Source organism: Phoenix dactylifera, chromosome 1 (genome assembly GCF_009389715.1).
Source record: "Phoenix dactylifera cultivar Barhee BC4 chromosome 1, palm_55x_up_171113_PBpolish2nd_filt_p, whole genome shotgun sequence".
NCBI classification, from domain to species: Eukaryota; Viridiplantae; Streptophyta; class Magnoliopsida; order Arecales; family Arecaceae; genus Phoenix; species Phoenix dactylifera.
The window spans coordinates 2,793,996-3,007,614 of record NC_052392.1 but is presented as its reverse complement, the minus strand read 5'-3'; the positions used below and the strand labels follow the sequence as shown (position 1 = coordinate 3,007,614).

Here is a 213,619-nt window from a genome sequence, read left to right as displayed (position 1 = left end):
AAAAATGAAGGATCCATGCGGACTCGATTAGACTTCTTGTCACATAAATACAGGACGACAACTGCGGAACAAGAATGATTTAGGACGATGCAATCCAACCATTATCAACAGAATCTAGGCCGGCAATAATAACTGTATGAAGGGATGGATTGTAAGAGAGTAGGTAAAATGGAGGTGTGATACTTGGACTCTAATGAGGTCTTAGTGTTTGCTGTAGGTGGCTTTGGTGCATCAAGGGGACGGGGAAAAGAATTATTAGCAGATTTTTTAGCCTTTGCAAAGTTGGCTGGAGTTAGTTTCCTCCAACTCAAATAAAGAAAGCCTAAGCCATCAAGGTGGTAGTACAGTTGGAACGGAGCTAAAATTTCACCAGAGTGATCCAAGTTCGAAACATGCGGGCGTCGATTAAACGTGGAGACCGGATGCTCTCTGCCCGATTTGTCAGGTGGAATTGACATTTGGTCCGCAGGTACTGAGGTGGTATTGGGATGACGTACTCACACGTGGATAATGAACCCTGTGGGAGGAACTTACGGGTCGAAAAGGATATGCGAAAACTTATGGCATGCATCGATCATTTTTTGGTGGAAGGAGGCCCAGTGAGAGCTGCTACGCGGGTGAGGTTTCCTCTCCCCCCTCCTATTTTTTTACCTAAGGTTTCGGAGTTGGGCCATTCGTGTTATATCTCTCCATTCTCTTTCCCCCTAAAAAAAAAAAAAAAAAAAAAGTCATTCTCGAAATATACTTACCCGAGTCTTTAAAAAATGGAGCATACTTGGCTTCTTTTTTCTCTCAACGAAACTTAGTAGAAAAAAAAAAGTTCGGTGCTTCAAGATTTGGTCTTTCTGTCAACAATCTAAATTGGATACTCTTTATTTTTTTTCAAAAAAATACTAGGTTCGAGGATTGCAGTATCTTAATTAGCTGCTTTAATATTTAATTCATTATTAGTTGAATATTTAAATCACCTCTCCATATATTCTTTCCCCAACACTCATGACACCCTGCTTGGGTATGCGCCAGCTCTGTGGAGCTGCTCGCGATCCTCGCCGCAAGGGAGGGCAGGGCCGCGCGACATCGCCGGAGCTCTACCCCTCTTCTTTTCTTTCCGGCGAGTTCTGATTTTGAAAGAATAGCGCGAGGACATTGCGGAATCCGCGGTGTCCTCCCTCTATTTCTTCCCCTCCACGTCTGCTTGGGCTCACCGAGCCCTTCTCCCTCCTCCATCTCTCTCTCTCCCTTCTTCTCTCCTTCCTTTCTTTTCTCCCTTCCCTTCTTTCTTCCTCTGCTTGGGCTCACCGTGCCCTCGATTGTGCCGCCGGATTCGTGGCTGCAGCACCTCCTCAGAGCCAAGATAAGTCTCCATCTCCTCCCCTGTCTCCCCCTCCTCCCGATCGACCCGGCGATGGCCAGAATCTGGCAAAGGGTCGTCGGGATAAGAAAGAAGAAGAAGAAGAAGGGGGAAGACCACTTACCTGGTGGTTCCTCGACCGCAGCCACCGTCGGTCCTCAGCTAGAGACGCCATCGGGCCGGAGGCCCTTCCTCCCCTCCCCTTGGTGGGGTGGGCTCTCGTCCTTCCCCTCCTGGAAGATGAGGGGAGAGCGATGAAGAAGAAAGAAAAAAAAAAAAAAAGAGGAAGAAGAAAAGAAAATAGAAAAAAGAGAAGGAAAAAGGAGAAAGAGAGAGAAGAAGAAGAAGAAGAAGAAGAAGAAATGGAAGACCACTTACCCACCATGCACCGCAGTCCTTGGCTGCAGCCGTAGCCGATCCTCGGCCACTGCCACGTTGGGTCGGAGGCAGGGGCGGCTCAATACATTCTGAGGCCTAAAACGAATCCAATGAATGAGGCTTTTTTTTTAATAATAATTTTTTTTAATAATAATTTTTTAATAAATAAAAAATACTTAAAAAAAATATGAAAATAGATAGCTATCAAGTACACTATTTCAACCATAAATCTAACAAACATAGACAAGAAGCCTTTTCAATTTAATATAATTCTTGAATGGAAGCACATAAAAATAATTATTCTAAATGAAGGGCCATGAAACTGATTAAATAACTGAGATAATACTTGGCAATACTGTTTACCATGTCAAGCAAAAGCCGGATAGGAAAAGGTCATCTCATGGCACTTTATGGTCAAGGTAAAGAAAAGAATTTGTCCGTAAAGAAACCTCTCAATAAGAGAAAATAGGATTATTATGGAAAATTCACTCCATCAAATTAATAAAAGTCCCATCCCACCATCTCCCCCTTCAAGTGAGTACCCAAGCAGCAACTGCAACATCACGGCACAGCAGCCATTCAACCCCTCCCTCCTTTTCTCTCTCTACCACCCAAGAGGGGAGAAGAAACCGAGAGGAGAAAACTAAAAGAATCTCCACCCTCCAAGACGTCCATCTCCAATCCCCCTATCTTTCTTCCGGATGGCCCAGCTGGATCAGGAGTAATGTGAGGGAAGGAAAACCAAGACCAAAACCAAAAAAGAGAAGGGATGAAAGGTAAGAGTGGCTTCAGGCGTCTATCAAGCCAACCAAATCCCTCCTCTCTCTCTCTCTCTCTCTCTCTCTCTCTCCCCCCCCCCCCCACCCACCCAAAACAAAACTATTGTCCCCAACTTCCAAATTGCCCCTCTGCAAGCTCTCCACCGATGGAGGGGGGAAGATTCGTAGCAAGCTCCTGATCCCGTTTATATGGGGCCTTTGCTTCCTTTTGGTTAGCCTCCCGGGGCCTTAGGCGACCGCCTCAGTCGCCTAAGGCTCGGGCCGGCCCTGGTCGGAGGCCCCTTTCCTCCCCTCCACTGTTTCTCGGTGGGGCGGGTTCCATTTCAGTTTGCTTAAAGATTTTTAATTTATATTTAAATTTTAAATAATGAATAACAAGTAATTTGTTCTTTTTAAATGGTTTTGATAGGTGCAGCGGACTTGCCCCACTGAATTTAGTGATCTTTAGAGGAATAGTGCTAAATGACCCTGGCACAAATTTTATTAATTTTAAATTAGTGATTAATTTTAGGTTTAAAATTATGAATTATATTTGACATGATCGATCCTTATTTTTTAAAAAAAATTGCGGATGAAGCATATGATTTTTAATGTTCCATATTTTTGGGCAAATATCATTCTTACTGAATACTTTATTATAAATGATTTACAATTATGAAAAATTGCATAAAAAATAATATATGTGGCATGATTATGCCTTTTAAACTTTTGCAATGCAATTTAGTATTTCCAACTTATTTATAAAGATATGATTTATAAAAATATAAAATATTTTATGAACTCTAAGATAGCTATGACTGTTTTTTGGAAATGCCTGGAGCTAGCATCGAACGAAAATGACCCTCTGCCAATGGGTTAAAGTTAGAACGAATATGAACTATGATATCTTGTCGATTACGAAAACGACCCTATCACGGATTACAGTGACTGTAGCACAAAAATCTGTGAGCATTATTTTGATTAAAAGTATAGATAAATGGCAAATATTTGATGACTATGGATATTTTAACTTGTACCTTCAGCTTTACGAACTTGCATGATTTGTGCATACTTAATTGGTTTGCTATGATAATTTGTTAATATGTTTATAAAATATTTTATTTTATAGTATAATTTTACTTTCCAAATGATGCATTGAATCATGTAAAAATTTATACTTGATCCGATAAGGTGGTGCATGGTCACTTACTGAACCTCAAAGCTCGTTTGTTTCTTTATATATTTTCTTAAGATAATTAAGGTTGCTAGGAGTGGAAAAGAATAAATGAATGAAGGATGAAAGAATAAAGCTTGAAGCATAGTTGCAAGCTAGTAATAAGTGTAGTCTTAACTATAAAGTTTAGGTTATATGGTCGAGAAAATTTAAATGTTGGATTTAGATGCTCTATATCTGCTTCTTTTTGTTTAGCAAATGATATTGGATATTTTTTTTGTCATGCTATATGAAGTGTTATTGTGGGCAATACCCCACGGTAGCACGACCATATCATGCTCCAGTTTTGGGGCATGACACTTAGTGATATCAGAGCCTAGGTTTGATCATGGGTAGAAGTTAGAGCTTAGTAATGGGTAAATAGATTCTATCTAGTTAGATCTTTTTTATTGTTAAATAAGAATATACAAATTTTTCTTAACTCTATTATTCCTCTTGACTAATTTTGGTAATTAGGATAGGGAAAATGAGCTTCAGAAAGGAGGATATCCTAGCAAACATTGCTTCTAGGAAAAGAGGATCAAGAGTGGCGGCAATGGGAGATGCTAACCGGCTGGTTGAGCAAGCTTAGTGCTCCAACCACTCAGGCGGATATTGGTGGAGTATGCTAAGTAGTGGCTCAACTGCTCCAACAGCAATAGTAGTCTCTGGCGGCTCCTCGACCTGCTTATCCTCCTGAATCATACTATGAGAGGTTTTGGAGGCTCAACCTGCCACAGTTCGATGATGGAGCTAGCCCTTTAGCTGCCGAGGCATGGATTTAGACGGAGGCGTTGTTTGATGTGTTGCAGTTCTTCGAAGATGTAAAGGTGAGAGTGGCCATTCCAATGCTCAAAGGAATGCAGAATTCTAGTGGGTTGAGACCAAGACTGCTTATGAAGATGCAAGAAACCAACTTTTTGGACAGAATTTAAAGAAATATTTTATGATCAATATTTTCAGGGTCTGTAAGGTTGGAAAAGGAGAATGAATTCCTAGCAATGCGACAGACAGAAAAAATGTCAGTGCTGGAGTATGTTAATAAGTTTAATGAGCTAGGATGATTTTGCCCATATGTTATTAAGTCTGATAAGGGCAAAGGCAACAGGTTTGAGCAAGGCCTAAGATGTCCAATTCGGTCTCGGTTATTGTCGCATCTTTTCAATAGTTATAAAGATTGTTGGCCCAACTAGGCAACCCAAGAGGGGGGGTGAATTGGGTTTATAAAATTTTGCGAAAATAAAATCAAATCCCCTCAAATGAAATAAACTAGATGCAACAAGTATAGCAAGTAATAATCACAAATGTACAACTAAGTATGAAAAAGTAAAGAGTGAAGAAAAGAAAAGTATTACGCAACGATTTATAGTGGTTCGGTCTCCTTGTGAGCCTACATCCACTCTCCGGGACTCCTTCCCGAGATTTAATCCACTATACTTATCCAAGCCTTACAAATCGCTTGACTTCTAGGTGCAAGCAACCTTTACACTTGGTGATATCCGAGCTAACCCTTGGTTGATCTACTCTCTCAAACATTCTCTTGTTTATCTAGAGTACGATCCTCCCAAGCAATCCTCTCTATCACTAAAGCTAACAAGAGCCAATGACTTTCTTACAATACTTAATCAAAATAACAAGAATAAAAGCACTACACTCAATTTCTCAACAAGAAAGACTTTTTACTTGTAAGCACAATACTCTCTTGATTTCTATTCAATCCTATGGAATTCTCTTCCTTGCTGCAATATGAGGTATGAAACACCTTTTATAGGCTTGAGAAGCCATTTTTCCATTTGAAACAATTTAAATCTTTGGAAATCCTTATTCAACACATTTAATGTATGCAGATTCGGATCAGCTTTGGTTCCCTGCCTTGCAGTACCTTTTTGATAAATTAAAAGACTGAATTTGACTTCGTGGCTCTGGACAAAGTTGTATCCTTTTAAGTTATCTCAACAACCTAACAAGAATTATCTCAAAAGAATATTTGGTTGAAAAGTTATAGCTAAAAGAGTAAATATCTGTCAGCCTGAATTATAACTATAGATAGATAGATTGTAGACCATATTACTCATAGCTAACGTTCAAATTTGAAAATATATTTAATATAAAAATTGTGGCCATTCAAGTTGTCTTTAAAACTTGATAAGAATTATTTCAAAAGAACATTTTTTTGAAAAGGTACAGATAAAAGAGTAAACATATGTCAGCCTGAATTACAACTATAGATAGATAGATTGCAGACCCTATTACTCATAGCTAACATTCAAATTTGAAAATATATTTAATATAAAAGTTGTATCCCTTTAAGTTGTCTTTCCAACCTAATAAGAATCATTTCAAAAAGACATTTGGTTGAAAAGGTATAGATAAAAGAGTAAACGTGTGTTAGCCTGAATTATAGCTACGGATAGATAGATTACAGACCCTATTACTCATAGCTAATGCACAAATTTGAAAATATATTGAATACAAAAATTTTAGATAAATAAGTTTTCTTTCCAGAGCATCAAGAATTGTATTAATATTATATTTTAATAAAAAGTTATGCTAAAAATACTAACACACGTTCAGAATTCCAGCATTTGCCTTCAAAAGAAATCTCAATTCCTAATTTTCATTTATTTGCTATAATCATAATAATGAACTAAATTCATTTGTTTCTTATCATCAAAATCAAATAGTAAACCGTTGAAACCATGGGGTTAACAATCTCTCCTTTTTTAATGGTGACAAACAATAGATACAAACTTATATATTATTATTATTATTATTATTATTTTTAAATAGCATCTCTTGGTATTAATCATATATCTTCTCCCCCATTTGGCATCAAAAAAAAGAAATATCAAATCTAAAAAAATATAGATGTGAGATCAAAGTAAATCAAATAACTGTTCATGAATCAATCTTATATGATAACATTTATTCTCACCCTAAATAATCGCATTTTAGCACATGAGAAGAGAACAACATGAATTCTAATTCACCAAAATATAGAGAGATTGATAAGATTCAAAGTTATGCACAATATCTCCCCCTATCTATATGCATAGCATAGAAAAAAAAAATTATCATTTTTTAAAAGGATTGGACATACCAAGTTCTCTTCTAATATAACAAAACCTTTCTTCCCTAAGAGGTTTTGTAAAAATATCCGCCAATTGATAATCGGTACTAATAAAATTCAAGTTCAATATCTCCTTTTTAAACATGATCTCTTATAAAATGATGTCTAATTTCAATATGCTTGGTTCTAGAATGTTGAATAGGATTTTTAGTTAAATTAATTATACTAGTATTATCACATTTAATAGGAATATGAGAGAAATAAAATTCAAAATCTTCTAATTGTTGTTTCATCCATAAAATTTGAGCACAACAACTATCGACGGCAATATATTTGGATTTGGTCGTAGATAAAGCTATCGAATTTTGCTTTTTACTAAATCAAGATACTAGAGAATGTCCAAAAAATTGACGAGAACCACTAGTACTTTTTTGATCAATTTTACAACCCGCAAAATCCGTATCGGAGAAACCAATAAGATCAAAAGAAACATTTTTAGGATACTATAATCCTAAATTTTGAGTGTCCAATAAATATCAAAAAATACGTTTCACGGCAATCATGTGAGATTCTTTTAGACATGATTGAAATCTAGCACACATACAAATACTAAATATAATATCCAGTCTACTAGCGGTTAAATAGAGTAAAGAGCCAATCATACCTCGATATTTTCTGTCATCTATCGGCTTACCATTTTCATCTTTGTCTAGCTTAGTTGATGGACTCATTGGGGTTCCAATTGATTTTGCATTTTTCATTCCAAACCTTTTAAGCAAATCCTTTATGTACTTGGATTGGTTAATGAAAATGCCTTTCTTTAGTTGCTAGATTTGGAGTCCAAGAAAGTAGTTTAGCTCTCCTATCATACTCATCTCAAATTTACTAGCCACAGGAGGCTGCTGCCGCCGAGTAGTCCTTTCGGAAAGAAGGAAGGAAGAGAGAGAGAAGGAGAGCCTTTCGGCTCTCTCCACTTTTCTATGTCCTTCTCTCTCCTCTCTCTTTCTCTCTCCGTCTCTCTCCTCTCTCTTGATTTCTCTTTAGTTTCTCTCTCTGTTTCTCTCTACTAGACTTTCTCTCTCTACTGGATTTTCTCTCTCTATAGAACTTTCTCTCTTTACTTGAATTATTTTTCTCTCTAAATTCTCTCTCTAGTTGGGGTTTTCTCTCTCTAGTTTGATCCAGAAAGATCATTGTTTGTAAGGACTGCTGGATAGTCCTAAGTCAATAGAGGGTTCTAGGTTGTCAGATACTTTGGGTAATTTTTAATATTGATTTCGTTTTGTAGGAGAACAATCCGTGGGACAAAGAGACATTGAGCAGGATACTGTGCGCCTCAGTTCGTAGATCACAGTGGTTAGTCTATGTGGTTATCAGTAAAGAGGTAAGAATCCTTGAACACCGACTTGCATGATCTAAATACTTTTGTACCTATATATATATGCTATAACCTAGATAAGTAAGAAGCAAGAATAGTTTTATATTAACTTATATTTTGATCGTATGTGCTTGTGATTGGCATTATGATGGATGTATGTATGCACATAACCTACATTGGCGACGTGCATGTCTGGCTTAATATCCGAATGGCAATTCGTTGCAGCTCAAGACAATTTATCCCATGCTGTTGCCACCATGCAATGAAAGGAAGAACAAGAACAACAAAGAAGCAATGGTTCAACACCCCATTCTACCATCAACAATAAGACAACAGCGGCATCTAACAAAGCATGCACAAGGCTATACAGTTTATAAGCCATATAGTTTCAGGTGCTGATCGTAGGGATTATTACCTGGATCCTGCTCCATTCTTGAACTCAAAGCCAGTTCAGTTCCAAAATTAGCTTTAGCAAAAACAAAATCAGAAATCTAGGATGAACAACATGAGATCACAGAAAATATTAATAAAAGAATCTGTTAGAAAATTTACAGGTTATCATGATATTAATCATTAAAAAATGATTTAAGTCGGACAGAGAGTAACTACGAAGCAGCAGAAACTCTTCTTCCATTATCTGGTTCCAATCGAGTAATGCATTCATTTAGACCTCGGATCACCTCTGTTAGCTACGTATGGTAGCACGGCCATATCATGCTCTAAATCTGGGGCATGACACTTAGAAATTAATTGTATGATACGAAATTTGTCACATCCCAGATCCAGAACATGATGTGTCGCACCCAGATCCAAAGCATGACATGGCCGTACTGCCGAAGGGTACAACCCATGCTAACACGAAGCTAACATTACATTTAACTTTCCGATCCATCTCAAAAATAATAGAATCAATAGGAATCTAATTTCATCATCCATTAAATAAAACCAATATTAGTTTAGAGTGTATACATTCAAACATAAAAACCAAATCCATAATCCTCAATATTCACAAAATCATTGATTACAAATTCATAGTCAATATAAAATACTAAAATCCTTTTATAAAATTGCCAAGCTTGCTAGCGCGAACTCCAAGTCTGGACCAACCTTCGTCCTTACTGATCCTATTCACCTAGAGAGAGAAAAATAAACATAGAGGTATATGAGTGACACAGCTCAGTAAATAAACCTTTCACTGCCTTACCGGATCAAGCATAAGTTTTTTTATGTCAATACATCATTTTAAAAAAATAATGGATATTTCAAAATAAGCATTTCATAATACAGTATATTAAAAATAGGTCATAAAGCAAATCATGCATGAACAAATTATCCATTTGCCATAAACATGGTGCCAAGTTTATATTGCAATTAAATTTGCAAATCGTTCTTTGTGTCATGTAATCCTATCATGAATCAAAACATTGCTCACAGATATTCGTGCTATGGTCACTATAATCCGTGATACGACCATCTTTGTAATCGACAAGATATCATAGTTTATATTTATTACCAACTTTAACCTGTTGGCAGAGGGCCGTTTTCATTGGATGCTAGCTTTAGGGTGTCGATTGACCCCTATTTCTAGAGGCAGTCATAGCAATCTGAGAGCCTTTAGAAATTTATATCTTTTTCTTCAAACATACATGTATATAAATAAAAAAATATTAAATGGCATGATCAGATTCATATTTTATGATAAAGTTATTTTCGCCAAATAATCCATAAAGCTATTTGTCATAATAAAGCATGATTTTTATAACACCTATGCTGATCCATAATTTTAGAAAAAGCATGATATTTTCACAAACAAATTCTATACACGGAAGACATGATCATTTAAAAGATAATAAGGAGTGCAAGATCTATTTATAAATTTAAAAACCAGTAAGAAGTATAAGATTTACTTACCTCTTTCGTCTTACATCGTCAAACTTCACTAGGCAATTCAGTTAACCCTATAAAAATATTAAAGACAAAATTAATTTCTGTTTGACGATTTTAATTGAATTAAAATAATAAGAAATAGGAACAAGCGTTCCACGATTTCTGGTAGGTCGGGCTCGAGCGATATGATCAATAAATCATAGGACATGGACACGATCAGGGCCAAGGTCGTTTAACATAGCTCATCATCAGTAGGTTCTATGGACACTTGACAAGGCCGGGTGATCAGTCTAGTAGACGACCAGGGCACTAGGGGAGTTTAGAAATTCATTCCAGGGGTCAACTCGGTTCGTGATCATGTCGCATGACCTGACTCTAGGTTCCTTGGACATTCTAGAGAGAGAAAGTGGAGAGAGAAGAGAGAAAATGGACAGAGGGGAGAGAAAGTAGAGAGAGAAAGTGGAGAGAGAAATTAGACAAAGATGGTAGAGAGAAGAGAGAAAAAATAAGAGAGAGAAGGGTCTCTCCTTCCTTCTCAAAATAGGGGAGAGCCCGTCTCTCCCCTTTTCTTCTTTGAATTAGAGGGGGTAGCAGCCATGGTGGCTAGCCCCGACGACAACGGTCATAGGCGGCCGTTCAGCTACGACACCACCGACGACGATGGTTGGCCGAAAAAGAGAAGGAGAAAAAGAAATCATCACAATTAACCTCTTAATCAGCTTTTACCATGATTGTTTTCCTCACCCACAACTGCAAGATCACAGGGGTCCCTGGGGCGACAAGGCTTGGCCTTTTTCCAGTAGCCGATAGTGGCGATCAAGGGAGGAAGAAGCCAAAACAAGGTACCCCTATTTTGAATCAAATTCCGGCGATTCGCCGACCCAACTTGGGGTGAATCAAGGCTAAAATACCAGGAAGGAAGAAGAAGAAGAAGAAGAGAAACACTTACTTCAATCCGACTAAGCTTCCGATGAGCTTTCCGGCGAGGATTCAAGGAAGAGACTCAGAGAAGCAAACTTGGAATCGACAGCGATTTCCGGCGATTCGGGTGGGAGAAATTAGAGAAGGAGGAGAGTTAAATAGGCAAGATCCTTGAGTTCGAATCGAACTCGAATTGCCTACATAACCTTGATTTTTGCCAAAAATCGAGGAAGGAGAGGAAGACTCCAACTGGAGTCTCTTCTATGCATCATGCCACAGGCACGGTGACCTTGGGTTGGCCTCTTTGGGACGGCCCACAAGCCCAAGAAAACTGGGCTAGGCTGCACATTCACCCTCCCTAAAATAATTTCGTCCTCAAAATTAATTTACTTGAGACTCAACTTTGAAAGTACTCAACCATTATGTCATCCTTGAGCTCTCAAATAGTCTCCCTCTCGGAGTACCTGCTCAAAAGATTTGACATATAGAATTATGACATACAAAATCATGATATCTCAAACTTGATCCTTTCTATTTACAATACATTACAGGTTTTTTTGATCTCCTTCAAAAGAAGACAACATCCCAACCTTAGATTAAAATGCCATAATTCTTTTCCCAAGAAATTAATTACTCCTTATTAATTCCACACGGAGATTATAATCGGCTTTACAAAAATAGGAGAAAGCTTTAACAACAAATGCTCTTTATAATCTGCAACTTTTTTCTTCTATTAATTTCACCCATGATTTAATAATTAGACTTTTATTCTATGGAATCCTCAAACCTCCTGACAATGTCAGAACTAGGAGTATGAGATCTATGTTAATACATTTTAGATCCAAGCTTAACCACGGAGCCACCAATCCGTTAACGCTAAATTTGAGATGCCCAAAATACTTTTTGGCTAGATATTTTGGGTGAAGTCCTGAGTTGTTACAAAATAGTATCAGAGTAGATCCAACACATAACCTATGTGGACTAGGGGATACTGCAGCACGGATCCATTAGAGCTAATTGCAGGCCGATCGTGGTGCTTGTGATTAGATTTGAATGAATTTGAAACCTTAGCCTGACCAGGACGTCAGGGCTTAAACGGAGGGAGTATGTGAGGATCCGTACGGGCGTGTGTTTAGTCCCACATCGATTATTTGCTGGATAGATCTTGGGTATTTATACAAGATCAAAGAACCCAGATAATACCTTCCGACTAGCCTTTTGGGTGAGGTCTTGCATTGTAACAAATGATATTGGAACAAACTCGACCGATAGCCTATGTGGACTAAGAGACATTGCAGCACGGATTCATGAAGGCTGACCACGGGCCTATCGTAGTACTTGTGATTAGATTTAAATGGATTTGAACCCTTAGCTTGACGAGGATATCAGGGCTTGAACAGAGAGAGTATGTAAGGACCCGTGCAGGCGTGTGTTTAGTCCTATATCGATTATTTGCCGAGGAGATCTTGGGTACTTATACAGACTAGGAAACCAAAAAAAATATCTTCCATCTAGCCTTTTTGGGTAAGATCCTGGGTTGTGACAGCACTCCCCCATTACAGCCGACCTTTTTATATTTCCTCTCACAACCACGAGGCATCAATATGAGCAGCCTCATGTTGGCCAATAAAGGGATTTATGTTTCCTCCCAAGGGTTATCAAATGGTTTTGTTTTCAATTTTCTACATTGAAGTGGTTGCAGCGGACCAAGAATAACAAGATCTGTTGGGATAGAGCAATCACGGATAACGGATCTTCTAAATTTTACCTTTTCCTAATTATCCTCTACTTTTACATTTGTTTCAGGGAGACAAACATTTAGCTGGCTAAGTTATTGCTTATATTTCCCTTCCAGGTGGGATATTGTTAGTTCAAAATTACAAATTCAATATAAAATCTTCCAGTTTTATGGAACTTTATGATTTGGGCTTATGGTTTTGCATACTGACTTTTTTTCTTGAACTCCTATAACTGATAGCTGCCACAATTAGTGTTGTCGTACATTTGATGCAAAAAGATATAGTTGTACATATGATCAACAAAACAATATTTTGTGCAATTGGATATGGTAGGTTTTAAACTTCTGATTTTTGCCAATTCGTTATTCCATCTCTAGCCTTCATTTGTCCATCATTTAGAGTCTAAACAAGAAAGAGTTTGGCTGTGTAATTCATAATAACGACTAATACAAATAAAAAGAACCATCATACCAATCCTTCGTAATCTTTGCTGAACAATTATATGTAACAGGTACAGACTACAGTGGCAATTACATATATTACTTACATTACATGAAAGTAGTTTATTGGACTTAATTTTGTAAGTTTCATAACTTTCAGCAAATTACACATGCTATTTTTATCCTAATTGAGTGGTGGTTTTTGGAGGGGGGGAAGGGAGAGACATAGAGACAGATGGTTATCCTTTTTATCATGAAATTTTGGACAACCATATGATGACATTTTTAAAGAATCTTTTTTATTATACCATAGAGTAAAGTATATGGTTTTTGCTTTTTATTATTCGTTTTCCATTGGGTTTGGTGTCATGGAAGCAATCTCCTTCCTAGATTGATAAGAGTACATAAAACCAGTAGACCTAAAACTACTTGTACTTTGAAAAAGGAGCTATGAATAATTTTATCTTTCACATTTTTCATATAATAAGTTTGTGCATGTAGAAACATTAGCAGCATTTCCATTTACAACTATGACCTTTTTGTATGCAAAACTAGAGATTGAAACCGACTAATACTAGAAGTAAGCATTTATAGCTAATATTATATACTGTATTTTCTGTGCAGAGACCTTAGAATGATTCTATGGTGTGACAAAAGCTATAACACAGAAATATACTTCACCTCCACCTTTATCGCACATAATGTAATCTGAGCAATTTAATTGCAAGAAGCACAATATACTTGAAAGAGGACATCCAAAAATTCATATATTAAACTCATGGTTGATCTTTCTTCCAACAACCAACACCCCCCCCCCCCCCCCCCCCCCCCCAAAAAAAAAAAAAAAAAAACTCATGGTTGAGCAGAGCATTAAGTGATGACTGAACCTGCTGCTCTTTGACGATCATCACATTCTGGTGATCTCTATGGAACGCTGCCTGTAAAAAACAACTATTTCAGTCGAGGACAACAATCTTTGGTCGCTTATTTGGCTTATTATTATGCAATGACTCATCATTGTCTGAATTGAATTTCTTAGGCTTGTCCAAGTCGCATGTAGTTGGGTCCTCAATGCCACTATCATTGTCATCATCAGGATCATCTTCTGTGTCAGAGGAGCTGCTACTAACAGAGTTCATGGTTGGTCGAAAGCCACCTAATGTAGCCTCAGCTGCTGCCACAGCATCAGCACTATGGAGGTCAGCAACACCCAAAAGCAAATCCTGCAAATACATTACATCCATCATCAGTCAACAAACCCAAGAAAGATTGAACAATTTCTAAATTATGTTTTAGCTGACAAACTAATTCATTTACCATCTCAATGTACTCTTTTTCATTCCCACTAAGAACTTCTATATCATAGTCTGCACGAGAATTCTTCTGCAATGGTGCAGATCAGGCATCAATTGCAAAAAGGAATAGAACAGAAAAATAATCAAATCTTTCTAATAATGAAAAGCTTACTTGTGCATCGAGCTCCAATTTTTCATTAGCTTTGGTCATAATTCCTAAAAAATCTCTCACTTTTCCAAGAACTGAAGCACAAATCGATTAAGAAAATGAGATCAAAGAGTTAAATCATATGTGAAGCCCTTACTACTCTACATATTTCAAGACATAACATGTAAACGAGAATGTAAAATCACCATGACTACCATAAAATCATAATTATGATATTAGAAACGCAAATCAAAACTATCATTTTATTTTCTGATAAGCCTTAATATTTTAACATGAAAAATAGGTTCTAATTTATGGAGTATATAAAAGCTACGCTGATTATAACGAATCATATACAAAATGGATCATATCAACAGAAGCTATTTTTATGTTCTACATCCAGCAAAATCCTGATTGTAGTTTGTTTTGATCGCCAATGGAAACTTATAAATGATGATGAAGTTATCAAAAATATACCTATTCTTTTATCCAAAAAGGGCAACAGCATAGAATTAGGGAAAGATCCATGTCAAGTATCAAGAAGCCTCATTGTGACAGAAAAGAAGTTGAAGGCAAATACTAACAGTATAAGAACAAACTAAAAGACAGTTTAAAGAAAAGGAAGTGCCTTGACCTAGTTGAGTATACTATCTATAACGAAATAGAAAGCTTAGAGAGAAAAATAAATAAGCTCAAGATAGTCTACTTGTTACATATAGACCACTCCCTACCCCGCATGTTGATTCAAGATTTTTTGACCTGGTAACACCTTGATACAACACCATATATGATGAAAGCTACATTATCCTGAAGTGGTTTATCTTCCGTATTATCAACCATCAAGTTTTGGTGTCTGGACCTCTTCAGTTTTCTATGGTCAGGTCTTCAAAACTTGGTGCTGCAATCTGAAAAACTTTCAAGGTGCATTATCCATGAGCTCTGATAAAAAATGCTTGTGAGAAGACTTGCCAATAAGGTTGAAAACAAACAACCATTAGCAAGGACAACCCTTGAAGCATGAGCATCCACTTTATTAAATTCTTTCATTCTGAAAGAACTGTAGAATCAACAATACAGGTTATTCCAAGGACATCTCTTCTCCCCACAAGATACTAGCACATTCTTCCACTTGAGTTTTGAGCATGGTTTTGTTGGAATAACTGCATAAATTGACAACTAAAGTTTCTCAAATATAAGTTTTCCACAAGCATTACTCCAATCAACAATGAAGAGTTTCTTTTTTTTTTTTTTTGAAGAACTGATTTAGCCTTTCGTCAATTACTTCTTTCATGTCAAGCCTTCCAAGAAATGCTGAAAAAGTCTATACCTCCCCCCTCATCATCCAACTTTACCATAATATTTGATAATAACCACCAAGAAGGTGATCAAACACCCACTTAATCTGCATCAAGTCAGGAGAGGGCTTCAAATCATCCAACAAACTGGCAATGAAACAGGAGGTATCTTATTATGTTCCTTCTTAAACATGCAGTAAATTATGGTATGAAGATCCATCTTAAGATTGCAATCTTAGTAAGTTACCACGTAAGGTGATGAGAGTACAAAAGTACGATTTACATACTACTTAAATTAGTATTATTGCCAACAGATAACGATATTATCACTGATTTAATATTATATTTTTGTTGGGTGCAGGTGATCGTAAATTAAAGTTACAATGCACATTTAGTATAAATTGAGCCTAGACAAATGCATAACTCAGACCACATATGCCCAACCTCGTCATGGTCTGATCGAATTCACCATTCATCGAGTATATTTGCACCCGAGCGACATGTGGCAGCCATATGTTTTTAGCCTTCCAATCTACATTCCGTGCACCCGGTTCTTCTGTGTAGAGGACCAGCGAGGAGATCCCGATCAGCAATCCCCCAGCATCCCGTTCTTCAGCCACACCTCTTCCGCATTCACAGCTTCTCCCAGCGCGTCAACCGTGATCCCAGCGTCCGTCCGAGTCCGCTTCTCCCGCGAGCCCGAGCATACAAATCCCAGCCTTCCAGCGTCCCAGCTTCCTCTCCACGTGCGATCAGATCTTCCAAGCTCCAGCGTCACAGCAGGAGTCGCGTCCGAACCTCCCGGATCCCGTGTCCGGGTATCTCGCAGCCAGCCGGAATCCGCCTCCCTGATGACCGCCTTCTCCCAGATTTTAGGAGCCTTCCCGCATTTCCTCCACCGCCTACCTCTTCCGCGATGCATCACAACATCGCCAGTATCCCACGATCGACGTCTTTCCATCTTCAGCCATCCGTGATCACATCCCAGATTCCGGCACCCCGCGATTTCCGCATCCGCGATCAGCTCTTATCCAGGCGTCTTACAGATCCGCGTCTCAGCCCCCAGCAAAGGTCACACGCATCCATCCGAGTCCTATCTTCCCTTCCGCATCCCATGCTCAGGATCCACGATCAGATCCCCCAGGCGCTCAAGATCTCCCGGATTCTCAGGTCCCAGCCATCCGCGCCTATTCCCCTGCGAGCTTTAGGCGATCGCGAGCTATAAAGGGCATCTCCTTCGGCTGGGAAAGGGGGCTAGGCTATTCAAACAAAAAAAAGAAAAGAAAACAGAGAGGAGGGAAGAGAAAGAGAAACAGGGTATGCCCTGTTTCCGAAATTTAAAAAAAAAAGGGAAGAGGAATAGGGGAGATTTTTCATGTTGATGGCCGGCTAATCTCTTTGGTCAAGGGTGATGGGAGAACCCTTGACTTGTTACTTTCTTGAAGTAAACTCTAAACTATTGTTCTATTCAATTTAAATCTTTTGATATGTTTTAGTTTCTTGCTTGCTTATGTTGTAGATAGTTCTTTAATGGTTTATATCTATTGATGCATGGATTACTTTATTATTTGATTTGTCGTAGACATAACCGGCACGACGAATGCTTAGAAATTGAGTTCGTGTGTTCAAACAATATATTCAATGATTAGATCTATCCTACATTTGAACTTTTAAATCAGAAACCGTAGAGTTAATATCTTGACTGTACTATTATCAAGGGGGATTCCGGATCCCTAACCATTTCTTTATTATCGAACTTAATCTATTAATTAGTTTCTCTAAACTTCTATAAACCAACTGAAATTAAACTGATAATTCATAGACCGCTCCCTGAGGAATCGACCTCGGACTTCCGAGTTTTACTGCTTGTGCGATTCTCCTGCACTTGGGAGATTAGTTTCGCGAAAGAATTTTTGCGAACACATCATAAGGATATTACTTATGCATTATGAAGGTTAGCCACCAATTATATTACCTGAGGAAGCACATCAGTTACCTTTGACTAACAACAGTGTAGAAAAAAAATCCATGAGAATCTCATTGTTTAGCAAGTGGTTCTCTTAAGCTGTATGGTAAGCACCATCTCATAATAATATCATCACAAGTTTCCACCTATTACTGATGAAATCTCTTCTGAAAGTGATGTTTTAAACCATAAATAACGACATGCATGTCCTCCACAAGGATTTCTTCAAGTCTTCTAGAGCTCCATCTTCCCCACCATTAGTCAACACACTACACCATTGTGAACACATCCGAACCTAGTGACTTCCTTGCAAAAATTCATCCTCTTTTTAAACCACAGAAAAGAACACCTCCTTAACCTGTGAATTCCACAGTATTGCTAGTATTTTGTCATGACATCTTCACAACAACCATATCCATTGCTGCAAGCTACGCGGACTCTCCCTGTGTCCACGGGCATTAGTACAGGTTGGCTCGGTCATTTGAGTCCGTTCATGCCAAACTATAGATCGATCTACTAAAGCCGACCCACAAAGCAGAAACCTTTTCCCCAACCACTAGTTTATATCTGCGTGTGGAATTTCGAGAGGTTTGCAGACAGGCTAAGAATGGACAGGTGGTTTTGGCGAAGGCCCTTTCCTTCGCGCTTGGTAAGCGCTTCGCTGTAGCCAAGCTTACTGCTAGCCTACTCACTAAATCTAGTACCAGCATACTTCTCTGGCCAAATCAAGTTTTCGAAGTGAAAGAAAAAAAAAAGACAATTATCAATCCACTTCTTCTCGTGTAATCTCATTGAAGAATCCAATTATACCTCTACTGTACTTCCAGATGGATGAAATTAATCTTTAATGTCCGAAAAACAGCATTTTTAATGGAAAAGGGCATAAATTTCTAATCTTCACCTTGGCTCTTAGGTACTGCGGTTGTGAGAGGCCTTCCTTCCTCGTTCCCATCGACTTGCGCATTGTTCCGTGGGATTTTGGGCGCAGAGTCCGTGTTCCCCAAGAGAAGGGTCTCTGCAAAGAAAGTAGCGCTTTGAAGCACGGAAACGATACCGGAAAGAATTGCGCATGCACCAACTAAATCAAACAAAAGAGAAATCAATTGCCAGAGACTCTAAGAGTACCAAGGATCGACGGTCTCGAAGGTTGATCCAGTAGTTCTCTTCTGGACTCCGCCATGGCTGCCGTTCTCGATCGCAAAACCCTAGAAAACGCAGGAAAAGGGCATGACAGCTCGGAGTCTGATCGGATCGGGTTTACAGAATCTGGATTCTGGTCCGGTTAGATATAGGGCTTGACCGGATCCGGTCTCATAAATGTTCGACCCACGGCAACGGGCTCAGCTGGTGAGGGTTAGGTTATTGGCCCGAGAGATCTGTGCCCTGGCCCTGAGTTAGAGTTCGCACTTTTTTAATTATATAATTTTGTCAATATATTTTATTATATATTTATTTTAAAAAATTATACATATAACCATCTTATTTTTGTATCGATCTCCCTTCCATTAGATTTTTTGACCAGTAGCATTAACAAATAAATATTTTAAATACTAATTAAGTTTATTATCTTTTCATAAATATCCTTGATAAAATTATATAAAATATAGCTCTCTCCGATACAAATCAAATAATAGTGTCCAATGAAACTCAAAAGTCTAGCGGGAAGGATATTAATAGTAGGATAAATTGCGAGATATATAGAGATAGTGCTTTTTGAAAGACAAATATTTAATAAATTATATTTTCTATATATAGAGAGAGAGATGTGAAAAAACTATTTATTTCATAAGTTAGATTGTAAATATGGTAAAAACATCTAAAAGCTTCTAAACATTGGGATAGCCCTTAAGCTTCCTCTATTTTCAAATCACCAAATACTATTTACATATTTGATTGTCATAATTTCACCTCTATGTCATTTTATCCATATCTTTTTTAACCCTCTAGTAAATCTGTTTTCAATCCCCCCTACCTATGACCTTGCACGTGTTATAAGATGCTCCTATCTTTTTGGAAACTCCTTGATCTTAAGTTATCATTTATTCTATTACCATCTTTCATTATAAATCATCTCTAGCCAATAGCTTATACAAATGGTCGAACAAAGTATTCCATGTAAACCTAACCTAAGCTTCATAATTCCTTCTCTTCTCTCTCCTAGCCTTCTTTCTTTTCAATTAATGGGATTCTTCAACCTCCCGTCGTGAGAATCCTATCTAAAACTCCAAAATATTGGACCTTTATGGTATCTATCATCTCTACCACATCTATTTTGTTAAAGCTTGAACAAAGGCCTTTTTTTGCTCTAGGAGTTTTAAACTTTTTTCCAAGCCTAACCGTGAAGCTTCAATTGTCAATATGATTAGTTTGCCAATTCATTTTTATTATTTACTTTTTTTTTAAATATTTGCTCAAGTTTTAATTTTTTTTATCTACCGCTTCCACTAGTGCTTGGTCGCTAAAATAATTGTCCAACTAGCTCAAGGCAACGATGTCTCAACATTTTTTCATTTTCAAATTAAATTATTTTTCATATTCAAATGTCTGTCAAATTACTTCATATAAACCTATATTGCTTTCAACAAGCAAAAAGACCCATATGATGTATAAGAAATTGATATTATAAATCACCAAGTAAAATTGGTACATAAATGAGTTAAAATTGAGTGAATTGCTTACGATTTTGGGAAGCCCCACTAACAAAATAATACGTTTAGATGCGCTAAAATGATTAAACTGGTACCAGCTTAGTCGATCTATCAATGAATGTTACACTATAGACTAACTACATTTTTAATTAATCTAATAAAACTTAAAATATAAGTATATCCATATATGGTATATATACGTTGATAAACAGGTTAATAACATGTTCAAATCCAAGCTGACTTGTTTACTGTATGGGTTAGTCATGTTGACCCATTTGACCGAAACCTGTTTATGACTATTTCAAACAAACTCCCTAATTTTATAATGGGCTCCAATGAAGGTCAAGTTGGTAGGTTAGATTGAGAATTTCTACCCTTGTGTAAATTATAAATATAAAATTGGTATATGATAGGCCCTTCTCTAATTAAAATCATTTTCATGAAAACTAATGTCCCATAATACTATTTCCTCAATGAATTAATGGTCCAAATTTGTTCGCGATCAAGCAATATCTAACTTAAGAGAACTCTAATGTTTAATTCTGTTTTCATTTGCCCTCCCCAACATAACCAATCTATCCTACATTACGCAATGCAAAGAATTTGACCATTTTTAGGGAAGAATTTGAATGATATTACTTTTAAAATTCAAATGCAACTGGGAGGGATTGATTCACATCCAATACACTCACATGCTTAACGTAAGTGGAATAATGTAATCTAGATAAATTAATTGAAAGAGAACCAAATAATTTTAGTATTTGCAAAAGCACAAGAAATGCAGCCTCATTAAAAAGATAGCATAAATTGCTTTTACTAAGCAATTCATTCTCCATCCTTTCTCCTCTTAACATCCATCAGCTCTAGCTCATATCCTTCGGTTTCAATGCCCATTATAACCCAACTTGAACAAAATCGATATACTTTTGTTATTTTAAACCAATAATGAATTAAGTGTTTGGCCCACTAATAACCAACTTGAATGCTGCATGACTTGACCCTCATATCCAAATCTATGAAGTCCCTTTCTTGTCGAGTCCAAGACCCCTGCACACAAATGGAATATAACAATTGAAAAAGCAAATAATCAGAAGAAGTCAAGTATTAAATGCAAAAAAAAAAGAAAAAAAATGTGTATGTTATTGAATTCTTATCAAGACCGAGTTGTAGGCAAGTAGGGTATCGTTGTTCTGCTGCCCCGATTATCAAGTTATCTCCCTAATTACTAATCTTAAGGCTCAGCTTAGTTGACAAAACATCTAACTCTAATGTCCCCCAAGCTGAAGATGAGCTCAACTACTATAATCTGAAGATGCATACAATCTGGGCTTAAATGGCTATTTGAGCTAGACTACATTTGGTTAGGTGGAGAGCTTAATAGGTTGTGCTGGAAACCTTATTATATCATATAAATTTGGGTCATGTTAGGGTTGTATATATTTGACTAACTCAACCCCCTAAAAGTTTGACATTTATCTGGTTCAAGGGAGCCACTGACAAGCCTCCAGCATAGATACCTAAAGTTAATTATTATTAAATACAGGAATCTATGGTCCATTTACTTATGAAAGTGTTGTAACTAGTCTCGTCAAGTCGTTTGCCGAGAACTAGTTCAGCTGCAAGTCAAGGAAAATTAGTAAAAAAAGTCCATATATGTATCAAATTGAGAATTAAGTCTCTTATCAATTGGTTGATAAACATAGGGATCCTTAGTTAATTTACGCCGATTTGAACTAATGCCGGCACGCCGCATGAGTAAAACTGCTAGAAAACTCCTTTAACTTTGTCGACTTTATCCATAAGTCCTTGTCATATCTTATCAATTGGGTCGAGTTCATCCGACCTCGTCCTCGCCTTCGGCTTCGGTGGCCGCCAGCGGCGGTGACGATGACGGCGATAAGGAATGGTGGGTGTAGGCTGCTGACGGAGTTTGGTCTATTGCAATTCGCTCTTTTCATTCAAAGGTTAGTGCTAGGGTTTAGGATTCGAGCTCAGCTTCCTTCTCATTTTATTACTGTCACTGTTAGTTTTATTTGAATGGGGAATGAAAAGCTAAGATTATGGTTTTGGTTTCTGGATTTGTTAACGATACATCTTCTCTTAGTTCTAAGGTAGTGATTTTTATGGATAAGGACATTGGTAGCGTTAAATTTTAGGTAGCATGCCTGATAATCTAGTCCATGCAACAAGAATAGTTGTGGATCTCTCGGAGACTCTGAAAATTAGTCCTTCAATGCGAGTTTGTTTGTCTGGAAACATCGTGTAATTAAAATTTCAAGAAATAGTGGCTGGTTTATGGTCATTTAATATATTATAATAAAAAAAGATATGTACCAGCATGGTTTATTAGCAGGAATTTGGTATTTCTTTCTTACTTTTTTTTAAACCTCGCCATATTTATTGGTGCTAAGTCTTTAAAGGTTAGAGTGCCTTCAATAAAATAAGGACATGTTTGGTTGAGTGGAGTTGGGCTTTGGAATGGAAATGGAAATAAGTAACTCCCACTCCAGCAGTTTGGTTTTGGGGGCAGTTCCATTCCCATTCCCATTTCAGAGGGGAATGAAAATGTTCCAGTCCCTTAAAAAGGAAAATCCAATCCTCTCAACATCAATCCTAGCTCTCCTCCCAGTATTCAAATCCCATTTCATTTACTTAAAAAAATAATTTTTCAAAAAATATCCCTTTATTTAATCAATTATCCAAAAATTTGATTTCGATTCCAATTCATATTCCAATCCCTTCTGATTTTGATTTTGGTCGCGAACCAAACATACCCTCAGAGTAATCTGCTTGAACCTAAGTGTGGTATTGGAAGCGTCTCATGCCATAAAGACATTCAGAAAGTTGAATCTGATGACTAATGCTAGTTTGAAAAGAAAGGGGAGTGTCATGAGACAACCTCATTGTGAAGATTGTGATTCTGAAGACTGTGGATCACTTCACGCAAGACTTGAAGTTCTGGTTAGATCTCTCTCTCTTTACACCTTGAAGAACCAATGCTAAGCAACTCCATCAGTCCAATTGTTTCCCAGATTCAATATGTGGGTAAATTATTGTAGCTTTATTTTGTCACAGGACTTACATAGAACCATGGCAGTAGCAATGGAGAATTTGGATGCAATTGCTGGGTAATGAAGCAAGTACACACTTTATTTTCTTAGCAGAGTGGAGATCTGATGGTAGGTAGGACAAGATTATATGTAGTTGTAAGCAAGGTTTTGAATCTTGTGGGATGGGGCTATCTTGGTTTTTCCATAAAATGGGATGTGCCACCGTCCCGCCCTATTCTGATACTTGGAATAGGAGATGTCCCAAGATGCGCCGATTGGGATGTTGGGATAATGACGGGATAGCCTTGTCCTAACATTTAGGATGGTATCTTACAAGGTTCACCATCTTGGTACCGAACTCTGTATCGGTGCTAAAATAGCACTATGTCGGTACGGTATGGTACACAATCTTTTCGGTGTATGTTAGGTACTGGTACCGAACTGGTATGGTACGATATGCTCCGTACCGCTTAATTCGGACCAGTATGACGAACATAGTACTATCTTATCCTGGTGTCCTGCATGATGTTCCACCGGGACTTGAGTTCTTGCAAAATAGAATAGAAAAGGTGACAAATTTGGATATGTATGCTACGACAAATTATTTGTTTTTTGCTATAGCTTGAAACAAATGTCAATTAAAGATAAGATTCATAAAGCTGACTCTAATTACATGGTAAGTCTTGTTGCTTGTGGCTATGCACATATCCTATTCTCTATGGATGCATCCTTTCATGCCTATTGAAGAGCTTATAATGAGTCACTAGCTTCACTGTATACCTCAGCAAAGTTGCATATAGATATATTGGTTTTGAAAGATTACATCCATTTAAAATGAATCCCTAGAGAGTTATACTCTAATAAGTAACTTGTCGTGATGGTAATTTTTTTGTCTGACCCATTCGACCAACCCTCTCCGATCCATCAGACCTTTTAAGCTCTGTATATAGATATTCCCTAACTTTTAACTTCTTTGGCTTGAATGTGCTCCAAATTAAAAGTTCATGCCTTTCTTCCTATCTTTTTCGACCATCTGGATGTATAATTCATTTGTCTGATGTTGTTTAGATGATCACATGCGTGAATTTGTCATGCATTACTGTCTTTGGCTTTTTTAATGATTATTTTATAAAAGAACAAAAATGATTATTTCTTGTGCAAAATCATGGCGACGCTTGGCATTGCGTTCATAGACTAGTACTCCAAGTGCGGAAACATAAGAAAAGCCATGAAGGTGTTTCAGAGTATGAGGGAGATTTAAAATTTTTTCCCTTTCTGAATAAAAATAACTTACGCCGTCATTTGAAATCTGGTGCGCCTCCCACCTTCCTTCACTTTTCTACCTGAAAAATTTGCTTGTTGGAAAGTGGAAGACAAGAGTCATTGGAAGTAACATTTTGAGATCATATGCTGTGTAACTGCATAGGAAGAATACCTTTCGCATCTCTGCTGAACTATGATATTGAAGAATAGTCATATTAATATGGAACAATGGAACTATCCCTATCTCACCCCAAACCATTATTTAATTTTCTAAAAGGAATTGCTGGTCGCATCAAAGCAGGAAATGCTGCAACATAATAATCGATATATGCTTTTTATTGTTAAGGAGCTTAGAAATCGAATCATATGGCAATCTAATTGTGAAATGGTAAAAGATTGATAAGGTGAACTGTTTATGGGACAGGTTTATAAGAAACTATGCATTGGATTCAAAATTTTTGTAAAAGCACTGTAGCTTGGGAAAATGACAGATTTGTGATCACACCAACAGATAATCATCGTGCTTAGACTGGGTATGTTGTATAGGTACATAAATTTTAACTCTTAAATCTAGAGTTGCCTTGGCATGATGGATTGCATCAGCATCTGAGGTATAGAGGGAACATTGGCACATTAGCTAGAGTGTTAGAAGAACTAAGACCACTTAATAATAGGGAAGGTGCTTAATAGACCCACTTATGGTGCTATGTGATGCATTAAACGTTCTTTCATAGTAGTAAAAGTTTTAAACCTTTGATTCATTTTTAGTGATGTAAAAGATGCACTTTAAATTTATAAACAGAGATGTGTTTTTAAGCCAATGGGAGATCAGGCAGCAGTAATGAAATCTCTATGTGGACTATGCAGGTTTGAAACTAGTGCAACTTGGGACTTAGACTGCAAATTGCTGCCACCATCCTATATTCAACAGAATAGAAAGGAGAATCTTATCTACTTGTCTGAGATGCCAATCCTTCTTTTTAGTAATTACACTCCAATCATTGTTGTAAGAGCCATAAATTTGATGTTTACTGGAATTAGTAACACATAGATAATTCAACATGCTTTCCTGGTGAGAATAACAATTGGTGGTCAAGAATGGAAATAAAATTCTAGTTTTATACCACATCCAACTTCCAAAAATACCCCCTGCATTATATGTTTCTCTTGACATAAAACATGAACTAAATTTCCAAATAAACAAATAAAATAACTCCCTTATCCGAGGAAATATCTAGTTAATAATTGATATCCAAAATCATTATTTTGCCTGCCTGAAATGCTGGCCTTGCTTGCTGGTCGCCATTACAATCTACTAGAGTTTTGGATGTACAATGCATATCTTTAGAGATAGATTAACAATTGCACCGTGTGAATTTAGGTTTTCCATGAAGTGAAAAGTAAGCTTTCACCTTGGACTTACCTGCTGTACATGGTAGACTTTGAGATTTGAATGCAATTTTCTAGTACTTGTGTATTGATTATCACATGATATATTTCTGAATCTTAGAGTCCACCATGCCTTTTGTTTTTTCAAAGTAATATGAAAATATCCAAGATTCGAATGCTGTATCTCCTGGAGAGTAAGCCCTCAGGGGTGAGGTGCTAATTGACCATGGTCTGCCGTACCGATCGGTAATGGATCGGTACGGGCCGGTATGTACCGGTACCGGATGAACCGGTATGGTCAGCTATATTTTTCGGTTTCAACTATTCGCAATCTGTACCGGTCGGTACCGACCCGTTCCGAGCTAGTAACTGGCCCGTACCGTCCTGATACCGAGCCGGTACTGGCCCGTACCATCCAACCTCAAATTTTTTTTGGCTTTTGGCCCGAACCAGCTAAATCGGTACAGTACCAGTTCGGTTCGGTATGGTACTGGTATCGGTGCCCACTGATACGTCGGTATGGTCGGTACAGTGGACCTTGCAATGGACTATGTTAAAAAGTTGTCGACAGTCTGCCATTCATGTTAGATAAATCCGAAATAGCAAGTTAATTTCCTCTTCATCAAGGACCTAGGCTGCACTAATTGCACTCTATATCGTTCAGACATTGTCATTACAAATTCTAATATACGGTCGCTTTATGCCATGATTACAATTTCTCTTTGGAACAAAAAGGAGGGAAAACTTCCCCTGAATTTATTAAAGAATTAGTAGAAAATTAGTACAAAAGTGGTGAGTAGCATTGCAAGAAACGAACAACAGTAGTATAAACTAGAGATGTAGTGTGTGGCTAAGAAAAGGCTTGTGAAAAATGGCAGTAACGGAGTTTGTACAGTTAGGTTGTCAAAGCATCTTTTTCTACAATTTTACTTTACATCAACATCTCCAAGCAATTTTGTGGTAATATGAACATGACGTTGAACCATAGTATAAACTACCCCTTCCCTCTAGAGGCTGATACACATTTAATAAGAGAAACATTTGTCCCCCTTACCTCCTCTGAAAATTCATTTTGCCTACGAAATAAGCAAAAAGGGAGGCAAAGATGAAGGGGAAAGCAATTAGAACAACACCGACCAGTCCTAAAAGATTGTGATGAAAACCAAAATAGTCCTCTAAGAAGGAAGCAAATGATTTAGTTTCTCCAAACACCATTATCTTTTTCTCTATATCTCCATACTGTGAAGTAAAGAGGCCATTCAATGTCCAAGATATGGGGGAGACATAATATAACCAAATCCACCACTTTGGAATTTGCTGCAAGGAAGCGAAAAATTAAGGCGAGTTTTACATATTGCAAATGACTTATCATACATGAATCTGTCATGAATTTGTTGTAGGAACCTTAGCATATAATCATGCATTTTATCGGTAAAAAAATAATAGAGTTTAAAGATTTAAGTCAATCTCTAAAACATGAGAATTTATACAAGTATGCCTTGTATATATTTCTATTTCTAGTTCTTCTTTGAACATGATTTCATGCAATCAAAATAACCAATCTATGAATAAATAATTCCATTAGCATATGATGCATACCCTTTATGAATGAAGGTTGTTTGTTCTTTTTGGTTCTACATTAATTTACTTAATTTAATATTTGATAGATTGGGAGAAAACATTGGACAAAAATGTACTTTTCATTTGTTTAAGAGATGTAGTGCTATGAAATCCTTAGTTCTTATACATAGAAGTAATCTGATTTTAAACTGAATATCCATAGATTGATGAGGAGAAAGTTAATAGACTTACTGGACGAGGCACCACAAAGCCTGAGAAGAGATTTAGTAAGGTGTAGCAAACAGATGCCAATATGGAAGCCACTTGGATATTTGGGGTCAACGAAACGAGCAACATTCCAAGGTAAACATAGTAGAGCAAGGTGCAAAACATGGTATAGAAGAACCATATGAACTTATAAGCTGTCCAGTAGTAGCCAATTGCTGGATATGCTATGAACATAAACAGTACTACCTGAAGAAATATATAGGGGATCTCGATGACCACCTGGAAAACAAGTAGAGAAATGCATATCATTGCCAAATATAGGGAAAAATTATCCTACCCTGTACATAAAATAATAGGAAACACTGATTTGAATGGTAGTAGGATAGCTGCTAAACCTGTGCAAATGAATAAGCCCATGCAGAATACATTCCTGCAAATTTTTCCCGATACAGAACAGTGCGTTCGGTTGCAACAAATGGTAAAACTGATGAGCAGTTGTTTATCCCAGTGATGATAGTGGCCATGTGCATTGATGCCAGGATGTTGAACAAACCTTGTTGATTGTTTCTTCAGAGAAAGTAATGAATAGCTGGGTTAATTTCACATGCTCTTCTAGATTGAAAAAAAAAGAAAAATCTATCTTAAAGCTTACATTAAGTACAATGCATGCGGACATTTGCATACTCACTGAGGACTTATATTATATGAGGGTTTCGAACTTTCAGTGTTTGTTTACTGAGTTAATATCATGATTGATTTCCAAATATGCGATACGGCTCATATATACTTTTATACATACAATAGACATAATTCATCTATTCCCTCAAAAACTTTATATGATTTTGTTTTCTCCAAATTGTGTTTTGAAGCAGAGGAATCATAGAGTATCTACTCACCTATCACGATTCTCCACCCAGTTTATTGTTAAATTGGATCTTATATATATGAACTATGTTATAGCTTTTGAATTTTGCATTGGAATATCTTGAAATCAATTTGTTGGTCATGATTATGCCATATTCTAGATATTGACTTACATGCTTTTCAAAATACTTGGCATGTAATACGTCAATAAATCGAGAACTTACATTGTTTTCCCTGCTTCCAGAACAATACTGCAAATACCACAGATGCAAAGATCGTGAATACTATCCGCACCAAGTTGTATGAAGGACTTCTCCAATAAGACCGGTATTGTTTCCACAGACATGCTTTGAATTGTCCCCAACCATTTTGTGGAAAACGAGTTAGGAAATTCAGATCTTTTGAATCTGGTGGTGGTGTACTCAATTGTTTAACTAGCTCTGCATTGTCCCTATAAAACAACAGTGATAAAACAATCAACAAACTGAAACCTGAATTTGGATTTATGAAACTAAAATCTGCCAGAAAGTTAATATGAAGCAGGGAATCACCAACATCCTTGTATCCTGTGTCATCATAATTTCCTCATTATGAAGTGCATCTTTGATACAAGCACATATGTATGGATGCTGTTGTTTGAGACGTACATGAAAGTGTTTATGAATACTCAAAACTCACTTGAATAGAGGTGATTCTCTGTATATGTGTGCAAAATCTATTCCAAGTTGCACCTCAACTGATGTAGAGGTAACTTCCAACATCCATGTTGCTGGATTGTAGTTTTCTTTTATTCGTGGTACTCCGTTAATACCCTGCCAAATGAAAGCAGAAGCATTCAATTTTGATAATGATATGTCTATTGAAAGTAAAAAATGTGTTTAAAGAAAACAATGGACATCCAGGGATCAGACAATTTTGGATGTTCACAAAGAGCTAGGTTTGCATTTGAGTGTGACTTACTATCTGTGACATTGTTAGTGATTAGAAAAAAGAAAAACGTTTCCTGTCTCAGCCACCTTAAACCAACGTAGTCCCAAATTTTAACTTTTGGCAGCTGATTTATTTGTTCAGGCTTGATTTAAAATTAGTTTTGAACCTAAAGCCTATAGTCTGGCTTGGTTCATTTACTTTTGACTCGAGCTTAATTAAACTTAGAACTGAGTTGAATAAGAACCATTCTTACACAGTTTAAATCAAATGCTAGAACACCTAAAACACCTCATCTTTTATCTGCAGCTCACTAGCAGACTTCAAAACCTACACAATTTGATGCAAACATTTTACTGAACCATGGTCTTTTGCCGAGATTGTGACAAAGTAGGTCCAAGGTTTTGTCTCAACACTAATTGGTGCATGTGCCAAGTGGAGCATATGCACCTAGAATATGCTAGTAGTTTGTGCACCAACTCTTAGTGTAGGAACTCAGTGTCTGCTAATGTGAAAAGAGTGGAAAATGGCTAGTTAGAGTGAGAAAGTCTGGTTCTTGAGAGAGAAACCTAGCGGCTGTTCTCCGACGGTGCTCGAAGGGGAAGCCGCCTGAGGTGGTGCTTCGGTTGTCTGGAGCAGTGCTCATGGCAGAGCAAAGGACCCATTAAAGGACCATAGTGAGGCTGCTCGGCCACTTTGGTGCCCAACGGTCGGTGGGTTTTGGGGTGTTTGCTAGTGGTGGCGGCGGAGGCTTAGGCGGGCCACAGGGGCTCACCCGGCTTGGCAAAGGGAGGAACCGACGACCGAACTGACCCGAGGAGGGGGCCACTCGCGCCCAGATCCGTGCATGAGTACGATGGAGCAAAGGACAGATAAGTCTTCTTCTTTCTCATTTAAGGCGGTGGCGGAGGCCGCCAAAGGAGATGGCCCTTCGCATCCGGGGCATGGGGAAAGTTCTAGGGCTCGGGTGAGACCGGGCCCCTGGGTGACCAGCCTACCGTCAGATATGGAGGTTGAGAGACTCCGCCGTCAATTCTCGACGGTGTTGGAGCTTCCGGAAGAATATATCAAGGTCTTGCATCGGGAATGGGAAGGACTGGCAGTGGTGGTCCGAAGTCTTGGATGCCGAGTGCCGGCCAACTGGGTAGCCAAAGTCGTGGCAGCCCGGGAGTAACTGGAAGGGGAGGTGGTGGTAGTGTCGCTCGCCAACGACCACCTCGTCCTGAGATTCCGGTCAACATCGGACCAGGATCGGGCTCTCTCAGAGGGCCCGTGGGTGGTGGGGGGTCAGCTTCTAGCTATGGAGCCGTGGAAGCCGGACTTCGTGCCTGGAACAGCGGTCGTGTGGCTTCGGTTACCCCGATTGCTGCTAGAGTGAAGGTGGGGCAGCCGCTGGTGATTGATGGAGTAACGGAGCTCAGGCGAGCCATGGGATTCACCCGGGTGAAGGTGGCGATTGACGCCATCGAGCCCCTCCTCCCTGGAGTTTTAATCCGGAGGCAAACGAAAGTACTGTGGCAACCCTTCGTCTATGAGGTGGTGCCGGATTACTGCTCCTGATGTGGGAGAAGAGGCCACTAGGCTGTGGCGTGCGGGTTTCCGGTGCCGGAGTAGGAAGTGGAGCTGGGCGGCCCCTCGCACAACCCAGTGACCGGAGGGGAAGGGGATGACCTAGGAGTCCTGGGGCTGATCTTCGGTCCTTGGTTGGTGGCGAGGTGGAGCCGGCTACAGCGGGTGGAGAAGAGTCAGCTGAGGCAGAGGAAGACGATCGAGGCACTGCCCAAGTCGCCTTGGCCGCCTTCTCCGGTGAGGCGGCCGAGCTCGCCCGAGTCCCCACTGGACCTGGACGGTTGGCAGAGGCCGGCCAAGGTGGCTCGCTGGTGCTCGCCACCCAAAGCTCCACCCCCAACGGTGGGCGGTGAGTCGGGGTCCGGAGTGCTCGGGCCAACTGATCCAACTTCAGGCGTGATCCGATTTTCATCCCAGCAGGCTCAGAATTGGCCTGCTGGGTGCTCCGAGGAGGGTGTGCTGCACACGCCCTTTGGGTACGGTGTGGGACTTCTCGGGCCGGGCCCAGTGAAAGGGCCCGAAGTAGGGGGATCGGTGTTTGTGGACTCTAGTTTGTTCGGGGCCCGGTTGTTCAGGGCAGGCCTGTGGCGGGTGACCAGAATGAAGGGCCAAGATTTGAGCAAGGAACTCTATTCCGGTTCAGTGCAGGCAACCCAAGGTCGGGCCCACAAAAGGTTGTTCTGGTCTCGGGGGGCCTGCAAGCCAGTGACGGGTGCCCCGTTGCTAGTAGGCCTGATACAGGATTGGGTATGCAGCCGGAACTTGGCGCAAGTACGACCGGGCCGATCGGGGAGGTTGTGGTGGAGGAAGCTAAGGAAAAGCTCGAGCTCCTCGGGGTGCACCTACCTGGGGGGTGGCGGAGACAACAACTAGAGTTTAGGCAGGGGGACCAGTGGTAGGGGGGGATCACCCGACAGTGGTACAACAAGTTAAGGTGGCAGTGATGCGGGTAGTCTCGGGTATGGGGGAGGAGGGCGAGTAGCGGACTGAGCTGACTCATGAGATGGAGGTGATCCCAAGGATCAAGGGCAGGCTGACTTTGGGATCGCACCGTCAGGAGTTTGTCCATGAAGATCCTAGCATGAAATTGCGGGGGGGGCAGCCAAGCCTTCCTTTATGTCATCCTTTAGGAGATTGTTGTACGTCAATAGTCCCGAGATTTGCGTCCTGTGTGAAATGCGACTGTCTGGAGTCGGTATTCGCCGTGTACAGCGACACTTGGAAGATGACTGAGACTCCTTTGCGGTGGAGTCCCAGGGGTTGTTTGGGGGTATTTTGGTCTTGTGGAAGCAGGGGATGGCAACGGTGGACGTTTTCTGGAATTGCACCCAGCAAGTAATTATGGTCATCTCTGAACCTAGCGCAGACCCATGGGTGCTATGTGGTGTTTATGTGAGCACGGACTACAAGACTCGGAGAGTGCTATGGGAGGAGATTATCAGTTTGGTCTCCCAGGGCATCCCTATAGTCGTAGTGGGCGTATTCAATTGCTTCCTGGGCCCGAGTGAAGAGAGGGAGGGTAGGGCTTTCACTGTTTCAGTGAATAGGAGGAAATTTCAGGACTTCGTATCACGAAATGGTCTGGTGGACCTAGGCTTTACCGGGCCGCACTTCACATGGTGCAATAATTAGACTAGCAGAGGTAGGGTGTGGGAGCGGATCAATAGGGCCATGGCGACCCCGAATTGGGTCCTCCGCTTCTCTACCTAACAGGTGAGACACCTATCTCGGATCGCTTCGGACCATTGTCTGCTGCTAATCTCTACAGCCTCGGGCTCCAGCCACCATTCTCCTTTCCATTTTGAGAAGATCCGGTTATCCTACCCCCAATTGTGGGACATTGTCAGGGCAGCTTAGAGCCTGCTGGTACGTGGCGATGCTATGCAGAGGGCCTCGCGCAAACTGGAGCTTACTAAAAGGTGGCTTCGCAGATGGAACCGGAAGGTTGTGGGCAACATCTTCCGTAGGTTGGAGGTGGAAGCCTCGATAGTTGATCTACAAGAAAGAGGAGACGGGAGGGGGGGGTGAGCTCCCGGTGCCTAATATGGTTAGCCTACGGGAGCTTCTCGCCATGTATCACTCGCTCTTGCGACAACATGAGGTCTTCTGGAGACAAAAATTCAATATTCAGTGGGTCAGTGAGGAGGATCGGAACATCCGATTTTTTCATCGGTCGACAGTCATCAGGAGGCAGAGGAGCATGATTCGATTGTTGCGAGACAAGACGGGTCAGCAGGTGGAGGGAGAGTCAACAGTTAGTAGGTGCTACTCGACTTCTTCAGATCCAGATGGATGGAGGAGGTAGACTCTGCAGACAGTGGCCAACTCCCGAGACCGGAAGTTAGGATAGGTGTTGCGGATAATGAGATTTTGGTTCGGCCTATATCGGTGAGGGAGGTACAGGATACGGTTTGGGCCCTAGCAGAAGACAAGGCCCTGGGACCAGACAGATTTTCACCTTTTTCTTTCGGAGATATTAGAGTATTATTTAGGGAACAGTGGCCAATGCAGTTCCGTGCTTTTTCAGTCGGGCAGTGATGGCGGAGGACTGGAAGGCCACCCATGTCATCCTAATTCTGAAATGCCAGGACAAGGCGGAGCCTAGCCACTTTAGGCCCATCAGCCTGTGCACAACTCTGTACAAGATAGTGGCGAGAATCTTAGTGGGCAGGGTGAAACCCTTGTTGCCGACCATCATCTGCCAAGAACAAGAGGCTTTTATGGGGGGCAGGAACATCTCAGATAATATCATGTTAGTCTAGAAAATAATATGGCATCTTTAGGGGGCCTCGAAGTGACGGAGCCTGATGACAATGAAACTGGACATGGAGTGAGCATACGACAGGATCCGGTGGAGCTTCCTTAGACGTGCGCTGGAGAGTTACGGCATCCACAACACCTAGATCGATTGGGTGCTGCGCTGTGTTTGGGGGCCGAGATTCTCAATTTTAGTCAACGGCACGCCAACGCCCTTCTTCCACACCACTATGGGGTTGCGACAGGGATGTCCCCTATCCCTATTTTTGTTTATTATGTGCTCTGATGTGCTGCCGTGTGCTTTGCGGGCTGCGTGCGCTACCCGGGCCATAGAAGCTTATGTTCTTGCCCTGAGGGCCCGACTCATTTCTCATTTACTCTTCCCTGACGATTGTCTACTTGTGGCCGGGGCGCGAGCGAGGAATGCACAGGTTCTCAAAAGAGTACTGGTGGAGTACTGTGCAGTTTCAGAGCAGAGAATGAATTTTTAGAAGTCATCCATCTTATTCAGCTCGAGCACGGAGCGCAGAGCCAGGCGGAAGATCAGAGGGATTCTGGAGATGCCGGAGCAGGAGGGGGCCTAGAGCTATCTAGGGGTACATGTCACTAGTAGGAGGTTGCGGATCTCGAAGTGCTCTGGCTTGATGTAGCAGATTCAAAACAGGTTGGAGGGTTGGCGGCTTCATCTGTCTCCATGATGGGTAGATTGACGTTGGTCAGGTTAGTGCTGAGTTCGATGCCCGTATACCTTATGGCCAACACGGTGGTACTGCAAACAATGTTGAGCGAGATCGAGCGGCTTCTTCGGAGCTTCCTTTGGGGTTTGTATGGAGGGGGCTGTGAGGTGCACCTGGTGGCCTGGAAGAGCATCTGCCGGCCTCTCGAGGTGACACGACGCAGACGGTCAATCTTCTTTATGTGGCGTGAGATAGGGAGGTATCTGCTAAAGGCTTTGGCAAATATCAGATGGCAGATCGGTGATGGAAGGAGTATTGATGTGGTGGGGGACACGTGGGTGGACGCCCTACCCTTGAGGCTATGGCCAACTGTGGTTAGCATACAGGCGGACGATGGACTGCGAGTGTGTGACCTCATCCAAGGAGGGGGGGAGTGGCATGGTGATAGGTTGCGGCAGTTGTTTGGAGAGCCTATTGCTGAGTGTGGGCTTGGAGGACCTGGCGACTTTCAGGGCTCCCACAAGATGCCTGGAGTTAGAGGGACCAGTTTGTGCAGGTTATTCGACGTTGGTCAAGCTGCCCCCAGCAGCACCTGGTGGCGATCGGAGCCACTTGCATTGCTCACCAGATCTGGTTGGCCAGGAATGCTTGGACCTTTGGTAAGCACGGCGTGTCTCCGAGGTTTGCAGTGGAGCGTGCTTGGGTACAGGCAGCAAAGCTCAGTCATGGTACCTCTACAGATGGGCCTTGGATAGTTCGAGACATCTGAAACTCTTTTTCTGCTCAGGTAGCACTTCACCTAGGAGCCTCCATCTCCGAGCTTCCTCAAGGTCAATTTCGACGGGTCGGTACTAGATGGAGGGAGTAGAGGGGGCGCGGATTTTGTTATCAGGGACCCAAGTTTGAGGGTGGTGGCGGTTGCTGGCTATCAGCTATCTGACATCTCAGTTTTCGATGCTGAGTTGCGAGCTACTTAGGCGGGTCTTCGTCATGCGCGGCGTGCCCTGAGGCCAGCTCGATCATACTGGAGGGTGACTCGGCTACAGTGATCAGATGGATCCAGGGTGGCCCGAGCGGTACGGGAGGGACCACCTCTTGATTTGACACATCTGGGTGATGGGCATGGATGGGGAGACCTTTCAGGCCAAGCATATATTTAGGGAGGCCAACGAGACTGTGGATTGGATGGCTGCTTACGTGGCCTGCCATTCGGGTGGCACTATGTGGATCCGAGAGGGGGAGCTGTCTAGGGCACTCCGTGACATTTTGTTTGTTGACTTTATTGGATGTGTCCGTACTCGTGTAGTATGACTCGCCCGCTCTAGCAAAAAAAAAAAAAAAAAGGCACCTATGGTAATGGTTCAAGCCTAGATCTAAGTGAAATCCAGGAATCTAGCAACAACCAGGTTGAATCTTCTCGGAAACTGAAAATTCAAGAGAGCAAAGCTCTCAAATATAGAGCTGGTTGCACACGTAAGCTAAAGCAAGAATTCTTGATCCATCCAAACAAGAGTCATAGGAGATAGGACCATTAGGTGCTGTTATTTTCAATAGACAGAGAAAGGCTGAAAGAAGATGAGAGAGAGGGCTACAAGAGCTCTAGAGTCCACTTTGTAAAGGACTTCTATGGCTTCCTAGTTGATAAATCTTCCTCTATAAGACATGGTCAAATCATGAGAGTCAAGCGCTTTGGTTTTTCGTGGGTATGTCAGTAATTGCATGCTGAGTTTTTTGTTTCTTTCTGATGTTTGTTGTTACTCCCTTGTTCTGCTCCTATCTTGATCTTGGTATGTTGTTGCCTTGATCATGTTGTGGCATTCTTACATGAGAATCTTTTGTCATATAGATGTATGTGTTTAAGTTCCACAGGGACACTACAACCATGTAGAGGGACAGCACAAAGTAGTATATTTCTAGAGATATGTGGGTTTCTTTCTCAAAAAGGTACCATTACCTAGGCTTTGGACCATTGATATACGAAGCTGTGAGATATATCTCGTGTTTCAATTGTTATGGATGGGAGAATTAAGACATTATTTCAGTTTTGTTGGTCTGTCCTTTGAGATACAAACATCTCATGTTTCCATTGTTTACTTCAAAACCTTAATCTTTCTGTTTTTTATGTTATCCTTGAATCTTAGAATGTAAATAAATTGCCTGACAGTATGGACACACTTACTGGACTAAGTGAGATGTTGAAACATAAACATAAACTTTTAGACCATTGTGGCCATGTAATTATCACTCTCCTATGATTTGCGCAGAAAGCGAGCTTTGTCAAGCAAATAAATAATTGGTGAGTTGCCAACATGCAAAAACTTTTTTCCTTCTGCAGGTACTGTATGTCTTTGTGTTATCATTAAAGATCGTGAATCAGATTTTAGATGACTTTTATCTGAATCTTTCTTTATTATTTGACTTAGAATCAGCTTCATGATCTGATTCATCATTCAAAAGGATATCTGGTTGTTTGCTATATTTTATCTATTTAGGAATAGGGAGACAAGAAAAAAAAGAAGTAAAGATTAGTCATTTTATCAATAAAAAACAGAGACTGGCCACCCTAGTTTTCGTGTCAGTCAGGAAAGTTACGAGTGTTATATTCCTTTGTGATTCTTATATGCCAATTTACCTAGACTACATACATGGATTGTCTCTTTTTGTTGTAATAATTAAATCTACACAAGTTTCTCAAAAAATTCCAAAGAACATATGATTATTTTTTTTAAAGAAGTTATTTTAAGTTCATCATAGTGTTCTTTATTTTTATGGTTCTATGATGACTATAAACTAGCTTATTTTTCTGCGAGGACATTATCAGACATCTACTTGTGTAGTGGTGCATTTGATCATGAGGTCCATTTGCCATTTTTCAAGCCAAAACAATGCACCATGATATAGGGTAATCTAATATAAACACTGTCAACAGGTCCATCCAAAGTCCAAACCTTTCCAGAAGTCCAAGAATGTAAAAACAGAGCATAAAAGTGCGAATAGACAGATCATCAAAAAGAAGTTGTGGATGATAAAGGAATTAAAAGTTAGAATCTTCTGAATAATTCCAAACTGGACAATTGACTGACAATTAGACAACCACATTTGGAATACTTGCCTCAAAATATTCAATAACTTTACTTGAGTGCTGTCCTAGTGGTCCCGTATAGATTAACTCCCCTCCCCTTTTCATTAAAATTAGCTGCAAGAAAAGGATTGAGTGCAGTTCAGTAGAAAAAGGGTCAAATGTTTTTGTAAGAACAAACAGAATATGATCAACATGTATATGGCTTAATATAAATAAAAAGCACAAGCATAACAGGTTGAAAACTGCATATTTTATAGACATATAGGACTCATTAATATAAGGTAATAGTTGTAAGATTTTCATAAGTTACTCCAACTTATTGAAATTCTGCTATTGGATTATCCTAAATTTTTTCTATAAGTTAGATGATGCCTTTTGCTCCATATGTATAGTAAAACCTAAATTTAACTTTTCTAAATCTCAGCTTAGGATTTTTTTTTTGTTATTTTCTCTTCTTGCAGTTTTTCAACTTCAATAAAATAAATCTAAGCCATCTAACCTTATTCCATGGATGGCTAAAAAAAAAATGAAGCAAGCCCCATTACTTAATTATCCAAAGATATGAAAAGAAAATAAATTACCTCATCAAATGCCTCAAATATCTCAATGCTAGGTTGGTGTATAGTGCAGACAACTGTCCTTCCAGTTTCGGCAACATTTTTTACTGCACGCATGACAATTGCGGCTGCTCGAGCATCTAGACCTGATGTTGGTTCATCCATAAATATAATGGATGGATTTGAAACAAGCTCCACTGCAATTGTTAGTCGTTTTCGTTGCTCAGTGGATAGACCATTGACTCCAGGTATGCCAACTAAAGCATCTTTGATTTCATCAAGCTCAATTGTTTCAAGGACTTCATTCACAAATTCCTGGAGATCATACATTGTTTATACTCTATAGACTTTCAAATAAATTTATCAGAAACAAAAAGATTGAATTGAATATTGGATAGCTAGCTCTACTTGCAAAAGATATGTGTTTCAATATCTAGAAATGATGATATAATTATGTAAATAATAACTTACGTGTCTTGTTTTTGGTTCAATTTGAGAGGGTAGACGCAGCCAAGCTGAATATATTACAGATTCTTCTACGGTAATTTGTGGAGAATGTGTGTCAGTCTGTTCACAATAACCTGATATTCTGGCAAAAGTTTCTTGTACCTTAGGATACCCTCCAATTCTTATGTCTCCTTCAACAAGACCTCCAGTTTTTCTTCCAGCAAGAACATCCAAAAGAGTGGTTTTCCCTGCTCCACTCACACCCATTAGTCCTGAAAGGATACCAGGCCTGAATGCGCCAGTGATATTGTGGAGCAGTTTGAGTCTTCTTTCTGCATAATCCTGTTCTCTCATTTCCTAAGACAGAAATAAACTGCTTATCAGAATTTGTCTACTGACTTCCAATTCTCAGAAGCTTTTAATAAACTGATGTCGTAATTACTCTAACATGATTACCAGTGGAGTATCAACATAGTAATTCACATCTTGGAATGTCACTGTGAGGGGAATAAAAGGTAAAACCATCCTTCCTGCAAGATAAATGATGGAGACTCTTGTATTTCAGCTTGTTTTTGTCTTTTGGAACTTTTCTATCATGTATTATCTTTTGATCTTGCAAGTAGAATCGGACAAAATAGCCTTACCATTTCTTTTGGGTTCAGCAGTACTTGTCTGGGGCACCTTTCTGGACTGATTTGTTAGGACTGTTGAGTTATCAATATCTCCTCCTTTTTGCATCTGAGAAAGCTTTGCACGAGAGATAATAGCACGAGAGACCCCAATAGCTGCACCCACGTATTTCAATATCATTGCAAAGTTAAAAGAGGGAGGCAGTGCATGCCATGCATAGTTAATATGTTGGCTAGGAGAGATGAAAACTTACATCTTTTAAAAGTTAAGGCCAACATAAATGCAACATTGAAAAGTAGAATGTACCCAAGCAATGCCCCGACTGATATCCAATAAAAGTAGCTATTGTAGTTCAGTCCACGGCTTGTCAGGACTTGCTGCCCTATAGTGGTATTTGCTGATGACATCTACCGAACAGAAATATGATAGCAAAGGGAACAGTTGGAGCATTAGTCTGTTGTTGTTCACTCAGTGGATGGTTTATATAATGTCCAATTGAAGTCTTCCTCACCTTTTGCCATCTTGGTGCACGAAATTCATTTACAGTTAAGCCTATCTCAGTATATGTTAATGGAGAAATCCAGAATCCCCACTTCAACCAACCAGGTATAGAGGCTGCAATAGCAAAGCCATTTAAATACATTTATCTTATTGGTTAAACATCTGAAAAAATCTGGTAACGGCCTTACGCTGTGGGAGAATAAAGCCTCCAAACAAAAAGATAACTAGCATAGACATGGTGCCACTAATTGTAGAAGCCACCAATGTTTGGAAATATGAGGCAAGAAAACGGAAAAGGGATAATGACATTTGATGGACGAGGAAAAGTATAAGGAACTGGCGGAAGAACCTGAAATAACATAAGAAGAAACCGTAAGGATTTATGAATTGTGAGGATAGAGGAATAGACTGAACATGGTTATGTACTAAACTACGCTTACCTTACTGCCTCAGGACTATATCCAATGACATAGTAAGTAAGAGATGTCCAAAGTAAAGACTCTATTAATGAGATTGGAATTTTTAGGATGCAAGCTGGAATTGCATATGCCCATGCAGGATAGAAGTAAAAGTCTCTTTGCCTGTAAAAAACTGGTAGTCTAGAAACTGTCATAGCCAATTCTGGGAATCCATTAACCAGGAGTAAGAGGAGTGCATAAAAGAGTGAACCCATATAGTAATTAGCATGGATCAAATCAACCCGCATATGTGTACGCAGGAATACAGTCATTGTTATGATTGCAATAATTGCAAGCTGCAATATAATAGGGAGAGAGTCGCTTCAGTTGCTGAACCAGAGTGTTATCAAGAAGCCTGTCTGAGAGTAGATATTACCTGTGTTGTTTTGAATATATAAACAAATGAATTCCTCTTCATGAGAAGCAATTCCCTTGCCATGCAAGTTTTAAACAGTTCCCATTTTGATAGTGAATAAGTATAGAATGATAAAGCATTTTGATGGCATTGGGACTTGCCATAAGGCTTTGATAGCTCCTTCTGTAAACTCTGTCCAATGTGATATGCTTTGAATTTTTGAGCGAGTCGATCTACAGAGACATAATTATAGCTTTTGTCTAAATGGAACCAATACTGTTGTTGATCCTTTCGGGACAACACCTGAATAAAGTTAGCAAAGTTAGGTGGAGCTGATTTTAAGGGTATGTAAGAAAATGGGAGGTAGGTTAGTACGTAAGCATTGGTTTTTTTTTTGATGGAATGTGAGCATTGGTAATTACCTCCTGGAGAAAGTCAGCTACTCCTTTTCTTTCTGGGCATCTGAAACCACATTCTTCAAAAAAGTTGAGAATATGACTGCGAGGGCCATGGTATACTATCTTCCCTTCAGCCATTAAAATAATGTCATCAAAGAGGTCATAGGTCTCAGGTGCTGGTTGAAGAAGTGAAACCACCACAGTCGATTCTGAAATATGTGCCAATTGTTGGAGGCAAGTAACAATCTGGAAGGTAGTTGAGCTGTCTAGGCCAGTTGATATCTCATCCATAAGAAGAACTTTTGTTGGTCCAACAATCATCTCTCCTAGTAAGTGTAATCAAAAGACAAGGTTCACTCACAGAAAAAACTAATCATCATATTTAATACATGGACAATTGGAGCTATTCATAGTTAACTCATCATTAAATCCATGACATTATATTCCAGGAACTAACTGGAAGTGTTTAATATTGATTTTATCAGCTTTCTTATAGTACCTGTGGTCAGTCTTTTCTTCTGTCCACCTGAGATGCCTCTTCTCATGGCATCCCCTACAATTGTGTCTGCACAGATGTCCAGTCCCATGATCTGATATGTCAAGGAAATTTTGGCACATTACTTGCAGCGACAGAAGTGAGGGTGGCAACTATAGTGATATGTGTATATTCAATAGTCTGATTTTGGATATCCTGAAGCAAAATTACCTTTAAGATATAGTCCGTTTGGAGACTTCTTTCTAATCCTTCCACTGATATTGCCTATAGTAACAAATCCAATCGTCAGATATGAGCATGTCATGACAAGATTAAAAGTCTATATTCCATGAATTCTGTACATTTTTCGATGCGGTGTTAGCTTTAAATTATCATTTTACCAAAAACAAAGAGACCCATGAGTGCAGTACAAATTGTTAATTCATTTGGATTACATATTCTTTTTGCGCCTATCTACCAGATGCCCCTTGGTTTAACAAGGAAAACAGAGAATGACAACTTATTATTTGTTTACCTTCATATACGTGTCTATGTCTGGTTCAGGGATGATTCCTGCTTGCTTCTCCCTTTTGATCACTTCCTTCATAATTTCTTCACAAAGTAAATCCATGTAGCATTTTAGCTTGTTTGGATTTATTCTGGTGATAGTGGCTAGAAGCAATTAAAAGACACATGAGAATGTTACCTGCTCTGCTCCCTACACCTTGAAAGCGTGCTGAAAAGTCCAAAATCTCCCTCACTGTCATCTCAGGAATATGCAAATCATATTGGCTTATGTAAACTGATGTTTTCTCAGGAACAAACTCCTCCAACCTGAAGCCATTGTAAGAAACTTCTCCTGTTACCTGTAAAAGAAATGTTTAACACGTTTGTCAAGGATTGAAGCCCACAAGCTGAAAGCATTTATAGAGACCAGTTATGACCAAAACTCATTTATCCCAGGTGTTTATTATGTCTTTAAGGTATGTTTGCAGCTTTTCATGTAAGGGAGTTATTTTTAGAATTGGTGATAAATTGGTAAGGAGAAGGAAAAGAAAAATTTACACATGGTTAAGATAACATACTATTTTTAAGCATGTTGTTTATTATGGGATGGTTTGCACATCAATAGTTTATATTTAAGACCAGTAAATAGCAGATGACAATGACTTAGTTGAGTTCTTGTAGTTTGATAGGCAACTTTCTAGTTTCAATGGATCTACAATAGTCACTTATCTCAATAAGATTTTTAATTGATAAATTTGCTTTAGAGGAGGGTTATGGTGTATGCTATTTGAAAATAATGCGTGGTTATTTGATAACATGGGACAGTGGTTAATTATAAACCAGAAACATGCAGAAAAAGGCTAAAATTAGATGCAATTTAAGTAGGAGTGCAAATCTAGCAGAAATATTGATGATCTTGGAGAAACATCCTTCTGCAATCATATGCTTAAATAATCCATTCTTCAAATTAAAGTCCTGGGTCTTTTATGAGAAAGCTTCTGTGGTGGGGTTATCATTCTGTGTTGAAGTTGTGAATATGTCGAGAACATCGTTCGCAGTGGATTGAGTAAGCTTATCAGAATGCAACTGTTATGATATTTGCAAATTTTCAAGGGGAAGGACCACTTCCATATGGCTGACTTATGATTGATGGTAAGCCAGAAGACATAAACCTTGAGGAATTTGTCCAGTTTCCCGGCGAGTGCTAGCAATAGAGGCCCTGTTTGGGAGAGCTGTTGGCAGTAGAGCTGTTGGAAGTAGAGCTGTTGGAAGTAGAGCTGTCTGAAGTAGAGCTGTTATAAAAAGCTGTTTGCTGTTTGGTAACTACATTCGTAAAGTGCTGTGGTACTTTGTTTTGTGTTTGGTAAACAAACTGAGAAGTACTTTTGTATGACAAAATTACCATAAAGGGTATTGCATAGTATTATACAACAGAACATAATAAAACATAACATAAATTAATACATAAATATACGATATAGTATAATATTATTGTAATATAAAATAATATTATGTTAATATCGCATAATAGTAATATAATTATTAGAGTAAAATAATATTTGGTAATATAACATAATATTAAATTATTTAACATAAAATATTAATGTATTATGATATAATGTAATATATATTATATTTATAGTATAATACAATAATAAAAGTATAAAATATTATAATTATTAGTATAAATTAATTTCTCATAATATAACATAATATTAAATTATTTAAAATAACATATTAATGTATTATAATGTAATATAATATAATACAATATTTATAGTATAATACAATAATAAAGGTATAAAATATTATATTTATTATTATAAATAGTTTTTCATAATATAACATAATATTAAATTATTTAAAATAACATATTAATGTATTATAATGTAATGTAATATAATATAATATTTATAGTATAATACAATAATAAAGGTATAAAATATTATAATTATTAGTATAAATTAATTTTCCATAATATAACATAATATTAAATTATTTAACATAACATATTAATGTATTATGATATAATATAATATGATATTATATTTATAGTATAATACAAAAATAAAGGTATAAAATATTATAATTATTAGTATAAATTAATTTTCCATAATATAACATAATATTAAATGATTTAACATAACATATTAATGTATTATGATATAATATAATATGATATTATATTTATAGTATAATACAAAAATAAAGGTATAAAATATTATAATTATTAGTATAAAATAATTTTTCATAATAATTTCCCATGAAATAATTTTCCGCGGTCCAGGGGCTCTTCTTTGTGGTCCACGCTCGAGGAGGATCTCAACGTGGGCCACGAGGTTGATGATAAAAAAAAACAATAAATTGATTTTGGAAGGTATGGAAAAGGATTAAATTTTTTTCTTCTAAAATGTGGTTCAAGATATGCATACAAAAATTGAAAAGAAAAATACCTTTTCTTACGGAAGGGAGTCTGACGGCTAGGGTTCTTGGCTCCAGCAGATTTTTAGGTTTATAAAGGGACAAACTATGTAATTATGTTATTTTAATATGGGCATTTTTGTCAAAAATACAGCTTTCCGAAAAAGCTGAAACAGCTTCCTCCCAAAAGCTCCAAATTGGAGCTTCCTCCCGAAAGCTGTTTTCAGCTTCCCGCAAAAGCTGAAACAGCTTTTCGAAAAATTTACCAAACACAGTTTTTCATCTAAAAGTACTTTTGGAGGGCCAGAAAGTGCTTTCCGGCCCTCCAAAAGCTCCCCCAAACAGGGCCAGAGTAGTTTTTCCACATCCTGGTGGTCCAAGTAAGAGAGTCATCCTGCAAATGAAAAAGCAAAGACAAGTAAAATGGTTACTTCTGACAAAGATCCATGATCCATATCCCTCTCTTTGCATTTGAAATAAAGATGGCTTGAACAATAATTCAATCTATTTTCTTCATATAAATCCTCATGGAAGGGCAAGGTAAGTTTTCAAGTACTAAAAGATAAGCAAAATCGCTCGGACTCTTTTTAAACTAGCCATAAACAAAAGTGAGTATATAGTTTCATTCTTTAACTTGATTTATCCTAAATACTTTCCTGGAGGGCTTGATGATCCCGCTGATGTCTTTTAAAATGCAAATTTTAGCCTCTTGAGTCCTGAAGCCTGTCAATCTGGCAAGATCCTGTTCCATAGGAAGCAGCATTACTTTATAATGCAAATTCGTGTGTATTAAGATGATTGGCTAACTGCCCATGTTTCATCAAAGTTTCATTCAGTTATTAACTTCTGGAATCAATAAATATTTTAGTTTTGTAAATACCTTTACTTGTATTGGGATGGCATGGTAATGTTGTAAAGCTCTACATCAAGCTCTCTCTCTCTCTCTCTCTCTCTCTCTCTCTCTCTCTCTCTCTTTCTCTCTCTCTCTCACTGTGGAGAAGAGTCATGGTAATCAGATATCATAAACTTTCTGTACATAATGCAGCACTGGTCTACTTGCCACTTAATTTGGATTATGTAGTCTAAATTTTAAACAGCTCCAGTTTAGAAAATTGTTCTTTTAAATGCATCAGTTAGTGATCAAACCACATCAATGGGCTTGATGTAAACAATAAAGTTTTACTCAGGACATCTTCATCAATCAATGAGGGATGATGCAGTCTACTTACATAAAGCATGCTCTTTGCAGTGTTCCATAAAGTGGGCAGGGGCTTCCCTTCAACTACTTCACACTGCGCTTCCACGCACAGGTTCTTGTATTGTACCTCAATAGTGGGAAGTTTCACATTTACTCTGTTCAAACGATTAATGAATAACTAGTGTTTACCCATCAATCTCAATGTACATAATCATCTTATTGGCATATATTGGCAAACTAGATATGTAAGTGTCCCACAGGTGATATTGCGTGCATATACAAACAGAGTGAAACTATAAGATGAAGCTTACCGGTCTATTCTCTGTCTTTGCTTCTGCAGCAGCTGAAGATTATCATTCTCAATGTGTTTGATGAGATTCTCAATTAACAAGCGCCTTTCTAGTGCTCCAAGCTTGGCAACATCAATCACCCTCCTCTCCTTGCGCAATCCGTCGCCATCTCCGTTGCTGTAGTGATCGAGTATTGACGTTCTTATTCGCTCGAAGGTGGGCAGCCTCTCAACTGCAGCCCATTTTAACTCATACTCATCATCCTCCTCCCTTGCAGAACAGATGCTGGAGCTTCTCCGTGAACTCGCAGCAGCAATCCGAAAGGACGACCTTATGCTCCTCCCTATCTCTTCAAGATCAATACTGAAGGATTCAGCTTCTTTGCTGTCTCCCAACTTTGCCATCCTTCTACAAGGGATTTTGGTCCTTCGAGTTCTAGCTGGAAGATGGGGAAAGGCGAAAAATGTAGGAGAGATATTTGAAGCCTTTTTGCTAAGTCTTACAGGAAATAATGGCGTAAGATGCTGCGTCACTGCAAACTCAAGGTGATTCTCGTTCAAAAATGGCACATGCTGGTTAGAAAATATCAAGTTAGAAGAGCAACGACGGGAATAACGGTAGAGGATTTTAAAGCATCTACCCTTTCCTGTCTGATATATGTCCATGTTTTATCAAGTTGACTTCAATTGTGTAATGGTTCAGGGTTGGTTCAGGGTCTTACTATATTTTGTTGTGGTGGGAGACTTTGATTTTCACAGTATCCTGTTTACGCAATTTAAAGAACATGGATGCTAGGGTGGCATGTTTTCAACTACGTATAGCACCATGTGTTTGTTGATTAGAGTTTCAATGATCGTAAAGGAGAAGTGGCCCTTTATTTTTTGTTGCCTTTCCTGGTCGACTCATTTGTTTATGTTACACAAGGAATTAAGCATTGAAGCTGAATTTTTTTGAGAACTTCATGGATTTCAGTGGCTAAAATCTGCATGCTCTAAAATTATATCAAGCTCTTAGGCCATTCACTCTTTTTATTCTTTTCTTTCATTTCACAGTTATCCTATGTTTTCTATCTTCACATGTAGTTTTCTTGAAATGTGCCTTCACATGTATTTGGACACAAATGTTGGATTTCCTAATTACTTCAATAGGTTTTTAAAACGCCAAGACTTTTCGTCCATCTTAAATCTTCTGTTGTGTGACGTCCTCCTGATTTTTCCAGATTATTGGTTCTTTTTCTTCAAATATCCAAATTTTCTATGCCGAACTTAATGGAAGGAGCACTGAAATATAGATCAAACTCCAAAGCAGCTGCCTGAAGCTATTCTAGCTATGGTGAAGGCGCCTCCGTGTTTAAATATCTGTGGGCACCAAATCTCCAGCCTGTGTTGTCCCAGATCAAGAAGTATATTTAGAGAAAATGGAAAAGATGTGGGCTATTCCTGTCTCTGCTTTTAAGGTAAATGCATTACAATGTTACATAGATTGAAAACAATCAGACAGCACCGAATCCAATCTTCTTTTTTATTTTTTTCACATCTCTGGTTGCATGATTTCTCAAAAAGAAAAAAAAAAAAAACAAACTCACTCTTCTCTAGCTACCTCATTTCTGTTGGCTGTTGCTGATCTCTAGTCAAATTCTTGATATCTATTAACTATGCCAACTTCAACATCAGCAGCCTCAAATATGTAATCGGGGTATCCTCTAAGGTGGCAGCGGGCAATGTATTGACCCGGATTCCTAGGTCACTCGACTAAATCTACACGAAACCATCCATGAGCATCTCTTTTTATTCTCCTTCCCCCCCTTCAAGATTTTTGAGCTTAAGACCAATACGTGTAAACGGCTCGTAGCATAACCACGGACATGTCTCGGGACTAATAAATATATTGTGTCCAACTGCACCGCTAGAGCTGTGCTTGGAAAACAAAAATCCTAAATAAAACTTCTCTTGGAAAATCGTACAAAAATCCTTTCTTATGCAAGAAAAATATTAACGAGTGTCCGAGTTTTATATATAGATGAGTAGTTGCGAATGTTTAATGTGCAAACTCTATGTATATTGTTTAAGAGGAGCCTCAGTACGACTTTTCCTTGATTAATTAATTATACTGTACCGGTGCACAGTCATGGTCGCAAACTAAAGCAACATGAAACCATATGGGATGCTTAAAATGTGACAGGCACTGCAAACATATTTTAAAATTTTCTAGAACTATCTTCAAATTAAGTTTCTTTAAAATCAACTTCAAAAGAATTGAATACATGCTTACAAGAGAAACATGTGCCAAACCAATAGTTTTGGCTAAGAACCCAAAAATGCATTTCTTGTCTTGGTTATGAGAAACGCCATGGAGCTTCTATCATGTGCATACAAACAAAAAAAACCATGCTATATAAAGAGATTGAAAGGTATAACTTGCGAGAATTATTTCGATATATGAAGTATTGGTTGATTATTCAACTACTAAATTGGATTTTTTATGTCCAACGAACTCATTTTGTGTGCATATCATTGGCGCCCTGAAATATTTTTCTCTAGAGATTGCTTTGTATTCTATGGGTTACACTCTAAACTTAATTAAGCAAGAAAGTGGAGACTTAAAGATGAGGCACATGAGTCGCAGGAGTCCAAGCTTCTACGAACTAATTCAAATTGTGGGCATATTTATCTGGTAAAGAAATGTCTACAGGCTTTTAATGTAGTTATATATGTTGTCTACATGGAGTATTTTTAGTATTTATGATCTCGATAAACAGCCTATAGGCATATTAATATTAGTTTTTATCTCCTTATGAAGTGCTTTGAAATATGCAGCGATTAAGGGCTTTGGAATTGGACTGGGTAGCCGTTACGAATTGATAGATTCAATTGGCAATCTGAAACACCTGCGCTATTTGTACATTGATTATGGGTCAGGGTTCCCTGGATCATTACGTTTCCTTTACAACCTGCAGACACTGGATCTCACATCTTCAAGTCTTGCAGAGTTGCCAAAGGCCTAGAAAATGTCGTATAATTGTTCATTCTTTCATAATATGTTTGATTAGAGGCTTTAAATCTGTGTTCCATTTTATTTGCTGACATTCTGACCATATCAAACATCAACGAGATCAGAAACCATGGCGTCGACAATTTTACCAACCTTGAACATCTTTGTGTAAAGGACAGTGTTGTGCTGGATTCTCAAACAAACGAGTCGCTACCATTGTAAACCCCGGACCAGATGGACCGGCTTGGACCAAAGTCGGCGGTCCATCTGGTGGTTTCGGGAGTAAAGCGGTGGAGAACCTCAGCTGTTGAGGCAGTTAAAACTGCCTAACAGCCGCGGTCCCCCACCCCTCCGAGCTGGATGAAGAGCTACAAAAGCCCTGGAGTCCGCTGTATGGGACTCCATCGCCACCCTCTCACCTCCCTTACTCTCTTTTCCTCTGTGCAAGGAGTCGGACCGAGAGCTGTGGTGCCGGAGGGGGAAGGATTCCCAGCTCGCCACCTTGTTGTGCCGCCGGAGCAGACAGAGGAGCTCGCCGGAATCCTCCACGGCTCATCGGAGCTAGGTAATCCCTTAATTCCCTTTCTTTTCATTAACGGTTTACCAACTATTAGCTTAGATATATTCTAGTTAGGGGATGATTAACAGAGGAAGAAGGGAAGGGAGAAGATGAAGAGAAGGAAGGAGAAGGATCTAACCAATGATCGGCTGTTATCCGACATTAGCCGGAGATCCTCCTCCTTCACCCGACGGTGGCTCTTCCTTCCCATTAAAACCCTAGATTGAACAATCTAAAGATGCTAACCTACCTCTGATGTACGGAAGGGGCCTCGGCTCGGATAGATCGGGTTTCCAGGGGGAACCGGCTTGATCTAGGCCGGAGGTGGTCGGAGCAGATGAGCTGAAGGGGGATCTTCCCTGTTGGCCATGGTGGTCGCCGGCTTGAAGCATGATGGACGTCATCGGGCTGACCGTGGACGTCGGCCGTGCATTTTGCGGGCACCACCGGCTTCGGCGGGGCTCCTCTACATCTCGGTGGTACCCGCAACCCACCTCCTCCACCGGAGGTGGAGAAGGAGAGGGGCCAGCTGGGCCGCGGCCGCTGCAGGCACCGCCAGTTGGCTGCAGCGCCGCCGTCTTCGGGCCGGCCTCATCCCGAGCCCCTTCCGAGCTCGCCCCTAGCTTCGTGGGGGGAAAGAGGAGAAGAGGAGGAGGGGATCGGGATGGAAAATGGAAGAAGGAAAGAAGAGAAGGTTCGGGAAGGGAGGAGAAGAAAGAAAAGAAAAGGAAGAAAGAAAAGAAAAGAAAAGGAAGAAAGAAAAGTAAAGGAAAATAAAAATAAAATAAAATAAAAATACTGTAGGCCGAATTGGGCTGATTCCGGCGGTGGGCTTCATATGAATCGGGCTTTAAAGGCCCGAGGCCGGGCTGGGCTCTGATAGTGTTCTTAAAACCAGAACTAACTGGGCCTGAAGAGTTCAAGTTTTAATATAGGGACTAAATGGAATATAGTTTAAGGCTAGGCCCCCTTTAAATTAATTAGAACTGATAAGACTTATTTAACTAATTGTGTTTCTGGGCCTGAGTACAAATGGGCCCAGTAATTGAATCAAGCCAAGGGCCTGATCCAGAATCTAATTAAAAGTCGGGCCTGAATGCAAATGGGCCCAGACCTGAACCAGAAGCTGGATCAGACCTGAATCAGAGGTTGAATCAGATCTGAACCAGAAGCTGAATCAGACTTGAACCAGAAATTGAATTGGGCCATGGGCCTGAACCAGAAATTGAATTAAGTTATTAAGAAAGACAGTAATTAAATGAAGTCGAATATGTAATTAACAAGTAATTTAATTATGTTGCTAGGTAATTGAAGAATTGGCACTCAAACCTAAGTTTGGTGGGCGAATTAAGGTAAGTAACCTGTCTTAATCTTATTATGGATCATGTATCACGTTATATAAGATGAAAAAGTATTATTTATGCAATTGGAATTATGTATAAGAATTGTGGAAAAAGTACCTGATATAATCTTATGTTTTATCAAATACTGGTGATTACTCGATTATAAAATTGTATATGATTATTTATGTTTTCACAAAAATTAGGATCAAGCATGTGTTAGCAAATGATTACATGATTTTGGATACATAGCATCCATCATTATTATTATTATTATGTTATGTACACTTGATTATGATGATGTAGAAAGATGCATGGAAAAATAAAGCTTTAAGCATGATCATGAGTTTTATTAGCATGATGCCATTATTCACTTTCCAATGGATTTATGAGAAAAGATTTATGAAAAGCATGATATGTTTTAAGAACTCTCAGATCGCTATGTATGACCCCCGCTAGTGGGTAACAGTAACTAGGCATATGACCCCCGCCAATGGGTAAAAGTAACTTGGCTTTACGACCCCCGCCAGTGGGTAATAGTAACTGAAAGATGACCCTGCAGTGGTAAAGGCCTTGCCGTGGGAATAAGAGCGGCCATAGCTACACTACCATCTGAGAGTATGAATTTCAAAGTATGGAATAATGGCAAAAGTTTTTATGATGCATATATAGCAAAAGTTTTATGATGCATAATCATATTTATGAAGTTGCATAAATGGACTTGCATTGTTTATGACTGGTTGGATTATATGAAATGTTTACTTTATTACTAGCACAGATTTCAAAGCATGAATAATGACAGCACAGATTTCAAAGCATGAATAATGATGAGTACGGATTTCAAAGCATGGAATAAAGACAAGTTTTAAGTCTGGTTTGATTATATGTTGTATAAAGTGTTTACTTTATTACAACCTTTAGTTTCTTAAAATAATGCACTAGTATGATGAATATTATGCTTGATCCGATAAGATTATACTTGTGTACTTACTGGGCTTTGTAGCTCACACCATTTTATTTATGTTTTTACAGATGAATAGGAGATGATAGGAACAAGGAGCGTAACATGCTCCAGGGTTATGGGAAAGACGAATGTTAAATGTAGATAATGTTTTTAGAAGCTTTGTATGCATTTTAATACATGAACATTTAATGACTTTCATGAATATAGTTGTTTACAATTTGAAGTTTTAAAGTGGCTGCGTGTTATTGTATGCTTAACTTGGCGATAATACGGCCGTGTCATGAACCGAATTCGGGGCGTGACAACCATCATCACTTCAATCCTTGATACTTATTTTCTGTAAATTTCTAGATTTCCTTCGTCTGCACCAGAACCTCTCTATGCTTAAGAGGTTGACAATAAAGGACTGCATGGGGCTGAAATTGGTGCTCGGCCTGCACCACCTCACATCTCTCCAAAACTTGTTCATATATGACTGTTGGGAACTCCAGCTCTTGCCAAATTGCAGCTTTCATCCTCGCTTGAGTCATTGATAGTTAATGGCTGCGAGAAGCTAAGATCCCTTCCATTGCTGCATCAGAACCTATCTGCATTTAAGGAGCTTCAGAAAATGGATTGCCCCAAGCTCAGAACCGTGGCAGGGCCGAACAACCTTTCCTCTGCAGACCTTAAGAATAAGTCATTGCCCTGAATTCCAGTTCTCACCAGATGAATATAGTTGCCATCCATTCCCCAACTAGTGGAAATTGCTCATTGCCCAAGGCTGAAGGAGTGGTGCCAAAGATATCACATCCAGAGTATCGAGGTAGATCTCCCAGTCTCAGCTTCACTACAATTACAGATGGTCGACTGTTGTTCTAAACATATAACCTAGCTATCTGCCAAAGAATAAGAATTGCACCAATTGCTCCCTTTCTCGTGTTTCTTTTCGGTATCTCAATAGCAATACTAGTGAAACAGATACTAAAGAATTTACTGACGATGCAACCTGGCGCGGCAAGTGATATTGTTCAGTCCTTTGATCTAATGATGACCGACAACCCAAAGCCACAGATTGAGCTTGTGGAATCTAGCAACTCAGACCAATTAGTTTGATGTGTTTCATCCATTACAGCCCCAGGTCCATCAATGCCAAGTTCTGAATTTAGCTATCCGTGTTCCAAATTCTTACCATTCCAATTCCACTGGAGGCAATCAAATTCCACAATGGCTTATTTGGAGAAAGAAGCACCCCTCTAAATCCGACTTCCAATGCTTCAAGCTGTCAAAACATGCTCATGTACAATCACATTCTCAAGGTACTTCTTTTGGGAATTTTAAGATAATTTCTTGGTCTGAGTCTATTCTAGCAACTGGAATACAAGAACCAGCACCAACGTTGCATGAAAACAAACAAATGGGTGATATCCATGAATAAAAATCTTAGATTTTTCTTATGAAAAAGTAATAGTCAAAGAAAAGATTGTTTAGATAAGTAATAGACCTAAAGTTTGACGCAACAAGATAAATTGGATATGTTTAGGGGCAAGAAAGTTGCAAAAGTCGGGCCATATAGAGAATTTCCAATGTACTTCCCCAACAGAAGTCGTCGTCTCTTCTTGGAGTACTAAACTTGCAAGTTGTCTTTAATGGGCCTGAAAGCTTGGCCAGGGATTGAAGAGCTCAAAATATTGGGACCAGTTTCATATCCTGGCCCTAAATGCCAGGTCCAAGACTTCAAGATAAAAAAAAGAAAGAAGACCAACTCGGATTGGTGCTGGGAGAAGAGTGTTAGCCTAGATGCACAAATATAATTGATAAATTAAATATTTTTAATATTCAAAAACAATAATTAAGAAGAATAAACTAGCAAATAATTAACTTGGCAATATAATAATAAAATGAAGAAAGAGAGAGAAGATGGCCTGTGGATCGAAGCACGCTGATGCGCTGTCCTAGGAAAGTTTATGCCCCCCACGCACGGGTCTGCTAGCACAGATCTCCTAGAGATACGACGACCCAATACAGAACCATGTCTTCCCCGTCAGTGCGCCTCCAGGGAAGAAAGTAGAGCACGTTCACACTTGCAGATACCTCAAAAGAAACTTAAAAAAATTATGAGGAGAAGAAAAATTTTCTTTATTTCTTTTCTCCCCAATGATCCCTAGAGCCCTTTTTATCTAGACTCTTGGAATAGGGAGAAGAGAAAATTTTGATTGTACTTTGAAATGATCCCTAGAGCCCTTTATATAGGCTCATGCGCGTCAAAAGAAGAAGATTCCTCTCCCGCGGATTGATGACGTGTCTTCTTGTGCTCCTTTGATCCTTCGGCTTATTGCATCTTGGCCATCCACGTTTTCTTCCTTCTTCGAGGGGCCTTTCCATGCTTGCTCTTGCGCTGGATGCATGACACTTGTCATGGTTTGCTTTTTTTGGAAATTTTTCCATATTTGCTCTTGCGCTGGATGCTTGCCACTTGGCCGTTGACTAATTTAGTTTTTAAAATTTTAAAATATTTAATTTAATTCAACAATCCCCCACATAAATTAAATATTTAAAAAAATTTAAAATCAAAATAAAATAAATAAATAATAAAAAAATAAAAATAAAATGCTGAGTATCTTATATTATGTAATAGATGTAGGTACCTTTCGGTTTGAACATTTACTTAGTGACAATTGATTACCTTTGTGGAGCTAAGGTGGACTATGCCTTGAACCTTGGTCCATGGCTCAGATTTCATCAACAGCACACATAATATAGCGTGAACATGCTTGAAGCGGGTTTGCGCTTTACGGCCATGCGCAGGTATCTCTTCATGTGTATTATTAGGAAACAGCCCACTTCCCACAGTCGCGGCCTCACGACTACACGCATATAGGTGAATCATAAAAAAGGTACGAGCAAGTAGGTACCTGCCTCATGGGTCTCGGATTCATTAAGAGTAAAAACTCAACCTAACTCTTGCTTTTTATGAGCACTGTTGCCCTAGGGATGGGAAAAATAAATAGTGCTACTCATTAGTCACCTATCTAGCTTGTTCTACCCATTGAACCTTTTCAGGTTGGGTTACCACCGTGGTGACTTTACTTATGGGCTTAGCCCCATCCCCCTCGACAACTCTAGAACCACTGTTCTAGACAATCCTTTGGTAAGCTGATCAGCTAGATTCCTTTCGGATCTTACAAAATTTAGTGCAATCAAGTTATTCTTTAATTTATATCTCAATGATTTATGGCGCACTTTCAAGTGCCTATTTATTTTCACATTTGCATTTTTTTGATTGCATTTATCTATAGCAGATCTACAGTCACAATGAATAGATATAGAAGGTAATGGTGAAGTCTCAAGAGGTAAATCTATCAGTAGATCTCTAAGCCACTCGGCCCCAATGCTAGTGGTATCTAGGGCAATCATTTCAGATTCCATGGTGCTCCTAGCCACTACAGTTTGTTTGGTAGACTTCCATGATACAGCTGCACCTCCTAAAAGAAAGACAAAACCAGTGGTGGATTTGGTGTCAACTGTATCACTGATCTAGTTGGCATCACTATAGCCTTCCAGAACAGCAGGATAACCACAATAGTGTAATCCTAGAGATATGGTACCCTTAAGATACCTGAGAATTCTTTCTAGAGCAATCCAATGATCATTATTAGGATTGTGAGTATATCTACTCAGTCGGTTCATAGAGTATGCAATATCAGGTCTGGTATAATTTGCAAGGAATCCTAAAGAACCAATGATCTGGGCATACAAGCTTTGATTGACTGGATCACCTAAGTTCTTCTTTAGATGAAGAGATGGATTATAGGGAGTAGATACAGGATGACAATCAGAGTAGTGAAACTTTTTAAGAATTTTCTCCACATAGTGGCTTTAGGACAAAGTTATTCCATTTTCATTCCTCATGATTTTAGTATTAAGGATTAGGTCTGCTTCTCCTAAATCTTTCATGTCAAATTTTAGAGATAAAAATTGTTTTACTTCATTAATAATTTCTAAGTCTGTTCCAAAAATTAGGATATCATCTACATATAAACATAAGATTATAATTTTGTTATTCTTCTTTTTATAATATACACATTCATCTGTGTTATAAATCCATTAGTTAGGATTATTTCATCAAATTTAAGGTGCCATCGTTTAGGGGCTTGTTTTAGACCATAAAGAGATCTAATCAACCTACATACCTTTTTCTCTTGACCTGGGACAATGAAATCTTCGGGTTGGTTCATGTAGATCTCTTCATCTAGGTCCCCATTCAAGAAAGCAGTTTTAACATCCATTTGATGTATAACCAGCTAATGAATGGAAGCCAATGCAATAAGAATCCTAATGGTAGTGATTCTAGCTACGGGAGCATAAATATCAAAGAAGTCAATTCCAGATTTTTGAGTAAAACCTTTGGCTACTAACCTAGCCTTATATTTGTCTACAATTCCATCTGGCCTAAGTTTCTTCTTAAAGATCCATTTACACCCTATAGGTTTACTTCCTGGGGTTAGGTCCGCCAATTCCCAAGTGTGGTTTTGGATTATGGATTGCATTTCATTATCTATTGCTTCTTTCCAGAAGGGGGCATCTAGAGATTTCAAGGCATCCTCTAAAGAAGTAGGAGAGTCTTTTATTAGGAATATGTAGTAGTCTTCTCCAAAGTTCTTTTCAACTCTAGTTCTTTTACTTCTTCTAGGTTCAGTTTCTTCTTCTTCTTCTCTAAATCTGGTTCTGCTAGAACTAGTCCCTAAATTATTATTGGTATTTATTTGATCATTTATCCTTGTTTTAAAAGAAAATATACTTTCAAAGTAGATTGCATCTCTTGCTTCCATTATGGTGTTGTTATTAATTTCATTTATTTGAGAGTTAAACACTAAAAATCTATTAGCATTACTCTCAATTGCATATCCTATAAATATTGCATCTACTGTTTTGGGTCCAATTTTCTTTCTTTTATTTTCTGGAATTTTTACTTTAGCTAAGCACCCCCACACTTTTAAGTATTTTAAGTTAGGTTTTCCATGTTTCCAGATTTCATATGGAGCTTTATCATTATGTTTGAATGGAATTCTATTCAAGATATAAGATGCAGTTACTAGTGCTTCCCTCCAAAGATTTTCTGGTGCTCCTGAACTAATTAACATAGAGTTAACCATATCCATTAAGGTTCTATTCTTTCTCTCAGCTACTCCATTAGATTGGGGTGAATAAGGAGCTGTCACTTCATGAATTATCCCATATTCTTCACAGAACTGGGTCAGCTCAAATGAGGTATATTCACCTCCTCTATCAGACCTTAAGATTTTAATCTTTTAATCTAGTTGGTTTTCAGTCTCTGCTTTATAGACTTTGAATTTATTTAAGACCTTATTTTTAGCTTTGATAAGATAGAGGTGACAGCATCTAGAAAGGTCATAAAAATATTTGTTTCCACCCCTTGAGGTTCTCCCTGAGTCACATACATCACTATGTATGAGTTCAAGGAGATCAGAATCTCTACTTACAGCGTGAAAGGATCTTTTAGGTAATTTAGCCTCTACACATATCTCACATTTATCATTATTCTTAAGTTCTGATTTTGGGATTAAATTCAAGTGCATTAATCTTTTAATTGAACTATAGTTTACATGTCCCAGCCTACTATGCCAGACAATAGGAGAGTCAATATGAAGAACAATAGAATTTTCATTCATAGATGGAATAATTACATTGAGTTTAAACAATCCATCACAAAGAAAACCTTTTCCGATGAAAGAGACACCATGGGTTACTACAAATTTATTTGATTCAAAAATAATTCGGTATCCTTGCTGGACAAGCAAGGATCCACTAACTAGATTTCTACGGATGTCTGGAACGTGGTGCACGCCTTGCAGAGTAAGAATCTTCCCAGAGGTAAGTGTCAGATCCACTCGTCCCACTCCAAGCACGTGCGCCAAAGCATTATTACCCATGGTCACAGTTTCTCTACATGAGATCTGATAAGATGAAAATCAGGAGTGATCAGAACAAACATGTATACTAGCTCCGGTATCAATCCACCAGTCAAGTGCTAATTGTGTCATGTTAACTTCAGGTATGAAGGAAACAGACCTAATAGCAGTCTCAAAGGAGTCAGCCCCACAGGTCACCATGTTGGCCTGGGCGCCAGAAGTGGCAGAACCCTTACTTCTAGGTTGACGAGGAGTAGTGATCTTGTAGAAGCATTGGCGGGCCATATGGTTGGTCCGACCACAGACAAAACAGCAACGAACAGATTCTCCTTCTTTCTCTTTCTTCTGGTTCTGAGAGAAGTTGGATTTTCTGTTGTTGGGCTGAAAGGAGTTCCTATGGTTGAATGATTTCTTCTTGAAGGATTTGTTGTGGTTGGGTCGGAAAGAACGATTCTAATTTTTGGATTTGGGCTTGGATTCAACATTGTTGACTTTGGGTAAAGGATTGGAGGAGTGGGATTTTTCTCTAAGGCGATGTTGTTCTTCCCTGATAGAATTTAGGACTTGGATTAGAGACAGATCACCTTGGGTGTGGCTCAAAGTCTTGGCAAAGTCTGACCAGGTAGAGGGAAGTTTGTCTATAATACAGGCAACTTGGAAAGATTCATCTAAGTGGGTTCCATTTGCCTGGAGTTGAAGAATCAATGTTTCATATTCATGGATTTGATCATTCATAGGTTTGGAATCAATAAATTTAAACTTGCTAAAGTCAGAAGCTTTGAATCTCTTTACCCCGGCATCATCAAGTCCATATTTATTTTCTAGGATATCCCAGAGATCCTTGGCACTCTTAGCTATATAATAAATATCATAAAGCCTATCAGAAAGGGCTCCTAGGATTCTATGAAGACAGTGGTAGTTGGTTTCTTCTGGAGTCCTAGTGGAGGAGGCAACATCAGAAGGAGCAGGGTTTGGGTTGTTGCGAGTGGAAGGTCGTGAAGCAGATGGGCTAGACCCACCAATGGCGGAGATTAAGCCTAAGGTGGTGAGCCAGAACCGCATTTGATTCTGCCACCTTCTAAAGTTTTGACCATCAAACTTTTCAGGTTTAGCACTAAGATTTTCAGATGTGTGGGAAGCCATTAATTTGTAGCTTAACACAGTTTTGATACCTGTGGAAATGAGAAGGTTTATGTCAAATTATTGCACTGATATCTAATTTGAACTTTAGATGTCTAATTGAAAAATCCAAAGAATAACAGCCAGATCAGCTCCAGATCGGTGGTGGAGCACTTGACTCACTTAAGTACTAGTCTTTTTTAGGCACGTATGCCTTTTTGACAAGCTTTTCTTAGACACCGTTATTCAATAGATAATTTCACTAGATATCGTTCAATTTTATCCTAAGTGCAATATTAAACTAGTTCCTATGAATTAACCAATTTCCGAATTTCCGTTTGAATGGAATCTGGAAATTACTCCGTAAGGAGTCCAAATGGAGGTATTAATAAACCTCTTGGAGGTTAAACAATCTAATATTTTGCTTGAAAAATTAAGTACTAAAGTAAAGTTAGCATAAATGTGTAACAGTTAAAATATAAAAATTTATAATTATGCAGCAAAATATATAATAAATGTTGTAATCTAAAATCTAATGCTAACAGTATATAAACTTTTCTGGATTGTTAGCCTAGATGCACAAATATAATTGATAAATTAAATATTTCTAATATTCAAAATAATAATTAAGAAGAATAAACTAGCAAATAATTAACTTGACAATATAGTAATAAAATGAAGAAAGAGAGAGAAGATGGCCTGTGGATCGAAGCACGCTGATGCGCTATCCCAGAAAAGTTTATGCCCCCCACGCACGAGTCTGCTGGCACAGATCTCCTAGAGATACGACGACCCAATACAGAACCACGTCTTCCCTGTCAGTGCGCCTCCAGGGAAGAAAGTAGAGCACGTTAACACTTGTAGATACCTCAAAAGAAACTTAGAAAAATTATGAGGAGAAGAAAAATTTTCTTTATTTCTTTTCTCCCCAATGATCCCTAGAGCCCTTTTTATCTTGACTCTTGGAATAGGGAGAAGAGAAAATTTTGATTGTACTTTGAAATGATCCCTAGAGCCCTTTATATAGGCTCATGCGCGTCAAAAGAAGAAGATTCCTCTCCCGCGGATTGATGACGTGTCTTCTTGTGCTCCTTTGATCCTTCGGCTTATTGCATCTTGGCCATCCACGTTTTCTTCCTTCTTCGAGGGGCCTTTCCATGCTTGCTCTTGCGCTGGATGCATGACACTTGTCATGGTTTGCTTTCTTTGGAAATTTTTTCATATTTGCTCTTGCGCTGGATGCTTGCCACTTGGCCGTTGGCTAATTTAGTTTTTAAAATTTTAAAATATTTAATTTAATTCAACAAAGAGGTGGTCCTCACCTCGACCTCGACTTCTCTCCTTCCAATTCCAATTCCAATTCTAGGGCTCTTCTCATTCATCATCGATCTCTCTCTCATTAGTATGCTTCACTCTCCCACCCTTTGTCTATTCAAAGCAAGTCGTTGCTGCCAATCTCAACCTGAGGAAGATCTAATCACCATCCAAGCTATCTCCTATAATTTCTCCTTCCTCTATTGTTTATTCTTCTGTTTAGGAAAAGAATAAGAATCATACGCGCGATGTGCGAGGAGATGCTGAAAACTGAAATATAATTTTATGTAACAGAAGAATAATAAGAACTTAAAAATAGAATAAAAAAGTATATTATAAGTAATATACGTTTTATAATTGTTGTAATTCAAATTTGGCCCGAAGGTGACCACGCCAGAGGAGTCGGGGGAGCTGCCGGTCGAGATGGAGAAAGGACGCCACCTTCCGTGCACCAGCGTACTTGCACAAAGCCTCACCGGTGATTCCAGTGAGGGCCCTCCGATGCTTAAGTTAGCATGGAGTTTTTATTGGCCAAAAGGTCCTTAGGCGTTACCTGATGGGACTATTTATAGTCTCCGCAAAGGTGCCAGGTAACAGAGGTATGGCCCGTCCTCATCATGAGAAGAGATGACGTTTGGCCAGGTGGCAGCGGCCAGAGCTTGCTTAAGGCACACGGTGTAGTAAGGTATGGCCCCTAGTTGACATATCGTGGAGTGGCCAGTAAGTAAAGCATGACGCGGTGAGGTTGTAATGTACAACCACGTATGCAAGCGTAGGGGCGCGCGTAGGTGCGCACATGGATGCGGCCGTGGGCAAGGTCGGGCTCGCTTGGAGGCTGCAACATTTACTTATTGAAGTCAGCTTGGTAAGCATTGAGGTCGGGCCGACTTGGAGGCCGCGACATATATTCGGTGAGGTCGGCTCGGTGGACTCTTAGGTTGGCCTAGCCTCCTTGACTTTGAGGTCTGCTCAGCAGGGCGCCCCGAGCTCGGACCGAGGTGCATCGTCGCATAGGGCGCCCCGAACTTGACCAGGGCACGTCGTCGTATAGGGCGCCTCGAGCTCGGGCCAGGGCACATCGTCGTATGGGGCGCCCCGAGCTCGGGCCAAGGCGTATCGTTGTATCGGGCGCCTCAAGCTCGAGCCGGGGTGCGTCATCGTATGGGTTGCCCCGAGCTCGGGCTGGGACATGTCATCGCTTATCCCTGCAATCAAGGAGGCTCTTCAGCTTACAGTTGATGTAGCCGGGCTCTCCGAGGTCGAGCCCAGGTGTGGAGTGATTGATTAAAACCCCATTTGATTTTGATGAGCTCAAAGCATTTGAGTATATCTTGTGATTACTAATGAATTCAATTGAGTGTTTCAGTGAAAATCCTGTCCAAGTGTCTCTAGATTTGGTTCATAGTATTTTGGATAAGTTAAGAAGTCTGCTGAACCAAAGTCTGAGACTCGAGTCGACTCTCGAGTATCACGAGTCGACTCCAAGCGTATCAAGTTCACTGGCACGAGCTCGAGTCGACTCCAGACTAGTACGAGTCGACTCCGACTGAGAACAGAAAGAAGAACAGAAAGCCTCATCTCAGAACCTGTCAACGAGTCGACTCCTGAAGTGCGCGAGTCGACTCCAATGTTCAACGAGTCGACTCCAGGGTAGTAAGAGTCGACTCCAAGAGGTACACAAAGAAAAGGTCAGAGAGCATTTTATGGACTCTGAGATTCGAGTCGACTCCCGCAATACGCGAGTCGACTCCGAGACTGTGCGACCATCGACAGACAGAAAACCATGTTACTGCCTCTGAGATTCGAGTCGACTCCCAGACAGCTCGAGTCGACTCCAAGACAAGCTTCACGTCAAAAGGCAGAAGACCAACTTTCGGAAACTGAGAGCCGAGTCGACTCTAAGGAAGTTCGAGTCGACTCCAAGACTGGATGAGCCAAAAGACAGAGAATCGGGAGTTCGGGCTCTGAGATTCGAGTCGACTCCAAGGACAGTCGAGTCGACTCGAGTGGACAAAATTTAAAATTGGATCCACGGACTTCTGTGGATGAGCCGACTCCAAAATTGCCAGGTCAGCTCCAGAAGTTGGCGAGTCGACTCCGGGTCAAGACGAGTCGACTCCCAGTCGTGACGGCAACTTTAATTCAAATTTGGAACAGTTGCCGAGTCGACTCCGGAAAAGCTTGAGTCGACTCCCGCTACAGCCGAGTCGACTCCTGATCGCGCGAGTCGACTCCAACCCACCAACGGTCATATTGTCAGGCTGCGTAGAGTGTGCAGAACGGACAGAAAAAGCAGTGTAACGGCTAGTTTCCGTGGGGGTTGGCTTAAATAGCCACAGAAGACTGTAGCAAGGGAGAGAACAACCATTCCACTCCAAGCATTCAAGCTTTCAACTCTGCAACTTGTTCTTCAACGAAAAGGAGGGAAGATCTGCAATAACTGCATCCAACTACATCTTCTCAACATTAAAAGCTTCCTCCTCCTGCATTCAAGTCGACCACTCTTTCAAGAGGAGACCAGAAGTTCAAGAAGCCATTCCTCATCTCCGATCTAAAAGCGTTTGAGGCTTCTTAACTTCATTTATTGTTCATATTGTTTTTATCTGCTTTTTGAGAAGCTGTTTTCTGTTTTCTTTTACACACTGTATTTACTTGGTTCAATCGGGGGATTGAATCAAGGGGATTAAGGTTGGTTGGTGAGCCAAGTTAAAACCAACGTGTGTAAGGGTTTGATTGTGAGCCCGGAAAAACAATCGGGGTTGGTTCTAGTCGGTGAGCCTGGAAAAACCGACCGAGTTCGTTGTGAGCTCGTAAAACAACAAGTTTGGTTGTGAGCTTGCAAAACAACCGGCTGTAATCCAAGGGGGTTATAGTGAATTCTCAAGAGAGACTTGGGGAGTGGACGTAGGAGCAAGGGGTAGCTCCGAACCACTATAAAATTCTGTGTTTGCATTGGATTGTCTCTTCTCTTCTTCCTCTCACATCACTCACAGCACTTAGCATTAATTAAATAATTTGCAATAGTTTTTAATTAATCATCCATAACGTTTTAATTATCCAAATTAATTTAAAACCCAATTCACCTCCCCCTCTTGGGTTGTCTATCTGGGCAACAAGTGGTATCAGAGCCAAAAACTCTTCCACTCAAGAGTTAAAAGATCAAAATGACAACCCCATTTGGATCTTCTCACATTGAGGGTCAGTCCACCCAAAGACCCCCTTTCTTCAATGGATCCGACTACTCATACTGGAAGGCTAGGATGAGAATATTCATCGAAGCCCAAGACTATGAGATGTGGACCATTGTAGTGAATGGCCCATACATCCCATCCACATATGTAGAGGGTGTTAAGGTACCCAAATTAGAAAAGGATTGGGATGAACATGACATGAGGAAGGTATAATTAAACTCTAAAGCTATGAATGTGTTTTATTGTGCCTTAGACCGTAATGAATTCAATAGGGTTTCAACTTGTAATTCTACAAAAAAAATTTGGGACGGACTTGAAGTGACCCATGAGGGCACGAATCAAGTCAAGGAATCCAAAATAAACATCTTGGTTCATAAATATGAACTATTTAAAATGGATTCAAATGAAACAATCACATGCATGTTCACTAGGTTTACTGATATTGTCAATGGCCTAAAAAGCTTTGGCAAGAACTATACTAACAGTGAGCTTGTCAGGAAAATCCTTCGGTGTCTACCAAGGTCGTGGAAAGCTAAAGTGACGGCAATCCAAGAAGCCAAGGACTTGAACAAGCTACCACTTGAGGAGCTTCTTGGATCCCTTATGACGCACGAGCTCACCATGAAACAACACAACGAGGAAGAGTCCTCCCATAAGAAAAAGGTAATAGCTTTAAAATCTACTTCATCTAACAAAGACTTATCTTGCAGTAGCAGTAGTGAAGAAGAAGAAGATGAGGAAGATGGTGATGAGGCACTTCTTGTGCGCAAGTTCAAGAAATTCATCAACCACAAGAAGTCCTATCATCAAAGGAGAGGCCCCTCAAATTCCTACCGCAAGGACAAAGGTAAGGAAAGAGAAAATGAGGGGATTGGGTGCTATGAGTGCAAAAAGCCGGGACACATCAGAGCTGAGTGTCCCTTACTAAAGAAGGGCAGCAAGTACAAGAAGAAGAAGAAAGCCCTTGTCACCACCCTATCGGACTCCGACGCATCATCTTCATCATCGGATGAAGAACAAGAAGAGAAGGCCAATTTCTGCTTCATGGCCAACGAAAATGAGGTAACTTCCGATACGCATTTTGATTTTACATTTGATGAACTTAATGATGCGTTTAATGAATTAATGATTGAATATAAGAATATAAATGTTAAAAACAGAGAACTAAAAGTAACTAACCAAACTTACATTCATAAGCATGATTCATTAATTAAGGATAAAGATAATCTTACCAAAGAAAATCTAGAACTTAAGACAAGCAACCAACTCTTAATTAAGAAGACTAACAACTTAACGAAAGATAATGAAAAACTAACTAAGGAACTTTCAGAACTTAAAAACCATAAACAAATCTTAAACAAGGATCTCACAAAAGAACTAAATGATTTAAAAGCAGAAAATCAAACATTAACTAAAGAACTTGGAAAATACAAACCTTTAGTTGAAAGGTTTACGTATAGTTCTGAAAAGTTGAATATGATACTTAATAATCAACGAGCCGTATTTAATAAAGCGGGTTTAGGATATAAACCAAGAAATAAACAAAAACTTCTCAGTAACTTCTTTGTTAAAGCTGGGGAAACTAAAATTAAGAAAATAACTTGCTTTTGTTGTGGTACAGTAGGTCATAAAGCAAATGTGTGTAATTTTAGAAAAAGTAAAACTAAAAGAAAAATTAAAAAGGTATGGGTACCAAAAGGAACCAACTTGACTAACCATGAAGGACCCAAGAAAACTTGGGTACCTAAGATGACATGATTTGCTTGTGTAGGAGTGTCTTGCAGCCAAAGTCAACAAAAACTGCTGGTATTTGGATAGTGGCTGCTCAAGGCACATGACGGGTGATAAAGATCAATTTTTCACCCTTGAAGCTAAGAAGGGAGGTGCTGTGACGTTTGGAGACAACAACCAAGGTCACATCATTGGTATTGGTAAAGTTCAAATCACCCCTTCTACTTTTATAGATAATGTTAGATATGTTGATGGTCTTAAGCATAACTTGTTAAGCATTAGTCAATTATGTGATAAAGGATATGATGTTATGTTTAAACCATCACTATGCATTATAACAAATCCTAATGATAATAGTTTAGTTTTTAAAGGAATTAGACGTGGAAATGTATATGTTGTAGACCTAGAAGATCTTGCAAAACATAACCAATGTCTAGTTGTAAATGAAACTAAAGATAATGATGCTAGTTGGTTATGGCACCGTAAGTTAGGTCATGCAAGCATGGACACAATAACTAAACTAGTTAAAAGAGACTCTGTGATAGGTTTGCCAAAATTAAAATTTGAAAAGAACAAAATATGTGAAGCATGTCAATTTGGCAAACAATCTAGGAACTCTTTTAAATCCATAAAATGTGTCTCTACTTCTAGGCCTCTAGAATTACTACACATGGACCTATTTGGTCCAACTAGAACAACAAGCCTAGGTGGAAATAAATATGGTCTAGTTATAGTAGATGATTACTCTAGGTACACATGGGTCATGTTTCTAGCGCATAAGGATCAAGCATTTTCTATGTTTAAGAAGTTCCATAAGGAAGTAACAAATGCTAGAGAGTCTTCAGTCATAGCCATTAGAAGTGACCATGGTACCGAATTCGAAAATCAATTATTTGACGAATTTTGTAGTAAAAAGGGGATAACCCATAATTTTTCTGCACCTAGGACACCACAACAAAATGGAGTTGTGGAAAGGAAGAATAGAACACTAGAGGAAATGGCTAGGACTATGTTATGTGAAAGTAACCTCCCTAAGTACTTTTGGGGAGAAGCCATTAATACCTCTTGTCACATATTAAATAGAGTTTTATTAAGACCCATTATAAAGAAAACACCTTATGAACTTTGGAAAAACAGAAAACCAAAAGTTAATTACTTTCATGCCTTTGGATGTAGGTGTTTTGTACATAATAATGGGAAAGATAATCTAGGGAAATTTGATCCTAAATCTGATGAAGGAATATTCTTAGGTTATTCTACAACTAGTAAAGCCTATAGAGTCTTTAATAAAAGAACCTAGTTATAGAAGAATCTATACATGTTGTTTTTGATGACTCTAGTGACATCTCATCTAGTAAGAAGGTTAATTTTGATGATGATGTTGAAATACTTGAAGAAAAGATAGATGAGATGGGATTACAAGATGATAATCAAAAATTGATTGAAGAAGCATCATCAAGCCAAGAGCCTATTGTGGATCATGGGCTAACAAAAGCTTGGAGGTATGCTTACGGGCATCCTAAGGAACTCATTCTAGATGATCCATCTCAACCGGTTAGGACTAGAGCTTCACTTAGAAATTTGAATAACCATCTAGCTTTTGTTTCACACTTTGAGCCCAAACATATAGAAGAAGCCGAAAATGATGTAAATTGGATAAATGCAATGCAAGAAGAACTAAACCAATTTACTAGAAACAAAGTGTGGGATCTAGTAGAGAGGCCTTCTGAATATCCAATTATAGGTACAAAATGGATATATAAAAATAAGCTAGATGAAAATGGAATTGTTATAAGGAATAAGGCTAGACTAGTGGCAAAGGGTTATAATCAAGAAGAAGGCATAGATTTTGATGAAACCTTTGCTCCCGTAGCTAGACTTGAGGCTATTAGACTATTATTAGCATATGCATGCTCTAAGGATTTCAAACTATTTCAAATGGATGTAAAAAGTGCATTTTTAAATGGGTATATTAATGAGAAAGTGTATGTAGAACAACCTCCTGGTTTTGAAAATCATCAATACCCTAATCATGTGTATAACTGAACAAAGCACTTTATGGATTAAAACAAGCACCTAGAGCATGGTATGAGAGACTTAGTAAATTTCTATTAGAACATGAATTCTCTAGGAGAAATGTAGACACAACATTATTTCTGAAAAAGCAAAACAAAGATATGTTATTAGTACAGATTTATGTTGATGATATCATTTTCGGTGCTACTAACAATCGCCTCTGCGAAGAGTTTGTTGATTTGATGCAGAGTGAGTTTGAGATGAGCATGATGGGAGAGCTGAACTACTTCCTAGGGCTTCAAATCAAACAATCTGAAGGAGGAATCTTCATCAATCAAGCAAAATATATCAAGGAGATGCTCAAGAAGTTTGATATGGAGGGAAACAAGTCAATCAGCACCCCCATGAGCTCATCATGCAAATTAGATCAAGATGAATCAGGTAAATCTGTAGATCAAAAACTTTATAGAGGTATGATAGGATCTTTACTGTATCTTACTGCAAGTAGACCTGATATTATGTTTAGTGTGTGCATGTGTGCTAGATATCAGGCTAATCCTAAAGAATCACACCTAGCTGCAGTTAAGAGAATTTTTAAATACTTAATAGGAACTAAGAACATAGGGCTATGGTACTCTAAAGAATCTAGCCTAAACTTAATAGGATACACAGATTCAGACTTCGCTGGATGTAAGCTTGATAGAAAAAGTACCAGCGGGTCTTGTCAATTTCTAGGAGAAAACCTTATCTCATGGTTTAGCAAGAAACAAAACTCGGTTGCATTATCCACTGCTGAAGCTGAATATGTGGCAGCCGGGAGTTGTTGTGCTCAAATCTTGTGGATTAAACAACAATTAGAAGATTATGGCATTAAACAAGATAAAATTTCCATTAATTGTGATAATACAAGTGCCATAAATCTAACTAAAAATCCAATTCAACATTCAAGAACTAAACACATTGAGATAAGACATCACTTCATAAGAGATCATGTATTGAATGGTGATGTGACACTCCAATTTGTTTGTACTGATAATCAATTAGCAGATATTTTTACAAAACCCCTAAGTGAAGAGAGGTTTAGTATGCTTAGGAGGGGATTAGGAGTGATTGATCCATCCTAGTGGTGGTTTTCACTAGAATAATTGATTTTGATGATTACAATGTGGTTAAAATAGAGTTTCTTTTCAATGATCATCAAATCAGATCATAATTAGGTGATTTTCCCTCATTTGGCACGATTATAGCATGAGTTTTAGGTGCGTGCCAAAGTTAGAGACGACTCGAGTAAGTTTCAGAGCCGGCTCCTAAGGGGGAGTCGACTCGCGCATTTGCGGGAGTCGACTCGCAAAGATGGCAGCTGAGGGGGAGTCGACTCGCACATTGTCGGGAGTCGACTCGAAGTCTACAGGCGCATAAGGAGAGTCGACTCGCGCATATTCTGGAGTCGACTCGAGGTCGAGTCGACTCGCGACTCAGGAGAGTCGGCTCGCAGTCGGGATCCGACTTTTTAACCCTAGGTTTGTCGTTTCGCAAACACTTTTCTTTCAAGCCGCCACTGTTCAAAAAGCCCTAGAGCCGACTCCTAGGTCGTCCCCGATCGTCTCCAACCTCTGTTCGGTCGATTTTTCACCGGTTCTTAGGGTTTTCGTCCGTTCCTAGGTCGTCTCCTGTCCGTCCCGAGTCTCCTCCGTCGACCTTTCTCCGTCCTTTAGGTGTTTCTTCCCGTTTAGGTCAAGATGCCTCGTAAGACCGTGGTTAGGAAGAGGTCCCGTTCCGAGGCCGGTCCCGAGCGGCGCTCCAAGGCGCGGCACGATCCCGCGAGGGAACCACCTCCGGCTCGTTCCCCGCCTAGGGCGGTTCCCGCAAGGCCGTTGGCCGGGAAGGCCGTCACCACCGGGAGGTATGTCAACTTTGACTATCTCTCCCGGGAAGGGTTCACCATAGGTGATAGGTTTAGAGCCCAGGGCCTAGAGTACTTCCTCACTTTGGACCTTCCCACTTACCCTGACCTTGTTCAAGAGTTTTATAGTACCGTCCATCGGGGAGATGGAGGTATCGAGGGCACAGTAGTAGGTGTCCCTGTGCGTGTCACGGAGGATCTCATTGCCCACATCCTCCACCTTCCATTAGTAGGGGTGGCTCCCGCACACCCTGAGGATAGAGTTGAGGCCCTTACGGTCGTCTTAGGGCATCCACCTCAGTCCCCCCTAGACGAGGTATCTGCTAGCTCACTTTCTATTGAAGTGAGAATCCTTTTGAGTATTCTGTCCAGGTCCATCTTCCCTAAGACAGGAAGATTTGATTTTGTAAATGAGAGGGACCTAGCTATTATGTCTTACATTCTTCAGGACACCCCGGTCAACTTCCCTAAACTCATCTATAGGTATATGTGTGAGCCCCTAGATAGACCTAGGCTCACCCTCCCATACGGCATGATTTTTACTCTTCTCTTTAGGGAGTACGAGATTCCCATTCCTGAGAGGGAACCCTCTCGTGCATTGCGATGGACAGATCGCTTGTGTACGGGGACCATGCACAGGATGGGGTTTCGGAAGAGAGAGGGGGTATGGGTTAGGAAGTCTACCCTCACCGCTCAGACCACCAGACCTTCACCCAGTCCTGAGCCCGATTCAGACTACCCAGACCTTCCAGACCATCCAGACCTTCCATCCACTCCTCCTGCTCCTACCACCTCCACCGGACCTTCCTCCTCGGCACCACCCTCTATGGCGGTCCGGATTGATCCTGAGCAGCTCCGAGAGCTGCGACAGGAGATAGCCAGAGAGGTGAGGGATGAGCTGCTTCGGGAGCTCCGAGGTGCGGTGCCTGCTCCCACTCCTGCACCCGTATCTTCTCAGTTGGTCCCTTCCTTGACAGCCGTGACTGACATGACGGCTCATGTACGGGAAGAGATCTACAATGTCCGGAGTTTGGTCCAGGCCCAGTTCCACAGCATGAGTGAGGTCACGAGCTCCACTCGACAGATGCGAGAGGAGATAGGTCGTGACATGCACACCACCACCGAGGGGGCCGAGCGCTTGTCGAATGTACTCATCGACAAGCTGGACGCACTTCAGACATCGGTGACTGGGCTTCAGGCGTCGGTGACAGAGCTCTCCACTACACATAGCAGAGCCACCACGTCTATCATCACACAGCTTGGCCATGTCACAGATGCAGTCACCCTCCTCATGGAGCAGAACCGATTGAGAGGAGGAGCACCATCCTCGAGAGGAGGAGCCACATCCTCGAGAGGAGGAGCCACATCCTCCAGAGGAGGAGATGCATCCTCGAGAGGGGGAGCTTCATCCTCGAGGAGGACATAGATGTGTTTGAGTTCTGTTTTGTATTGTTTTGCTTTACTTAATGTATGCTCAAATGTATTCACATTCATATCAATACAATGAGTAGACATCTTATCTTCATTTCTGTGCCATTTGATGATTGGTTGTGCCATTTGTGCCATTGATTGTGTGTGATTACCTCCTTTTTGATATGATGACAAAAAGGGGGAGAAATATGTATAAAATGTGTAAAAGGGGAGAAATATAAAAAAATATGTAAAAAAAATCAATGAAAATAAATAAAAAGATAAACTCTTAAAAACACACACAAATTTGTTCTAAGTGGATTCGGTACCTCGAGGCTCATTATCTCTCTTTTGGGGCTCCTAATGGAGTAATCTCCAGAATCTATTCAAGGGATATTCGGAGATTAGCTGAATCCTACTCAAGAACAAATTGACAGATTTTTCCTCTAAAAACAAAAAATTCAGTTCAAAAACTTCAAAGCATTAAAAGGAAATTCAGAGAATCAAAACATAGTTGAATGCATATGTTGAGGGGGAGAATCTGAATTTTAATCAAGCTAAATCATTAATGACATATAAGCCAAACAATTGATTGCATAATATGAAGGCTTATATAATTCCAAATGAAAGGGAGAGCTTTAACTCCGAAATTTGTTGTTTCACTCCTTTCAAACTTGGATAAATTAAATTATCAGACATTTGAATTCATTTATGGATTTTATTTCATTATTTATTGAGCAAGTCATTTTACATATACTCAAAGTTTTGTCATCATCAAAAAGGGGGAGATTGTGGAGTGATTGATTAAAACCCCATTTGATTTTGATGAGCTCAAAGCATTTGAGTATATCTTGTGATTACTAATGAATTCAATTGAGTGTTTCAGTGAAAATCCTGTCCAAGTGTCTCTAGATTTGGTTCATAGTATTTTGGATAAGTTAAGAAGTCTGCTGAACCAAAGTCTGAGACTTGAGTCGACTCCCGAGTATCACGAGTCAACTCCAAGCGTATCAAGTTCACTGGCACGAGCTCGAGTCGACTCCAGACTAGTACGAGTCGACTCCGACTGAGAACAGAAAGAAGAACAGAAAGCCTCATCTCAGAACCTGTCAACGAGTCGACTCCTGAAGTGCGCGAGTCGACTCCAATGTTCAACGAGTCGACTCCAGGGTAGTAAGAGTCGACTCCAAGAGGTACACAAAGAAAAGGTCAGAGAGCATTTTATGGACTCTGAGATTCGAGTCGACTCCCGCAATACGCGAGTCGACTCCGAGACTGTGCGACCATCGACAGACAGAAAACCATGTTACTGCCTCTGAGATTCGAGTCGACTCCCAGACAGCTCGAGTCAACTCCAAGACAAGCTTCACGTCAAAAGGCAGAAGACCAACTTTCGGAAGCTGAGAGCCGAGTCGACTCCAAGGAAGTTCGAGTCGACTCCAAGACTGGATGAGCCAAAAGACAGAGAATCGGAAGTTCGGGCTCTGAGATTCGAGTCGACTCCAAGGACAGTCGAGTCGACTCGAGTGGACAAAATTCAAAATTGGATCCACGGACTTCTGTGGATGAGCCGACTCCAAAATTGCCAGGTCAGCTCCAGAAGTTGGCGAGTCGACTCCAGGTCAAGACGAGTCGACTCCCAGTCGTGACGGCAACTTTAATTCAAATTTGGAACAGTTGCCGAGTCGACTCCGAAAAAGCTTGAGTCGACTCCCGCTACAGCCGAGTCGACTCCTGATCGCGCGAGTCGACTCCAATCCACCAACGGTCATATTGTCAGGCTGCGCAGAGTGTGCAGAACGGACAGAAAAAGCAGTGTAACGGCTAGTTTCCGTGGGGGTTGGCTTAAATAGCCACAGAAGACTGTAGCAAGGGAGAGAACAACCATTCCACTCCAAGCATTCAAGCTTTCAACTCTGCAACTTGTTCTTCAACGAAAAAGAGGGAAGATCTGCAATAACTGCATCCAACTACATCTTCTCAACATTAAAAGCTTCCTCCTCCTGCATTCAAGTCGACCACTCTTTCAAGAGGAGACCAGAAGTTCAAGAAGCCATTCCTCATCTTCGATCTAAAAGCGTTTGAGGCTTCTTAACTTCATTTATTGTTCATATTGTTTTTATCTGCTTTTTGAGAAGCTGTTTTCTGTTTTCTTTTACACACTGTATTTACTTGGTTCAATCGGGGGATTGAATCAAGGGGATTAAGGTTGGTTGGTGAGCCAAGTTAAAACCAACGTGTGTAAGGGTTTGATTGTGAGCCCGGGAAAACAATCGGGGTTGGTTCTAGTCGGTGAGCCTGGGAAAACCGACCGAGTTCGTTGTGAGCTCGTAAAACAACAAGTTTGGTTGTGAGTTTGCAAAACAACCGGCTGTAATCCAAGGGGGTTATAGTGAATTCCCAAGAGAGACTTGGGGAGTGGACGTAGGAGCAAGGGGTAGCTCCGAACCACTATAAAACTCTGTGTTTGCATTGGATTGTCTCTTCTCTTCTTCCTCTCACATCACTCACAGCACTTAGCATTAATTAAATAACTTGCAATAGTTTTTAATTAATCATCCATAACGTTTTAATTATCCAAATTAATTTAAAACCCAATTCACCCCCCCCCCTCTTGGGTTGTCCATCTGGGCAACACCAGGACGTCATTATAAGCACCAGAAGAGGTTGCTGCAGGTCGTAGCAGCGGAGAGGTCCAGCCGAGGCCGGTCGGATCTGTGGCGAAATCCAAAATTAGATTAGCTCTTAGCGGGACTGAGGTTTGACCTGGTCGGCACTGAGGTCTGCTTGGCTAGAATGGGGTGGTCCCCTATCTTGAGCAGGATGATTCATTTTGCCCCCTATCAATAATTATTAATCATTTTATTTTCAGCATCTCACTAATAGAAAGATCAGCTAATAGAAAAGATATATTGTTTAATATAATAGTTGAATGTTTGTAATATGATAAATAAATGTTTGCTTATGTGAAGACATCCGATTCTTTTTGATTTGATGAAGAAGATTTTAATTTTTTTTTTTTTGAATTTGAGTGGTTGTTTTCATTCTTGTTGGAACATTTATGTTGTGATTGTTTCAACATATGAAAAAATAGAGAAGAAAAATTAGCAATAGTTATATGCTTCAAATGAATAAGTAGAGAAATGGTAAAGTTATAACTTTTTATTAGGTTGATCATATTGAGCAATAAGTTGTAAAAGAAAATGACTAATTTCTTCAATTGAATCTATTTGATTATGCCACATATAACCCAGTTAGGCCTTGCGGATAAGAAGGCTTTGTTTATTATGAATGTTAAAACAAAGATATAGAATTTCTATAATATTTTTTTAATAAATTTTTCTAGCTTTATTGGTTCCCGCCCTATAATATATATATACAATATTAATATATTTATTATCGGAAAACTCTGCTTGATTAAAATATATCATGGTTATACTATCTCCAAATATAGGTCATATATAGTTCGTTAACAGTTTTGCCCATGAGGATTTTGGTACTCCTATCAAAAATAATTGAATCAAGTTCTCCTATATGATCACATATTTAATACATATGAGATCCCTAGAATTGAAAAATAAAGTTTTCTTATGAGGATTTCAGTATTTCTTATAAGATATTTTAATATATATGAGATACCTAGAATTGAAAAATAAAATTATTGGTATATATTTTAATATTTAGTACATTATAAATTTCTTACCTTAATGATGTTGGTGGATTTTCGTTAATGGTATTTTCAGCCCAAAAAAGCTCTTATTTGGGGTAATTTTCTTTTTTATGCATTATGAATTATTTTTTTGTGCCCTATCGAATGAAATTTGTTATTTTTTCTTTTTAAAGACTCCAATGAAAAATCTAAATCGCAATTTTTTAAATAAAAAGCAAAATTGTTCTTTTTTTTTCTTTGAGTTCCAAAAAGAAATAAGAAACAAATTTTTTAGCCTACTTTGTGCATGATTTTTTTTGTTTGCTAATTTACTTTTTCAAAATTTTCCTTTTTGAAAAGTCCTTTTTGAATGGAATTCTTTTTTGTTGGTATAGAAAATATTACAAATGGATTTGCTTTTTGAAGAGAAATATTATGAACAGATTTTCTTTTTGAAGAGTCTGGCTTTGAATGAATTTTTTTATTTTTTTTGTTTTGGAGAGTACTCCTCCTTTTTCACCTTTTTTTTTGTGGGTTGATGAAGAAAATCCAAATTATGGGTTTTTGATTTTTTTTTCCTTTTTTGTACAAGGAGAAACAAAATCGTGGTTTTTTCCCCCTCTTTTGTGCATTGAGAACCTAAATCTAACTCATGGTTTTTTTTTTTTGCATGCTAATTTAATCTTCTTTTTGCCCTTTTGTGCGTAGAGAAATGAATTTTATCGAGAAGAGTAGATTTTTCTATGAATTTCTTTCTATTTTTTTGAATTTTGAAGAGGGGTCAAATTTTCTCTCTCCTTTGATAAAGAATATAGGTATAAAGATTGTGCAAAGCCAAAACTAGATTTACTGGAAAAAGCTTATTGCTATATTTGAAATTTTCTTTCTTCTCATTTCATGAAGGGTCACGGTTGTATCCACTTCAATATTCGTCCATCAATACATATCTCAAAGCGAAATAAAGATGATCCAATGGTCGCGGGCATGGATCTCAACTTTTTTCTTTTCTTTCTTTTGACTTTTCGTTTGTTTTTGTTTCTTTTGATTTTTGGTTTTTTTTTAAATTAGTGGGGGGGAATATATTTTTTTTTGTTTTATTGTGTGTGCGTGCTTTGTTGGTAAGATTTTTTCGCTTGCCTTTAGGAAGCTGAAATGTTTGGACGGAAGTATGCCAAGTGAACGAGGTCTCTGCTTTGCTTGCCATTGACTTTACCCGGCTCATCGTTTCCGCGAACGAGATAGGAAGGAAGCGAGAAGGAAAGCCAAAGCCCTCTTCCTTGTTTGCCTTGTCTTATCCGAGCAGAGCAAGGAGGAAACCGAGGTTGTGCGATGGCGAGCGCTTTCCTCTCTTCCATCCTATCAAAAACCAGCCAAGTACTGGGCTTTGCTCAGAGATCGGCAGTCTCGCTGTCTTCATCATCGGATCCATGCAGCAGTGTCCTGAAAGATCTGGAGAAAATGGAGAGAACATTGAAGAGGATCCAGGCAGTGCTCCATGACGCGGAGGAGAGGGAGATACGAGACGAATCCGTCAAGCTCTGGCTGAAGGAGCTTAAAGAAGTGGCTTATGATGCAGATGACGTGCTGGACGAGTACGAGTACGAGTTACTGCGAGCCCAAGTGGAAGGCCGAGCTTCCCGCGAGAGGAAGCGAGTGGAAGGGGACGACGAGGTAAGTGGTTCTCTTTCCAGCAGAGTGGCTTCAATTACGGGCGGCATGTGGGATAGAAGCATCTGAAAAAATAAGTATTCTAAAGTATTTAAATCATCTAAAATTCAGAGGGTAAGGCTGGTTTATTTTTTTAAAAAAATTAAATCTTTTTATAAATTTAAAACTCCAACAGGTTTCAACTCCGGACGGCATGGGGGATAGAATCAGGGACATCAAGGAGAGGTTCGATGAGATCTCGCAGGATCGGGAACGCCTCCGTTTAAGAGAGGAAGATGGAGAGAGACGGGTCCTCAAAGCTCCGTACCCAGCATCAACCAGCCACATGGTGGAGGAGTCGGGTATTTATGGAAGGGAACGCGACAAGCAGGAGGTAATTGATTTGCTGTTCTCCGAGGGTGTGGGAAATGGTATCTCCGTCATTTCGATTGTCGGCAAGGGGGGACTGGGAAAAACCACCATCGCCCAGCTGGTCTACAGCAACTCCAAGGTAAAAGAATATTTCGATCTAACCGGATGGGTTTGCGTATCCGATGATTTCGATGTTCCAAGGCTAACAAAGGCCATCCTTGAGTCTATTACTCAAAGTTCATGTGATCTTACACAACTAAGCACACTTCAAGATTCTCTCAAGAAAAGCCTGAAGGGTAAGAGAGTGTTACTCGTGCTCGACGATGTCTGGAATGATCAGCAAAGCCATTGGGAGTCGTTAAGAAACCCCTTCGTTGGCGCAGAAACCGTAAAAATTATTGTGACTTGTAGGAATTATTCTGTCGCTGAGATCATGCAGACAATGCGTCCTTATCATCCTGGCTGCTTGTCTCCAGAGCAGTCTTGGTCATTATTCAGACATTATGCATTCGGTAGTCAAGACCCTGAAAAACAACCACACTTGGCGGATATCGGTAAGCAGATTGTCAAGAAGTGTTCTGGTTTACCATTGGCTGTGAAATCAATAGGAAGCCTTCTAAGACACATGGCAGTTAAAGATGACTGGATGGATGTCATGCAAAATGATGTATGGGAAATCGAAGAGAATAATGAGATTTTTCCAGCTCTTAGATTAAGCTATAGCCGCATGCCAGCACGTCTAAAACCTTGTTTCGTTTATTGTTCCATGTTTCCCAAGGATTATGCGTTTGAGAAAGATGAATTAGTCCGATTGTGGATGGCGCAAGGTTACATCGAGACATCTGGAGGTAAAAGAAGAATGGACGACACTGGCAATGAATACTTCAATGACTTGCAAAGAAGATCATTCTTTGATTCCTATCGGTCTAAGTTTAAGATGCATGATATGATACATGATTTAGCGAAATCTATTGCAGGAAATGAGTGCTGGGCAATTGTGGATAAGAAGCTACCTAGTCTCCCCAATGAGGTTCGCCATTTATATATTGGGAAATCACTGCGCTGCTATAATTTTAGCGCCTTACGGACGTTGTTATTACAACATCGGTATGGAGATCGAAGAGTAATCCCTGAAATAATCAAGAATCTGCCGCTACTAAGATGTTTACGGACTCTACAGTTTTTTTGGGAAAGGAAAGATGAGATACCAGATTTATTTGGGAATCTGAAGCACTTGCGCTACTTATGTATCACATCCTACGAAATTGAGAAGCTCCCTGAATCAATATGCCTCCTTTATCACCTACAGATATTGGTACTTGATTGCGAGAATCTTGCAAAGTTACCAGATGGCCTAGGCAACCTTACTAACCTCCACCACTTACAAATTGCGAACAAGGTAATTCTTAGCCTGCCAGCTGGGATCGGAAAACTAACAAATCTTCAGAGCTTGCTTGGATGTTATATAGTGCAGGGTGGGATAGGAGGAGCGCTGAAGGGCTTGGCGAACCTCCGAACTCTCATTATCTCAGGGCTCAGGAACATGGTCAACATAGAGAATGCTAGAAATGCCGGTCTTAAACATAAGCATAAATTTGAGCAGTTGGTTCTACATTGGAATGCGGTCAACGAAAAATGTGCTTTGCATGGTATTGGACACTACAGAATACTACATCTAGAAGCGGAAAATAAGGATGTCCTGGCCGATGAAAAAAGAGAGGAAGCGATGCTTGAGTATCTTCAACCTCACTCCAACCTCAAAATTTTGTCTATACAAGGGTATGGTGGTTGCAAGTTTCCTGAATGGGTTGGAGATCCTTTCTCCTTTGCATCACTTCAAAGAATCCGTATATTTAATTGTGAAAAAATAAATTCTCTTCCTCTATACATTCATGACTCTCTTGGAAATTTGGACGAACCCATATCAACATCCATGCTTGAGAGGGTGTATATTTCTGGTTGCCGGCAACTCACATCCATAGCAGGGCTGCATCATCTCCACTTGCTTAAATATCTGAAGATATATAATTGTCCTCAACTCCGGCTCTTATCAGAACAAGGACTGCCATCCAATGTTCGATATTTGCATATTGCGAAGTGCCAGCAATTGACATCACTGTCAGGCATGCAAAACCTTACTTATCTCAAAGAATTAATTATACAAAATTGTCCTAAACTTCAGATTATGGTAGAAGATCAGCTCTCATCTATGCCTCATAGAGTGGAAATTATTGATTGCCCTGGATTGAGTAACTGGTGCCAAATACAAAGAATCAATTGCATTCAGGTACCCTCCATCCTAAATTTGAAGGCTCCAATTGATCACTTGAAGACTTACACAATCGTACATTCTCAGATTGTCGGTTTTAATTCTTCTGTACGAAACACATGCACCAATAGAGTTCTCTGATTCTCTTTTGCTAATGTACCAGGTCGCTTCAGGTAACAAGCTGACTATATCGAACACATGGGAGAAGATAATGCATGGGTTTGATGATTTGATATCCGTTGAGCATCTTTATTTCAGTAACTATTGGAAATTCCTTAGGCCGACACAGAAGAATATAATGCAAAGGTTTGATAAGTCACAATCCATTGAGGATCTTTATTTCGGTGATTCTTGGGAACCCTTTCGGCGAAGAGCCTCCATATCCAAACTTGAAGAGCTGACCATATGGGGTTGCACGAAATTTTCACCACTACGGTGCCTGCCCCAGCTCAGATCTATTCGAAGCTTGGTTATAAAGGACTGTCCTGGAGTTCGAGTCCTGCCATCATATCTACTACTATCCACGCTCAAGTCCTTGGTGGTTGATAGTTGTGAGGACCTAATATTTTTGCGATTGGCGCAGCCGAGCCGATATACATTTGAGGAGTTGCAGCTTGTTAGTTGCCCTAAACTCGAACGGGTAGAAGGGCTGAATTGTCGTTTTCTCGCAAACATATTAAGAATAGAACGATGCCCTCAACTTCGGCTTCCACAAGATGATCTGCCCCATCTCATATCTATTCGAAGCTTGGTGATAAAGGACTGTCCTGGAGTCCGAGTCTTGCAAGATAGACTGCTCCCATCCACGCTCAAGTCCTTGGTGGTTGATAGTTGTGAGGACCTAACATTGTTGCGGTTGAAGCATCAGAATCGATATGTATTTGAGGAGCTGCAACTTGTGAATTGCCCTAAGCTCGAATGGGTAGAAGGGTTGAATTGTCGTTTCCTCGCAAAAATCTTAAGAATAGAACGATGCCCTCGACTCCGGCTTCCACAAGATGTTCGGCAGCCATCTATTCCTCCACGTGTTAAATGTCAGTTCTCATCTATGCCATACAGAGTGAAAATTGTTGATTGCCCTGGATTGAGTCACTGGTGCCAAATACAAAGAATCAACTGCATTCAGGTACCCTCCATCCTAAATTTGAAGTGCTCCAATTGATCACTTGAAGACTTGCACAATCGTACATTCTTAGATTGTTTGTTTGAACTCTTCTGTATGAAACTCATGCACCAACAGAGTTCTCTGATTCTCTTTTGCTAATGTACTAGGTCGCTTCAGGCACCAAGCTGACTATATCGAACACATGGGAGAAAATAATGCATGGGTTTGATGATTTGACATCCATTGAGTATCTTTGTTTCAGTAATTCTTGGAAACTCTTTCTACGAAGAGACTCCATACCCGTTCTTGAAGAGCTGACCATATGGGGTTGCACGAAAATCCCACCACTACGGTGCCTGCCCAAGCTCACATCTCTTCGAAGCTTGGTAATAAAGGATTGTCCTGGAATCCGAGTCCTACCATCTTGTCTGCTACTATCCACGCTCAAGTCCTTGGTGGTTGATAGTTGTGAGGACCTAATATTTTTGTGGTTGGCGCAGTTGAGCCGATATGCATTTGAGGAGCTGCAGCTTGTTAATTGCCCTAAGCTCGAACGGGTAGAAGGGCTGAATTATCGTTTCCTCACAAACATATTAAGAATAGAACGTTGCCCTCGACTCCAGCTTCCACAAGATGATCTGCACGAGCTCATATCTCTTCGAAGCTTGGTTATAAAGGACTGTCCTGGAGTTCGAGTCTTGCAAGATAGACTGCTCCCATCCACACTCAAGTCTTTGGTGGTTGATAGTTGTGAGAACCTAACATTTTTGCGGCTGGCGCAGCCGAGCCGATATGCATTTGAGAAGTTGCAACTTGTAAATTGCCCTAAGCTTGAACGGGTAGAAGGGCTGAATTGTTGTTTCCTCGCAAAAATCTTAAGAATAGAACGATGCCCTCGACTCCAGCTTCCACAAGATGATCACCATCCATCTATTCCTCCACGTGTCGAAGATCAGCTATGCCTGACGAAGTGGAAATTGTTGATTGCCCTGGATTGAGTAACTGGTGCCAAATACAAAGAATCAACTGCATTCAGATACCCTCCATCCCAATTTTCAAGTGCTCCAATTGATCACTTGAAGACTTATACAATTGTACATTCTCAGATTGTTTGTTTTAAATCTTCTGTATGAAACACAAGCACCAACAAAGTTCTCTAATTGTCTTTTGCTAATGTACCAGGTCGTTTCAGGCAACAAGCTGAGTACATCGAACACATGGGAGAAAATAATGCAGTGGTTTGATGATTTGACATCTGTGGAGCATCTTTGCTTCAGTAATTCTTGGAAACTCTTTCGGCTAAGAGACTCCATACGTGTACCTGAAGAGTTGACCATATGGGGTTGCACAAAACTCCCACCACTATGGTGTCTGCCCAAGCTCACATCTCTTCGAAGCTTGGTAATAAAGGACTGTCCTAGAGTCCGAGTCTTGGAAGATAAACTGTTCCCATCCACGCTCAAGTCCTTGGTGGTTGATAGTTGTGAGGGCCTAACGTTTTTGCTGTTGGCGCAGCAGAACCGATATGAATTTGAGGAGCTGCAGCTTGTGAATTGCCCTAAGCTCAAACGGGTACGAGGGCTGAATTGCATTGTTTCTCCAAAAATTTTAAGAATAGAACGATGCCCTCAACTCCGGCTTGCACAAGATGATCTGTTCGAGCTCATATCTCTTCGAAGCTTGGTGATAAAGGACTGTCTTGGAGTCCGAGTCTTGCAAGATAGACTGCTCCCATCCACGCTCAAGTCTTTGGTGATTGATAGTTGTGAGGAGCTAACATTTTTACGATTGGCGCAGCCTAGCCGATATACATTTGAGGAGCTGCAGCTTGTAAATTGCCCTAAGCTCGAATGGGTAGATGGGTTGAATTGTCGTTTTCTCGCAAAAATCTTAAAAATAGAACGATGCCCTCAACTTCGGCTTCCACAAGATGATCGGCAGCCATCTATTCCTCCACATGTCGAAGATCAGCTCTCATCTATGCCTGACGAAGTGGAAATTGTTGATTGCCCTAGATTGAGTAATTGGTGCCAAATACATAGAATCAACTGCATCCAGGTACCCTCCATCCTAAATTTGAAGTGCTCTAATTTATCACTTGAAGACTTACATAATCGTACATTCTCAGATTGTTTGTTTTAATTCTTTTGTATGAAACACATACACCAACAGAGTTCTCTGATTCTCTTTTGCTAATATACTAGGTCGCTTCAGGCAATAAGCTGACTACATCGAACACATGGGAGAAGATAATGCATGGGTTTGATAATTTGACATCTGTTGAGCATCTTTGTTTCAGTAATTCTTGGGAACTCTTTCTGCGAAGAGACTCCATACCCGTACTTGAAGAGCTGACAATATGGGGTTGCACGAAAATCCCACCACTACGGTGCCCGCCCAAGCTCACATCTCTTCGAAGCTTGGTTATAAAGGACTGCCCTGGAATTCGAGTCTTGGAAGATAAACTGTTCCCATCCACGCTTAAGTCCTTGGTGGTTGATAGTTGTGAGGGCTTAACGTTTTTGCTGTTGGCGCAGCAAAACCAATATGAATTTGAGGAGCTGCAGCTTGTGAATTGCCCTAAGCTCAAACGGGTGCGTGGGCTAAATTTCATTGTTTACCCAAAAATCTTAAGAATAGAACGATGCCCTCAACTCCGACTTCCACAAGATGATCTGTCCGAGCTCATATCTCTTCGAAGCTTGGTGATAAAGGACTGTCCTGGAGTTCGAGTCTTGCAAGATAAACTGCTCCCATCCACGCTCAAGTCCTTGGTGGTTGATAGTTGTGTGGAGCTAAGATTTTTGCGGTTGAAGCATTGGAACCGAGATGCATTTGAGGAGCTGCAGCTTGTGAATTGCCCTAAGCTCGAACTGGTGGAAGGGTTGAATTGCCTTCTCCACACAAAAATTTTAAGAATAGAACGATGCCCTCGACTCCGGCTTCCACAAGCTGATCTGCCCGAGCTTATATCTCTTTGAAGCTTGGTTATAAAGGACTGTCCTGGAGTTCGAGTCATGCAAGATAGACTGCTTCCATCCATGCTCAAGTCCTTGGTGGTTGATAGTTATGAAGAGCTGACATTTTTGCGGTTGATGCAGAAGAACCGATATGCATTTGAGGAGCTGTAGCTTGTCAATTGCCCTAAGCTCAAACGGGTGGAAGGGCTGAATTACCTTTTCCTCACAAAAATCTTAAGAATAGAACGATGCTCTCGACTCCGGCTTCCACAAGATGATCAACTCTCATCTATGCCTTACACAGTGAAAATTGTTGATTGCCCTGGATTGAGTAACTAGTGCCAAATACAAAGAATCAACTGCATTCAGGTACCCTCCATCCTAAATTCTTGATCACTTTAAGACTTACACAATCGTACATTCTCAGATTGTTTTGTTTAATTCTTCTGTATGGAACACATGTACAACAAAGTTTTCTGATTCTCTTTTGCTAATATACCAGGTCACTTCAGGCAACAAGCTGACTATATCAAACACATAAGAGAACATAATGCATCTGTTTGCTGATTTGACATCCATCGAGCATCTTTGCTATAGTAATTCTTGGGAACTCTTTCTGCAAAGAGACTCCATACTCGTTCTTGAAGAGCTGACCATATGGGGTTGCACGAAAATTCCACCACTGCGGTGCCTGCCCAAGCTCACATCTCTTTGAAGATTGGTTATAAAGGACTGCCCTGGAGTCCGAATCTTAAAAGATAGACTGTTCCCATCCATGCTCAAGTCCTTGGTGGTTGATAGTTGTGAGGGCCTAATATTTTTGCTGTTGGCACAGCAGAACCGATATGAATTTGAAGAGCTGCAGCTTGTGAATTGCCCCAAGCTCATATGGGTGGAAGGGCTGAATTGCCTTTTCTTCCCAAAAATCTTAAGAATAGAATGATGCCCTCAACTCCCGCTTCCAGAAGATGATCGGCAACCATCTATTCCTCCACGTGACGAAATTGCAGGTAGCTACACTTGCACTTTGGCTAATTGCCAAATTAATAATTGTACTGGCACCAACTGCTCTTTATCTTTATCTATCTTTGCAGAGAAAACGGAGAACAAAGAAACAATTGATGATGGAACCCAAGAGAAACAAGTGTTGGATTGTGTGATGATTGAGCATGCTAACAGTGCAAAACCATTGGTATGGATCAGCACAACCCTACTAAATCCATTCCTAATTTTTTATCTAAAGAAAATTTTAAGTTTCTTTATTTCTTTTTTGCTTCGATACAAAATTAAACATGTGCCAGCATGGCACATAGACATACTGTGCCTAGAGGTGTTTGGCATGAGTATGGTCACCGATATTTTAATCCTTGGTCAACATTAACCAAGTTTGATTGCTGTCATCTTCCTTAAAGTCAGTTTCTTGTCCAGCTTGATTGTTTATTTGTTGGCATTATCCTGGCATCACTTCTTTTTTATTTTTTGGCAAATGATCTTGGCATCAACTCCTAAATGATCTTAACTGGTAGCACCATGCAAAGAGAGTGGATTCAAGCTAGAAGCAACTTTAGGTGCGCCTTTTCCACTGTTGTGGTTGTGTTTGCTGAGAACTAAGGTTTATAAAAAAGGACTTATAGCTTTCATTGCTACCTGCTGTGTCTTATAGCTTGCAAATTGATGATAACACAAGCAATCTGTTTTTTTGGGTTCATGACACACAAATACAAGGCATGAGTACACCTTGATTTTTACATGCCTATATAAAGCTCAGAAATTTTAAGCATTCATGAGTACACCTTGATTTGGTAGGGTATGGAGAAACTTGGAATAACTTTGGAGATAGTCCTAAATTAGAATACTTGATGAATAAGGATCCATAAAGCCGACTCTAAGTAGTTGGGGAAAAGGCTTGATGATTTTAATGATTATGACATCTGGATGTCTGCAATAATCAATGCTACAAAAATTTAGAACCTATAAAAATTTGTTAGCAGACCTCTACAAGTTTACATTTGACAAGCGTGGATCTTAGGATTGGTCTTAGAATAATAGAAATTCTAGGTGTCAATATGTCATGTGTGTGCATTGATCTTTTCTTTTCTTTTCTTTTTCCCCAGCATTTTGCAAACCTGAACAATAGTCAGGAGAGGTGGGACTTGTCTTATATTATTTTATTGAAGGCACTCTAACCTTTAAAGACTTAGCACCAATAGATAAATATGGCGAGGTTTAAAAAAAAGTAAGAAAGAAATACCAAATTCCTGCTAATAAACCATACTGGTACATATCCTTTTTTATTATAATATATTAAATGACCATAAACCAGCCACTATTTCTTGAAATTCCAATTACACGATGTTTCCAGACAACAAACTCGCATTGAAGGACTAATTTTCAGAGTCTCCGAGAGATCCACAACTATTCTTGTTGCATGGACTAGATTATCAGGCATGCTACCTAAAATTTAATGCTACCAATGTCCTTATCCATAAAAATCACTACCTTAGAACTAAGAAAAGATGTATCGTTAACAAATCTAGAAACCAAAACCATAATCTTAGCTTTTCATTCCCCATTCAAATAAAACTAACAGTGACAGTAATAAAATGAGAAGGAAGCTGAGCTCGAATCCTAAACCCTAGCACTAACCTTTGAATGAAAAGAGCGAATTGCAATAGACCAAACTCCGTCAGCAGCCTACACCCACCATTCCTTATCGCTGTCATCGTCACCGCCGCTGTCGCCGCCGAAGCCGAAGGCGAGGACGAGGTCGGATGAACTCGACCCAACACATATGTTAAGGCGATATGACAAGGACTTATGGATAAAGTCGAGAAAGTTAAGGGAGTTTTCTAGTGGGAATAAGTAACTCCCACTCCAGCAGTTTGGTTTTGGGGGCAGTCCCATTCCCATTCCCATTTCAGAGGGGAATGAAAATGTTCCAGTCCCTTAAAAAGGAAAATCCAATCCTCCCAAAATCAATCCTAGCTCTCCTCCCAGTATTCAAATCCCATTTCATTTACTTAAAAAAAATTATTTTTCAAAAATATCCCTTTATTTAATCAATTATCCAAAAATTTGATTTCGATTCCAATTCATATTCCAATCCCTTCTGATTTTGATTTTGGTCGCGAACCAAACATACCCTTAGAGTAATCTGCTTGAACCTAAGTGTGGTATTGAAGCGTCTCATGCCATAAAGACATTCAGAAAGTTGAATCTGATGACTAATGCTAGTTTGCAAAGAAAGGGGAGTGTCATGAGACAACCTCATTGTGAAGATTGTGATTCTGAAGACTGTGGATCACTTCACGCAAGACTTGAAGTTCTGGTTTAGATCTCTCTCTCTTTACACCTTGAAGAACCAATGCTAAGCAACTCCATCAGTCCAATTGTTTCCCAGATTCAATATGTGGGTAAATTATTGTAGCTTTATTTTGTCACAGGACTTACATAGAACCATGGCAGTAGCAATGGAGAATTTGGATGCAATTGCTGGGTAATGAAGCAAGTACACACTTTATTTTCTTAGCAGAGTGGAGATCTGATGGTAGGTAGGACAAGATTATATGTAGTTGTAAGCAAGGTTTTGAATCTTGTGGGATGGGGCTATCTTGGTTTTTCCATAGAATGGGATGTGCCACCATCCCGCCCTATTCTGACACTTGGAATAGAAGATGTACCAAGATGTGCCGATTGGGATGTTGGGATAATGACGGGATAGCATTGTCTTTACATTTAGGATGGTATCTTGCAAGGTTCGCCGTCTTGGTACTGGACTCTGTATCAGTGCTAAAATAGCACTATATCGGTATGGTACGGTATACAATCTTTTCGGTGTATGTTAGGTACTGGTACCGAACTGGTATGGTACGGTATGCTCCGTACCACTTAATTCGGGCCAGTATGACGAACATAGTACTATCTTATCCTGGTGTCCTGCATGATGTCCCACCGGGACTTGAGTTCTATCAGAGCCGAGGACGGCTCTTGTCCGATGGTGGGAAGGGTGTGAGGCCCAATAGTCCCACATCGGAAAGACTCGTTCCAGAGCCTGGGCATATGAGGCGGGTGTCTCCTAATCCTGCAGATGCATTTTGGATGGAAAACAAAATCGGAGAGGGCTGAAGGACGCTTGCGTGAAGCCCCAGAACTGGACAATATCTGGCAGGGGAGCCCCGTGTTCCCCCTCATGTGGCCCCTACGTGGGCACTAGGTATGTAAATTTCGAGGACGGAATTTTTTTATTTGGAGGGAAGAATGTGATAACCGTTCCCGTTTCTAGTAGAAACGGGGGAGGCCAGCACACCAAAGGGCAGGCGTTTGGGTTACCTGATGGCGGGCGGTTACAACCATCCGCCTTCCCCTGCAATCAGAGGCTACAAGAAGCCCCGATCGGTGGAGACTTTCATCACCCTCTTCCTTTTTCTCCACTGTCTCTCTCTCACAACCCTTCACGGTTGGCAGGACCTGGTGTTGGACCCACGCCGCTGGAGCAGAAGGCCGCATCGTCGGAGTAGGAGGCGGACGACCACCTTCAGATCAGGTAAGCTTCAATTCCTTTCCTCTACAAATTATGCTTTGTAGAGTAGATTTAGAACAAAATAAAAATTAAAACGGGAAGGGAAGAAGAGGGAAGAAAGAGAGATGAAGAGGGGGAGGCAGACCGCGGCTACCGAGGCTGCCATAGGCGCAGCTGGTGCCGCCGGCCTCAAGCCGGCCCTCTCCCGAGCCGATCCCCCTTCACGGGAGAAGGAAGGGGGAGGAGATAAAAAAAAAAGACTTACCAGTGGGTGATTCGCAGCTGCAATCGTGGGTGCCGGCCTCGGCCGCAGATCGCAGGCCGTGGGTTGCCGGCCGCGGGACGCCAACGCGGCCGCAGGCCGCCGATGCGCCCCCGAGCACGACTACGGGCACGGCCGCGGGTGTGGCCGTGGGCGCCGCAGGCCGGCCGCCGGGCGCCATCGGCCGCTGCTCGTTCCTCCCAAGCCTCCCGAGCTCGCCCTCCTCCCTCCACGGGAGAAGAAATGAGAAGAAAGGGGGAAGGAGAAATCGGGAGAAGAGAAGAGGAGGAGAAGAAAAAGAAAGAAGAAAGAATGGGAGAAGAAGGTTCGGGAAGGAAGAAGGAAGAAAAGAAAAAGAAGAAAAGAAGAAAAAGGAAAGAAAAAGGAAAGAAAAGGAAAGGAAAAAAAAAAAAGAGACCCTTAACGGGTCCGACCTAACGGGTCTGATCCGAGTACGGGTCCGAACCTATTAGGCCCAAATAAAAGAAAAGAAAAATGGGTTTAGCCAAATTTGACTAAAATCGAGCCCAGTCAGATTGGGCTAAGTCCGGACGAACCCAAACTATAAATTGGGTTAAATCCGAACCAAATTAAGCCCAATTGAGTTGGGTCTGAACCTAATTAAGCTGAGTTAGTCTCAGCAGACCCAAATTGAATATGAATCAAGCCCAATTCAAAACCAATTTAACTAAATTGAGACCGAATTGACTTTGGGCTGACCCTGACTCAAGCCTAGATGAGCCACATTGACCCTGGACTAAAATTAAACCTAATTGGACTTGAAATTGAGCCCAATAACAAAATCAGAAGACCAAATTGACCCGATAGGGCTAGACCCAATCAGGAACCGAGCCCAATTCTTTAATTAAAGACCCAATTGACCTACGTGAACCCAATCTAGTTCTAAATCGAGGCCAAGGGCTCTAAATTAAGTAAATTGGACTTGAGATCCAAGCAAGTAAATTCATGTTATGATAAATTAGAAAATTATGAAATAAATAGAAAATAATATGACCCTTATGTGATTTATTTAGGTGATCAAGGATTTGTCATCCGGACGTAAGAAATTGGAAAGCATATTACAGTAAGTAACCTTGGCACTGATCTTAAAGTTTTTAAATTACTGTTTATTTACAATTATGAAAATGTATTGGTTATAATATATTTTTCTTCAAAATTAGGATCAAGTATATGATTGCATGTGATTCATGAATTTGATTAAAGAGCATCCTTCATGAATATTTGATGGTGTATGAGTTATGAAATTATGATTATGTTAGACTGCATGAAAAATGATATTTGAGACATGTTTATGCATTTTAAATTATATGATGCCATTAATCATTTTCCAACCTATTTATGATAATTATGATTTATAAAAAAAAAAGAATATGATTTATGAACTCTCAGATAGCTATGACCACCTCTAGAAATGGAGGCCAGTCGACACTCTGGAGTTAGCATCCAAAGAATAACAGGCCCTCTGCCAACGGATTAAAGTTGGTAACGAATAACAGAATTAGTCGACTAAGATTAACAGGCCCTGTTACGGGATTATAGTGACCATAGCAGCACATCCGTCTGAGAGTATGTTTTATAAAGTATGGATAAATGGCAGTATTTCAATATGACTTGCATTATCATGATTATGAACTTTCATAGATGGAACATGCATTGCTTTATGATCTGATTTGCGTATATCATCTATAAAATGTTTTATTTTGCTACAACTGATGGCTTTTTAATCACTGCATTGGCATAATTGTACTTGATCCAATAAGATAGTACTTGGTTACTTACTGAGCTGTATAGCTCATATCTTTTTATCTATTTTTTTTTTTACAGTTGAATAAAACTACTAGGAGCAGGGAGCTTGGTGTTATTCAGGGTTGGGGTAACTGAAAATATTATGTAATAATTAAATATTAGAAGCTCTGTACTGTTCCAACTTCATGAACAATGTTATGACATTAGTAAATGAAACTATTTATTTTCATTATGAAATTTTAAGTGGCTTCGTGTTATTGTGTGCATAAGATTGCAATAGCACGGCCGTGTCATGATCCGGATTTAGGGCGTGACAAGTTCTTGCAAAATAGAATAGAAAAGGTGACAAATTTGGATATGTATGCTACGACAAATTATTTGTTTTTTGCTATAGCTTGAAACAAATGGCAATTAAAGATAAGATTCATAAAGCTGACTCTAATTACATGGTAAGTCTTGTTGCTTGTGGCTATGCACATATCCTATTCTCTATGGATGCATCCTTTTCCATGCCTATTGAAGAGCTTATAATGAGTCACTAGCTTCACTGTATACCTCAGCAAAGTTGCATATAGATATATTGGTTTTGAAAGATTACATCCATTTAAAATGAATCCCTAGAGAGTTATACTCTAATAAGTAACTTGTCGTGATGGTAATTTTTTTGTCTGACCCATTCGACCAACCCTCTCCGATCCATCAGACCTTTTAAGCTCTGTATATAGATATTCCCTAACTTTTAACTTCTTTGGCTTGAATGTGCTCCAAAATTAAAAGTTCATGCCTTTCTTCCTATCTTTTTCGACCATCTGGATGTATAATTCATTTGTCTGATGTTGTTTAGATGATCGCATGCGTGAATTTGTCATGCATTACTGTCTTTGGCTTTTTTAATGATTATTTTATTGAAGAACAAAAATGATTATTTCTTGTGCAAAATCATGCCGATGCTTGGCATTGCATTCATAGACTAGAACTCCAAGTGCAGAAACATAAGAAAAGCCATGAAGGTGTTTCAGAGTATGAGGGAGGTTTAAAATTTTTTTCCCTTTCTGAATATAAATAACTTACGCCGTCATTTGAAATCTGGTGCGCCTTCCACCTTCCTTCACTTTTCTACCTGAAAAATTTGCATGTTGGAAAGAGGAAGACAAGAGTCATTGGAAGTAACATTTTTAGATCATATGCTGTGTAACTTCATAGGAAGAATACCTTTCGGATCTCTGCTGAACTATGATATTGAAGAATAGTCATATTGATATGGAACAATGGAACTATCCCTATCTCACCCCAAACCATTATTTAACTTTCTAAAAGGAATTGCTGGTCACATCAAAGCAGAAATGCTGCAACATAAAGATCGATATATGCTTTTTATTGTTAAGAGCTTAGAAATCGAATCATATGGCAATTTAATTGTGAAATGGTAAAAGATTGATAAGGTGAACTGTTTATGGGAATGGTTTATAAGTAACTATACATTGGATTCAAAATTTTTTTAAAAGCACTGTAGCTTGGGAACATGACAGATTGTGATCACACCGATAGATAATCATCGTGCTTAGACTGGGTATGTTGTATAGTACATAAATATTAACTCTTAAATCCAGGGTTGCCTTGGCATGATGGATTACATCAGCATCTGAGGTATAGAGAAAACATTGACACATTAGCAAGAGTGTTAGAAGAACTAAGACCAACTTAATAATAGGGAAGTGCTTAATAGACCCACTAATGGTGCTATGTGATGCATTAAACCTTCTTTCATAGTAATAAAAGTTTTAAACCTTTGATTCATTTTTAGTGATGTAAAAGATGCACTTTAAATTTATAAACAGAGATGTGTTTTTAAGCCAATGGGAGATCAGGCAGCAGCAATGAAATCTCTATGTGGACTATATTCAGGTTTGAAACTAGTGCAACTTGGGACTTAGACTGCAAATTGCTGCCACCATCCTATATTCAACAGAATAGAACGGAGAATCTTATCTACTTTTCTGAGATGCCAATCCTTCTTTTTAGTAATTACATCCCAATCATTGTTGTAAGAGCCATAAATTTGATGTTTACTGGGAAATTAGTAACACATAGATAATTCAACATGCTTTCCTGGTGAGAATAACAACTGGTGGTCAAGAATGGAAATAAAATTCTAGTTTTATACCACACTTCCAAAAATACCCACTGCATTATATGTTTCTCTTGACATAAAACATGAACATAATTTCCAAATAAACAAATAAAATAACTCCCTTATCCAAGGAAATATCTAGTTAATAATTGATATCCAGAATCATTATTTTGCCTACCTGAAATGCTGGCTTGCTTGCCGGTCACCATTACAATCTACTAGAGTTTTGGATGTACAATGCATATCTTTGGAGATAGATTTAACAATTGCACTGTGTGAATTTAGGTTTTCCATGAAGTGAAAAGTAAGCTTTCACCTTGGAATTGCCTGCTGTACATGGTAGACTTTGAGATTTGAATGCAATTTCTTAATGTAGTTACTTGTGTATTGATTATCACATGATATATTTCTGAATCTTAGAGTCCACCATGTCTTTTGTTTTTTTAAAGTAATATGAAAATATCCAAGATTCGAATGCTGTAACTCCTGGAGAGTAAGCCCTCAGGAGTGAGGTGCCAATGGACTATGTTAAAAGTTGTTGACAGTCTGCCATGCATATTAGATACATCCGAAATAGAAAGTTAGTTTCCTCTTCATCAAGGACCTAGGCTGCACTAATTGCACTTTATATTGTTCGGACATTGCCGTTACAAATTCTAATATAGGTCGCTTTATGCCATGATTACAATTTCTCTTTGGAATGAAAAGGAGGGAAAACCTTCCCCTGAATTTATTAAAGAATTAGTAGAAAATCAGTACAAAAGTGGTGAGTAGCATTGCAAGAAACGAACAACAGTAGTATGAACTAGAGATATAGTGTGTGGCTAAGAAAAAGCTTGTGAAAAATGGCAGTAACGGAGTTTGCACAGTTAGGTTGTTAAAGCATCTTTTTCTACAATTTTACTTTACATCAACATCTCCAAGCAATTTTGTGGTAATCTGAACATGACTTGAACCATAGTATAACTACCCCTTCCCTCTAGAGGCTGATACACATTTAATAAGAGAAACATTTGTCCCCCTTATCTCCTCTGAAAATTCATTTTGCCTACGAAATAAGCAAAAAGGGAGGCAAAGATGAAGGGGAAAGCAATTAGAACAACACCGACCAGTCCTAAAAGATTGTGATAAAAACCAAAATAGTCCTCTAAGAAGGAAGCAATTGATTTAGTTTCTCCAAACACCATTATCTTCTTCTCTATATCTCCATACTGTGAAGTAAAGAGGCCATTCAATGTCCAAGACAAGGGGGAGACATAATATAACCAAATCCACCACTTTGGAATTTGCTGCAAGGAAGCCAAAAATTAAGGTGAGTTTTACATATTGCAAATGACTTATCATACATGAATCTGTTGTAGGAACCTTAGCATATAATCATGCATTTTAACAGTAAAAAAATAATGTAGTTTAAAGATTTAAGTCAATCTCTAAAACATGAGTATTTATACAAGTATGCCTTGTATATATTTCTAGTTCTTCTTGGAACATGATTTCATGCAATCAAAATAACCAATCTATGAATAAATAATTCCATTAACATATCATGCGTACCCTTTATGAATGAAGGTTTACCTTGTCGTGCATGGCAGATGAGCTGTTTGTTCTTTTTGGTTCTACATTAATTTACTTAATTTTAATATTTGATAGATTGGGAGAAAAAATTGGACAAAAGTGTACTTTTCATTTGTTAAGAGATGTAGTGCTATGAAATCCTTAGTTCTTATACATAGAAGTAACCTGATTTTTAACTGAATATCCATAGATTGATGAGGAGAAAGTTAATAGACTTACTGGACGAGGCACCACAAAGCCTGAGAAGAGAATTAGTAAGGTGTAGCAAACAGATGCCAATATGGAAGCCACTTGGATATTCGGGGTCAATGAAACGAGCAACATTCCAAGGTAAACATAGTAGAGCAATGTGCAAAACATGGTATAGAAGAACCATATGAACTTATAAGCTGTCCAGTAGTAGCCAATTGCTGGATATGCTATGAACATAAACAGTACTACCTGAAGAAATATATAGGGGATCTCGATGACCACCTGGAAAACAAGTAGAGAAATGCATATCATTGCCAAATATAGGGAAAAATTATCCTACCCTGTACATAAAATAATAGGAAACACTGATTTGAATGGTAGTAGGATAGCTGCTAAACCTGTGCAAATGAATAAGCCCATGGAGAATACATTCCTGCAGATTTTTCCCGATAGAGAACAGTGCGTTCGGTTGCAACAAATGGTAAAACTGATGAGCAGTTGTTTATCCCAGTGATGATAGTGGTGATGTACATCGATGCCAGGATGTTGAACAAACCTTGTTGATTGTTTCTTCAGAGAAAGTAATGAATATCTGGGTTAATTTCACATGCTCTTCTAGATTGAAAAAAGAAAAAATCTATCTTAAAGCTTACATTAAGTACAATGCATGTGGTCATTTGCATACTCACTGAGGACTTATATTATATGAGGGTTTCGATCATTCAGTGTTTGTTTACTGAGTAAATATCATGATTGATTTCCAAATTATGCGATACGGCTCATACATACTTTTATGCATACAATAGACATAATTCATCCCCTCAAAAACTTTACATGATTTTGTTTTCTCCAAATTGTGTTTTGAATCAGCGGAATCATAGAGTATCTAGTCACCTATCATGATTCTCCACCTAGTTTATTGTTTAATTGGATCTTATATATATGCCCTATGTTACAGCGTTTGAATTTTGCATTGGAATTTCTTGAAATCAATTTGTTTTTCATGATTATGCCATTTTCTAGATATTGACTTACATGCTTATCAAAATACTGGGCACCTAATGCGTCAATAAATCGAGAACTTACATTGTTTTTCCCTGCTTCCTGAACAATACTGCAAATAGCACAGATGCAAACATCATGAATACTATCCGCACCAAGTTGTATGAAGGACTTCTCCAATAAGACCAGTATTGTTTCCACAGACATGCCTTGAATTGTCCCCAACCATTTTGTGCAAAACGAGTTGGGAAATTCAGATCTTTTGAATCTGGTGGCGGTGTACTCAATTGTTTGACTAGATCTTCATTGTCCCTATAAAACAACAGTGATAAAACAATCAATAAGCTGAAACCTGAATTTGGATTTATAAAACTAACATCTCCCAGAAAGTTAATATGATGCAGGGAATCACCAACATCCTTGTATCTTGTGTCACCATAATTTCTTCATTATCAAGTGTATCTTTGATACAAGCACATATGTATGGATGCTGTTGTTTGAGACATACATGAAAGTTACTATGAATACTCAAAACTCACTTGAATAGAGGTGATTCTCTGTATATGTGTGCAAAATCTATTTGAAGTTGCACTTCAACTGATGTAGAGGTAACTTCCAACATCCATGTTGCTGGATTGTAGTTTTCTTTTATTCGTGGTACTCCGTTAATACCCTGGCAAATGAAAGCAGAAGCATTCAATTTTGATAGTGATATGTGTATTGAAAGTAAAAAATGTGTTTAAAGGAAACAATGGACATCCAGGGATCAGACAATTTTGGATGTTCACAAAGAGCTAGGTTTGCATTTCAGTGTGACTTACGATCTGTGACATTGTTAGTGATTAAAAAAAAGAAAATAGTTTCCTGTCTCAGCCACCTTAAACCAACGTAGTCCCAAATTTTAACTTTTGGCAGCTGATTTTATTTGTTCAGGCTTGATTTAAAATTAATTTTGAACCTAAAACCTATAGTCTGGCTTGGTTCATTTACTTTTGACTCGAGCTTCATCAAACTTAGAACGGAGTTGAATAAGAACCGTTCTTACACAGCTTAAATCAAATGCTAGACACCTAGAACACCTCATCTTTTACTGCTGGACTTCAAAACCTACATAATTTGATGCAACCATTTTACTGAACCATGGTCTTTTGCCGAGATTGTGACAAAGCAGGTCCAAGGTTTTGTCTCAACACTAATTGCTGCATGTGCCAAGTGGAGCATATGCACCCAGAATATGCTAGTAGTTTGTGCACCGGCTCTTAGCATGGGAACTCAGTGTCTGCTAATGTGATAAAATCCATGTCTAAAGGCACCTGTGGTAATCGTTCAAACCTAGATCTAAGTGAAATCCAGGAATCCAGTAACAACCAGACGGAATCTCCTCAGAAACTGAAAATCCAAGAGAGCAAAGCTCTCAAATATAGAGCTGGTTGCACATGTAAGCTAAAGCAAGAATTGTCAATCCATCCAAACAAGAGTCATAGGAGATAGGACCATTAGGTGCTGTTATTTTCGATAGACATAGAGAGGCTGGAAGAAGATGAGAGAGAGGGCTACAAAAGCTCTAGAGTCCACTTTTTAAAGGACTTCTATGGCTGCCTAGTTGATAAATCTTCCTCTATAAGACATGGTCAAATCATGAGAGTCAAGCTCTTTGGTTTTTCGTGGGTATGTCAGTAATTGCATGTTGAGTTTTTTGTTTCTTTCCGATGTTTGTTGTTACTCCCTTGTTCTGCTCCTATCTTGATCTTGGTATGTTGTTGCCTTGATCATGTTGTGGCATTCTTAGATGAGAATCTTTTGTCATACAGATGTATGTGTTTAAGTTCCACAGGGACACTACAACCATGTAGACGGACAACACAAAGTAGTATATTTCTGGAGATATGTGGGTTTCTTTCTCAAAAAGGTACCATTCCTTAAGCTTTGGACCATTGATATACGAAGCTTTGAGATATATCGCATGTTTCAATTGTTATGGCCGAGAAGAATTAAGACATTATTTCAGTTTTGCTGGTCTGTCCTTTAAGATACAAATATCTCATGTTTGCATTGTTTACTTCAAACCTTAATCTTTCTGGTTTTTATGTTATCCTTGAATCTTAGTATGTAAATAAATTGCCTGACAGTACGGACACGCACTTACTGGACTAAGTGAGATGTTGAAACCAAGAATCGCCCAACCGATATCGATAGGCGTACCAATCGGCCACTGGACCGGTTCGGACCGAACCGAACCAGTACCATTGGTTCGGCCTGGTTCACACATCCAAAAGTCCCAAAAAATTTGGAACCGTTGCGAACCAATTGGTTCGCACCGGTTCCTATGGTACCATTTTTTAACGCCGAACCGGTTCGGTACGAGCTGAACTAGCTGGTACAGGCCGGTTCAACATTTTTTGGTTGAAACATAAACGCAAACTTTTAAACTGCTGTGACCATGTAATTATCACTCTCCTATGGTTTGTGCAGAAAGCGAGCTTTGTCAAGCAAAGAAATAATTGGTGAGTTGCCAACATGCAAAAACTTTTTTCCTTCTGCAGGTACTGTATATCTTTGTGTTATCATTAAAGATCATTAATCAGATTTTAGATGACTTTGATCTGTATCTTTCTTTATTATTTGAAGAAAATCAACCATACATCGTAGAATCAGCTTCATGATCTGATTCATCATTCAAAAGGAAATCTGGTTGTTTGCTATATTTTATCTATTTAGGAATAGAGAGACAAGGAAAAAACAAGTAAAGATTAGTAATTTTATCAATAGAAAACAGAGACTGGCCACCCTATTTTTCGTATCAGTCAGGAAAGTTATGAGGATATATGTCATAAACTGCAATAAGGTTAGCTCCCTTGGATATCTGGTTACTGTTATATTCCTTTGTGATTCTTATATGCCAATTTACCTAGACGACATACATGGATTGTCTCTTTTTGTTGTAATAATTCAATCTACACAAGTTTCTCAAAAAATTCCAAAGAACATATGATTATTTTTTTTAAAGAAGTTATTTTAAATTCGTCATAGTATTGTTCTTTATTTTATGGTTCTATGATGACGATAAACTAGCTTATTTTTCTGCGAGGACGTTATCAGACATCTACTTGTGTAGCGGTGCATTTGATCATGAGGTCCATTTGCCATTTTTTCAAGCCAAAACAATGCACCATGATGTATGGTAATCTAATATAAACACTGTCAACAGGTCCTTCCAAAGTCCAAGTCTTTCTAGAAGTCCAAGAATGTAAAAGGCAGAGCATAAAAGTGCGAATAGACAGATCATCAAAAAGAAGTTGTGGATGATAAACAAATTAAAACTTAGAATCTTTTGAATAATTCCGAACTGGACAGTTGACAGACAATTAGACAGCCACTTATTTGGAATACTTGCCTCAAAATATTCAATAACTTTACTTGAGTGCCGTCCTAGTGGTCCTGTATAGATTAACTCCCCTCCCCTTTTAATTAAAATTAGCTGCAAGAAAAGGATTGAGTGCAGTTCGGTAGAAAAATGGTCAAATATTTTGTAAGAACAAACAGAATATGATCAACATGTATATGGCTTAATATAAATAAGCATAACAGGTTGAAAACTGCACATTTTATAGTGATATAGGACTCATTAATATAAAGTAATAGTTGTAAGATTTTCATAGGTTACTCCAAATTATTGAACCAGAGAAAATAGCTTAGTGCCATCTCTTTCACACAGCTACCTTACCTTTCATTCTGCTGTTGGATTATCCTAAAATTTTTCTATAAGTTAGATGATACCTTTCACTCTATATGCATAGTAAAACCTAAATTTAACTTTTCTCAATCTCAGCTTAGGATTTTTTTTTTGTTATTTTCTCTTCTTGCAGTTTTTCAACTTCAATAAAATAAATCTAAGCCATCTAACATTATTCCATGGATGGCTAAAAAAAAAAAAATGAAGCAAGCCCCATTACTTAATTATCCAAAGATATGAAAAGAAAATAAATTACCTCATCAAATGCCTCAAATATCTCAATGCTAGGTTGGTGTATAGTGCAGACAACTGTCCTTCCAGTTTCGGCAACATTTTTTACTGCACGCATGACAATTGCGGCTGCTCGAGCATCTAGACCTGATGTTGGTTCATCCATAAATATAATGGATGGATTTGAAACAAGCTCCACTGCAATTGTTAGTCGTTTTCGTTGCTCAGTGGATAGACCATTGACTCCAGGTATGCCAACTAAAGCATCTTTGATTTCATCAAGCTCAATTGTTTCAAGGACTTCATTCACAAATTCCTGGAGATCATACATTGTTTATACTCTATAGACTTTCAAATAAATTTATTGGAAACAAAAAGATTGAATTGAATATTGGATAGCTAGTTCTACTTGCAAAAGATATGTGTTTCGATATCTAGAAATGATGATATAATTATGTAAATAATAACTTACGTGTCTTGTTTTTGGATCAATTTGAGAGGGTAGACGCAGCCAAGCTGAATAGATTACAGATTCTTCTACGGTAATTTGTGGAGAATGTGTGTCAGTCTGTTCACAATAACCTGATATTCTGGCAAAAGTTTCTTGTACCTTGGGATACCCTCCAATTCTTATGTCTCCTTCAATAAGACCTCCAGTTTTTCTTCCAGCAAGAACATCCAAAAGAGTGGTTTTTCCTGCTCCACTCACACCCATTAGTCCTGAAAGGATACCAGGCCTGAATGCACCAGTGATATTGTGGAGCAGTTGGAGTCTTCTTTCTGCATAACCCTGTTCTCTCATTTCCTAAGACAGAAATAAACTGCCTATCAGAATTTGTCTACTGACTGCCAATTCTCAGAAGCTTTTAATAAACTGATGTCGTAATTACTCTAACATGATTACCAGTGGAGTATCAACATAGTAATTCACATCTTGGAATGTCACTGTGAGGGGAATAAAAGGTAAAACCATCCTTCCTGCAAGATAAATTATGGAGACTCTCGTGTTTCAGCTTGTTTTTATCTTTTGAAACTTTTCTATGATGCATTATCTTTTGACCTTGCAAGTAGAATCAGACAAAATAGCCTTACCATTTCTTTTGGGTTCAGCAGTACTTGTCTGGGGCACCTTTCTGGACTGATTTGTTAGGATTGTTGAGTTATCAATATCTCCTCCTCTTTGCATCTGAGAAAGCTTTGCACGAGAGATAATAGCACGAGAGACCCCAATAGCTGAATCCACGTATTTCAATATCATTGCAAAGTAAAAAGAGGGTGGCAGTGCATGTATAGTTAATATGTTGGCTAGGAGAGATGAAAACTTACATCTTTTAAAAGTTAAGGCCAACGTAAATGCAACATTGAAAAGTAGAATGTACCCAAGCAATGCCCCAACTGATATCCAATAAAAGTAGCTATTGTAGTTCAGTCCACGGCTTGTCAGGACTTGCTGCCCTATAGTGGTATTTGCTGATGACATCTACCGAACAGAAATATGATAGCAAAGGGAACAGTTGGAGCGTTAGTCTGTTTTTGTTCACTCGGGGGATGGTTTATATGATGTCCAATTGAGGTCTTCCTCACCTTTTGCCATCTTGGTGCACGAAATTCATTTACAGTTAAGCCTATCTCGGTATATGTTAATGGAGAAATCCAGAATCCCCACTTCAACCAACCAGGTATAGAGGCTGCAATAGCAAAGCCATTAAATACATTTATCTTATTGGTTAAACATCTGAAAAAATGTGGTAACGGCCTTACGCTGTGGGAGAAGAAAGCCTCCAAACAAAAAGATAACTAGCGTGGACATGGTGCCACTAATTGTAGAAGCCACCAATGTCTGGAAATATGAGGCAAGAAAACGAAAAAGGGATAATGACATTTGATGGACAAGGAAAAGTATAAGGAAGTGGCGAAAGAACCTGAAATAACATAAGAAGAAACATTAAGGATTTATGAATTGTCAGGATAGAGGAATAGACCGAACATGGTTCTGTACTGGCTTGAAGAACTAAACTACGCCTACCTTACTGCCTCAGGACTATATCCAATGACATAGTAAGTAAGAGATGTCCAAAGTAAAGACTCTATTAATGAGATTGGAATTTTTAGGATGCAAGCTGGAATTGTATATGCCCATGCAGGATAAAAGTAAAAGTCCCTTTGCCTATAAAAAACTGGTAGTCTTGAAACTGTCATAGCCAATTCTGGGAATCCATTAACTGTAAATAAGAGGAGTGCATAAAAGAGTGAACCCATATAGTAATTAGCATGGATCAAATCAACCCCCATATGTGTACGCAGGAATACAGTCATTGTTATGATTGCAATAATTGCAAGCTGCAATATAGTAGTGGAGAGAGTCGCTTCAGTTGCTGAACCAGAGTGTTATCAAGAAACATGTCTGAGAGTAGATATTACCTGTGTTGTTTTGAATATATAAACAAATGAATTCCTCTTCATGAGAAGCAATTCCCTTGCCATGCAAGTTTTAAATAGTTCCCATTTTGATAATGAATAAGTACTGAATGATAAAGCATTTTTATGGCATTGGGACTTTCCATAAGGCTTTGATAGCTCCTCGTGTAAACTCTGTCCAATGTGATATACTTTGAATTTTTGAGCGAATTGATCTACAGAGACATAATTATAGCTTTTGTCTAGATGGAACCAATACTGCTGTTGATCCTTTCGGGACAACACCTGAATAAAGTTAGAAAAGTTAGGTGGAGCTGATTTTAAGGGCATGTAAGAAAATGGGAGGTAGGTTAGTACGTAAGCATTGGTATTTTTTTTGATGGAATGTGAGCATTGGTAATTACCTCCTGGAGAAAGTCAGCTACTCCTTTTCTTTCTGGGCATCTGAAACCACATTCTTCAAAAAAGTTGAGAATATGACTGCGAGGGCCATGGTATACTATCTTCCCTTCAGCCATTAAAATAATGTCATCAAAGAGGTCATAGGTCTCCGGTGCTGGTTGAAGAAGTGAAACCACCACAGTAGATTCTGAAATATGTGCCAATTGTTGGAGGCAAGTAACAATCTGGAAGGTAGTTGAGCTGTCTAGGCCAGTTGATATCTCATCCATAAGAAGAACTTTTGTTGGTCCAACAATCATCTCTCCTAGTAAGTGTAACCAAAAGCCAAGGATCGCTCACAGGAAAAAACTAATCATCATATTTAATACATTGACAATTGGAGCTATTCATAGTTAACTCATCATTAAATCCATGACATTATATTCCGGAAACTAACTGGAAGCGTTTAATATCGATTTTATCAGCTTTCTTATGGTACCTGTGGTCAGTCTTTTCTTCTGTCCACCTGAGATGCCTCTTCTCATGGCATCCCCTACAATTGTGTCTGCACAGATGTCCAGTCCCATGATCTGATATGGCAAGGAAATTTTAGTGCATTACTCACAGCGACAGAAGTGAGGGTGGCAACTATAGTGATTTGTGTATATTCAATAGTCTGATTTTGGATTTCCTGAAGCAAAATTACCTTCAAGATATAGTCCGTTTGGAGACTTCTTTCTAATCCTTCCACTGATATTGCCTATAGTAACAAATCCAATCGTCAGATATGAGCATGTCATGACAAGATTAAAAGTCTATATTCTATGAATTCTGTACTTTTTTCGATGCGGTGTTAGCTTTAATTTATTATCTTACCAAAAACAAAGAGACCCATGAGTGCAGTACAAATTGTTAATTCATTTGGATTACATGTTCTTTTTGTGCTTCAAAGATCCTCCCTATCATTTGTAAGTTGAAAGTCCATGTACTTGCATGGTACCCTATCTACCAGATGCCCCTTGGTTTAATAAGGAAAAAAGACAATGACAACTTATTATTTGTTTACCTTCATATACGTGTCTATGTCTGGTTCAGGGATGATTCCTGCTTGCTTCTCCCTTTTGATCACTTCCTTCATAATTTCTTCACAAAGTAAATCCATTTAGCATTTTAACTTGTTTGGATTTATTCTGGTGATAGTGGCTAGAAGCAATTAAAAGACACATGAGAATGTTACCTGCTCTGCTCCCTACACCTTGAAAGCATGCTGAAAAGTCCAAAATCTCCCTCACTGTCATCTCAGGAATATGCAAATCATATTGGCTTATGTAAACTGATGTTTTCTCAGGAACAAACTCCTCCAACCTGAAGCCATTGTAAGAAACTTCTCCTGTTACCTGTAAAAGAAATGTTTAACATGTTTGTCAAGGATTGAAGCCCACAAGCTGAAAGCATTTATAGACACCAGTTATGACCAAAACTCATTTATCCCAGGTGTTTATTATGTCTTTAAGGTATGTTTGCAGCTTTTCATGTAAGGGAGTTATTTTGTAGAATTGGTGATAAATTGGTAAGGAGAAGGAAAAGAAAAATTTACACATGGTTAAGATAACATACTATTTTTAAGCATGTTGTTTATTATGGGATGGTTTGCACATCAATAGTTTATATTTAAGACCAGTAAATAGCAGATGGCAATGACATAGTTGAGTTCTTGTAGTTTGATAGGCAACTTTCTAGTTGCAATGGATCTACAATAGTCACTTATCTCAGTAAGATTTTTAATTGATAATCCATTCTTTCAGGTTAAAGTCCTGGGTCTTTTATGAGAAAGCTTCTGTGTTGGGGTTATAATTCTGTGTTGAAGGTGAATATGTCGAGAACATTGTTCACAGTGGATTGAGTAAGCTTATCAGAATGCAACTGTTATTATATTTGCAAATTTTGAAGGGGAAGGACCACTTGCATATGACTGACTTATGATTGATGGTAAGCCAGAAGACATAAACCTTGAGGAATTTGTCCACTTTCCCGGCAAGTGCTAGCAATAGAGTAGTTTTTCCACATCCTGGTGGTCCAAGTAACAGAGTCATCCTGCAAATGAAAAAGCAAAGACAAGTAAAATGGTTACTTCTGGCAAAGATCCATGATCCATATCCATCTTTTTGCATTTGAAATAAAGATGGCTTGAACAATAATTCAATCTATTTTCTTCTTGTAAATCCTCATGGAAGGGCAAGGTAAGTTTTCAAGTACTAAAAGATAAGCAAAAATTGTTCGGACTCTTTTTAAACTGGCCATAAACAAAAAGATGAGTATGTAGTTTCATTCTTCAACTTGATTTATCCTAAATACTTTCCTGGAGGGCTTGATGATCCCGCCGATGTCTTTTAAAATGCTAATTTTAGCCTCTTGAGTCCTGAAGCCTGTCAACCTGGCAAGATCCTGTTCCATAGGAAGCAGCATTACTTTATAATGCAAATTCGTGTATATTAAGATGATTGGCTAACTGTCCATGCATCATCAAAGTTTCATTCAGTTATCTACTTCTGGAATCAATAAATTTTTTAGCTTTGTAAATACCTTCACTTAAATTGTGATGGCATGATAATGTTGTAAAGCTCTACATCAAGCTAGCTCTCTCTCTCTCTCTCTCTCTCTCTCTCTCTCTCACTCACTCACTGTGGAGAAGAGTCATGGTAATCAGATATCATAAACTTTCCGTACATAATGTGACACTGGTCTACTTGCCACTTAATTTGGATTATATAGTCTAAATTTTAAACAGCTCCAGTTTAGAAAATTGTTCTTTTAAATGCATCAGTTAGTGATCAAAGCACATCAATGGGCTTGATGTAAACAATTAAGTTTTACTCAGGACATCTTCATCGATCAATGAGGGATGATACAGTCTACTTACATAAAGCATGCTCTTTGCAGTGTTCCATAAAGTGGGTAGGGGCTTCCCTTCAACGACTTCGCACTGCGCTTCCACGCACAGGTTCTTGTATCGCACCTCAATAGTGGGAAGTTTCACATTTACTCTGTTCAAACGATTAATGAATAATTAGTGTTTACCCATCAATCTCAATGGACATAATCATCTTATATATTGGCATATATTGGCAAACCAGATATGTAAGTGTCCCACAGGTGATATTGCATGCATATACAAACACAAAGTGAAACCGGAAGATGAAGCTTACCGGTCAATTCTCTGTCTTTGCTTCTGCAGCAGCTGAAGATTATCATTCTCAATGTGTTTGATGAGATTCTCAATTAGCAAGCGCCTTTCTAGTGCTCCAAGCTTGGCAACATCAATCACCCTCGTCTCCTTGCGCAATCCGTCGCCATCTCCGTTGCTGTAGTGATCGAGTACTGACGTTCTTATTCGCTCGAAGGTGGGCAGCCTCTCAACTGCAGCCCATTTTAACTCATACTCATCATCCTCCTCCCTTGCAGAACAGATGCTGGAGCTTCTCCGTGAACTCGCAGCAGCAATCCGAAAGGATGACCTTATGCTCCTCCCTATCTCTTCAAGATCAATACTGAAGGATTCAGCTTCTTTGCTGTCTCCCAACTTTGCCATCCTTCTACAAGGGGTTTTGGTCCTTCAAGTTCTAGCTGGAAGACGGGGAAAGGCGAAAAATATAGGCGAGATATTTGAAGCCTTTTTGCTAAGTCTTACAGGAAATAATGGCGTAAGATGCTGCGTCACTGCAGACGCAAGGTGATTCTCGTTCAAAAATGGCCCATGCTGGTTAGAAAATATTAAGTTAGAAGAGCAATGACGCGGAATAACAGTAGAGGATTTTAAAGCATCTACCCTTTCCTGTCTGATATATGTCCATGTTTTATCAAGTTGACTTCAATTGTTTAATGGTTCAGGGTCTTACTCGCAGCAGAACAGATCCTGGAGCTTCTCCGTGAACTCGCAGCAGCAATCCGAAAGGACGACCTTATGCTCCTCCCTATCTCTTCAAGATCAATACTGAAGGATTCAGCTTCTTTGCTGTCTACCAACTTTGCCATCCTTCTGCAAGGGGTTTTGGTTGTGGAAAGGCGAAAAATGTAGGAGAGATATTTGAAGCCTTTTTGCTAAGTCTTACAGGAAATAATGGCGTAAGATGCTGCATCACTGCAAACGCAAGGTGATTCTCGTTCAAAAATGGCACATGCTGGTTAGAAAATATCAAGTCAGAAGAGCAATGACGGAATAACGGTAGAGGAGTTCAAAGACAGCTCGCTCCTGCTCAAAAATCACACAATAAGCCAAGGCAGTTCTAATCCAATCTAGAGAGTGGATCAACTACTTCCGTTCTGCGCTCGGGTATAGGAATATTTAAAATCGATTTTTTTTTTTGAATTTTCAATCAAGTTGACTTCAATTGTTTAATGGTTCAGGGTCTTACTATATTTTGTTGTGGTGGGAGACTTTGATTTTCACAGTATCCTGTTTACGCAATTAAAAGAACATGGATGCTAGGGTGGCATGTTTTCAACTACGTATAGCACCATGTGTTTGTTGATTAGAGTTTCAATGATCGTAAAGGAGAAGTGGCCCTTTATTTTTTGTTGCCTTTCCTGGTCGACTCATTTGTTTATGTTACACAAGGAATTAAGCATTGAAGCTGAATTTTTTTGAGAACTTCATGGATTTCAGTGGCTAAAATCTGCATGCTCTAAAATTATATCAAGCTCTTAGGCCATTCACTCTTTTTATTCTTTTCTTTCATTTCACAGTTATCCTATGTTTTCTATCTTCACATGTAGTTTTCTTGAAAGGTGCCTTCACATGTATTTGGACACAAATGTTGTATTTCCTAATTACTTCAATAGGTTTTTAAAATGCCAAGACTTTCTGTCCATCTTAAATCTTCTGTTGTGTGATGTCCTCCTGTTTTTTCCAGATTTTTGGTTCCTTCTTCTTCAAATATCCAAATGTTCTGTGCCGAAATTAATGGAAAAGGTACTGAAATATAGATCAAACTCCAAAGCAGCTGCCTGAAGCTATCCTAGCTATGGTGAAGGTGCCTCCGTGTTTAAATATCTGTGGGCACCAAATCTCCAGCCTGTGATGTCCCCGATCAAGAAGTATATTTAGAGAAAATGGAAAAAAGAAGTGGATCATAGTCTCAGATCTCAATGCCAGCAAAAAAAAGAAAATGATTAGGATATTGTAGTGAAGTAGTCTGTCAGCTGGTGTTCTTCTCTACATGCGTGCTTTTTCGGGTTACATCCCTATATATGTGATTAATCTTTTCTGTTTTTGATTAATTTTATGTCAGATGTTTGATGTAGCTGGAGTTCATAGTTTCCCTTCTTGTGGGCTATTCCTGTCTCTGCCTTTAAGATAAATGCATTAAAATGTTGCATAGATTGAAAACAATCAGACAGCACCGAATCCAATCTTCCTTTTTATTTTTTTCACATCTCTGATTGCATGATTTCTCAAAAAAAAAAAAAAAAAAAAACAAACTCACTCCTCTAGCTACCTCATTTCTGTTGCTGATCTCTAGTCAAATTCTTGATATCTATTAACTATGCCAACTTCAACGTCAGCAGCCTCAAATATGTAATCAGGGTATCCTCTAAGGTGGCAGCGGGTAAATATATTGTGTCCAACTGCACCAATAAAACTTCTCCTGGAAAACCATACAAAAATCCTTTCTTATTCAAGAATAATAACGAGGGTCCGAGTTATCATCACGAAAGTGTACTGATAAATCTCAACGGCCAGTTGCATGTTTGCCAAAAGTGAGTTTTATATTTAGATGAGTAGTTGCGAATGTTTAATCTGCAAACTCTATGTATATTGTTTAAGAGAAGCCTCTGTACGACTTTTCCTTGATTGATTAATTATATTGTACCGGTGCACAGTCATGGTCTCAAACTAAAGCTACCTGAAACCATATGGGATGCTTAAAATGTGACAAGCACTGCAAACATATTTTAAGATTTTCTAGAACCATCTTGGAAGAAATTAAGATTCTTTAAAATCACCTTCAAAAGAATTGAAGGTCCCAAAATTCCATTTCTTGTCTTCGTTATGAGTAATGCTATGGAGCTTCTATCATGTGCATACGAACAGTCCTCTTGCGATGCTATATAGAGAGATAGAAAGATATGAGTTGCGAGAATTATTTCGATATACAAAATATTGGTTGATTATTGAACTATTAAATTGGATTTTTTTATCTCCAACGAACTCTTTGTGTGCATATAATGGGCGCCCTGAAATATTTTGCTTTAGAGATTGCTCTATATTCTATGGGTTACACTCTAAACTTAATTAAGCAAGAAAGTGGAGACTTAAAGATGAGGCACATGAGTCGCAGGAGTCCAATGTTAGAGCAAAAGGTTTGCTATATTCAGTTGATCCAAGCTTCTACGAACTAATTCAAATTGTGGGCATATTTATAAAGAAATGTCTACAGGCTTTTAATGTAGTTATGTATGTTGTCTACATGGAGTACTTTTAGTATTTATGAACTATATAAACAATCTATAGGCATATTAATATTAGTTTTTATCTCCTTATGAAATGCTATATGTTGTCTACACCAAGTATTTATAGTATTTATGATCTATATAAATTGTGTACATAAATCCTAATAGTAAATTTAAACCAGTCACGGGGTTTGAAATCCTAATAGTAAATTTAAGCTTCTTTTACGAATTTTTACACATAACCTCCCAGATTATATGATTGATAGATATTGCACCTTACAAATTTTTTTATAATATCCACAATATAGGAGGGGCTATCTCTAAAAATCCTTAGGTCTAGTAACTTCGCCGGACTTTTTGGTTGCACTTCCCACGAGAACTATTACATGGAAACCCTTGTCAACTTAACAATGCTACTAGACCTTTGCTCTCTCTCTCTCTCTCTCTCTCTCTCTCTCGCTCCCCCCCACTCTGTAGGTGTTCTTCTCGATCGCCGGAGGTCGATGATTCAAGGACCGCCGAATTGTTTCATAAACCCTAAAGAACGAAGCAGGCGATGTCTCGGTAACCTTTCAAACCCCAGAACAAAAGTAATCGCCTAGCCAAATCTAGTTTTTTATTCCATCCAATTTCTCCTTTGGATTCATACAAAGTGTCGTTTATAGCCTACTAGAGTTAAAAGATCGAATCTTGACATCACATTTGATCCTCGTTTGAGCACGGAAGAAGATTTTTCTTTTTTTTTTTTTTTTTTTGGAGAACGCTGAATCTGGATATGTTTCTTGTAGCGATGTAAGTGAAATCATCAGGAGAGATTTGGAGAAGTTTGCATGGTAGAGTATGTGGTTCTGTAGAATTTTGCTCTCTAATTATATTGGTTAAGGCTTGTCGATTGTGGTTATGCACGTATCCCGTTCTCGACTGGTACATCTACTTCCATGGAAAATGAAGAGCTTATAACGTTTTGCTGGATAGACATTAAGTGTATGCTTCAACAATTGCATACTTCTTGTCTCTTTCAACCTCTAATTTGTATAATTCACTTCTTCCATGTTTTGGAACCTGAATGTGTATATATATGTCATGCTTTGGCACATACTTGAAGCTTTTGTTATTTCCACTCAGGAATTTATGTAAGTTAATGGATAAGGATGACAAGGTCTCTTTCTAATTGCATTGTATAAGGATGAAAAAGTATGTCACCTGAAAAAAGTATTTCTTTTACTTTGTGCATGTGTGTGCGTGCGCATGCAGATGTGGATTATAATTTGATTGTTTTCGCCTAGTTTGGCAGTTAATTTATTAATTAGAAATTCTTTGCATTATGTTATATCCACCATACAGTACAAAGTCTTGGGTAAATGCATTCCCCATTCTAAAGTACACACCTTTCTCTATTACTCAATGTTGTTCTAAAGCAGATATCTTCTAACAAGTGTACTTGAACATGTATCTCTCTTACCTCCTTTGAAAATTCATTTTGCCCATACAATAAGCGAAAAGTGTAGCAAAGATGAGAGGAAAGGCAATAAGAACAACAGCTACCAGCCCTAAACGGTCATGGTGAAACCCAAAATAATCTTCTAAGAAAGAAGCAATTGATTTGGTTTCTCCGAACACTACTATCTCCTTGTCTATGTCTCCATATTGTGAAGTAAAGAGGCCATTCAGTGTCCAGGACAGGGGGCTGATATAATAGACCCAAATCCACCACTTTGGAATTTGCTGCAAGGAAGCCAAAAACAGTGAGTTTATATATCACAGAAGGTATCATACATAGAATTAATGCAATGTCTTCATTTTGTATCAAGCAAACATAATGAAAGTTTATCGTCAATTTCTAAAGCATACATTTAATTTTATATCTTCTAATGTATGATATCAATATATTTTCGGGACTTGAAAAGTTAATACATGATTGTATACAATAACAAAAGCCAGCCTAAGAGGAAACTAAAACATCTACATTCATGTTCACCTCTCATGTGCAGATACTAGCTTGTTGTGATGGAATCCTTTTGTTCTTCTTTTGAGTTCTACATCTTTTATCTAGTAGTCGTATTCAATAGATAAATAGCAAAAATGCGATGTAAATCTACTTTTTATATGTATGCATCCAGAAAATATGACCTGGAATGCTGAGTATTATATGAAGCTAATGTGGTATATATCTAGATCTCATGGATCAGTAAGGAAAAGTAAAGGGGAACTTACTGGGGCAGGTACAATGAAGCCTGAGAAGAGATTTAGCAAGGTGTAGAGGAAGGATGCCAATATAAAAGCAAATTGAACATTTGGGGTCAACGAGACAAGAAACATTCCAAGGTAAACAAAGTAGAGCAATGTGCAGAACATGGTGTAAAGGAACCACAAAAACTTATAGGCTGTCCAATAGTAGCCAATTGCTGGATACGTAATTATTGTAAAGAGTACCACCTGGAGAAATATATAGGGGATCTCAATGACCACCTGCAAAATAGAAAAAAGTATATCCTTATCAAAATTCAGAAAAGAAACATCCTTCAGTAGTGATATTTTCGATAAGAAATATTTCCAGGATAGCTTTTAAACCTGTGCAAATGAGTAGGCCCATGGAGAGTACATTCCTGCAAAATTCTCCCGGTATACAACTGTCCTTTCAGTTTCTACAAATGGTTTAACTGATGAGCAATTGTTGATACCAATGAAGTTTGTGGCCACATACATTGATGCAAGGATGTTGAACAAATCTTGCTGGTTGTTTCTTCAAACACAAAAAAAGAAAGAAATAAGATACAAGAGCAGAGCAGACTAGATGCTAAGTTATGAGCTGCTAGTACAAATTCTTCTGTTCCACATAATCAATCTTTTCCTTCATTGTTTTTGTTGTTGTTAAATTTTGGGTATAAGACTAGCTATGGTTATTTGGATTTCTGATCTTTGAATATAGCATTTATAGAAAGTTTGTGGCCCCCCTCTCTCACCTTGTTCAACATGGGTATCTGAGCTGACCATATCATAATTTTGGAAAAATAGTCCATAAGACTAGACAATGAGCCTTCTTTCAACTACTTGAGGTAGGCTTGAGCTTTATGAGTTCTTCCTACTTTCAACTCTCATCAAGGTCTACATAATATAATTATCCTGTAGACTTCGAGATCTGGATAATTCATAGATGTTCTTGAGAACAAGGAACTACTCCGTTTTACATAGAAGTACCAGTCTGCCTACCATATTGTGAAGCTGTTTCTGCTATCCAATTTCTTCAGAGTATGCATTGCCATCTCTTAGAATCAGGCTTTTTCATCTTGATTATGCCATGTTATACATACTCTTCCGATCAAGTAATTTAGTGATCAATATCTAGTGCATATGTAAGTTGAACAAAGGGACTTACACTGTCTTTCCATGCTTCCAGAACAATACTCCAAGTGTTATAGATGTGACAAGCATATATATAATCCGCACCAAATTGTATGAAGGACTTCTCCAATAAGACAAGTATTGTTTCCACAGGCAAGCTTTGAACTGCCCCCAGCTGTTTTGTGCGAAACGAGTTGGGAAATTCAGGTCTTTGGAATCTGGTGGTGGTGAGCTCAACTGTTGAGCTAACTCTTTGGTGTCCCTACAATAAAAAACAACAAAAATGATAAAGTGGCAAGTAAGAAGTCATATTTTGGAAAAATAGAACTTTTTTACTTGCCAGTTATTATATCTCATGAAATCATCAATGCCATTATATCTCAAGGATTTAGGTGTGGATTGTGCTGGTCTGTGCCGCCTGGCACATATCATGCCAGTGCCGAGCTAGCATGAGACATGGCCATGTGCCAAGCAACCTGGGGTGCCAATGCATGTCAACAATTGGCACAGCATCGCAGCTCACAGCACATGCTGTGGCACTAGCATGCATACTCAGAAGCATTTTATATCTTGGCCAGTGAGAAAATTTCAGCATGTCACGTAATTAGTTTCACATGTACATATGTAAATTCATGATATATATGGATGATCAATGTCACTTAAAATGGGTATATGAATAGTTAATACTTACTTGTATAGAGTTGACTCTTTATAAATGCATGCAAAATCTATACCCAGTTGCACCTCTGATGATGTAGAGGTAACCTCCAACATCCATGTTGCTGGGTTGTAGTTATTTTTGATTTTTGGCACTCTAGGAATACTCTGGAAATAAGAAACAGAAGAAACTAATTTAAATAATGAGCATAAGGACAACGTGCGTGGATGTCCAGCAATTGAACAAATATGGATGTAAATAAAGTAATTGGATTGTGTTTGAGTCCAGCAATCTAGTATATAACTATGACACAGATATGAACATAATTAGCTATAGCAAATACTGCATGCTCCCTTGTTTAGACTCTTAAGTACAGGAAATATTGGAGACAGGTTGCATGATATAAATTGTGTAACAGAGTTTCAGGTTTTCCTTTCCTACCAATTGATTTTCTATGTTTAAGGGTGGACCAGTGTACCCTCTCTTGCCAAAGATCCCTTGTTTAAGATTTCCATACACAACTCAGAACGAGATGATGTTAGGTCAGGAGCTGTAAATAAGACATTCTAAAAGCTTAGCAGATCATACTTGATCCATTGAATGCTTAGTCAAAATAGATGTGATAAGGCTTGCCAGTTAGGGATACAAAGTAGTCATATAACATGTCTAAAAAGAGTCCCTGACTACTTCATCTTGATCCGGTATCCAATTTGGAATAATATATTGCAGACAATAGGAAAAGTTAAGATTTAATTGGGCAGAAGAAGTTATGATGTTTTAAAGTTGATAGATTGCACCATTCTAACGTAAAACAGAAATCAAAATAGATATATATATAATTACTGAACAGGGATGTTTCATGCAAATTCCAATCACCAAAGCTCGCTTTGTCCTCTCACTTTGCTCATGCTCTCCTTGCTCACAAAGCAGCATACCGGGAAGAGGTATAATTGGGAGTTGGAACCTTCTTATGTGATCAATGACATTCATATGACAGATATGTAGGTTGGTCATTGGGATTATCATGTGATAAATGGTGCAAATAACAGCATGCAGCAGTGAACAATTCTGCAAAATTAAACTCTTATTCATCATTTCTTTCTACATATGTGGAGCAAACAGTATACAAGTGATTCATCATGTCAGATGCATAAGAACCATGTCCACAATGTCAGGCATGACACAGTTAATAAATAAGTAGCACATGGGGGATGGATGACAAACTTGAAATTCCCAAACCTCTGCAATCAAAGTGTAAGATGGACCAATAAAGCAATATACTATAATATTTACATAGCAATGTGGCATGCAAAATGGACAGAGTTGCCAAAACATCACTATAGTCCAGACATATTACGAACCATCAAAAGGACAGTCTTGATGGTTCTGAGTTCAAATATAGCATCGACACAGGTTTTAATCCTTCAATGATCAAAATGTTTGATGTATTATGGAACACTGGAATGGCATGTCTGGATGATTGCATGATCTAAAGGATGTAATGATATGTTTTCTGTTATCTTTCAAAATAATTTCCAAGTCTTGATGAACTTTGTAAGTCATGTCAGTCAACTCTGGGATGCCATATTTTGTACAGTTGTGTTATACTAGACATTTAAGATTCAGTGAGCTGGTCCTGACCCGTTCACGGGTGACGACATAAGGTTTGACGAGCATGATTGTGATAAATGGATTCGATTCGCCTTATAGTGAGGAGCTCGGCGAGCGGAGGGAGCACAGTTAGGGGATCCTGCTTATTCCCACCCACAAGCGAGCTCCGGGGGGAAGACTGACTCCCAAAAAGGAAAGGGATCACCTGGCACTGCTGTCAGCTTAGTCCTCTCTGTCATTTGGGAAAGTACGTTGTGTATTTTATAGCACACGAGATAGGCTTGGCTTAGAGCCTACACCAATACCAATCTATCTGTTCTATCTGTAAGAGTTCGATCTGTCTTCCTGAGATGAGAATTTGTTTTGAAAGAGTAGGTTCTTTGGCACTAAGCCTTGTCAAATTTTTATAGTGTATTTTCAGAAGATTTCATGCTAATAGTTAGTTTCCATCTTTGTTTTATGTACCATAGTGGGATCTCATTTTGTAGGGGTACTGTTGTTATTTTGGCAGCTAGCACATGTGTCAGTCACACATCTCTGCATCAGCCTGCATCCCTCCTCCAACTTCTACGGGACCAAATTTGAATGTCGAACCTACTCACTTAGTACTACTCCGATCTTCTAACTCTTTCCTAAGCTATCATTCTCCATCACTTATCTAACTTATAAATTATCCCACTTGCATGAGGCTGCCTGCAACCTTTCATGACAAGTGATTACCCTCTTCTCTTTTCTAGGTTCATCCCTTTAAGACACTTCATGACAACTCCACCTCTCTACATGAAGCTCTGTTAATCTCTATGTGTGCAAGCTAGCAAGTGCATGTCAAGTGAAGAAGATGCCCCTTGGTTTGGATAAAGCACCTTTACACTTTCCTTATGAGGCTTGTATCCAGATTTTGTATATCAGAGAATCTTTTAATGAAATACTACGCTTCCTTCTTTGCCCCCAAAATTTTTGATTGTTCTTCCTCATTCATTTGAAAATCTTGGGTTAGTGGTGACCTAGTATACCAAAAGTGGAAAAAGGGATCATCAAGCTGGTAGGATCCGCCCTCTTCACAGGGCTTGGTCTCCTTGGTTTCCTTTATCTTGATTCATTGTTTTGTTGCGTTGATTAATTGATTTTGTTGTAGCATAGATTATCTCATGTTATTGTTTCTAGCTGTTAAAGTTCCATAGCTTCATTGTTCTTCTGTCAAATTTGGTTTCTGGTTTTCCAGGTTTCTTACCATGGTATTAGAATCACACAAACTACAATTTGAGAAATATACTACTAGAAAAATTACTAGGCTTCTTCCTTATAAAACTGTTGCTACTTATGCTTAATCTACCTATGCCTGTATGGCTGGGAAGAATCAAATCTTGCTTGAGGCTACCTGGCCTTCCTTTCAGGTGCAAATATCTAGCAATCACATTTATTTGCTTCTATTCAAATATAATCTTTCTGGTATGGACGTTAGTCTTGAACCTGTACTAACAAATATATTGTTAGGCTTCATATGCATGAATGCACATTGTGCACTATGCTTTTAAATTGATGAAAGATAAGTTTCTGAGAACTGTAAATGCACTATTCTAATAGTGTTCATCCATTTAGTTTTTAGCAAACCAAGAATAAGGATGTTTTGGATGAAGATAGGTAGGATCAGGGACTCAAGTCCTAGTGGGATGTCCCATAGGACACTAGGACGGGATACTATCCTAAGTGTCGGGACAGGACAGTCTTATCATTGTCCCAACATCCCGATCGGCACGTCTTGGGACATCTCTGTCCCAAGTATCAGGATGGGGCGGGATGGCGGTGCATCCTATTCCATGAAAAAATTAGGACAGCTCCGTCCCACAGGATTTAAAACCTTGGGTAGGATGTTACTTGCATTTCCACCATTCAAAAAGCTGCAGGTACAAGATCTCTTTGCAGTATCCACTATTCAGTGAACTGAGGAGCATAGGTCACACATAAGATGCCTTTGTTCTAAAACTGAATTTAATTTTTATTAAAGAAAATTAGGTGCATATAATTTTTGCTCCAAGGTTTGTTAAACTGGAAATACTAGCTGTTCTGTATAGTTATGATTCTTACAGTCCATCCTATTGAGACGTACATCAGTTGACACTGTGTTATAACAATTCCGATGTACATATGATTTTTATTTACCACAGTTGACATGCTCATATGACGTCTATAGTTTAGCTTATTCCTCTGCATTGACAGTATTACAGCATCTATGTAACATATGGTATGTTTGATCATGAGGTTATCTGCTATTTTCTCAAACCAGAATAATATGCTGTGATATAATAGAACACTTCTACAGCAACACAGAAATCTCATGCAGAAAGTTTACTTAGCTGATGCAAAAACTTATCCATTGCTGGACTGACATCTTGTAGGATGCCAGCAGCACATACTATATATATATATATATATATATATATATATATATATATATATATATATATATATATATATATATATATATATATATATATATATATATATATATATTCTGCAACAAGCCCCAGCAACAGATCCATCTCCAGATTTGTTAAAGGGCGTAGATTGAAGAGAGAACAGCCAAATTGTTACAAGCATTTGTACTTTTGTAGGCAACAGAAAAATCAACTTTTACACTCCTTTGACATAATCCAGATAGTTTTGATGAAGATAGATGATCATGTATGTGAAAAACTTGCCTCAAAGTATTCAATAACTTTACTGGAGTGCGGTCCCAGTGGGCCAGTATAGATTAATTCTCCTCCTCTCTTCATTAAAATCAGCTGCAAGAAAATTAAAAATGTGTCTTAACGAAAACCAAAACAATCAGATAATACTAAGAACTTACCAAAAATATATTACATGGATATAGTTGGTACAGATTAGAGTAATACCTTGAAAAGATAAAACCTTCCAGCGATACTAGTCCCAAGAAAAAAGCTAAGGGGAAAATAGAAGAACTAGTTACCTCATCAAATGCCTCAAATATCTCAATGCTAGGTTGGTGGATAGTGCATACAACTGTTCTTCCTGTTTCAGCAATATTTTTCACTGCACGCATGACAATTGCAGCTGCTCTAGCATCCAGACCGGATGTTGGTTCATCCATAAATATAATAGATGGATTGGAAACAAGCTCCACTGCTATTGTTAGTCGTTTCCGTTGCTCAGTAGATAGACCATTGACCCCTGGTGTCCCAACTAAGGCATCTTTGATTCCTTCAAGCTCAATGACTTCAAGGACTTCACTTACGAATTCCTGAAAAGAACAGATAGTTATTTAAGTTCAATAGATAAGGAATTGAAGAATGAACAGTAGGATCTATTTCCACAGGGTATAAATGCTTCATTTATGAGAGTTGTCAAGCTTCTTAAAAAAAAAGTAAATGGCACATTTTATGTATAGAATGACTTACAGATCTTGTTTTTGGATCAACTTGAGGTGGCAGACGCAACCAAGCTGAATATATTACAGATTCTTCTATGGTAATTTGTGGAGAATGTATATCAGTCTGCTCACAGTAACCTGATATCCTAGCAAATGTTTCCTGTACCTTAGGATACCCTCCTATTTTTATATCTCCTTCAATTATACCTCCAGTTTTCCTTCCAGCGAGAACATCTAAGAGAGTTGTTTTCCCTGCTCCACTGACACCCATCAATGCAGAAAGAACACCAGGCCGGAATGCACCTGTGATATTATGGAGCAATTGGAGCCTTTTTTCTGTGCAGCCTTCTTCTCTCATTTCCTAGGACACAAGCAAACTGTTCGTCAACATTCTCATGGTTATTGCCAATTTTATAAAGTTCACCACAACCTAAAATGTCTGATCTATTTGACATGATTACCTGAGGAGTATCAACATAGTATTGCACATCCAGAAATGCTATTGTGAGGGGAATAAAAGGTAAAACCATCCTCCCTGCAACATCAAATATGATATTTTCTGGTCCACTTTCTTGAAACATTTCTGCACATTCTATCCTTTGGTCTTGCACTAAAAATGGAACAAATAGTCTTACCAGTTTTGGGTTCGGAAGTAGTTGGACTGGATGCAACAGTGGACTTATTTGTCAGGTTTTTTGGGCTAGCAAGATCTCCTTGTATTAGAGAAAGCTTCTCACGAGATATAATAGCACGAGATGTCCCGATAGCTGAACACAGTGAGCTTTTTTGTTATTGCAAGGAAAAATTAGGGTAGAGATGTATCTTCAGCTTAATGGTTAGAATGGGAGAGATGTACTTACATCTTTTAAATGTTAGTGCCAGAGTAAACGCAGTATTGAACAAAAGAATGTATCCAAGCAGCGCTCCTGCTGAAATCCAATAAAAGTAGCCATTGTAGTTTAGTCCACGGCTTGTCAAGACTTGATGTCCTATGGTGGTGATGTTTGCTGATGTAATCTGCAAAAATAGAATGATGATAGCAGAAGGGACAGTTAGAACATTTGGGTCATGTCTGTTCATTCAATAAGAACTAAGAGGACTTATATGATCCATTAATTTCACCTTTTGCCATCTTGGTGCAAGAAATTCATTTACAGCTAAGCCTATCTCCGCATATGTCAGTGGAGAGATCCAAAATCCCCACTTTAACCAGCCAGGTATTGAGGCTGCAATAGCAAAGCCACTAAGTATGTTTATCTTAGAATGCTAGCTTAATCAATTAAAAAATGGGATTGGGCATACGTCGTGGTAGAATGAAGCCTCCAAACATAAGTATCACTACTAAAGCTAAGGTACCAATGATAGTTGAAGTCACTATTGTCTGGAAATATGAGGCAATAAAATGGTATAGGGATAGTGACATTTGATGGACGAGAAAATATAAGAGTAATTGGCGGAAGAATCTGCAAGAACATAAGAAGAAAAGGCTGGTTAGAAATAAGAATTCTTATGACACTTTTTATCACATACTTTGAAAGAGTTGGAGTTCTCGGATGACATTAACCTTACTGCCTCAGGACTATACCCGATAACATAGTAAGTAAGAGATGTCCATACTAAAGACTCTATTAAAGATATGGGAATCTTTAGGATAGAAGCTGGAATAGCATATGCCCATGCAGGATAGAAGTAAAAGTCCCTTTGTCTGTAGAAAATTGGAAGTCTTGATGCTTGCAGGGACAACTGTGGGATTCCATTAACCATAAATAAGAGAAGTCCGAAATAAAGTGAACCTAGATAGTAACTAGAGGAAACCATATCGATTCCCATTCGAGTACGCAGAAATACAGTCATTGCGATGACTGCACCCATTGCAAGCTGCAATTTAGAATAAATAAAACATGTCAGTTGTTGAGCATCAGTGAGTTAAAGAATGATTGAGAGTAGCAGCAACCTGGATTGTTTTGAATATATAAATAAATGAGTTTCTTTTCATGAGAAGCAATTCCCTTGCTGTGCAAGCTTTTAATAGTTCCCATTTTGATAGTGAATAGGTATTGAAGGATAGAGCATTCTTATGGCATTGGGACTTGTCATAAGGCTTTGATAGCTCCTCATCAAGACTCTGTCCAATGTGATGTGTTTTGAATTTTTCCATGAATTGATCTACAGAAACATATCTATAACACTTGTCTTGACGAGACCAGTACTGCTCTTGATCCTTTCTAGACAAAACCTGAATATGAAAAATTGAACAAGTTAGGTGAAATAATACAGAAGCATATAAGAAAAATAGATCAGACTGCCTAAAAATTTGTAATTACCTCCTGTAGAAAATCGGCTGCTCCTTTTCTTTCTGGGCATCTGAAACCACATTCTTCAAAAAAGTTGAGGACATGACTACGAGGGCCATGGTACACAACTTTTCCTTCTGCCATTAAGATGATGTCGTCAAAAAGATCATAGGTCTCAGGAGCCGGCTGAAGAAGTGAAATCACCACAGTAGATTCTGTTATGTGAGCAAACTGTTGGAGGCAAGTGACAATTTGGAAGGTTGTGGAACTGTCTAAGCCGGTGGATATTTCGTCCATAAATAGAGCCTTCATCGGTCCAACAATCATCTCTCCTATTCGGTGCAATCAGAAGATAGCGTCAATAATCAGAAATTAATTGCAAAAAGATTTCAATAAGTTTCATGCATTGGAAAGTGCAGGTGATCATGCTGAATATTTTTATTAGAAAACCCATGGATAGCATATAATCCTGATGCAATTAGCTTTTTCATGGCACCTGTAGTCAGTCTTTTCTTTTCACCACCTGAGATGCCTCTTCTCATGGCATCCCCTACTACTGTGTCTGCACAGATGTCCAGTCCCATGATCTGATAAGACAGAATAATTTTAAAATATTATTCTCAGGAGTGACAGGATTGAGGATAATAACTATAACCATTTATCTATGGATCTAGAAGCATGATTATGGTTCTCAAAAACAGAATTACCTTCAAGATGTAGTCTGTTTGGAGACTTCTTTCTAATCCCTCCACTGATATTGCCTATAGTAAACAAACTGAACCTTCAGATATAGGCTTGACATAACTGAAGTGAAAAAGCTATAACACATGGATATTGCACTTAACATCATATAATGTTAGCTATGACTTCTTGTATCATTACCCTTATTTTATGAAGAAGGACGGATCCCTATGAGTGTGCTACAAATGTTCACTTGAATTAATAAATTTGTCTTGCTTCAACCATCTTTTCTATTAAGCCGAAGGGTTCATGAGAATTAATGTTGTGGAGGAACAATAGAGACAGTCTTTTTGTCAGTAGATTCGATGCTTAAACACCATCAGAGTAAACATTTTTTTTTCCATATATACAACAATATTTTGATTATGTTAGAGTAGACAACTTTACGACTTGTTTGATATTTAATCAAAATCTCAGCAGTTCATGTCTATAGCAGAAGCCCATTGATGTAATCAAGGAGGAATAGAAAGAAAAGAAATGGTATGTCTACCTTCATGTATGTGTCTATGTCAGGTTCAGGGATAATTCCTGCCTGCTTCTCCCGTCTGCTAACCTCCTTCATAATTTCTTCATAGCATATACTAGTCTTAGCATATACTATATTTGCTTGGATGAATTCTAGTTATTGTCTCTAGAAAACATTCTAGAGGACATTTGAGCAACTTACCTGCTCTGCTTCCAACACCTTGAAAGCGTGCTGAAAAATCCAATATCTCTCTCACCGTCATTTCAGGAATATGTAGGTCATATTGGCTTATGTAAGCTGATGTTTTCTCAGGAACAAACTCCTCCAATCCAAAGCCATTGTACAACACTTCTCCTCCCACCTGTAAAAAGAGGTTGCTAACATCAAGCATTGGACTGTGGCAATGAAAATCAATCTGTTTGATTAGGTTTGTCCTTCACTTCACATACTACTGATTTTCTTGTAGACAAACTAATTGAAAAGATTCATAAGGGGAACAAAAAAAACTATGCATGATTAGATAACAGCATTTGTTTACTAAAAGGAAAGCATATCGGACAGTTAGACTACTTAGACAAGCAGAGATGGTGTCCACATGTCTGAGAAGTTGTAGTTTGATTAGTTATTTCCCGGTTGCAATGGGCCTGCAAAAACAATCACTTCTAAGCTATATTTCTTTAAGCTTTTCGTTGTTGAAGTAGCCACTTGTGGAGGCCAATGGCATGAAAATAATGTAGTTTTAACTGATATGGAGTTGAATTTAAGTGGTATAGTATGGATGATTGAGGTACATCCTTCTGTTTTGATACTTGTTCTCTAATATATTATAGCATTCACAAAGAAGTTGCTTAGGTCATGTAATACATAATAAATCAGGTTGATGAAGTGGAGATGTGTAATGAAATGTTGTGCGAGCATACCAGGAAGCTCAAAATTAAGGGAAGGATTTATTAGATAACAATGAGGCAGGATATAACAACCTAGGACCTTACCAAAAAGGCTAGTTAGAAGATATTACTGAGGTTTCTTGGTCCTGTATAAGTACCTAGGATCTACCCATCACATAACTAATGTGGGACTAAACACACGACCACACGGATCCTCCCCCGTTTAAACCCTGGCATCCTGGCCAAGCTAAAAGTCCAAATCTATTCAAATCCAATCACAAGTATTATAAATCCAATCTAGACTCATGTTGTAGTATCTTTTAGTCCACATAGGCTATAGGCCAAGTCTGCTTTGATACTATTTGTAATAACGCAGGATTTCACACAAAAGGCTAGCTAGAAGGTATTACTTAGATTTCTTAATCCCATATAAATAGTCAAGATCTACCCATTGCATAGCCGATGTCGGAACAAACACGCCCGCATGGGTCCTCACACAGGACATGTTGTATGACTTGTAATTTTGGACAAGAAGCTGAGTAGCATGGGACATGAGAATCCTAAAGCCAAGGAAGTTAAAAATAAGGAAAGATGGAACTAAAAGAGAGTAAATTAGAGAAAGTTTAGGAGTATATGATTGCTTTAATGTGAAAATAGGGCCATTTGCATATGATATTTGTTGGGTTATATGATTACGATGCATTCATTCCCTGTTTTTTGGATCTTCCATACTAAGACTTATTCAGTTCTTTAACAAATCTAGCTTGCATATCTGTACATGATGATATTGTTGATTTAAACACTCCAGCTTTGCCTTAAATCTTGGTTTGCTATGATATATGGGCCCCAGTAGAGATCTATACTTCTTTCTCTTCTGATCAGGAAGACTGAACCAGGAGGTACCTTGGAAATAAGTCCAAATGCTTTAACCATGTTACAGACAGCATGTAAAATAAAATTAATAGGAATAACTTCTGTAGATGTGAAATGGTTAAGTTAAAATGGTTTTAGAAGATTTATCTTAGCAATATTCCTAGTGTAGCTGCATTGGCAACTGAATATTTGCCATGACCAAAATATTTAGTTGAAGCAGTAAATTATCAATTAAGTGGCACTGTAGGTAGATGTTTCTATTTAGAGCAGTTATAACCAGTTGAATAGGTTGGAACATTCTGGCAGGTTATGGTAATGTGGCCTCCCAAGGAAACAGTTAAGCTATCATGTCAGTTCTGTGGTTTTCTAGTTTAAAGTTGGAAGTGGAGGAAGATTGTTTGAATTCTAATTGTCATTATTTTGTGAACCTTCTAGAGAAAGAAAATTGCTGCTATCTGATTTATGATTTTTCAGAAGAAAAATAAATGAAACCTTGAGAGATTTGTCTAGTTTCCCAGCCAGTGCAAGCAGCAAAGTAGTTTTCCCACATCCTGGAGGCCCAAGCAAGAGTGTCATCCTGCAAGTTGAACAAGTCTAGGTTAGTAAAAGTTTAAACAAAAAAGAGTATGAAAATTCCTGCCAATATTCTGCTTTTCAAATAAATACAACTGAACAAAAGCATTATTTCTTCTTTCCACAGAAACAGTTATCAAAGGGCTTTAATCCGCGAGAAGGTATGTTTTCAAGTACTTTAAAAAAATAAAGGAATTATAAATTGTCACCTTTGATTTCTGATAAAACCATAGAAAATTTCTCAAAAAGGAAAAAGACAAACAAAAAATTGAACATATCATTTCAAATATTGAGTTGACACATCTCTAACACTTTCCTCGAGGGCTTTACGATCCCACTGATGTCTCTCAAAATGCTAATTTTAGCTTCTTCAGACTTCATGCCCGGCAGCTTTGCAAGACCCTGTTCCACAGAAAGCTCTGCATTACTCGCATTGCAAAATTGCATCACTATTTAAAATGATTGCATAAATCTCCATTGATCTGTTCCTTATTAGTCTCCTCTACAATCTGTTTACAATCGGGGATGAGGATAATAGGAACTTTGGCTTTGTAGACACAATCAGATAGCTTATGTGGACTTCATAAATCCTCACTCTGCTTTTCTTTCCTCGTGGAGGACTACTGTCCCCATTGATGGTTCTTTTTTTTTTTAAGCTCCTTTTGTTGTTTAGCATGTCTATGATAATCAGCGATCTTGCATTTTTCCTTTTCGTAAGATAACAATCATTGAGGTGCAGTAGTCTTAAGTATGGAATATCTATGTATAAAAACATCTGATCTGGGGAATTAACATTTTTAGATCCTTCAAATATTGAAAGATATATCCATCAGTTGAATATGAACGGTGAAGCGGCACTGCCCTCTCTACCATTCATAAGCATAAGTAAACAGAAAGCTACAGTTCACTTACTGAAATCTTGCTCTTGACAGCATTCCATAAAGTTGGGAGGGGCTTCCCTTGAACTACTAAGCACTCTGCTTCCACACACAGATTCTTGTATCGCACTTCTATAGTTGGCAGTTTCACATTTACTCTGTAGAAATTATGGTTATAGATCCATCCAACTTAATATACATAGTTATCTTAATTCACTAGATTATATATACATATAAAACTGCATGCTTATTTACACACATGCACATTTGATTGATGCAGTATTTTGTGTCTGTAATTGGAAAGATCAATTTACATGCCAATAATAACATAAAATTTGATTCAAAAAGAAAATGAAGCCTACCTGTCTATTCTCTCTCTTTGCTTCCGAAGCAGCCGAAGGTTATCATTCTCGATGTGCTTGATGAGATTCTCAATGAACAAGCGCCTCTCTAGAGCTCCAAGCTTGGTAACATCAATTACGTTCTTCTCCTTCTGTTTTCCATCACCATTTTGATCAATGTACTGATCAAAGAGTGATTTTCTTATCCGTTCAAATGTAGGCAACCTCTCAATGGCAGCCCACTTCAGCTCATCTTCATCATCACCCCTTGTGGAACTGCTGAAACTTCCCCGAAAACTTGATGCAGCAAACTGAAAGGATGACCTTATGCTCCTCCCTATCTCTTCTATCTCCTTACCAACAGACTTGTCTTCGTTTTTGCCAAGCAACTGAGCCATCTTCTCGGGAGGTTTTGAGCCCTTTGCTTTGGAGGCTTCCAAGTAATGACCTGAAATATATAAAGCAGTCGTGTGAGTCCTTTCAATGTATGATGGCGTAGGACACTGCATCACTAGAACTTGCTCACTAGGAAATCTTCGTGGGAAAGAAATAAAAGAAGCGACAGAAGTTATCGATGGTATTTTAAAATATTTTATATTTTAAGTTCCTATCTCTTCTATCTTTTAAATATATAAATCTTGTATCAGTGAGCTGACTACAACTCTTCAATGGCTCTCTGCTTTTTATATATCTTGTGGTGATCACTCCAAATTCTGGTAATCATGTAACCAGCTTACGCAACCAACAGCTTGTGTCATGGCCTGAGCATTAGCTCAGTGCTGACACCCCCACTTCCGAGAGTGGGTCCAAGGTGGGGTAGGAGTAGTTTGCTTCCCTCCTATTTCCTGCATGGAATTGTCCGGGCTGGGTTCACAAGTGAAAATCTCAGAAATGCCCGAGTACCTACTCTTCTCTTACAGGGATTTGCCCCCCTATTGAGAGAGAGAGAGAGAGAGAGAGAGAGAGAGAGAGAGAGTCATGAGGTGGCATGCTCGCAGCTCTATGCTTGTATTTGATAATGATAGTTCTAATGTCCTTCAAAAAGAAGAGATATCTTGCATGGTTACTGTGATAGAAATGCTTCCAGATTATTATTCTTTATGTTATGCAGTAAGATAGCATTGGTGGCTTAATAGTTTCTTCTGTTTCATGAATTCAAATGGACTGTCACTATATTCTGTGAGATAGTTCTAAAAATATTCAGGTAATTCATTTTTTTAATTCTGAATGATTGAATTGTTTGCCGACTATTGAATGGTTTACAGATTCAATGAACTCGTTATAAAATATACAAAAAATTCATTCATCAAACATGCGCAAATAGCAGATATATGCATTTTTTAATTTTACTACTTTTTCTATTCTCTGCTGACTCTCCAGTGCTTGCTATTTCCATTTGCAGTTTCACTTGACCCACCCAACATTAATTATCTAAACCTTTTTTCTGTAAGTTAAACATCTTTTTCTTGATTTCTGTGATACATCTCAACCATTTGGAACTTGCGAATGATCTTTTTTCCTTTTTCATCAGAATTTTAGTTTGAATTGCCAAAGTTTCAATTTGTCTTTTTTTTCTCGTTTTTTCTACGAGGAACATCACGTTTCATCATCGATCATCGGTGGAATCTGATGCTAGCTGAGTTGTATACAAGACAAACAACAAAACAGAGTTAACTCGAAGCTAATTTGAGAAATAGTTAGCTTCAGTAAGAGTAATGATGGATAGAAATCTGCTTTCTTGAAATCCAGAGCAAATCATTAACAAATGAAGATGGTTCAATCTGTGAGACGTCTTGTACTCAAATACCAGAAAAAAAAATATCCCATGGAATTCTTGGAGAGTAAGTGTAACAACCCAAGACCTCACCCAAAATGGCTAGCCGGAAGTTATTATTTGGGTTTCTTGATCCTGTATAAGTACCCAAGATCTACCCAGCAAATAACCGATGTGGGACTAAACACACGCCCGCACGGGTCCTCACATACTCCCCCCGTTCAAGCCCTGACGTCCTCGTCAGGCTAAGGGTTCATATCTATTCAAATCAAATCACAAACATCACGATTGGCCCGTGGTCAGCCCCAATGGATCTGTGCTGCAGTGTCCCCTAGTCCACATAGGTTATGGGCCAGGTCCGCTCTGATACCATTTGTAACAACCCAGGACCTCACCCAAAATGGCTAGCCGGAAGGTATTGTTTGGGTTCCTTGATTCTGTATAAGTACCCAAGATCTACCCAGCAAATAACCGATGTGGGACTAAACACACGCCCGCACGGGTCCTCACAGTAAGCTACTTGGAAAGATTACCATATTAAACCTTGGGATAAAGCATCTTGCCTGTATCAAAATGAGGAGTAACTCTCTTGCCTTCTTCAGATGAATGAGATAAACAATTCAAAGTAGGCCAAACTACCGATGACTGAGACCAAAATATTTTTATAACATCCATTCTAAATGCTGCTGCATCTTATTGACCATGACCAGGCTATTTTTTAAAATTTATCGCTAGGTCTATGGAAGAAGTGTTCTTTATTAATGCTCTCAAGGACAGAAGGAACTGAAAGAATCAGCAGCAGCATCCCATGGAATTCTTGGAAAGGAAGTAACTTCTAAGCATGTGGATTGTTTGAAAGCTTTTGAAGACTGTCTTAATCAATGAAGGTTAAAGTTACCTGTCTGCAAAACAAGTGAAGAAATAAAATTATCATAAAATTCTGAAGTATCTCAAATGTCAGACCTAACATACCTTGTAAACCAAGCAAGGTTAGTGGCCAGTTTGCCGTCAACATCAAGTGAAGCCTGAATTTGATAAGATTAAACTAGTATGTCACTATGAGAATGCAAAGGTGGTCATTTCGAATTCCAAATCCACCACTTATTGTAAAACAAGCTAACTTAAGAGGCCACATGATACTACGTGAGAGAGGAGGAAAAAACACCGAATCATTCATTGTAAACTTGCAGAGGAAGCACATCAAACTCCAAATCCACCATACATTGTAGAACAAGCTGGTGAGCTGCCTGGTTGTAGAAAACTATGAGCAAAGGCTGACTTCAGTAATTAATCACGTACCATGTGGGAACCAAGTCATCCTAAAACAGAAAAGCATCACAATCCAAACTGGTAAGACCTTGCAAAACAATCAGTGATTCTGACTCAGTCATAGTTAACCAGGAGGAAAGGTTGAGTATGGTCCATAGACAACTGAAATATGAGAAGTGATAAACTATCAGGTCCTCATGAGATTGCAAAGAGAGTACCCAAATTGCAGTGTCACCATATCTTGTAAAATGAGCTGGGTCATTGGCCAGGCTACAGTCAGTCATGAACAAAGGCTAACTTCAGTTCTATGGTCACAAAAATAGTTCCTGGATGCTGTTCATAAAAGAAAATTCTTAAGAGATTTGAAGAATGCTACGGTGGGGGGGAATCAGTGTTACGACTTACAAATTCTAGCCATTTACTGTAATTATCTGTATGACTAAAACAGAAGGTTTTAAATACAGGTAGCGGCACTAGTGCTAGTTTTTGGCTAGTACGGTAATAAACTGTCCCATATTGACACACGGTACAAAATTTTGTACCAATCCTAAATCAGGACCGCTCTTGAACCGCTAGTAGCCGGGGTGGTGCCGGATGTGACGTACTCATACGTGGGACTCGAGCCAGAGCTCAGAGGAGTAGCTGAGCCGGGCCCACGGGTGGGGAGGGTATGAGTAAAACCGGTCGGGGTGCCCAACACACGGCCATTTCTGCCCGCATCGAATATTCTCCTGGCGGGGCGGGGGCCCGGTTAGGGGCTGCTACGCGGGGGTGGGCTTGTCCCTTCCTCCCCCCTACCCCTTTTCATTAGCAACAAAAAAAAAAAAAAACCTAAATCAGGACAACGAAAAAAAACCTTTTTTTTTCTTTTTTCAGGATTTTTTGTTTCTATGCATAAAAAGGGGATTGGGCTGCTTTTGTTTTGTATGTTTAGTGTTTCAATTATATTTTCAATAGACACATAATGCTGGAGTGTCGATATCAATGAACTAGCAATATTTATAAGTAAAATAACAAACATAGTATATTATTATGATATTAATAATTTATAAAAATAAAATAATCAATGAAAAAATAAAAACACCATATTACAGGGTGTTATCCATCCTCCAATATATCTGGAATTCAAGTAAATTGGAAAAAACTCAGCATAGATGTCCCTAATTTTCTTGGTTTTTGTCAATTTCGGCCTTGAAAAAAAAGGGAAGTGGGGAAGAAGAGCCTCTTTGGATGCGAAAGCTTTCCTCCAAACTGTGGACGTCCTCTCCCCACCGAGGCCCTCCTCCGCTCTCTTTGTTTAACACTGAATCACATAAAATTATTCTATCTGAAATAGCCATACTTAAACTTGAAAGTATCATAATCTTCATTCGTCCTTCAAGATCATAAATGTTAATTGTAATGCAGCAGAGGACACTGGTTTCGGTCCGTTAAGATGTGGACTATTCTCACTTTGATCATGATCTGGTGAGCATAATAGTGAATTAGCGAACGAAAAAACAGATAGCACGCAGCAAAGAGCAGTCAGAATGGAATGATGCCACAAAAACTAATCAACATAAACAAAATTTTGACCAACAAATATCCATAATTCTTTACATGCATACATTGTACAAAAATCAAGGGGCAGTGACAGGAAGGGCTTAATCTCTGAAGTGGAATACCGAATTATGTCCTCCTCTTGATCTTTCATTTGGCCCTGCAGCTGCTAGCATTGATAAAGGAGGTTAAACCCGATAAGAGCAAGTCCATGGAGTAAAAGCTGGGGATCAAGATGGCATTCTACATTCTTCGTTATACCAGTCCTGCAGTTCCAGTAGAAGCATCGTATCTTTGTATCATTCCGGAAAGGTTTAAGGTTTGGTTCAATCCTTGACCTCAAGGTTGCAGCACCAAGCACCTTCATTTAGCTAAAAGATCAACCCCAAACATCTTTGGATTCTCCTGTTCCAAATCATAAATCTTGTCAGTCATTCCTTCCTTCCTATATGCATCCACCAAGATAGAATATGTTGTGGAATCTGGAGTATAGTGCCTATCCTTCATACGCTTGAACACCCTCTCCATCTCCATCAGATCTCCTGCCTTTGCACATGCAGATATCACAGCATTATAGAATGAGGTGTTAGTTGGTATCTCCAGCCTTTCAGCTAACTGAATGCTGCTCACTACCTTATGAAAGAGACCAGCATTACTGAACCCTTTAATCAGACAACAGAAGGTCTTGGTATCAGCTTTCATCCCCTCAGCACGCATCTGATTGAACGCATGGTCCATATTTTTTGCATCACCTACATCTGCAAAGGCCTCGATCACATTATTATAAGTAGAGGTAGTCCATGGAAATGCGAGCCTCCGCATGTATTCCATCACTGATGTCATTTTGTCATACATTCGTCTCTTTCCATAGGCACCAATCAGAATGTTAAAAGTGCGTGTTTCTGGTTCAATTCCAAACCCGCGGAATCTCTCATACCATTTTTCCATTAGATCAACCTCACCTCTGTTGCCAAATAAGCTTAAAATGATATTCATAGTCCAGATATCTGGTTTGCAAGCAGTACTCTCAAGCATCCCAGAAAGAACTTTCTCCATCTCATTGAATTTTCCAGCCTTTCCGTAACCACTAAGAACTATGTTCTGTGTGACTGTGTTTGGGGTTATTGAGCGGTCGCACATGTCCTGATACAAGGAATCAACCAGTTCAAATCGGGAAGCTTCCACACATGCTTTTATCAGTGTACTGTATGTATAGGCATCTGGTTGACAAAGGGGCAAGGTCTTCATTTTGTTGAGGACTGAAAATGCTTCATCAAGGAGGTTGCTCCTACAGTAAGCTGCTAGCAAGGCTGTGTAAAGTTCAGAAGTGGGTTGCAATCCCTCTTCCACCATATTGTCAAAGAGTTCCTGTGCTTGGTAGGCTTGACCTGATTTTCCAAGTAGGATCAGGAGTTTCATATATGTGCCTTCTTTTGGATAATAAAAGGGTTGTTCTTTGAGCATCTCAAACACCTATACCAAGGTATTGGAAATATATCACATAAACCAGGCAACTACATAAAAACTTTCGAAAATTCTAGCCACCAACTCACCATATTACTAAATAGCTGTTTTCAAGGATGATGGGATGGAAAATGTAAGTGTTATGCTAGAAGAAGATTAAGATTAAGCACTTAAATGATCTAAACAAGATGGAAATTCACAAGCATTGCAGAAGGCATGAAAATGAACTCTTGCTCAGAAATGAGACCTCTGGCAAAAAGATATAATCTTATGGAATCTCAGCTTAAGTTATACTAGTCAACAACCGAACAGAGATGGCAAGTGTTACGCCACACATCAATGTATTTAATAGTTGAACTTACCCGGTAAGAAGGTACTTATGTATGATGAAGCATTTATGCTGGCTACTACCAAAACTTGATAAAGCTCATATCATCGATTTGGGTTGTTCATTACAACATGTTTCACAACTCACATCTATAACTTGTTCTTAGGGTCACATCTTTTATTCGGTTGGGTTGGGCATCAATCTATTAATATCTTCTTCACTGCACCTGTTTTACAATGCATGCACACAAGCATGCACCAGGAGGAGGAAAGAGAGTTTAAAAGGAAGAACCAAAATACAAGTTTGAAAGAGGCAAATGGACAAAGAGAAGGATTAGAAGCAGCATGGGCATTCCGTTGCTCAAGAGTTGAAAGGCATCTCTCTCAAGAGCATCTACTTCTTCTCCTACTAACCACCAGTACTGATATCTCTTACTCCCAAAACCCCATTTCCCTTCTCATCTTGCAACCATCTTTCTTCTTGCTTCCTTTCTTTACCATATGACATGCTTATAACCATCAAGCCTTGTCCGAGCAATTCGGGTTCGGATTTATCTCTCTTTTTCAGTTGCCGTTCCTACATAAGCTAGCCTCTTATGACATTACAAGATTTTTCACTTCCAAGATAATGTCAATATAGGATTACTTCAAGAATTTTAGGGATAAATCTTAATTTAGATACGAATTCCAAAAAACTTAAGCTATTCTTTTTTCATGAGGGTGTGGAACTTCTGTCCTGAGCCACTGATCACCCAATTATTTCCAAGCATACGTAAGATAAATCATTATACAAGCCTGGACCAATGAACAACTTTCTCAAGTAATTACATTTAAAGGGATACCCCATAAGTAAAGCTAAATTAACACAAAAACGTGACTTTTTTAATGAATTCAACCTCACAAACTCATTTTTCAACCAAATTCACAAATTTTTAATCATTCGATATACTGAAAAAGAAGCAAAAGCAAATCTTTGAAATCTACAGCAAGAAATAGAAAAGGGAAGGAAAAAAAAAAGAAGAAAAAGAAAGATGGCGAACCTCGAGGGCCTCCTGCCACTGCTTCTTCTGGATCTTCTCGGCGAGGGCCTCCGTGACGGTGCTCACCCAGGCCTTGGCGGCCGCACGGTCATCGACTTTCTTCTTAACGTTCTTGATGGGAGTCCTGGGAGGCTTGGAGACCGCGGCCTCCGAGACCCCCGGGAACTCCCCCTCCTTCCAGTGCCGCTTCTTCGGGGGCGGCACCGCCTTGACAGCGGCCCTGCCGGCGGCGACGGAGGAGGTGGTGATGGAGGGAGAGCTGCTCGAAGCGCCGGCCTTCCTCACACGGTCATTGACCTTCTTCTTGACGTTCTTGATGGGAGTCCTGGGAGGCTTGGAGACCGCGGCCTCTGAGACCCCCGGGAACTCCCCCTCCTTCCAGTGCCGCTTCTTCGGGGGAGGCGCCGCCTTGACAGCGGCCCTGCCGGCGGTGGCGGAGGAGATGATGAGGAAGGGAGAACTGCTCCAAGCGCCGGCCTTCCTCGTCCGGGAGCCGAGGGCGCAGCGCAGCACCCGAGAGAAGCCGTCGGATTCTCTTGTTCTTGGCTCGCCGCGCGAAGGGAGGAGGAGAGGAGGCGAGGCGAAGGAGTAGAGCGACCATGAAGAGGCCATGGCTTGGAGTGAGCTCGGAGTTGGGAGCGAGAGGGATGGTGGGTGTATGTTGTAATGCTTCCAAGAAGATACTTATACAGCGTCACTTTTTTTTCGTTGCGTACCTCTTTTGGCTTAACAAAAAAAAAAGAGAGCCTGCGGAGGACCTCAATAAAACCATAAAATATGTACCATAAAAGAAAACTATAAAATAAAACTAAGTTCAACTATAGAATGGTCAGTCTCATGTATTCGTATTAAAAATATATGAATCATCATTTCAGCAATATATATATATAGTAAAATATAGTCAATTATTATGATGAAATATTTTGAAAAAAAAATCATCAAATAACCTATAAAATATGAATAACTTAAATCATCATTTAAACATGTGGAAAATAATTTCTGTATTATACACATATATAAATATCACTAGCCATACAATTTTCAAGCACTTCCAATGACTTTTTTTCTTTTTGTATTACTTCCATTTAAAAAAAAAAAAAAAAGAAACTGAGAAGTAGGATGAGAAGAAATTTGGTGAAATAGGCGAGGGACCATAAAAGCAAACCCTAGTTCACTGTTAATACTCAACCAACTCAACCAGTTGCCATGCATACCGGCATGGCGACCAATATAGTATCCCTTTTTCTAATGGTTGGGTTTGAACGAAGTGCACTTGAGGCAAGCACTCATGGCTGAGTTAGTTCCACGCATGCCTCCTAGAGTGGAGGCCTGTCCAGTTCTTGTTGGGGTGGTTAGTGAAAATTTTTAAACACTAGTGCAATTCAAGCAGCACATCACAATATTTTGCATTACAAACAGGGTCGATCTGGTAGGTCTGAAAAGCCCAGGGAAGCATAAATGAGAGCAGATTCAGCAGTCAGGCAGTCAGTTTTCAGCAAATGATTCTCTACTCTTATTGCCACTAAAATAAGTTTAAAACCGAACTAATGAAATCCAAAGCGCAAAGATTCTTGTGTGCTTCAGAGTTTCCTCAACCTTACTGAGGCACTGGATGAACCAAGGAAAAAAATCTTAATTGTGAGACGGTTTAAACTCACAAACTTCTTTAGGAGTCCCCTGGACCTTGAAGGGTTACAGCAAAAGAAAAAGGGATCTGCATTCAATAGATTCACGATCAAATAAGAGGGCCAAATCAAAGTACCATATCAAATAAAATTATAATAAAATGCACGTTGGTTGTATCGAACCTCGACGGATTTGTGATAGATCAATACAGGTCACCGAACCCAATATTCAAGTTTCATGTTTCTGGTTTGTCTATAGTTCTGGTCAAATCTTCTCCGCCAGAAAGCGTCCATGCGATGTGAGAATCACATCCTACCATGAGATCAAGTTTAGGAGCTCTTGCTTGCTCCGGGTAAGAAATTTGATAGACACCAAACCATGGCACTAACCAAAAACGCCTTCATCAGGTTCTGCTCATGATCAACCATCACCACAAGTGACTGCTCCAATGTGTTCGCATTCAAAAGAATCAAGGTTCTGCTCATGATCAACCATCACCACAAGTGACAGCTCCAATGTGCTCGCATTCAAAAGAATCAAGACCCAAAAGTACAATCTCTCTCACACTGTTCTTAAACAATTGGTGTTTAGTAAGTTAAAAGTCTCCTGAAAAAAATAGGATGACACTTTTTTTGATTTTGATAGAACAATATATTACAATGTTGCTGACGGTGTAAGAAGTCTCCCCACACAAACACTCACCAACTTACATCCTAATAATGGCAATGATGACCAAACTGTTATTTGCAACCCTCACATTGTGCCATAGCCCAACAATTCCCACCTAAATTGCGGGAATACATAGAAAACCTCCGGTGGCCCTTTCAGTAGCAGACCAACACACACACAAACTGCTGCAATGCCCACCATAGAGAGCATTGCCGGTCTGTACAACAATGTCCTAGCTGCAGAACTCCGGTACACCAGCTGCTGACTGCAGCGATTGCAATAGATCTGTTGTGCTGGTCCCACCTTGTTCATGCTCATCTCAAAACCAGATAGCTTCCCAAAGTTCGGTCCATCTGATAGCTTATGGGAATCAGGTGCCGGTGGTTTCCCGGGAATGTCAACGACCGCATGACCTTTGCCTGGTTGCTTATCAATTTTCTCCTGCACCATTTCTACGTAGGATTTATGCCCTCGAGCATGGGCATAGTCTTCAGGAGTGAAACCGGTGCTGTCATGTGCATTCTTCCATGCTTTGATTCCAATCTGGTATCATAAACACCATAATATGTTAGAAACAGCAATAAAAAAGCAAAACAATAGTTATTTTCTGATGAGTAATGTATACAAATATGATGAGTCAGCGTTTTAAGAAAAATGATTGCTGGCAGATATCACAAGCAACACATAAGTCCAGGTTTCAGCATAAAGCAAATTCAGGTCTAGTGGCGCATAAGATGAAGCGTGGAGGTGAATGTGATAACACGAAAGAAAAAATAGTAGGGGATGAGCACATTTTACAAAGCATAAAAAATAGCACAAGTATAGGACAAAATGATTTCAAAACGGCCTTGGCCATGTACATGCTGGCCAAGGATGTTTCCAGCTAGGAAGGTGTCTTGGATTCAGGTGCAGCATTAGAAAAGAGAAGCTGAGGCCAAAGCAGAACTTGATGGTAAATAGAGGAAAGGCAATTGAAGACAGTCCTCCCAAGATTAGGGACAAGCCACAGATGGAAATCAATAAAGAATGATCCATAAAGCCAGTACCTGATGTACCAAAGAGACTAATACGTTCAACATGTTTATGTCTATCTATGCCAGCACTTCAAAAAATGTTCGTGACTCTTATGGCAAAGGCTTTAGATTATGTGGGCACATCATGCATGAACATTTCATGCAATAATGTAGCCTAAATAGCAAATTTCTCAAAATGAAACTTCTCCGGTCCATTTCCCTCACTATCATAAAGAAAAATATAAAAACATGATGCAAGTATAGCGACGGAAATACCAGTTGAGGATCATCAGTCAGTGCATCCAATATATCATCAGCACCACTACTGGCTGCTGCAATATGAAGTGGAGTAATGTTGGAGGGGCCAACAATGTCAGGTCTAAATAAAAATCTATCATAACTTGTCTCCTTTGACATTTTATCTGGTATATATCTCAAGAGAAGTTCCACCATAGCCTTACAGTTCTTGCGAACAGCTGTGTGAAGCAGATTTTCTGACAAGGCAAGCTCCACAGGAGACCGCCCACCCACATCAACTGTTCCATTAAATAAGATGTCGAGGAGTTTTTTCACAACCGCACACCATTCACGATCCATGGCAAATGCCATAAGCTGCCTGAACCGTTTCAGGTGAAAGACATTTGGACAATATTTAATTTGTTCAGATCTAGACCTCAGGTGGTTCCTTCTGAGAAGCCAACCAAATTCATTTAAAAAATCTAGAGCTTCGATTCTGGCATTCTTTGCATCTGTTCTTCCTTGATCATGGTCCTTACATGCGGTCACATCGATTGCATTCTCCAGCATACGTATCTCAGAGCATACATCTTCTTCTGCAACTATGAAGGGTAAGAAGCAATTGCTAAGGCCATGGTCTTCAACCTGAAATCAAAACCGACAATTCAAGAAACCAACAACAGCGAGATTATATATAAACAGAATGGAGGGAGGGAGAGGAAGGGAAAAAATGACTATAACATTGCAGCACCTCAATGAATCCTCTCCCTGCTGCATTAGGGAGGGAACAAGAGAAGCTCAGGTGCTGGGATCCCTCATGACGAGCACCTGTGCCAGTACCCTCCACTAGAGCTTGTGTTGTTTCTTGGACCAAATACTTTCCCTCAAATGAACAGAGTAACCTAAAACCATTATTAGCAAATACAATGCAGAAGCAAGTAAAAGCAGTCAGACTTATTTCTGAGCAAAAGAAGTCATTGCCTGAAGTCCTTCGGGTGAATTATGGTCAAATCACATAATCAAGCATGCAAGAACACAAAAGGAATAGGGGGAAAAAACCTACCTACACGTCGACTGAATTAGGTTAAAACCTTTCACAGTGAAGTTAACCCTTGCAGAACTAGAAACAGCAATAGGTGTAACACATAAAATCTTGCAATTATTGGGACATCTGAGAAGCAAAGGTGTGTCCAGCACAACCTGACCTGCAGCAGCAATGTGACAAAATAAGGAGACTTTTCTTCTTTGCCACTCATTGAGCCAAGACACAGAAAAATGCAAACATCAATAAAGTTATACTAATTGAAAAGCCCCACATACCATTATAAATAAATGCTACATGGTGTTGTACCCTAGCATATATCCATCCTGTTCTCCAGAAATTATCACTGGAGTTGTGGAAGAGCCTATTCAGATTGGAGCTTAAGTCATGACAAAGCTGTGACATGGAAAGGACCAGATAGATTGAGGACCAATCATCAATAGCTAGAACCAGAAGAATCAGCCATAATGAAAGTAAAGTGTAGAAATATAGAAGCATACTTCCTCCCATGCAGACTCAGCTAGACGAAGATATATTGTTAGAATGATACAACCAGGCCTAATGTAGCTCTCAATGTCAGTAGGACTGTGGGATAGCCAGTCAAGGATCTGTAATTCAGCATTAAACAATTAAGAGGCAAATTCTTCAGCATATCATAACAGATAAAATTTGAATAAGTGTTCCTTACCTGAGCACGCAACACAAGAGGAAGATCATTAGGATCTTTACCAAAAAGCTTCAAGATGATTCTATCTGTTCGACACTGGAAACAAAGGATAATAAAGTCAGATAACTACAGTCTCCAAGAGACAGCATCTGAAAATAATACCCACACATTTATCTGCCTCCCGTGTGCAAACAAGAAAGCCATTTCCTATAAACGAATATCTCATGTGCCAATACAAAAACAAAGAATTAGAAGAAAATTTCAACCAAAAATTAGCTGTAAGATTGCAGATACTGAACTAGGCAAGAACAAGCAGGGGTGGCAGTGAGGGTGATAGCCCGACAGCCCAACTCGAAACCAACCTGGAACTTAGGGTTTTATGTTTGAAAAATAGGCCTAATAAGCTATTGAGTTGGGTTTGGTTCACAAATTAGATCAAAGTGTTACTCTGCGACGTCAGGTTTGGCCATAGGCTGAACCACATCTCAGCCTGACCCAATCATATAATGTATATGTCATTACATATCTCAGTAATATTTCTCATCCCTTGCTTGTGTCAATTGAAAAAATTCCTCTCTCTTTCCCTCTTGAGAGTGTGTTAAAGTTCTCCAATAGTTCTCCAATAGAAAAAGGCAGTGACCATCCATGCCACTGAGTGTTTGTCTAATAAATGAGACAATGACAACATGTCATAGCTCACTTTTCCCCCTCTTCTCTTTGTTAGACCACTTTCGCCTTGGTCTTCCACGCCACCATGGCTAATGTAGAGCTAGCACAACATATTCTGAATAACAACCCAAAACACAACTGCTTCCTGATTGTTTTGAATCCCTACCGTTTGGTATAACTTGAGCAAAAGCAACCTGGCCTAGCCACCTGAATTTTGGACAGGCTTGAGAAAGAACTTCTGGCTCGCCTACCTAATTTCAGATCTTCTATTGTAATCAATTTTCAAGCTTGGCCTACTATCTCAACTCAAATTTATATTGGCCCAACCGATATTGGCCCAACTAAATAATGAAATTTTGTGGTGGCAGTTGTAGCCGACTCATCGAATACCTAACCCGAATGAGGCGGGTTTTACTCGACCCTATTAAACCCCGAGGCGGGTATGGGTTATAGATAAAATACCCGAAGCGGGTTCCAGTCGGGTGTGGGTAAAGGTATGCCCTGCCCCGAACCTGACCCAATATAACCTTAATCTAAATCCCCCTTTTGAAAGTTACAATTATTTTAAAATGTTTGCATGACAAGTTTCTTACCTGACCCGACCCGACCCAAGGTGGGTGTGGGTTGGGTATGGGTATGGGTTTTCTAATTGCGGGGTGGGGAAGGGTATTGGCCAATCCGACCCGTTGTCATCCCTAATGAAATTTGTACATTACATAGCCACATGGCCACTCCTTCCATGCCCTAATCACAAGGCAAAAGGTATGCCAACCCTCTCCTATGGTATCCCTCCCTCCTCTTTTTTTTTGGTACAATGAGAACACACACTATTCGGGTGTGGGTGCAGCCCATAAAATCAGAACAAAGTACAGAATTCAAGGGAGAGGGGACAAACACGTGGTTCTCCCAAATAAAACCTCCGAAATGATGGGCCGCATAAGATGCCTCCTCACTGATCTACTCTTCCAGCAAGATCATCAACACTGGACAAAGACATCAATGGCCAAAGGAGATCCCTCTTTCATTCTCTCCTATTGCGGCATAATCCATGGGATCAGACGCCATCCCTCCCTCTCCGATCTAGACACAGTGTGAGATACCAATGCTGAAAAAGGCAACCATCCCCAGTACTGCCATGATCACCAACACTCTCATGAGTCACGACTCCACACTCAGTCCCTCTTTCTCTCTTATTTCGGATTAAGATTTGACAATTTTGGATTACGTCGGGCCTGATGTTTTTTTTATCTCAGGGAAGACTTGAGCTTGGACAACTCAGGCTTGAAGTTCAGACAGGCCAAGTGCAGCCCAACATTAATGTCTTTTAACTTGACCCAGAGCCAATCTGGCCCGACAAATTCTCAGGTCCAGGTGTATGGTATAAATTAGGTTTGATTTTGGGATTAGATGTAACACAGGTTTGGGTATGGGTAAATTCATATGTTGACACCCATAGGAAACAAGCATCCACTTGTACTTGTTTTTGTTTTGTGAAGTTATAGTAAACCTCGTGATATAAAGCAGCAATGATATTGAGGGCCTTCAGAGATTTGAACCCTACTTGGGTGGATATAAAGAAAACCCAATCCCAACCACCTAGTGCTAAAGGTCAAGTCTCAGGTGTTGGTTGATTTAACAGGCCATCTGGTCACCCCATAATGCAATACATTCACACCCCAATAATTGATCTAGGTGTAGACAACCAGCCCATAGAGGAATTAAATAAGGCACTTGATGATACAATCATGTGTCCGGACAGCACTTGATTCCCATGTCATCAGTGGCATGGAAATGAGTAAAGCAAAGGACCATGATGCCTCGAGGTGCAAACATGTCAAAAATCTTAGCTACATTTGTGATGAATCAGGCCCCGTTTGGGGGAGCTTTTGGAGGGCCAAAAAACACTTTCTGGCCTTCCAAAAGCACTTTTGGATGAAAAAAAATGTTTAGTAAAAATTTTGGGAAGTTGTTTTAGCTTTTTCAAAAAGCTAAAAACAGCTTTTGGAAGAAGCTCCATTTTAGAGTTTTCCGAAAAAACTGTTTTGAGTTTTGTCAGAAAGTTGTTTTTTTGACCAAAATACCTATAATAAAATATAACAATTACATACTTTGTCTCTTTATAAACCTAAAAATTTGCTGAAGCCCTAACAAAGAACTCTAGTCGTGGATCAGACTCTCTTCCATGCAAAAACAGGTATTCTTGTTTCCTATTATTATTTTATATCTTTATTACTGTATTATACTATAAATATAATATTATATTATATAATATCATAATACATTAATATGTTATGTTAAATAATTTAATATTATGTTATATTATGAAAAATTAATTTACGCTAATAATTATAATATTTTATAACATTATTATTGTATTATACTATAAATATAATATTATATTACATTATATCATAATGCATTAATATGTTATATTAAATAATTTAATATTATGTTATATTATGAGAAATTAATGGACGCTAATAATTATAATATTTTGTATGTTTATTATTGTATTATACTATAAATATAATATTATATTACATTATATCATAATACATTAGTGTGTTAAGTTAAATAATTTAATATTATATTAGATTATTATGCTATAGTATACAATGTTATATTACTATATTATAATAATATTATATTACATTATAGTAATATTATACTATATCATATATTTATATATTAATATATGTTATATTTTATTATGCTCTATTGTATAATACTATGCAATGTCCTCTATGGTAATTTTATTATACAAAAGTACTTTTTCAGTTTGTTTACCAAACACATGTTAAAGTGTCATAGCACTTTAGAAATATAGTTACCAAACAGCAAACAGCTTTTTTATAAAAGCTCTACTTCAGAAAGCTCTACTTCCAAAAGCTCTAATGCCAACAGCTCTCCTAAACAAGGTCTCATTCATTTTAGTCTTATTGCAAATACTTAACTATATGCAATAATCAGAGAAGATGATAATCACTTCAACACCACGTCTTGAAGAGGAAATAATTGCAATTAATTCAATATGAGAGGCAATATATGCACTAAAAATAAAGTCAAAGCCCCTCATATGCTACATACATAAATAGCACCAAATTACTGCATCCGTGCATTGACAAGAATTTTACAAGCTCATATAAATTTACGCATTGTATCCCAACATCTATTAATATATGCAAAGGAAAAAAATTGTGATGAGTGTCACAGTGGAAACATTTGCATTTGACATAAACTGATAACTATGTCAAAATATAAATCTGTCCAAAAATTTCAATTAGAATATTTTCAAACAAAATTAAAAATTACAAAATCTCATAAAATAACTGCTTGTCTTTTCTATGTTGCAATCTGGCTGCCACTATCTAGCGAGGATGAAATTATAGTTGTGCATAAAAACTAGAAGAAATGAGATACCTGAGCATCTCCATTGGAACTAGATAGTGAATGAGCTGATGTTGAATCTGAATTACCACTAGTTTGTGGTGGACTTGACCGTTGTGAATCCTGCAGCAACCATGATGGACAATTAGGAGAACCAGTCCCCATATGTACAGGGATCGCTGACTTCTCACATCCATCTCTGCACTCTTCATTATATGTGCTGTTCAAATCAAAGTCCTTCAACCTGACTCTCTTGGCCATAGACTCTGCAGGAGGCATACGACATAATCAGAATAAAGCTTTTAAATTGGATTAAAGCACGTTGTATATTGTCGCTTAGGTTGCAGATCCTAAAGCAACTGCTTGCAGAGTCCCACCTGGAGAAGCCATCATTTTTGAATGCATCTCCATCGTAGTTGCAGCAACTGGCCCCATGTGATTAGTTGGCTTCAAAGGAGAACCCTGAGTACCATTGGTATAAGTTATTTTGGAAGCTGAAGTTAAGGGCCTAGCCGATTCTAGTGCAGGAGCACCATTTGGAACCAAATTATTAGCTGCGTCTGACGATGTTCCAGCAGTGGTTCCAAGTTTTTGTGGATCTTGGGATGTATGCGGGAGTCCAGAAAGGTTTCTTGCATCAAATGAACCAGCAAGATTGGAAAGGTTCCTCAAAAGATGAGACAAGAGGTCCTGATCTTTCGACTGCCCAGAGCCATCAGCTGCATGTGCAGTAGGAACTCATCATCAGGCCAAATCATTACAAGCAAGTCATGTCAAGTAATAATTTAACATCCAAATGAGACCAGCATTAAAAAATCAATCCAAAAGAGAAATGAAGAGACTGCAAATTTGTACTAAAGCTGCAATTAATCTACTCTAAACTCTAATATGGTTAAAACTACTTTATAACATTCATTCCTCAAAGCTTCTTCCTCCTGCAGTTCTAATTGCGCACTCAGCTCTTCAATTCAATGGTTTAAATACCAATAACGAGCGCCATATCAGTTTTTGGTACTGGTATGGTCGAGACGGATGGCAACGATCGGCATAAACGAGAACAAAAAGCAACTTGAATGTAACCGTTACAGTCAGTACGCACTGTTGGTACATAACCAGTACAAACTAATATGGCTGGTTCATAAGGTACAGGACGGTTCAAGTGAGATACATCGTGGCGCACCCATTTTCTATCGGAATTCAGAATGATACAGTACCAGAGGCAGTATTAAATCCTTGACAATATTATTAGCCAACACTATACTAGCTTGCAAAGTACATGGAAAATAGAACTTCTCCCATGATCAATAGCTAATGAATACAAAACAAGCCAACAAAAGTTTAAGACCGCAGCTATACTAAAAAAGGCCTAATATTGTTAACAAATAGACAACAAATTTGGCATTGTCCCTGTTTGCATGCTTTGTCACCTTCAATACACATTTAAAGTCTAATTTACTCACAAAAAGTTAAACTCTTTCTTGATTCTCTATAATATGTTTTTTTCCAATATAAATAAGAACCATGTTCTTTCTCCTTGCTTTCTATTAAATAATTAAGCTACCGCAAACTGCTTGAGCATGCCACAACTAAAGATAGTTTAGTTTTCAAAAATCTCTGTCAGCATTTAGAGTATTTCATATATTACAGAAATTGTTATAAGGATCTTATGCAGTACTGATGAAATCATAACAGACAGATCAACATATTCAGGTTCAACCACAAATTATGAATGTTATGTTTTTAAAAGAGCTCACATCATGGACCCTATGGTACCATGGTTTGTATAAAACAAAATTTATTGAATCATAATTGACTTATAATTCCTTCTCATTAATTCAAAGTCCTTTTAGGTCTAACCCTTCTCTTTCATGATCCTAAGCCTGGACATAAAACACTCTCTTCAACAGGGCAGTTTATGGCCAGATCTCCATTTATTCAATTAGTGCTAGAAATATAAAACTGACTGATTAAACAACAAGAAATTCTGATTTTCATAAGCATAACAAAAGGCTTCATACACATATGCCAGCATCAAGAATCAAGTATTTGATATTCAGATATATCAATTAATTATCTAACATTTAATATGGAAAATGTTACAGGGACTACAAGAGAAGGGAAAAACTCTTACAATAAGGAAAGCAAAGAAGATGATGACTTCTGTATACCTTTAACACCTTGATTGCAAACTAATAAACAACAGACACTTCACGGGTTCTATAAATGCCACCTGTCTTATTGTTCGTCTGGGCAAGAAATCAGTTGCACAGAATAGTTTCCTGTCTCGTTTTCCCAGTTTCATTTTCCGCATAAGAAATAATACTTTTAAATAGACAGATAAGTATCTTAGGAGTCTGTTTCCCAAACAAAATGAATATCCATGAGTATGGATCATCTGTTGCCAGGGTACAGTTACCATCCTTTCCGACCACCCACCCAATCCCCCAGGTGGGGTGTGTGCCAGGCCCTGCACACTGCATCAGTGGGGCTGTAGGCCCATGCTGGCCAATGCACAGTCCTGGCATACTCGCCGAGGATTTGGCTGGGGGCAGAGTAGATGCCCACCCACCCACCCCCCTGCTGCGGCCCCAACCAAAAAAAAAAGAAGGGAAAAAAGGCAAGCATGGGGGTAACAGAGGAGACCAGATCCACAAATCCCTAAACTGGGAAGATTCTACTCATGTAGATGCTAAATATTATTTATTCCCGCGTAAACAAAACATGACAGGCATTTTCACAAGGACTCTAAAATAATATCATCAACAACTATGGAGAAAGCAGAGAACAATGAACCCAGAACTAGGAAAAAGAACACAGAAACTGCACTGAAACAAAATATGACAATAAAGACTAAACAAAAAAAGAAATGATGAATATGTAGTACAGAAATGGGTTTGGCTATTACAGTGCAAATTGGAGAGAATTCTTAGCAGACTTATCAATATATAACTGCTAGCTCGATCATCAATCATGGATGTCCCATTGGCAGTAACATCAGGATGGGTTTTCCTCCTCCGTCTATTATGGCCTGCCAAACGTCGGCGACAGCTTCTCTTCCCTTCATCAAATTCTTGAAGAAGGTGAAATCTGGACATTGATGATAAGAAGCTCATAAAAAGAAGTCGCTAAAAAAATTGCATATAGTATTCTGATGTAGGACAGATTCTGATGTCAGCAAACAATAACTAAACAAAAACTTGAAATGGCACATACATTAAAATGGAACCAGTTATCATCAGCTTAGGACTTACAAAGATATTGTATCACAACTTCACCATTCTTTTTGGTTAACGAGTGAAGTTATCCTTATGTTCATGCCTAAAAGGATTAAACAGAAGCATTCCTTTGACTAATAGGGTCTCCCTAACTCAATTCAAGCTGTATTAGATGTAGCCTAGATAATGTTTTTGAATAGATTAACGTTTCAATAAATACTGGAGTTTGCCACCCTTCGACTCTCTCAACTACTCTTTTTTGGTTGAATAATTTCTCAGTGTTTGAGTCATATCTTATGTGAATTGAATTTCTAATTTTTAGACTGGGTTAGGTTGTATTAAATGTTATAGGCAAATTGTATTAGAAGTAATTTCATATTTCAGTAAATTAATTCCGCACTCTCACAAATACCTAATCCCACACCCTTCACCTCCACCTCCCTAACTGTCTCCTCCCACTTCACCTATTTTTTGTTTAGGGAGCCACCAATTTGCAAAGGAAAAGCAAGAGACAAGGCTGGCTAGAGGGAGAAACCAGCTTAGCTAGATTCATATTTTCAGCCAATTTTATCATTGCAGTATGGTACTATGTCATTTAAATTGAAATGTCATAAATTTCTAGGCAATGAAAAATGCCTGATAGCCGCACAAGAAAAAAGTGTTTCTAACCTATAATTGAGTTGTCAAACTATGCACAACTCTTAACTACAAATACAATGGTTTTTTTTTTGTTCTAAAGTATCAAAACCTGTTGTATTTTAGGTCCATGTGCATTTTAAGATGCTCGTACAGTGACTAATGCATTCAAATTTTACAATCCACCATGCATTTTGACACACGAGCACCATCACTGTTATCCAGTGTATTAGAGCATAAGTAAGAACCACCATAATCTTTTGAGTTCTAGATCATGATTTACAATTTAAATCCTTGTTACCAACAAGGTTTTATGACGTGCTGTGCCAATGCTTGACACACATGCACTAGCAAGCATAAGTATTGCATGCCCATAAAGCACAAGCAAGAAAAATGACTATTGCATGCCCATAAGGCGCAAGCAAGAAACGTGTTATCTAAATACTTGAATTTTTATAAGCCATCATTTATTTTCTATTGACATGATTAGGATTCAAATCCTACCAATAGAACTCTAAATCAAAGAATTTTCTCATGTTCTAATTAGGTTCAGTTTATGGTGTTATATTTTATAGTTTGCTTGAAATTATTCTTTCACTGGGAATGGCATCCAATACTAATAGTCGCATTCAAGGTATAGTTTAATTAAGAAATTGTTAATAAAATTAAAATTGAGTTCCAGATATGTATAACTGTCAATACACGATTCAATAGGAAACCAGAGTTTGTAAAATTCCTTCTATTTATTTATTTATTTCAATTATGTTTCTTCTAGAGTCACTATCAGAAAAGGTTAGTCAGCCTTGTTTAGAGCTATGCAGGAGTCTCCGTCACCTTGAATGAACACGGCCTTTTCCTTTTTGTAACCTGCCCTCTTGTGAATCAATTTTTAGTTCATTAAATAACATTAAGAGGTTTTCACTAATTCCATGGTGCGACTCCATAAACTATAGGCTTTCCTTCCTAGGTGAAAGACATAGGAACTTGGCACAGCAAGGAAACTAACTATCATTCCCTTTTATATTTCTTGAGGACATTTTTTCCCTATATTGTTCTTATTCACTTTCTCTACAAAGTTCAAACAGTTCTTATTTTCATCCTCTCAAATCACCATCTAGTCTACCAAACAACCAATATGTCCAATCATGTTGAATCCTAAAGGCCCCTGACACCACCTCATATAATTAAATTATACTAATTGCAACCTTCATAGTTTAAATATAGCCAAAGCAGGGAATTACTATCAACTTCCCAAAATCAACCACTGAAACCCATGAAAGCCAGATCAAAATTTACATTTGATACCCTGCTCCACACCTACTTCACATAAAAATTCCGACCATCTTACCATTAAAAGCTACATCATAGCTATTGAAGTTTTGCTTCTTTCTACCATAAGACAAATCAAAACTTCAGATATCCTAATTTCCATAACTTACAGCATCGATTTGGTTATCAAAATCCATCTCTTCTCATTGTTTTGCATTATTTTGGAGCAACCTGAGTTCCAGCTATGTATTGTAGCATCTGACGAGTAATTGAGTATCTAAAGACAAAGTTTTTTATGTCCAGATACCAGTAAGTATCATCAATATTTTATGAATTTCTATAACCCAAGAAAAGACAATATGTAGAGGTATTCAAAGTGACAAATTGTAAAAGTGCAATGAGTTTGTGGATTTCTTTATATGTTTCCCTTCTAAAAGCATGTGATACTAGTTCATGATTGCTTCATGTAGATGGGGTGATGTTCAAACCTAAGTTCAAAACAGCAACTTATTCATGATGGAGATCAGGTTTGATAACTTGAACCTTCTGATTAACAATGTTTATACAGATAGAGAAACATTGCATCTAGACTATCTAAAGGATTTTCTAAGACCTCATTTGATCACATTAAAATTGAACAAAACGGTAGGTCTGAATCTGATCTAGAGGTTTTCAATTTTTAGATATCTTAGGTATGGAATTCAAGAATTTAAGTAAAGCTAATGAAGAAACAAGTGAAATCAAGTAAATATAGACTAAGAAGTAAGAACAATAAGAAAGGGGATGCCCTTAAACAATTGTTAATCAAAACATATAGTTGGAAGAGACAAAACAGTGATTAGACAATACTACAAAGACTTAGGATGATTTGCATAGAAAACCAAGTGAATAAGCTGATGAACTCCAACCTACTACATTGCTGACAGAAACGCTGGATAGCATTTCCGACCACTGCTGTGCTGGCCTTTGCATGCACCTCACAGACTTTGTGCCGCCTATGGTAGTCCTTTGAATTGCTGAGGTCAGCTCCACAGCCCTCCACCTGGCAAGTTGGACGGCTAGAATTGCCACCCTGCAACTTGCTCTTCTTTCCATTCTTCCCTTCCCAATTTGCATGGTCAGCCTCCATGATAGGATAAGCATGCCCCCCGAGCTTCAAAGCAAGAGATCCAGATCCATCATACAACCCATCTTCTTCCACTGCTGCAATCTTCCTCCTCTTCTCTGCTTCGCCTTTCCCTTTACTGGCAACCCCAAAATCAGTCTCATCAGAGCAAGATGATGAGCTGTTTGACAGCATTCCATTTGCGGAATCAGGGAACAGCTGCTTGTTCCTGCAGTCCGATGGAACAGAATTCAAAGGGCTGGCTATAAACAGCTCGCCATCCCACTTCCAGTCATTCAAGTCCCATTCAAAATTCTTCTTTCCCATCCCATTCAAGTTCGATGCTCCAACACCATAAAATGGATGGCTTTCGCTCCCAATTCTAGCCTCCATCAATAGAGTAACTCCCTAACAATACTTAAAGTCCAGATTCCGAGCTCCTGAGGACCTGGAACACATAAGAACTTTAGCCCAACGTTTTCCTAGTCCGCCTCGCTGCGCCCCCAGAAATCCAAAAACAACACGCCCACACATCCATGGATCCAAACAAGTGCAACCCACATGCCCAATTACAGAACCCTTAAGATTCAATCAAACTTTCACAAATTCCCCGTAGAAACCCTAGTACGGACAGCTAATTCCAGAGTACGAATTTCCCCAATTTCGATGCCAAAAACAAACAAACCCGCTAAATAATACTAGAATTGAAGAACTCTAACCACTCCAGTAGCCAATTCCAGTTCCAGTCTTGCATTTCAGATATACCAAAACCCACCAAATTAAATATAATTCTCGAACTGAACAACAAGGGCAGCAGCAGAAACCTTAGAAAATCCACTCAAATCCACCAAAGCCCTAGAGTTCCAGAGCCAAATTCCACTTCCAAGCTGCCCAATTCCAGAAAAAACTGAAAAAATCACAGAAATTACGCTAAAATCAGAAAAAAAAACGAAGCAAATACCTCACATCGGAGCAATCAAAGACCGATCTAAGGAATACCTTCCTTCCGTATCAAGATCCCCTAAATCGGAGGCGGGCGGCGGCGGAGCATAGATCCAAACGGAGAACACACCGATAAAAATAGATGGCCAGCGGAGAAGAAGTTAGAAGAAAATGTGGAAAAGCGCTCCGGGAAACGATATAAAGCCGGTTTCCCCCGCCACATTTTCACGCTTTTCTATCTAGAGGAACACCAACTGCACAAACATTTCATGCACCCATGTCGACACCCTATGACTATCGTGTGGGACCAGATGTGGTGGGGCCCGTTCACAACTTGTGTGGGAAGAAGAATGGGTGAGTGTTGTAACGCGATTTTTTTGCTAATCTTGAGGCAGACAACATTGTACTTTTATAAATTAATGATGAGAAAATAATTTATAAAGCGAGTGCAAATTTCGTTGACCCAAAACTTGACGCATTGTCCTTGGTTCACATAGTATTTGTAGGGCCCACCAAAATCTAATGGGACATTGCGTTGATTTATTGGGCGTCAAAAAGGATGGGAGGACTAATTAGGTGGGAATTGCAACCGGAGAAGATGGAATTGGCATCCCACACCATCTCCCTCTTCGATAAGGTGCCTTGTTGGTCCAAAACCAAATTAACCAATGCCCATCTTGTACCAGCATTTGTATATAAATTATTTGGATAGAATGCAAAATTAACGATTAAATCTTACTTATGAAAACATAATTTGACTATTCATAATAAGTTAATTTTATAATAAGATGATAAGTTAATAAGTGATAGATACATAAAGTCGTGCAAGAATGTATAAAGAATATCAGTGACTGTTCTACCAAACGAAGCTCATTGATCATGAGAAACATATGAGCATGACTTCTTTTGATCCTAAAATATAGCCTCCTCATATGAGGACTTGAAAAAGGGAAGGGTTGCATCTTTCGCACGAAGGGATTCTTTTTTTTTTGGACAAATTTATTATTAGATCGCACAATGACCGCTTCGAGATCTATGTAGATAAATGAATGAAAAAGTTTAGAATATTTTGAGACTTGTGTGAGGCAGGTCGCCGATGTCACGAAATAAGATGAATCATTTTCTGGTGTGAAAGATACAACCCAAACCTACTTGAATGAGCCAATAAACTTTGTCAATTTTTTCTAGCAAAGAGTGTTTGTGTATTATAAGCTTTCATTGAATCCACCTTTGTCTTCAATCATCCTTGTCACAACATATAGTGATAAAATTGATAACTTACTAGAACATCCTGCTTGTCAAACCAAAAACTCCAAATTCTTGTAAATAGAGTCAGTGTGGTCCCCAGGGCAATGGTGGGGTTAGGTGGTTGCTGCGACTAATTTGTCCTTGATAAGCCTATGTCTGTGAAAGCCTAATGTTTCAATGAAAAAATGAGGAGCACCAATACCTAACAATCCTAATAGTATGAAATTCTTACATGATGTATGTGGCATCGATCCTATAAATCATACTTGCATTCACTACACTTGGTAGAGAAAAGAGAAAGAACTTACATTCTAGTACACTAGGTAGAAAAAAGAGAAAGAAATTATGACTTTTGTTATAGAAATTTCCTATATTTTTTGGTTGCAAAGGATCAACTTCCAGGGAGGTAAGGGGTACATATGAACGTAAAATTAAATATGGTATTTCAACAAAAAGTAATCCTTACAAAAGAAGGACCAAAAGTCCACAAATATTAAATATTTGACATTATCTATTATGCAAAAATAGTCAATTCTCCAAATAAAAACATACAAGCACTAAAGCTAGTAAATTTTTTACATGGCTGTATCTAGTGACATGTGATTTATTAGAGTAGATTCATAGTAAGATACAGCAATGAAACCTGTACTTACTATTTATCATAAAGAAAAAAAAGCTAATACATGATGGATATCAATTATAAGCCATACATAGTCCATTATAATGATACAAGACCTCACCCAAAGAGGCTAATCAAAAAGTATTGTATGCATTCTTTGGTGCTATATAAATACCCAAGATCTATTTGGTACATAAACAATGTGATACTAAACATATGCTTGTATGTATTCTCACAGATTCCTCCCATTTAAGTCCTGATATTATCACCATACTAAGAATCTAAATCTAATCAAATTCAATAATAAATTTCATGATTCACATTCTTGATTAGTCCAAAAGAAAATTGTGTTGTAATGTTTCTTAATCATGCATAAGTTATACACTAGATAGATCTTGGATATTTATACAGAGTCAAGGAATCTAAATAATATCTTTGAGCTAATTTTATTGACGGAGGTCTTGAACCATTATATTCTAAGCAACTCACGATGGAAGCAAATTATGAAAAGGCTAATGACTCTCTTATAGATATTATGGACTTCAATTTTGAAGTCTGTAATATTAATATTTGGCATATGATGGCCATGAAATCAAGGATTGATTTTTTATTAAAAGTTTTGATAAATGCAGTTCTAGATTAATAATAAAGATCTTTCTCGCCTTTTGTTTTGTAATTTTTATGGAAAGATTATTAGCCTTTAGATATAAACCTAGGAGGGAATATTTACCCAAAAAGAAAACCTAAGCAGAAATGACATGCAAGTTTTCTCATGCAGGAGATGCTTTTATGGAGAGAAAATAATATGAGTCGAAAATACATAGGTGAAGATGCATTAATGCGGATTCAGGGTGGCACTGGCGGCGTGGGAGGGTGCCACCCCTTGCTTCGAGAAATCCGGGCCATGATTAGTAGCAGCATAGCGTTTCAGGCTAAGCACGTGTTCAGAGAGGCTAATAGGGTCGCGAATTGGGTGGCCTCATATGTGACTAATCACTCCGAGGGTGCCCTAAAGGTTAGAGAGAGGGAGTTGCTTGAAGCGCTCTGTGATTTATTGTTTTCTGACCTTTTTGGATGTATTCATACTAGAACTGTATGAATTATTAAGTTTAGCAAAAAAAAAAGCATGAATTCCATTTCGAGAGTTCGAGATATACATTAAGATTTATCATTGATCTTTTTTAGGAGCATACGTTCTTATTAGTATATTCACTCTACCTGTGATGTAGAGGACTACAGTTTTCAATTTTGGTACCATGATTTTGTCACATATTTGAAAAATGGACCCATGGAATGAATGATATTGTTCCATGTCCATCGGAATCATGAAGCCAGATTCTAGTGACCATGTAAATGAAAAATATTATGTTGGGGTGTGCAAAATCGAAGGATGATCAATAATTAATTGGTGGCATTTGGCACCAAGTACCAATATGCCACATGACCTGCAACATAGTGCAGCACAATAAAAAAGTAACCATTTCGTCTTGAGCCTTGTACAAGGGAGTGCATTTAGTGTCTATCTTGATAATTCTTGCACATGGTGTACCTCATACCTTTCTTTCCTATTAGAAAGGAATACGATCCCCACTAAGCTCAAGAGAAAGGTGCAATGGTTGCATGGATCTAAGCATGAAAGTTACTCATGATGCTTGCCTTTAGTGCTATTATTGAGTAGCAAAGCCAAGGCATAGGTGGCTTCTCAACTTGTGAGTACTATCAAGGTCCATACACTTATCTCAGGACATCAACTGAGGTAGGTGTCTTCTCATCTTGTGCGTATAAAAAATTATTTAGCACTGGTCCACACACACTAACTTTAGCATATCAACCAAGGTGCAGGGAACATAACCTTTTTCTAAGCTATCAAGGTGGTTGCAGCATTGCCCATTTAAGTTAGCCCACTCTTATTTTATACTTTAACCCTCTTATTCCATTCCATCTACCTGAATGGTGTTTTTCAGATACAAAACCACAATATTGTTAGGCAGATATATTTGGGTTGTCCTTCGCCAAACTATTATATTACACCATGGCAAAAATTTCGGAGAACTACATCAAGGTATACTGGAACTGTCTCGTATGTATGTTATATGTAAGGATGCAGATGGGTTGGGTTGACCCATGACCTGATCTGACCCGATCTATTTTGAAGGACCTGTGGGACCGGGTCGGGTCCTAAAATTGGACATATTCCATTTTTCGAATCGAGTCTAGGTTTACTGAATGCAGACCCGACCCGGCCTGATCCGACCCATTTGAAATTTGGATAATTTTAGGTTTTCAATCCTACGACCCGATCCGATCTGAATCTGTAAAATTATTTGGGCTCGCGGGCTGTAGCCCGTGGGGGTGCAAACACAAGTTCTGAAGTTATGGATGGGTTGATACGAACCGGACCTGACTCGGATTCGAATCGCATCCGATTTTTTTAGGTTGGGTTCGGATTATACATAGACCTGACCCGACCTGATCCGAATGATTCGTTGGGTCAAAAATTGTAACGGTTGATCCGATCTGACTCGATTCGATCTTCTATCGGGTTGGATTTAGGTCTAAAATTAAGACTTGAATATGAAACTGGATTGGGTCGGGATCACTCATGAACCGACCTAATTCGGCCTATTTGCACCTCTCGTTGAATGCACTGAGTCTCATTCTTAAATTTTGTTGCAGATACCGGACTATTATATATGGGGTGGTGCAGCTTTTTGTGTTACCGGTGTTGAAGTGGTCAGTCCATGTCAATGCACTCGCGCGTATGTTTCCAAACGAGATGTTACCGTGAGCGAGCATGCGTTTGGAAGAATACTTAAAAGTCTTGACTTTCAACACGGCAGGAGACATATTAGCACGTAGTATTTTGACCATGCATACATAGCAAGTTGTCTTGCAATAAATTCATGGGGAACTTAACAATATTGTCCAGAATTTAGACCTCTTATATATGATACATGATTCTCCTTGGACCATAGAGTCCGGTGCAACATTTGATGGCTACAATAGTAAATTGGACGATTATATTGATAAATATATTAATATTTTGTATAATATATTTTATATGATTAATAAATATATGATATGATCTACTAAAAGTTGAATATGTGACAAAATTATGGAGCTACCATAGAAATTAGCATATTAACTTATATTTTTGATTTATGAGAATTAAAAACACATAAAAAATCCATCTAAGATATATCGGAGGTATTTATAGTATCATGTGGTCGGTGATCTTAAATCTCCATACCATACCAAACAAGTTACTCATGGATATCTGGGAATTTTTAATCACTGGACTATGGTCTATCAAACACATTGATCTTTGATCATTGGGAATCAAATCACTCCAGCATTCAGATTATCGAAAATTTTAGATCACCGTGGTGATCCTGTTGGGGTTACTAAACGCCCTCGATGTATCTTATGTCATGCATCTATATTTGATGGATGTTTATTTTCTAATGGCAGTTATTGGGCTACTAGCAGTTTGCTTAGAATTTAAAGTCAGGAGACCTTTGCAAAAATGCCAATTACGTGGCAGTTGCTAACTAGTTCTGAGAACTTGTCGGGTGTGCTGGACGAGACACCCCAACATTCCAAGGCTACATCATCATTCCGTGTGCCGCGGTGGCGGATTTTGATTTCGGATACCACACATTCCGAGCATCGACCGACCCACCGGCTTCTACCATGAAAATAATGCGCGTTTTAGCACGCCACAGAAGGGACAAATTGGAAGCGCGTGGGCCATTTCGATTTGACATTCCCAGTTGAATATTTCTACGATCAATTAGAAATCTTACCCGTGGAAACGATGAGGGCGTCAATTGCACGGCTGGAAACTAGGAATCAAGACAATCGCCGACGCAAATGTTATCTTTGATTTAATTAGCAAAGTTTTTAAGATAATTTAATTAGTGAATGCCACGTGGCCCATATCGCATACGGGACAAAATATAAAATAACAATACGAAGAAGCTTTTTGAGACTAACATGGCCATAGTGATTGACTGCATACCGAAGAAGAGGTGGGGGAGAAATAAAATCCTCCACATTCGTTAGATGCTGAAAGATTACAGTGGAAGGTAAACAAATTCGTAGACTGAATTGTTTTATATACTGCGCAATACTTCGAAGAGATTCGCTAACCCCACCAAAAAGCTCTCCCTTACAATTGAGAATTGGGCTACCGTTGTACTAAAAAAAAAAAACCCATCAAATATCTATTTGGAAAAACACAATGCATCCCTGTGGGTCCCTACTCGTGTCAGGTAACATGGATATTTGTCAGAAAATTTTTGAAGTTTGGTGTGAAGTTTTTCGCGGAAGACAGTCCGCCATATTTGGTCAGGTAACCGTTCGCAGCCTGAAACTATGAGAACCAGAACGGTCAGCGATTTAGACCGCGGAGTCAATTGGGGGTAAACGTATTGGGGAGGTGACGGTAACAATAGATTCTCGCTGTACGAAAAGTTCCAAGTCTTCTCTTTCTCCACCGTCTCCCACTGCCTGCGAAGTCGCGATTCCTCCGCCATCTTATCCCTGTGCCTTGCCCGCTATCTTGCGCGCCGCCGCCGGCGTCCACCCGGATCCTCGCCGGCGCTGCCTGCTTCGCCGCCCCTTCCCGAGAAGCGGTAGATTGGTGGAGAAGAAGAAGGTTAGATTGCTGTTCCAAGAATCCCGATGGAAACGTAGGGTTCTTAATTCTTTTGGACTGATTTCCAAGAATTAGACCCATGGACTTTAAGTGGTTCTTCTTGATCTCATTCTTTCTGTGAACTCGCTTATGTTTGGATTTTTTCATCAATGACAAATTTGATGGGAATAGAGAGTGATGAGAGTGAGAAAGAAGGCAAGAATCGACGTTTGATCACGACTCGGAATTGAAGAGTTGTCTTGTAGGTAGCAGTAGATATAGAAATTAATGATCATGGTGATACCTTCGATGATTCCCTCTGTTTTATCTTGAAAAGATCGCTTATTGACTACTTACTGGACCCATTTGATTGGAGCACTTGATCCAATAGGTTCTGAAGTTTTGTTTTTTCCTTTTTTTTGAAGCGATATCTACCCAATTTTGTGTTTTTTCCTGGTGTAGCCCGCAACTTTTTCCATGACTAACGCCATTTTGACCATGGCCCACTTATTCTTATTGGTCATGGATTTCATCTTCCGTCTTGTTTTTACCGTGGTACTGGAATAAGAAAGCATACGAACTTGCTCTCTAACATTGCTCCCTACAAAATAGATTGTTTTTACAAAGATGAGGGTTAAGACATAGTATGTTCATTTCAATATTAATTTATGGGATATGAATTTCGAACTGGAAGAAGAGTTAAGATGTCATGGAGAATTAGATAAATAGAGCTGTTGTTTTCCATGAAAGCACAATGGAGGCCAAGTAGCGATAGTTTGTTGTATTCAGCAACATCGTGTTTCATGAAGAATCATGAACAATTTTGCAGAGATGGTTGTGTCAATGGTTATAAGACAAAAGAAATGACAGTTCATGACATTAAGGTATCAATCATTGCAGGTTTTGCACTACTATGACTATCGTTTCATGAAAATGGCAGGTATTTCCCCTCAAAAAAGAAAAGGAAGTAGGCATCTCTGGAAGTTTCGCGAGATGATGGGATTGGACCTGATAGCCAATTCATTGAAAAGCATGATTTTTATTCTTATGATTTTTGCACAGATACATTGTTTTCTTTCAACATTAAATTTATCTAATACCATGGGGAATCTATATTCAGAACAAACTGCAATAAGCTTTCCTAACCTTTAGGAGGTATCATCTGTATCAGGGTCCAGGGATTTGTTATTTCTTCTCTATGGATCATTATCTCTATAATTACATTCTCAATCATCATCCAATTTTTTGAAAATAGAAGCCTGTTATGGCTGGTTAATTCTTTACATGCATGCTTTCTCTTGTTAGAGCTGACATAGTTGATGGCTTATGAAGGTAGTTGCTTCAAGGAGACGAATCATGGCATGCTTTTCATGGTGTGGACGAAATGCTAGTCATCTAGCTACTGACGATGGGGGACCATTTACTGCAAGCAATTTATCAGGTACATTCATTTTCTGTGATTGCCACAGATTTGTGGTAGTAAGATTGAACCAATGCTGATATATTTAACCTCACAATTTTTAATTGAAAGTGCTCAAATAAAGTAGTACTGCTTATTGATGTCAAAATACTTATGGAATATGGACCTGGAAAGGTCGAGCATTTCTTTTAACCATTTAACCTAAAATTGCTATATGCTTGAGGAGCAAATAGAATGTTTTAAACCTAGCTTTTGTATTCAGTCCTGGAAATTGTTTCATTGTAGATATGAAAGTCTGACCTAAACCAAAACCTTGGAAAACTTGAAAGTTTATTGATCAACTGTTAGAAATATTCTTGGTACTGGAGTAGTGTTTTGGTGACTGCAGTACAGATGGAACCTACAAGGTTGAGTAGCATTTAGCTTTGCCTTTTCACCCTTTTGGGCACGGTATGAGAAAGAATGCCTAATGCTTTATATTTTATGGACCTTGTGCATCTCTGATTTCATTAAATTGAAAGGTCTTGCTGGATGATATTAAAGTATGTATGGTGATGGAGAAAATAATGTACAATCCTTGTTTTTCTTTGATAAATGATTTCAACTAAGCTGGAGTGACTGATTATGAGGAGTATACGTCTGTCTGTTCTTGACATAATTTGCTTTTGACAATCTTCCAAAAACATCTCAAAATTGCTAATTACTTTTATGCAATTTTTCCTGAATTCCCATTCACTGTTAAACTTTTCACGGAATTGATGAAAATTATGGTTGTGCATCAATGTCTATAACTTCCAGTTATATTTTCCTCTTTTATGTGGTCTGTTCGTGAAGAATGCTTATGCTGGAGTTTCTGTTTAATCTGTTAACTAATCAACTGATCCTAAAAGCTTAAGCTAATAGGGAAAGGGTCAACAATATATATCAAGCTTTGCTATTCTTGTCAAACTAATTTTTTTTATGAAATTCCAAATATAAAGCAATATTTCTAATGGATGTGTTTCTTGGTTTAGCTTTTTCCATACATAAGCTTTATAGTTTACACATACATGTTTGGAAACATCATGCAGGTAATGTTGGAGTTAATGGTGGCGCAGATCCTGCTCCTAGGGGTGCTCAAAGTGTGAAAGTGCAGCCTATTGCAGTCCCTGCCATTCTTGTGGATGAAATAAAGGAAATTACCAAAAATTTCAGCAGCGAAACTTTAATTGGAGAGGGTTCTTATGCTAGGGTGTACTATGGTGTACTGAAAAGTGGGGAAAAATCAGCCATAAAAAAATTAGATGCCAGTAAGCAGCCTGATCAAGATTATTTGGCACAGGTTTGATAACTTTTCCTAAAACTTGCATACTTTAAATTGGATTTGCGCATCCACTCATAGAGGTCTATATAGGTATCCATGGTGTCAAGGTTGAAGCATGAAAACATTGTACAGCTACTTGGCTATTGTGTTGATGGAAATCTTCGTGTTCTTGCATATGAGTTTGCCACTATGGGATCCCTTCATGATATTCTACATGGTAAGTAATGATCATTTGCAGTCACTATATTCAGAATCTTTTCTATGACATTTTGTATTGGCAGTCATATTTTCAGTTGTTTGGATATGGTAATAAAAGATAACCTTTTCATCTTTATATTAAATTGTGATAAGTTGTAAGGACTGTAAACCTCATGCAATCAAATGCGAGGAGGAAAAGAAAGGAAGCATCTTCGCATTCCTTTGTTTTTATCAAAAATGTGCTCCATATTTAGACTAATGTGTCTTCATTAAACTAGCTCCTACAAATCTGAGTGGCCCAATTATCTATGCTTATTAACCAATGGTTGTCCAACAGATCTCTTTAAAAACTCGAGAGAGTTTTTGAATAGAAAATTGATTTCACCCTGCATATTCACAATTTTATGGGAGACATTTTGAAGAATGTTGCTGAAAGCACTTGATTATTTAGTGTTCATGCATATGTCAATGACTTGCATCTTATCAACTTACATAACTTGGAGATATGAAATTATGTTGCTAATTTTTTAGTGCAAGTGATATTCTCACCATACTTTCAGGACCCTTGAGTCTTAAGATTAAACACCTTCATCATGTTCACTGGATCGACTCAGTGGCATGATTGTTGTCATGCAAGGTGAAAACCAATATTTGTTATCTTCCCATCAGCTATGCTTCTATCTTTTAGGTTTTTATTGGGAATCTCGAGGACTTGGCTTATGTTTAAAGGAATTTCCTGTAGAAGTGTTGATGGTGCTAAGAAATACTGTTGCTGATTTCAAATCCATGCGCACATTATTTATGGTGTCAGTGGCTTGAGGGCTTTTACAGTAAGCATCATCACTGTAGAGATTGGAGGTTTTGATAGTTTGAAATTTGAATGTCAAATAATGATCAAAATAACATGCTTGGTTACCTATTGTGAGTAGAAAGCTACACGATTAGGCATTGTTTTTGGAGGGTTAGAAAGTGCTTCTTGGAGGATCTGGAGCTCTTTTGGATGATTTTGAGGTATTTGGTAAAAACTTTGAACCATGCCCAATACATGCTACCCAAATTAGCCTTAAAAGTATCCACACCCGACAACATGGATATTGGTATGACATTTGGACATGGCTCTATAAGAAGAGATTCTCAAATATTGAAAGGATCAAACATTTAGACAGCTACCCATGCCCAACATGTGTACCTGAGTCCATGTAATGTAGCTCCTGCAAACAATTTGCTACTTTCCCTCATACTTTTTAAAATTTCCTTCAATCAATATGCTTTTCCTCGTAATATATCTTGTATTGATGGAATAACCAAGTAGTATCAAGGTTTACCTCAATTGGATGGTGATCAGTTTGCTTGTTTAATATTGCTTTGTCTTAGACATTTGAATATGCAGTACAACATCAAATGTTTTTGAGGGGCGAGGATAAATTGACAACATTGACTCATCGCTATTCCTTGTCATCTTGATATGGCCTTGCTTACTATAAGCTTTAGGCTGGGATTCATCAACATATCCACAATCTTTGGAGTCATGCATTTTGTTCTCAATAGAAGATCGAGAACATAGTTCCTCTGGTTTTAATTTATTCTCTTTTTGGACCTAGCTATTAAAAAAGGGTATCCCACTGCACGAGGCTCTTGCCATTGTAGGGTTTTGGTAGCCTTACCCCCGCATATGGAGAGGCTGTTTCTATGTTTTCAACCCATGACACCCAAGTTACAGTGGAGCAATTGTATCTTTGCACCAAGGCCTGCCCTCTTGGACCTAGCTATTAATCAAACAAATTGTTTGAGTTTGTCAAGATTCTTCATTCTTTTTTTGTCATCCTCAAAATCTTTGCAACTCTTAGTTGACTTAAATACTTCCACTTACAAGTTCCAATAATTCATCATGGACTGCTAGAATAATATCGTCCAAAGAATTGTACTAAAGGATTGTAAAACAACCCACATGATTTCATCAGAGCCCATGGAATACGACCATCTGACTGAATCAAACGAGACCCTTGGGTTTTGTTTCATACAAATATTTCTGGCCTACAAAATTATAAGACCTAGGACTCCTAGTGCCATCTTGAGGGTTTTCATTTTCTTAGACATGCTGCATTCTGATGGCCCGTCAGGAGGAATCTGGACGTGTTTTAGTAAGCCTTGACTTAGAATGTTACAGTAGACTTTTGCACTATGTATTGCAAAGACAATAAAGGACATTCCATGGGTCAGGTATTTGCACCATCTTTAGCTTGAAAAGTATACTTTTGAATGCTTTGTTGGATAGTGGAGTTGCACTTAGGAATGGAGAATTGGGAGGTCGGGATTCTCCAATATCATTCCTCCTTGTATTGCTGTTCTGTAACCGAGTCACAGATTAATATAACTCCCTCGTGCTTGGTCCACTGTACATTTGTATAGACACCACGATGTATACTTGTTAAGTAGTGCAACAAGCGCTAAAATGCATATTGTTTTCAAGCAAGGATGTTGCTTTTGTGTGAGCATTTGAACCCCAATTTTTAATGTAATTGACCAAATATTTGTTAGGTACGCCTGCCGGTTGCAGATTGCATTCTTTAACCATATTTAAGGGCATATCTTAAGAATTTATCGCACTGAATAATGAAGAACATGAATGCGACTAAATTTCATTATTATTTGAAGAGATTGATCTGTTAAGATGTTCCTCTGTAATATTTGGTTTGAAATAATGTCCACATGTTCTTATCAATAATACAAGCAGCATAATGCATGATTCACAAGTACAGGGCGGAAAGGTGTTAAAGGAGCACAACCAGGTCCAGTTTTGTCATGGGCACAGCGGGTGAAAATTGCCGTAGGAGCTGCAAGAGGACTTGAATATCTACATGAGAAAGTTCAACCTCGTGTTATTCATCGTGACATTAAGTCCAGCAATGTACTTATCTTTGATGATGATGTTGCGAAAATAGCTGATTTTGACCTGTCAAATCAAGCTCCTGACATGGCAGCACGTCTTCACTCTACTCGTGTTCTTGGAACCTTTGGTTATCATGCTCCAGAGTAAGTTTTTCCAGATCTTAAGTGAAAGTTCAGGATAATTTAAAATTTGCCCCCTTCTTTCCCCAACCCTTGACCGTGTGCCTGATTCATGAATCATATTTTAGATGTCTTCAATTTAAGTTTTTCTTTTTTCCCCACCTGGGGTGTCAGGTATGCAATGACAGGACAACTTAGTTCCAAGAGCGATGTTTACAGCTTTGGTGTTGTTCTTTTGGAGCTTTTGACTGGTCGTAAACCTGTGGATCATACGCTACCAAGAGGCCAGCAGAGTCTTGTGACATGGGTATGCATTTGCTCCTCTTTCCTTAATTACATCATATATGTTATTATTGTTTCCAAAGTTGTTTCCTGCTTCATCCTTTTGTTTCTCATGGTATCTGAGTGACGAATAACTTTTTCTTTATCACAGACTAGTTAACATGTTGATCATGTGCAGGCAACACCAAGACTTAGTGAAGATAAAGTAAAACAGTGTGTGGATGCAAGGTTAGGAGGAGACTACCCTCCTAAGGCCGTTGCAAAGGTTATTATTTTGAGATTTCATACTCCTTTTACATTCTGCTGGTTTCTTCCAGGCTGGAATTATATAGTATCTGAAGATTTTTTCCATGTATCTTCTATTTCTCTATCCGCTTGGTTTTTCGTAATCTGACTCAGATGCATTTGAAATGCATCCCAATTTTGTTAAGATTTTGTTACGTAAACCTGTCAGTTGCTACGATTAACTTTGAAGGTTAAAGGCCACCTTTTTTAAAGTAGGTCCTAAAAAAGGGGAACCCTAGCCAGCTTGTCAATAATGATATAAATCTTGAGAACTCCTTTGGTGGCATCAACTGCAAAGGCAGTTATTTTTAATTGCTGAGGCATCGACATTCAATAGTCTTAAGTTCAACCTTTAAGGACATGCAAGCTAATTGTTGAGATGTATCTGACTACCGCTAGCATTGCAATCATAAACACAGGAAATAATTAACACGTTATACTGGTCACCTTCTTTTCTGTGATGAAATTGCATTTTCTTGTTATTCGAAAATAAGGATTTGTTATTGTTTCTAGATTCCTAATCAGATAATGGATTCATGTAATGAGATAGACTGTTTTGATTTGTAAATAATGACAGCTTAAAATAATATTTCATATGACCATTCATGTGGAATAAATTTTTAATGCGGATCTTCTATTTATCATTCTTTATTGTTTTTTTTTTCCTTTTTCATGTTGGAGACAGTTGGCTGCAGTAGCTGCCTTGTGTGTGCAGTATGAAGCTGATTTTCGGCCAAACATGAGCATAGTTGTCAAAGCTCTCCAACCTCTCTTAAATACTCGCTCTGGCCGTCCTGGTGAGGCACCAAGATTGTGAAACCATTTCTTCTCATCCCTGTTCCTAGCAGTTAGCAGAACTCGGTGTGCGGAGCTTCTTTGCTGACGAACATGGGCATTGTCATCAAAGCTATTTAGCCTTTGTTTGTCAGACCCAAGACTATAAAAACCTCCCCTGCATTCTTGTTTCTTGCTTGTAGCAGAATCTGAGCTTGTTTGCTGGCTGCTTCTAGGTTGTGTATTGTCGCTAATGAAACTGCAGTTAGTTAAGAAGCTAATGTGATGGTTGAATAAAAATTATAATGATATCTTTTGCTGATTTCAGTTTCATTTATGCGCCCGTCTTTTGGATGCCTTCAGATGCAGTAGTTTTGGCTCGATGGATGGATAGTTTTGTGCGCCCTAAAGAATGATACTATGTGGCATCATCTTGAAACTTGACAAAAACAATATGTATGTATATAATCCCCTGTGGATCTCTCAAGCTGGTCTGAAGCTGCTTCCCTGTTCGTCACGTAGGCTTGCTGGATACCGTTTTGAAGGCAGAAACGCAGAGAGAAAGGCTCTAGATCTGAATAAGATAAAAAGAAAGAAAAAAGGGAACCGAGATTCTGAACTCTGTGATCTACATCTAATTTGGTAGAAATCAGGTGATTCAAGCACGAGGCTTCAGGCGTTCTTTTTTTTTTCTCATCAGACGTGCGTAAGGTGTTTGGTAGAAAGCAAGTGATTCAATCAGAAGCAATGTCTGCTGTGCCGATACTGAATCTCGAACCAATTATCTAGTAGTATGGATAGGTACGGTTTTGTGTCGCATCTATATCGACACAGTAGAAGAGGTAAGGGATAGGAAGAACAAGAGAGGAAAAGAGAAAGAAGGGAAAGGCCGCAAAAGGCTGACAGAGTTAGCAGAAGGCTGGAAAGCCGTTGCACGGAGGAGGCGAAAGCCACAAAGCCGCCGCACGGAGGAGGCAGAGGCCAGAGAGAGAAGAGGGAGGCCGAGAAAGGCCGACGGAGAGCCAGCAGAGGGCCAGAGAGTCGCCGCACAGAGGACGCGGTCTAGCCTCTGCCTCCTCCGTGCGACAGCTTTCCGCTGGCCGACCTCCACTTTTCTCTCTCTTCCTCTCCCTCTAACCTCCGCCTCCTCTCTTTTCCTCTCCCTCTTTTCTCCACTCTTTCTTTTTCTTTCTTCTACTTTGTCGCCGATTTTTGTTTTTGTTGCCGAAATCATCCCGATCCGTTGTCTGTACGACTTAGAACGTGGCAAATTAGATGATAATCATAAGCATTTAGCTAATGATCTGGTCATGCACAGGGACAATGGACGAGACCATACGTGGCTTGCTGATATGATGCCTATCAACTCTTCGCAGGCTCAACGGTCGCGTGTAATATCTTATCCATGCGGCACATTTATAACATCCCCAGCATCTGGGTGATACAGGTTAGCTGGGTTAGATGCGAGCCTTTAATTCATTGACATCACTCAGTGAACCAGAGACTACAAGCAAAATAACATCTCTCTAATAGATTGAAGAAGCAGAATACCATCATAGGAAATCATTTGTTTTGGTAAATATGGAATTGCCACAAGTTTTGAGACAGTTGATGAAATCCAGCATCAACAAATTTTAACCGCATGGGAAAGAAAATTTTCTCTAATAGATTTGAATATAATGGCGGCTTCATTCTCTTCAGCTACAATCACATTCACAAAACAATTTCCCAGTTTAGAAAAACATCGCAATCCTCATGAAGCTAAAACCTGTACACACACTGTTTAAAGTATTATGAAGCACCATACATACACCAAAATAATTCTCTCTACATGAAAAATATGGAATAAGGTGGAAGTACAAGGATTCTCAAGTTGCCCTTGAACTGAACTCTGGTCATTGTCTCCGAGTATGAGAATGATAAGTTGTAGAGGCCCAGTAAAGTAGAAGATTTAAAGAGCGCGAGCAATTAGAACAATTAGACATGGAGACATCTCCTAATTTTCCTGACACCTCATGTGGTTGAAGATTGTCTGTTCCTTGTGCCAACGGGCTTTGAATCTGGGTTGTCGCTTTTGTCTGTGTCAGAGTTCTCCCTTTGGGATTCTATTTCTGTGCTCCCACACCGATTTCGCCGATGCCTTCGATCCTGCAAGGTCTCAGAGGTCTCATTCAGATCATTCTTGACATCACAAGAGTATTTTAGCAGGTACAATACGTTCCAGCTCATTCGAAAGTGAATTATGAATAAGTAGAGCATCACAAAGTTAGCAGAATATACAATATAAACTTTAGTTAGATGGTTGTTATTGGTCATTTATCAAATACATTTGGATACATGGAGATTTCTAATTGGCAGGGCTGTAAGTGAGGGATGCAGATCCCAGTCAAGACATTTCAGGTAAACTTAAAGACAGAAGCTTCTATACTGTGTAAAACTACAGATATACACTCAACTTTGGTTGTATGGAACAGGATACACATTCCGATAATTAGACAAAGCCCAGCATACATAATAGAGAAAAGTCAGCAGATTAACATAACTTACTTTAACATGTAAGTGATGTACTTTAAAATTCATCTTTTTTTCTTGCAAACAGATTTTAAAATGTTTAACATAGATATGACTGTCCAGCATATTTATCTAACAAATCATCCCCCACAAAAGGGAGGTGTCTGAGCCTACATGTGGTTGAATTCCTTCTAATAGAGCAATCCTATGAAACACATTCACACAGTTTAGCGATGATGCATCCTCCAAAGGCCATATTTACCCATCAGCATGTTCCATTATAAGGTCATTGTCGAGTCTATCCTCTGGTAGGAGTTGTTCAAACATTCAAGTAAATCACTCTCAGCTGTTTTAATTCAATGTCTGGTCAAAGTCATGAATAGCTCTAGATGTAGTTATAAAAACCGGACCAGATACCGGCCCGTCAAGGGTCCAGTCACAGGTTCAGTGGTCTGGCCACCAGGTCAATCGATGAGATCAGATTATAATAAAATTATTTAATAAAATTTGGTACATTTAAAAATAAATAATAATTTATTATTAGAAAAATATGTATAGTTAGGAATAAATTTTTATTTTAAATATTATTCTTTAAATCACATGGATCTATATTTTTCAGTGCTTTTCAATTGTATGAAATAGAAAATAATCATGAGTCATTCTCTATTTTTAAAAAAATGCTTATATATAACATAGAAAAATATGTAGAACTTACTGATATTTTTAGTGAAGTTTTAAAAATATCAAAAAGAATAAAATGAAAGACACTTGTTTTTTTGGCATTGTATGACAAAAGAATTAAGTTTGTATGTAAAGAACTGTAGAACTGACTGCTTTTTTGGAAAAAATTTAGAGTAAGGCCTAAAAATACCCAAATGAACAAAATGAAGTATACTTTTTTTATGGTTTTATGGCAAACAGATAACTTTTTTTTAAGGGAAGAACTGATTATGAAGAATGGTAACGTGCATGAAAGAACTGTTACGTATATTTTTGAACTATTATAGTAAATCATAAGTGAATTTATCACTGCGGTTGAGTGGCTTGTGTGTTTTTGAATAGGCAGCAGATCAAATCTGGTGCTAGCATCTTGTTTGATATAATTTTGTACTCGATCGAGCCAGTTTGGACCACCTGGTTCACCAGATTTTTTTCTGGAAACTGGCCAGGTTGGCGGTTTTCAACAGTCCAACCGAAGTTCAAGTCCTCAGAAGAAAGAGGACCGGCCAAGGGTCCAGTTCACCGGTTTTTGGTCGAACTGGCCAGTCCAGTCTGGTTTTTATAACTATGACAATAGAAACTCAAGCCCAATGAAGAATGCTGTTGTATTATTCCATAACATTTGTAACCTATATGAAGGCATAAAATTACATAATGTTTTCTTTTCAACTTGATCGTGGTTCTATTGCAGTTTTAATTCAGCAATAATAGTTGGGATCTTTTCCACAACCTAAGATAAATGGGTTTCCAGCATCTTAACTATCACTTTCAGATCAAACTAAAGACTTATGTCTTCTTTCACTAATCCCTGACATTATACTAAATTTGGTCTCCGGTTGTTATGTGCATAGCAATTACCAATTAGGAACAAGAAATGCTAATGCCACTCATCAAATTTACATAGATGACTGCCTTATCAGCTACCATCAATGTTTATAATGTGAACTAAGTTGTGATTCATATAAGACATCAGAACTCGAACCTCGCGTGGTATCGGCTCATCCGATTCCAGCATCCGGACAACCTGACCCATCTTTGGTCTCTTCTCTGCATCTGGATCAACACACCTTAGGGCTGTCAGAAGGGCACGTTTCAGAGCTCTAGTAGATGGCCTTGTCTCTATACTTGGATCCACCACTTCTTCTGAGCGCCTGCTGCCAACCATCATTTTAAGCCAATCAACTAGATTCACCTGCAAACAACATGACAGCAAGTCTTTGAGAAGAGGAAGACAACAGCAAAAAGCATTTCAAATTTTTAAGCTCACATGGAACATGAAAAGCATAAGCTTGTTTTTAACTTTAAAGAAAGGCACTTTGATGCAGCTACACACATTATGTCACAGAACACTAAGAAGTTGCATGACTAACCATAGTGAGAGAATAGCCACTATAAAAGAAGCATGAAGTTCCACAAAGTGAGTATATTGAATGATATAAACAAAATATGTATCTTAAAAGGCCTAGCCAGAAACATGTATAAAAGATGTGCATGGGATCTACAAATCACAGTGCAAGATAATTTACACACCATATGCTTAATTATTACCTCAGTACTTTCAAAAGCTTATTAAAATTGAATCCATCCAGAGAGCAGCCTCAAAATGACATAACCTAGTACTGCACCATATTCAGATTAATCTAGAAAGCTAATCTACTTTGGCCTATATATTTAGCACTTTTGAATATAAAGAGTAATTAGGCATCTTACAGATCAATCTGTCAGTGTTTTTTTGGTTAAAAAAAAAATGATAGCTCATTATGTTCTAAGGTCCTGGCCTTCATCACAACTTTTTTTTCTCTTCCTATCAATTAGCTTTAGGATTTCCCAGGTCCATCTCTTTCCTTATGCACAAAAAATCCCCATCACATTCCACAGTAAGTCAAATCAATCTTTTATGCATACTGCTGTTACATGCTGTGCTCGATAACTAAATCAAACCCATCTAACAAATATTCTTACATGCCTCAGAAGCAAATAATGATCACACTGTGTATTCAGATCAGAACATATGCATTAAAGCCTATACCTCAAACATTTATACAATTGAGCCCCTCCCCCCACCACCACCACCACCAAAACACAAACATAAGCGTGCGCGCCCACACACACAAAGAGGGGGGGGGGGGGGAGACTGTCCGTTCTCACCATGTTTGGTCCCATGGAACTTACCCAAACCCTTAACATGTAAGTGTTCCTCAATGATTCAAGTATTGCACTCTTCAAGCCTCTCATCGGTAAAAAACATACCACGAGGGCTTTTACCCAAGCTACTAACCTTCTATATATCTAAAACATGTAAGAAGATTTCCAACTTTTTCTGAAGTGCCCCTTCCCCGTACTTGTATAAGGTAATTAGTTTATACTTTGTAAGGTAACTAGGTTGCATAAATAAATATCTATGGTTGCTTCTAAGATAAACAAGAGAACAGTGAAAAGAAGAGAGACATAAGACTGCCCTAGGCCCCTCATGTGCCCCTGATATGACCCTAGCTATTCCATATATTGTGAAAATGACCCTCTCCTATTGGCAAGGGCTGAGTTCAAACTCTGCAGCAGGGAAGTCTCCATCCATCCATGGATTTGACTTCCACCAGACGGTTTGTTTTTTTTTTGAGGGTAGGGGGAACAAATGAAATCCAGATGATCCTTTGCTATTACACCTCTTGTTCTCCAAATCTTTCCTTGAGCGAAATGTTTTTCTCCAAACCAACACGAAACATGTGTAGGTAGCTTTATATTGTGATTGATTACGAATGAGCTAAAATATTTGCACTCACAAGAATAAAGCATTCAAGCCTATAAGTTCTTGGACAACTCCGCCTTTTTTTGTGAGTGCTCCTATTACCTTGCCCAATAGCTAAACTGAAGAATGTGCTAATCATTTAGTACTACAAAAAGGTGCCCTAGTGCATGAGGATCCCACCATTGTGGGGTGGGGTCTGATGAAGATTAGATGTACATAGCCTTACCCATGCATGTAAGAGGCTGTTTCTATTATGTTTCAACCTTGTGAACTCCATGTCACAATGGAACATCTTTACCATTGTGCCAAGGCTCACCCTCAGTCAATACATACAAAAGGCTTATTTAATACTACAGGAAAAATCATTTCTAAAGCAGCACAAAAGCATGGAAAACCATAATTCAAGGGGAGAACTTAGTCATGTTGGAGCACACTAAAAATTTAAACAACAAGGGTCTCCAACTTGTAATGATTATGAGAGTTGTCTTGGGAAATAACTAATATTCACAACCTGCATGCATCTACAAGTACATGCACAAAAATTTGCTAACCAAACGCAGAACAAAACAAGAAGCAATTATTTGCAGATGAACCAGCTTTGTCAAATTGTCATAAGAATAAGGTAGATATGAATGCTTTTACACAAAAATAGCACTCCATGATGAAAAAGAAATAGCAATCACCGAGCATTTCAAATCCCATGTTATCATCACTAGAGATTCTTGAAGCATACTCTGAACAAGAGACAGAATAGACATGCATAGAGATCAATTCCTACTTTCCCAAATAGTAAAGCAGCAGTCGAACAAAATTCCTAATAATGTGAAGCTCTAGTCTTAGAATCCCTGGATGAAGCAAAATGAATCTCTATGAACCTTCAGAAGACAATGCAACAAACTCCTTGCCATCCCTATATTCTGTGGTGGCAACTTTTTAATCTAGTCAACTTCATTATAATTGTTATGTGAAGTTCTAGTCTTAGAATCCCTGGATGAAGCAAAATGAATCTCTATGAACCTTCAGAAGACAATGTAAGAAACTCCTTGCCATCCCTATATTCTGTGGTGGCAACTTTTTAATCTAGTCAACTTCATTACAATTGCTTTTTTTTAAAAAAAGAGAGGGACATAGGGATGCCAATTTGATCTCAAAGAAAAGATGCCACAAAAAAAAGAGAATTGCTGTTTTGCTGTATATGAACGTATGGAGGTAATTGAGACTGATTGGATGCTAATTTAGCAGACAGCAGACCATGGTAAGCCAATCCTTTTAACTTCTAAGTTATAAAACTAAAGGAGACTAAAATAAGCAGCCAGTTCATTAGTACCTCATTGGCAGGGCGACCATAATCCACAGGATCCCTCCCTGTAATTGCTTCTAGTAGAACAACCCCGAAGCTATAAATGTCACTCTTTTCATTTAGAAGTCCCGTATTTGCATATTCTGGTGCTACATAACTGCAAAAAGAAGAAAGATATGATGGTGAGTCGTGAAAATTGACATTCTTATTGCAACCTCTTTTTTTTGGGGGGGGGGTGGGGGGGGGGGGGGGTGCATTTTCTATTAACCAACAAAGGCATGGAAAGAACCTGTCTTGAAGGACAGACAGAAAACCTACCCAAAGGTTCCCATAACTCGAGTAGTGATATGACTTTTACCAGCACCGAGCAGCTTGGCTAAACCAAAATCTGATACTTTAGCATTGAAATCATCATCAATCAAAATATTGCTGGATTTGATGTCTCGATGCACTACTTTTGGTTCAATGGCCTCATGTAAATAAGCAAGACTGCAGACACATGTTAAGTTTTACTTAGTTACTGTTACAGGCAAAAACTGCTTGCAAAGTTAAAAAAAGGGAACATAGTAAGAAAGTTGCTAGTTGGATACCAAATTAAGTCAAATATCACATATTAACTTTAAACCAAATGCAATTGAAAGACAGGTTTTAGTTTTTTTCTTTAATAACAGTTTGGTAAAAAAATATTGAGAATAAGCTTTCAAAATTTACTGGAGAGAGAAAAAAGTGTACACATCCTACAGAAATCACAGAAAGAGAGGGGAAAAAAATCTAAAGATAAGATCAAGTTAACAACAAGAACAACAACACAGCAGTAGCAGCAGAAATAAAATCATATTTTTCAAAAGAATATCAACTCACGCCTTAGCTGTGCCCAGAAGGATCTTTATACGGGCTTCCCAAGTAAGTGAACCGCGCTGACGCATAGCTCCATGAAGCCATTGTTCTAGATTTCCATTGTTCACATACTCATAAACTAGCATCCTGGATATTTCAGAAATGCATTGGAAAAAGGTGTCTCAGTGATATTGATGCACATGTAACAAAGAGATCTTGATGCTTGCAATTGCCATAAAAATAAAATACCTGTGCATTTCTAGCATAACAAAATAGCAGAAGCAAAAGAAGCAGCAATATAGTTTTAGTTAATAACACTTAAAAGGGATCAAAAAAAGAAGAATATGAAGAACAAGAATTCACAAGCTGTTAACATCTTGTGCCTACGATTATTGTTTCCTTCTTGGGTTTGAATAATTTATATCAACTTGTACCCCAAAAAAAAAAATTTATCACCAAAAGCTCCAGAAGAAAAAGTGAAAAATCAAGAAGACGGCTTACCTTTGAGTACCCTCCACACAGTATCCCAAAAGGCGAACTAAATTTTTGTGGCGGACATGACCGATAGCCTCAACTTCCACTCTAAATTCCTTCTCAGCTTGCCCCCTACGAGCCACAAAAGGTAAAAGATACGTGCATGTTAGAAATTGTTTTGTTATTTATTAAAAAAACACCGAACATATTATGAAAGGAACCTATAAGCATATTGAAAGTCATTAAAGCCAAACACACTGGAAGCTTACAGATTGTTAAGAAGCTTCTTGACAGCTACTGGAGTACCATTGATAAGTTGACCACGATAAACAACCCCATAGCCCCCCTCCCCAAGTACATTTTCTCTTGAAAATCGATTGGTTGCAAGTTCTAAATCCCTCAGAGTAAACCAGTGACCCCAGCCAAGGTGAGAAAATTCTGGAAGGCCTGTCAAAGGAGAAGGGGCAGTTATTGGGTAAGAAGAAGATTGTCTGTAAACAGCAACTGTCCCTGAACTTCCTTCTTCACCAGATTGGGAGCCACAATCTTTCTCCACATAATGAAATGAACCGGAATTACTGTTTTCGTCTGCATGTCTTGATTTACCCAATCCCAAATGAACCATCATCTTATCTGACTCCTTTTCATCAGACTTATCATGAATTGTGAGCAGAATCCCGTCACGAGCAACAAAGTCATTAGCAGAGACTTGCTCCACCCTCACTTCCTTGATTTCCTTTGAAACTGATGGGATTTGGGTGACAGGAAGGTTATTGGAAGCCCTTCTTAACCTCCTCCGACTCCGAGCATTAAGGCATATAACTAGGACAGACAGAACACCCAACATAAAGGCCCCAACACCAATTGCAATTACAACCCATAACTTGAGACCAAAGAGAAAAGTTTTCTCATATAGATGTCCTTTCAGAGAGGGTGACGACATGTTTCCAATAGCCAATTTCCTACAGAAAGAAATGGAATGAAGGATAAGGCTTTTTTGTGTTGCTGGAAGAAAGCACTAAGATCAATAATAACTCCACAGCATACATACAAAAGTATATACATATAAAAATTAATCAACCTGTAACTGACAAACTCTAAATGCAATTAACGAGGAATCAAAAGCATAGAATAAATATTATGAGAGCAAGTGGTAAAGCCATCACTTTATCTTATCATCAGCAAGTGAATTCCAGAATGGTCTAAGCTAGAGCATTTGATACAAACCAGCCAAAATTCTAGTCATTCTGATAATATATCTCTATATATTCTAGCTCTGGGTAAGCAGAGAAAACAATAAGAAAAGAACATCAAAGGCAAGAAAAGCGCATGTGCACATGATTGCATAGACATGAATATAAGTACCGGAATGAAGACATATTACTGGCTATTTATTTTCTAAAGAAAATGAATTGACTTGAACAAGTCTATCGTTAGTTCGTTACTTTAGAATGGTTAGAACTACTGTAGCTGATAGTAAATAGATATGAATCAGCTTGTCTTATAAAAAGAACCCTGTCCATCCCCATCAAATTAGAGATATTAATATGCAAAGTGCATATAAGATATGCAAAGTTTACACGGCACATCATTGAAAAGGAAAGAGCAACAACACAAAAAGAAAATCAGATCATTCAAGCATGAACCATCAGTCAAAGACTGGTTACTTCTTAACTACATATAGAAGACTGTCTCAAAAGTAGATGCCCACTGAAAATGCAAAAGAAGAGAACAAGACAATCATTAACTTAATTCATATATCACCATTATTCATATTTACATAGCAGTCAATTAATGCGAACAAAAATAGACTCCCTCAGAGCCAAATATTTTCTGCCAGCACTCTTATAAGGGCGATAACTCTGAAATAATACAATACGAAGATTAAGGAAAATATCATTAGATATCCTTGTAGGTTCTCCCTTTGCACTCTTCAAATTCTCCAAGCAATTTATAACAGAAGCAATAACAATCTTAAAATAAAATAAAATTCAGAAAGAAATATTTGATCAGCACAAAATTAACGTGTGAAGGAACCAAAGACCATAATGATAATTTTGTTACTAAATATTTTCCAACCCAAAAACTGTCCAAATAGGACCAAATAGTGGAATGAATGAACAAACAAACCCAAGCATTCTCTCATACCCTAGAACCTTCTCAAAAGCCTCACCTCTAAAATCTCTCTCCCGTCACAGGAATTCAGCAAGTTATTCACGCATGAGTTCACCCAATTACAACATTGTGACAGCTATTAATACAGGCAAACAAGCAAAGGCAGTCCAGAAAACCATAAGACCGAAATCCAATTTCCTTCATACGATACCAATCCCGCCTAAGAGAGAACGGAAAAAAAAAAAGAAAACAAACATTTTTCCAACCACATTTGATTTCTCGCATCAAATCAAGGCCACATTGCCATCACCTTTAAGACAACGAACACAGACAACAACCACATCAAAGTAAAAAGTCAAAAATTCCACTCTTGCGTACCTCAAATCCACAGATCTCCGGAAAGACTCGACCTTTCCCTCCTCTCCCCTCTTCTCCTCGCACCCGCTTCCCCAAAACGGAACCCCCTAACCCTAGAACCGACCCACCGGAGGGAAGAAGGCGCCGCCCGAGACGCCAGGTTCTACAGCCCCATTGCCCCAGGGGAGCAGATCCCGCGGAGCGCGGCGGCCGGAAGAAGAGACTACACGGTCGGTGGGGGGCCGGAGACGCCTTGGATCTGAGCTGGGGCGGTGCTCTCTGCGGAGGGCGTAGCTCCTCCCCTGAAATCCTAACCCTAATTTTAGGAGAAGAAAGGAGGCGCCTTGGATGATTTGTAGTGGAGGAGGGGAATGGGACATAGAGAAGGGGAAAGAGAGAGGGGAAGGGGAAGAAGAAGAGATGGAGTTATCAGCGGTAGGTGGTGACGGCAAAGAACAGATGCTTCTCAGTGCAGTAAAAGAGATGGCAGGATGACCTGTAATGTTCTTTTTTGGGAAGAAATAGAAAAGAAGAAAAAAATAATTTGTCTTTTTTTTTTTTTTGGTTAATGACTTCTTACTTGTTAGAATAGGAAAAAAAAAGTTAAATATTTTTATGATTTTTTTGAGAGGGAAAAAGATTTTTTTTTTTTGGCAAGGAATGTTAGATTTTAATTAATTTTTAGATTAACTAAAATTTAGTTTTGGTTATTTATAGTATGAATGAGTGTTAATGAGATGCATCTTTAGTTCATGACAACAATAAGATGCATTTGAGTTATTTATAATGTAGCATAATGTTAGATATATTTTATAGTTGCCTGCAATAATGGGCTAGTTTTACTGAGATATCTTTTTGCTCAATAGTGGTGTGCAATTAGCATCAATAACAATAAAACTTGGAGCCAAAATAAAATGACTGAAGTAGAAAATACATTTAAAATATAGAGAATAGATCTTCATTCATGATTTATGTTCATCTTTTGATGTGAAAATGTAGTGCTTCATAAACTACCTTCATTCAATGTGAAAAAGCCTCCAGTAACTAAGTCATTATCATAAGGACTGACTCTAAGTTGAAATTTTTTTTTCGATGATGTGATTATGTGAATGTCCATGTAATCTATTAGACATTGAAGAGACGAATAAAATAAGGTCTATTCATTATATTATCAGAATAGTGATGAGACATTTAGTTTCAATCAGGAAGAATGAAGGATTAATTAGCTTATTTCCTAGACTTTGATTTTTTGAAGAGATGTAAAAATTATTCAAGATTTATACACTCAACTAGCAATCTTAACAACAATTTAGAAGCTTGTTTAGATAAATTTATCTAACTTGGTGCATCAACATAATAAATCAATTAAGATGTCATAGGAACATATCTACAAGGATTTTAATAATATGTCTCAAAAAAAAATGTAACAATTCAGGATCTCATTTAAAAAAGTTAGTCGGAAAATATTATTTAAGTGCTTTGGCCTTGTTAAGTATTCAAAATCTACCTAGTGCATAGTCAATGTAGAACTAAATGCATGCCCTCACGAATTCTTATAGACTCCTCCCATTTAAATCCTAGTATTATCACAAGGCTAAGAGTCCAAATTTATTCAAAAATAATTACAAACACCACGATTGGCTCGTGGTTAACCCAAATAACCCTCGTGTTACAGTGTTTTCTAATATACATACATAGATCATGTGTCGGGTTTGTTCCGATACTATTTATGATAATTAAGGATTTCACCTAAAAATGCTAGCCAAAACATATTATTTGAATTTTTTGATCTTATATAAATACCTAAGATATATTCAATGCATAAGTGATATACAGTATATATATATAAAAGTATGTGTATTTATATGTAACTTCATCATTTAATTTATAATAAACTAAAATTATCAATTAATATCAAGATTTTTCTCCTTTTTTTTAAAATTTTCTTAGTCCCTAATGTTTGTACCATGTAGTGGTGCCGCAAAAAGGAATTTACTAATACATCTGAGGTGAACAAATACATACTATTAATGTCTTGACTCGAAGAGAAATTTAAATTATTATATAGATGGGAAACAAATTAAAATAAAAAACAAATATTAAAAATGTAATCATTAAATTATTTTTCTTGATTGGTTTCTATTTTTTGCTTTGCCCAATTCCGCAAGTGCACGGTCAATGGTCAACGGGAATGATGGATGTGGGAAAGATGGAGTATGGCCTACCACAAAGTCTTATTATTTTGTCTCGATGAAATGGGATCCGACCGACAGGAGGTCCACCGGCTGTTTGATGGTCCACCGTAGGGAGCAGCTGTCATCCGCTTCATCTATGCCCATGGATGGCCGAGATCAGTCAGATCCTCTGACGAGGTGCCTGCTGTTTGCCACGTGGATTGTCTAGGCTGCGGAAGCCATCAAAGTACCCCATCAGTAGACCCATAGGCAGATGATCACAACCCATGGAGGCGAGCAGACGGCCCTGATGTGCGGATCACCTCAATTAGTGGTGCTCTTTCTTGTTCCTTCTGATCTTGATTTGAGGGATATTATTATATAGTAATTAGAGAACAAATTTTGTGATCTCCTCTCAGTTTAGAAAACAAATTCTCTCTCTAATAGTATTAAAGCAAAATTAAGAGGAGTTAGTTAGGAATTAAAAGAGGATGAAAGAGTCGGAAACCAAACGAGAGTGAAAGACTAACTACATTGAAAGCTTTGCATCCAGCGGATACTAATATTATATTTTTGTTGTTATAGCTAAATATATAGCTGACAGGTCACAATACTAATATTTTAAAAGACTTGAAGCCAAACCCATACCGTGGAGAAATAAAGCTTTTGGATTCACAAAGTATGACTGTGGAATTGGACTTAAGAAATTAATTATTTAAATAATGGGTCATGCGGTGCGCATCGTGGGTGGCTTCAAGCCTTCAAATGACATCCACTTCTGGCCAAAGTCCGTCAACTCGCATGAACAGGTGTGCACGAGAGCTTGGATTTCCACGGGATGGAAGTCAAATTAGATGTCCTATAAAGAAAGTGTGAGCGGAAGGTGTCTTGTGATGATGGCCAATGTTGCGTGCCAGAGACTTGCAACGTTAAACATGTGGCTCCTCTAGTTGATGCAGTCCTATCCTGTGGCCACAAGAAGAGAAGTGCAAAATCTAACAGCCAAGTATCTAGGGGCCAATCGATTTCAGATAGCCAAGCTGTCATCCTCAAAACCCTTGAGCATGTAGTTGTAGGGTTCGAGTTGTATCTTTGATATGAAAGAATGATTGATCATGGCCACGTTGCATGTATTTTTTCATTCATCCGTCTGCGTAGATTTCAAAGTAATCATTATGCGATCCAATGATGGATTTATTTGAAGGAAGAAGATTTCTCTTCTCGCGCGAAAGATACATCCCCTACCTGTGCTTGTAACATGACTTGTTTTCTTTTTTAATACTTTCTTACTTCAAATAAGTGGATGGTTGGGGGTTGATGTTCCACCTTGATGTTTCTTACCTTTGCCAACAGAAAGCGTTGGATCTTTCCTACAGGCTATTGCAAACCCTAATGCATGGAGTGGAAGGGGTAGCTGGCAAATCAACTTCCTTCTATTTGTCGTGCCTGCTCACTTTGTAATTCTAATTAATTCAATCCAGGAAAGAGGACTTACAGAAAAAAAAAAGGAGATATTTGATAGATACAAAAATAACCTTTATTCTCTATGATAATTTTTTTCAATATTTTAATTTTAATTTTTTTAAAGGTTGATAAAATCTTTCCAAGTTTTTTAATTTTAATTGACCAACAGGAGAATGTAAAATGGTGCTCTATGCGTAAAGGGTCATGAATTACCAGCATCTCCTTTCATTTGTTGCTTAACCATGGGGTTGCGGTTGCTGTTGTTAGAGATCTAAACCTATTTCTCTGCTGATGTATGGAAATCACAGAGAGTAGCACTAGTTTGTCGATGAAAGATGACAAATAAGGTGTTATTAAGAGATAGTGTTCTCTTTGTGATCAGCCAAACCGTAAGTGGATGTCTTGCTATTATAAAAGTCCCAAGTTAGGTTAGTTATCCTTAAAATTTGTTCCTCATTTGGGTACTCACCAATATTACTTATTTTTAAAAGAAATTTATATAGGATGCAGGTAGTTATGCTGCTTCAAATCCAACTTAAGATTGAACTCAAAAATCGGACATGCCTAACCTGAGAGGCCCCAAAAACTAGGAGTCTGAGATGATTATCCAAAAAGAAGCTAGAACTTTTGGACTCGTGATGGAACATGATATACATACACACACGTGTACGTGTATGCATGTATTTATATATGTATGTATATATGTGTGTATGTGTACATATGCATGTATGTAATTATGTATGTATGTATGTATGTGTGTGGGTATGTATGTATGTATCATCACTCTACTCAATTAAGAACTGCTGTCATCACCTTTTCTCATATATTATTCAGAGTCTAATCTCATGCTTATCAGGTCTTGCGGGAACTTCCTTTTCCAATTCTAATGGTGATAATTCATACCATTATTGGCCAGTGAGTTTGAGCAATGCGATTGCTTTCTTTTGTATATCGTAAATCTGGATGCTTTGCATGCACCATGCGCGGACATCTTGACAGAAAGTGAGGATGGAAGACAGACAGAGAGGTGTGGATTTTGGAGAGGAGATGGTTGCAAGATTTGGGAAGGCAAGGGTTATATCTACATAATTCCTAAAATTTCTGTACTGCAAGATACTAGTTTGCATGATAGCAACACTGGATGCAAGTTAGCTCGACATAGAAACTATAGGTTAATGATTTAAAATTGTAGGCAGAAGCACTAGCTAGATTAGATAAAGGATCATAGGAAATTCTTTCCCCTTTAACTCTTCAATTTTTTTGCCACTACCATTTAGGCCTATACTCCTTTATCAACTTAATAATATTTAGATGAGAAAAAAAAAACAATTCAATTAACCTGCTTATACTCCACCAGTCCCAAATCTTTTGAAGGAATTGAGAAAACCCATAACAATTCATGTCAAAGAAATAATGGTATAAACAAAGAGGGCCAACAGAAGGTCAAAACATGGAAAGAAAGAAGAGAAAATTTTTCAGAAAAATTGTTATATATATAATATTATTGGTCCACTCCTTACTAACATTAGTTTTTGAGATTAATTGATTAATTAATTTGGTATTACAACTCAGGCTTGCGCGGTCATAAATTCGAATCCTCTAGTTTTCAGATTTTCTGCCCTATGATGTCATCAGAAGAGATTTATCTACTCAATCCCTGTCAAAATCAAAATGGCTAACTAGAGAACTCATAGTTAATATGATTTTCCAATAAAATATAAAGAGAATCATGATGCTTTGGTTGCATCTTCTTAATATACCTTTTGCAATAGCTCTAAGCACAACCTACTTCTTTGGACCCACTGTCATGTGTTCCTCAACCTCTCTCTATCTAAAAGCAGACATCAAAGCATAAAAAATATAGCAATACGCGATGCGCTGTCTGAAGCAATGAATAGTGATGCGTCAACAGCATAGCTTTCTCTCAAATCTTTTCTTCCCTAAAGAAAACTCCCATAGGTTGTAAAGAATTAAAATTTAAGGTTTGGAATGTCTTCAAGAAAGTAGAAAACTTGATAGCTTGAAAGGTTTGATCATTTCTAGTTAGGGAGTATAGTCTGGTACCTAATTCATTCCCGACCTGACCTAGGCCAGAAATCTGTATCCCTAGTGCCCCCGCCCCGCCCCATTTTTTTTAATTAAGGAGAAGGTATACTAATCCTTGCCTAGGAAGAAATTATTGGTTAGAACAGGTCTACCGCTGAGGTGGTAGATTAGTCCGACCAGAAAGCAACACGACCAAATAAGGACAAAGAAGAAAGAGGAGGGAAAAATGAGTTGGGGTTCTATTACTTCCTGATTAGACCGGTGCACTAGATCAATAGTAGATGTGGTCTAACTAAAAATTTTGCCTGTGTAGGTGTATGTTAGATTAGAACTCAAGTTGCTACAACCAACCTAATCGATGACTTTATTGAGCTACTTTGTATGAAGTAATAAAATCAAACTTGACTGGGCTCAATTGAAGAGATTGTTAGATAATTGAGAGTACCGAGTCCATCTTGTGAAATTTAGATTTGACCTAAATCATCTAGAAATCAAACATAAGCTTGGCTTATCATGGGAATAGAATATGGATTAGAAGATTCAAATATGGATCAAACATTTAGCAAACAGCCTGTGTCCCACCTCAACTTAGATGCTTTTTGAATCTTCCAAAGTGTTCCTCAAATATTTGATCCAAGTAATGTGGCCTTTCCACAGTTGTACAAGCTCATTCACATGAAAAAACATCACACATGCTTGTGCATGCACGCTCTTATTTCTATCTCAAATGATTTGTGTTGCTGGAAATTGGACCCGGGGGCTACCGCGAAGCCGGAGAAGGAGGAGCTTCGCTGCAGGGACGGTGGTCGGCGGCGCGCCGACTGGTGACGTCCTCCTGGAGGGGTGTAAGTCCTGCAAAAAGCCGGTGGCCGGGCTCCCCGGCGCCGGCCCTCCGATGCTTAAGTCAGAGGGGGGCAGATATGTGTAGAGAGCAAGGAAGAGAGTATATGGAGAAGACAGTAGGAATATTTGGATAAGATGAAGAAGATGAAGAGGGTGATATCCTCCATTGTGTCTGTGCTGTTTGCTTCTTTTCACCCGGTCCAGGAGGGTTCTGTCCGGGGGCCCCCCTCCTTTTCCCCCCAGGTTTTCTTTTATAGAAGGATTTTTGTTACCTGGGAGGTGACAGGAGGTTTGTCCTATTTTGTAATAATTGGGCACGATTTGGCCCATTAATGGCGTAGTGGAGAACGGGACCGAATCGGACCGGAATCAGGGAGTTGTCACGGTCGATCGGACCTGTTGGAGTGGTTGAACCGCCGGCTGTGGTGGGCCTGGGGTCCGTGGATGGTAAGTGCATTTATTACCGAATGAACCGGCGGTCAGGGAGAGCCATACGCTCTGATGGTTCAGTGATCCGGAGATCGTCTTGGGCCGTGCTCATTAAATGACTGGGTGCATCGGAGACTTGAGGGAGTCTCATGCATTAATGGCAGGTCGTGCCGAATACCTGCAGAGATCTTATGCCTTGATGGCTTGGAGATAGTGGCAGGCTATAGTAGAGTCGCGTGTATAGCCGCCGGACCTTTCGAGAAAGCTTGGCGGGGAGGAGTATTAGTTAAGGCATCGGCTCGGCAAGGGTGCCGAGCCGAGCTGGTCGCCCAGAGGGGCGCCCTGTGGCGGGGTTGCTTCGAGTACTCCTGGTCGGCACCCTTTGGGCGAGCACCTTCTAGCCGAGCGCCTCTATTTGGCGCTCTCTCTAGTCAGCGCTTTCTAGTTGAGCGCTTCTCTGGTCGGCGTCCGCTGGTCGGCTCTTCCTATCCGAGCATCTCTACTTGGTTATTTTGATTGGGCGCCTCTTGGCGCTCTCTCCGGTCGGCGCCCTTTAGTCGAGCGCCTTCCTGGTCGGCATTCTTTGGCCGAGCATCCTCCTGGTCGGCGCTCTTTGGCCGAGCGCCTCCGTGGCGGTATGACTTGGGGTTTTTCCTCCAACACTACCCTCCGACTTCCGAGTTCCAGTTGGCTACCAGCTGGAGCGCGGGAAGTAGCTTTAGTTGGGGCATTACGAGTTCCGAAAATTTTAATTTGTTGCGCGTTTTGAATTATCGAGCGCTTTGAGGTGCCTTTAATAGGCGGCGTCTCTCTTTTCCCGAAGAGTCTCATTATTGGGACACTTTTTGCGAAGCGTCCTCGCGTCGTGGGCTCATGATGGGGCCGTATGATCCGATGGGGCGCTTCGGTGTCCGAAGCGCTAGCCCTAATTAAATGCGTCGTTCTGTCTTTTGGACCGACACGCGTCGCCATCTAAATAGGATACAGCGTTTTTCTCGCTGATCTGGGCCGTTGGGGAGGTCTATTTAAACTCTCCCCTGGCCCCTTATCCTCTTTCTATTGCCTTCTGTTTCCAGCTTTTCTTCCAGTCTTCCTCAGACCGAAGTTCCTTCTCTCTGGCGTTTCCCTCAGGTCCCTCTTCTTTTTGATTTCTTTTTCTCGCAATGGGTTCTCTCCCTAGCAAAGTCGAGTCCACCATGAGCATCCTGGAGGTCGAAATGACCGAAGAGTGGTTCTTCCCTCTTCACGGGTTCCGTTTGGAGCCCGCCAGGCGGAGGGATCGGATAACCGATCCTCCGGTAGGCCGGATTGGAGTGCACCTGGAATCACTCTGGGCCGGCCTCCGATTTCCTCTTCACGGCTTCGTGAATGAGTTGCTGACGGTATGCCAGTTGGTTCCGGCGCAACTCACTCCGAATGCCTGGAGGACAGTGATGGGCTTCCTGTCACTGTGTTTACTGCAGGGGATTCCGACCTCTGTCAACGTTTTCCGGCGACTTTTTATCTTTAAGTCGAATCCGGAAGACGGGGAGTGGCTTTACATCGCCCTTCGGGCGGGTCGGCCACTCTTTCATGGTGCCCCCTCGTCCATTCATGGCTGGAAGGAGAAATTCTTCTTCCTTGGTTCTGCACAGTCCTGGGGGTTTGACCCCCGGTGGGGACCGGCTCAGCTCAAGTCCATCAACAAACCCCCCAGACTTTCTCCACGTGAGCAGGGGATCCTCGACGCCATCCGCAGCCTCGGGGACGGCATCTTACTGAACGGCCTCATATGTGAGGACGCTTTGGTGAACGTGGGCTTGAGCTCGGCACGTCCCCACGGTAAGGGTAGTTACAGTGTCTCTTTTTATTTCCTTACTGTTCTAATGTTCTAATCCTGTTCGCCTTTGCAGATATCGCAAAGATGGTGACGAAAAGCGAAGTCCTCTATGCTCGCTTTCAAAAGAGGGCAGCCGAGCTCTCGGGCGAGCCCACCGAGCCGAGGAAGAAGCAGAAGGTCTCGGCGACCTCAGCGCCCCCGGCGGCAGCGGTGGCCGAGGCGGGTCCTTTTCGCCCCGCTCACTCCGAGGCGGGCCCTTCTCAGCCCGCGCGCCCCGAAGCTGGTCGGAGGGAGGGCGCGGATTCCGGGGGCTCGGGCTCCAGAGGAGCCTCGGTGGCGCCCCCATGCCCAGCGCCTTTAGCGCAGATTCCTGGTCGGCAGGACACTACAGTTGCCGACCAGGGGAGGAGTTCCGCGGGTCTCGTGCTTGCACGCCCCGCTATAGTTGTGCGGCGGTCAAATCAGCCGCTCGTCCGACCCCAGCCCCCTAGCTCCGAGCCGGGGAGCAGTCAGGGAGCCTCGGGGTCGGCTCCGCCTAGGCCAGCCGATGCTGGCCTTCCGGGCCCATCGGGCTCGGGGGAGCGGGTGCCCCTTGCACCCACCTGGTCAGTATTCGAGGGTGATTCGGCCCTCGAAAACCCTCGAGTAACGCGTGAGATATTCCGGGTCGTGCTGCTCCCGGCCGACCGGGCCGCGATGCAGTCCATGAGCTACAATGCTTTCATGGACATTACCCGCTGCAACGCTGTCCGGGTAAGTAAAATTTTCCACCTGTGTAATCTGTATAGGTTTTCTACTAGTGGCGCCTTATGTTTTTCTTTTCGTCTCTTTTACAGCATTTGCACGAGACGGAGATGCTGATGCACCTAGTCCAAGAATACCGGGAGAAGGCCCGGAGGTGCCAGCGCGGTTATGACGAGGCCCAGGCGAGGTACCTAGCCGCCGAGGCCGAACGTCAGGTGCTCCAAGGAAAAGTTGGAGCATCCGAGGAGGGAGTCCGAGCTCTGACCGCCGAGCTCGAGGAGGAGAAGGGCGTGCATGCATTGGCGAGGTCCGAGCTGCGCGCCGTAGAAGCTCGGTTGGCCAAAGCCGAGGAAGTGCTGGCCTCCCGTGAGCAGGAGGTGGGGAACGCCCGCGTTCGCCACTTAGAGCTCGAGCGGGAGCTAAGGGACCTCGAGCGGAAGGCCACCTATCATGAGGCTCGGGAGCTCGAGGCTTGGGAGCAAGCCCAGAGCGCAGTGGCGCTCTTTCGTGAGTCGGAGGAGTTTCGCGACCTCCTAGCAGAGGAGGGCGTGAACGGGCTGATTCAGGGCTTCCGAGACTTCCGGAACCAGCTGCGGCAGCTCCTCCCGGATTTTGATGTGAACCTGCTCCAACCAGGAGCAGGGGTCGAGAGGCCAGAGGCAGAGGCGGAGGCGGAGGCGGAGGTAGAAACTCCTGGGGTCAACCAGGAAGGTTTGGCCGAGGCGACCGAAGCCGCCCCTGAGGCTATTCCCGTTGCTGCCGAGGCTACCGAAGCCCCGACTGCTGAGCCTGCCGCCCCCGACGCTGCTGAGACCGAAGTCGTCGAGCTCGAGCCTTGATATAACTTCTGTTATTTTTAAATCGGGACGGTCACGACATTTGTAAGGGCCGAGCCCGAATCCTTGTACTCAGCCTGCGGGCTTTTTTGAAATGAATACATATTTTTGGAAACCATTCTGTTATAGTCCCAAGTTTTTCTGTTCGGGCCCATTTTAGGCTCCAAGGACATGGGCTCTATGGCCTCAGCTTTACCCGCCACAGGGTTTGGTTTTAGGTTCGGCTTGCCGAGCTTCATTGCTCGGTCCTTCGACCGGCAGCATAACAACGCTTACGCCAAAGGGATTTGGGCTCGGAGAGTCTTCCCGAGCTTAGTCCAGAATTCGACCGAGCCCTAAGGCGGTCTCTAGGACTTAAATTTTAGCGCAGTTAGTGAACTCTGGGTCCGAGCCTTGAGTTATCGGGGCGGACCAGATTCTTTTCCAACAAATGGGTTGAATACTCGTCAGCTTGTGACGGGGGTTCACCACAGTATAATAGTTTGGTGTCGTGAGCATTCTTTCGCCGAGGCGATTGAAAATGCTCCTCTGCTCGGAGTCCATTCTTTAAGGACGTTGGCAGAGATCCGAGGACAATAGATAATGTAGAAGCGTTAATGTAAAAACATAAATGGGTACCTTGTACCGTGAGCGTCCCTGTGCCGAGGCGACAAAAGGCGCTCCTCTGCTCGGGGTCCGTTCTTTGAGGACATCGGCAGAGAAAAGTTCAAGAATAGAATAATGTAAAGACATTAAATAAACGGGTACCTGGTACCGTATGCGTCCTTGCGCCGAGGCGACTAAAGACGCTCCTCTGCTCGGGGTCCGTTCTTCGAGGACATCGGCAGAGAAATCCAAAAGCAGATAATGTAAAAATATTAAATAAATGGGTACCTTGTACCGTATGCGTCCTTGCGCCGAGGCGACTAAAGACGCTCCTCTGCTCGGGGTCCGTTCTTCGAGGACATCGGCAGAGAAAAGTTCAAGAATAGAATAATGTAAAGACATTAAATAAACGGGTACCTGGTACCGTATGCGTCCTTGCGCCGAGGCGACTAAAGACGCTCCTCTGCTCGGGGTCCGTTCTTCGAGGACATCGGCAGAGAAAAGTCCAAGAATAGAATAATGTAAAGACATTAAATAAACGGGTACCTGGTACCGTATGCGTCCTTGCGCCGAGGCGACTAAAGACGCTCCTCTGCTCGGGGTCCGTTCTTCGAGGACATCGGCAGAGAAAAGTCCAAGAATAGAATAATGTAAAGACATTAAATAAACGGGTACCTGGTACCGTATGCGTCCTTGCGCCAAGGCGACTAAAGACGCTCCTCTGCTCGGGGTCCGTTCTTCGAGGACATCGGCAGAGAAAAGTCCAAGAATAGAATAATGTAAAGACATTAAATAAACGGGTACCTGGTACCGTATGCGTCCTTGCGCCGAGGCGACTAAAGACGCTCCTCTGCTCGGGGTCCGTTCTTTGAGGACAGAGGCAGAGAAATCCGGCGATGGAGAACGAGCCGAGCTCGTCGGCTGGAGCCGGCGGACAGCGAGCCGAGCTCGTCTTGGTCAATGAAGACCGCATCCCAACGCATCGGGGCATCCCGATAAACCGGGGCATCTCGACGTCTCGAGGCATCCCGGCCGAGGTCGGGGTAGGAGCGCGAGCCGAGCTCGTCCGGTCAGAGAGGACCGCTACTTATAGTCGATGGAGCACGAGCCGAGCTCGTCCGGTCAGAGAGGACCGCTACTCAATAGTCGATGGAGCACGAGCCGAGCTCGTCCGGTCAGAGAGGACCGCTACTCAATAGTCGATGGAGCACGAGCCGAGCTCGTCCGGTCAGAGAGGACCGCTACTCATAGTCGATGGAGCACGAGCCGAGCTCGTCCGGTCAGAGAGGACCGCTACTCAATAGTCGATGGAGCACGAGCCGAGCTCGTCCGGTCAGAGAGGACCGCTACTCATAGTCGATGGAGCACGAGCCGAGCTCGTCCGGTCAGAGAGGACCGCTACTCAATAGTCGATGGAGCACGAGCCGAGCTCGTCGTCGGTGGAGAGCGCGCCACGAACTCACGAACATCTTCAGGGAGCCCACGTAGGTACTCCATCATCCCGAGGCACCGGGGCATCCCAACCGTGGTCAGGGAAGAAGAATAAACCTTGCCATACGCACTCGGGCGGCCTCCCTTGTTTCCTCGATCTGGTCGAGGTTGCCTCTGAGCTGCGAAGAGTTGGAACTGGCATCATGGTGCTCAACTCTTGGAGAGAGGAGCCCAATCTCTAGTGGAATGACGGCCTCCGTCCCATTTGTTAGGTTGAAGGGAGTCTCGCCGGTGGGGACGCGGAACGTGGTACGGTAAGCCCACAGGACATTGTACAGGTCTTCGACCCATTGTCCTTTAGATTTGTCGAGCCTGGCTTTGAGACCCTGCAAGATAGTACGATTTGTTACCTCGATTTCTCCGTTTGTCTGAGGATGCGCGACCGAGGTGAAGCGGTGGTCAATGCCAAGCTCGGAGTAGAACTCTCTGAAATGGATGTTGTCGAACTGGCGACCGTTGTCAGAGATAAGGATGCGGGGAAGCCCGAATCTGCAAATGATGGACTTCCAGACGAAATCCCGCATCTTCTGCTCGGTGATCCGGGCGAGGGGCTCGGCTTCTACCCACTTTGTGAAGTAGTCGATGGAGACGACCAGGAACTTTCTTTGCCCGGTGGCCAATGGAAATGGCCCTAGAATGTCAATCCCCCACTGGGCAAAGGGCCAAGGGGAGCTGATAGAGGTCAAAGGAGCCGAGGGCCGGCGCGGAACATTGGCGTTCCTTTGGCACCGGTCGCATCTTTGGACGAAATCCATAGCATCCTTCTGGAGTGTCGGCCAATAATATCCTTGGCGCAGAATTTTATGGGCCAATGCTCGCCCTCCCAGGTGGTTTCCACAAATCCCTTCGTGGACTTCGCGCAGGGCATAATTAGCTTCCGTTGGGCGAAGGCATCTGAGGAGGGGAGAGGTGAAGGATCTCCGATAGAGCTTTCCCTCGTGTAGTATGTACCGGGTGACGAGGCGCTTGATTCGGCGAGCCTCTCGTTCATCAGCGGGGAGGGTTTCGTCTTGCAGATAGCTGATGAGTTCATCCATCCAGCTTGGCTCGAACTCGGTGCAGAGGGTCTGCTCGGGCCCGTCTGTGCTGGGCTTTTGGAGATATTCTAGCACTGCCTCTTTGGGAAGCTCGTTCATGCGAGAGGACGCCAGCTTTGATAGCTGGTCGGCCCTGAGATTCTCCGACCTGGCAACATGTTGAATATGAAAGGACTCCAAGGTCGAGACGAGATCCCGCACCTTCTGAAGATACTTCTGCATGGTCGGGTCTCTGGCTTCGAAGTCGCCCATAATTTGGTTGACGACGAGCTGAGAATCACTGAAGGCCTTCAAGCCCTTCACTCCTAGCTCCTTGGCTAGCTTGAGCTCGGCGACAAGTGCCTCATACTCCGCCATGTTATTTGAGGCAGAAAATTCGAGGCGCAAGGCTTGCTCGGCAACCACCCCTTCCGGGCTGGTGAGGATAAGTCCCGCTCCACTACCCCCCGAGTTTGAAGAGCCATCGACATGCAGAGTCTATGTCAAACTCGGCGTCAGCTCCACCGGTGGCTCAGGTTCAGGCTCGACCTCATCCGGTATGGTGCACTCGACTATAAAGTCTGCGAGTGCTTGTGCTTTGATCGCCGGTCTGGGCCGATACTCGATGTCGAATTCCCCGAGCTCAATGGCCCATTTAGTGATCCGACCCGCACGATCTGATCTCTGCAGGATCTGCTTGACCGGCTGGTCAGTCAGCACAGCCACTGTATGAGCTTGGAAGTAGGGTCGGAGCCTCCGAGCCGAGATGACCAAAGCATAGGCGGTCTTCTCAAGCTTGGAGTATCGGGTCTCGGCGTCCCTTAAGACCCGACTGGTATAATATACTGGCTTCTGGAGTTTGCCCTGCTCTCGGACCAGGACCGAGCTTACTGCTACAGGGGAGACAGCTAGATACAAGTAGAGGAGCTCACCCTGTTGAGGCTTCATGAGCAGGGGAGGGGAAGCCAGTAGGTGCTTGAGCTCTTCAAAAGATTGCTGGCACTCGTCCGACCACAAAAAAGTTCTTTGGCTTCTTGAGGGCTGCAAAGAATGGAAGGCAGCGCTCGGCCGAGTGGGAGATGAATCTCCCGAGGGCTGCCACTCGGCCCGTGAGCCGCTGTACCTCTTTGACCGTCCTGGGAGGTGTCATCTCTTGGAGGGCTCGGATCTTCTCTGGATTGGCCTCAATTCCTCGTTGTGTGATGATGAAGCCGAGGAATTTGCCGGAGGTGACCCCAAATGCACATTTAGCTGGGTTGAGCTTCATCTGGTACTTTCGGAGTGTGGAGAATGCTTCATTGAGGTCGGCTATGTGGTCTTGCGCCACCTTGCTTTTCACCAGCATGTCATCCACGTAGACCTCCATGTTTCGGCCTATTTGGTCTTTGAAGATTCGGCTGACCAGCCTTTGATAAGTTGCCCCGGCATTTTTCAAGCCGAATGGCATTACCTTGTAGCAGTAGGTTCCCCCGTCGGTGATGAAGGCTATCTTTTCCTCATCTTCCGACGCCATGCGGATCTGGTTGTATCCGGAAAAGGCGTCCATGAATGCCAGCAGCTCGTGACCCGAGGTGGAGTCCACGAGCTGGTCGATGCTGGGGAGTGGAAAGCTGTCCTTCGGGCAGGCTTTATTCAGGTCGGTATAGTCCATGCACATACGCCACTTTCCGCTGGCTTTCTTGACGAGGACCACATTGGCGAGCCATTCCGGGTAGGATATCTCCCGGATGAAGCCGGCTTCAAGGAGCTTGCCGACCTCTTCGGCTGCTGCTCGTTGTCGTTCAGGGGCGGCGCCTCGCTTCTTTTGTCGCACGGGCTTGCAGGTCGGCTTCACCTGAAGCCGGTGGACCATGACCTCCGGATCTATCCCCGGCATGTCTGCAGGCGACCATGCGAAGACATCCATGTTGTCCCGTAGGAAGTTGACGAGGCGACTCCTCTCGTGTTCGCCAAGGCCAGAGCCGACCTGCACGGTTAGCTCGGGAAAGTTCTCTCGTAAGGGAACTTGAATTAACAACTCACTAGGCTCTACCCTCTCTTTCTGGGGGTTGACCCGTGCCTCCATAATTTCAGTCGAAGGCTGGTCAGTCGTTGGGGCAGGCACCTCGGCTGGTCGTCTTGCCTCGTGGGTCGCTAGGTAGCATCGCCTTGCCACTATTTGGTCCCCTCGAACTTCACCGACTCCCTGGCTGGTAGGGAATCGCATCAGCAGGTGGTGAGTTGAGACCACTGCTCGGAGGGCGTTGAGTCCTGGTCTTCCGAGGATGGCATTGTAAACCGAGGGCAGGCGTATTACAAGGAAGCTCATACTCACGGTACTTTCATGAGGGGCGAGCCCGGCTGTGACCAGAAGGTCGATCTCGCCCTCTACTGGGACTGAATCCCCAGTAAATCCAACTAACGGAGCATTCATCCTCCGCAGCTGTTCTTTTGTCATCCCCATTTTACAATAAGCACCAAAATACAAAACATTCGCCGAGCTTCCATTATCAACCAGGATGCGTTTTACATCAAATTTATTTATGATCATGGAGATGACCACGACATCATCATGGGGAGTTTCGACTCCCTCTAGATCATCATCTGAGAAGGAGATGGCTTCAGAGGTGCGCGGGCGCTTTGAGGAGGCTTCTTCCCCTGAGGCTTCCCCAGCCGAGGTCCCGCCTCGGATAGTGTTGATGACGCCGGCGATGGGCCTGTTGGCATTTGAACCTTCAGGCTGTGCTGCTCCTTCGGCTGGCTTCTTCCCTTCACGCCGGCCCTGCACAAACCGATCGAGCACCCCTCGGCGAATGAGTGCTTCGATCTCATTTCGGAGCTGATAACAATCCTCGGTATCATGGCCGTGATCCCGGTGGAAACGGCAATACTTCCGGAGATCACGCCGGATTCTGGTGTCTGGCTTCGGAGGTGGGAGCCGGATGCAATCCCGACTCTCAATCTCCATGAGGATTTCAGCCCGAGGAGCATTGAGGGGAGTATACTTTTCATACCTCCCTTCGAGTGCACGGGCCTGCAGTGGAAACCTCGGGCAGAGTGGTGACCTCTGCTGTGGCGGTCCTCTCAACCGGGGTGGACTCTTCGGGCGGGGCGGATTCTTAGCTCGTCGCGGAGACGGGCTTCTGGGCCGGCCGCGCTCCTCGCGACGTCTCTTCTTGGGGTTCTGCTCGGTCCCACCCCGCCTAACCGCCACGGCCTCTTCTGCCTTGGCATACTTCCGCGCCCGAGCGAACATTTCAGTGAGGTCCGCAGGGAAATTCTTCTCGATCGAGAAGAGGAATCTGTAAGACCGGGCTCCAGTCTTTAGTGCGGACATCGCAATGGACTGGTCAAGCTCCCGGACCTCCCATGTTGCGGCGGTGAACCGGTCCAAGTACTCCTTAAAGGATTCTCCCTCCTTTTGTTTAATGTCAAGGAGGGAGTCGGATGTCCGCCGCTGGGGCTGGCTGGCGGCAAAGTTGCCAGCAAATTGTCTGCCGAGCTGCTCAAAGGAAGAGACAGTACTCGGCTTCAGCCCGGTGAACCAAAGCCGGGCTGGCCCTCGGAGTGTCGCCGAAAAAGCTTTGCACATCATGGCCTCCGAGGCTCCTTGTAGGGCCATTAAGACCCGGTAACTCTCCAGGTGGTCAAGGGGATCAGCCTTGCCGTTGTAAGGCTCCACCTGGGGCATCTTGAACCGTAGTGGGACCGGTTCATCTTCGATCTCCGGGGAGAAGGGTGACTTCGTAGTGAACTCGAAGTCGTTATCACGTCCTGATTTTCTCCCGTGGAGTGCCTGGATTTGGCGCTCCAGCTTCTCGACCTTCTTGTCGAGTTCATCATTCTGGAGGATCGCTGCAGCGGTTCGTTCGAGCGCAGGTTGCCCTGGAACCGACTCAGCTTCTGAAGGCTGTGGCCAGCCTCCGTAGCCTCTGGCTGGGTGCTCTCTCCAGAGGGAGGCCTGGACTTGGGAGTCCTGACCTCGCAGGGAAAGTCCGCTTGTAGGAGGCTCCGGTTGAGCTGGAGCCGGAGGAGGCGGTGCCGTTGGGATGCCCCTGGGTTGCAAGCTTTGGACAGCGGTAGCCAAGGCTTGCACTTGTTGCACCAGGGCATCAAACTGCTCCGGCCGAACTTGAGGGGTTGACTCGGCCGGAGGTGGTGAGTTCCGGACGGAATGCTCAGGACTGGGTGGAGGACGTCGAGAGGCGTTGGAAGCCCCTTTGCTTCTTAGCTTCATGGCAGCGAACTCGGGCCCTTCCTCTAGCGCCAACTGTTGCTGAAAATTGGACCCGGGGGCTACCGCGAAGCCGGAGAAGGAGGAGCTTCGCTGCAGGGACGGTGGTCGGCGGCGCGCCGACTGGTGACGTCCTCCTGGAGGGGTGTAAATCCTGCAAAAAGCCGGTGGCCGGGCTCCCCGGCGCCGGCCCTCCGATGCTTAAGTCAGAGGGGGGCAGATATGTGTAGAGAGCAAGGAAGAGAGTATATGGAGAAGACAGCAGGAATATTTGGATAAGATGAAGAAGATGAAGAGGGTGATATCCTCCATTGTGTCTGTGCTGTTTGCTTCTTTTCACCCGGTCCAGGAGGGTTCTGTCCGGGGGCCCCCCTCCTTTTCCCCCCAGGTTTTCTTTTATAGAAGGATTTTTGTTACATGGGAGGCGACAGGAGGTTTGTCATCTTTTATAATAATTGGGCACGATTTGGCCCATTAATGGCGTAGTGGAGAACGGGACCGAATCGGACCGGAATCAGGGAGTTGTCACGGTCGATCGGACCTGTTGGAGTGGTTGAACCGCCGGCTGTGGTGGGCCTGGGGTCCGTGGATGGTAAGTGCATTTATTACCGAATGAACCGGCGGTCAGGGAGAGCCATACGCTCTGATGGTTCAGTGATCCGGAGATCGTCTTGGGCCGTGCTCATTAAATGACTGGGTGCATCGGAGACTTGAGGGAGTCTCATGCATTAATGGCAGGTCGTGCCGAATACCTGCAGAGATCTTATGCCTTGATGGCTTGGAGATAGTGGCAGGCTATAGTAGAGTCGCGTGTATAGCCGCCGGACCTTTCGAGAAAGCTTGGCGGGGAGGAGTATTAGTTAAGGCATCGGCTCGGCAAGGGTGCCGAGCCGAGCTGGTCGCCCAGAGGGGCGCCCTGTGGCGGGGTTGCTTCGAGTACTCCTGGTCGGCGCCCTTTGGGCGAGCACCTTCTAGCCGAGCGCCTCTATTTGGCGCTCTCTCTAGTCAGCGCTTTCTAGTTGAGCGCTTCTCTGGTCGGCGTCCGCTGGTCGGCTCTTCCTATCCGAGCATCTCTACTTGGTTATTTTGATTGGGCGCCTCTTGGCGCTCTCTCCGGTCGGCGCCCTTTAGTCGAGCGCCTTCCTGGTCGGCATTCTTTGGCCGAGCATCCTCCTGGTCGGCGCTCTTTGGCCGAGCGCCTCCGTGGCGGTATGACTTGGGGTTTTTCCCCCAACAATTTGCACTGGGATGCTTCCGTGGGAGACGCAGCCATGCTACAACTCGACCGGCACCACCGGAGCCCGGGACGAAGTTCGGCCGCCAACGTTCCATGGTAAATAGCTGGCCAGCCACCAGGAACGGACCCCTCATCATCATCGCCTCCCGATCTCCTTCGGAAGCGAAACGGACCGCCAGCACATCCTCTGCCATGGTAAAAACCTCGGCATTATAGTCCATATTCCCCACCCGTCTCAACTCCCTCACTACCCATTCGACCGGGACCTTCCGTCCTACGCTCTGCATAAAGACGGTTGTGGACTGCCATTCCCTTCTGGTCATCTCCAGCCGCTCCTCGGGGACCTCCAGAACCTCAGAGAAACGTTGCTGCAAATTCTCCAACTCCCGGTCAGTTATCCGGTGGCGAGACCAGCTTCCCTGCTTTGCCGTGCCCTTCGCCACCGCCGCCCATGTCGCCTCCTTCATCTCGGCCCCGGGAGGGAGATGCCCTAGCCCCTCGGCGCTACCGGCCTTCCTTGTCTCCCTCTCCTGCGTCTTCTTGTCGTCCATACACACTCCCAGCTCCCGTTCGAGAGAATACCCCACTGACCGCACACTTTTTGATGCGGCTCTCTCTCTCTCCTCACTCGCCCTAGCCCCTCACTCCCGATTCCATCAACAGCATAGCTTTCTCTCAAATCTTTTCTTCCCTAAGAAAACTCCCATAGGTTGTAAAGAATTAAAATTTAAGGTTTGGAATGTCTTCAAGAAAGTAGAAAACTTGATAGCTTGAAAGGTTTGATCATTTCTAGTTAGGGATTATAGTCTGGTACCTAATTCATTCCCGACCTGACCTAGGCCAGAAATCTGTATCCCTAGTGCCCCCGCCCCGCCCCGCCCCATTTTTTTTAATTAAGGAGAAGGTATACTAATCCTTGCATAGGACGAAATTATTGGTTAGAATAGGTCTACCGTTGAGCTGGTAGATTAGTCCAACCAGAAAGCAACACGACCAAATAAGGACAAACAAGAAAGAGGAGGGAAAAATGAGTTGGGGTTGTATTACTTCCTGATTAGACCGGTGCACTAGATCAGTAGTAGATGTGGTCTAACTAAAAATTTTGCCTGTGTAGGTGTATGATAGATTAGAACTCAAGTTGCTACAACCAACCTAATCGATGACTTTATTGAGCTACGTTGTATGAAGTAATAAAATCAAACTTGACTGGGCTCAATTGAAGAGATTGTTAGATAATTGAGAGTACCGAGTCCATCTTGTGAAATTTAGATTTGACCTAAATCATCTAGAAATCAAACATAAGCTTGGCTTATCATGGGAATAGAATATGGATCAGAAGATTCAAATATGGATCAAACATTTAGCAAACAGCCTGTATCCCACCTCAACTTGGATGCTTTTTGAATCTTCCAAAGTGCTCCTCAAATATTTGATCCAAGTAATATGGCCTTTCCACAGTTGTACAAGCTCATTCACATGAAAAAACATCACACATGCTTGTGCATGCACGCTCTTATTTTCTATCTCAAATGATTTGCACTGGGATGCTTCCTAACTCCAGAGGACAAATTGACATGCGAAGTATCACTCATAGAAATATAGTCTTAGAGCAGGAAGAAATCAGGCGTAGGAGAACAGTGCAAGAATTGTCCTTTCCGTTTGTTTCTATTCGTTTTGTCACCTTCTACAGCAGGACAAAATGGGTCCCCAATTCCCCAGATATATAAATTTGTAGGACACTTCACAAAGGGTAGATAAATCTATCACAACACCATTTAGGATATATAAATTTGAGTTTGTTATGTCTGCTGATTGAACCTTTGACAAAATTCAAAACATTTAGGTGTTTAAAAATGGGTTATGTCCCCAAACTTTCATTGTCTCATTTTTTTTTCCTGTCCTCCAAAAAGTCTGTCACAACACCATCATCTTTCCTGCACAGGTCTTGGTCTGTGACGATATTTAATTCTCAATAGAAATGCTTCATGATTAGGACGTCTTTGGTGATGAGAAACATGTGTTTTCGCATGCTAGTTTATCATCGACATAAGTCAATAATGTAAAAAGAAATATTTGGTTTTTAGAAAAGCCAAAACAATGATCTCATGATCTTTTAGACCCTCGTTTTGTTTGGTTTAACATCTGCAATATTGTTTCTGTAACAAAACACCCTTAGTTTAGCTTGCTTTGATCATGTTCGAAAGGGGTTAATCAAGAAGCAGTTTGGGATAGACAAATCAGAGAAGTGCAGTGACATGACTGTCTAGACTAGAGATTTCTCCGTGAATTTCATGTGTATTATGCTTAAGAAGCCAGTTCTAGATATTACTAAGCCTTTCTAATAGAAAAAGAAAATTAGATTTTCCAAATTTTTGTGACGCGGTATGCAAATTCTGAACACAACGACATGAGCTATTTAATACAATGGCAAACATCAGTAGGCTTATATTGAAATTTGGAAGGGGAGTATGTGATGCCCATCCTTCATCAAATTTCAATTAGGTTCAAGACATAGATTTGCTAAAGAAAAATTGTTTACCAGTCAGCCATGTGAAATACAAAGAACACTTCAAGCAGCTGTGTGGCAACTAGAAGCAGTTAATAACACAATCACTTGTAAAAGATGTTCGAACCAACCATACCCTAAAAGGTAATATTATGCAGGTTGAATTGATTTCATGTTGATGAAAATAACAGTAGCATGTTAGTTGTCCTATGTTACATTTATGCTAACCAAAACTTCCATAGAGCAATTCAACTATTAAGTTAATCTGAAGTCATGCAACTCATTAGGATTACAACCTAAAGCTCCATTTTGTGAAGTCTTGATTTAGCTTTTTAATCTAAAAGGAATGATAGCTTTTAAATTTGAACTGAAAGTAATTTGAGTCAGTTATGTAATAACTTGGTCCAGCAAGTTAAAAATTAGTTCTTTTTAATTTGATTGAGTGTTTCAGTTCTGAGGATCAAAAGCCTACGATGAAGACAATGCTGTGCTGCATGGCTTGCAATGAAATCCATGGGTTAAAATGGTGTAAATAACAAAATCTGACCTTGGGGTCTGGAAATTAATTCTTTGTCCCCTTCTCTCTGGTCCTAATCTGTTTCTAATCCATGGCAACCCACCGATCTTCCCCCATTCGAACCCTAGCTCTTCTCAATCTCGTTCACCGTCGTCCTCACAAACCCTATCCTCCAAAAGCTCGATCTCCACGAGGTCTATGGATGAATCGTCTACTACCTTTTCTAAAATTTCATCATCTCCTCAGAAAAAACCCTAATTATCGATTTGGATCTTGCTTTGTAGAACCCTATGTCTATGGGGCAGCTAAAAGGAGCCATCCTTTTGGAGCTTCCTTCTCCTCGGATCTGGTGAGCAGTCGTTCAAACCATTCAACCGATCGACTAAAGCTTGCAACTTTAGAAGTTGGGATCTTTGCTTTGTCTGTAGATTGTGGTCATAGAAATTTATTCGAACTATACGGGGAACTTCCCCTTCTTGAGTAGAATCTAGAGAGCTAAGCAATTTTCTATCCGTTTGACACATCCTTTTTCATTTTTTTTCCCTGTAGGTTTCTGAATCAACTATGTATTTTTAACTGTATATGTAAACTTGACATACATATACGGTTAAAAATACATGGCCTTTTTTTTTTTTTTTAATGTGATGGAAGATTCTTATGGTTTTTGTATGAGTGCATCTAATAGAATCATAAAATAAAATATGGCGTACAGAAACAAAATTCACCCACAAAGCTCCACGTTCATGCTTGGTCGCATAGGATGCAATCCAATCTGAAGCTTTATTTGCTTCACATGGCTTTTAGTCCAAAAGCACTACATTAACCCTTTTTTTTTTTTGGGTTATACAGAAACTTGAATAGGCAAACTCGTGCATCAGAGATTTTAATTCATCATTTTAAGTTTTGAACCCCATTGCCAAGTAGATTTAAACATTAGAGATCTTTACTCTACAATATTATAATGTATGTAAGATCAGTTTGCTACTTTGCTTTGTATTCATGGGCAGAAGTTTGCAATCAGCATTGTTCTCATATTGCATACTCTGAAGACCTTGTAAATGTTAAAGTTCTGTTATATTTACTGGAAGCTGGGTCCAGTTTCTTTTTTTTTTTCGCTATCCAAAAAAAATTGTTCAAGCTCATTTTAAGCAATTTTAGAGGTTTGCAAAGTTTTCCTCATTTCTTAACTTGTATAAGATTGGCAGGGTTGATCCCTGGGACATAAATATTTTTTAGAGAATCCTTTGGACGTTCACATTTTCCTGGAAGTTATTTCACATTGCCTGATAAGCTAGCTTTGGCAATTCTCAAAGGAATATTACATATATGTAATTGTCCAAACATCTTAAATTATATCTATACCCCAAATACATTAGCATGCTTCCAAGGGAAGTATTAACTTTGCCTCAGTTCTACTGAGCATCTGCTTATTACTTGGCATTAGCTGAATGCCATATGTATTATCCTGATCCTGATTCAAAACTCCCACCAGTTAATCAGTTTGGTACTTATTATTCTTAATTCATTTAGGAGAATGTTGGAAAAATGAGGAATATAAGGTGGATATTTGGTAGCCTAATGGTAGAACTAAGTACAAGTGAAAATGAAAGAGAGACACCAATTGATTAAGAATGGTGAAGACAATTAAGGGTGCATTAGTATGTGCAAAGATTTGACCTTCGAGACACCCATGGTAGGGAGAGCTGCTCGGAATTGGGTCCAATGTCAATAAAAATAGAAGCAGATTGGAACTGAAATTTATGATAGGTCTTGGACAAGGTGGTTGTGACAAAAGATAAAACCCTTATATATAGAGGGAACCCTGAAGCCAACATGTTGTGCTGCAAGCAATTAAGGTAGTATATGCTTATAACCTAGAGAAGGGTAGATTAGAAATCACAGAATGTGGGAGTTTGATATTGGTGGACTTTCTTGTGGGCTGTATTTATCACTGCAGATGCCTAGTTGTTTTTCTGAAACAAACACTCAGCTTGTTCTCTGGAAACAGAGTGATCCATGATCAAAGTCTCAATTTCCTCCTTTATTTTTTGATACTCTCAATATTTTCAACTTTTCTTGAGAAAAATTTATCTATCTATTTTCGTATGCCTTGATCAGAGGTTCGTTCTCAAGTAGGAAGAAAGAGAAGGGCCTTAACAAGTTGCAGTGATTAACCTACAAACAGAAACCTTTTATTATAAGATGATCTTATGGATCACCTATGCTTTTTAACTCTTCCAAGGCCATCCATCTTTCTCTAGGCCTGTTAGTTTGTATGGTCTAATGCTTGACAGTTGACACTCACTGAATTAAATCTATTGTTGTGTGCGTATCAGCAATTATTTACATTCATCTCTAAATGTTCTAATTGTAAAAACCCAAAAAAAAAAAGGGTGGACGGGCCGGCCCGACAAGACCGGGCCCATCCACGTATTACGATCGTGCCCTAGGCACGATTGTGGATAAAGGGAGGGTGCAAAGAGGGGGGGGGGGGGGGGGGGGGGGGGGGGGTGGGGGCGGCGGCGGCAGCATTGGAGGGGATTGCCGGAGAGAAGACCGAATGCCGAGATCCGGCCAGCCGCGGAGGAAGGCCACTTTCCTTCGGTGAAGATCCCCACGGGTGAAAAAATCTTGGGCCGTGCGTGTTGATCCGGGTTGCTCACGGATTTTCTCCACCGAGTCCTCGCCGGAAGGGTCGCCGGAGCACTCCGTCGGACCGAGGTAAGTGTGGTGCCTCTCCTTGCACATCCTTTGCTAGATTTTGGGCTGCGCCGGTTGAGGTTTGGCCGATGAGATCGCCGGAGAAGAGTCCGAAACAGGAAATCCCTGTTTCGGCTTTTCTCCTCCAGATTTTGCTGCCGTCGGCCGCCGGTTGGCCGAGATCCATGGCGTATGGGGGGGTTGGACGGGTCTGTGTTGGTTTGTGAGGGATTTTTTAGGGCTTTGTTGTGGATGGGGGTTGGTGGACCGAGGGTTTCTCCTCGTGGCTTCATCTCCCTCTCCGCTTCCTCTCGTGTCGGTGGGCCGCCGGCGGCGACGATGAGATCGGAGCCACTGTGCGGCTGCCGTCGGATGAAAGCCGAGCCACCATCACGGTGGTTTTTTCCGTGGATGAATGAAGGAAGGGGGAGGGGACCTCGTGTCGGTTTTGGGGGAAGAAGAAGAAGAAGAAGAAGAAGAAGAAGAAGAAGAAGGAGAAGAAACTTCTTCTTCTCTCCCTCTCTTGGTCGGCCACGATCGCCGGCGACTGCAACAGAGACGGCCGGCGATGGTTCGGCCAGTGGTGTTGTCGGGTTGGGGAAGGAGAGGGCACAGCCACCATGGCTGTTGCCCTTGGATCAAAAAGATTTGAGGGAGGGAGATGTACTCCCAACCATGAAGAGAGAGGAATCATCCTTTTATGTTGGTCTCTTTACCGGGACCGGCCATCATCGCCGGCGTGGCAGCGGCCACGGCTGGCGACGACGTAGGCCGGTGGTACAAGTTGGGAGTCGGGCCACCCCGACTGCTCTAGATTTGGAGGGATTGAGATGTTCGGGGACCTCGTGATGGACCCCATAGTAGATATGAATTATGGTTTAGAATATTTAAATATTAAATAATTTAGTTGTGATTTATAATTGATGTTGTAGAGGAAGAGTCGGCGGTGCCAGGAGATTTTGATCAGGGGACTCAGCACCCCAGCGCGTAGGTTGTGATTTGGATCCGTGTTTGAGTCAGTCTACTATCTCGGTAAGAATCCTTACAACTGAGCACCTCTATTTATGCATGTATGGAATTTATCGTTGGTTATAATTTATCAGTATGTTGATATTAATTTTATGAGCTTATATGACACATATGAGATGTGCATTTTGTTATGAAAATATTGAAATAATTAAATTGGGAAGAATTAACATATTTTTGAGAATTTAAGAAAATATGTGAGGTGATTGGAATTTGATTAAACATGTAAAACTAGACATGTAGAATAGGTTGGACTAACCTTGTCATGAGATAGCCTCTACGAGCTTATGCGTAGGATAGCTGCCACGAGCTGATGCGTGGGATAGCCTCCATGGGCTTACGCGTGGGATAGCCTCTACGAGCTTATGCGTAGGATAGCCTCCACGGGCTTACGCGTGGGATAGCTGCCACGAGCTTATGCGTGGGATTTGTGCAGTCTTGGACTGGGACATGAACTTGGTTAGTCCAAAGCCAGAAGTAAAAAGTCTTACAACTTGGGGATCAGAGTAATACGAAAGTGAATCACATAATGTATAAAGAGGATTTATGTATATGTACTGGTTATATATACTTGTGTTTGTTGAGCTTTTGAAATGATGAAATGACATTTATTTGTTACTTTGATGATTTTACCATTATTACTGTGTGTGGCTGTTGGGATTCTTACTGGGTTGGAAAAGCTCATACTACTCTTATTTTCTTTTTTCAGAGGCACTGGATTTGTAAAGTCCATCGGGTGGGATGAGAAATGAGATCAGCATGGAGTCTGACTGCTAGATAGATAAAAGTTAATTTATCTTTTGCTTATGGACATTTGAATTTATGTAATCATTCAGTACATTTTAGTTGGTTTGGTTTAAATACATTAATTATGGATTATTTGGAATTTTTGTTTATCTTAGGCCTTGCATGATCTTTAGGGCACTGCTCTAGGGCTCATGCGGCCGGTCACGTACCGGACCCGGGTGGTGGGTTCGGGGCGTGACACTAATGGTAGAACTTAGCTGTTGATGTTCTTCCTGTGCCATTATTCACTTAATGAACAAACTTTCCGAACTTTTCTTTCACATTTTGACATAAGTATTGATTTTTTACAAATGACCTTGGAACAAACAATGGTAAAACTTTGTTATTGGACCATTCCTCCCTGGGATGTAGAAATCTTTTTTTTTCAAATAATGATAAATAACCGGAAACCTGACTACCTGAGGATGGGGTTTCGTGCAATTGTGCAACAGTAAGGTCTTCATTGTGATTTGCATACCACGATACAAAGAGTGGAACAACCTCTCTGTATGCGGGAGTTAAGCTGCGTCCATGTCACCTTTTTCAAATTCTATAGTGGCTGGAGTCTCATACAGTGAGATGCTTTTTAATAAATAACTGTAAACTAGAGTAATAAAATTTTTGCACTTTTCCATCACAAGTTGTAAAATAAACTATGGTGTTCCACAACCTTGGTTTTAAGATCTCTAGTATTAATTATGAATGGTAATAATGGAAAATATTTAGAGTATATTTCAGCTACAAATTCTTATGCTACTCTTGGTTTAATTGAATTGCTCTGTCTTCCTTTCCAACTGATGGGATAAATTCTTTTGTGTCTATTTCAAATGAGTGGTTGGGGATTATAACTTCTGTTCCAATCTTGTCAGGAATTAAATACCCCTCCTGCTAGAAGAATACACAATTATGCACGACCACTGATGCGGGAAGCCAGATGTTCATGAGTGAGAACAGACAAGATAAGGTGGTAGAGTGGAAAACTACCGATTTTGGTGTGTGAAAAGAACGATTATTAAAGCAGTAATGTGTCAGATGGAGGAGTTGTGGTCTGCACAGGAATGCAATTTGGTTCATGTTAATCTGAATCCAACACTTTAACTTGGGCTAGGCTTAGATCAGACTCTGTCGATCTGATTTCAAGCAGGTTTAGGTTCCAATTTAAGGTTCGAGTAAAATATATATATTTTTCTCAGAAAAATAAGGGAGCTTAGCTTAGCTTGTGGGGTGCAAAATATTGATTCCAAGACCAACCCAACTTAAATTCTGCTCGAACCAAAGGGACCTAAACTGATATAACTCTGGCCTAACTTAACCTGTGCCTCAGAATGAAACTTTAGACTCTGGTTGCATTTAGATTTAGGTGGTTAGTTTGATTGTTGAGTTGGGTTTGGATTGGGGTGGTTAGGTTGAGAGAGCTAGGGTTAGGTTCTTTATCGATAGCTCGGGGAGTCTCTAATTATGAGACTCAACTAAATTGTCTCATGTATATAATTTTTGAGCCAATGAATAAGTGGTCCAAAACTGACCATATGAAATGATCTAGTCATTATGCAACTTTTCACGTTGCAGCTTGTTTCCAAGTTCAACAGAGGAAGTAATGTGCTACATGGGAAAAAGAAAGTGTATTTATTTTTCTCTTTTTATCCCAACTTTATCTCTTTTCTTTCTCTTTCTTTTATAAAGAGGTCATCCACCCTCATGTTTAGCGGAAAGGGGCCAACAAGGCTCCACTTTAGCTCCCTCCTTCTTATCACCAACGCAGCCTACCTTTTTGCCTTGATTTCCTATCTCCAATCTCCATTATAATGCGATATAAATGTATGTATCTCAAACTTGTCCTCCATATTCTCGGTCTCTATCTATTTGATTGGCTTCTGGAGTGATCTTAGAATTAAAATTTTCCTATCTCTGACACGGATTTTAGCTATCAATTTATCAAGATCTCTTCTAATTTTTGGTGCACATGCTTGCGCATCAATGCACTCAGCCTTTTGGTTATATTATATCACACTTTCCATCAACATTCTCCCATACGTCATACTCATCTTGCATGCATGAATCCTTACTATATTTTTTGAGGCCCAGCATCCTCCTTTTTCTTATCATGTCACCAATTGTAGTGTTATTTGACAAGCCCAGGAGACAAGACTACATCCCCAACATACCTTGCCACTTCATTTTTCAGATGCCTTCTCTCTTCTATTTCTATCTCATGCTGAGTGCATAAAATTTTTACAGATCTTTCTTTCTTTCTTTTTTTCCCTCCCCAAGACATGAGGACACAGGTCCATATAGACCTCATCTCAAAGTTTTCTACAGGAACAAAATAAAACTATCTTGCTCCTTATCTAGTGTTCCCACCCCAAATATTACGATTAATGAAACTGGTGCCATTTTTTGAGAAAAAACTCAATTTAGTCCCATCAAAATATATCAATGATTCAGAAATTAGTTAGTTACATGTATATGATGCCATTGCTACTGAATTTAAGTCAAGCATCTATGTCAACGTAATATTAATTATCATCGAATCATGATAACTAAATTCCATGGAATATGCCTAATATAAGCATCAAAGCACTAGACTTTAATGACATTAAGAATGACATAGAAGAGCAAGCCTCCATGTCAACATACCTAATACCATCCTTAGACTTTGAATTATATTAGAAATGATCTTGTAGCACCAGTGCAGCATATATACTTTACATCGCATTCTAGGGTTGTCGCAGCACTGAAAACAATTTCAGAAACAAAATTCTAGTATTTTAGTTTATCGCCAAGCAACCTAAAGTTAAAGATACTATGGACCCAAGAAAGAATGGTCGGTTCATTTCTATAGAAATTATGTAGTAGCTTCTGTTCTAAGTAACTAATAAGACCAAAATCTCCTAATGGTCATTATTGTACAAGAGTATACAGTTTTATAAAGAAGATTCTCCAACTTGCTGGGCATTACCTGATCAAGGACTAGGTGTTAAGCAGGCCACTGGCCAATGGAGATCAAGATACAAGTTACATTACATGTTCCTGGGGAGCAAGATAAGGGATTCTTCAGTCAAATACTGCAGGAATAAAAAGGAGAGTGGATCACAAGGAGTGAAAAAATTAAGAGGATATAAAAAGACATGGCATCTGAAGGTGGATACAGTGTGCCTAGTCTCATCCTGCCCCTCTTTTGTCTCTATTCTTTAGTTTCCTACATGCAATCGTTTCCCACCGGGTTCACCTTTACTTTTAATTTGGCTGCCACCTTTCACTCCTGCTTTCGGCTTTATCTCACCTTTTTTTCCAGCTCCAGCTTTTTCCCTCTCCTACAATACTCTCTCTTCCCACCCCTCTTTGGCTCCCCTCTCCTCTCCTTCCATAATGCCCTCTCCAACCATAGTCTTTCCAGAGATCACTTAGAGAAGAAAACACCCATTCGGGCCTTTTCCAAGTCCCACCATCTCGCTTCAATGGCTAAAGAGGTTGTGGCTAAGAGCCTTCTCTTCTTCTTCCTCCTCTCTCTTCACACTGTTTGCTCTTCAGGTTAGTGTCTCACTCGATCTCTCCTTTCTTTAACTATTTTTGAGTTTGATAAGTTTGATTGAAGAAGTAAGAACAAGCAAAGGTATTTCTTTTGTCATTTCTATAGTTACTAAGATGTCCTGGTGTCAATTAGAAAACATTCACTTCTACGACAGATACTATACCTTTTGGGGCCAGGAATATCTATGGTCTAATTTTAAGGGAACATAAAGGTATTATTGCTGGATGATCTACGTATGTTTGCCCTAGTAATGTTTAAGACTGTTCCTTATATTGTGAAATTGGATTCTGTAGGTTATAATGTGCTAGTTCTTAGTAAGCCCTTTCCTTATGGGAAAAAGATGGTGGACATCAGTTACATTCAGAACTTAATCCTCTCTCTCTCTCTCTCTCTCTCTCTCTCCAGTTTTGATGCTTTAATAGAAGAAATAAGAGGAAAAATAGGCTGTCCCTTTGCCATCCTAATTAGCTACTAGGATATCTTATTGCAAATAAAAAGAGATTCTCTCTTTTGGGCACAAAAACGTAGATGGTCTAATTAGAAGGAGCATAAAGGTAATAATTTCAAGATGATGTATATATCTATGTCAGTGATGTTTAAGACTGTGCTTTATCTTTATGAAATTGGATTCTTTCAGCTTTTGCTTTCTCAATAGTTTCTCTCAGTTCTTTGATCCAATTCCATTGTGGAGAATTATTGTGATTTACGTAGCTATATTGTTCCTGTTTTCCTTCAGCAACCGATGTGGGTTTCTCATATGATGCAAGAGAAGAGAATCCTGCTGCAAGGTCACTCGTAAAGACATTGTCTTTCCTTCAGAAGAATAATGTATCTCCCTCCCAGTTTAAGGTCTTTTTCACATACCCAGGAGCTTTCGCAGATTTACCGCGCAACACCAGCATCTCTGTTTACCTCTGTTTGGACCATCTCGAAGTGATTAAACAACTGAAATCTAAGGTTTCCACCACCTCATGGCTGAAAACCCATCTTGTAGACACTCTCCCCTATTTGAACATCAGTAATATTATAGTTGGTGGTACCCCAAAAAGCCTGTCTTTACTTCCTTCGACCATAAACACGATACAAACTTCTCTCAAGAGCTTTGATCTCGATAAAAGCGTAAGGGTCTCAGTCATGTTTCCCCTCTCCACTCTCAACACCTTGGACAAATCTAGCAACAAAAATCTTCTGAAGATAATGAACTTTATAAAGAATTCCAAATCTTTTATGGTTCTAGAGACACTTGTAGATGGAGAGCTGAGCTTAGGAGATGGTTTTGTTCGGTCCACTATCCAAAAGGCTATCGCTGCTTGCACTACACTACCTTATCCTGACATCCCCATAGTTTTAAATGTGAAGAGTTCTGTTGCCCCAAGTGGTGTAGAAATAGCTGAATTCACTGAAAGAATGACAAAATCTGTCGATAACCATGCTCTGATAAGAGAAAGGATTTTGGGGCTGTTTGCCGAGATTTCCCATGTTAGGGAATTCGAGCAGAAGAAGCTTAGTTGGGAGGAGGAATTAATTTTCCCTTCTTCTCATAGAGAACTCCTTGACCATGATAACAGGTCCATATCTGCAAACAAAACAACAGTTCATGATACCGTCACCCCAATAACGAACCCTGCAACAACACCCATAACAGTTCCCTCCACGAACCCAGCACCAACAATTGTTACTGTACCCTCTACCAATCCTGTCACAGTTTTTCCCACAAATCCCACCACTGCACCAATTACTGTCCCCCCCTTGAATCCTGTACCTACACCGATTACAGTCCCTGCAACGAATCCTGTGCCAACACCTGTGACAACCCCGGCAGTGCCTGTGACAAATCCTGCTACGACACCGACAACACTTCCTGTCAGCCCGCCGGTAACCAACCCTGTGACAACCTATCCATATCCACCATCTGGGAGCACGCCATCTACAACGCCGCCAGTAACGGTGCCAAGCACTGTCCCAGTTTCGCCAACAGGTTCCGGGCAGACTTGGTGTGTGGCCAAGAATGGGGCTTTGGATGCGGCGCTCCAGATGGCACTGGATTATGCTTGCGGGATTGGAGGAGCAGACTGCTCGGCAATTCAATCAACAGGGAGTTGCTATAATCCAAACACCCTCCAAGCCCATGCCTCATATGCCTTCAACAACTACTACCAGAAGAATCCAGCGCCAACAAGCTGTGATTTTGGAGGAACTGCCATGATTGTTGATGTTAATCCAAGTAAGATACGACTTACATATCTATAAAGATCACCGAAACTTTTCATCTTTATTTTGGAAGTACATTTTAGCTAGTTCTTCCTATATCCATTGAACCTGCAATAAATTAGAGCTTGAACAATAAACTGCTTTACTTTATATCTCTGATGCATCTCTGAAATAATTTTGGCAGGTTCAGGAACGTGCATGTACCCATCTTCAAGGTAGGCACACTCCATAATGAGAAATATAATTCTTGCAATTAATTACAGATATATTTTGTGAATCATACATAACCTTCAAATCCTTTTGAATGTGCAGTTCTGTTTCTGGTTTCAGTCCTGCTTCTACCAGTACTGGTTCCAGTTCTGGTTCGTCGGTTTTGAACACAAATAATTCAGGTGGCTCTAGTACAGTTTTTGGCTCAGGCAACCCTACAGGCGCTACAAGCAATTCATTCTCTCTCTCTGCTGGCTCGACCCTCTTATTGTTTGTGCTCACCATAGCCTATATCACTGGTAACATCTTGTAGCTTTTTAGTTTCAGTTATTGAGGAGGCAGTAGCTACAGCTGTATACATCTGGTTGATGTGTAGAGAGGATTCAGAAGTCTGATGTGTATATGGATTGAGTAGATTCTGATCGTTGTTAAGAAGTGACTAGATGAGAAGTTTTATTGGTTTGTATACACTCAGAGAACGCAATTTCACTTTCAGAAACTCTAAAGGATATTTCTGAATGTACAAATGGATTACAGAGAAACAAAATGTTAACACGTAGGCCTCTCGATCAGAAAAAAAGATCTGATTTAGATCCAAAGAATTAGCAACAATGCCGAGACTTCTTTTTCTTTGATTAAGTACTGCTGCTCGACAGATAACTGTATCTCAACATCTCTTCAAGCATAAAACGATGCAGAGAATGAAGTAATCTTTCTGTAAATAAAGGGCTTCGGAAAGAAGCTCAGCTCTTCAACAAGTTCTGCTTGTTTGATAAAACCAGGAGTACTGTTGCTTCGTAGTCACTGATAATTCAGTTCTTTCATAGCCTTGTGCATTCTCTTTCCGAACTGTTTCACGTCAAGTATTTCGTTGCCATATAATAATTGTGGAAAAGGAAAAAATCAACTTTATATTTGAGAAATATCAAGGCAAATAATGTATGCATCAAGGTTTCACTCAAACCTTCTATCACAACTTAAACCCTGAAAATCTGACAGGTTTCGTTCAAAAAATAGTAACGTTCTCCAAATAACAATATTGCCTTGTAAGACATATTTAACCGATTCCAATCTCTCCAGTACTTGAGTACAAGAAGAGGAAGTACAAATTTGGAGTAATCTAATGAAGTGTAATTTTGGGTCTGGTTCAACTTTCTACTCGAGTAGTCCTCAGCTCTTTCAGCTCTGGATTTTCTGGTCAAAACATATCTTGTGTTTATCTTATCATGAGTTACTTTTCTGCTTAACAATATTTGTTGTTATGCCAATATTCGCAGGTTCCTCAAGTTTCTTTCTGTAAAGCCCTTAATGAGAAAGGTTTGAAAATCTCTATACGTAGCAGTTTCTAATAGATCAGAAAAAATTTTTATAGAAGCTTTTATTTCTACATAGAATCAAATATTAAAATAATTAATCGAATACAAATCAAGTTATTTAGTCAACTGAACTTTGTCACTTATCTTGGTGGTAAGAGTTTCCCGCAACCAGTATTGTACAAATTTGCACTCAGAACCTTGGTACATGTACCTCAATTGGTTTCGATTCTGAGTAGATTTCTTGTTGAAATAATTAATAATCATTCAAGAGAAACAAGAAATCAGCAAGCAGGTCAAGTGATAGTTTTCTCAACTTGCACATATGATACTACAAAAACAATATGATAATCTTTCATCAGATGGGAAAAAATATCGATGTGATTCCGATTGTTGGCAAGGGTGGACTTGGAAAAACCACCCTTGCTCAACTGGTTTACAATGATTTTAAGGTACAAAAATATTTCAATCTGAAGGGATGGATTTGTGTCTCGGTGGATTTCGATGTTGCAAGGCTAACAAAGGCAATCATTGACTCTGTGACAGGGGAACCATGCAGTCTTATGGAACTAAGCACGCTTCAAGAGCATCTTAAGATGAAAGTGGAGCGAAAGCGAGTTTTGCTTGTGCTCGATGATGTGTGGAACGAGCAACAGAGTCGCTGGGATTCCTTGAAACTCCCTTTTGTTGGTGCTAAGATCATGCAGAGTTGCAGACGCAGCCTTCTTTTCATCTTGGCTACTTGCCTGATGATCATTGTTGGCTGCTGTTCCAGCATGTGGTATTTGGTGGTCCAGTTACTAATGAGAAATCAAATTTGGTGGGCATTGGCAGGCAGATTGTCAAGAAGTGTCATGGCTTGCCATTGGCCGTGAAGGTAATCGGAGGCCTTCTACAGTATGAGAACGAAGAACATAGCTGGCTGAATGTCCTGCAAAGTGATCTTTGGGAATTAGATGAGAACAATGAAATTTTGGGAGCTCTGAAATTAAGCTACAGCCGCATGCCTACATATCTCAAACCTTGTTTCATTTACTGTTCTATGCTTCCCAAGGACCATGTTTACACTGAAGATAAATTAGTCAAATTGTGGATGGCACAATGTTACATACAACCTAGAGATGGAAGAAGTGTGGAAGACATCGGTAAAAGATATTTCGATGAGTTGCATGGAAGATCGTTCTTTGATTTCTTCAAAGGCAGATTGTTCAAGATGCATGATATGATACATGATCTAGCAGAATTTAGTTCAGAGAAAGAGTGCCATGCAGTAGTTGATGAGAAGCCATCTAGTATCCCATTTGAAGTTCGCCATTTCAACATGCAGGGCAACAAGATATTCTTGAAGCCCCAGCCCTCTAACAAAACCAAGGCCCAAGCTCCTCCTCCTCAAAACCCGTCTATTTCACAAATCCGCTTCCTAATCACAAAGCAAAGGGCTCAGAAGGAGGTAGTAATCAGGTAAACACAATCTTGGGACTTGAGAAAACCCCGGTTAACCCAGCTAAGACGATTAGGCACGGCCCTGCAGACATTATTATTATCAAGCCGATATCAAATTGTTCACAAAACCAAATGTCTGCATGGAGCTTTGGAATTGGATTGGGTAGCCGTAGATGAATTGATAGATTCAATTGGCAACCTGAACCACATGCGCTATTTGTACATTGATTCTGGGTTAGGGTAGGACTGCATGGAGCTGAAATTGGCGATCGGCCTGCACCACCTCACATCTCTCCAAAACTTGTTCACATATGACTGTTGGGAACTCCAGCTATTGCCAAACAAGCAACTGCCATCCTCGCTTGAGTCATTGTTAGTCATTGTTAGTTAATGGCTGCGAGATCCCTAAGAATAAGTCATTGTCATGACATATCCTTATGGTTGGATCAGAACCTATCTTCATTCAAGGAGCTTCAGATACTGGATTGCCCCTAGCTCAGAACCGTGCCAGGGCCCAACAACCTTTCCTCTCTGCAAACCTTATGAATAAGTCCTTGTCCTGAATTCCAGCTCTCACCAGACATCACTTCCAACGCATCGAGCCAAGTCTACCATGGTGGGTGGAGTAAACTGAATTTAGCTATCCGTGTTCCAAATTCTTACCATTCCAATCCCACTGAAGGCACTCAAATTCCACAATGGTTTATTTCGGAGAAAGAAGCACCCCTCTGTATCCAACTGCTAATGCTTCAAGCTGTCGAAACATGCTCATGTACAATCACATTCTCAAGGTACTTCTTTTTGGACTTTTAAGATAAGTTTCTTGGTCTAAGTTTGTCCTAGCAACTGGAATACAAGAACCAGCACAAAAGTTGCATGAAAACAAATGGGTAATATCCATGAATAAAAATCTGAGTTTTTCTTTATGAAAAAGTAATAGTCAAAGAAAAGATTGTTTAGATAAGTGATAGAGCTAAAGTTTGAGACAAGAAGATAAATTGGATATGTTTAGGGGCAAGAAAGCTGCAAAATACGGGCCATATAGAGAATTTTCAATGTACTTCCCCAACAGATAGTCGTTGTCTCTTCTTGGAGTACTAATCTTTCAAGTTGTCTTGAATGGGACTCAAAGCTCGGTCGGGGACTGAAGAGCCCAAAACATTTAGACCAATTTCACTCTTTCCTTAATGGATTCTGGCCCTAAATGCCAGGTCCAAGACTTCAAGAGAAAAGAAACAAAGAAAGAAGACCAACTCGGATTGGTGTTGGGAGAGGAGGTGGTCCTCACCTCGACCTCGACTTCTTCCAATTCCAATTCCAGGGCTCTTCTCGTTCATCATCGATCTTTCACTCATCTCTATGTTTCGCTCTCTCTCCTTTTGTCTATCAAAGCAGGCTGTCGCTGCTGATCTCAACCTGAGGAAGATCTAATTTTTTGTTTAGGAAAAGAATAAGAATGATAAGAACTTTAAAATAGAATGAAAAAAAAATATTATAAGTAAAATATGTTTTATAATTATTAACCATTTTACGTTCAACATCCCACTAATAAAATGATCAGCACTAATAGAAAAGACAAATTGTTTAACATAATAGTTGAATGTTTGTAGTATGTTAAAGAAATGTTTGCTTATGTGAAGACATCCGATTCCTTTTGATTTGATGCAAAAGATTTCAATCACTTTTCTTTTGAATTTGAACAGTTGCTTTCATTCTTGTTGGAATGTTCATCTTGTGATTGTTTCAGCCTATAAAAAAAATGGAGAAGAAAAAATTAGTAACATTTATATGCTTCAATGAATAAGTAAAAAAATGGTAAAGTTATAACTTTTTGTTAGGTTGTTCATATTGAGCAATAAGTTATAAAAAGAAATGACTAATTTCTTCAACTGGATATATTTCAAATATGCCACATATAATCCAATTAGACCTTGTGGTGTTGGGTTTTGACCCACATGACCACAACATGGTCAGTTACGAGATGATTACCGTAACTGACTCCTAGAGAAGTGGAAGCATAATATCCTTGATGGTAGGATATTCAAAGGGGTCTCACCCTCTGCCCATAACGTAAACACAAAATCGGTCTCCATCACCGGGTGTTTTTATACAGGGGCCAAGAGGGAGAAACGAAGCTTCATCATTCAGAAAAACCATGGATCCAGGTACGCTTCCCTTCTCATGATCGGTTCATGATCCTATTTATAGATGTATAACATGTGGTATCAGAGCCTGGTTCATCCTAGAACCAGATCACAGTAAAAGGGTAGAACTAGATCATGGTAAAAGGCCTATTTTTGACAGTCCCATGGACAGTCCCCCACGGCCGGCAAAGCAACCCCAATGCCGGATCCATGGTTTTAAAAAACAAAACAACCCCCCGGGGTTTGACCCTGCTGACGCCGGATCTGGCCGGCATATGGCGCCGTGAGCCATCAAAGGATCCGGCGTAGCCGCCGGCCATGGCCACCATCACACACTTCATAGATTTAAAAAAAAAAAAACTCTTACAGGATGATCGCCGTCGGGTGGCGGATTCCTGCGGGTGACTCGATCGCCCGGGTAGTCGCCGTCGGGCGGCGTTGCATCCGGCGGCAGAGGGCATAAACGCCGATCACCACTCGTCACCGCTTCTAAGGGCCGACGGGCTGGGTTCGGCGGAACCCCAGCCCGCCGGCGTTGCCCCTGCTGGTGTGCGACTGCCGGTGGGCTCGCCATCAGGCGGCGAGTCCACCGGAGGCAGGTGGGCGCTCGCCGCTCGGAGACCAGAGGCAGGCGGGCTGGGTTCGGCGGAACCCTAGCCCGCAGCTAAAGTAGGAAGAAGACGGGTCGGGCCGACCCGTCTCCTCTTCCCATTTAAAAAAAAAAATATTTTATGGCATAACAGGTCCGGGTTTCGACCCGAACCCGGAATTGGTAACCCGCCTGCATTTAAAAGGGGCATAACAGGCATAACGGGTTCGGGTTTTTGGGTTTAGACCTGAAACCCAAATTCATTTGGCCAATAAAAGGGAAATTTTCAGTTAAGCCCCTATGAAACATTTTATTTATGCATACAGAACTTCCGGGATGTTAAAAGAATGAAAATGTTTCTGTCAAGTCCCTGTGAAACATTCTATTTATACTGAAATCCTTAGAGGGCTGTTAAAAGATGAAATGATTCTGTTAAGTCCCTGTGAAACTTCTATTTATACTGAAATCCTTAGCGGGCTGTTAAAAGATGAAATTGTTTCTGTTAAACCCCTGTGAAACATTTTATTTATGCTGACATCCTTGCAGGGCTATAAGAATCAAATATTTTAATTTAGTCCCTGTAAGCATATCACTTATGCAAAGGTCCTCAAAATATGTTAATTTAGTCCCTGTAAAACATATTATTTATGCAAAGGTCCTTGTAGGGTGATGCGATAAAATTTTCTGTCATTTATTTTACATTTTTTGTATACTTGATAGCATAATATGACACATGTACTAATTGTGTAGATTAGTAAAATATTAAATACAAGTTTTATTTTAATGTCATATTATGAATTGTCAATTATGTGCAATGTCATTATTTTAATTTGATGTCTATATTATGAAATAGTTTGGTAGTTGCCAAAGTAACCCAACTAGAATGTTTAATAGACATCAAGTCATCAAATACTCTAATCCCATGTATTAAGATAGTGACTTTGCAAATTATGACTTACAGTTTTTCAATCATGAGATATTATGGATTGGCCCAAAGGTGCACCACTTTCAAATGATTGATTTGCTGATTTAGGATAATTAATGAGTATCCTTGATTTAATAGGTATTGGATGCTCAAAGGCAACAGACCTATTTGAATTTTGGACCTATATCATTAATTATTCCTAGGTGAATTGGGAATCACCATAATAGTAATTTAGTGTTTCATAATTACTACCCAAAGGTGTATTATGGTAACACTGTTTATGTTATTTATCATTATTGCTAACTCAAAGTGTTAATGTTGTAAGCATTTTCTTATTGTCAATTTTTTTATTGCAGTATCTATTCCTGTTTCGCTTCATTCGCAAGCTTCATCTGTTACGATCTTTAATGGAACTAATTTCTCAGAGTGGAATGAACAAGTCCAGTTTCACCTAGGTGTTCTGGATCTTGATTTAGCACTCCGATCTGAGAAACCGACTGACATTACTGATTTGAGCAGCTCGGAAGAAAGGTCTTTTTATAAGACTTGGGAAAAATCGAACGGACTGAGCATTATGTTTATGCGGATGAGTATAGCGAACAATATCAAGTCAACGCTTCCTGAATGTGACAGTGCTCAAGCATTATTGAAAACTGTGGAAGAACGTTTCCGATCTGCTGATAAATCTCTGGCTGGGATATTAATGGCTAAGCTTACCACCATGAAAGGGATGCATGAGCATATCCTTGAAATGACAAATATAGCTGCTAAGCTGAAGGCTCTTGGAATGGATGTGAATGAATCCTTTTTAGTTCAATTTATTTTGAACTCCTTGCCTCCTCAATTTGGATCATTTCAAATTTACTATAACACTATTAAGGATAAGTGAATGTGAATGAATTGACCAGTATGCTTGTTCAAGAGGAGACAAGACTTAAGCAACAAGGACATCATTCTGTCAACCTAGTAAGTCATGGAGCCAAGAAGAAATGGAAGAAGCCAAGAAAGGGCATGAAGAGTGGACCATCCAAGGGTAAAGAGCCTCATCATGATACCGAGGTTCATAAGAAGAAACAAAACAAAGGTAGATGTTATTTTTGCAAGAAATTGGGACACTATTAGAAGGACTGCCATAAATGCAAGGCATGGTTTGAAAAGAAAGGTGAGCCTTTGGCTTATGTATGTTTTGAATCAAACCTTACTGAAGTTCCTTCTAATACTTGGTGGTTTGACTCAGGTTCTAATGTTCATGTTTCAAATACGATGCAGGGATTCCTTACAACCCAGATGCAAGATCCAAATGAGAGTTTTATCATTTTGGGGAATGGGGTTAGAGTTCCTGTAACAGCTGTTGGAACCTATCGTTTATTTTTAAATACTGGTTGTCATTTAGATTTGCTTCAGACTCTTTATGTTCCTTCTATTTCTAGAAATTTAATTTCTGCTTCTAAACTTGATGTTGAAGGATATTTCTTTAAAATTGGGAATGGTAGTTTGCGTCTTTTCAAAGACAATGTCTTCCTTGGTTCTGGTGTCTTGTGTGATGGTTTATATAAAGTAAATCTTGATAATCACTTTGCTGAAACTCTTATGACCTTGCATCGTAATATTGGAATTAAACGAAACCTGATAAATGAAAGATCTTCTAACTTGTGGCATAAAAGATTGGGTCATATATCCAAAGAAAGGTTAGAGAGATTAGTAAAGGATGGGATTTTGTCAAACTTAGACTTTACTGATCTCGGTATATATGTGGACTGCATTAAGGGAAAGCAAACTAAACACACAAAGAAAGTTGCCACAAGAAATGAAGAACTTCTTGAAATTATTCATATAGACATTTGTGGGCCTTTTGACTCTCCATTATTTGGTGGAGAGAAGTATTTTATCACTTTTATTGATGATTTTTCATGTTATGGTTATGTCTACTTGTTGCATGAAAAATCTCAGGCAGTGGATGTCCTAGAGGTATACATTACTGAGGTTGAAAGACAATTAGATAGAAAGGTGAAAATTATCAGGTCTGATAGAGGTGGTGAATATTATGGTAGGTATGATGAAACAGGACAACACCCTGGCCCATTTGCTAAACTCTTAGAAAAGCATGGCATACATGCTCAATACACTATGCCGGGAACGCCACAGCAGAATGGAGTAGCTGAAAGGCGTAATCGTACACTTATGGATATGGTTAGGAGTATGTTAAGTAATTTTCCGTTACCCATATCATTGTGGATGGAAGCCCTTAAGACCACTGTATACATATTAAACCGGATTCCTAGTAAGGCAGTTCTAAAAACTCCTTTTGAGTTATGGACAAGAAGGAAACCGAGTTTAAGACACCTGCATGTTTGGGGTTGTCTAGCGAAGGCTAGAATTTATAATCCACATGAAAAAAAATTAGATTTTAGAACGATTAGTGGATACTTTATAGGTTATCCCGAAAAATCCAAAGGGTATAGGATTTACCGTCCTAACCATAGTACGAGAATTATAGAGACTGGTAATGTCAAATTTATTGAGAATGGTGAAACCAATGAGAGTGATAAAGCACAAAATATGGAAATTCAAGAAGTTAGGGTGCAAGTCCCTTTACCCATTACTTCTAAGAAAGTTGTTGTTCCTACAGTTGTCACACAGTTTAATAACAATGAACAACAAATTAATGATCAAACACTCCATAATGAAGTTATCACCACTGAACAAGTTGTGGAAGAACCACAAGGGATGACATTAAGGAGATCTCCAAGAGAAAGAAGATCTGCCATTCCAAATGATTATATGGTTTATCTACAAGAATTTAATTTTGACATAAGGACAAGAAAAGATCAGTTTCCT

The 213,619-nt window shown here is 39.9% G+C and overlaps 9 protein-coding genes and 3 long non-coding RNA genes across 28 annotated transcripts; 6 read left to right on the top strand and 6 right to left on the bottom strand.

Moving 5' to 3' along the window:
• Positions 1–13,879: 13,879 nt before the first annotated feature.
• LOC103699604 lies at positions 13,880–19,144 on the bottom strand. Its single transcript, XM_039123997.1, has 5 exons — positions 18,965–19,144; positions 18,741–18,854; positions 14,603–14,673; positions 14,453–14,518; positions 13,880–14,358 (listed from the first exon to the last, which is right to left on the bottom strand). The coding sequence occupies exons 1-5, from the start codon at positions 19,017–19,019 to the stop codon at positions 14,092–14,094; spliced, it is 573 nt and encodes a 190-aa protein (XP_038979925.1). The 5' UTR covers positions 19,020–19,144; the 3' UTR covers positions 13,880–14,091.
• Positions 19,145–28,001: 8,857 nt separating this feature from the next.
• On the bottom strand, positions 28,002–103,692 carry LOC103721783 (ABC transporter G family member 41-like). Its single transcript, XM_039123990.1, is given in 43 exon segments — positions 28,002–28,256; positions 28,373–28,544; positions 29,066–29,292; positions 29,520–29,653; positions 37,884–37,967; positions 38,435–38,725; positions 38,882–39,214; positions 39,314–39,387; positions 39,502–39,642; positions 39,741–39,894; positions 39,999–40,102; positions 40,177–40,426; positions 40,428–40,742; positions 40,823–41,104; positions 41,224–41,525; positions 41,699–41,789; positions 41,906–41,959; positions 42,210–42,286; positions 42,381–42,540; positions 43,354–43,397; positions 44,956–44,996; positions 45,259–45,344; positions 93,016–93,270; positions 93,387–93,558; positions 94,075–94,302; positions 94,530–94,663; positions 97,385–97,468; positions 97,980–98,270; positions 98,427–98,759; positions 98,859–98,932; positions 99,047–99,187; positions 99,281–99,434; positions 99,539–99,642; positions 99,716–99,876; positions 99,981–100,294; positions 100,376–100,657; positions 100,777–101,078; positions 101,253–101,343; positions 101,460–101,513; positions 101,820–101,896; positions 101,991–102,150; positions 102,763–102,847; positions 103,674–103,692. Coding segments are annotated over 42 exon segments (6,744 nt in total). The 5' UTR covers positions 103,676–103,692; the 3' UTR covers positions 28,002–28,256; positions 28,373–28,542.
• On the top strand, positions 46,528–52,175 carry LOC120110048. The gene is made up of 3 exons (XR_005510830.1): positions 46,528–49,646; positions 50,945–50,992; positions 52,013–52,175. It is a non-coding gene; the product is annotated as an uncharacterized LOC120110048 (long non-coding RNA).
• LOC103698569 (putative disease resistance protein RGA4) lies at positions 74,860–103,982 on the top strand. Of its 8 annotated transcripts, XR_005510805.1 has the most exons (10): positions 74,860–75,860; positions 76,033–78,495; positions 78,641–79,603; positions 79,750–81,640; positions 81,787–82,911; positions 83,045–83,552; positions 83,637–83,734; positions 87,007–87,085; positions 88,358–88,407; positions 89,169–91,909. XR_005510805.1 is itself a non-coding variant. In XM_039123994.1 (5 exons), the coding sequence occupies exons 1-4, from the start codon at positions 75,519–75,521 to the stop codon at positions 80,578–80,580; spliced, it is 4,599 nt and encodes a 1,532-aa protein (XP_038979922.1). In that variant the 5' UTR covers positions 74,860–75,518; the 3' UTR covers positions 80,581–80,618; positions 80,765–81,454. The 8 variants fall into 8 exon arrangements, 1 of the variants encoding a protein (XP_038979922.1); XR_005510808.1 differs by lacking the exon at positions 87,007–87,085; XR_005510819.1 differs by lacking the exons at positions 74,860–75,860; positions 76,033–78,495; positions 78,641–79,603; ... (2 more) ...; positions 83,045–83,552; positions 89,169–91,909 and adding exons at positions 95,802–95,899; positions 96,463–96,533; positions 98,029–98,203; positions 103,694–103,982 and having other exon boundaries at positions 83,559–83,734.
• An 814-nt stretch (positions 103,983–104,796) lies between these two features.
• On the top strand, positions 104,797–106,200 carry LOC113462154. The gene is made up of 2 exons (XR_005510831.1): positions 104,797–105,083; positions 105,664–106,200. It is a non-coding gene; the product is annotated as an uncharacterized LOC113462154 (long non-coding RNA).
• A 1,026-nt stretch (positions 106,201–107,226) lies between these two features.
• On the top strand, positions 107,227–124,318 carry LOC120110015. Of its 6 annotated transcripts, none has more exons than XR_005510800.1 (6): positions 107,227–107,767; positions 120,016–120,130; positions 121,938–122,061; positions 122,143–122,197; positions 123,195–123,381; positions 123,476–124,318. It is a non-coding gene; the product is annotated as an uncharacterized LOC120110015 (long non-coding RNA). The 6 variants fall into 6 exon arrangements; XR_005510799.1 differs by having other exon boundaries at positions 107,231–107,767; positions 122,164–122,197; XR_005510796.1 differs by having other exon boundaries at positions 121,938–122,197.
• LOC120109999 (pleiotropic drug resistance protein 3-like) lies at positions 107,970–123,799 on the bottom strand. Of its 4 annotated transcripts, none has more exons than XM_039123958.1 (24): positions 123,277–123,799; positions 122,949–123,072; positions 122,353–122,438; positions 121,956–122,040; positions 119,905–120,064; positions 119,728–119,804; positions 119,204–119,257; positions 118,993–119,083; positions 118,527–118,828; positions 118,157–118,438; positions 117,767–118,080; positions 117,505–117,665; positions 117,325–117,428; positions 117,063–117,219; positions 116,838–116,969; positions 116,664–116,737; positions 116,231–116,563; positions 115,783–116,073; positions 115,514–115,597; positions 111,237–111,370; positions 110,580–110,807; positions 109,775–109,946; positions 109,418–109,672; positions 107,970–108,928 (listed from the first exon to the last, which is right to left on the bottom strand). In XM_039123958.1, exons 1-24 carry the CDS (start codon positions 123,762–123,764, stop codon positions 108,662–108,664), a joined length of 4,455 nt encoding a protein of 1,484 aa, XP_038979886.1. In that variant the 5' UTR covers positions 123,765–123,799; the 3' UTR covers positions 107,970–108,661. The 4 variants fall into 4 exon arrangements, 3 of the variants coding, with proteins under 3 accessions (XP_038979886.1, XP_038979892.1, XP_038979899.1); XM_039123964.1 differs by having other exon boundaries at positions 109,640–109,672; XR_005510795.1 differs by lacking the exon at positions 107,970–108,928 and having other exon boundaries at positions 109,553–109,672; positions 109,775–109,936.
• Positions 124,319–127,828: 3,510 nt separating the features above from the next.
• On the bottom strand, positions 127,829–131,413 carry LOC103721787 (pentatricopeptide repeat-containing protein At3g06430, chloroplastic). Its single transcript, XM_008812125.3, has 2 exons — positions 130,669–131,413; positions 127,829–129,310 (listed from the first exon to the last, which is right to left on the bottom strand). Exons 1-2 carry the CDS (start codon positions 131,278–131,280, stop codon positions 128,201–128,203), a joined length of 1,722 nt encoding a protein of 573 aa, XP_008810347.2. The 5' UTR covers positions 131,281–131,413; the 3' UTR covers positions 127,829–128,200.
• A 1,394-nt stretch (positions 131,414–132,807) lies between these two features.
• Positions 132,808–147,348, bottom strand: LOC103721777 (squamosa promoter-binding-like protein 6). Its single transcript, XM_008812114.4, has 12 exons — positions 147,203–147,348; positions 146,007–147,110; positions 142,884–143,065; positions 140,356–140,697; positions 140,012–140,244; positions 135,944–136,018; positions 135,756–135,863; positions 135,534–135,651; positions 135,277–135,418; positions 134,965–135,115; positions 134,253–134,858; positions 132,808–133,506 (listed from the first exon to the last, which is right to left on the bottom strand). The coding sequence occupies exons 2-12, from the start codon at positions 146,594–146,596 to the stop codon at positions 133,048–133,050; spliced, it is 3,006 nt and encodes a 1,001-aa protein (XP_008810336.2). The 5' UTR covers positions 146,597–147,110; positions 147,203–147,348; the 3' UTR covers positions 132,808–133,047.
• A 6,137-nt stretch (positions 147,349–153,485) lies between these two features.
• On the top strand, positions 153,486–161,255 carry LOC103721776 (pto-interacting protein 1-like). 2 transcript variants are annotated; one of them, XM_008812113.4, is made up of 8 exons: positions 153,486–153,672; positions 154,984–155,092; positions 156,142–156,392; positions 156,465–156,591; positions 159,332–159,605; positions 159,756–159,888; positions 160,042–160,128; positions 160,834–161,255. In XM_008812113.4, the coding sequence occupies exons 2-8, from the start codon at positions 155,008–155,010 to the stop codon at positions 160,963–160,965; spliced, it is 1,089 nt and encodes a 362-aa protein (XP_008810335.2). In that variant the 5' UTR covers positions 153,486–153,672; positions 154,984–155,007; the 3' UTR covers positions 160,966–161,255. The 2 variants fall into 2 exon arrangements, with proteins under 2 accessions (XP_008810335.2, XP_008810334.2); XM_008812112.4 differs by having other exon boundaries at positions 153,487–153,672; positions 154,988–155,092.
• Positions 161,256–162,562: 1,307 nt separating this feature from the next.
• LOC103721775 (probable receptor-like protein kinase At5g18500) lies at positions 162,563–172,449 on the bottom strand. Its single transcript, XM_008812110.4, has 8 exons — positions 172,004–172,449; positions 169,780–170,472; positions 169,538–169,642; positions 169,061–169,183; positions 168,518–168,688; positions 168,227–168,356; positions 165,136–165,345; positions 162,563–163,070 (listed from the first exon to the last, which is right to left on the bottom strand). Exons 2-8 carry the CDS (start codon positions 170,451–170,453, stop codon positions 162,936–162,938), a joined length of 1,548 nt encoding a protein of 515 aa, XP_008810332.2. The 5' UTR covers positions 170,454–170,472; positions 172,004–172,449; the 3' UTR covers positions 162,563–162,935.
• A 28,738-nt stretch (positions 172,450–201,187) lies between these two features.
• LOC103721774 (uncharacterized threonine-rich GPI-anchored glycoprotein PJ4664.02-like) lies at positions 201,188–204,976 on the top strand. Its single transcript, XM_039123943.1, has 4 exons — positions 201,188–201,945; positions 202,683–204,170; positions 204,342–204,372; positions 204,470–204,976. Exons 1-4 carry the CDS (start codon positions 201,543–201,545, stop codon positions 204,678–204,680), a joined length of 2,133 nt encoding a protein of 710 aa, XP_038979871.1. The 5' UTR covers positions 201,188–201,542; the 3' UTR covers positions 204,681–204,976.
• Positions 204,977–213,619: the final 8,643 nt, after the last annotated feature.

What these genes read in the sequence shown, in the direction of transcription:
- LOC103698569 (XM_039123994.1), top strand. Translation starts at nt 75,519, where the DNA reads ATGGCGAGCGCTTTCCTCTCTTCCATCCTATCAAAAACCAGCCAAGTA. An exon ending in AAAGAATCAATTGCATTCAG is followed by an intron (nt 78,496 to 78,640) that starts GTACCCTCCATC and finishes CTAATGTACCAG; the next exon opens with GTCGCTTCAGGTAACAAGCT. An exon ending in AAAGAATCAACTGCATTCAG is followed by an intron (nt 79,604 to 79,749) that starts GTACCCTCCATC and finishes CTAATGTACTAG; the next exon opens with GTCGCTTCAGGCACCAAGCT.
- LOC103721777 (XM_008812114.4), bottom strand. Translation starts at nt 146,596, where the DNA reads ATGGAGGCTAGAATTGGGAGCGAAAGCCATCCATTTTATGGTGTTGGA. An exon ending in AAAAATGATGGCTTCTCCAG is followed by an intron (nt 140,245 to 140,355) that starts GTGGGACTCTGC and finishes TGCCTCCTGCAG; the next exon opens with AGTCTATGGCCAAGAGAGTC. An exon ending in CTAATTCAGTCGACGTGTAG is followed by an intron (nt 135,116 to 135,276) that starts GTAGGTTTTTTC and finishes TAATGGTTTTAG; the next exon opens with GTTACTCTGTTCATTTGAGG.
- LOC120109999 (XM_039123958.1), bottom strand. Translation starts at nt 123,764, where the DNA reads ATGCAGTGTCCTACGCCATCATACATTGAAAGGACTCACACGACTGCT. An exon ending in AACTAGACAAATCTCTCAAG is followed by an intron (nt 120,065 to 121,955) that starts GTTTCATTTATT and finishes CTCTTTTTACAG; the next exon opens with GTGGGAGGAGAAGTGTTGTA. An exon ending in AAACAGACTACATCTTGAAG is followed by an intron (nt 119,084 to 119,203) that starts GTAATTCTGTTT and finishes CTGTCTTATCAG; the next exon opens with ATCATGGGACTGGACATCTG.
- LOC103699604 (XM_039123997.1), bottom strand. Translation starts at nt 19,019, where the DNA reads ATGGCGGAGTCCAGAAGAGAACTACTGGATCAACCTTCGAGACCGTCG. An exon ending in CGCAGTACCTAAGAGCCAAG is followed by an intron (nt 14,674 to 18,740) that starts GTGAAGATTAGA and finishes TTTGTGCTTCAG; the next exon opens with TTCTTGGAAAAGTGAGAGAT. An exon ending in AATTGGAGCTCGATGCACAA is followed by an intron (nt 14,519 to 14,602) that starts GTAAGCTTTTCA and finishes GCACCATTGCAG; the next exon opens with AAGAATTCTCGTGCAGACTA.
- LOC103721775 (XM_008812110.4), bottom strand. Translation starts at nt 170,453, where the DNA reads ATGTCGTCACCCTCTCTGAAAGGACATCTATATGAGAAAACTTTTCTC. An exon ending in AAGAAGCTTCTTAACAATCT is followed by an intron (nt 169,643 to 169,779) that starts GTAAGCTTCCAG and finishes TGTGGCTCGTAG; the next exon opens with GGGGCAAGCTGAGAAGGAAT. An exon ending in TGTGTGGAGGGTACTCAAAG is followed by an intron (nt 169,184 to 169,537) that starts GTAAGCCGTCTT and finishes TGAAATATCCAG; the next exon opens with GATGCTAGTTTATGAGTATG.
- LOC103721787 (XM_008812125.3), bottom strand. Translation starts at nt 131,280, where the DNA reads ATGGCCTCTTCATGGTCGCTCTACTCCTTCGCCTCGCCTCCTCTCCTC. An exon ending in AGTGGCAGGAGGCCCTCGAG is followed by an intron (nt 129,311 to 130,668) that starts GTTCGCCATCTT and finishes ACCTTGGTATAG; the next exon opens with GTGTTTGAGATGCTCAAAGA.
- LOC103721776 (XM_008812113.4), top strand. Translation starts at nt 155,008, where the DNA reads ATGGCATGCTTTTCATGGTGTGGACGAAATGCTAGTCATCTAGCTACT. An exon ending in CCTTCATGATATTCTACATG is followed by an intron (nt 156,592 to 159,331) that starts GTAAGTAATGAT and finishes TCACAAGTACAG; the next exon opens with GGCGGAAAGGTGTTAAAGGA. An exon ending in CTCCTAAGGCCGTTGCAAAG is followed by an intron (nt 160,129 to 160,833) that starts GTTATTATTTTG and finishes TGTTGGAGACAG; the next exon opens with TTGGCTGCAGTAGCTGCCTT.
- LOC103721774 (XM_039123943.1), top strand. Translation starts at nt 201,543, where the DNA reads ATGGCATCTGAAGGTGGATACAGTGTGCCTAGTCTCATCCTGCCCCTC. An exon ending in GATTGTTGATGTTAATCCAA is followed by an intron (nt 204,171 to 204,341) that starts GTAAGATACGAC and finishes TAATTTTGGCAG; the next exon opens with GTTCAGGAACGTGCATGTAC. An exon ending in TGCATGTACCCATCTTCAAG is followed by an intron (nt 204,373 to 204,469) that starts GTAGGCACACTC and finishes TTGAATGTGCAG; the next exon opens with TTCTGTTTCTGGTTTCAGTC.